This window comes from Dipodomys spectabilis, unplaced genomic scaffold (assembly GCF_019054845.1).
Source record: "Dipodomys spectabilis isolate Male_0828 unplaced genomic scaffold, ASM1905484v1 ptg000089l, whole genome shotgun sequence".
NCBI lineage: Eukaryota > Metazoa > Chordata > Mammalia > Rodentia > Heteromyidae > Dipodomys > Dipodomys spectabilis.
Genome location: NW_024870766.1, coordinates 3,771,941 through 4,060,298, shown reverse-complemented (window position 1 = coordinate 4,060,298; position 288,358 = coordinate 3,771,941). Strand labels below are relative to the sequence as shown.

At 37.3% G+C, this 288,358-nt stretch overlaps 3 protein-coding genes and 1 pseudogene across 16 annotated transcripts; 2 read left to right on the top strand and 2 right to left on the bottom strand.

Annotated features, from left to right (window-relative positions):
* Positions 1-63,828: 63,828 nt before the first annotated feature.
* Mterf1 (mitochondrial transcription termination factor 1) lies at positions 63,829-70,540 on the bottom strand. Of its 8 annotated transcripts, XM_042684776.1 has the most exons (5): positions 69,837-69,895; positions 69,194-69,262; positions 69,015-69,086; positions 68,002-68,051; positions 63,829-65,564 (listed from the first exon to the last, which is right to left on the bottom strand). In XM_042684776.1, the coding sequence occupies exon 5, from the start codon at positions 65,531-65,533 to the stop codon at positions 64,400-64,402; it is 1,134 nt and encodes a 377-aa protein (XP_042540710.1). In that variant the 5' UTR covers positions 65,534-65,564; positions 68,002-68,051; positions 69,015-69,086; positions 69,194-69,262; positions 69,837-69,895; the 3' UTR covers positions 63,829-64,399. The 8 variants fall into 8 exon arrangements, with proteins under 8 accessions (XP_042540710.1, XP_042540711.1, XP_042540714.1 ...); XM_042684777.1 differs by lacking the exons at positions 69,194-69,262; positions 69,837-69,895 and adding an exon at positions 70,445-70,508; XM_042684780.1 differs by lacking the exon at positions 69,015-69,086.
* Positions 70,541-72,131: 1,591 nt separating this feature from the next.
* Positions 72,132-73,806, top strand: LOC122111950 (annotated as a pseudogene).
* Positions 73,807-97,466: 23,660 nt separating this feature from the next.
* On the top strand, positions 97,467-285,325 carry Akap9 (A-kinase anchoring protein 9). 7 transcript variants are annotated; one of them, XM_042684582.1, is made up of 50 exons: positions 97,467-97,529; positions 97,675-97,727; positions 118,680-118,925; positions 120,487-120,531; positions 123,473-123,526; positions 123,881-124,048; positions 125,422-125,577; positions 127,569-127,766; positions 129,465-131,843; positions 135,750-135,963; positions 138,013-138,092; positions 141,888-142,026; positions 142,759-142,844; positions 144,205-144,319; positions 145,374-145,572; positions 147,150-147,246; positions 148,172-148,264; positions 151,383-151,739; positions 154,431-154,655; positions 155,685-155,825; positions 156,297-156,400; positions 159,230-159,435; positions 164,569-164,801; positions 171,043-171,205; positions 171,909-172,121; positions 174,917-175,149; positions 177,214-177,333; positions 181,338-181,511; positions 182,641-182,745; positions 185,395-185,547; positions 185,895-186,074; positions 186,981-188,030; positions 189,855-189,992; positions 190,466-190,951; positions 191,580-191,643; positions 191,768-191,889; positions 192,582-192,773; positions 197,409-197,597; positions 199,800-199,941; positions 203,881-204,100; positions 205,117-205,267; positions 207,530-208,201; positions 208,401-208,609; positions 208,852-208,957; positions 210,353-210,535; positions 211,555-211,755; positions 212,751-212,983; positions 216,004-216,089; positions 217,173-217,299; positions 285,057-285,325. In XM_042684582.1, the coding sequence occupies exons 2-50, from the start codon at positions 97,680-97,682 to the stop codon at positions 285,259-285,261; spliced, it is 11,700 nt and encodes a 3,899-aa protein (XP_042540516.1). In that variant the 5' UTR covers positions 97,467-97,529; positions 97,675-97,679; the 3' UTR covers positions 285,262-285,325. The 7 variants fall into 7 exon arrangements, with proteins under 7 accessions (XP_042540516.1, XP_042540518.1, XP_042540520.1 ...); XM_042684584.1 differs by lacking the exon at positions 285,057-285,325 and adding exons at positions 217,766-217,905; positions 219,506-220,057 and having other exon boundaries at positions 97,477-97,727; XM_042684586.1 differs by having other exon boundaries at positions 97,477-97,727; positions 185,952-186,074.
* Positions 223,218-252,793, bottom strand: LOC122111838 (lanosterol 14-alpha demethylase-like). Its single transcript, XM_042684590.1, has 10 exons — positions 252,476-252,793; positions 248,606-248,704; positions 244,268-244,444; positions 243,615-243,741; positions 241,663-241,837; positions 230,698-230,817; positions 230,269-230,464; positions 227,911-228,006; positions 225,719-225,887; positions 223,218-223,478 (listed from the first exon to the last, which is right to left on the bottom strand). The coding sequence occupies exons 1-10, from the start codon at positions 252,647-252,649 to the stop codon at positions 223,300-223,302; spliced, it is 1,512 nt and encodes a 503-aa protein (XP_042540524.1). The 5' UTR covers positions 252,650-252,793; the 3' UTR covers positions 223,218-223,299.
* Positions 285,326-288,358: the final 3,033 nt, after the last annotated feature.

Here is a 288,358-nt window from a genome sequence, read left to right as displayed (position 1 = left end):
CAGGGAAAGTGGCACAGCTTTACCATGAGAGTTCCAAAAACAAAACCACTTCATCTGAAGAAAGAGAAGTTTTATGTAGAAAGTATTTACAATGTTTTCTACAAGGCACAAAATGTTTCTATAGAGAGAAATGAAACAAAATTTACTCAGCTTTTCAAAACTAAGCCAGACAACTAGAGAAAGTAAACCAGCAAGCACATTTATGCAACTTGCTAGTCCTGGACATTTCTAATTAAGCAAAGAAAAGTGGTATATTATTTTTTAAGTAAAGTATTTTAAAGTGTATTGGAGAAATTAAATATGTTCAGTGAGTTTAACTTCTTCATGAAATAAGCTTCTTATCCTGGTAAGAAATGGGTCATAGCAATAAAAGTATGCTGTAAATTCAACTTGACAAATGAGGAAATGAATTCCTTAGGGTAAGGCCTATTAAAGGAATATTTTAATTTAATCATGCAGTGAATATTTCTGAGTAGCTTCTATATATGCAAGATGCTGCCTTACATATTTTAATGAGGTAAAACATAGTATTAGTTAATACAGTAATAATTTGTTCTATTACTAACTTCTCAGCCATAATATAGAAAGATCAAATATAAGAAAAATGCTAAACTCCTATATAGTAGTGCCAGCTTCTAATATTTGCTTATAAATTCCAAAATTCAATGTGTTACACACACAACTCAAGACATATGCAGAGCATTAGTCATTTCAGTGAGCAGAAAAAAGACCTGCTTCTTCAGCATAAAATGTGATACAATGCCACCTTATGGTAGAAAATTAAACCTTATGGCTTAGGATGATAAACAATCATTTGCAAATGTTCTTTCTTAGATTCATGGAAAAACAGATACTGAGTACAATTTAACCAGTGAAATTCACAAATCTAAACACACAAAATCAAGTTAATCCAGGGAAGAAAATTTAAAAAAGTGTTACAATACAAGGGTACATGGCTTGCCTCACAAGAAGAGTGTCTCTAAGATGAGATATATACAATGGCCATGTATTTGTCTGCACTTTCTAGAATTTTTGTAACCAATGTCATTAGGGGTTTTCTAATTCAAATATTGGTTCTTAATATAATCTGTTCCAAGTCCACTTAAACAACAGCAAAAATAAAATTAAAAGTACAATAAAATGAACATTTTTATAATTAACCATAGTTTACTAAGTAGTACATTGAATTATACAAAAACACCATTTGTGAAGATCAAAAATTACCAAATCCGAGAAATTCCATATAGTTCCTTCTATAATAACTTTAAGCATAAATGGCAATCTAACAAACCCACATAATGAATATAATTGTAGTGTTAGTCCAATGTTTAATGTCAAAGTCCTCCTCACTACACTTACTGGTTTTACCTTTTTCAAGCATTATTTATCAATGGCACTTCTCTATGACAATCTCATCCTTTCTTGTACACAATATACTACACTGATACATCATTTATATCTTTACAAGCACCACAAAAGTGTCTCACTGCAATTGCTCAGAGTTAACTTAAGCATCATCAACCAAATTTTTGTAGGCCAGTTACTATTTCTATTCTATTTCTATTTCCTATAGAACAAATCCAGGGACCCTGGGAAATGCATATTCAATAAATTGCTGCTTCCAGAATTCTTTATCTCCGATTGTTCTGATGGTTATTGAGAGGATGAAGCAATTTCACCCTAAAAGCTCCCAAAAACAGTCCTTCCTTATTTTTTATTTTTGTCATGGGGCTTGAATTCTGGGCCTGGGCATTGTCCCTGAGCTCTTCAACTCAAGGCTACCACTTGGGCCACAGTCCTACTTCCTATTTTCTGGTGGTTAATTGGAGATTAGAGTCTCACAGACTTTCCTGCCTGGGCTGACTTTGAACAGCGATCCTCAGATCTCAGCCTCCCGAGTAACTAGGATTACAGGCATGAGCCAGTGGTGCCCGGCAGTTTTCCCTTATTCTAAGACCCTCTTCTTTCCACTTTTGTTAGCAATGGGAACCATGGCTAAGTTTCCCATCTGACTTTATAATGGATATTTTCAGTGCTCATCTGTTGAATCCTTTTTTTCCCAGTTAGAGAATCGTTTTTTTTTTCTTTTACTTTTTATTATCTTTAAGTAATTGTACAAAGAGGTTTCTATTCAGCATGTCAGTTTATGAGTACAATGTGCTGAATTCTTATCATATATGAAGATTATTCCATATTAGCAATAAATCCTTGGAAAAGGTTATAGGGAAGTTATAGAAACACTCACTCATTTGTACTGTAGACCTAATTTAAGGACCACCCATGCATATGAAATCATAAATGCTAATATTAAGAGACAAATTCAGGAAAATTGTTAATAGTAGGAGACTCTCTGTAATGTATTTGCAACTTTTCTATTTATCTAAAACAAAAAGATGATTATAGAAGAAAATATATTATTCCAAAACAAAAAGGTTCATCCAAACAAACATGAAACAGTTCAGTGAATCAGAACCAAACTTCTGACAGTTTTACCAGTTTCAGGTCTTCTTTCCTTTTTTTGCACATTTATTTATATATTCCATACAGACAGGCTGCCTTATATCTGGTAAGAGATTGGAGCTGACAACTTACTACTGAGAAGAATGGCCAGCTTGATGGCTCCTGGTTTGTAGTTCCCTGTTCAAATGCCAGTATAGATAGAGACATGATGGCTCTGTGAGCTTAAACAGGTCACTTCCCTCTCTGTGTTTTCCTTTCATCTCATGCCTAAAGGGACTGACAATCCTTAACTCCACCTTTAAGAGAAAAAAGAAGGAAAGTTAAAGAATTAGTCTGAATGTGTTTTTAAGTGCCTATTTCATATATAACTCAAAATATTAATATCAACTGTTTTGGGAAGCCTTAGCTAGTAGGTTCCTTGGGGCAAATTCTTATCTTGGAATCACAATGGATGGTTTGGAGTTCCCTTCACAAATAAGGGTGCCTATCCTGAGTTAAAGTTTTAATGCTGAAATTTTAAATTAATTTATAGCAACGTTTGCAGCCACCCATGAGTACACTAATATTAAAAATGCACTCATGCTCCTGTCCTAAATACTTTTTTCACTTCTAACAAAGCATATGAATCTAAAATTCTTCCTCTAGAATAGTGTTGACTATGAAAGGACGTGTGCTCAGAATCACATAATCACATAGACATAGCTATTCAAGGACCCATTTGGCTGCCATTTCACTCCTGCCGCTCTCTCTGTTTAACCTTTTGGTTCCTTGAGAGAAGTAGCAGAAGCCACAGCATGAGGAATGGAGGTTCTTAGAAATCGCTGAGATCAAAGGGGTCCAGCCTGCATGAACAGCATTTTTCTCTTCCTGAGTAGTTTTTGCTACTGGTATCTGGTGGAGAGGGGGGGAGAGAGAGATTTTTTTTTCTTTTTTTATTTTATTAATTCCAAAATGACAACTTCAGAAGAGGAACTTAGAAGCTTCATGACTAGAAAAAAAATGCACAAATTCATGTTGCTAGTGATGTACATAGCCTTCTCTGTGAAGGAGAAAGACAGAGGCTAAGGATTCTAAAGGTATATAAAACACCACCCAGCCTGCATACAAAGCCTTCATGTAACAACTGTTAGCTTCCTGCCTGCCTTCTTTTGAGTGAAAATATGACTTTCTTAGGAAATATTGGACCTTCTCTTCCCTGAAAGCTAAGCCTATATCATGGAGCCTCTAGCTGCTGGATAGTCCCTCTGGACTCTTTGCAATTTCAAGAGACAAGTCATTCCAACCTTCTAGAAAACACCTACAGACAGATGCCAATCCCTGCTCAAGGGACCTAGGGGCAGAAAACATCTCTACTTAAGGAACAAGAAGAGAATTTTAGTCTGCTTTTTCATCTCCTTTCCCAGGCCTAGCTATTCAACTTCCTCACAAAAGGCATAGTGAGCCCTGCTTGCTGAGCTCATGCATGGAAATATCACATTGAACCCCACTAATACGAACAATTCACATATGCAAACAAAAATTATTTAAAATATAAAAATAGTTAGAACTATAAGTATATGGAAAGATCTGAATACAATCCAAAATTAAGGACATAAGTTCAAATACAGTAACATTTCAAATTACAATGTTCAGTCTTATGACTACCAACCATGTGCAGTTATTTGAATTTGCTAATTTGAATTTACATAAATTAGAAATTCAGTTCTCTGGTCACACTAACCACTAGTGAATTTTATGTTTGAGTAGCCCAAATGCAGCATATTTCCACCATTGCAGAATGTTATAGCAGACAGACTGATACAAATAGTGCAGGGAGGTACCTTTGGGCTCTCCACATCTTAGTATATCATCTTTAATTCTGTTTAGTCAACTTTTCTTGAGCATCAGCCTCATACAAGACAATGTACAGAGGAAGTGGAGCACGTAGAGATAAAAATGACTAAAACTGGGGCTTATATTTGAGATTTAGAAATAGACATGCAAATGACTGTCATGATAAAACAGAAATGTATGCCAATAGAAGAGCAAGCAAATTGCTGTGCTCACACATGTAGAGATATATGGAACCACTCACACTCATCTTTGGAAGTCTGGGGATTCCAAGATAATTAGCATTGACCTGATTGAGAAGCTGCACATTTCCGTGTTGTCAGCTCCACGGAAACAGCATTTGGACGTGTTCCATTAAAATTGCTTTGAAAGCTGTTCCAAAAATATTCACTTTGGTAAGACGACATAAGAAACCTAAGAGGCACCACATGCTAATTAATGGAAAGAGTTTAAGATTCAGTTGGAAGCTCTGTTTAAGAGCTAGCTGCATACTTACTATCTGTGTGACTGTGGATAAGCCACTTAACCTCTCTGAGTCTTATTATCCTGATTTTCAAAGAAAGAAAAATAATCCTTACCCATAGGCAAATACTGTACAAATAAAATATTGAAAGCACCTCTGAAACAGTAGAGTATTAGCCTATTACTATTATTGAAAGTGGCATGGTACCTTGGAGGATATATATCCATTGCAGAAAGGTAAATTTTGAACTGCACATAAAAGGCTCAAGTTCAGCAGAAAGAATGCAATTAAAATCTCAATTTGTCAATCTTATTTTAGAATTTAAATCTTTATTTAGATTTTAAAGCAAAAAATACATATGTCCAACAGCACCACTGATATAGTTTGGCAGTATGGAAGAGGCCATACCCCCAGGGGTGAACTTGCCTTGAATGACAACTAAAATTTCCCTAACAAGGATATGTCAACCAATGAGTGAGAAATGAATAGAAAGTTTGTTGCATAGGAACAAGATAATGGATCCACAGGACCATTGCTACACTGTGCAAATGGGAGGAAAGGAAGCTTTGGAACAAATGCTAGATATGTGTTCTGTTGAATTCATGAGGAATTTTAATAAGAATTTCACACTTTGTAACCACAGGCTTTTGAGTCTGTCCATGGAAATGCGAAATGCTTCTGTAAACGTAAGATGACACCACTTTTACTTTCCTGCAACTCCCAGCAATGGCATGGGATGATTTCTTTTTCAGCAGTGTGACTAGATTGGTTTTTATTTCCAGATGTTCAAGGAATGGTTTCAATTACCTGGTGCCATGCATTCATTTTTGAGCACCCCCTTGAACCTATTGGGTCTGGCAGTTCCAGCAAAAAGAGTGGAATCATGGAGGGGGCTGTCCAGCCACCTAAGCTATGGTTTCACCATGCTCACCATGGAGCTGGCACAGATTTGTGTGTAATAGAATAAAATGCATATGCTGGGATGCAAGGCACTGAGCAGCATAAATTTTAAACAAGTAGGTCTAAGGTTAAAATAATAAACTTTAAATGATGTATGCCACATGTGACATTTTAGTTCCAGACGTAACAAACCCAAACCAAAGTCTTTTGCTGGACAATTCCAAAACAATATTACTATCCTAGGTTTCTGATTTTGATTTTGCCTCAATTGCTCACAGATTACATTCTGGCAAAGTTAGAGACAACACAGTGCTGTTTTAAATGCATATGCCAGGAAGCCTGTATGATGATCTGCAGTAAATCATCCCTGAATTCTTCGTTAGTGTGGTCACTTAACCATTTCCACGGATGTGGCATGGACTTTTTCTTCTGCAGGAAAATGTTAAATAATCACTATGAGCAAATGATATAGTAAACCCTCCCCCTCCTAGAAGAAAACAATGGACATTTGTTCTAATATAATTAACCATTTACCCCAGATCTTAGCCATTTATAACTCAGCTGTCTAAAGCAGAAAATGCAACATTTTAACAGCAAAGTATACACTTGTAGTCACAGAAAAGTATAGAAATAAATTCCAAAAAGTCTAAACTTTGTGATATATTTCATAATTCAGTTATCCATTAGTCATCATTTCTTCACTCTTTTGAAGTTTAATTTTTTTAATCCTTAATTTCAGGAATATATGGGACTATTACATAGTTTTCTGTTTGGTCACCACATATACTTGAAAAATTAAGTATACCGATAACTCTACTTCATAATATTATAATATGGTCATTAGGAAACCCAAGATCATACAATGAACTAATACTAAAGGAAAAACTGGTATCTAGTTTCTACTTTAGTTGAACTAAAAGAGCATGAACAACCACTTTGGAAAGCAGTATGGAGGTTCCTCAAAAGACTCCACATAGAACTCCCCTATGACCCAGCAATCCCATTTTTGGGCATTTACCCAAATGTTCACAAACAAGACCACACTAAAGCTATCAGCACGACTATGTTTATTGCAGCCTTATTTACCATAGCTAAGATATGGAACCAACCCAGATGTCCCTCAGTAGATGAATGGATCAAGAAAATGTGGTATATATACACAATGGAATTCTATGCCTCCATCAGAAAGAATGACATTGCCCCATTTGTTAGGAAATGGAAAGACTTAGAAAAAATTATATTAAGTGAAGTAAGCCAGGCCCAAAGAAACAATAGATCCCATGGTTTCCCTTATTTGCAATAACTAGTATATGCCTGAGTCAAGCAGAAAAGGTCAGATAAGGTGATGTTAGGGAAATGAACCCTAAGATATGTATTCAAATGTTTTTTTTTCTTTCATGTGATTGTTTCTAACGCATTTATAAGATTATTTCTTTGTTGTTTTGTATGTCCCTCCCCCACAGTATAACCCCTGCTTTCACTGTATTTGATGTTGTTATAATTTGTGGATGGGAAGGGAAAAAACAAATCATTTAAATAGGGATACAGGTGGACCTGTTGCAACAATGAGAAGTACAAGACGTTATGTCAAAATGAACTTTACAACTTTGGTGTGGGGGGGGGGGAGGGTTGGGGGGGGAGGATGGGATGGGAAGGGGAAACAAAGGAGGAGGCTACAATGCTTGTTAAGAAATTTACTCATTATCTTGCCCATGTAATTGTAACCCCTCTGTACAGTATTTTCACAATAAAAAATAAATAAAAATTTAAAAAAAAGAAATGTACTCATTATCTTGCCCATGTAATTATAACCCTTCTGTACAGTATTTTCACAATAAAAAAGAGCATGGATAAATTTATAATAAATAAAATTATGTAACAATAATGAAATATTAAATAAGCAATGATAGGTCAACTGCTTTAGGACTAATTTATCTTAAGTCACTGTACTTAGTACCTAAATGCTTTTTTTCCTACCTCACCAGTAAAACTACTTAAAGGCAAAATATTATACTCCTTAGGCATAAGCAGAAAGATACAAAAATCAAATGTAATCTAGGAATATAATGGATGAAAACTAAAGGAAACAACACATTATGAAAGAAAATCAAAAAGAAAACAACTGTAGAATTCTAGAGCTGGAAGGCCCTGAGAGCTTGGCTATTCTAACCCAGCAGTTTATAAGTGAAGACTCAAAACCCAGATAATGAACAAATCGAAGTCAAAAGTGTTGGGACCAGCCAGTTTTCTTCCTTTTATTCAACCAGTGCTCATGCTTCCAGCCCTTTTCTTCAGCTATAGCTACAGCCATAAATACATAATTGTCCATAGGTAACACACAAAACCCTTCCATACCTCTGATTTCTCTTTGGTAATATTGGGATAATATCAACCTCCTCATTGACCTCATAAGATATAGCGCAATATCATTATACGGATAATTAGCATAATAAAGTCACACTCTCCAAAGAATATAAAATAAACATCAGAGTAGTTTGTTTTTTAAAGATTATTTGAAGTTATAAATGGGGAGGAAATTCTTAGAGTGCAAGGCCTTGAAAGCTAGAGCCAGTAAACTCACAATCATAAAACAAAGATGTTTCACCTTCTTTTAAATGCATTTCCAATGTTATCCAAGTCAAAATGATTATGGAGAAGAAAAAATTATGGCATCTGAATTAATGGGCACTGAAACATTTGAAACAAGCACTACAATAATGTGCAAATTTGAATTAGGGGATTTTTCTTTGTGTAATCCTCGTTATTCATGATACAGGTATTCTCATTTGCAAGCAAAATAAATATTCTTTACTGATGCCAGAAAACACTCTTTGTAGCAAAAACTTACTAATGAACATCTTCTCACCAGTGGGCCCCTACTTCCTACCAAGAGGAAAAGCCAACTAATTATTTTCTTGGACCTTTTTTTCAACTCATATATAATCATTATATATTAAGAAAAAAATGACTGAAAGTCAACTTGCCCCTTAAATATGCTTTATTACATTTCATTTCACCTGTTCCTATTATAGGGAAAAAGAAACCATTCTTGCTCTTCTTTATGAAATATATAAGTATGATATCACTTTTGCCTCAAATTATATTAAAAACATTGGCCTAGAAATAATCATTTCCTTATTTCATCATAATTATTGTGCTTATCGTGACTAAAGAAATTAGAATTCTACATGATTTTATACCTGGAAGGATACTTTGCACATGGGAAGAGCATGCTTTTTCCAACATACACAGGTCTAGCCTATGAACATGGAAATAGGCAGAGATTATTTCATTTGTAACCAATATAAACAACCAAAGAACTAAAATAAAGCTAATTAAGAATGAGTTCAAAAATGAGCCTACCACATAGACCAATATGCTATTGTTTCTATTCTCTCACATATTTTTGCTGTCTTCTTGCAAAAATTTTACAAGATGTACAGAGGGGTTACAGTTACATAAGTCAGGTAATGAGAAACAAACAAGGTAAATCCAGAAGTGCTTTGCAAATCCTTTAGAACAGTGTCACCCACTCTCTCATTCTCTCCCAGTTTTTTCCCCTCTCATCTCCCCTTCCCCCAAGTTGTGTGGTTCATTTCCAACATAATGTCTAGTGAATATCACTGCTGAATTAGTTCACCCTTTGTCCCACCATTTCTGTATTTCCCCTTCCCCTCCCCAAATCAGACAGACTTATATACAAGACAAAGGGTATAGAAATCCAGTACAGCAACAAAGGGATGTATCATCTCAAATCTTAAATTATCAAGCACAAAGCTACAAACACGGTTACAGAAACAATGTTTAAATGTACTCATTACCTTACTTTTAAACTGTAACCCCCTTGTTCATCACCTTTACAATAATTTTTTTTTTGTCAGTTGTGGGGCCTGAACTCTGGATGGGCCTGGGCGCTGTCCTTCAGCTCTTCAGCACAAGGCTAGCACTCTACCACTTTAGCCACAGTACCACTTCTGGCTTTTTTCTGTTTATGTGGTGCTGAGGGATCCAACCCAGGGCCTAATGCCTGCAAGACAAGGACTCTACCACTGAGCCACTTTCCCAGCCCCATGAATTTTAAAAATATGATAAAGTCATTTTTAAAAATGATAAAGTCATTTGTTCTGTTCACTAATGAGAGACTTTAAGACAAACCCACCATCCTACTCAAACTCTTAGTCACAGGAGAAACAAGATGAGCAGTGAGACTATACATCTCACTACAAAAATACTTTGTTGGGGCAGTGATGATTCTTCAAGGCAGAGGATCTATGCTAAAGTAGTAGAGTAAGAATAGTAAAGTACTTCTATTTCTGGCCACAACATAGAAACCTAAATAACAAAATAATTATTCCTCCTAAATAACTATAAAATTTGACAAACATATGAAATAGCTCTTTTCAGCTGTTGGATAAAGCCAATTCCCAAAAGAAGGGAAACAAACAAAGTAAATCCAGAAATGCTTTGCAAACCTTGCTGCCAGGTGCTAAGGTAACAGATCAGAATTCAGGGATACCAAGGCAGCTGAAATTGTGGGATGTGATGCATGGGACTGGAAGAGGCTATGTAATCTGCTTGTACAAATACATAATCCCAAACTGATAAAAGTAGTATAAGTAAATGAATAGTAATTCAAAACAATTGCACTAGTGATCTAAGTCCTTGGATGAATTCTATATAATATACTTATATAGCAAAAGAGGGAAGAAACACCTACCAGAGATCCCAAAGGACTTGAAATGTTCATTTAACTTGCCAAAGTAAAAGAGACCTCAGTAAATACCTTGAGCCTTCCACAAATCACAGAAGAGCCATACCTTAAGAGGAAAATTATACTAGCCCTGACAAGGCTAAAAAGGATCAGATTCATTGCTGTTTCACAAGGTATTAGCCATTCTGCTTATCATTAGGTAAAGGCCAGTGTATGTTTATGCTGCACTAGATCGGATTACAGGCAAAATCTTAAGTGACCAAAAAGTAAATGGGTTGGAAAATAAATGTGAACTTTGTGTTTTTTCTTATTTGGTGTTTTTCAAACCAAGTCAGAGGCATTGGTTTGTAGATTTTCTTGGACTGATCCATAGACCTCATTTAAAAACTTTGAAACCTCTCTCAATATTTCACCAGTCCCTCTAATACTCCAGATGGCATATCTAAACTCCTTTTCTCTGATATGTGAATGGAAAAGTATTAGTGAGTGCCACTGTGCTAAGCTTTTTACTGCATTGTCTCATCTGAACAATAAGGTGAGATTAATAGCACTCCTATTTACAGATGAGAAAATAGAGAAGTTTGATACAATGTGCTAAATGTCTTACAGGTTCTAAAGGGAAGAGGAAAGTTTCCAACCCTCAACTGTAAGATTCCAGGATTCTAGGAGCCAGGTACTTAATTATAACACTCACTCTACTCCCTATTCTGAGACTGAACATTTGTTCAGTGAGTCTACTCATATTTGTTCATAGAACCCATTCCCATACAAAAATGTCTGAGACAAGCAGAAACGGTCAGATAAGTTAATGTTAGGCAAAATGAACCCCAAGATAAGGACTCAAGTGGTTTTTCTTTCTCGCTATTGTTTCTAACATATATATGTGATGATTTCTTTGTTGCTTTGCATGTCCCTCCCCCACGGTATAACCCCTGGTTTTACTGTATTTGATGTTGGTATAATTTGTGGAGGGGAATGGAAAAAACAAATTGGGGATACAGGTGGACCCATTGCAACAATGAGATGTACAAGATGTACAAGATGTCAAAAAACGAACTTTACAACTTTGGCGGAGGAGGGGGGAGGGGGAGATGACAGGGTAGGGATGGTAAGGGGAAACAAAGGAGGAGGCAACAATGCTTGACAATGCTCATGTAATTGTAACCCCTCTGTATGGTATTTTCACAATAAAAAACTTATTAATAAAAAAATTCAAACAAAAAATCTATCAATCAGACAAATAAATAATTCTCAGATTTTCATATGATTCTTGCCCAATTCCTTTCCGTCTCAGGCAGGTGACAAAGAAAAATGAATACATTTTTGTTTTGATCTGGGTATGGGTAAAAGGTAGCATTTTTTAAATTAGAGGGCCTAAAAATTTTTGTAGCGGTATTTTTTTTTTTCTCAAAAATGAAGATTTCCAAAGAAGGTCAAGTTCTTTGATACATTATGCTCAAAATTCTCATCCATAATTTACTCTACACATATCTTTCTCTATTGGTTTGGCTAACTGTGTAAAGATGCTAGCAACATTCTTAAATGTTTAGACTTTCATTTTTTTTTTTTGTGCTTTGTTTCATTTTTTTTTTAAATTTAATTTAATTTTATTTGTGAACATACTGTACAGAGGAGTTACAGTTACATGGGCAGGATAATGCGTACATTTCTTACCAAGCATTGCAGCCTCCTCCTTTGTTTATCCTTCACATCCCTTCCCAGCCTCCCCCACTTTTGGGCATTTACCCTAATGTTTACAAACAAGACCACACTAAAGCTACCTGCACAACTATGTTTATTGCAGCATTATTTACCATAGCTAAGATATGGAACCAACCCAGATGCCCCTCAGTAGATGAATGGATCAAGAAAATGTGGTATATATACACAATGGAATTCTATGCCTCCATCAGAAAGAATGACATTGCCCCATTTGTTAGGAAATGGAAAAACTTGGAAAAAATTATATTAAGTGAAGTAAGCCAGGCCCAAAGAAACGTAGGTCCCAAGGTTTCCCTTATTTGTAATATCTAGTATATGTATGAGTCAAGCGGAAAAGGTCAGATAATGTGATGTCAGACTTTCATTTTTTTAAAAAACGTCTTCAGCCAGGCACTGGTGGCTTACACCTGTAATCCTAGCTACTCAGGAGGCTGAGACCTGAGAATCACGGTTCAAAGACAGCCTGGGCAAGAAGGTCCGTGAAACTCTTATCTCCAATAAACCACCAGAAAACCAGAAGTGGCGCTGTGGCTCAAGTGGTAGAATGCTAGCCTTGAGCTGAAGTGCTGAGGGACAGCGCTCAGGTCCAGAGTTCAGGTCCCACAACTGACCAAAAAAAAAGTCTTCCCCAAAGCTTACTTTACATAACAAAGCTTAACTTTACATAAGTCAATGAATCTTCCTAAACCTCAGTTTCTCTATAAAATTAACTTGAACTACATTGTTGGTATTCCCTGAACTACAGACTACAGAACGCCAATCCTAAAAGACATTCCCCTTAAAAACAAATTACAGGTCAAATTAGTAGAAGGAAAATTGCAAACAATAGCCTTCCTTTAGAGACCCACAGTTGACTAACAATAGATGATCTGAATGTATTTTTAGGCCTCAGGAAAGCTCTGATATAAAGAAATCTGATTAACATTGTTTAATCTTAAAATTTCTACATTTGCTCACATTGATCACCTATGTGTGCTAGACATATAAGGATACCCAAAATAAATATCCCTATTCTTGCAGAGCCTGGAGATTAGTTGGGAAGACAGACAAAAAAGTAACACCACATATTCCAAGTCAAGAAAAGTACACTAAAGAAAATAGATATTTTTAAATATAAAGTAATTTGGATTTATTTAGACAAGTAATGAGAAAAGACCAATGATATCTCAAGATATCGTAATATCTTAAATGTTACTAACATAATTTCTAGAGCTCTCTTATAATTAGAATCACTTTAGATGATATTTGAAGAATGAGAAGGGATCTCCCCGTGAAGATCAGGGGAAGGCATTCCAGGCAAACTATCAGCATCTGTGAAAACCACAGGGTACAAAACAAAATTGCTTAACAAGTTCAGAAAAGCCAAAGGCCAGTGAGGCAGAGTGACTCCAGGAGGCATGGGAGAAGCTGGCAGGAGCCAAATCACGCAGGGCTTCTGGACCATTGAAAAGAGCTTGGATTATAGTTACAGTAGGAAGTAGTAGTCTAAACTAACTAAGAAGTGATCTGGTAGAATTTGTTTTTGAAAAGGTCATTTTCGCTGTCCTTCTTCATTGGTCATTCAAAGTGAAAAACACTGTAAAGGAACAGAAGTACATCAAGGAAGATCAAGAAGCTGCTGTAATAAATGACCACAGCTTTAGTGGCCTAAACAATACCACTTTATAATCTGCAGTTCTGTAGGTCTGATGTTTGGCATTCATCTCACAAGGCTAATATCAAGGTATTAACAGAGATGTATTACTTTCTGAGTACTCTAGAGAAAATCAGTATCTTGCTCATTTAGGTTTTTAATACAATTTATATCCTTATGGTCACAGAATTGAGCTCTCAGTCTTTGTTTATTTTGTACCTTTGTAATAGAAAAGTCATAGATTGTGAAATTTGTAATGTACAGATATTTATTTCCTACCATTCTAGAGGATGGCAAATGTAAGATCAAGACTATTCTTGCTACTGCATTCCATGGCAGAAGGTAAAAGGATAAAAGAGTACCTCAGTAAGAGACAGAGTAGGGGGCCAAAATCAAACTTTCATCAGAAATCTCCTTTAATAGCTATTAAGTAGCTATCCATGACAATAACTTAATCCATTCATGAGGACAGAACCTTTATGAAGTAATCACGTCTTAAGGTCAGCACAGTTGCATTTGGAATTAAGGTTCCGACACATTTGGTGGACAAATTCATATCAGAGAGCTATTCTCAGCTTTTAGCAGCCTTTCACATTCCTTGGCTCATGGCCTTTTTCCTTTCTCTTCAAACTCAGCAACATATATGGACCCTTATGCTTCAAATTCCTCCTTCAATGTCTTCACTATGACTCAGCCAAAGAATGTCCTTTGCTTTTAGGAATACAAGTGATTAGATCAGTCAGCTAATATTCAACAGCACCATGGGAATGCTATGTGAAAAGGACAGTCTCTTCAATAAAAGATGTTAGGTTTCTACATGGAAAATAAGAATATCAGACCTTTAAAAAAACTCAAAGTAAATAAAAGACCTAAGTGTAAGATGTAAAACTATAAATCTACTAGAAGAAAACAGTGGAAAAGCTCTTTGGTATTAGCCTTAGCAATGATATTTTGGACAGTGTGAAAAGCTCCGGCTACAAAAGCAAAATAAAGCCAGACACCAGTGGCTCACACCTGTAATTCTAGCTACTCAGGAAGCTGAAATCTGAGGATCTCGGTTTAAAGCCAGCTGCGACAGGAAAAGTCTGTGAGATTCTTATCTCAAGTAAGCCCCCAGAAAAACCAGATGTGATGCTAAGTGATAGAGTGCTAGCCTTGAGCTAAAGAGCTGAGGGACAGTGATCAGGTCCACAGTTCAAGTCTCATGACTGACCAAAAGAAAAAAGAAATAAACAGGACTGCTCCAAACTAAAAACCTCCTACACAGTAAAGGACACAATCAAAAGTTAAAAGGCAACTTATAGACTAGAAAATTATATTTTCAAACCACTTATCTGGTAAGAAGTTAATATTTAAAAATTCACAAAGACTTCTTATTCTCAATAGCTGAAAAACAAATAACTGGATTTTAAATGGTCAAAGGACTTAAACAGTCAAAAGAAACTCAATGACATATAAAAATGTCTTCAACATCACTAACCATGAAGAAAATACAAATTAAAAGCATTATGAGATATTGCCTGACCGCTAACGAAATAAATATTATCAGAAAGATAGAGAACTGGGCACATTGGCTCATGCCTATAATCCCAGCAAGCTCTGAAAGGAAAATCTTGAGTACAGCCAACCTGAGCCACAGAATAAGACCCTGTCTCAAAATTTGAAAAGACAAGAGATACAAAAAAAAAAAAAAGAAAGAAAAGACAAGAGATGCAAGTGCTGCTAAGGGACTTGGCAGAGAAAAGGCACCCTAAGATACCAATGATAAGGATGTATGTTAGCACAGACACTATGTAAAACAATACAGAGGTTCCTATAAGAATTAAATAGAGTTACCATAAAACCCTCTTCATGACACATATTCAAAAGAGGAAATCCCTACCTCATAAAGACATCTTCATTCTGATGTCCATTACACTATTAGTAACAATAGATACAGAATATAGACATAACCCAAATGTCCAGTAATGGACAAAGAAGAATATAAAAGAAGAATATATGTCACATTCTGCACTTATGTACACATACAATAGAATATTACTCAACCTTAAAAAGAAGAAATTCCATTTACCACAGTGTGCATGGCCTTAGAGGATATTGTACTAAGTGAACTAACTCAAACACAGAAAGAAAAATATTGCATGATCTCATTTATGTGTGGAATCTTTAAAACATAGATACAAATGTACAGAGACATCAAATAAAGTACCATGAGTGGTACTAGAGTGAAATGGGAAGGTACAGGTCATTGGTAGAAAACTGCAAATATATAGGATGAACAGAGCTAGAGATCTGACATATAATGTGAAGATTGTAGTTAATAAAATTGAACTGCAATAAGGATTTTCCTAAGTATTCAACACACATCAAATATTCTCTGTGGTTTGTTTATATACATAACAAAAATAGCAGGAACAAGATGAACCTTAAATGTCTATTCACCTTATTCACAAAGATTTATAATAAGCTTTGTTATAGGTCTTGCAAGTAAGCCACACACTCATATAATGGCTAAGTGTTCCAAATTTTCATCAAATATTTTTATCTCACTTTTTCTCAATTGACCTCATATTTTTATCACAGAAAGATTTAACTGCCCACATCAGGCTTAAAGGCACAGCCACAGAAATGCTAGATGTTACAGAAATTTTAGCAGGCATCCTTACACTTCCTGTGACATGAGACTGATAACTTACTTGGCCATCTAATCCTTCCTCACTTAGCCAAGTGGGCAGAGTCATACTTTCCAATTTCATAGGTGAAATACACAACTCATTCCAAAGTCAAGCCAGGCACTGTTCAGGGGCAAGCATGTAAGGTAACTCAGGCTATAAGCCAATCCAAGAGGCAATGTAGCAAGAACCATGGGATAGAAGACTCTTGCTCTTTTTCACTGTTTTTTTTTTTCATTTTTTTTATTGTGAAAATACTGTACAGAGGGATTACAATTACATGGGCAACATAATGAGTACATTTCTTATCAAGCATTGTAGCCTCCTCCTTTATTTCCTCTTCCCATCCCATCCTCCCCTCCACCCCACCCTCCCCACCCAACCCTCCCCCCCACCAAAGTTGTAAAGCTCGTTTTTGACATAAGACTTGTACGTCTCATTGTTGCAATGGGTCCACCTGTATCCCTATTTAAATGATTTGTTTTTTTCCCTTCCCCTCCACAAATTGTAACAATATCAAATACAGTGAAAGCAGGGGTTATTCACTAGTTTTTAAGTTCCTGGATTAGCCCCAGGAACTGCTTACAGCCACCTTGTTATTCCAAAGACAGGGCTTGACTAAAAGAAGACTGAATACACAATTGATTGAGTCTCACATTCCAGGACACTTTGCCTTTGCACATCCCACACATCTGGTTGGTGGCAAACATTTTCAGTATCTTTGCCCAACCAACACTGGAAAGAGAGGCTAGCCAACACACCCACCTCCTCTTCATTCCTGTGGCCAAGCAGCTAGCAGGCTGGTCTCTACCTCTTAGATTTTCCATGTAATCATCAGACACCACTCAACTGTTCTCTTAACCACAGAAGTCACATGATCAAGTTCTCCATGCCATCTGTTAAATATTCTTTCTCTAACTTGAGAGGAATAAAGGAACACTGCTATAGTATGGACCTGAGAGGTGCTGATTCCCTAAGTGCCTAAAATGTTACCTAGCTGGAGGAAGGAGAGGTGTGCCTTTGAAGATTTTACAGGGTCCCTAGTCTCTTCCTCTTTCCCTGCTTCTTGTCTGCCATGTGCTCCTGCCTTCATGATGTTCTGCCCACACCCATGAAGCCAAGCAGCCATGGATTGAATCCCTGAAACAATGATCCAAAATAAATGCTCCCTCCTTCCCTTTGTTTTGTTTTAGGTATTTCCTCATAGCAATGATAAAACAAACATGTTCTTTCGCTCCTTAACAGACAAAGGAAGAATAGAGAGGACTTAGCAAAACTCTCTCCAAAGAAATCCTTACAAATTTCCACTCTCTGCTTTCTTTTGTCTGACCTGGGTGAGGGACTCTAGAATCATGTCAGCAGTTCTTATCTTAGTCTTCTGAAAATTCTGCATAGGAATTATCTCCATCTTTGGAATGCAGCATTATTTGTACTTTTGGATTTTGGAAGAAACTTCAATCTTAACATTGTGTTATTCGTATAAACATCAGCTATCACGTATCTTTGCAAGAGAAGGAAAAGATGCCTCAATGTTTTTACATTTTCTGTAATTAAAGATGAGAAATATGACCCTGGGATAATCATAAGTAAGAACTAATCCTTTATTTTTATTATATGAGAAACTTTGAAGGATTTAAAGGCATGATGATTAAGGTATATAAAAATTAAAGATAAAAGAATTATAGTCTCTTAAAAGTAAATACTTAAATATATCCTTCGCATGTAAGAATGACTCCACCCAGGAGAGGTGTCGGCTGTTCATCTAAACTCCTAACAAGTTTGACTTGGCTAGCAGAACAGATGAACCTAAATCTTGGCAGAAAGAGTTATTAAATATTTAATAGGTTACCAACAAAGGCCATGAGTCTTTTATTGGAGTTTTTTAATTATTATTATAGAAGAGCCTCTCTCAAAGTAGTTTGAGCTCAAGTCTTGCCCTAAAATATGACTATGTTGATACTTTCTCTAGTTGCTTCCAGACTATTACTGGTGCCTTTTGTCCTGATCTCCTTTCTTTTATACTATGAACCTTCTGATTCTCAACATCCAGTGCAACATGTTTCTAGGGGCTAGCAGTACTGGAAATGCATTTCTGCCTAATGTTTAGTACAGTTTGGAATAAAAAGTGGAAACTAGCTGGGTGTCAATGGCTCATGCCTGTAATCAGATCTCAGGAGGCTGAGATCTGAAGTTCACCGTTTGAAGCCAGCCTGGGCAGGAAAATCTGAGACTCTTATTTCTGATTAACCACAAAAAGCCAGTAGAGCTATGGCTCAAGTAGTAGAGTGCTATCTTTGAGCACAAAGGTTCAGGGACAGCACCCAAGCTCTGAATTCAAGCCCCAAGATCAAAATAATTATTAAAAAGTGGAGGCTGTTAGTCTAGCACTAAAAAATAGTACTATACCTACATTTATGGTTTTGAAAGACCTTGAGATGTTTCTCATTTATGACACCCACAGAACTTCCCTCTAAAACCTGAACTTGATCTTAATATCCTACAGAATTTTATAGTTTGTCTCTAAAGCTTTTGAGAGACTGCCAGTTTGAAGGGTTTTGTCTGCTTGCTATTCAGTTTAATATGTTAAGAGAGATGTCTAAAGAGGCTGCCTAAGGTTTTGTAGTACTGACAAAAATAATAATGTAAAAGCTGTACAACAGTGTAGGAGACAAAAGATAAAGTCAGAAGAAAATATCCCAACCCCCATAAAATAAACCTTACGTGCTTTGCCATGTGCATTTTCCCCTGTCCTTCACCTCTGTTGTCTATTATCTCTGCATATGGAGTTTCAAAGAATGTAAATTAATTCTGGTGTGTGTGTACCCATAACATACACATATATATGTACAGCTGCTGTCACATGAGATATATCACAGTTCCAAACCTCAATGAAAAAATAAAAATGTTTTTCAGAAAAAGACTAATATTTGCATTTAGATAGATACCTTTACCTCAGACTCCTAGCTTACTATTCCTTTCATCATACTAAGTCTTTGCAGCAAAGGTATGCCCAGTACCACAGACAATTCTTGCTATATTTTAGGAATTCTGGTTTATTTCACATGTAGTAAGTGGGGCAAGTTATGAGTTACAGTATAAAAGCCTTCATGTATAGTGAAATGCAATAATCATTATCTCCAACAGAACCACACCAGTCATATAGCAGTAGACATTTAAGAAGGCTGTGGTACTGACTCAGAAAATTAAATGTGCCAATCTGATACTGCTGCAAGATCGAATTCAAGGGCCAAGGCATCATTCCAGAAAATCAAGTTGAAAGAAAAGAGGCTTATTTTTATAATCCATCTTTCCTCAGTAAGGATGGTTTCTATTGCTGCAGGCTTGTCAGCTTATTACCCAGCTGGTCTGACTAATGATGACCCTGGGGAGAAAACAACATAGGTCTACATTTCTTCATCCTATTTTCAAAACACAGCCAAATTAGTTCTAGAAAGTGTCTAAGAAGAAGCTTCTTTTCCCAAAGAGGGTACTCTTCAACTCTCTGGTCAGCAATATCTTGATAAAAAGGGGCAGATAGTAATCCTTTGTCTACAATCTAGTTCCCCACAAGGGAGCAGTAATGGTACCATGGAATCCCCTCAGTCTAAGAAAAGGGAAAAACAAATCCATGATCTTATCAAACAGCTCAGATGGCTTTCTATTAATACTCAGAAATCCCAAGGTTCCTTTCTGAACCTCAGCAGCCTCATCTAAAAATAGCGCTTTTCTCTCTCCCTTCTCTACAGTTAATCTTCACTATAACTTGATTGGGTTGAAAGATGCCTACAAGATTAGTAAAACACACTTTAAACTTCTAGGACATTTCCAGAGATAACTGACAACAAAGTTGGGAAGATCCATCCTGAATGCAGGCTTCACAAACCAATAGGCTAAGGTGTCAGATGAAACAAAATTGAAAGAAGGAGAAAATCCCTTGGTGCAGGCCTACTCCCTGCTTTCTCTACTTCCCAATTGGCATGAAGCCATCGGCCTCCTCTGGTACATACTTCCACCACCATGAAGTGCTGCCTCACGGTGGGCCCAGAGCAATGAGGCCAAGTAACCAGGGGCCAAAACCTCCAAAATAAACCTTTCTGTCAAGAACAGACCTGAGGACCAATGGAACAGAACTGAAGACTGAGAAATGAACCCACAGACTACTCACCTAATCTTCAATAAGGGAGCTAAAAAAGTAGAATTGAAGAAAGACAAACTCTTCAGTAAATGGTGCTGGCAAAATTGGTTAAACACCTACAGAAAACTAAAGCTAGATCTTTATATATCACCCTGCACCAGAATCAAATCCAAATGGATCAAAGACCTTGAGGTAAAAGCAGACATACTGAAAATATTACAGGAAGGAACAGGAGAAACTCTAGGGCTCCTTGACACAGGCCAAAATTTTCTTAATAAAGACTCAGAAACACAACAAATCAAAGGGTGATTGTTTTGTTGCTTTGTATGTCCCTCCCCCACTGTATAACCCCTGTTTTCACTGTATTTGATGTTAGTATAATTTGGAGGGGAAGGGAAAAAAACAAATTATTTAAATAGGGATATAGGTGGGCCCATTGCAACAATGAGATGTACAAAATGCTGGGGGGGGGGGCATGTAGTCGTGGAGATGGGAGGGCAGGAATGGTAGGGGAAAAACAAAGGAGGAGGCAACAATACTTGGTAAGAAATGTACTTATTACCTTGTTCATGTAATTATAACCCCTTTGCACAGTATTTTCACAATAAAAACATTAAAAATTTAAAAATTAAAAAAAGGAAGGTTAAACAAATGTGATTGCATGAAACTGCAGAGCTTCTGCATGGCAAAGGACATAGCTAGTAAGATCAATAAAAAGCCCACAGACTGGGGGAGAAGATCTTCAATAGCCATACAACAGACAAGAGTCTCATATCTAAAATATACTTAGGACTCAAAAAATTAAATCCTCCAAAAACAAATCCTCAAAGGAACAAGTGCTCAATAAATAAGTGAGCTAAAGACTTAAGAGAGACTTCTCTGAAGAGGAAATAAGAATGGCCAATAGACACATGAATAAATGCTCAACTTCTCTGGCCATAAAAGAAATGCAAATCAAAACAACATTGAGATTCCACCTCAGTTATAATGGCTATAACCAAGAAATCTAATAACAACAGATGTTGGAGGGGATGTGGCCAAAGGGAATCCTACTGCATTGTTGGTAGGAGTGTAAACTTGTTCAACCACTTTGGAAAGTAGTATGGAGGTTCCTCAAAAGACTCCACATAGACCTGCCTTATGACCCAGCAAGTCCACTTCTGGGCATTTACCCAAATGATCACAAACAAGGCCATACTAAAGCTACCAGCACAAATATGTTTATCGCAGTATTATTCACCATAGTTAAGATATGGAACCAACCCAGATGGCCCTCAGTAGATGAATGGATCAAGAAACACACACACACACACACACACACACACAATGGAATTTTATGCCATCAGGAAGAATGACACCACTCCATTTGCTAGGAAATGGAAAGTCTTGGAAAAAATTATATTAAGTAAAGCAAGCCCGACCCAAAGACACATAGGTCCCATGGTTTCCCTTATTTGCAATAACTAGTAACATCTAGGATAATATTACCAGACAAGCAGAAAAGGTCAAAATCTATGTGCATATGACCATATAAGATGATGCTAAGAGAAATGAACCCCAAGATAGGGATACAAGAGGTTTTTTCTTTGTCGCTGTTGTTTTTAATGTACCATGTGTTGTTGTTTGTTTGTTTCTTCCCCATGATATAAGCCCTGTTGTCATTATGTTTGATTCTGGTGCCCTGAATCTTGTATATACATTTTTCTAATTTGGGGAGGTGAAGGGAAATAACAAAATGCTGAAACAAGGATACAGGTTGACCCGCTGTAACAATGAGATGTAAAAGACACTGTTAAAAATGAACTTTACAACTTGGGGGAGAGAGGGGAGGAAGGAGTTGGCGAGGAAGGAGTTGGGGAGGTGGGGAGGGAAGGGAAAAACAAAGGAGGAGGTAACAATACTTGATAAGAAATGTACTCATTGCCTTACTCATGTAACTGTAATCCTTCTGTACGGTATCTTTACAATAAAAATTTTTTTAAATAAACCTTTCTGTTTATTCAAGTCTTTGTCAAACTAACAAAATTCTACTAAAGCACTTTTGCCATGATTCTGTTCCCTGACCTAACAATTTCTCTCCTACCATATATACTTTCATGATTCCCCTATCCTCGAGTTTTCTTTTCCAATGTGAGCCACAGAAACAGAGTCAAGCACCCAGTAGGACACTTCTTTGATGTATTAAGCCAAATGTCATATAACTTCTCTGCCTTTGTAATTTAACTGCCTTCTCTGTTTTAGCTCTAGCCTGAACTGAAACTTAAACAGTGAGGCTATAAAATATTAAGCTCACCAAAAAAATGTGTCTCATTTCAAAAACACAACAGTGAGTTTTGTTGATCCTGATTTCAAAACCACTGCTCAATTTCTATTTTTTTTTCTTGCCAAGTTTAATTTTATGCTCTCCATAGTGCCTCTCCCACTGTCACTAAACTGTTACCAGATCCCTCTTTAAACACCTGAGATTAGCTAGTACGATGGCAAAGACCTATAATATAAACACTTGGGAAACTGAGACAGGAATGAGACAGGAACATCACAATTTCTAGGCCAGACTGACCTACATGGGGGTCCCTGTTTAAAAAAGTATTGTGCTTGGCACGTAAAAGGCAATCAGTTTATCTTTACTAAATAAAGTGAAAGTGAATGTTTCCAGGCATAGAATATAGTGTTTCTAAAGGATTAAGTAGGAAAGTTATAGAGAGTAACTGATATATTGATTTGAAAATGTGAGGGAAGCTTCAGTAGCCAAGTCTTTGAAGCCACAAGAGTTTTGAGCTATAAGCCTAAAAGTTACAGATATTTATTCAGAAGTCATCAAAAAATGATAATGCAAATTGGATATAGAAAAGTTTTCAGTGAAATTGAGTTTAGAGTAAAATGTTGGAAAATTCAAGAGGTGAAAACTAAACCAGTAAAAGGAGGGGCAATCACAGATGGCTACATGGATATCAGTGTTACAGAATTCATTGGAGGACATAATATAAACGACGAGTAACTGTTGAAGGTGTGACAAAAGAATGAGAAGAATGAGAACTGAAAAATTGTTCATTAGTTTTAGTTTCAGATTTGGCCATTAGTGACCTTCAAGAGAAATACTCCAGTGGAATATAAGCAGAGAAAATCTAATCTCAGGTCTTAAAAAAGGATTTGTACATATTTTAGTATTTCTGAAGTGTGCAAATACCTTACATTCCACAACATAGTTGCAATTATTTACAACTAGCTACATTATATAATGTATAATTTCATAAATATAACATTTTCATAATATTCTGTGACTGGTATATTAGTAAGTTTTTAGTTGCTTTGACAAAATATCTGACATAAACAATTTAAGGGAGGAATTCTTTTTCATAGTTACATATGTACATATGCCCATACTAAAGCAGAGTATGAAGAAAGTGGGAAAATAGTGGAGTAAAGATATTTACCTTATTGCAGCCAGGAAGCAAGAGAAACAAGGAGGTACTCAGAACAAGACACCGTCCCTGAACACATACCTCTCAGTGACTTACTTCCTGCAGCTAGGCTCCAATTCAGAAAGTCTCCACAATTTTCAAAACAGTACCACCAGCTGGTGACCAACCCTTCAATATATGAATCTATGTGAAATATTTCAGACGCAAACCAGAACACGTGCTCAGGCTGTTTCTCAAATTCTCTTTAACTGAAAACTTAACCCTTTGAGGTCTCAGTTGTGTTTATGAATCCCCCATCAGAAATAGTACTGTTTTTTCTTAGATATACATATAGAATAATATCATCTTCCAGAGACGTGCACCATCTCTTTTCCAATGTGTTTTGAGAGTCTCTGATGATCCTAAGTCAAAGATGACGTACAGTCACCGCTATCAAATTCTTATAATACCTCCTGATTCTCTTGCCTTGTCTAAATTTTGAAGCAACAATATATAGAAATAAAATTTATATGACTTTGATCGAATATTTTCATTTTTGATGCCTGTTTCCCATCTGTAAGACAGATAAGAATATCAAGATCACAGAACTTTCCAGTTATCTCCTATATAATCACTCCAAACTTACTGTCTAAAACATCATTCATTTATTTTGTTCACAAATCTACAATTTTGTCAGAGCTTAGTAGGACAAAAATTGGGGACAAGATTGTTTTAAAACATTTCTAGGGGCTGGGAAGGTGGCTCAGTGGTAGAGCGCTTGCCTTGCATGCATGAAGCCCTGGGTTCAATTCCCCAGCACCACATAAGCAAAAAGAAAAAAGCCGGAAGTGGCGCTGTGGCTCAAGTGGTAGAGCGCTAGCCTTGAGCTGAAGAGCTGAGGGACAGCGTCCAGGCCCAGAGTTCAGGCACCACGACCAGACCCCCCAAAAAAAAATTTTTCTAAAAATTCATCATAACTTGTTCCATAAAGAGGTGGGGTCTATGTTGTTTTTTCCTCAAATTGGATTGATCTTGGTCATTTCAATGAGAGCCCCAAGTTTGAGGTCCAAAGTTTCTTCTATGAAGAAGGCAAAAAATAATATGGAGAGGCCCCAGCAGAGGTCAAAGCTACAACCAGGATCACCTACATGACTCATTCATGCCTGAATGAGCCTTTATATGATTCTAACCCAAGGACTCCCAACCGATACCTCGTGGAATATTCTACTAGCCAACCTATACCGAAGATCAGCTTCAAACTAGGAGTTCTTCACAACCATTTCTGCAAGCAGTGTTTTTTTACTCTGAAGGCCACTTACCTCTTCTATGACTTAGTGGATCTCCTTTAAAATATTTCCTATAAGATTACATTGCCAGTGTTGGTTCTTCATACAAGCTGTCTTTCTCCCTAGAATCACAGAATTAGAGGTAACATGTAATAGGGTAACTTTTTAGGGCATTTATATCTACCTCCCAATCAAGACAGACTTCCCTCCAATGATTTTGTGATCAGGCAGCCTATGTTTGACTACAACCAATGGTATAATTCATCCCTCAATTAAGCAGCCTATTCCACTAATTGTTCTATGCTGGACCATGGTGAGGAGAAAGCATGAGCCTTATACTTGGACTCAAATTCAAACTCTATCACTGATGACGTTTATCAATTATCCTCTCAAAATGTCTGTCTCCTCTTCTGTCAGCCAAAGATAATTCTACCTCATTAATGCCACAAGTGGTAAAAATTTTAGCTGTCTTTTTTCTTTCCATTATATTCCTAGACTTAGAAAACAGTATCTAGAACATTACCAATCATTTAAAAATAGTTCTTAAATGTTATTTTAAAAAATGTCAATGATAATTAAAATATGATATAGAATGCTACCAGCATGATGCTTAGCTTATAGCAGGCACTCAATAAATTTAATTTCTTCTGTCTTACTTGGTGAATCAAAATTTACCTTCAAATTACTTCTATCATTTAAACACAGGTAGGCCACACACAAAAAGTATAATTCCATTTCTGCTTAAGAACCCATCAAATATGTAAGGATAACTGCAAAGTTCTATGAAGTTTTGTCTTTTCTAAACAAAAGTTATCATAGAAAGAAATGTAGATATGGATATAAATATACATGCATATATATATTTATGACAAAACAAAACTTTCCTTTAGACTGAATTTTAGATTCTACAGAACAACAAAATCTATATTTGTATGGGCTTGCTCTCAAAAACAAGTCTGTATTTAAGATACTCTTAATTTTTTTAAATAATTGCAGTCACTTATCCTTGATATTTAAATTTCTACAGAGATATATATATACCTAGAAGTACTTATAGATGGAAAAACAATAACAAAACAGCAGATGTTTCAAATCTTTACTCCAAGGATCCTGATACGATTTTGACTCAAGCAGTCCAAGTACTGCTTATATGTTATAAAATTCCAAATGTTGGCATTTCATTCTATATTGCTTTCAAGTTTTATGTCCTTAGAATCTAATCGTCTCTTTTTTTTTTTTTTTGGTCAGTAAAGATTTATTGGATAACCTTGGGTCTTGGTTAAATTGCAATGATTACTGAGTTTCCATTTATAAGCACTTACCCTGCACAGCCAGTGCGTGACAACATGGAATGTCACAATGCCATTTTCATTTGTTAATTAAATATTTCCAACTAAACATAGGAGATGTGCCCCTCTTATCTCAATCCTGTTTAGCTTTTTGTTTCTTAGATTTTTTTTTTGTTTTCGTTTGCTTTTGTTTTAGCTAAATTAAAATAATCTTGTAAAATTGGATTTTGTTATTGTGTAATTTTTTTTATTGTGAAAATACCGTATAGAGGGGTTACAATTACATGGGCAAGATAATGAGTACATTTCTTATCAAGCAGTGTTGCCTCCTCCTCCTTTGTTTCTGGTTCCAATCCCCTCCCATCTCCCCCCCCCCCCCCCCCCCCCCCCCCCCCCGCCAAAGTTATACAGTTTTCAACATAATGACTTGTACATATCATTGTTGCAATGGGTCTACTTGTATCCCTATTTAAATGATTTGTTTTTTCCCTTCCCCTCCACAAATTATACCAACATCAAATACAGTGAAACCAGGGGTTAGGTGTTATACCATTGGGGGGGGCGGTCATAAAAAGCAACAAAGAAATCATCTTACAAATATGTTAGAAACAATCACATGAAAGAAAAAGCATTTGAATACTTATCTTGGGGCTCATTTCACCTAACATCAACTTATCCGACCTTTTCTGCTTGTCTCAGACATATACTAGTTATTGCAAATAAGGGAAACCATGGGACCTATGTTTCTTTGGGCCTGGCTTACTTCACTTAATATATTTTTTATTTACCATAGCTAAGATATGGAACCAACCCAGATGCCCCTCAGTAGATGAATGGATCAAGAAAATGTGGTATATATACACAATGGAATTCTGTGCCTCCACCAGAAAGAATGGCATTGCCCCATTTGTTAGGAAATGGAAAGACTTGGTGTAATTTTTTTCTTAGGAAAATCTGCCTGAACTTCTAAATCAGTCAATGTGGATATTTTTTACACATGTTCTAAAAGCAGAAAGCCCATTAAAAGAAAACAGTATCTAACAAAATGGGGTGATTCAAAAGGATTCTATTATGATTAATATTTCTTGTTGGCATTTTTGTATTTCATTTCAGAAAGAGAATTTCCTCACCATGCCCTAAATGAAACCAGATTTTGTATTGCCATCTCAATTTCAAGGGCATTCTCTAACTAGCTCACTTGTCACATATACAGCAATCTTGCATCACACCTTCAGTCCATCCATTCTAAGCTTCTCACTAACACCCCTGCTGATCACTTTTTACCCCACCTAAATTCCAGAGTGTCAATCACTGAATGGCTTTCTTGTCTGACCCTCAAGCCCTTTGCCCCACCCTCTTACTCACTTTAACTCTGGCTAAATCCTACTCTGCCTGCTCGGAGTAGCTGATTGATCTCACTTTAAATTCATGACCACTAACCCCCACTCCCATGGGCCCTCTGTGCTACCAGCTAAACATAATATATTACCCAATCAAATCAGTGTGTTCCACTCTCCAAGCCAACTGTATCTTAATCTTTCTTTGATCTTCCAGTACCTTCTCTTATCCTCACTCTTAGCTGATGACCTTAGTTAGTAGTTCAATGAAAGATCCACTGTAATAATCCTAAAAGATAGGTTGAGTAGTGTTTCTCTGCCTAAAAGTCTGTAGTGACTCACATTCTCTCTTGTAGTAAGTGTTGTAGTCCTTACAATGACCTACTAGCCTGTCCCACTACATCTCTGATCTCATCTCCTGGGCTTTCTTCTCCTTACTACTCCTGCCTGACTAGCCTCATTGTGGTTCAGTGAAAATCACCAAACAACTGTGAACAATTATAGGCAAGGTACATGAGCATTGCTGAAGTGGTTGATTTTAAATATATGCAAAAACATTAATTAAATACCATAAGCTGCAAAAAAATACTCTTCTACTTACAGGCCTTGACACTTATTTCTTCTGTCTAGAATACTGTTCCTCTGAATGTATTTATCTTGATTATATTTACTTATGCTTTACAAATTCACCACCACAAGAACAGTATTTGATACATGCAGGTATTTAACAAATATATTTTGAAGGAACAAGTGAATGAATGAAGCCCTTCTATTAAAGTAGATGGGTCAAAAATAAATAAATAAATAAATAAATAAATAAAGTAGATGGGTCTAAGTCTTACATATTGTCAGTTGTTTTCTCTGTAATCATCTATAACAATTTTCTATCCTTTCAAGGGCTTATTCTTTCATAGAAAACATATATATATATATATATATATATATATATATACTTTTAGTGAAACTAGTTTTATTCAATTAATAAAGGTGACTCCTTTATACCTACATAAATTCTAATTTGTATTTTACTGTTGAAAAGTTGATTTTTTTAATCACAAAAATAGCCAAATAAGATGGCTCACACCTTTAACCCCAGCTACTCAGTAGGCAGAGATCATAAGGATCATGGTAAAAGGGTAATACAGGCAGAAAGTTAGGAAGACCTTATCTCAATAAGCTAAATGTGGTGGTTCAAGAACATAATACCAGCTACAAGAGAACATAAGTAGAAGGACTGAGGTCCAAGACTGACCTTGGACTAAAAGCAGTAGATACTATCTGAAAATTAACTAAAAGCAAAACAGGCTGGAGATGTGGTTCAAATAGTAGAACACTTGCCTCCCAAGCCCAGGGCCCTAAGTTGAGACCCCAATACAAAAATAAATAAATTAACAAATAAATAAATAAATAACAAAAATATCTTGCCCTGCCACAGTAGAACAGCTTTGACCAATGCTATGCCTGGAAAAATAATATTTGTCTTTCACAAGAACAGAGGCGCTTCTCTAGTCCATACTAGCAGTTAACTGTGACGGAATGGCTTGCAGCTCATGATTGATGTTCCTTCTTTTAGAAAATTAAGATTGGGTCCGGGCACCAGTGGCTCATACCTGTCATCCTAGCTACTCAGGAAGTTGAGATCTGAGGATCGCAGTTCAAAGCCAGCCTGGGCAGGAAAGTCCATGAGACTCATCTCCTACCTCCAATGAACCACCAGAAAACTGGAAGGGGTGCTGTGGCTCAACTGGTAGAGCGCTAGCCTTGAGCTGAAGAGTGCAGGGACAGCACCCAGGCCCAGTTCAAGCCCCACAACCAACAAAAAGAAATGAGAGAGAGAGAAAAAAAAAAGAAAATTATGATTGAGATGGTAATATGGTGTAAATGGTGCAGGACTAGCGACACAAGTAAAGCCAAACAAGTGTGAGGCCCTGAGCTCAAACCTCCGTGAACTGGCACAAAAAGAAAAAGCAAAAAATTCCTAAGGATCACAATAAAGTATATTAGAGCCATGAATTTTTCATAACTTTCATAAGTCTCATCTCTGTAGATCAATATTATTAACCTCATTATGAAATGCAAAAGTAACCACAAGTGCCCCTATGTTCCTATTTTACCATTGTAAATATAATCAGAATTAATTATATCATAAATCATCCAGATATTTTCTTACATCTATTTTTCAAGATGGCATCAAATTATGTAGATAAATATCATCAATATATTATAACTAGGGTGTTGAGTTAGAAATTTTAATTGAGTAGTGGTTGAGGGAATTTTTTGAAGTTAAAAAAAAGTAAAATCAATTTTTTCCCTAGCAGACTTTATTATGAACTTCACATATATTATTAGGATTATAAATCATTTTAAGTTCCTTATTCCTGCTCAGTACTCAGAACAACAACCCTGAAAAAAATTTTCACATATTCAAACCATTAAAATCAAATTTGCCTCTCAATGTTTGAAATGACTTAGAGTAAAAGTATCAGTTTGATATTAATTCAATAAAATTAATCATCAATGACCCTGAAGGAAAAAAATGGGAAGAAGGTGGGTCTGGAAAATGCCACAAAATTTAAAGCTGTTGTTGTAAGGGCAAGGTCTCAGGGAAATTGCTATTGATTCATCATAGCTAAATTCAAATACAAGCTTTTCTTTGTTATTCAACTTGCAGTGGTACTTGTTTCATCATCAAATTAACCAATAAATCACCAGTGGTATTTTTAAATTTGGATTTATTAGCCACATAAGCTGTTAAATCTATACAAAAGTTTTAAGAAAAATACCTGACAAGTACAGTGACAGAGCCATCTTGTTTTTTAGAAAACTGCTGCTTGCAGTTGATAAATATGAATGAGAAAAACAACTAATTTGGCTATTGACTCCAGAATAAGCAATTCGTGGGGCATGAGGCAGAGAGTACTGAATTAAAAGAGGCAGCTTTCTGCCTTCTTGTCATGCTTTGTAGCTGGAGCCAAGAGATTCCACTTTCCATTTTCCATTATTTTACTTTCTGAGCACATCTCATCTCTAAGACACCAAGTGGTCAGAATTGGGAGTTTCCTGTTTCTCTAAGGGTTCTAAATTCCTTAAGGCTGGAACCAATGCTGAGTCACTTTTCATAAATCTCACAAAAACCAGCTTCATTAAAGGTATGGATGTGCACATTCATTATTAAAGAATAAGTCCTTCAAAGGTCAGAAAATTTGGTCTTATAAGTCTTTTATTCCCTAGTACAGAATGTCTTAATCCTAGTTGACACTGAATAAATAAATGTTGAACTGAATGGCTAAATAACAAATGAATAAATATCAAATACTCCACCAGCTCTGAATAACAGATTCAGGGATGACATAGTACAACAACCTTTATGATAAAAAAAATCTTCCTCCGGAGATGGGAAAATCAGAACCACCGATGCTCCTAACTTGAAGAATGAGATGGTTCCTGGAACATCCTAGAGTTTATATTTTAAGCTAGAAAGACAGAAAGCAAATTCTCTAGTAGTCTATTGATTTTTATCAGCAACAGGATAGCACTTATATTAGTCATTGATCCAATGTGGGAAGGAACTGGGGTCCAAAAGTAATGTGTAAGCATGTAGCTTAAACTTTGAAACCATTCATTTATTATAAATAACATAAAATTAAAGGCTTTCCCTGAGTAAACTTATGATTGCTAATTAAGCTTATATCTACAGAACTAGAATTCAGTACTGCTTTATAATCATATATAATACCACACTACACAGTTGGTAATGTTCTATAATATAACATGCTAACCTTTTGATACAAATAATTTCAAAACTGCAGTTTTAGAAACCTGTAAAAATAATGTGGAACTCAGAGCTTCAACCTACATTTACAAAATCCAAATCTCTGCAAGAAGCCCACGGATGTGCATTTTAGTAAGTTCCTATGGAATTCCTGTAGTCTTTTCGATAGAATATAACACCACATAGGAGCACATTCCTATTGAAAAGCAATTCATATTTTTACTACGGATTCAGAGAATGCATTTCCCATCACTGAAGCACTACTTTGTTGAATTAAAGATTCCCCATCCTTATCTATGCTCCAAATTCCCAGTGAGGTTCCTCCCACCTAAGAGAGCCCACAACAAGGCTCAGGTAACAACAGAGAGTTGAGGAAGGACTCAATCTCCAGAGGAATTTAGAAAAAGATAAGAGGCATTGGGAGGCCAAGACCTCTTGGCCAGATGTAAGGGTTTATGCCCATGATCCCAACACTTAAAGAGTCTCATACAGGAAGATTGTGAGTTCAAGACCAACATGGGATGCATAGGAGGGGGAAGAGGAGAAAGTAAAGAGGAGAGGAGGAGAAAGAAGAGAAGGAGGGAGAGGAGGAAATAAGAGGTGAGGAGGAGAAGGAGGAGGAGGAAGAAGAGAAAGGGAAGAAAGAGGAGAAGAAAGAGAAAGTAAAGAGGGGTATGAGAAAGAAGAAGAGGAGGAAGAACAACAAGAAGAGGAGGAGGAGGAGGAGCAGGAGGAGAGGAGCAGGAGGAGGGAAGAGAGGAGCAGGAGGAGGGAGGAGAGGAGCAGGAGGAGAGAGGAGAGAGGAAGAGGAAGAAGAGGAGGAGGAAAAGGAAATAAGAATGCACCCATTTCCTTACTGGTCCCTTCTCTTTCAAGTCAGTACTACTCCAGTCCTCAGTATCTATTTCTCTGCTACCTCCCACTGACCTTGAATACAATTTCTTTTTCAACCTGCCTCACTACAAAACTGGTCCTCTCTCCTGTCCCTGAAGCTAGCATTTAATGCCCATTTGATTTCCTTATTATCAGCAGCCAAAAGAAATAAATAACAGCTGAAAAAGAACCTCTCCTCTGCAGTGTTTTTCTCAGTCTAGGTAGGATTGCCAGATAAAACACAACACTCAGTTAATTCCAACAAATAATATTTTAGTATAGTATAAAATGCCCCAAGTATTTCAGGGGTTATATTCATACTGTTATTTGTGTGCAATTCATCCTGTATATTTTATCTGTGAATAAAAGAGAAGGAAAAGGAGAGAGGAGGGTAGATTCAAATAGCAAGCGAATGCAGGAGAAAGTCTAGAAAATACCAGAGTGCAGCACACACAGAAAGAGTTTTCTTAACTATAGGTATAAAAATTCTGCCTTTTATGTAGGTATGGGTATTTAGTCACCCTGTAAAATATATCCCTGATTGCAGTGCAAGCAAAAAAAAAAAAAAAAAAAGATAGACTCTGTCTGAGAGGCAGTTGTTCTCAATGACTGACTATAAAGGACCTACATAAATAAGTTGGGAAATATCTACCGTATGTCATTTGAGTAATTCCTGCTTCCTGCTACTTGTCTTTGATCTTGAAGAATAATCTGTTGTGGTAGATCATTGCTCTGGTGGTCTTTCTTGATGAAGCATTGAACCCAGCTCCTAGATGGCTTGCACAAGTGGAATGTGAGGGAAGGGTGATGTGTGTCACCTCCAGTGAAGTGATTAGGAGAAGATGTAACCTCTCTACTCTCTCCCCTCCTTGTCTGAAGGTTGGATACAGGCTAAATTTTAAGGCCTTAGAAGACTGAGAAAGACTAGATGCCGTCATGGAGCAACATTGCCACCTGCTCCTCAAAACCTGCACTGGCTGAAATGTAAATGAGAAAATATCCTTTGTTGTATCGAGCCACATTTGGGATTGTTTATTCCAACAGAATAACTCAATCAGTATATTCTATATTTATAGAGAAGTCAAGTAATATGATTGTAAATATACTCAAGGCAGTATAAATTGCTACCCAAATGAACTTTATGAAAGTGTACTAGTTTTGAAAAAGCTGCATCAGGAATGGTTATCATTTCATTAGCATAATGACAGCATTTACAGCTACCCATGGTTATTTAATTGTCAATGTATATTAACAGTAGTACCCATTTGTTCCTGATTTTTTTCATATTTTAGTTTTTATATGAATCATAATGGGAAAATAAAGACTTTATATGGGTTGCCATTCTTGCACACACACACACACACACACAAACACACATACACAAACAGAATTATTAATGAATTCTAGAGTCATGAGGAATAGATTATATACATCTAATACTACCCTTCAAAATAATCGTGTATAAATACAATCATAAAAGCATTTAAACTCATCTATCTTTCTTGATTTTAGGGTTAACTCTCCAAATAGTTTATAAAAGTAACTCAAATGAATCTAGTTAATTTATGTCAATATTTATCTTAAATCCCTATCACCTCCAAGATAAGATCCAAACTCCACAGCACACTAGGCCCTTTGTGTCCTTGTTTGTCCCCTTCATCTCTGTCCCCAATTCCTCACCTTCTCACACTGGAGTTACCCAAGAACTAACTTTTAAAATACAAATTTTTTTGGCCCACTGTTAAGAATCTTGTTCAGTATATTTGTGATGAGACCCTGGCCCCTAAATTTTACTATCTCAGGTGTCTCTCAACCAGGTGAGTTACAGATCACCTTTTGATAAATACTGCTTATAACAAATGATAAAAACATTTTATACTTACTAGATATCTTACATGACAAAATTTTAATAAGGAAAAAACTATAAAAGGCATTCCTTTCCATTTTTAAACTTACATGGCAATTGCCATTTAAATCATCCATGAAGTTATAAAAAATAGGTAGTATATTTCTAAAATAGCTAAAGAATTTATTTCTAGAGTAACTACTAAAGCCACTTAAGAAAAGTGGCGATAATACAACGGACAAGGGTCTCATATCTAAAATATACTTGGAACTCAAAAAATTAAACCCCCCAACAACAAATCCTCAAAGAAACAACTGCCCAATAAATAAGTGGGCGAAAGACTTAAAGAGAAACTTCTCTGAAGAAGAAAGAAGGATGGCCATTAGACACATGAAGAAATGTTCAACATCCCTAGCCATAAAAGAAATGCAAATCAAAACAACATTGAGATATCATCTCACTCCAGTTAGAACGGCAAAAATCAAGAACTCTAACAACAACAGATGCTGGAGGGGATGTGGACAGAAAGGAACCTTACTTCATTGTTGGTGGGAATGTAAACTTGTTCAACCACTTTGGAAAGCAGTATGGAGGTTCCTCAAAAGACTTCACATAGAGCTCCCCTATGACCCAGCAATCCCACTTTTGGGCATTTACCCTAATGTTTACAAACAAGACCACACTAAAGCTACCAGCACAACTATGTTTATTGCAGCATTATTTACCATAGCTAAGATATGGAACCAACCCAGATGCCCCTCAGTAGATGAATGGATCAAGAAAATGTGGTATATATACACAATGGAATTCTATGCCTCCATCAGAAAGAATGACATTGCCCCATTTGTTAGGAAATGGAAAAACTTGGAAAAAATTATATTAAGTGAAGTAAGCCAGGCCCAAAGAAACGTAGGTCCCATGGTTTCCCTTATTTGTAATATCTAGTATATGTATGAGTCAAGCGGAAAAGGTCAGATAATGTGATGTCAGGAAAATGAACCCTTAGATGTGTATTTTAATGTTTTTTTTCTTTCATGCATGTGTTTCTAACACATTTATAAGATTATCTCTTTGTTGCTTTGTATGTCCCTCCCCCACAGTATAACCCCTGCTTTCACTATATTTGATGTCAGTATAACTTGTGGAGGAGATGGGGAAAAACCAGTTGTTTAAGGATACAGGTGGACCTGTTGCAACATTGAGAAGTACAAGTTGTCATGTCCAAAACGAGCTTTACAACGTTGGTGGGGGGGGGGGGGGGAAGGAGAAGGATTGGGATTAGGGGGGAGGGGGGAGGCTGGGAAGGTATGTGAAGGGTAAACAAAGGAGGAGGCTGCAATGCTTGGTAAGAAATGTACGCATTATCCTGCCCATGTAACTGTAACTCCTCTGTACAGTATGTTCACAAATAAAATTAAATTAAAAAAAAAAAAAAAAGAAAAGTGGCGATAGAAATCCCAACACTGACTGCTGTATTTTAAAAATATATTTTTAGGGGGCTGGGAAGGTAGCTCAGTGGTAGAGCACTTGTCTTGCATGCATGAGGCCCTGGGTTCAATTCCCCAGCACCACATAAGCAAAAAAGAAAAAAAGCTGGAAATGGCACTGAGGCTCAAGTGGTAGAGCACTAGCCTTGAGCTGAAGAGCTGAGGGGCAGCACCCAGGCCCAGAGTTCAGGCCCCATGACCAGACCCCCCCAAAAAATATATTTTTTAAATGGAACTGTGTATTAGAAAAAATACATATTAAGAACAAAAAATAAAAAAACAAAATATTGGATCAATTTCTGTATTATTTAACAAATTTTTAAAAAACAACAGTAATGTAAATAAATAATGTAACTGAATCATCCAAAGTAAACAATTAGATTAATTTCAATGGAAATAAAACAGACTTCTTGCCAGACTTCACAGCTGAGTAAAAAGACACTTTAGGTTCTCAAAATTAAATTCTGAGCAATTGAAGAAGGCATCTCCACCTATGTGAGCTGTCCATGCCTCATTATAACTTCTTGACCACAGGTCGAGTTCTAAGAACCAGATTGTTTTTAATAAAAATTGGAACCATAAACCTTAACTTTCATTACCTATTCTATTTCAATCCACTATGAGACTTTTTGCCAATCACTATCATTTCCTTTTTATACTCCCATCTATAAAATAGGAGAACGATTGTTAAAAAAAATTCTAGCAAATAAATTACTAGATATAACTGCAAAATGTAATTATCCTGAAAGTTTTCCCTGTTGCAGTATTGGTAGACTACTTCTTTCAAACATAAATATTGAAAAAGATCGTTCTTATCATTAACATTAATAAATATTTATTGAGATGCCTATCGGGTATTTGGCAATGCACTAATCAGCAGTCTTACATCAATATTGAAATAGATTCACATTGCAATGAAATAGATAACCTAAATTAGAATGTCAGAAACTGGAGACCTGCCAGGTTCTCCCCCAGGAAAAGAGAATCCAAATACACAAAGACTGACTAGCTACGTGAGAAGTAGACAAAAAAAAAATACCATGGCTGAGCTGAGCCACTTTCTCAGCTGCCAATCCTAAACACTTTCTGAGTTCTCTATATAGAGATTCAGAAGACCTAAACGTGTACCCCATCAAAGTCTAAGACATCCTTCTCTGAAGCTGATGAACCATAGAGGTCTTTACCAAAGTCCTGGTAGCCCAATTTTCAAAAACTTCACCACTGAGGAGTCTCTGTTTGGAATTCTAGTCTTGGCTTCTTTGATTAAGAATTCTTCTAACCAATTTGTAGAGATTTAGTTAAGACAAGAAATAACACGTTTCAGAGTAATTATGCCAAGAACTCTGTGTTAAAGGCTCAAAACGTCATTCTACCTTTGATTCACCCTGGAAATGACTTCACTTCTCTGGAACCCTTTACTCTCATCTAGAAAATGGAAAGATGAATGCTAACTGCTTTGATCACAGAAGCTTGTTACATAGGGGAAAAATACATTTGTAAAGGTCTTTGGAAAAATACAAAGAGCTATAGAAAGGTTAAATAAGAAGAATTTTGTCCAGACAAGGCTGGAACGTCTATTTCTCTTCATTTTCACCTTCAGTTGAACCACCTTTCTTTTCAGGCTACAAAGAAGGAATCTTGTATTTCCTCCCTAAGGAAGTTTTCTTAAATTAAATATTAAATGCCTTTTATATTCATGTTTAAAGTTCTCCTAGAATTGGCTTTTCCTCTCAGCATTATATAGTTAAGATAATGAGGAATTCAGATGAAAAACCTGCTGATGAAAACATACACAGGCTGGCCAGATGCCCAGAGAAGATGAGTTCAATCAATGAGCGACTGGAGAAATCTGTTTCTTTCTATGCTGATAGTCAAGTCCTTCATCTTTGTCACATACTCAAGAGTTTTTGCCCTTTCATAGAATGAGAATACTCTTCCAGAGAACTTGAGTTGGGATTTGGTTGAATTCCTTGCCATTTTGAAAGCTTTTGTTGTTGTCCAGGTGATGTACAGAGGGGTTACAGTTACATAAGTAGGGTAATAAATACAATTCTTGTTACCCCTCCCCTCATTTTTCTCCTTAAATATCTCTTAAATATAGCTAAAGATAATTATTTTCTAAGGCAATGTAAGTTTTATTTTTGAATACATAAAAATACAATTAAATTATTGTAGTTAAACTCTTGGGCCATGTTGCTACGACATGTACATCTCATAGTTGCAATGGATCCACCTGTATTCCTATTTAAACGATTTGTTTTTTCCTTTCCCCTCCACAAATTATACCAACATCAAATACAGTGAAACCAGGGGTTATACCATGGGGGAGGGACATACAAAGCAACAAAGAAATCATCTCATAAATGTGTTAGCAACAATCACCTGAAAGAAAAAAACATTTGAATACATATCTTAGGGTTCATTTCCCTAACATCATCTTATCTGACCTTTTCTGCTTGACTCAGACATATACTAGTTATTGCAAATAAGGGAAACCATGGGACCTAAGTTTCTTTGGGCCTAGCTTAGCTCAAGTGGTAGCGCACTAGCCTTGAGCTGAAGAGCTGAGGGACAGTGCTCAGGCCCAGAGTTCAAGCCCCACACCCAAAAAAAAAAACAAAAAAAAAACTCTTGTTTCCACTTCCTGGAGTTCATTTCAATAAATATTTTGACTTCTTATAGCTTACTAACATAGTAATTTGAGCAGAAGGAGTTTAGAATAAAACTGTTTACAATAGGAGTCTAACTGTAAAGATATAAAAGAGGTGCACAAAGCAGAAGACATTTGGAAAGAGGTTTTGTTCCCAAAATTAGAATAAAAACCTCATTGGAGAAGATATGGCTGTAGCCCAGTGGATAGTGGAGATACTTGCTGGGTTTCTTAGGCTACAACCACCAGACAGTAAGAGATAACAGAAAACAAATAAGCAGAAAAGTCAAGGCTGGTAAATAAACAGAGATAGTTGGGGCACTACTACTGGTGGGAGGCCTTGAGCATATGTGAGCCACAGCAAGACAGTTACAGAATTAAACCAGGGCTGAGGGGCAGGTGCACAGGAGTCTTGATCCCATTTCAAGCCTTAAGTCTGGAACATGCCAGTGCCCACATTTGGGGTGTCCAGCAAGGCAATCACAAGTCCAAGCAAGCCTTCAAGGTCTAGATGTATCTGAGTCAGGACACCAGTGGATGGTCTCACACCAACACTACTGACAGACCTTGAAGCCAGAGCAAGGAAAAGCAAAATATAGCAAGGAAGAATTGTCTTTTAGGAATGTCTTCCATCAATCTTCATAGATAAAATTTTACATTGTTTTCACTGTGACAGAAGAAGGCCAAAATAGTCCAATCCTAATGCCAGAGCCATATTAAAGGTTATATAGGAAATGAGAGGCAATTGATAACTAGTACAGATAGAATTCTTCCTTTTCCTTCATCTGAACAAGAGAAATGACACTGTATATTGCCACTGATTGGAAGCATGATTTACCAAGGGTCCTAGGTTCCAAGGCCTTTATTTGAGTTCATACAATCTTGATTTTCCATTGTCCTGTTGATCATCAATATTGTCCTATTGAATTATTATTGATAATAATAATATAAGATTCTGGCTCTTCAAAACTTTTTACACTTTCCTTTTTGAAAGTGAAGGCAAGTATAAAAAGGAAATAATTTAAAAGGAAAGAAAATGAGCAAAAAGAAAAGGAAATAAGGAAAAAGGAAAAAGAAAGGTGACATTTAGAAATCTACTTTCTGCCAGGGACCATGAAAGCTCACCATGTTAGTAAGATAACTTTGAAAGGTAATATGAGTTCAATTAAAATCAACTTCTCTATACTTCAATGACTGATCCTCTTACCTGCTTGACAAACATGTTTTGCTTCAAATAGAGGGATCAAACCCAGTTCCCATTGATCTTTTCAAGATTAGTCATACTCATCTAGGAAATGAAAAACCAAAGAGAAAGAGAATTAAGACTGATAGTCTTTGTTAAGCAAGCATTGCAAAATGCACCTTCTTGCTCATAGGTTTGTAAATAAGGGACTATCTTATGTAAGCTTCTCCACCCTGAATATATACAATGGCTTTTAGGAGCACTTTAATGTTTAGTTTTCTAAAAATTCCTAATAGGTAAAGAAAGTCCAAAAGGGGGGAAATAAAACAAATGTGGGTTATATAAATAAAACACTGTGGGTTCTTACATGTATTATGAAATGCACTGTCTCCTCCAACTGACTCTAAGTCCAGTATGAGTACATGCCAAGCAACTCAAAAACAGCATGCACAAAACTAAAATCATTACGTTGCCTCCCAATTTTTTTGCTCTTCTATCCTTTATCACATCCTATTATCCTATATCATCATTCACACAGTACTCAAACTAGCATCCTAGGAGCCATTCTTGATTCCTTCTTTCCCCTCAACTCTAACAAGAAATTCTACTTCTTCAATCCACTCGCCTTGATCTCATCCTTTCTCCTCTAGCTCATGACACTATCATGAGATGCCCTCTTCAGGAAAACCTTTTGGCTCCATCCAGAGACATTCTTATAAACCAGAAGCCAAACCACATAACTCCATGGTAAGAAGGGCTTAAAACTCTTCAGTCCCTTGTGGGATAAAGTCCAGACTTAACAGAAAGTCTTTTATGTTGCCTAGCCTCTTTCCACACTCATTTTTCCTTCCTTTTCTTTCACCAACGTGTCCAAACTCTCTTCTGATCTTTTACCTCTGAAGCTCTGTACATGTTGCTGACTCTCCAGAACCCCCTTTCCTTCCTGTTCATGCTAAGATTAAATAGTTCACTTCACGAAAATCTCCCTCAGATCTCTGGGCTTGTGAGGAAGGGACCCTGTACTGTGCTACAAAAATGCTTTATACTTCTCCTGATCTATGCATGTGTTACACCTCCTTTTTATTTATTTAAAAATCAGTTTACAAGCTGGGCGCTGGTGGCTCATGCCTGTAATCCTAGCTACTCAGGAGGCTGAGATCTGAGGATCGCGGTTCAAAGCCAGCCCAGGCTTTATCTCCAGGTTTATCTCCAATAAACCACTAGAAAACCGGAAGTGGTACTGTAGCTCAAGTGGTAGAGGACTCGCCTTGAGCTGAAGAGCTGAGGGACAGTGCCCAGGCCCAGAGTTCAAGCCCCATGACCGAACAAAATACATACAATACATACAGTAAAATTCTCCAATATATACAATTTAATATGTTTTGACAATGTAGCAATTGTATAAGAACCACCACAACAAGAAGTAGAATGTTTCTGCCAGTCTCAAAATTTCTATTAGTCTTCTGTCTAACCAATCCTCTCCCTATAACTCTGATTACAGACTAACCACTCTCTAACACTATACTTTTGTCTTTTCCAGAATATAATATAATGGAGTCATATATACATAGATGATCATTTCTTGGTAGATTTTTAACACAACACAATGCTTTTGAAACTCATTCATGTTATTACATGAGACAGTAACTCATTCCTTTTTTTTATTGTCTAGCATTCCATTTTATAGATATAGTTTATTTATGCATATATCTATTGTTTACCATCTGAGCACTTCCAGTTTATGACTATGTTCACAACATAGGGTTTAAAAAATCAAAGGACTCTATACAAATTGGGGGATTTAAAAAATGATTTTGATACAAGGTCTTCTTATATAGCCCATGCTTGTCTCAAACTTTTGATGCTGTCTCATCCTTTTGAGTGCTAGGATTACAGTTGTGCACCATCATGCCTAAGTTAGGGAAACATTTAAGCAGACATTTCACTAAGAAGGCATATAAGTAGAAAATAAGTAAATGAAAAGATGTTCCTTATCATTAGTTATTATAAATACAAACCAAAGCAACAATATGATGCTATTATGAGTGCTTGTATGGTTTAAATGAACTAAGCTTATTGTCACAAAGCTTATTGGTTAAAACTATCATATACTAGTGGGAATGCTAAATAAAACTGCCAGGTTTTTTTTTTTAATGGCATTATTTGGCAGGGGGGAAGGAGGTGCTAGAGTTTGAACTCAGTCTTTTTTTTTTTTTTTTTTTTCTGGTCATGGGGCATGAACTCTGGGCCTCAGCGCTGTCCAGAGCTCTTAAGCTCAAGGCTAGCACTCTACCACTTGAGCCACAGCACCACTTCCGGCTTTTTCTGCTTATGTGGTGCTGAGGAATAGAACCCAGGGCCTCATGCATGCAAGGCAAGCACTCTACCACCGAGCCACCTTCCGCCCCATGAAATCAGAGACTTTTGCTTGTCAACCAGTTTCTCTAAAACTTGAACCATATCCTCAGTTTTTGTTATTTTTTTTAAATAAAGTTTTGCTTTTTTCCCCAGGATAGCCTAGATCCTGGTCTTCCCATTTATGCTTCCTGAGGGACTGCCAAGTACATGCCACTGCACCCAGGATTTGGGGGGTTAAGTTGTAATTCTGTTCCACAGGCTAGCATTGAATTACTATCTTTCTGAGCTTCACCACCTGAACAGCCAGAATTTACAGGTATGTGCCACCATGCCCAGCTTTTGTTTTTTTGTTTTGCTTTATTTTTAAGATTAAGATTGTTTTCAACATCCCTAGCCATAAAAGAAATGCAAATCAAAACAACATTGAGATATCACCTCACTCCAGTTAGAATGGCAAAAATCAAGAACTCTAACAACAACAGATGCTGGAGGGGATGTGGACAGAAAGGAACCTTACTTCATTGTTGGTGGGAATGTAAACTTGTTCAACCAGTTTGGAAAACAGTATGGAGGTTCCTCAAAAGACTTCACATAGAGCTCCCCTATGACCCAGCAATCCCACTTTTGGGCATTTACCCTAATGTTTACAAACAAGACCACACTAAAGCTACCAGCACAACTATGTTTATTGTAGCATTATTTACCATAGCTAAGATATGGAACCAACCCAGATGCCCCTCAGTAGATGAAAAGGAAAAGGTCAGATAATGTGATGTAAGGAAAATGAACCCTTAGATGTGTATTTTAATGTTTTTTTCTTTCATGCATGTGTTTCTAACACATTTATAAGATTATCTCTTTGTTGCTTTGTATGTCCCTCCCCCACAGTATAACCCCTGCTTTCACTATATTTGATGTCAGTATAACTTGTGGAGGAGATGGGGAAAAACCAGTTGTTTAAGGATACAGGTGGACCTGTTGCAACAATGAGAAGTACAAGTTGTCATGTCCAAAACGAGCTTTACAACATTGGTGCGGGGGGGGGGGGGGGGGGGGGGGGGGGGGTAGGAGAAGGATTGGGATTAGGGGGGGAGGGGGGAGGCTGGGAAGGGATGTGAAGGGTAAACAAAGGAGGAGGCTGCAATGCTTGGTAAGAAATGTACGCATTATCCTGCCCATGTAACTGTAACTCCTCTGTACAGTATGTTCACAAATAAAATTAAATTAAATTAAAAAAAAAAAAAAGATTAAGATTGTTTTTAAGATTAAACGTACACTTACTGAATGAACCAACAATCTAGTTTAGGAAACCTTACCTATTTTATTAAATATATATTTTAGGGCTGGAGGCCCTGAAAATGGTAGAGCATCTGCCTAGCAAGCACAAGGCCCTGAGTTTAAACCCTTACTACCACAATATAGTGGGGGGGGGGGGGGGGGGGAGGTGTATGTGTATGTGTGTGTCTGTGTGTGTGTGTGTCTGTGTCTGTATCTGTGTAGTGTTTTCCCTGTGTTTTTCTGTGCCTGATATAATATTTAACCAGTTAACTATAATTAATAAAAAATGCAAATACAACTAAGTTTTCTATACTTGAAAAACAATCATAGCCAGGCACCTGTGGTTCACTCCTGTAATCCTACCTACTCAGGTGGCTGAGATCTGAGGATCATGGTTCAAAGCCAGCCTGGGCAGGAAAGTCTGTGAGACTCTTGTCTCCAATAAAATACTCGGAAAACCAGAAGTGGTGCTGTGGCTCAAGTGGTAGAGCGCTCACCTTGAGCTGAAGAGCTGAAGGACAGCGCCCAGGCCCAGAGTTCAAGCCCCACAACCGACAAAAAAAAAAAAAAGCAAGTTGTTCAAACAGAAGCACACCAGTCACAATCCAGATATTAGAGACTTTAATTGCAAAATACAACTAATAGGCAGATAACAAATAGGAAGCTGAAATTATACCAGGAAAAAGAGCAGAAGCTAGAAGTGATATTCTGAAAATGAAGAAAGAAAGAAATCAAATATTCTATTGGAATTACCAACCTGACCAACACTTGAATAATGAGAATCTACTTTTAAAATAAGTATTTTTTTTTGGTCGGTCATGGGGCTTGAACTCAGCTCTTCAGCTCAAGGCGAGCACTCTACCACTTGAGCTACAGTGTCACTTTCAAAAAGAAGTCTTTTGTCTGTTATTATAACAAGACATATCAGGCTGAGTACATCAAGAAATGAGTTTTTCTGACACAAGTCTGGTGAAAAGAATGTCAGATAGCATGACACTGGTCCCCTGCTAATAACACAATACAGTAGAGAAAAGTAAAAGGCAACTGACCACATGCTAAGCTACCAGAACATCCCTGCTTACTTATTTTTTAAGTATAGGGGATGGAACATGAACCCAGGGCTTCATGCTTGCTAAGCAATCATGCTTACCATTTGTGCTATGCCTCCAGCCTTTTCTTTCCTTTTTTTTTCTTTTGTCTTTAAAATAAGGTCTTGCTAACTTTGTCCAGGCTGGACTCAGACTCCCAGTCTTCTTATCTCTGCCCTCTAGGGAACTGTTATTACAGGCCTGTGTCACCATGCCTGTGTGGCTTTGCTTTATAATAATTCTACCAAGAACTCACTCTCTAAGATTAATATTAATCCATTCCAACACTAGTGTTCCCAATGACCTAATCACCTAAGTACTAGTCCCCACATCTTTCTAATCTAAATATTACATTTTTATTATGGAAAACCTATTGTTTTTACCTATTTCCTAAAGGTACCCCTTCTTTCTTTATCACTCTCCCTGTTCATCAGTATCTTTAATCATCCAAATTCCTCTAAATTCTCCAATCCTCATTTTTGACACAGTATTTTTTAAATTACTTTTTCTTTTCTTTTTAATATGCTATCACTTTACCTCAACTATTTGTCAACAATGGTACATAAATTACTTTGTAAGTGATGCTAATCCGTAAGATAAATTGCTTTCACTGAGGGCTGGAAAGGTGCTCAGTGGTAAAGTGCTTGCTTTGTATGCACAAGGCCCTGGGTTCGATTCCTCAGCACCACAATATACTGCTATAACTGTTTTGTTTTAGTGTTTCATGATTCAAGAAGAAAAAAGTAGAGAAGGAGGGTGGCTAAGAGACCCTGACAACTCCCTTGAGTTATTAGAAGGTTCATATGATAAAGAGAGATGGGTGAGATTCTCAGTAATGAAGACACTCAACTTACTAAAAATTTGTTCACATGCTATCTTTAATATAGAGACACTATATTCTATTGTTACTTTTATGTATAAATAAGATATTTCATTTACAAAGCTTTCTTAGATAATTTTTTCTTCTTTTTTGTCTTTTTTCCTTTCATTCAAGTTCCCACCTCTTAAAGATCTTACCACCGCAACCTGTTGCAACAATGAGAAGTACAAAATGTCATGTCAAAACCAGCTTTACAATGTCGGAGTGGGGGGGGGGAGGGGGGGTATGATTGGTGGGGGGGAGGGGGGAGGGTGGGAAGGGAGGTGAAGGGTAAACAAAGGAGGAGGCTGCAATGCTTGGTAAGAAATGTATGCATTATCCTGCCCATGTAATTGTAACCCCTCTGTACAGTATGTTCTCAAATAAAATAAAATAAAATTTAAAAAAAAAAAAAAAAAAAAAAAGATCTTACCACCTCAGTACTACCACTGAGGAAAAAAACAAATGAAATTTTGAATGACAAATCATATCTAAACTCTAGCACATCTATAAACTGTAATTTATTCAATGTAAACTATTTAAGCATTAACCATATGACAGACACCATTTTAGGCACAAAATATAGTTGTAAAGAAAGGAGAAAAAAATCCTAACTTCATACTTATACATTATATCTATAGGTGAGAATATAGAAATATCCTATTAGGTACCAGAAAATTGTCTAAACTATGAAGAAAATAGTAATTAATAAACAGCCGGGCGCCAGTGACTCAGGCCTGTAATCCTAGCTACTCAGGAAGCTGAGGTCTGAAGATCACAGTTCAAAGCCAGCCCGGGCAGGAAAGTCTGTGAGTCTCTTATCTCCAATAAACCACCAGCAGACCAGAAGTGGTGCTGTGGCTCAAGTGGTAGAGTGCTAGCCTTGAGCTGAAGAGCTCAGGGACAGCGCCCAGGCCCAGACTTCAAGTCCCTCAACTGACAAAAAATAAATAATAAATCATATCTTCAAATTTTAAAGAAAACCTTCCATCCTAATAAAAGCATACAGATTTTTTTTCTTTTGTTCAGTCCTGGGCTTGACCCTCAGGTCCTGGATGCTGTCCCTGACAGCATCTGTGTTCAAGGGTAGCATTCTACTACTTGAGCCAAAGCACTACTTTCAGCTTTTTCTGAGTAGTTTATTGGAGTTTATAGGAGTCTCATGGACTTTCTTGCATGGACTAGCTTTGAACCGCAATCCTCAGATCTCAGACTCCTGAGTAGCCAGGATTGCAGGCGTGAGCCACTGTATAAAGATTTCTTAAAGAAAAATATATTTCTGCATACAAAAGTAAAGCAGTCAGGCATGGTGGTAGATATCATAACCCCAACACTGGGGGAGGCAGGAAGACCGTGAGTCTGAGGCTAGCCTGCACCATGTATTGAGTTTGAGGCCAGCATGTGGCACCATAGCAAACCTTGTCTCAATGTAACAAAGTAATACACAAGGAAGGAGTCACTATTCGTACAGTGGTCAAAAATAGTATTTCTAACAGGTAAATGTGGGGAGAGCCGGAGGATGTGAACAAACAAGCCAGGTGAATATCAGGTTGATGAGCAATGCATTATAAACAGCAACTGCAAAAAAAGAAAAGAAAACAGCAACTGCAAACCTCATGTCACCATGGGGTAACTGGGGTACTGGAGGTTACTGAGGTGATTCCTCTTGAGTTTGATCTGGGAATAGTTTTTATTTAAAAAAGTTAAACAGATGTCTGAAAGTAAATGGAAATGTGAAGCTTGTAAAAGAGTTGGAAGTACCTGAACTTACCACGAGATTAGAGGAGAAAAACAAAATTGGGGTAATGGCCAGATGATAAAATATGAAAAGAATATAAACATCTAGCTCTCTTTATAAGGACAAAATATAATGACACCAAGGTGTCCTAGAAGATATGAAAGCAGAGAATTCCAAAGACATATTCAAGGAGAATAATAACTAAAAAAATCCTATCTGAATGAAAATCAGCAAGTATTTTAAGACTGACTCACAGTAAGAAGTACAGTGAAATAGAGCTTTATAATTTTGAAACATTTAACAAAGCTTACATAAATGTCATGCAGGTCCAATATCAACAAAACCAAATAGATGGGAAAGAAAATCACCAGAAAGTTAGCCAACCAGTATGGAGTCCTCAAGAAGAAAGGAGTTTATCAGAAAAATATAACCACTATTTTTCTGAGATTCCTGCTATTGCTTATAAAAACCACTCCTTGAGGTTTGAAAACATTTTGAATATGCTTCACTCTGCAGATTTGGAAACTGTACCCTAGAGAGGGTTCAGTTTAAAGGAAGAGAAGGCCCAAAAAAATCAGTTTGCATAAGAACCAAGTATAATCTTTCTTTTTGATGGCACTCAATAGGCGTCTTCTGAATTTACAATCAGGAGCTTCTAATTGATAAAGCTTTGATAGCACAAAAGGTCACCATGGATTACTCAGTCCTGTTGTGCAACATACTGAGCTCTTCACAAACATTAGCAATTAACTGCAATAAATAATAGCATGAATCACCCCTTTCAAACAGAGGAGAGAATCCTGAAGCCCCTGAACTACAGTAAACAGCAGTTGGAATTGGCCTTTTTAGTTGCCTTCTACATCACAATTAAAGTTATGTCTGAAGCTTATGTGATCCTTTTCCTCCATTGAACATACACATTTGCACTGAGGTCTGATTAAAGTACCCCCATTCAAGAAAATCCTATCTTTAAATAAAGTTTCTGTATCATAAACACCAGGAGTGTGAATCTGACATTTTTGTTAATCTCTTTAATGAAGTTATTCCTCCTTTTAACCAAGACCTTTTATTATCTTAATGATTTATTATTTTAATTTGGTCCAACTGGCAAGAAAGAATTAGTTGCCATTCTGTTGTAACAGGTCTCACTCCCATTCCAGTTCTGTTCGCAATAAATGTGCTACAGTCTTCCATTGGCAGTCAAGGAAGCTTCACACAAAAGCGGCATTTACTCACAGCTATAACGGAGCCAAGTAATACATGTGCTGTTTGACAGTTTGGAATATCTGTTTTCCAGCATTCATCTGGAGCTGTTATTGGAACCATTAAAATTATTTTTTTACAGTTTTTAAAGGCCCAAGACATATTAATTTATCCTGATGGATGGATAATGTGCTCATATAAAAAAACAAGTGTTACATAAAACATGACCAAAATGTCAACCATTCCCTTACCTTCCCTTTGACTCTACATTTTATTTTTTTCTCCACTAAAAATAGCAGCCAGTAAATATAAGACCCCATTTTGATTTGTTCTTTCATTTTCACACGCCTTATCACACTAAGCAATGTCATTTTTGATCTGAAATAAGAGTGAAACTCTTGCTTTCACACAAAAGTAAACACAGATGGTCTGATAATAGTAGAGAACTTTATACAAACTGCCTCATTTAAAGCAGGCCCATTTAGTGCCATGTTTGATTAAATATGGCCTGTCTTAAATCAGACAGGCTCTCCTTCAAGGAGGCAATCTTTATCTTTATTTAAATTCAGAGTGTGTGGCTTGTCTGTCACTACAAAAGACTTTGCCTTCTTTGTAGAGGGGCAAACATTAAAGCTAAAGAACAGGGTGGGCCTCTTCAACCCAACTAGGCCAATCCAACTTACAAACAGATTGCATTCAAAGGTTCTTCTGTCAGTCTATTGTGGGATTTTTAAAGCATTTTACTATAGAAACAATGTTATGCACAGTGGTTAGATTCTTAGGAAAAGCCATTAAAAACTAGTTAACCCACCACATAGTTATGCTAATAGCTTAATAGCTCTAAAATGCACCTGCACTAAATAATACCATAGAACAATGCACAATGTTTCTATGAGAAAAATTAGGACAATCTTTTATACTTGTAATACAACTACCCAGTAATAGCTTGTTCACTTCCTCTTGCAAATCTCCCTTTCGAGTGGGAATAAGAATTACACTTTCTTCCCCTAAATACAAAGCCACCAGTGTTGGCTACTATCTTTTGGGGCCAGAATGCTGCAGATAGATCTGGAATGTTACACCAAAGGCCTATATAGTGTTAAAAACCTGGTCACCAGTCTGTGGCACTAATAAGAAAGTAGTTGAATTATTGGTGGCATTCCCTCCTGTCTTTTCACTTTCTGATTGCCATGAGGTAAACAATCTCCTCTGTCACATACTCCTGCCATGATGTACTATGCTGCCACAGTTCCAAAGCAATAGGCTCAAGCAACCACAAACTGAAACTCTAAAATCATGAGCCAAAATAAACTTTTTCTCCTCTTGTTTTTTTCTCAGGTAGTCTATACAGCAATATAAAACTGACTAATATACAGTATCATAGAGACTTCATTCATTTAGAGACTTGGTCTGAGGGGTAAAAATGTATGAGATAGGTTATAGGTTAGAACAAACTTCTGTCAGCATTTGCTTCAAGCCACACTCCTTGATGTACCCTATGCACCATCTTTTCTTCAAAAAGGCCAAGGACTGTTCTTATTCCAATCCCTTTCAATTGCTGCCATTTATTGGTTCCACCAGGCACTCTTGGTCTATCCCATCACAGAACAGTAGTGTCGGCTTTCTTCTTTGTTTCTGTATGTCCTTTGAAGTTTCCTAAATGGTGTTACAGTTGCTAACAAAGAGAATCGGGGAATAAAAGTGTTCCCCTAAATTCACCTTTCATAGCTTCTCTTTTAAATTTGACAGAAACAAAAGGTACACCTGGATGTACAATAGGTTTTAGAGGACAAAAAGAGGTTTTACAACATTCAAGAGCAAGAGAGGTCACATTAAGGACATATGTTCTCAGAAAATATGGCTCTGTTCCACCAGCCAGAGATGTCAAGATATTCCAAAATGCACTTGGAAGACTATCTCCTACTCATTATACACAACCAAAAGTGGGAGCAGGGAGGTACCCTGAAAGCAGGATAAACTACCCTTTGAATGCTCAGGCTATCTTTTTTTTTTTTTTTTAATCGGTCATGCGGCTTGAACTCTGGGCCTGGGCGCTGGCCCTCAGCTCTTCAGCTCAAGGCAAGCGCTCTACCACTTGAGCTACAGTGCCACTTCCATCAGGCCATATTTACATATGAGAGAAGTTCATTGCCTAAGACCACCAGTCTGTCCAAAGATGAGCTACACCATCCATGACATTTATTTTACTTTAAGGTGATAGTTTTGATATCTTGGGTTAAATAAATTATACTATTAAAATTAATCATTTCATCTATTTCCTTTTATTTTTTGGTGCTGGTGCTGGGCTTGAACTCAGGGCCTAGACACTGTCCCTGAGCTTTTCTTTTGCTAGTTTACAAACTCTATGATAGGTGGAATCAGGTCTACTTGGCTACAATTATAGACATTGTTGGTCAAGGAAATTTTTTTATTTTTTCTTAATTTTTTTTATTTTTTTTTAAGTTTTGAGAGAAGTTCTCAAATGATATAATACTGGCTTACCACAAACTCATCATCCTCCTGCTCAGCCTCAAAAGTCCTGGGAATATAGGTATATACCATAACATCCAGTCTAAGGAAATTATTTTAGAGGTACCATATAGAATATTTAAGAATAAGTATTGGTTAGAGGTGAAATGATTAGAATCTAGGTCAAAAAAATTTTTGAAGAATCCAAAAACTGCCTAAACAATAGACCAGAATTAAAATCAATTCATGACCTAGATATATCACTTCTAGGTCTATTTCAAAGTAATGAAGTCAATATGTCAAAGAGACATGTGCATTATCAGATCCTTTGTAGTCTTCACATTGGCAAAATAGGGAGTCAGTATAAGTATACATCAATAAATGAATGGGAAAAATATGGGAAATACACACACACACACACACACACACACACAAGATTCTTCAGCCTTTAAAAGGAAACTTTGTGGAAGTGGTGCTGTGGCTTAAATGGTAGAACTCCAGCCTTGAGCTGAAGAGCTCAGGGACAGTGCCCAGGCCCAGAGTTCACGCCCCATGACTTACAAAAAATAGAGGAAACTTTGTCATTTGAATGAACTTGGTAGACATTGTGATAGATGAAGTAAGCCAGTAACAAAAAGACAAATGCTACATGATCTCATTTATATATGAAATTTCAAAAACACAAGTTCATAGTCACTGAGTTCCTGCCCTATTAGGGTAGTATGTGGATGAGGATGATGGTCAAAAATTACCCAAGTTCAAGTGTTCTCATATGTATATATGTATATATATATATATACACACACACACATATATATACATATGTATATATGTATGTATATATGTATATGTATGTATATACGTATATATATCTATATATATGTATATACACGTATATATATTCATATATGTACATATGGCAATAGATAATTCATATGATACTTCACTTGAGTTAGCCATTCAACAAATATATACAATTGAAAAATATATACAATTTTATTCATCAATTACAATTAAAAAAATAAACACTAGAAACTTCAATATTGGATCACCTTTGGAAAAATTAGGTTAAAATACAAAACCCAGAAGCATTCTAATATACTTTCTTTCTAAATAGGCCAATTGGACAATGACTGAATCTAATGGATCCAACCATTCTTTTTATAACAATATAAATTCTTTGTAGGATGTGGAGGTTAAGTCTCCAGTCATGCTTCTCTAGAGACTCTGACGACCTTTCCAGTAACTTCTATCATATTAAGTGAAAACGGAACAGTATTCCTGGACAAGCTGAGAGCACAACACCACACCAGTGACTTCTTGAACCCACACCAATCCTCCTGAAAGGTCCATTCTCTTGCTTACTATTCTCAAATAATACATTTTCCTAACCACTGTGGCCCAGGATTGTTAAGTCTCCAAAACAGGGGATCAGGTCATAAATACTGTGTAATGTGAAAGAATATTCATCATATTTTATAGAATTATTTTAGAAGCTGTTATGTAATAATCCATTGTTAAACATAATACCACAAAACTGATACTTAACAAATATAGGACCAACAAATTAGTTTCAGCTAGAAAGGAGATTACACATATTTTCTACATGCATCCTATTTAAAAAAAACAACAACAAAACAAAACAACAACAGAGTACCATGGCCAAGGTATAGAAACAGCCCAGATGCCCCTCAATGGATGAACAGGCCAAGAAAAGGTATATAGATACACAATGGAATCTTACTCATCTATTAGGACAAATGAATGGACCTGGTAAAATTACATTAAGTCAGGCCCAGAGAGACAAACGATATATTATTTCTTTCACATGAGGAAACTAGATCTAATTTGTAAATACAGAAGTAAACACATATGGGGTTGTAGATAAATGTACACAAATTATTGGCCAAAGTGTGGTATTTGTTGGGGAAAATTCAAATGGTATAATTCCTTAGAAAAACTAATTCACAGTCCAGCAAAATGAGTACTTGGCACTTGATAAAATGGCATTTGAAAGATGTTGGGGGAGATGAAGGGGAGAGGATAGACAAATGAGAGGAAGTCAGGGAGAATACAGTCATAATATTCAATGAATATCCAATCGAATTAGGAAAATTGAGGGAAAGGTTGGGTTGGGAGAGAAGTGGGAGAATAATTAAAGGCATGACTTGATCAAGATGCATTATACTTATACAATGAGTTGTTGAATAGTAACCCATGTGTACAATTACTTAAAGAAAATAAAAATATAGTTTAAAAAGAAAAAAGAGTAGTGTTAACAAGTGCTATTTTTCTAAGTGCTACTGGGATTTTAAGTACTTTTAGAGTATTTACTTTTTTGTATTTTCCAGTGTTGTGCAATCATATGACTACTTTGCAATGGGAAAAATGTTATTTTTATAAACCAACCAAAAACTATTCAAGCTATTTCTGAGTTCTTCTAGACTCCAAACAGCCTCATCTATGGCAGTAACTCAGGCTCTGGTGATTATACAAACACAGAGTTTCCATAATTTGTGATGATTTGACATACAATTTCTCAGCTTTACAATGATGTAAAAGTGACAGAGAGCAGAAATCAGACTTCAAAATCTGAATTTTGATCCTTTTCCAAGCTAACACTGTGCAGCAGGCCACTCTCTTATGGTGCTGAACAGCAGCAGCAGCAAGGCACAGCTCCCACTCGACCACATGATCAGTTCAAAGACCCAGGATTCTACAGTGTACTGTGTTGCTAAACTGCTTTTTGGCATTAGATGCATTTTCAATTTGTTAAAAGAATTTACTGCTATGTCACTCCATTCTGTGTCAAGGAGTATCTGTGCCAGTTTGGGAAAGGAAAAAAAGAGGAGATATACCTAGGTATTCTTAAAGATTTAAGTTAACCAAGCCATCACCAAAGTGTCTCCCTTGTTCACTCATTCAGGGCAGAAAGTACAGGGCAGAGACAAAATTTACCACTAAAAAGTATTAATTTTAGCTTCAGGGGTAAAAGAAGAGATCTTCCAGGTATGATGATAATTCTGTTCTAGATTATTTCAAGTCTTCAGATATGAGGGAGAGTCTGAAACAAAATTCTGCTTGATGAGCACATGATACAGACAATAAATATATGGTATCATTTGCCTGTAGTGGTTTCAGTCTCTTTAGTAGCTACAATATATATATGGCATATTTTATACACATGGTGCCTGGTCATATATATTTTATTTCCAATTTGATCATTTTTCTTCACATTTTGATTCTTAAACGTTCACCCAATCAAAGTTAAGTGGCTCAAGATCATTAAAGCAGTTACATCTGATGCCACGGGAGTCTCAAAGCACATGCATTTGTATTTGTAATGCCTTCTAAACAATGTAGAAATCAAGACTAACTTATTTCTCATAACAAAATCTGACTCACTTCAGATGTCACAGGTAAGTCAGGTCGAGGTAGACAAAGGATGCATGTTTTCACTTACATGGGGAAGCTAACTTTAGCTATAAGCATATGAGTAAATGGGTGGTATGCATAGATATACAAGTTTATTAACTGAAATATGATAGATTCAAGGAAGATATCAAATAGTATAATTTCTTAGAAAAGCAAAGTCAAACTTCAGCAAAGTAAAACACCAGGAAGCAGATACTCAAAAGGGGTAGGATAGGGTCAGGAGGAAAAGGGTGGATGAAGTAGAGAAGAGTTGAAGAATACAGTCAAGAATGCCATGTTTAACCAACAAAAGAAGAGTGAAGGAAGGAGTGGGTAGGAGAGGGATGAGTGAGAATGTTGAAAGGGGTGACAATGACCAAGATATATTGTATTTATAAACTGCTTTGTTAAATGGCAACATTATTAAATGTACAACTACTTGAAGATAATAATGAAAATAAATTTTAAAATGTCTTTATTTTTAAAATAGCCTCCTCATGTTCTAAAAGGATATAAAATTTATAAAATATTGGTCAACTGCCAAGATGTAAAGAACATATGGCCTTATCTTTTATTTTGTGTACATACACAACTACCACAAAGGTTTAAAGGTCAAAGTTAAGGAAGAACAGAGAATCTGTAGATAATTAAATAGGTACAAAAAAATTGCTATATTTTTAAGCACTTAGATGGTGTAACAAAATTGGTTTTGAAACTAGCTAAAAAAGCTAAAGCTGCCAGGCACTGGTGGTTCATGCCTGGAATCCTAGCTACTCAGGAGGCTGAGATCTGAGGATCACAGTTCAAAGCCAGCCTGCGCAGGAAAGTCCGTGGGTCTCTTATCTACAATTAAACACCAGAAAACCAGAAGTGGCATTGTGGCTCAAGTGGTAGAGCACTAGCCTTGAGTTAAAGAGCTCAGGGGCAGCGCCCAAGCCCAGAGGTCAACCCCCCCCCCCCCACCCCGCCCCGATCAACCAAAACAAAAAACAAAAAACGGGCTGGGAAGTTGACTCAGTGGTAGAGTGCATGCTTGCATGCATGAGGCCTTGGGTTCAATTCCTTAGCACCACGTGAGCAGTAAAAAGCTGGAAGTGGCACTGTGGCTCAATTGGTAGAGCGCTAGCCTTAAGCTGAAGAGCTGAGGGACAGCGCCCAGGCCCAAAGTTCAGGCCTCATGACCGACAAAAAAAAAAAAAAAAAAAACTAACAAACTAAAGCATCATTTCAGAGCTGCCTGATTAAAAAAAAATGCCATTTGCTAAAAATGACCACTAAAAGAAAACCACTTTTGCATTAATTTAAACAAACATTAAACAATTGGAAAATATAAAGAGATATAAGGGTATTTGGTTTATATCCTTTCAACTTGAGGCTGACAGATAAAACAATTCTCTGCAACTCTCTTGATAGCTAATGGATGTTTTATTTAGTTTGACTCATCAGCCAAACTTACAGCTAGCTGACTTCAGAAAGCTATAAAGCAAAACCACTGCCCACAGTTCCCCCTGCAGTTCACGAAGCTCTGTGCACAAGTAAACACTGGGTGATTAAGACCTCATTTTAATCCCATTATCAGTAACATATAATTTCTATAATTATTTAATTTCGTTATCAGTCACACTAAATTAAACTTTAATCCTGTAAATGGTTTATCATATTAAGCTAAATTGATAAGCTACAGCATCTGTATTGTGCTTCTATGGCATGCAATCCTACAGCTTCAGCCAGAAATAACAGATTCTAAAGAAGCTGAGCAAGTCTGTCTGAGAGATAGAATCTAGTATACAAAGTAGGATAAGATGGACTGAGTGCACTAATTTTATTACAGCTCCTTTAGTTAATATTTGGATAATTTAATTAATATTTGGGGACCAAGGGTCCCCAACAGCAAGAAAGAAAAAGAAAGGAATACCTCCACTTAGGGTTCCTGCATCCTGTTTTTCTCGAAAAAGATGCTGTGCGTGGCTGCCAACAGAGTAAATCCAGTCAACTCACTGAAGTGTGACATGCCAGTTCTCTTCATACCACAAAGCATGCATTCTCATGACAGCACAGATTTTCTTGTAACAGAAAGGTTAGAGTCTAATTTCACCTGGAAACAGTACGAACAAAGCAAGGTACAGCTGCTACCTTGATAAATTCTAGCTCACTGGTTTTAATCAAGTGCCAGGAAGCCTTGAAGAATGAAAACACTTGTAATAGCCCATGTCATGGACTAACTTGAGTGTAGATTAAGGGTTAGACTAAGGGTAAGCTCAAGTGGTTCAGAAATCATGGCTTCTACATGTTGGACCAGATGTGATAGTGCACACCTCTAATCCCAGCACTGGGGAGGAGGCAGGAGAATGACAAGGTCAAGGCCAGCCTGGTTTACATAGTGAATCCCAGCTAGTCCAGCCTAGGCTACATAGCCAGACCTTGACTCAAAAAACAAATAGCAGAAACACTAAAAAATAAATAAAACTAAAGTTCAGAGCTCATTCTGTATGGGCATATGAATCTATCAAAAGAAACTTTTTCCAAATTCATTTTCTGAAAGAGACAACTTAATTCTTGATACAGATATAGAAACATAAAGTCAAATCTTTATGAGAGTTAAAACTAGAAACATATACATACAAACAAGGAGAATCTACTATCATATAATAATCAAATTTTGAATTTATTTTGAATGGATTAACTGTTCAGCTTTTCTGAGATATGAGGTATATACTAAACCACATATATTTGATACATTTTGACAGGTATATGCACTTGCAAAATCATTACCACAATCAAGATGATGAATATATTTATCACTACTGGAAGTTTCCTTATTCTCCTTTATAGTCCTTCCTGCATATCTTTCCATGTCTCACCTCCCTCATCTTACAAACCAATGATTTGTTTTCTGTCACTACAGATAAGTGAGCATTTTCAAATATTTTATGTAAATGGAATTACACAGATTGTACTCTTGTCTAGATTCTTTCATTCAGCATGTTTCAACTCACTCAGGTTGTTACACATTTCAAAATGCACAAATTAGGAGAAAGCTGTTCATTGATATTTACCAAAAATACGTAGGAAAGTTTTTATATAAGCCTTTACAAAACCTTTACACTGTTGTCAAGGAACTATCATGAACAAAACAACAGGTTCAAATGATCTTACAGTCAAACTCCACCCAAACTTTAAAGAAATGGATAATTTTTCATTTTTAAGCTGTTCCAAAACACAGAAGAAAAGCAGCCACCTTCCAAATATATTTTGAAGCTAGCACAACCCTAACCCAAACCCTGATCCAAAACTCTAACAATGTAGCAACCTCTCGTCTACCCACCAAAACTTCCATAATTAAAGAAGGATGCACAGAACAATCTTCTTTATCTGCACATTAATGAAAAATCCTAATTAAAATATTAACAATTTAACTACAGCACAGGTTTCATTTCAGTAAAATAAGAGATAGTATGAATAAATACATGAATTGATATTCATTAAATAATTTTAAAAGATGGTTTTAAAAAGGATATCCTCAAAATTCATCAGTCATCAACTTGGGTTACCCTTAACCCAGTGTGTGAACTGAGAAACAAGCTAAGATTTTGTTTCTTCATACTGTAAATGCTTTCATAGAATTATGTGTTGTTAGAGAATAAGTTCCTTTGTAAAAAAAAAAAAAAAAAAAAAAAATTGCCAGTCCTGGGGCTTGAACTCAAGAACTGAGTATATCCCTGAGCCTCTCTGTGTACAAGGCTAGCACTCTATCACTTGAGCCACAGAGCCACTTCTGGCCTTTTCTGTTTATGTGGTACTGAGGAATCAAACCCAGGGCTATATACATGCTAGGCAAGCATTCTACCACTAAGTCACTTTCCCAGCCCCATTTGTAAAATTTTAAGAAAGAATTATTGTGTCGCATTGAGCATAAATTGAAGGTACCTTGTAGCTAGTGGTGGCAGCACTGGATATTCCAAATGAATGAATAGGAATACTACCATAACATCCTATTGAAATTGTTCATAATTAACACAAAGCAATTCATGTACTTAAGCTCCACAATCTTTACATGATGTTGCTATTAAGGAAAATAAATGCCAAATACTGACTTGATTGGCAGGGACAGATAGCAGGTGAGATTCTATCATTGTATCTTCTATCACCACACCACACTTCATGTTTCACTCAGAAATTTAAAAAAGGCTTAAACTTCCTGATAACAAAGTTTAAATCTTAGCCCCCAAAGAAGCTACATATACATTGACTCTTTTTTATTCTCCTCATCTTTGTAAATAAAAGGGGGTAGGAGGGGTGAAAACAAAAGATCAGGTGTCAGCCATCTTGAAAAGAACTAGAAAGTAGAGGCATGAGAAATGTAAATGTGAAAATAAGCAAGAAGATAAAGATGGTCTGGCTATGACACTTACCTGATTATGATACTCAAACACCTCAAAACTAACCCTATCCCTGCCCAGTCTTATTAATTGTTGAAACAATAGGTCATAAACTGACTGTGAACATCCCCAGTACAGGAAAATATTGGCTGGTTTAGAACACCACTCTCCTAAGTCCCCCAGCAGCCCATCAGAACTAAGACCTTGTCCCTCCAGAAATAATTCCTAGGGGACCATGATGACTATGAATTACAGCTTATCCCCATCCCAATCAATGGTGAGTTTCTGGTATGATCTCTTCCCAAAATCTAGTAACTCAGCGCTGCTGTTAAGTTTTTTCCTGGCCTTTGTAACAATGGACTGTTTTCACAAAGTTTGTGGCAAGAGCTCTGCCATCAATATATTCTTCCCCTAGATCTCTACTAGGTCCTACTTTTGGTGTATGAGATATGATAGCCTTATGGTCTGACAGTAGAATGTTGATATGTGTTGCATGGATAAACTTTGGAAACATCATACTAAGTTGAAATCTAGTATCATATGATTCCACTTATATGTAATGCACAGAAAAAAAAATTTATAGAAACTGAAAGATTAAGGATACAAGAGTATAAGGAGAATAATGAGAGATTGGCAGCTAAAAGATGAAGGGTTTCTCTCAGGGGGCATTGTGAGATTGTGGCAATGGTTACACATCCTATAACTAAAAAATACATTACATACGAATTTTATATCACTAAATCTTTTTTAAAAAAAATACTACTGTATCTTATTACAGCTAACATTGGATAAGCACTACTATCTGCAAGAAACCTTACAGATCCTATGTAATTTGATCTTTCCTAACATTTCAAGGCCAAATTATATATAAGAAAACATAGCTGCTGGATTTTTTTTTTGGGGGGGGGAACCTGTCATGGGGCCTGAACTCTGGGCCTGGGCGCTGTCTCTCAGCTCTTCAGCCCAAGGCTAGCGCTCTACCACTTGAGCCACAGCGCCACTTCTGGCTTTTTTCTTATGTGGTGCTGAGGAATTGAACCCAGGGCCTTGAGCATGCAAGGCAAGTGCTCTACCACTGAGCCACCTTCCCAGCCCAGCTGCTGGATTTTTTTATTATGTTGGTTGTGGGACTTGAACTCTGGGCCTGGGCACTATCCCTGTGCTCTTCAGCTCAAGACTAGTGCTCTATCATTTGAGCCATAGTGCCACTTCTGGTTTTTTGTTTTAGTATATATTTTTATTGTAAAGATACTGCACAGAGGGGTTACAGTTACATGAGTAAGGTAATGAGTACATTTCCTATCAAGCAGTTACCTCCTCCTTGTTTTTCCCCTATCATCCCTTTCCTCCCTACCTCCCCAACATCTCCCTTCTCCCCTCCCCCCATTTCTGGTTTATTGAAGATCAGAGTTTCATGGACCTTCCTGCCTAGGCTGGCTTTGAACCGCAATCCTTAAAGCTACTGAGTAGCTAGGATTACAGGCCTGAGCCACCCGCGCCCAGCAAATCCATTGGATTTTTTGAGACTGTGTACCGTTCACATTTATCTCTCTAAAGAACTGTTTCCAAAGACTATGTTTTCTCAAGTCGTTTAAGGATTCAGGTGGACCTGTTGCAACAATGAGAAGTACAAAATGTCATGTCAAAAACGAGCTTTACAATGTCGGTGTGGGGGGGGGGGGGGGGTAAAGGGGGGGAAGGATTGGGTGGGGGGAAGGGGGAGGCTGGGAAGGGAGGTGAAGGGTAAACAAAGGAGGAGGCTGCAATGCTTGGTAAGAAATGTATGCATTATCCTGCCCATGTAATTGTAACCCCTCTGTACAGTATGTTCTCAAATAAAATTAAATTAAATTAAAAAAAAAAAGAAAAAACAAAGACTATGTTTTCTAAACTATGTCATAGTTACCACCACATAGTTCACTGAATACTACTACTATTGAACGCTGTGAGTATCCATAGCTCATATTTGTAACTTTAGTAACTTTAGAAGGATCAAGATGCCACTAATGGACAAATAGATCAAAAAAATATCGTGTATATATGCAATGGAATTTTACTCATACATTAGGAAAAATAGTATTACATCATTTGCAAAGAGATGGAAAGACCTTGAAGAATTTCTGTTAAGTCAGGCCTAGAGACACAGTATATGTGTTTTCTCTCATCTGGGGAACCTAGAATTAACTTATAAATATATAAGTAAACATTTCAGGTGGTACCTAAGTGTACACAAATATATTAACCAAAATATGGAAGATTCACGGAGAACTCAAACAGTGTAATTCCTTAGAAAGGCTAATTCATAGTCAAACAAAATAAATACCAGGAAATGGGTACTCAAAAGGAGAGGAAATGGGTTTACGGGAGGGATGAGACAAAAAATAAATAAATAAAAAGGGGAAGGGGAGAGAATGCAGTCATAAAATTCAATGGATACCCTATAAAATTAAAAAAATTGAGGGAAAGGATAGGATTGGGAGGGATGAGGGAGTATGATAAGGAATAACATCAATCAAGATTCACTATATTATAAACTGTTGAATGCAATCCTTTGTACAACTACTTAAAGATGAATTAAAAATAAAAAATCAATTTTTAAAAGGATAAAAGTTCAAGACCAGCCTGGGGATAAGTTTAAGGTCTCTTTTGAACACATAGGTAAACTTGTGTGGATACACATTTTATCAAAAGGAACATGAGAGGCAGATATCTGGAGAATGACAGTTACAGAACAACCCAGGCAGGAAAGTCCTTAAGAATTCATCTCATGGGGCTGGGAAGGTAGCTCAGTGGTAGACCACTTGCCTTGCATGCTCGAGGCCCTGGGTTCGATTCCTCAGCACCACATAAGAAAAAAAAAAGCCGGAAGTGGCGCTCTGGCTCAAGTGGTAGAGCGCTCGCCTTGAGCTGAAGAGCTGAGGGACAGCGCCCAGGCCCAGAGTTCAGGCCCCACGACTGGACCCAAAAAAAAAAAAAAAAAAAGAATTCATCTCATTTCTTTTATGGCCAGAGATGTTGAGCATTTCTTCATGTGTCTATTGGACATCCTTATTTCCTCTTCAGAGAAGTCTCTCTTTAAGTCTTTAGCCCATTTATTAATGGGGCCATTGTTTCTTTGAGGATTTATTTTTTGGGGAATTTAATTTTTTGAGTTCTAAGTATATTTCAGACATCAGGTCTTTATTGTATGGCTAGTGACGATCTTCTCCCAATCTGTGGGCTTTCTATTGATCTTGCTATGTCCTTTGCCATGCAAAGCCCTGCAGTTTCATTCAATCCCATTTGTCCAACTTTTCTTTGATTTGTTGTGTTTCTGAGGCTTTATTAAGAAAATGTTGGCCTGTGCCAAGGAGCCCCCTAGTTTCTCCTATTCCTTCCTGTAATGTTTTTAGGGTGTCTACTTTTCCTCAAGGTCTTTGATCCATTTGGAATTGATTCTGGTGTAGGGTGATATATAAGGATGTAATTTTAGTTTTCTACAGGTGTTTAACCAATTTTGCCAGCATCATTTACTGAAGAGGCTTTCTTCCACCCTATTTTTTTTTTTTGGCTCCCCTATCGAAGATTAGGTGGCTATAGGTCTTTGGAGTCATTTCTGGTCTTCAGTTCTATTCCAATGGTCTCAAGTCTGTTCTTGTGCCAGTACCAAGCTGTTTTTATTGCTATGACTTTATGCATATCAAAACATTGAGATTGCACCTCACTCCAGCTATAGTGGGTATCTATTAACAACAGATGCTGGAGGGGATGAGGCCAAAAGGGAATGCTATTGCACTGTTGGTGGGAGTATAAACTTGTTCAACCATTCTGGAAAGCAGTATGGAGGTTCCTCAAAAGACTAAATATAGAACTTCACTATGGCTCAGCAATCCCACTTCTGGGTATTTACCCAAATAGCCACAAACAAGGCCATACTAAAGCTACCAGTACAACTGTTAATCACAGCATTATTCACCATAGTTAAGATATGGAACCAACCCACATGACCCTCAGTAGATGAGTGGATCAGGAAAATGAGGTATATACAATGGAATTCTATGCTTCCATCAGAATGACACCACTCCATCTGTAAGGAAATGGAAAGACTTGGAAAAAATCATATTAAGTGAGGTAAGCCAGACCCAAAGAAACATAGGTCCCATGGTTTCTCTTATTTTCAATAGTTCCTATACATCTAGGATAATCTTTAGCAGATAAACAGAATAGCTCAGTATCTATTACATATAGCTTATACATTATAGTTTATATGATCATATAAGATTATGCTAAGCAAAATGAACTCCAAGACATGGACACAAGAGGTTTTTCTTTGTTGTTGTTGTTTCCAATGTACTATGCGATTTCTTGTTTCTTTGTGCGTTCTTTCCCCTGTGGCTTATCCCCTGTAGTCACTGTAATTTATTTTGGTAGCCTGGTATTGTATATACATTTATTTGAATTAGGGAAAGGAAGAGGAACAACAGAATGGTGAGACAAAGGAAAGGAGGAAAACAATGCAACAGTGATATTCACAAAACAATATGTTGGAAATGATCTGTACAACTTGGGTGGGGGGACAGGAAAGTAAGAGAAAAATGAGGGAGTAACAAGTTTGATAAGAAATGTACTATTACCTTACTTATGTAAGTGTAAGCCCTCTGTACATCACCTTGACCAAGAAAAAAAAAAAAATTCATCTTCTCAAAGGAAGCTAAATGTGATGGTGTGTACCTGAGATCCCCAAAAATGGTGTGAAGCCAAAAACAGGCAGATCTCAATCCAGCCATGCATCTGGGAAGAAATTGAGACCCACCCCCCCCAACCCCCCACCCCCCCACCCCCCCACCACACACACACACCCCGCAAACTAAAATTAACTTGTGAAAAAGGCTAGTGGTGTGGCTCAGAATCCAAGTGCAAGGTCCTGAGTTCAAACTTCAGCATCACACAAATAAAGTATGACTGAACATATTAAATGGCATTGGAAATGTAGGCATTTGTTCCTATCAATGGTACAAAATTTTAAAGGCACCATTGATAGCAAACAGGGTTTAAAAATAAGCTGGGTACCAGTGGCTCACACCTGTAATCCTAGCTACTCAGGAGGCTAAGAGCTGAGGATCGTGGTTCAAACCCAGCCCAGGCAGACTTTTATCTCTAATTAACCCCAGAAAACCAGAAATGGCCCGGTGGCTCAGGTGGTAGAGCCCTTGCTTTGAGCTGAAGAGCTCAGGGACAGTGCCAAGGCCCAGAGTTCAAGCCCCATGACCATCAAAAAACTAAATAATAAAAAATAAATAAATACCTCTGGAAATAATAAAAAGTAATTAAGGTCATATAACTTGATCCATCTTTTTCAGTGTTTATCAAAGTTAGATTGTGAATATGCTCAAGGTTTAGATATAAGCGTATATTAAGTCAATGCTTTAGGAATTTATTTACATTAGATGAAATAACAATAAAATATAAAGGTTCAAAAATGATGGACACCATCTTTACACTATATTTATTAAGCAAAAATATTTTTACATTTTATTATTTCCCATCCATATTTTAGCCAGTCATGTAGAGAACTTCATTGACTTCATATTAGTAATTCCATAAAAGTAGGCAGATTTTTTTAAGGTATAATTTCGCTTTACAAGAGGAATATATACAGAAATAAGGGAACTCTATTTTGTGACTTTATTTGCAATGTAACTAATCATCTATTCAATTTCCATATTAATTTTTGTGACTATAGTAAGGTATCACAAACTAGTGATTTAAAGCAACACTGATTTATTCATACAGCTCTGAAGGTTAGAAGCTGGATAGTGGTCTCATTGAGCTATTCATAAGCCTACAAAACATGAGTTTTTAATGAACTTACAAAAAAACATATCATTATACATGTGTCTGTGGTTACCAATACTTAACTTTTAGAAAGGACAAATGCCAATTGTATCACTATAAGACTCTTTTTCAACTCTGCCAGCACTATTTTATCTACCCAGTTTTTTTAATTTAGCTTTGTATCTTTTTTGACTCCATGATAGGAGAAGAATGTTCGATGTATTCAGGTTATAGCCAGCATGTACCAATTCTTTGATTCGACTTTTCAAAGTACTTATACTTGAGTCTAGAACCTGAGCACTTTTGATTATTTGTGAAATACTAATTTTTTCTTCTATGAGACAGTCTATTTTATCATTAAACTTTTTATATGACAAGAAGATTGCATCTGGATAGCTTAAGACAAATTTCTGCACCTCCTCATTAGTACATCCAAGAGAAAACAGTTTTTCTTTTATATTTGTGTAGTTTCTTTTGACATAGTCATTGGAAAGGTCTAGGAGTAGAGCTCCTCGACCACATATCAGAAGCAAAAGTTCCTCTTTGTTCAGGTTGAAAGTTGACTGTAAAAATTCAATGTTAGTTTTCACCCTCTTGGTGCTCTGAATTAAGATGAAAGGATTTTTAGAAATTATCTTCTGAACAAAATCTATGGGTTCATTGTGACCCAAGGACAAAGAGACTTCCTGCAAAAATTCAATCATCTGTTTATTCAAATCAAGAGTATTGGAGAAAGTGCGAGGGGCATTGGTCAACAATCGACAAAGGCAATCACGGGTCAACCCAACTGAGAGGAGGTACTTTATATTATTCTCTAAATTTATGTTGTTATTAGACCGAAAAAAAGATTCAGGAGAACGTTCCAAAATATTTACAATTTCAAGGTCTGATGTCATAATTGTTCTCCACAGTTCCCATCGTTTTGAAAGACTTTCAAGTGTGCGTGTTATGGCTCGTGGATATCTTGATATGATGCTAGCAATCACTTCTTTCCTAGCTCCCTTTGACAGAAGGAATATCTTCAAAGTCTGCTCATTAGTTTCCATCCTATTAAAAACTCCAGGCTGTCTTTTCTTTGCCTTGTCAATATCAACTCCCAGAGTAAGTAGGTTATTCAGCAGATCCTTGTTTTCCAAAGACTTGCCATTTTTATTATCACATTTCACACCAAATGGCCTAAATGAAGCTGTCTTGAGGAAGATTTCTGCTGAAAATTGAATTATCCAACATCTTGAACCAAAAAGAATGTTACTGCTCACATTCCAGAGGTTTCTTGATGCCATGATGGTCAGGAAGTCAAAACCTTTTGGATGGCTGTGTAGAATTATGTATACATATATAGAGAGGGATAGAGAGATAGATATATAGGTATATACACACACATATATACGGCTATACATATATATGTGTGTATATATATCACACAAATGCATGTATCATATAACTAAATGATGATATTATGACCCTATAAGCATCATGGTCCCATCTCTAAGAAAATATTTATGCATCAGACTTTCCTGATGCAATAACAATTCAGCCACTACACTTTCACTCTCTACCTTACTGTTTCTATTGGCTGAGGACACAGAGATGCTTCTACTTTTAATATAAAGTAAATGACACCATCACTGCTTCAGAATTTTTTCCTTTTATTTTGCCCTTTTTATTTGACCCATATCACCCTGGTCTCCAAACTTTATGAGTATTCCTAAAAACTGACATCATCTCTAACCTTGTTCTCCAACTTCTCAGGTAGTTTACTTTGTCAGACCATATATACTCAATTTCTTTGCTTTTGGACTCCTGGTTCTCAAACTCCTAAATCTAGCCCTGAAAAACACACTTGGATTGTCTAATTTCGAATGTGAATATCTTGTTCTAGATACGTGGTACCCTTTAAATCCACATTAGCATTACAACCTCAACTCTTATATAGACTTCTGGCCAATGCCTTCTAATTCTAATCCCTCACTTAGTTTATGCTACTGTTCCTCTTGATTATAAGATAACAATTCTAAACCAATTTTTATCTTCAAAATGATCCAGTTGGGGGCTGGGGAGTAGAACTCAGTGGTACAGCTTATTATTAGTGTACATGAGGCCCAAGATTCAATCTCCAATAAAAAAAGAAAAAGGAGAGAGGAAGAGGGAAAGAGAGAAGGAGGGAGGGTGAGAAGGGAGGAGGGTAAAAAGGAAGGAGGGAGAAAAAGGAGGAGGGAGGGAAAAAGAAAAGTGAGGGAAGAAGGGATAGAGGGAGGAAAGGGAAGGAAGAAGAAAGGGATGGAAAAATAGATTTAGTTAGGACATTTAATCCTCATAATTCATGATGAAGTCTCAATATGTTGCCCAGGCTGACCTCAAACACCTGAGCTCCAGTGATCCTCCTGCCTCAGCATCTCAAGTAGCTGGAATTACAGCTTTTTGACATAACACCTGAGCTTTATGTAAATGTTAACATATTACTTTGGCCACCCTCCATTGTATCATCACCATTATTACACAAAACTAAGCTAGAGCCATATGAACATGTTATACAACACAACTTCCAGCTTCTACCAAACCTCAGTAACTCACTTTCCTGATCATTTAGAAATGGGACATAAAATATATGAATGTAAATTATTATAATCATAGGTCTTACTAGGATGAGTGTATTAATTTACAGGGAAATGCAAACAGGAAAAATTTTGTTCAAATTCGTGGTCTGAATCATACAATGCATGATTTGTGTGTGTGTGTGCACAGGTTGGTCCCAGGGCTTGAACTCAGGGCTTGGGCACTGTCCCTAAGCTTTTTTGCACAAGGCTAGTGCTCTATCACTGAGCTACAATTCTACTTCTTACTTTTCTGGTGGCTTAATGGAGATAAGAGTCTCACAGATGTTCCTGCTCAGGCTGGCTTTGAATCACATCAGATCTCAGCCTCCTTATTAGCTAGGATTACAGGCATGAACTACTAGTGCTTGGCTCAACATATAATTTTTAAACAATTATATTCTTTTTCAGAATTTATATCTGTAGAAAAAAATTAGTTTTTACTTCTATTTACTTATAATGGGTTCTTACTTAGAAGAGGTATGTTCTTTTGCCCCATCTCCTAAGTAAGCATGAAACAGAAAATAGAAATAAAGAGTTCCAATCCACTAACATTTTTGGTTTTAAGATACTGCTTCAGTATCAATTTCAAAGAAAGCCTCTTTGTACTTATCCTTTCAGTTACTCCAATTTTTAAAATGTTCCCAGGAATGCTAAGGAAATTCCTGTGGTTCACAGCCTACAGACTCCCAAATGATCAGGAAGATCCTAAAAGTATAAAGTCAAGTAACATACTAACTCAAATACATGGCACTCACAAAGTAAATATCAAAAAACATAAAAACACATTTTAGACAGATCTAAATTCTTCTGAGCTTACTAGTCTGTTTGCTACAGTGAATATCATTCTACAACTATATACTCTTCTAAAATTCTGCGAAATTCAAAAATAAGATCCTTTTCTGACTTAAGAATGAGCCGGGTGCTGGTGGCTCATGCCTCAGGAGGCTGAGATCTGAGGATCCCGGTTCAAAGCCAGCCCGGGCAGGAAACTCCATGAGACTCTTAGCCCCAATAAACCACTAGAAAGCCGGAAGTGGCACTGTGGCTCAAGTGGTAGAGCACTCGCCTTGAGCTGAAGAGCTGAGGGACAGCGCCCAGGCCCAGAGTTCAAGGCCCACGACCGACCAAAAAAAAAAAAAGAATGAAGGCTCTACCTTGCACAGCTCAAGCCAGCTCTTTTTCAGATGCTCAAGGGTGACATCTACTGGATAACAGGAGAGAAAGCACTGTATGAGATCAGCCTAGTACTTTATAAAATAGCATGACCCTATAGGATGTAAGGAGGGAAAAATAGTAAAAACTTTATACTTGTCTTAATCTTGGAATATTTCCACTTTTGCATATATTTTATAACATGTATACAAGATAATAACACTAACAGAAAAGTATAAATCACTAAAGAGACATATAAATGATGTGCATTTATAAATGTTTTAATTAATGTGCACAATCAAATCTGAAGATACTTAGATAATGCACTCTCTTGAGTACACTGAACAAGCTACAGAACATTCAACAGAGATTCTAATGCCAAACCAAAAATAAGTGAAAAGATACGCCAATATTCTTAACGAAAGTAATATAAAGCTATCAGGTCTCTCTTACATCTGTCACAGATACTGTCTTTATCATTTATGCACCATAAAAATATTTCTCATGGGGCTGGGAAGGTGGCTCAGTGGTAGAGTGCTTGTCTTGCATGCATGAGGCCCTGGGTTCAATTCCTCAGCACCACATAAGCAAAAAGCCAGAAGTGGCGCTGTGGCTCAAGTGGTAGAGCGCTAGCCTTGAGCTGAAGAGCTGAGGGACAATGCCCAGGCCCAGAGTTCAGGCCCCACGACTGGACCCCCCCAAAATATATATATACATATATATATTTCTCACATCAATTAACATGCCCAAAAACCTAATAGAGCATCTTCCCTGCCCCTCAAACAAACTCTCCTCTAATTAGTACCATTAGCACTGTTTTAAGAGTCATTTATGATCAAAATCCAAGTAAACTTGGCTTTTTTCATCTTCCTCAACCTAAGTCATCAAATCATGTAGGTTCAGCTTCTTCAGCATCTCTGAAATCCAATCTCTCCACTGTTATTCTCACATGATTAAGTCTTTTGCTTATACCTACTACCTAATTTGATTCTCTAACATGAGTACCCAAACTTACCAGCACACTGATACTTGATACTTGACAAAACAATGTAGTTAGGTCCCTCATTCTGAATGAAGATTTCTGTAGCTGTCTCCCATAAAGAAAAATCTTCAGATTGACATTCAAAGCCCTCACCACTTAGTTTTAACTACTTGTCCAGCTATTTCTTCTGTTTTGTATGTTAACATCATTACCTGGCATCATCATGTCTCAACTCTCTGGGACTAAGCCGAGTACAGTGGGGCACACCTGTAATTTCAGCACTGGGGAGGATCACAAATTTTGAGTCAGTCTGGGCTACAATGAAAGAAGACTCAAAAGCAAAACAAAAACAAATCTCTGATTACCCTTGCCCATTTCAGTACCCTTGCCTTTGTTTAAGCTGACCTTTCTTTCACAAAGGCCTATCTTCTTGGTGCCTATTGATAGTTCAAGGTCCCATACAAATACAATTTTCCCTCAAATTTTTAACGAATACTTATTTTGAAAATATTTACAGAATGTAAACAAATAGGTCTAAGAGTGCATTCATCAATGAAAAAAACTGTTTTCAGCTAATCTCCACTGAAAATAGTCCTGTAACATATAACAAAATGAATAGCTTCATGTAAAAGCCAGTTCAAAGTCCTCATCCTAAAATTTTCAAAAACATTACTCAGTAATGACTTCAATCTATCTTTCAAAAGTTACTTTCTTAAATTAACCTGAAGTATTGCCTTAAGGGCTAATGTTCAAATTTCACAAGCGCGGCAAAAATACCTGCTCTTATAACTCATACCTCCTCTATCTTCTGACACAGCAAGGTAAGCATAGAGAGCGATATATTTATCACCTTACTTGTCTTAAGAGGGCTTTGTAGCCCTCCAGAAAAAGTGAAAAACAGCTGCTTCCAGAAACTGCGGGGGGGGTGGGGGGGGGAGGCAGAAATAGTGTCAGGAGTTTGTAATAGAAATGAGATTACTTTCTGCTAACAGGGCGTGCTGGGCTTACATTAAGATGGCTAAATAGGACCTGGGGGAGGGGGAGGGGAGCAGGGGGAGGGGAGGGGGAGGGACAGGGGGAGGGGGAGGAGCAGAGAGGAGGGGCAGGGGAGGGGGCAGGGGAGGGGGGCAGAGGGCAGGGAAGGGGGGGAGGGGGAGGGGGAGGGGCAGGGGGGGACAGCGGAACCCCCAGAGCTGCAGGCTTTCTATCTTGTCTTCCTTAAACCCCCACAACTTAAGGGACAGGATTAGACCCTTGGAAACAAATTCGCGCGGCGAAGCCGCTCGGGGTCGGTTCTCACTGGGCTCGCTGGGGCCGGGCACCGAGCCCGCGCCGGAGGGACGGGCCGCCGCGTGGAGCCGGGCTCGCCACGAGCGCGGGCTGACCTCGAGCTCAGGACCCTCCCCGCCCCCGCCCCTTCCCTCCTCGGACTCACAAAACCACCACCACAAACAACAACGCACAGACAGACAGCGAGACTCCCACTCTGAGCAGTACACTGGCGAAGAAAAGTAAAACCGCAGGAGGCGCCAGCTTTTACTTCCGCCCCTAGTACACTAAGCGGGACCCAGAGGACGGAAGTGGAGGACACTAACTTCCGGTCGTGGCAGCGCGCGGCAGTGACGCCATCGGTTCTGCGCCCCCAGGCGGGCGCGGCTCCGTCCTCACGGGTACGTCTCGAGGAGGCCAGCAGAGGGCGCCAGGAGACCGCCGTAAGGGCTGGACCGGGCTGGCGCGAATGGTGGAAGGTCGGGAAGTTCCCAACTTCATTCTTGATGACTTTTTTGCTGTAGCAATGAACCAATTCGTTTTTCTCCTCATTCTTCCTCTTGAGATGACCCCCACCCCTATTTGACTTGTTGTTGACACTTGATGATGCCAACTTTCTGGCTTTGTTGCTTTGTTAAAACTAAACATTTATCTTGGGGAATTTAAATGTCTAATAATCAGGTAACCTAGTAAGTGAAACTACTCACTGCAGTTCCTCCAGGTCAAAAGGAAAAAAAAAAAAAACCTGAAAAATAATTGTTTAGGTTCAAGTGTATAAACTGACATGCACCAACTGGTTTACAACCATAATGTAAAACTTTAAAACCGGGCGGTGTTTTTTTGAAATCATTAAATTTTAAACTTGAAGATGACTTCTGAGTTCATGGAGACCTTCTCATTTTACACATAAGAATATGTAAACTGAATAGATGGCAGCAAAAGTATGCATGCCTTACACTTCCTGGAGCACTAAGCTGTCTGTGATTTCTAGCATATGCTTTGTTGCATGGGAAGATATCAAGGATTATTTCATATTTATTATGTATATCACCCAAGTTTGTTGTTAGCGATATAAGTAAAGGAAATTGGTACTGGGGCTTTAACTTGGAGTCTTGCACTTGCTTGACTTGCTTCCTTTGCTGACACTGTATCACTTGAGCCATGCTACTAGCCAGGCTTTTTGTTAGCTATTTTGGATATAGAGCCTTGCAGACTTTTCTGCTTGGGCTGGCTTCGAACTGCTATCCTCTGGGTCTTAGTCCCCTGAATGGCTGGGATTACTAAAGTCATGGGTCGCTGGTGACCGACTGATTGGGATTTTTTGTTGTTTTTGTTTTGTTTTTAATATAAAAGTTAACCCAGCTGAGACCGAAGGAACACAGTTGGAAACCATCTTGGGTGGGAAAATCTTGTGAGACTCTCATCTCCAATTAATCACCAAAACCCCAGAAGTGGAGCTGTGCCTAAAGTAGTAGAATGCTAGCCTTGAGAGAAACAACAACAAAAAAGCTCAACGAATGCACCTATTCCCTGAGTTCAAGCCCCAGTACTGCAGAGAGAGGAAGAGAGAGAGAGGAAGAGAGAAGGGAAGGAAGGAAGGAAGGAAGGAAGGAAGGAAGGAAGGAAGGAAGGAAGGAAGGAAGGAAGGAGGGAGGGAAGGAGGGGGGAGGGAGGGGAGGAAGGAAGGGAGGAGGGGGGAGAGAGGGGAGGAAGGAAGGGAGGAGGGAGGGAGGGAGGGAAGGAAGGAAGGAAGGAGGGAGGGAGGGAGGGAAGGGGAGGAAGGAAGGGAGGAGGGGGGGAGGGAGGGGAGGAAGGAAGGTTCTTCCAGGAAAATGGCGACTCCCGCCCGTGCCCTGGAATCACTCCAGCCAAGGATCCGGCTCCGGCCTTGGGGCCTGCAGAGGAAGCCGACTACCCGCCGCCACCTGGCTAGCCTCAGGTCCCGCAGAATGTCCTTGCTGCCCCGCGGCTTCCAGCCCCAGCGCCCGAGGACTTGGGGCCCGCGGAGTCTGATGGAGCTGCGGGAGATGTTGAGGCGCCAGGAGTGACTTTCGCACAACGAAAAATTCATTTGCAGATTGCCTGACAAAGGTAAAAAGATCTTTGGCATTGTCGCCAAACTGAAAGCTGCCATTGCAGAACGGGAAGAGGTTAGAGGAAAAAGTGAACTGTTTCATCCTATTCGTTTAGACTATAAGCTAAGGCAAAAGGCCATTTCAGGAGTTGATGTGGATGTAGATAAGCTGTTAGCCCAATGAGCTCCCTTCCCATAGCTTTACTCGCTCCTTCCCCCCTTCCTCAGCTTGGCATGCTCCCTTCCTAGGCAACGCTAGGCCCATGTAGTAAAGACAGTAAATAATCAGCCTCCAACCCCCCTTTGCCTTGGGATGGCACTCCTCTGGGGCAGCTGCCACCGAATAAGGCAGCAAGAGCTCCTGACAGTGACCTTCAGGCCTGGGCAGCTGCAGGGCCCCTTAGCTACTACTTGAGCAGCAGCCATAAATCCTAGTCCACCATGATGAAGCCCTTAGTCAACAAGTACACACCAGGGTCTCTGCCTCCTAGCCCCTTCTAGCCTCAGTAGGTTATATAGGTCACCTCATACAACAGCCAGCATTTCTTCTCAGTTCTCTCTTGTGAGAAGGTGTCTTGCCAGTCCCTTTCCCTGCAATAAACCTTTCTTTGTTCCCTGTACCTGGATGTCTGCGTGGTTTTCTGGCAAAAGTCTAGTAATCTAACATAAGCCCCAGAATTCTGACCTGATACTTGATACTTCATTACCAGTTCCCGGCTATTCCCCTGTGGATAGCATCAAGTCATCTAAAACAACCTCAGAAAAGCAGGAACTTGTGCAGCCTGCTCACAAAGGCAATGAGACACTCTGGAGGCTGAGTACACAGTGAGCAAGGGTCCAGCCTCCAGCAGCAGAGCCAAGGCACCTTCCTGGTCTGAATCTATCGAGCTTCTCCCCCAGCATTGTCCTTCAGATCGAGAAGAAATTGCCTGCAGCCTTGACAACATGTTTATTGACAAGTTAAAAAGAATCACACTTGCAGATCAAGTTGAACACCATTCTGAAGAAAACCTGAGTGCTGAGAACTCAACAGACCTTTGCAGTGGGACTCCTGAGAAGCCTCATTACATGGAAGTGCTAGAAATGTGAGCTCAAAACCCAGTGTCCTTGCCACATAAATTTAAAACCAACTTGTTGCCATCACAGAAGAATGACTGAACTGGTCATTGTCAGAGGGGAGTCCCCTGTTTCCTCAGATGAGGTGCATGCAGGGACAAGCAGCATCTGGGTGACATCACTGCAGAGAGACTTCTACCACTTCACCGTTTGCCTACACAGCTGCTCTCCATAGAAGTCTTTGGCTCTTCAGAAACAGCAGAAACAGAATAATGAGGAGATGTAGGTGAAGCTCGCAGCACAAAAATTAGTTAAAAGACTGAATATTGAAATGCAGAACTATAGTCTAGGAGGAGAGTCTTTGGGGAAAATACCGAGAAGTAAAGGATGAAGATGCTGAGCAGTCCTCTGATGATGGATTCTGAAGATAGGCACCAGAATAATCTAAGCCTCCAATTATTGAGGCTATTATCTTACATCAAACTTTCTAACAAGTATCAAGATCAGTGTCAGACCTTGAGGGAAAATTTCATAAAGTTACACAAAGGTAGCTACAATAGAAAGCCCATTGATCTTTCAGAAGATGATTTTTACTGGTTGAAACGTTTAATATCCATGTATTGTGTTTAACCACATTGTATTTGACAGGCCGCTGAAAGGCAGAGGCAACCGAGAAAAGCCACTTCCTTATACACCACCTGTCCCAATTATACACCACCTGTCTCAATCATTCTTCAGGGGCACTAGCCCAAAACTGTTCAAACTCTCAAAACAAGTTACATTACATGCTAAGAGTTCCTGCTGACCCCAACCATTTAAACCCTCCTACAACCAGACTCTGTACGACCTCTCTGATCCCAACCAGGGAGTTTGCCCGGGAGCGTACCCCAATAAACTTTTCTTTCTTCACCTTTACCTCCTCCTGCATGTTCTTTCCTCACCTAAAACCTTAAACTGTTGCAGTATGTGGTACATTTGTCTGATATTTTAGTATGTAGTAAAGCACATTGGTGCATTTTTTTCCCTTAAGTCAAATGAAAGCAGATAATTTTGGTTCTTCCTTATTTTTACCTCTATTAAATGGCATTTATTACATGTCTTTTGGTGAATATTTGGTTGTTCCAGACATCAAATACAAGGAAGAAGTGGTTCCCTCCTTTTTTGTAATGAAGGAAGCAGTGGAAGAATTGGAGGCATATTTTCTTGGAATTAGTAAGACATGGGTGTGAAATGCACCAGAAAGTGATATGGTGGAGGAAGTAAGGATGGAATATAATATTTGGCTTGGATTGTATAAAATGAATGATGAGTGGTTTTAAGATATAAATAACTGTGTTTTCTGTGGATAAGACTTCCCTGCTAACTAGCTATTTTAGCTAGTAACTGTAACTCTGTAACTCTATAACTCTGCTTCTACTGTTTTCTGAACAATGCAAGCCCTAACCCAGCTGAACCCTTTGTTCTATTCCCCTGCCTTCCACCAGCAAAACCTTGGCAGAAATTTAAACCTAAGGTGCGAATTTCACATAACAGTCATTGGCTAAAACCAACATCCAACCTCCCCCTTCACCACCCTAGCCAAAAATGCTTAAAAGCCAATGTGGGCTGGCACTTGGGCATTTCCTGGGATTCCCAACTCCAGGTACCGTTCTGGTGTGTCAGCACTTTTCACTCAATAGAATCTTTTACATTTTCACTGCAGACTGAGCGGTCTCACTGTTCGTCCACACTACAAAAGTACTCATAGAAAACAAGCTACAAATGTTTGTCTCCTGTCATCTTAGGAAGACTGTCCTCTTGCTCCTACTTATGAATAAGGAGTAATTTGAGGAGTTGCTGAAGGGTGGAGGGTCTCTCTAGAGGACCAGATTTGCCTGCAGTAACTGAGGGGACTGCACTGGGTAGGAGTAGTGGTTGGGGTCTACCTAACCTGAGTGCTTTCCCTACACAGATGATAGTTCAATGTATAGAGCTTCATGTTTGGATAGGAAGCCATTTGTTTTAAAGTTACAATTGAATGATCAGCACATCGCGTTTATTCCCCCAAAGAGACTTTTATAGGCTATGGAAACTTCTATCTCATATATGTACATGTCTTTTTTAATGATTATATGGTTGTCTCCAGAGAAATAAACATGTTATCAGAATTTTTGTCTAATATGTGGAATCTTTAAAAGTATTGAAAAGGAAAATAAAATAGTAATTAGAGCAAATTCAAAAAAAGAAGGAAAGGAAGAAAGAAGAAAGGAAGGAAGGAAGAAAGAAGAAAGAAAGAAAGAAAGAAAGAAAGGAGGGAAGGAGGAAAGGAAAGAGAAGGAAAAGAAAGGAAAGAAAAGGAAAGGAAAAGGAAGGGAAGGGACAAACTAAGCCAAAGAAAAGAAAAAACTCAAGATTTTCCTTCCCCAAACTGGACTTAAACATTTCAGAGCTAGGCTAAAATTAGTCCAGTGTAGTCTATACTACACAGTGGATTCCCTCTACTCATATAGTGGAAGATGGTTCTACAATGCCTAATGTGCCTGCCTAACTCACTCTCCCCTCAGAAGTTCACAGACTCAACTGACCACCCTAGTTGGAGTATCATCAGGGGGGAGGAAGAGGGGAGAGGAAGAAGAGGAGGTTGTTCATACCTGTAATGGTAACTATTCTGGAGGCTGAGATTAGAAGGAGCTCAGTTTGAGACCAGCCCAGTAAAAAAGTTCTTTAGATCCTTGCTCAACACAAAAAGCTTTTCATTGTAGAATGGTCTTAGCATCCCAACTATGAAGGAAGTGTAAACAGGAATATTGCAGACCAGGCTGGCCCATACCTAACCTATAAAACTTATTTTAATAATAATGAAAGCTAACCAGGCACTGGTGGCTTATGCCTGAAATCCTAGCTACTCCAGAGGCTGAGATCAGGAGGAGAACAGTTCAAGGCCAAGTTGAGCAGAAAACTCTGCAAGACTCCATATCCAAAGTAACCAGTATGGGGGCATGATTCAAGTAACAGAGTGCCAGCTGAGAAGGCAAGCCAACCAAGTATGATGATAGTGGTGGTAATGGTGATGATGATCATGATCATGATCATGATGATCATGATGATGATGGTGATCATGATAATCATCATGATGAAATTAAAAAGCACTAGTGATGTGGCTCAACAGTAGAGTATCTAGCAAGCTCAGAGCTTTGGATTCCAACCTCAGGACCACCATTTTGAAAAGAAACCCAAATCTCATTCAGCCACACAATATAAATACCATTGGGATTGTTTGATCGACTTAAATCTCAATTGCCATGAAATAATTCTTAATGGTTGCTAAGAAAATCTATCTAAGAAGAAAGAAAGGAAGCAAATATTTACAAGATGGAATAAAACATTCTTTGTCTAAAACCGTCTGCTTTCTTATTTCCAATGTGTTTTGAAATTACAGCTTGAAGATTTATTCCTTGATTTTTATAAAAATGGGGTTTTAAACTGCAAATATATTTGAAAGGGAAAATATTAGGCTAAAGTGGGTGGTTTTTTTTCTACAAAGGGCCAGGTGGTATATATTTCAAGCTCGAAGGCCTGTGCTGCATATCTATTTTTTTCCTTTTTTAAACAATTGTAATAGTCCTTCAAAAATGTAAAAATAGGCCATAATCTGTCAATATCTGCATTAAACTGATGCACTATTCACATGTAACCACAAACTTATCTTTCTACTATTGTATTAAAGGTATCCAAAGACTGAGAATTTTAAGAGACAGAATATAGAAGAGAAAAATACTACAAATATTTGAGAACATTCATATAACACTATTCTCATTAATTTACCTATATTAATTCATTTAGATTTTGTGGTACTACAATCTGAACGTAGGGCCTTGTGCTTGCTAGGCAAGCATTCTACCACTTCATCCATGCCCTTTCTCCTCTTTACTTATTTTTCAGACAGGGCCTCATAGTTTTGCCTGTGCCGGCCTTGGGCTGCACTCCTCAGAACTATGACTCCTACACAGCTGGGGTTGCTGGCATGTTCCACCATGCCCAACTTGTTCTCTGAAATAGCCTCACTGAACTATCCAGATCCCACTCTGACACTGGCCAAGCCACGCAAACATAAAGTGCCTATATCCCACAGAAGCCTGCACAGCTTCATCTTAATTTTTACCTGTGATACTTGACTTTTTCACCTGTGTGCACCTCAGGCCCTGAAGATCTCAGTCCCAGAAGCACAGTAGCTTCACAAGGGAGCTTTTTAAACACACTGAAAACCAGATACCCACCCCCAGGGATTCTGATTTAATTGTGACATGACACCCAAAGCACATTGGTCTCAGTCTCGCTTTCTTTCTCTCTTTTTTCTTAATACTCACCAAATGATTCTAATGGATAGCTGACTTTTAAAAATATTACACCTTCGAAAGAGTAGTTGCTTAATTTTAACCTTCTGTTTGGTTAAGTCTTAACTCTGGGTTCTGGGGCCAATTTTATTTATTCTCTCCCAAGAAGAATTCAAAGATTCTTAAGCTATCAGCTCTGCACTCAAGGCTTAATCCCACTGTGGCCTGCACTCCTGATTCCAGTAATTACAGGTTGTTGTTATGATTAAGCCTCTACTCCAAAGAAACCTGAGAAACAAAAGTGGAATTGGCTGTTGGTAGAGGGACAGCAAGTGTTTACCTTAATGGCCTTCCTCTTCTGTCTCCACTCCTTGTTCAAACCATTTTAACAACATTGTCCTGCATAAATAGTGTCACTTAGTGATGGGCATGAGTGCGGAATTAATCTAACTTAACAGCTCCTTTGTCATGTCTTGTATCTTTGTGTCACAAACCTGTCTCATGATGGTAATCATGCTTTAATTTAGCATAAGACACAGTATTGATGGTATATTTAAACCAACATAAAGGAAGACTACATTTTTGGGCCTTACTGGCTATGTCTTTAGCCCTGATATTTTCTGATTGATTTTGTATAGGGTCTCCCTTTCTAACCACCCACATACTTGGGGTGATCTGCCTATGTTAGGCTTCCCATGTAGTGACATGGGCCACTGCATCCAGATTCTCACTGAGAAAGATCTCTAGAATATTTCTTCCCTAGATAGCCTTGAACTGAGATCCTCTCAATCTTAGCCTTGCTCAAGTACCTGGGATTACACATATAAGCCAGTGGTGCCCAGCAAGGCTATATGTTTTTAAAAGTCGATTTTGACAGGGAAATAAAGAACAAATATAGAAATCTTAGTAAACGCTTTGAACTTCCTATTAAATATAAGTTCTCTTTATTTTCTCATGAAACTTATTCTTCAGAAACCAGCATACAATAAGAGAAGCATTATTGTAAACACATTTGGTGTTTTCTGTTTTGATTCTTTTTTGTATTGGTTGGGTTTTTTCCATTTTTTAATACTATTTCAGTTTCCTCTTCTCAGAACCTTTACACTGTCTATAACATTGGTTTAAATGGAAATTCTACCCTAATAAGTAGCAACTAACATTTTGGAATTCAACCCAACCATAGATTGAAGACTATATTAATGTACATAAAACCATACTGGGTAACACCTTAGTTAACTAAGAAATCCATTTTTTCAATGCCAGAAGTCTTTCAAAAGAAAAATACAAAGGATATTTTAATGGCATTTCTGTTCATAAGATTGATAACTTTCCAACTATTAATGAAATCCAGGGAGTTATTCTCTTCTTTGGCTCAGCAGAAACTGTTGTATATGATTTCCCCCAGTGCCAAGATGAGTTTCAAAACACAGCATACCTTGTACTTAGTTATTATGGTAATCTAAAGAAGCAAGCCTTATAATGGCTAGAAAATTTTTGAAAAACTGTTTTTAAATTTCAAATATTTGTCTAACTTAAAGATAACTAGATAACTACTGCCAGGAGCAGATGGCTCATAGCTATAATCCTAGCTACTCCGCAGGTTGAGATCTCACAGTTCAAAACCAGCCTCAGCAGCAAAGTCTATGAGATTTTAATCTTCAATTAACCAGGGAAAAGTCGGAGTGGAGCTGTGGCTCAAGTGGTAGAACAGTAGTCTTGAGTAAAAATGCTAAAGGACAATGCCCAGGCCGAGTTCAAGCCCAGTACCAGCACACACAAAAAAGGTAAATACTGGATGGCTGAGCATACTCAGGATGCAAAAGCAAGAGAATCATACTCCAAAGCATAAAATCCTACCTGAAAAATAAATTAAAATTAAAGGACTGTGGGCATGGGTCAAGTGGTAGAGACATCCTGACTTCAATTCCTAACTTTGATCTCAAAATAAAAAGAATATTCTGATATGTTCAGGTTTTTTGAACAATAAATAGAACCCTAAGCTTCTGTTCTCTATTTTGACATGGCAATAGTGATAGTCTGTGAATGTTAGCAGAAGACAATTTAGAAAAAAGGAGTCAAGTGTTTCAAAGCACATAATACATTTTTTTCTATTATGCAGGAAGAATGTGTTCTGTATAGCTTTTAAGAATGTCACAATCATGATTTGTGATCTGCGTGTATTTTTAGTACATATTTAAATTAACCATTGTGAATCAGGTATCCTAAGATCATTTAGTTAAGTGCCTGCATTATCTAAATCCCTACTTAAATTTCTTCTCTAGATATTTTACTCCTACAGTCTGAATTATTCATCTCACTGAACTTTCTAAACTGACAAAGCCAGTTGCTTTCTAACTATTGTCAAAGCAAGTGTCAGCTTAACAAATACTTTCTTTTATTAAAAGATAAGGGTAAAGAGCCATCATGCCTAAAAATAGATACTTGGAGCTTAAAATCTGTCAGACCATATGTTGTACAACTCCAAGATCCAGGAAACAAAGACATCCTTCTTCTGAGGGTATGTATTATTACAACATTCCGGGGGATTAAGTGCTAGCTCTTTTATATGAATGTACCATCATATAAACATCTTTAGAAGATAAGTTGACATGAACTCCTGGGGATGGCAAAGGGAAAACATCAGTGAACTGGTGCTAATCTGGTCCGTGTATATTCATACTTATTTTGTGAGAATGTATACAAAAAAAACTAATTTTCCTTTATATCTTAAATTTAAGATTTTGTTTAAGAAGTTACTTATCTTGACTTGAATTGCAATTCAATGAAATAGCCACAAAATATGGGATTTGAGACAGTTCAGATACAATTAATGCAAGATAGCTTTAATTCTTTTTTTCTGTCTTAAAGGTTTAATATTTCTGACAGATATATTACTTTAACATTTTAAATCTTAAAAACACTTTCAAAATGTTAAATAAGCTTTCAAACCTATTGCTGTTGATAGCTAAATAACTTTTACAAATACGGTGCACATTTTATAATATTATACATTTTATATGTTACAAATTCAACCATCTTCAGTGAGTCATTATAGTATTTTGCTATACTGTTGCTCTGAAATAGTGTATAAAGTACAGAGGAGCAGTTTAGAAGTTGAGTTTGTAACTCAAACAATTCCAGCCCTACATAGAGATTGTTTGTGACCATTGAATCCCCACTTCTCTTTAAATTGGAGAGCCCCAACCATATTGGTATATTTGCAAAGTAGCTCAGTTAAAATGTTAAAGTTGAGAGATATAAGTCTTCACTGATTATATGGCTATGGATTTCAGGCTAGTTATAATGATAGGAATGTCTAGTCTTTTGTCAAATAACAAAAGAACATTAATCCTCTTCAAGTGGTGGAGAAAGTAAGAGGAAATATAAAATACTATTTTATTTATTCTAGGTTATAAGACTATACTCATTTTTACTTTTTAAAACTGTTTTATGAAAAGGTGATGTTGATCAAGATGCATTGTATTCATAAACTGAGATATTGAATAGAAACCTCTTTGGACACAAGTTAAAGAAAAACAAATAAAAATTATGAACAAATTTACATGGTACAAAGATACAAACATATGTACAGAAATAATGGAAATGCTTTAACTGTCTTCAGTTACCCATACTCCCTATTTGGAGATAAATACAGTATCTACTGTCTTGGAGAGTCCACTCATGACAATCCAAGTATCTATAACATACTCACACATGTTTTTCCCTCCTTTCTTTCCATCTGCACCCTTCTCTCTCATTTCTTACTCTTGATTGTCCTAAATCAGTACATATATAAATCATCATTAAGGCTAGTGTCTGCATAGTGAACTATTGTATGAGTAGATCATCTAAACATTTCCTTCCTTCCTTCCTTCCTTCCTTCCCTTTCTGTCCTTTGCTCAAGGCTATCACTTGAACCACAACCCTGCTTTAAAATTTTGAGTGGTTAATTGGAGACAAGAGTTGCACAGACTTTCCTACCTGTGCTGGCTTCAAACCATGGCTAGATCTCATATTCCTAAGATTGTGAACATGAGCCATTAGCATTGGCTTAGATACTCTTTTAAAAATGAGCATTTAGATTTTTCCTGTCTACTACTGCTACAATTTTTTCATTTACATGTAGAAGATTATCTATAGAACAAATGCTGAAGAATTGAAATGGAATAGTGTGAACATTTTTAATTTTGGTAAATAGAATAAATTGCCCTCCACAGAGGTAAAACCAATTTTCAATTCCCACAGTAATGTATGAGAGGGGACAAATGTTGTTTTTTTTTATTCTGATCCACTTGATACTAATGTTCAAAAGAAATAAAAGTGTTCCCTTTATACTTTAAAAAATATCAGGCCAGGCCGGGTGCTGGTGGCTTCATGGCTGCCATCCTAGGTACTCAGGAGGCTGAGATCCTAAGTATTGCAGTTCAAAGACAGCCTGGGCAGGAAAGTCCGTGAAACTCTTATCTCAACCAGATAACCAGAAGTGGTGCTGTGGCTGAAGTGGTAGAGCACTAGCCTTGAGCTGAAGACTTGAGGGACAATGCTCAGGCCCAGAGTTCAAGCCCCATGACCGACAAAAAAAAAAAAAAAAAAAAGGCCAGGTGCCTGTGGCTCACACCTGTAATCCTAGCTATTCAGGAGGTTGAGCTCTGAAGATCGTGGTTTGAAGTCACCCTGTGCAGAAAAGTCTGTCAGACTTTGCAACAAACTACTCAGAAAAAGCCGGAAGCAGCATTGTGACTCACCTGGTAGAGTGCTAATCTTGGGCACAAAGATGCTCAAGGACAGTGTCCAGGGCCTGAGTTCAAACCCTAGGAACAGCAAAAAATAATGTCAGAAAATTTAACATTTCCAAAATAGAAAATATTAAGATAGCAAGTTGACAGAAAATAACAGACATTTAAGTTCATTAACATGCAAGAAGTCCATCATCAAATCACAAGAAAATGATTTTAAGTATATTTTTCTTCTTCAATTTAGAAATAAAATTTTTAGTTATTTTTGTTTTTTATTATATGTAAGTATCTGTACAAAGGGGTTTCAATTCAACTTGTCAGTTTACAAATACAATGCATCATAATCAATGTAACTCCTTTCATTATTCTTTTCAAAATCATGAAAACTGCTAAATTTTTCTGTTTCTATTGATAATGCTATTCTTTAAAGTAATAAATACTTACTGTCAATATCAGTAATAATAATAAATGTTATATTGGATCTATGAAATTTTGATATAGAAGAATAAGAATATAAAAATGGGAGTCTGACTCTTACCTGTTAGAACAGGCAGTTACGAGACTGAGACTCTAAATTAGCTCTCTAATTGATGTATAGAGTACCGGGTATACATCACAAATTATTTTCGGTGAAACACATTTGAAGATGTGCTTAATAGAGCTATAAAAATTATGAACAAGCAATCAAATACTATGTTAATTAATAAATTGGAAAAGACTTTATAGTTGGGTATGCGCACATACGCCTGCTATTCGAATGACTGCGAAGTAAAGGCAAGAGGGCCTCAGGTTCAAGACCAGGAGGGAAGATTAACAAGACCCTCTCTGAAAACAAAATGCAAAATAAAATGTCTGAGTGTATGGCTAAAGGGCTAGAGCACTTGCCTAGTAGACATGAGGTCCTAAGTTCAACCATAGTAGTGAAAATATATATATATAAATTTTTACAGCTGTATGTGTGCTGATCATCTGTCAGTTGTTGTGACAAAATGCTTCAGAGAAATCAACATTTGTTTTGTTTTGTTTTGTTTTGTTTTTCAAAAGGGTTATTTTGGCTTACAGTTTCAGAGGCCTCAGCCTATGGTTACTTGGCCTGGTAGATTTTTCAGCCCAAGACAAGGCAGCACATTATGGCAGGAGTGCGTGGTGGAGAAAGCCAATCTCATGGTGACCAGAAAGCAAACAGAGGAAGGATTCATAGTCCTCAATGACCTAATGGACCCTTCAAGAACACACTCCAATCCTACTTCCCATAATTAATCTTACCTCCTAAAGTTTCTACCACCTTCCATGAGCCGGCTGCTAGTGGCTCACGCTTGAAATCCTAGCCACCTGAGAGGCTCACATCTAGAAGACCCTCTTTCAAGGCAAGCCTGGCAGAAAATTCCTGGAATTCATTTCCAAAGTAACCAGCAAAAGGCCCAGCTGGAAAATTGAGCTACATAATTTGTGGGTAGAGATGGGAGGGAGAATTAATGGGACATACATTGTACTCATAACCTGATGTAGAAAATTGAAACCTCTTTTTACAACTACTTAACAATAAATTTTTAAAAAAATAAAGAAAGGCCCAGCTGGAACTGTACCTCAAATGATAGAGACCAGCTGAACAAGCATGGGGTCCTGAGTTAAAATTCTCTCTTCTGCTCCCCACAAAAAAAAAAAACCATATCAAACTGTAACAGTACAGAAGTCCCTAAGTACATTTTGTCAAAGGTAAGATTGTTAAGGAAAATGAAGGCTTTCAAAACAAATTGGAAGGCGTGGCACTAGTGGATCATGCCTGTAATCCTAGCTATCCAGGAGGCTCTGATTGTGGTTCAAAGCCAGAATAGGTAAAAAAGTTAGTAAGACTCTTACCTCTAATTAAACACCAAAAAGCCAGAAGTGGGGCTGTGGTTGAAGTGATAGAATGCTACTCTTGAGCAAAAACAAGTCAGGGACAGTACCCAGGTCCCAAGTTCAAGCCCCACGAGGTCCTAAGAAGTAAGACTTCTAAGAGTACCAAGTGATTATCCCATTAAAAGGAAAATTAAAGTATGCATTAGCAAATACTTAGACTATCACTTCTAAATATTTTTATATGAACAGATAAAATATTTTTGAGACACAGTCTTGCTATGTATCCCAGGATGCCCTCAAACTCATAATCCTTCTGCCTCCCTAGGCTTGGATTACAGGTGTACACTATTATACCTCAGATAAAATGCACTTTTATGAAAAAATTAATGAAGTTAGATCAGAGTAACCTGTTTTAGCATTCCTAACAACAATATTAATTAAAATTTAACAAAACATACCCAAAGAATTTTCAACTATCTTTTTCCTCATCCAAAATTTATTTTGTCACTCAAAATTCATGCTCAGCTGAAAGCCAATACCATTATATAATTTTCTTATCACATTACTGGAATTGACTAGCTAGCTCAGTGATCATGCCTATTACTAGCATCCCCTGGAATAAAAGTTGTTAAGCAACTGAGCACTCGTGTCTTGTGCCTATAATCCTTGCTGCTCAGGAGGCTGAGATCCAGATAGATTGAGGCCAGTTTGGGCAGACTTTGTCTCCAAAATAGCCAGCAAGAAGCTGCACTAGAGGTGTGCATAGCTCATGTGGTAGAGTGCTACTCAATCAAGAAAGCTGAGCAAGTGTGAGATCAGGTTTCAAATCCCAGTACCACTACTACCAAAAAAAATACTGGCTAACAAATAATTTTAAAGACAAAAGTGCACATAGTAAACTATCATATTGAAATTGTTTTAAAAATATCAAACAACAATGAATCAGAGGTTGTTTATTGTTATTATAAAGGCGATTAAAGAAGAGTTACAATTTTGTCAGTCAATGAGTATATTTCTTTTTCGACAATGCTACCGCTTCCTTAGCTCTCTCCCTGTTTTTCCCTGCTTTCCCTGCCCACAACTTGCATGGATAATTTTAAACAGTTTCTAGTGAGTACCACTGCAATAAACTAGTGTTTAATACTTTGGATAAACCACCATTTTAATGTATTCTTCCTATTTCATCCAAATGCTTTGCATGCTGTAATTATAGTCCAGTCAATGATATAAGAGGTAAAGGTGATTGGAAAAAAATTTTTTTTTTCAGAATTCTTTTTTTTTTTTGGGGGGGTCCAGTCGTGGGGCCTGAACTCTGGGCCTGGGTGCTGTCCCTCAGCTCTTCAGCTCAAGGCTAGCGCTCTACCACTTGAGCCACAACGCCACTTCCGCCTTTTTTCTTTTTGCTTATGTGGTGCTGAGGAATCGAACTCAGGGCCTCAGGCATGCAAGGCAAGCGCTCTACCACTGAGCCATCTTCCCAGCCCTTTTTCAGAATTCTTTAAGCCTAATCTAATGATGTGACTCTATGGCATGTTTTACTACAATGTGTGAGTCACAAAACATGACTATAATATAGGCTGCATATCACATGAAAATTAGGTAACATCTCTAAGAAGAATGGGCAAGAAATACACTAAAAATTATTGAGCACTTACATTTATCTGTTGTAACATTTTGTCCTGATTGACTCACAATAGTGTGACCTCAGTCATCGTTATTATCATTTCTAGCATCAACATCATATTTGCCACCAAAAGAATAGTTTTAAGTTTAAGTGGTCAATTCTCAATCTTACGTTTTTTCAATACTGATTCCATGTTTGTAGTTAAAGTATCCATCTTTAACTATTTTAGAATTTTACACACTAAGATTTTCTCTCTCAAGAAGTTAATGTTACATAGTATTCAAGAGTATAGAGTATTGGGGCTGGGAAGGTGGCTCAGTGGTAGAGTGCTTGCCTTGCATGCATGAGGCCCTGGGTTTGATTCCTCAGCAAAAGGTAAGTAAAAAAGCCGGAAGTGGTTCTATGGCTCAAATGGTAGAGTGCTAGCCTTGAGCTGAAGATCTGAGGGACAGCATTCAGGCTCCATGACCACCACCACCAACAAAAAAGAGTATAGAGCATTGACTTTTACAACTCTTCAGATAAATAAGTCTCTTTTTTCAAATGTTGGAGTCAGCCTTTGGATTTCTGGAATAATACATCTTGAATGTTCCCCAGAATCTGCTACCATGGTGATAGACTGTCAACATTCTGAACTGCTTTATTATCATTGCTGGTTCTGTTATTAGTTAAAGCAGAAAATGTTGTTCAAAACTAATATACCAAAAGGCAATATTTCCCAAGACATTGTCCCTTTCTATGTGCATAATCTCATCTCAATATAGATTTAAATATTCCATAGTCATTTCTTGTGTACAACTTTTTTCTTCTTCTTTCTCCTCATTTTCCTGCTCTTCCTCCTCCTCCTTCTTTTCTTCTTCTGTTTTCTCTTTGAAGACAAGATCTCACTATGAGTCTAGGCTGTCCTAGAACTCATTATGTAGCTAAGATTAGGTTCCAACTCACAATTCTTCTACCTCAGCCCCCTAAATCCTGATATTATAGGCATGTGTCACCATGCCAGCCACTCATGTGCGATATCTATTGATTTTCTTCATCAGTCTTTAAAAATGATTGAATTTATGAATGAATAGATTTTAACTCCCCTGGCAACCAACAGCTGAACAATCAATCAAAAATCATTCATGGGGGGGAACAGGGGGGGGGAGGATGGGAAGGGATGGGAAGGGGAAACAAAGGAGGAGGCTACAAGGTTTGATAAGAAATGTACTCATTATCTTGCCCATGTAATTGTAACCCCTCTGACAGTATTTTCACAATTAAAAAAAAAAAAAACATTCACAGGTTCAATCCTCAACACCAAAAAAAACCCCACACCAAAACCTTGATTCTCCAAGTAAATTATCCATGAAGATGATTAGATTCATGCCTATAATCTTAGCTATTCAGAAGGCTGAGTTCTGAGGATCATTTTCTTGAAGCTGATCAAGATAGAAAAGTCCAAAAGCTCAATTTCTCATTACCAGTAAAAAAAAAAAAAAGCTAGATTGAAGGTGTCACTCAAGTGGTACAGTGTCAGCCATGAGAGAAAAAGCACAAGGTCCTGAGTTCAAGACTCAAGTCCCAATACTAACAACCACCTGTGCGCGCGCGCGCGCGCGCACACACACACACACACACACACACACACACAATTAATGAATGATTTATAAATGCAGTTCACCTAAGTCTTCCAATAACCTGGAAATCAAAATTATTATCTTTTGTAAATGAGAAACTTATACATCAAAAGAGTTAAATAACGTATTTATAGGTTAGAGCTGGACTTGAAACTAGATCTCTCAACTTTAAAAACCATACCTATATTCACTTATTTGTGAGTGAAAGCAAATAAATACTCATATCGAGAGACTAAAGATAGAAGAAATTAATTTGAATCATAGCAAGGAATACTGAAGTTAGTTATAGAGAATGCTATTTTGTTCTGAGGACAGAGTATGAAAAAGAGCACTTGGGAAATGACAGGAGCATTAGCAGCACTCCTGTTCTTAAATTAAGTGGCAGGTTTACCAGTACTTGTCTTATCACCATATTTTATTCTTTATGAAGGTGCTACATTTCCTGTTCACATTAAACAATTTTGTGAAAAAATAAGATTTCAAAGAAATTAATTCTTTTTAAAAATTTTGTTGTTATTATAAAGGTGATGTACACAGCGGTTACAGTTCATAAGTCAGGTAATGAGTACATTTCTTTTTGGACAATGTCACCCCTTCCCTCGCTCTCTCCCAGTGTTTCCCTCCCATTCCTACCCACAAGTTGTGTAGTTCATTTTCAACAGTGTCCAGTGAGTACCATTGTTGCATTTGTTCACCCTTTGTCTTTCCATTTCTGTACCTTCTTAATTCTTAAGAGATATTCTGAAATCTATCCAAATAGCTTTAAAAAATAAAACCCAATATTGTTTTCCCTTGGGTTACCTTAAGAATGGAATACACGAAAGTTCTGGCCATACACTTAACTGTCATTATTATTATTATTATTTTTTATTTTTTGCTATTTCTGTGTCAGAACTAAAATGTCTCCACTGCGTATTAGAGAAAATCTGTCTCTACAATAAGATTAGAACAAAAGCCCAAGAGGATTAATTCTTCCAGGAAGGTCATTTCTATTCAGGTAAACAAACTTCAATTCAGATTTCAGCACCTGGGTAACTCCAGTTAAGCCAACAAGTGCTTTACCTTGAAAATTAGATTGGCAGGTTATGATAGTAGAATGGCAGACCATCATGACAACATGGTGCAAACCTGTCCAGTTTCTCAAAATAGTAGTTTCTCTTTCTCTTTGTATGTATTCTGCCAAACTAACCTCAATTATTTTTCAGTTATATTCACAAAATATCTGAAAGGCCAGCCTATACTGTGGTTTGGTATGAATTATTGGATTTTATTGTCTTCATGTCATTTCTGGAATACTATTTCTTGATTTTAAATGAACTTTAAAAAATTTTGCATTTGCATTTGCATTTCTTAGAAAAATGGTACAAAGCACAAATTATGCTTTTGAGGAGCTTGTATCTAGTGTGGATGAAAAATAATAAGAAATAAGTATAACATATAGTATAATAGAAATGAGCACCCTCAAGCACTAAAGGAGAATATAGTAACAGGGTAGAAATTTGGATAAGAAAGACCTACTTAGCTGAGAATTTTGAGTAAAGATCCAAAGAAGCAGGGTAGTAGAACATGATTATATTCAGGACATTAACCTTCTGACCACAGAGAACTCTAAGTGTAGACCTCAAAATGAAAGTACAACAAATGGATAGTCCAGGAAGTGTCCCAGATGAGTTACAAATATACACCAGTAAATCAGTGATATTTAATGCTACATGATTGGATAATATCACTCCAAAATTATAACTAGATAATAAAGACTATGATATTTTAATAGAAACACAAGAGATAGTGATACTCACAAGACAATATGTTGGAAATGAACTTTACAACCTGGGGAGGGAATTGGGGGGGGGAGGAAAATGGGAGAAAAACAAGGGTGAGGTTAACAATGTTCGACAAGAAATGTACTCATTACTTTATGTATATAACTGTAAACCCTCTGTACATTACCTTGACAATAAAATGAAAATTAAAAAAGAGAAGGATCAGCTAGAAAAAAGGAAAACTAAGTGTAGTATGTACTGGAAGTCAAGAGAAAAAAGTGTCACAAGGAAGAGCAAGTCACCATATTTACCCAGTGCTGCTGATAGATCCATGAAGATGAAGTCTAAGTATTAGCCATAGCTTTGCCATCTGGAGATCATCAGAGACTTTTAGGTAGAGAAACTTGTATAGCATGACAGAGATGAAAACCCAATTAGATAGAGTGGATCTGAGAGGGAATGAGTAGAGAGGAACAAATGGAGATGATTTGGCTGAGTGTTGCTAAAAAGGTGAAATTTGGACAGTGACAAACATGAATAGAGGACAGATTATGTTAACTGAGAAAAAGAGAATGTCATGTATGGCAAAGATGGCAATGGTACATCTACGTATGACAGCCAAAGAATGCCAAAGACAACCAGAAAATCATCAGGAGCTCTGAAGCAAATTCTCTCACACAGCTCTCAGAAAAGCCTATAACAATAACACTTGGATCTGACTTCTGTCCTCCACTCTAGTGAGACAATAAATTTCTGTTACACAACAACCCAATCTGTGGTTCTTTAATATAACAATGCTAGCAAAACAACACAGTGGGCCCTGGAAATGCGTAGGCTCAATTCTTCTCCCTTTCCCAGAAGAGTAGATAGTAATTGGATGGGAAAATCCAAGTAAAATAATCAGGCAAGAGAGAGATATAGTGAACAGAGAAGATTGAGCTCATTATAAGGAAACCAATTTGCAGCTTTTGAAATTCACTGTGATATATTAAACACTGGCTAACACAAGTCTAGTGAAAAATAATAGCGTTTGTTGCTATTCTGTCCTTCTGAGGAGTTTTCCCTGTACACATGATCTCTTCCCTGAACTTAAACATCCTCAATGAATATCTTAGATCTATCTTTTTCAACTATAGACCTCTTGTGTTCAAAATTTTACTCTCTTTCTCACATCCTCCACTTCTTTTTTTTTTTTTTAATCTGTCGGTCATGGGGCTTGAACTCTGGGCCGGGCACTGTCCCTGCGCTCTTCAGCTCAAAGCGAGCGCTCTACCGCTTGAGCCACAGCACCACTTCCGTTTTTCTAGTGGTTTATTGGAGATAAGAGTCTCACAGACTTTCCTTCCCGGGCTAGCTTTGAACCGTGATCCTCAGAACTCAGCCTCCTAAGTAGCTAGGATTACAGGCATGAGCCATCAGCACCCGGCTACATCCTCCACTTCTTTGGAAGACATCTATTTTCTTGGTGGGGCTATTCTGCCAGGGAGTGGTCTGGCTCAAAGTGAACATCTACTTGATGGAATATGATGGTTAGTTTTAAGTTTCAGAATTTTTCGTTGTTCCTCACCTATTAATAATTTTATCTAGAGCACTTATAGTCAAGTGCTACAGTGAGTCAGATTTTAGTTTGAATCCTGACTGTCATTTATTATTCATGTGACAATGGAAAAATTATGTCAACTCCTTTAGTCTCCATTCCTTTAGTTATAACATTTGGTTGCTAATAAGATACCTTTTACAAGATTGTGAGGATTGAATGAAATAATATAAATAAAACCCACAGACCACATCTTGTGCTATGCACACATAAAATTAATACTTGCTCTGATTATTTCTTCATGCCTTTCATTCAGTTTGATCCAGAGTAGAGTATAAAATCAGCCCTGCCAGAACAACCTGCCACCTACAACTCATCTATATTCCATATCTCTACAAAATGAAAATTTCAAGGAATCATAGCTTAGAGAAAGTTAATGTGCTGTCCCAGAACATTGAATCCTGGTGAGTGGAAGGCATCCTGACAGGTGATACTCTATCCTTGACAATTGTTGATCTTCACCACAATCACTTAGCATCCTGGGTTATAGAAAGTGTGGGACCTTTCCCAGCTATCTCCCCATGTTGTACCTTGATATTTAATTTATTGAATAAATGAGTAATGATGTTATAAAGTCTCTAGTCTCAGTGATTTTTGAGAGGCTTGGCTAGGCCATTTGATTAAGCCATTGCAAATGCAACACAAAGCTTTTAAAAGTAATTATATACTGGGGCTTGTCCTTTTCTTTATGTTTTATACAACTTTTTGAATCCTGTCTACCATAAGAAAAAATATAAACTAGGCTCTTTTGAAACTCAAATGGACTAGAGAGGAACCATGCCAGCGTAGGCTTCTAATCTCATCTAATAACTGTCAGATGTGTATGAAACTACTGGTAGACTGTGAGTCTAGCTCCAGTGCGTTTCCACAGGCTGGGCAGACCTGAAGACCTTCCCAGCTGAACCCACAGAATTGTAAGAAAGAACAAAAATCTTTTGTTTTAAGCCACTTATTATATGCCAAAGAGCTAATAAATATGTTTTCTAATAAGATTAGAATAATATGTCTTTTTCTAAATGATTTTTGAGTAGTTAAAAGTCTAGTTGTGCAATTTTGAACTTTATGCTAAAATGTAATGAAATCTTTCATTCTTGCTAATAAGAAAGCTGGTTATTTTATTTATATATGACTATTTGAAGTGACACAATCTCATTTCAAGATAAATGTAAGTTTACTTTGAAATAAATCAATGAAAACATTCATTTGGAAATTAGGAAGACATTTGCTTCACAATTTAAGATATATTGAATTACAAATAAAATTTGAAAAGAAGTATTATGTAAAGATAGAATAACACTGCTCAAGAAAGAGGAAGAGAAAAACAAGTAAAGGTCATTTCCCATCATTTTGCTATAATTTTAATTGGTTTAGGAACTATCAAAGAATGAGGAACAGTTTCACTACAAAAATCATTTATGTTTTAGTGAATATTAAAGCAATGTTATTTCATTAAATATTTATTGAATATATATTTATTGACTATTTACTGAACTATTTAATGGAATATTGAAATAGTAAATGTTAGTAAATATTGACATATTTATTTTCGCTGTTCTTCAAGAATTTCTGGTGTAACATGGAAGAAATAAACAAGTGATGTCAGGTAGCGGCAAATGTTATGGCAAAAACTTAAGCTGGTCAAGTAATGAGGGAGAGCATTTCACATGGTGCTCCTGGGGGGATAAGAATTTTCCCAGTTTAGAATCACAGGAAGCTGAGGAGGAGGTAGCAGAGATGTTAAAAGGTACCAGAGCCAAAAGGTGTCATCGGTTCTTTTGGCTATTTCCTGCTGGCTTGGGGGCATCGAGGAGTCACTGGACCTGGGGTCTTTAGGGCCCAGATCTGCGCTGGGCAAGGCAAGGCAGGGAAGGTGAAGTCTCTAGTTGCCTGTAGGAACAGGATGGCCTTGACTTGTTGCCAGGTGGTGTCCTGGGTGAGGGCTGTTATCCTGTTAAAAGAAACCGTTGAAAAGGTCAGGCAAAAGGCTGACAAGATGACAGGATGACAAGGCACAGGAGAACACATCCTGGCCGCAGGCCAGAAACGTTCCATTTGGAGCATAAGCCCATTACAGGGAAGGAGGAATAACTGGACTGGGGGCAAGAAGGGGGTATCTTCGGTTTTTATCAGGCTTATATTTACACCTGCTATAATAGTAATACCTTAAACTTCTCTTATACTTAATTAGGTTGTGGGCCAATTTGAAGAAATTGTAGTTTCATAAGTTGTTATTTCAAAATACTCAGCGTTTGAAGCTGTAACACATTTGTCCTAAATTGTATCTACCACATTCTTTAAGAATGTATTTATTCTTTTCAATTACTACTACTGATTTTGTTTGGAGATATAACTTAGTCACATGGAGTAAGGCTTAAAAATTACTGGGAGTCTAATTAACTAGGACCCTTATTTTCAAACTGAGGAGAAGTTATTATGTAATTTAACCTCTCAAGCTTTCAGTTTCTTAGTATATAAAATATGGACAGTATATCAGCATGCTGCCTCCTGTTTTCTTTATCAACACTTTACTTCTCTGAATTAATACAAAATTACAATAGTTAGTTTTAATATTTAAACTTTTCTTTTTCCTTTAATTTGATGCTAATTACAAAGGACTTGAGTTACATTTGCAAAATAAACTTAAGGGTATGTTCCCTAAATCTTAGTCTTGAAAAAACGATTACATTGTATGTTCTGGCATTGTGTAAAGTTTGATTATTCATGAGAAGTTGGTGAGGCAGAGAAGCTGAATTAGGAAAAATTGGAAAAAATAATGGAAGGCCTTGAATGACATTTGGGAGTTTAAAGTTTATTTTATTGCTAGCAGGAAGTAATTTCATAGTGGGAAGATTTACTGAACTCTGTAGTTTTGAAAGTTCATCTAGGGACTGGAATGCAATGAGAAGAAATTAAATAGACTTATCAGCTTGAATTCTTATGTGATGGCAATGGAAAAGAAAAATAGGAAGAGGTCAAGAGATAGTGGGAAAGAAAGCACAACAGGTCATGGTACCTGATAAAACATGATAGGTGAGTAAATAAAAAATGAGGAGCTGAGAAGACTGGAAGTAAGTCATTATCTGAAATACAGATGCTTGGAATATAAGCACTTTAGGGAAGACCATGGACATAGTTTGGGGTAGTTTGCATAGAAAGTGATAGAAATGTTCAATGTGAATGGTAGCTGTCAATGTCTTTTAAAGGGAAGCAAAAGCATGAAAATGGGAAAAAATGGTTTTGTTATGGTTTGTGTATGAAGTGGCCACAAAAGACTTGTGTCTTTAAGGCTTTGCCCCCAACAGGTAGATTCAATCATTGAGATGTGATTGGATTATGAGGGTTCTAACTTTATCCATGGATTAATGTGTTGATGTGTCCATAGCTCAATAGGCTATTAGGAGGTAGGGCCTACTTGGGGAAAGTGGGTCATAGGAAGTGTGCCCTTGCCCTAGAAATATATCTCTTGTCTGGCAACTTCTTATCTTTCTCCACTGCTTCCTGGCTGCCCTGCTATGAACTGCTCTTCTTCACTACCTGGTCCTTACCATAATATTTGGTCTCATTTCAGGTTCACTGCAATGAACCAATTTAGCATGGACTGAACCCTCTGTCACCATGAGCCAAAATAAATCCTCCTTTAGGTATTTTGTCACAATCATGAGAAACTAATATAGTAAATGAGGAATTATTGTATCTGCTTTATCAAAACAAACAAATAGATGCAAGTTTTCCCTAAATAATTTTGCTCCTGATATCAGTTTTGATTTGTTTTCATTCTTTAATTACTGGATTGTTTGTCTGAATTACCAGTGTATTTATAGATTCCTAAAAATCTTGAAGAAAGTAATAAGCCAGTGTGGTGGTGCTCACTTGTGATACTAGCACCTTGGAGCTGAAGTAAGAAGGCCATGAGTTCAAGGCTAGCCTCAGCTATACAGCAGGTATGAGGCCAGCCTGGTTTACACAGTAAGCTCTTGTCTCAAAAACAGAAAAAAAAGAAAGACAGAGAGAAATTGTTGGTAAAGAGCTATTGATGAAATAGTTAAGAGATTTTGACTCAGTATAGTATTTTTTTCAATTTAAAAATAAACATGAAACTTGGCGTGGTGGCTCAAGCCTGTATTCCTAACTACTTGGGAAGCTAAAAAGGGGGATCGTGGTTCAAGGCCAGCCTGTGCATAAAAGTTACACACAGTAATTTTGGAGGGGGGAAGAAAAGGCTTCTCAATATATGATTCAACCATAGAATTAGAACAACATGTTTTATTTACAGCTGAAGTCAGTTATTGTGTTGATCTTCAGAATCGCATAGAATTCAATCTCCATCAATTATTTGACCTCATCTCTTACTATTCTTGTTAGTTCTATTTAAGTTACCTTGCCTCCTGCACTTCAGTCTCGCTCTAGCTTAAGGACCTTTGAATTTATTATACCCTTATTCATTTCCGTGTCTCACTATTTTATGTTTTTCAAATCTTTGCTACAACCTTATCTTCTTTTAATAACTTGAAAGAATGAATCACATGAATGAACGTATTGTAAGGAAGAGTCAAGAGCACTAATTCTACAAGCTTGCCCTTCTAATAGAAGTCAGTGCACAACTTTCAACATTTATTAAGCACCTATTATATGTAACAAGGCACATATATGATTGGTTGCTGTTAGAAATGGGAAACATTGAAATACCCTTGTTGCTTTAGCAGGTGTTCTTGAACATTTTCAGCATAAACTGAGAAAGCAGTATTCACTAATGAATAGGAATAATCTGCCCGGTATCCTGGGTTTCCTCCTCATAGACAATCTGTCTTAACTAGTCCTAACTCTGTTTACCTTGATAAGTGAGTAAACCACTTCTTTTTTTGATCTCAATTCTTTTATTCCTGTGATAAGATGTCTAATCTCACTCAGTATCCAGTTCAAATTGGGATAACAGGACAATTTATACTTGGGTGTTTCCAGTTGGTACAATTTGCATGTAATAGTGAGCTTGAGAGAAGAAAAATTCTTAAATCTATGATTTCTGAATTGGGAGCTATTGGAATTAGATTTTGGCTTATAGTCAAGGTTTTAGTCTGTTCTATTTCTTTTTAAATTCTACTTTTTTTGGGGGGGGGGTCCGGTCATGGGGCCTGAACTATGGGCCTGGGCGCTGTCCCTCAGCTCTTCAGCTCAAGGCTAGTGCTCTACCACTTGAGCCACAGTGCCACTTCTGGCTTTTTTCTTTTTGCTTATGTGGTGTTGAGGAATCAAACCCAGGGCCTCATGCATGCAAGACACTCTACCACTGAGCAACCTTCCCAGCCCCTAAATCCAACTATTCTAAATCCTATTTTAGTTTTCACCTCCCAGTCCTTTAGTTCAACCTAGCTTAAAACCAAGGAGAAACAGTAAGACATTAAAATGTGTAGCTCAGCCCAGGAATGGGTTTGAGAGTGGATGATAAAGGATGGACTGAGAGAGCAGATGAGGATTAGAAAGATAAGATATAGCATTGTTCAATTTATAAATCTGGCTCAACTCTATCCAACAAATTTACTACTACAAATTTAGGACAGTGTGCTACATCACTACATTAATGTCAAGATAGGTATGATGTATGCCATCAAGGAGCTGGGAATCCTGAGCTGAGGGTCCTGATGTATGAGCTGAACCAAGACTCACACAATTAAAAAATCATCCAGGGACACAAAGGAAACACAAGGGTAAATAAAACTGTCATTAACTCAGATGTTTTAACATGCTAGGGTCAATCACACATATTAAAAAATCCTAGGTAAGATCAGAGAGGAAGAGTAACTGTTTTTAAACTCATTAAAGCTAGAAAGCTAATGTAGAACAGCTTTGTCTCCCTGATAAATTCTCAAGTTCAGGCTTCTTTCAGAACACCATAGCTCCAGGGGTGGCAGGAGCATGTGCACTGGAACAAAGAGTTCAGTAAAGCTATCTATCTGGTGGCAGCACGTAGGTAGGTCTTGAAGGTTGCAGCCGAGATGGGGGTTTAGGGAGGGGCTTTCAGGCTAGGGAAGTAAAGCCAGCCGCTCTTCCCGGGAGGAAAGCTAGGCTGAAAAGGACTCCTCCCTCCAAGCATCTTTTCCTTTAGTCTTTTCAGCGCTCACCATTTTCATTCTTAGGCGTCTGAGATTTCTGTAATTTGATTAAAAAAAAAATGCTTTAGGTGCCCTGAATCCCTGAGACGGTAGGTGAATGACAGGCAGGCCAGCAAGAGGAGGGGGGAAGAGAGAGAGAGAGAGAGAGAGAGGGAGGGAGAGAGGGAGAGAGGTAGAGGGAGAGAGAGAGAGAGAGAGAGAGAGAGAGAGAGAGAGAGAGAGAGAGAGAGAGTGTGTGTGTGTGTGTGTGTGTGTGTGTGTGTGTGTGTGTGTGTGTGTGTGTGTGTGTGTGTGTGTGTGTGTTGGCGGGGCAGGGGCGGATCCTGATCCTAGCTGGGGCGGGCCCGAGTCCCGGAGGAGGCGGGGCCAGGGCGGGGCTTAGTCCCCCGGGGGCGGGGCCTCCAGCGCACCTGCCAGGCGCGTCGAGGCCTGCCTGCGGCAGCGGCTGCGCGAAGTGACGTCCCCTCCCCCGCCCCGCCGTGTGTTTACGTGGAGACGAAGATGGCGGCGGTGACGGCGCGGCCCGTGCACACCGGGACGATTAGCCCGTGAGCGCGCACTGGTTCCACGGGAGGGGGAGGATCGCCGGCCGGGCCCTGCGCCCCGGGCCGCAAAGCCTGCCTCCTCCTCTAGCTGAACCGCTCTCTCCTTCCCACCCGACCCTCCCCGACTCTTTCCCCGCCCACTCCGCAGAAGCCATGGAGGACGAGGAGAGGCAGAAGAAGCTGGAGGCCGGCAAGGCGAAGGTAGGAGAGTCCCAGGCCAGCGGCCCGCGGCGGGAGGCGGTGGCCGGGACCGGTGGGAGGAGGCCCGGCGAGCGGGGTTCCGACGCCCCCCCCTCGGCCCCACGCGCGGCCCGGGCCGGGAGGGAGGTGGGGCCGCGGGGTCTGCCCCGCTTTTCCCGAGGGGAGCAGCCGGGCGCCCCTGCCTGGCCCGGGACACTGCCGAGACCGTGCGACTCCGCTCCCGTAAATGGCCGGAGAAAGCCCTTGTGGTGGCCGGGAGCCGCTCCTCAGGGGCCTGTCGGTCCTGTTTCCTGGGTGGCGGCGGCGGCGGCGGCTTTGTGCGGGGTTTCCAGGGCGGGATTTGGGCTGGTCTTCTCTCCGCGGGGGGGTGTGCGCCCGCGGCCGGCCCGGCCCCGCGGCTCGCCGGCTCTCCCGAGGGCGTGTGTGACGGGCCTGTGACAGCTGGCTCGCCAGCGGTCGGCGGCGGCCACAAGTGCCTGTGGAGAACTTGGCCTGTCAGGGCGTCCTCCGAAGCTGGTCTTTGTATGCCTGTCGGAGGGCTGTTTTTTGTCTGGTGGTTTCGTGGTGGGGTTTTTTTTTTGTTGTTGGTTTTTGTTTTGTCATGGCACACGATTTTGTAGCCTGTTCTGCTGGGTTGGAACTTGGGAGACAGAAAGGTTCCACGTAGCAGGCAATACTTGTAGAATCTGCTTTGGTGATTTATTTGTTGTATGTGTATCAGGTGAGCTCGGGGTGTGTGTGTGTATGTGTGTGTGTGTGTGCGCGCGTGTGTGTATCTGTGTGTGTAAAATGCTGTAAAGCAAACAATAAGGAATTAGACACTACCGTTCTTCAGTGGGTGTCATTAAAAAACGTGACCTAGACAGAAATATAAACTGAATAGCCTATTTCTTTTAAACATAATTACTTGTTTGAGCCTGTCCTCTGGTCAGCCCCGAAGGCCCCAACAATGAAATTACCTCTTATAGATCATGTTGTCTTTTTAAAAACTAACTGTTAGCAATCATCCTTGGACCACAGTTTTTAATTATATTAACTATTTTACCTCTCTGTCTTTCCCACTCTCCACACAGAAACAAAGGAAACCAGCCCAGTGGTTTCAGTAATAAATATGGGCCATACTGCAGATATGTAGTAGTAGATGTATCCAATGCAAGTTTGTTAAAAGAATATGTACATTAACTTCCTATTTCTAAAATAGAATTGGCTTTTCCATGTAGCCAGGTGGATTTTTTTTTTTTAAACAGCCATAAACAGGAAAGTGAATCAGGGCATTTTCTGAAGCCCTGTTGCTTAAATTTGTGCAAACCTGTGCATGCACAGAATTCCAAGCATAGTGTGTACCCCATCAAGTAAGTGCACTGAAGTTCTCATGAGATGCCTCATTTGTTATCTCAGAATACTTACTACTCACCCCTAAGTGTGTCCTTCCTAAATGTATATCCTATTACACAAGCTACTACATAGGGTTCAATTTAGACAGACACATTTCATGATTGAATTGCTTGCCATGAGTACCTGATTTGGAAAAAATAGAATTTTAGTTTCCTTATATGTGTATTACTTAGTCTTTCAGAATTGTCCCTAGTGGGCTGGGCTGAGGTGGCTTATGCCTATAATCCTAGTTACTTGGAAGGGTGACGTACAGGACTTGAAATAGGAATTCCATTAGTGTCATACTTCTCAAATCCAGGAGACTTACCTCCAATTAACCAACCAAAAGCTGAAACTGGAAGCTTGGCCCATGTGGAAGAGTGTCATCTATGAACCAAAAAAAGAAGCTGAGCAAGGCACTGGGTTCAAGTCTCAATACCAGCACACACACACACACACACACACACACACACACACAAATTCTATTTACTGGGATAAAGATACACACACATACTAGAGTTAGCTTTTATTATAGAGTATTACTTTCTTCTATAATTGAGATTTTTTTTCCAGTGAAAAATAAGTTTGTACAACTTGTAAGGCAAGGTATATTTGCTCCAGTATTAACTATACAATATAATAACACTCAATAGCTTTTAAAGACAACTTGAGAATAATCATAAGTTGTGTAAGTACTATGGAAAATTATAAAGTCATAAGTTTATGAAAATTGATAAGAATATGGGAAATAGAGTGAAAACAGTATAGTTAAAAATAATAGCCGGCCAGGGGCTGGTGGCTCACGCCTGTAATCCTAGCTACTCAGGAGGCTGAGATCTGAGGATCACTGTTCAAAGCCAGCCTGGGCAGGAAGTCCGTGAGACTCTCATCTCCAATAAACCACTAGAAAACCGGAAGTGGTGCTGTGGCTCAAGCGGTAGAGCACTCACCTTGAGCTGAAGAGAGCAGGGACAGCGCCCAAACCCAGAATTCAAGCCCCATCACACACACACAAAAAAGTATATATATATATATATATATATATATATATATGTATGTATATATTAGGAGCCCACTATGGTGGGACAGGCCCATAATCCCAGCACTCAGGAGGCTGCATCATTGGAATGGCGAGTCCAGCTTGGACTACATTCCAAGATCAAGCCTGTGTACAAAAAGAAAAAGTGGCCAATGTGCCTCTGATTATGTAAAATAATATTTATCAAAATGAACTCCAGGAAATGGAAACAAGAGAGCTTTTTTCATTTTGTATTCTTTTTGTTGTTTATCAGTCTTTGGGAAGCAAATGAGAGCACATAACTGGAGGGACCGAGGGTGAACAAATGCAGCAGTAGTACTGAGACACTATGTTGAAAATAAACTGTTCAACTTGTGGATGGGAATGCGAGGGAAAAGCTGGGAGAGAGCAGAGGAAACGGTGACATTGTCCAAAAAGAAATATAACATTTTCTGATTTATGGAACTGTACCCCTCTGTTTATCACCTTTATAATAACAATAAAAATAAAAGTAGTGATACATTATTTTCTTTGTATAAACATACATACATTTCAATTGGGACTGAAAAACTGTAATGTAAGTTTTATTCTGAGGCTGAGCGTGTAGCTCTGTGCTATAGGGTGCAAAGCCCTGGGTTCTGTCCTCAACACCAAAATATTTAAAAAAGTAGTTCAGCAAACCTGTATTGTGTTCCTATTTTATCAAGACCTGGAAATGGAGAGAAGCTGCCCTATGTTTCTTCTTTCTAGTTACTCAGTTATAGTGGGAAAGACAGGCATTGGACAATCAGTATAGGAAGAGTAAAGCGTAGTGGGATTTGGGGTTATTGTTTTCACTTATTGTTAAAATAGTTTTAATGCTTCCACCTTGTTTTCTAGAACACTGTGCAAAGAAGGCTTTAGTGTTAAGATCAATGCAGTCTAGCATCATGTCTTTCAGGTAATAGTTAGTAAATCTTTGCTTATTGAATGAATGAGCAGATTGACTTGAGTCCGTCACGGGTACTGGTTTTACTGGAATGGTTATAATTGAATAACAGTATAATTTTAAAATAGAATTCAGAATGTTAATTAGGAATTTCATATTGATATCAGAAGCAGTTTCCAAAATTATTTAGACTTGGTTCTCTAAATCTTATTTGCTCATTAAACTTTATTGTATTTGATAACAACAACTGTTTACTTCTGTTCTTGGTAATTGATAAACTGTTCCAATGAAAATTTTATTTTACCTAGACCTCATAAATGATCATTTTAAAAAATAGCTTGTGTATACAGTATAGCTTATGTTATTAAATACTTTATACCAACCAAAAATCTGTGATAATAGAACAAATAATAATATTTAGCTGTTGAAATCATTCTGCAAAAACTTTTTTTTTTTTTTGGTTGGTTGTGGGGCTTGAACTCTGGGCCTGGGCGCTGTCCCTGCGCTCTTCAGCTCAAGGAGAGTGCTCTACCGCTTGAGCCACAGCGCCACTTCTGGTTTTCTAGTGGTTTATTGGAGATAAGAGTCTCACGGACTTTTCTGCCCCGGCTGGCTTTGAACCACAATCCTTAGATCTCAGCCTCCTGAGTAGCTAGGATTACAGGCGTGAACCATCGGCACCTGGCTTGCAAAAACTTTTTGAGTTGGAAAATGTCAGGTTAAAAAAACACAAAGCTCAGCACTGGTGTCTCATGCCTGTAATCCTAACTACTCAGGAGGCTGAAATCTGAGAATCAAAGTCAGACCAGGCAGGAAAGCCTATGACACTCTTATCTTAATTTACCACCCAAAAGCTGGATATGAAACTGTGGCTCAAGTGTTAGCCTTGCACAGAAAAGCTCAGGGACTGTGCCTATATTGTGAGCTCAAGCCCCAAGATGTGAAAAATAAATAAAAATGAAATGAAAAGGTTCTGCACACATTTTAACATGTGAAGACACCTAAAAAATGTATGTTTCTGGTACATTTATAAATGGTAGTTATCTTTGGGAAGTAGGTTATAGATCTTTTATGATCAGGCCAATTATTCAGATGTTATATTTCAAAATAATAGAATTATTAAGAATCTGTGTTTTATTTTTATTGTTTATTTTTTAATGTTTTGGTTGGGGTCAGTTTGGGGCTTGAACTCTGGGCTTCTCTGTATTTTTTTTTTTAATGACAATAATAGAAAAGAACAGGAGGAACAAAATAACCAGATATCCTATTTCATTGATGTCCTGAAGCTATAATTCTTCCTCCATGATTGCTTGCTTGATACACTTGAGAGTAAATTATTAGACATTTACAGATCTCCTTTTAGTTTTGTCATTCTTATTCTTTCCTTGCTGTCAGTTCTTATGTAACCCCGTTCCTTTTCACTTTGCCTTTTCCTCTCTCTGTCAATTTATCTATTTTTTGTTGTTTCTTTTTGGTGGCACTGGGATTTGAACTTATTCTTTCGAGGCAGACAATCCACTTGAGCCACACCTCCAGCCCACTGTTTGGTTTAGTTATTTTTCAAATAAGGTCTTGAGCTTTTTGCCAGGTGCTGGCTTTAGGCTGCGATCATTCTGATCTCTAGCTCCTGAGTGGCTGGTATTACAACTGTTTTCCACTAGACTCTGCTTGTTTGTTGAAATGGGGGAGTCTTGCTATCTTTTTGCCCTGGCTGAAGTGCATCACTAAAACCAACCTTACTTGCAGTTTTAGATTTTCTGACCAAATAACTCAGAAACTGAGGTTAAAAGAGAGATTTGTAAAAATCAAAGGCCTTTGGAGCACAATGGAATGAGTTTTATGTCTTTAGTTTTTCTGTTGTTTGGTGGTGCTGTAGTTTCCTATTAGGCCTCAGCTATGTCCTTAATATGATGTTGTACATACCTGTCTGATACCTGGAGCAGCAAGACATTTATATATTGTTAAGTATCATTTCAGAGCTAGAGTAATCCCATTTATAACATGCTATCAGGGATGGTTCTAGATAGGCTGTCTTTCTATTAAACCAACTCCACTTCATTTTTTTTCCAAGTTATTCATGGTTATATAAACATTAGTATTAGTGGGCAAAACTAGAGGACAGTTGTATATTAGTATAAAGTTTTTCCCATAAATGACATTATATAAACTATATATCTCCTTCTAACATAGCAAAATCCAAAATTTTACACCAGCTAGTCAGGATTTTATATAATTGACATTATTTATTGAATAACTAAATTGCCTTCTACATCGTTAACGTAATTATCTGATTTGTTTTTCCATTGTTTGCGGTTTGAACAGTTGTGCCAGTTGTATGTGAAAAGGACAGTGTTTTTGTGTAAGCTACTAGGCAAGACTTTTCAATTCCTGCTTCCACCATAGTAGCCAAAGTTATAGTGTGAAATTGTACTTTGCAGTTTTCAGATACACTACCCACAGCTATGTTACTGTTCTCCCTCCTTGCTTTCTTTTAAGCCTTCTAGGTTTTGTACTTATGTGTGACTGATCTAAAAATAGCTTTCAAAGTAGATGCGGCAGTTTGATGCTTCTCTGCATTTGTATATTCTGGTGCAATGTCTTAAAACCAGTTTATGACCTTGAGACTTTGCTGAAAATAAAACCAAACAAGACGTGTTTAGAGAGATAAGATAGAGGAAAGAATGAACAGAACAGACTTCTTGAAATGTATTTAGAGAAAGGTCCCTGAGGCAAATTCAAAAAATGCAGCTATATGAGCTGAAAAGTCATGGTTTTGTTTGAAAACTTCTGTTTTACTCTTATCATAGTTCAATCTCTCAGATATATTCTATCTTCCTTTGCTGCTGCTTTTCTATGTGTGATCATTCAACAAGGAGGTTCTTCTGTCAAGAAAACAAAAAGCTGAAAAAATGTAGTCAGTAAAAATGGGATAAATCTAAGAAATTGGACTGTTACAGGACTGGGGCAAAAATTGGATCCAAACAAAACTGTAACTTACTTTTGTAAAAAGAGTTGTAGTGCAAGCTCATCTTTAACTGCTACTGATTATTAAAATGTAAGCAAATGCTTTCTTGTATTGCAGCTAGAGAAAGTTCTTATGATAAATTGCTAAATATTATTGGTAAAGGACATTATATTTATTTCTCAATGATATTCCTCTAAAATTGGACATTCTGTTTAGTGTTTCTTTAAAAACTTTAATTTGGAAATGCTACTGAAAATTTAGAAGTTTATTGAATATTGTTTTAAATGTGTCCGTGTGTCCGTGTGTGTGTGTAGGTGTGTGTGTGTGAGAGAGAGTGAGAGAGAATTTGAGTGTATGAAAGAGAATGAGTTTAGTCTAGCAGAAAAGGCACTAGGATTCTTGGACATTTATTTTTCTCATTTGGTCAGTGAACATTTTTGAACGCCTACAACTGCAACTATGGATTTTTACTTAGCAAGCATTTATTTAAGTCATTACAAGTTCTTATTGTCTGGGAATAATACTATCACAGTATGTGGAATATAATCTGTGTTTTGAAGGATAAGTGGGATAATGGTAGAAAGCTTTTTTTTTTGGTAAGTTTGTTCATACTGGTGCTCTAACTCAGGGCCTCAAACTTTTTTTTATATATATTTTTATTGTAAAAATACTGTACAGAAGGGTTACAGTTACGAGTAAAGTAATGAGTACATTTCCTATAGAGCATTGTTACCTCCTCCTTTGTTTTTCCCCTACCATCCCTTCCCTCCTCACCTCCCCAGCTTCTCCCTCCCCCACCCCACGCTGAAGTTGTAAAGTTCGTTTTCAATGTAGTGTCTTGTACATCTCATTGTTACAATGGGTCATCCTGTATCCTTATTTCAGCATTTTGTTTTTTCCCTTTACCTCTCCAAATTAGAAAAACGTATATACAAGATGCAGGGCACCGGAATCAAATGCAGTGAAAACAGGGGTTATACCATGGGGGAAGAACAAATAAAAGAGACAAAAAAAAAATCACATAGTACATGATAAGTACATTAAAACCAAGCAAGAAAGATAAATCCTCTTGTGTCCCTATCTTGGGGTTTATTCGCTTAGCATCATTTTATATGGTCACATGTACATAGCTTTTGACCTTTTCTGCTTGTCCTAGACATATACTACTTACGGCAAATAAGGGAAACCATGGGACCTATATTTCTTTGGGCCTGGCTTACTTTGCTTAATATAATTTTTTTCTAGTCTTTCCATTTCCTGACAAACGGGTTGGTGTCAATCTTTCTGATAGAGGCATAGAATTCCATTGTGTGTGTGTGTGTGTGTGTGTGTGTGTGTGTGTGTGTGTGACATTTTTTTGATCCATTCATCTACGAGGGGCATCTGGGTTGTTTCCATATCTTAGCTATGGTAAATAATGCTGAGATAAACATAGCTGTGCTGGTAATGTTAGTATAGCATTGTTTGTGATTGTTTGGGTAAATGTCAGGGCCTCATACTCTTAAAAGGCTTTCTTGTTCACAACTGGTGCTCTACCACTTGAGCCATGGCTCTAAATCCAACTTTTTGCTGGTTAATTTGGAGATGGAATCTCCCAACTGTAATCCTTCAAGTCTTACCCTCCTTAGTAGCAACACCAGCAGCTGGTTTTTAGAGAACTTTTTCAGTTCTTTCCATGCTAGATAGAAATAAAATAGCATGGGTTTTAAATTGAAGTGAGACGTAACAAAGATGAAGCATTTTAAAGCAAACATTTGAGTGGCATATTTAGTATACATCTTCTACTTCTATATAGTTCCAAACATATTTATTATCCCATAATAAAACCCTGTGTTGCAGACACTTTCTCTTTTTTCCTCCTCCCTTCATCTACTAGCAACTATCAATTTACTTTGTTTCTATGGATTTTCATATTCTAGATAATTCACATAAATGGAGTAACTCAATACATGACTTTGTGGGTGTGGCTGCTTTCCGTTAATATAATGTGTTTGAGGCTCACCAGAGTTGTAGCATGTATCAATACTTCATGCCTTCTTTTGATTAAATAATATTCCCATGTGCCTATATACCAAAAAATTGTTTATATTTTTATTCATCAATAGGCATTTAAGTGGTTTCTACCTTGTAACTATCATGAATAATGCTGTCATGAACATTTGTGTACAAATATTTGAGGACCTGTTTTCATTATTGGCATATATACCTGGATCATATGCTAACTTTTAACTTTTTGAGGAATCACCAAATTGTTTTTAACTGTGGCTGTACCATTTTGCTTCACATTGGCAATGCATAAGGATTCCAGTTTCTTCCTATCTCACCAACATTTGTGTTTTCCTTTTTTTCTCATAGGCACCCTGGTAGGTAATCTTATTGTGGCTTTAGTTTGCATTTCCCTGATGATTAATGATACTGAGCATCTTTTCATGTGCTTGTTGATCATTTCCATTTCATGTGCATTCTTAGCCTTTAGGGAAATATCTTTCTGAGTCTTTTGCCCATTTTTAATTGTGCTGTTACCAGCTTGTTTTATATATTACTTACATACATATTAAATGTAATATTGTATATTACATATATATCATCAACATTTATATGTATATAGAAACTTGCTTGTGTGCAAGAACAAAGCAGGCAGAAACATGAATTTCTAGTTTGATTATTTTTCTGGGCTTATTAAAATGTAAACTGTTACTTCCTTTGAATATAGGTAATTTGATTAGAGCATCATGCTAAAATTTGATTTCTATGTTGGCTAGTGAGTCATTGAGTTCCCTACAAGGGCATTTAGTTGGTCCAAGGAACAGCTTTTGGATTTTTGGTTTGATCATTACCAATCCATATGTACTGTGGGGCATACTTAGTCTTAAGTAATGAAAAGGTCTTGTATTTTTATATGTGAACACAATAGTCTATATGTTTGTTTCACCAATGTAAGATAGTTTTGTTGTAATACTCCTCTGTTACTTCTTTTGGTGCTTGTTACAAAAGACAGTTTTGGGTACTTAACTGCCTATCAAGGAACATAAAGCTTTGATTGAGTTGCACATGGGCTGAACATTATTAACAAATGCTGACTGTTCAAAAATTTAGCATTGCTCTAGTAGTAGTGCCAGATTATTTATTTAAATCTGTAGATTTTCTGTGCTGAATTCATTCATCCTTTTTGTTGAGCAATGTTTTTTAGTTGCTTTTGGGTTTAGTTGCTTTTGTGGGTTAAGATTCACAGATGTTTATGTCATTTAAAGTTCTCTAAGTCTAGGGACTTCACGTTTATGCTATTATTTTTAACTTCTTTTCAAGAGATGATTTCTTAAAGCTTGAAAGTTATTTTGCCTTTTTGGGACTACAGTAAGCTTTGTTGTACAAACTTTTAGAGATTTGAGTTTATAATAAATTGTATTAATCAATTGTCTAACTTACAGTTCTTTGAAAAACTAACAGTAAGAAGTGGGAATGAAGCCAGGGGTTGGTGGCTCACGGCTGTAGTCCTGACTACCCAAGAGGCTGAGACCTGAGGATCACAATTCAAAGCTACCTCCCCCTACCCTTGATCAGAAGAAAAAAAGAAAAAAGCTGGAAGTGGAGCTGTGGTTCAGTTGGTAGAGAACTAGTGTTGAGGAAAATAAGCTCAGGGACAGTGCGCAGGCCCCAAATTCAAACCCCAAGACCACCACCACCAAAAACAATAAAAATAAAATAAAAGAAGTAAGGAGGAGAGTGTTAGAGGGTGAACAGTAGCAAAATACACTGCATCTGTGAATGCACATGGCAGAACAAAGCTAACTGGAAGCAATTGAACTACGAGGTTAGTGGGGTTGGGGAAAGTAGGAGTAAGCAAGGGGCCAGTCTGATTAAATTACTGTCTGAACCTGTATGAAATACCACAGTGAAGCCCTTTTGAATAATTAACATGCACTTTAGCAAAAATGAATATGAGAAAAGTGAAACGTGCTCTGTCTGAGGTGTGGGTAGGAGCAGGGAGAAAGGGGAGAAATGAATGTGAATATGATCAAAATATTTGATGTGTGCCCATGTATTAAAATGGAACAGTGAAGCTTGTTGAGGCTAAATTGGGAAGAGGGAAGGTCAGATGAGGGAAAGTGATGGAACAGGTGATTCTGGTTATGTGGACATGCTAAAATAAAACAGCCTTATACAACTAATTGATGTCAATTAAAAAAATCACAGCATACAACCTTGAATCTCTTTCAGTTTTTGCTACTGAATACACCATAAAATTCTTTCTTTCATTGTGGGCTCTGTGATTAGGTTGTATTTATTCCTTGGGGTCTCGCTTTTATTTAAGTTGGCATTGCTTTATTGTTTCTACAGAAGAGACAAGGTCAGGGACCAATTATAACTAAAATATTACTTTTCTACATGTATCATGAACAATTGTGAAAGTGTGAGAGGTAAGGGTAGGAGATTGCAATAGGTATGGAGAAGTAATTTCAGTTAGTTCCCATACCATTTATGTTCTGTTGAGGGTGTATGGATATGGTTACATTTCATATACATTTGACTTGTTTCTTAAGAGTCGAATAAATTATTTGATGTTCTAAAGAACAAGTCTAAGAAAATGTAGCAAAACCTCATTAGGCAAATCAAAACAACATTGAGATAACACCTCACCCCAGTTAGAATGGCTATAATCAAGGACTCTAATAACAGCAGATGCTGGATGGGATGTGGACAGAAGGGAACTTGTTCAACCATTTTGGAAAGCAGGATGGAGGTTCCACAAAAGACTCCACGTAGAGCTCCCCTATGACCCAGCAATCCCACTTTTGGGCATTTACCCAAATATTTACAAACAAGACCACACTAAAGCTACCAGCATGACTATGTTTATTGCAGCATTATTTACCATAGCTAAGATATGGAACCAACCCAGATGCCCCTCAGTAGATGAGTGGATTGAGAAAATGTGGTATATATACACAATGGAATTCTATGCCTCCATCAGAAAGAATGACATTGCCCCATTTGTTAGGAAATGGAAAGACTTGGAAAAAATTATATTAAGTGAAGTAAGCCAGGCCCAAAGAAACATAGGTCCCATGGTTTCCCTTATTTGCAATAACTAGTATATGTCTGAGTCAAGCCGAAAAGGTCAGATAAGTTGATGTTAGGGAAATGAACCCTAAGATAGGCATTCAAATGTTTGGTTTTTTTTCATGCCATTGTTTCTAACACATTTATAAGATTATTTCTTTGTTGCTTTGTATGTTACCCCCCCCCCCCACACACACACACAGTATAACCCCTGCTTTCACTGTATTTGATATTTGATGTTGGTATAATTTGTGGAGGGGAAGGGAAAAAACAAATCGTTTAAATAGGGATACAGGTAGACCCGTTGCAACAATGAGATGTACAAGTCATTATGTCAGAAACGAACTTTACAACTTTGGTGGCGGGGGTGGCGGGGGGGGGGGGGGGGGGGGGGAGGAGGTTTGGGTGGGGGAGGGAGCTGGAAAGGGATGGGAAGGGGAAACAAAGGAGGAGGCTACAATGCTTGATAGGAAATGTACTCATTATCTTGCCCATGTGATTGTAACCCCTCTGTACAGTATTTTCACAATTAAAAAGGAAAACTTCATTAGCAAATGCCTACAGGGGAGACTTTTAGGAAGTAATGGGCCTTAGCTAAAAATTATATACATCCTGTATAGGATCACTTTTATTAAAACATATTAATTGCATTATGATATTTCCACATTGTATACCTACTCCTCTATTACTCTTATCACTCCCAATCCTCCCTTTCCAGTAACAATTTTTAAGACAAAGATTGAGAAAAAGGAATAATATTTGTTGGTTGAGAAGTGTGTAAAATATGTACATATATTCATGAAATGAAAGGTGAAATAAAGTAAGATTTAAATAGGTTTCAGGGTTTTAATCAAATGGCAGAAGAGTCAGTATCTTTCCCTTTGGATCTAGATTTAATTTTTTTAATACTGTAAGTTTTTTCTTTCTATCTTATGTGTCATCATATTTTCTGGGTACAGTTTATACTTAGAATAAAAAAATTCTTTGAATCATTCTGTGATTATTTTCCTGTCTTGTGCACAATTATCCCAAATCTCATTGCTTTTTTAATTCAAATTTTGCCTCACATTTAGCCTTTTGCTTTCTTTTCTCACACTATAACCAAATAAAATAAGTCCCACCTCACTTTCTTTCTGGTTTTCTTGCCTCGATTCATCTTTTCCAGTTGGTTCTGTACATTGTCACTGGATTAAATTTACCTTTCTTTTTATTACTCAATTCTTTCAGTCTTTCAGAACAAATCCCAGATTTGTTAACCACAGTCAATGGGAATTTGGACAAGAAATCACATCCCTGCCTCTGATATTTTCGTATCCTAATAGAGTAGGAAGTCAATCACAAAATAAGTTAAATATTCACAATGAAGTTGCAGGATATGAAAGACAGGGATTCTGTTGAACACAAGTGTTATCTAGATAGTAGACAGAATCATAAACAGTTACAAATAGAAGCCTGAAAAACAGGAGGGATATCTGACTCTATTTGACAGAAGAGGCTTTCTTGATGGGTATACAGGGAAGCCTTAAAGTAGGGGGAAGAACTAGCCCTTCTCTTGAATGTGTTTAGTCATTCTAGAGAGAATAAGACAGCGTAAGTGAAGTACAGAAGTGTCACAGTTTAACTTCCTGGGTGGAAGGTATACCAGAGCGGTAGTATTGGAGTATGAAGTTAGAAGTAGAGTGTAGTAAGGGATGAGGGTAATGGAGTGGGCCAGGGCTCCATCTTGAATATCCTTGAATCTCATTTAAAGGAAGTTGATTTTTATCCTATACATTGTGGCATCTATTGATTAGTTCATAAATAATGAGCAGGTTTTACATTTTTTAGTAGCTTATATTAGTTATACAAGGGAGATGTTATTGTTACGTCTCCACACATTTACACTGTATTCTAATTAGTCTCTTTAATCTCACTCTTCCATCACACTCCCTCCCTACTTCCCCCCAAAAAAATCCTCAACTTACAGGTATGTGCCATTATGCGTAGCTTATTAACTTTTTGCCTCAGCTGACCTTCAGTCCTCCTGATCTTTACCTTCTAAATAGTTGCAATTATAAATGTCAGTCACTACACCTTCTAGTTCTGTTCTGATTACCCAGGGTTTTTTTTGTGGGGGCTTGAACTCTGGGCTGGATGCTGTGCCTGAGCTGCTCAAGGCTAGTGCTCGACCACAGTGCCACTTTCAGCTTTTTCTGAGTAGTTTATTGGAGATAGAGTCTCACAAACTTTCTTGCTTTGAACTGTGATCCTCAGATCTCAGCCTCCTGAGTAGCTAGGATTACAGGCATGAGCCACCAGCACCTGGTGAGCAATTATTTTTGACAGGTATAATACTACACTGCATTTTTCTGCACTAATGTGGCCATGGGTCTAATATATCATCTTAGTTTTTTTTTTTTTTAGAGTAAGTATTCTGAAGTTTTGAGGAATAACACCTAATATTCTTTAGTGGGGCCCCTTTGCTGTAAAATTTCATTTGTTTTTGTTTAAACTCATCCAATATTTATTGAGGACCTATCTATAACCAATATCTAGGCTTAGTGTAGATACATTTTGATTTTGTCTTCCAGGACTTTACTTTGTAGCAATCTATATGAAACAACAAGGCTTCATACTGTTAATAACATGGGACTAAAATAATCTTTTGGCAATCTTATTTACTTAGAAGTAATTGATTGTAAATGTTAATTGAATCATTGCACTGTTGAGTCTATACAAGCTGTTTTCCATTTGGGATAATTTAGTAATGGATATTATTTATTGATGTGTTTTTTCAAGCAAGAGTTTTTAGTGTTTCATAATATATCTCCTTGTACAGTTGAAGAAACTGAGCTCTGCTGAATTTAAGTGGTTTGTCCAATGTCTTGTAGCCAGTTAGTCTTTGTACACTTAGCAGTCAAGTACACTTAATATTTGTAATCCACATTCTTTTTGAAATTCAACAAATATTTGTGTTTACTATATGACAAGCAGTGAACAACAATAAAGCATGAAACGATTCCTTAGCTACAGAATCTCCTCTCTTCTACTGATCATTTTTTATGTAGTATGTGTGTTCATCCTGGGCTTAAACTCAAGGCCTTCGTGATGTTCCTAAGCTTTTTTGCTCACTTTCCCACTTGAGCATAGCTTCACCTCCAGCTTTTTTGGTGATTACTTGAAGATAAAAGGGTCTCATGGACTTTCTTGCTCAGACTGGTTTTGAACTGCAATTCTCAGATAGCCTACTTAGTAGTTAGGATTACAGGCATGAGCCAGCAAGACTTGATTGTTTTAAGCTCATATTTAAAAGAAAAAAATACTGCATTGAAAGATATTATATAGCCTGTAAATAAATTTGGTGACTCAATAATATGGTCTTAAGACCTTTTATTTCTGTAAGTATGTTTGGCACTTTTTTTTTGTTGTTTTGTTTTGTTTTTGTACTGTTTGCTTTTCAACAGGTTTTAAAATTTTTTTTTTATTTGTTTCATTGTTTTTGCTTGAGAGGATCATGCTGTGTTGCTCAGGTTAACATCAAACTCTTATGCCAGCCTTCTAATTAGCTAGGGCTATAGTGCTGAACCTTTTCATATTAGAACATGTGCTTCAGAACACCTTAAAATGTGGCTTTTGGAGCTAGGTGCCAGCGTCGGTGGCTCACGCCTGTAATCCTAGCTACTCTGGAGGCTGATATCTGAGGATCACGGTTCAAAGCCAGCCTGGGCAGGAAAATCTGTGAGACTCTTATCTCCAATAAATCACTAGAAAACCAGAAGTGGTGCTGTGGCTCAAGCAGAAGAGTGCTCACCTTGAGCTGAAGAGTGCAGGGACAGCGCTCAAGCCCAGAGTTCAAGCCCCCCGCCAAAATGTGGCTTTTGTCTTTCTTGCTTTCACTTGCTCTGTATCAGCTATCTATGCAAATGGTCATTATGTCAAGACACTAAAGTTTTGTTGTAATAGTTCATATAATATTCTTGTTTATGGTTCGTTAAAGAATATTAAAAAGTTTTAAAGGCAGTATTGAGAAGTCACATAATTAGAATTAATAATTAATGAATTAGGGTTTATTAAAATATTTACAGCAAAAATAAGGAAATCACTATATAGTTACTTAGCTAGTCAATACCACAGAGTCTAGATTCACAATTAAAATATTTTGCATCATTCTCTTTGGGATTTGAATTCAGGGCTTTATAATTGCTTGGCTTGCTTGGTTTCCCACCACTTAAGCCATGCCTCCAGCCGGCTTTTTGATAATCTAGATATGGAATCTCACAGACTTTTCTGCACAGGCTGACTTTGAACTGAAATCATCTGGATCTCAGCCTCCTGAGTTTCTAGATTTGTAGGTTTGAGCCACTGGCACCTACCTAGTATCTTTGGTTTTATTTTTCCTCTACTTTCGTTGGGTAAAAAAAGAACCTTGTTTGGTGATTTTGTTTGTTCATATCTTTAAGGTTAGCATATTGGATTGTGAGGTTTACAATGACCTTGAAGGAAATGAGCTACAAATACACAGAAAGCAAGTTGACACAATGGAATGATATATATGAAGTCATATTCTGTCTTGCCACTTAATAATTGTGATCATCTTTATGTCTCAACCAGCTCCTATGTTCTTAATAGGTTGTTTTCTGCCAGCTACCAATTTAAGATTTTCTATTCAATTTAAGATTTTCTAATGTAGACTTTCTTAATACCTATGCATTTTGTTCAAAGCCCCTTTTATCACTTGAAATTATATATTTCAGTGTTTGTGTTTATATAATTTGTTTTTCCTATTTCATTGGAATTCATAACAGTAGAGAACTCTTGTCTGCTTTATTCACCGCTTCATACCCTGCCTTAACACACTACTGGTTACACAATAGACAAACAATAAATATTTGTTAAATAAATAAGCTTAACATATAACATATGCCCATCTTATATCTTTCACAAATATAAAACTGTACAACTACGTCTCATCTGGAAAGCCTTTGAGAAAATCAAGAGTGGTTCTCATACCCTATACTTAGATATATCTAGGAGTATCAAGCTTAAGAAATTGTGCTCAGACTGTTATGTCCCTTGTGTCTCACAAATTAATGAAATTGGCCTAGACTGAAAAGTTCTCCTGTTGGAATCATATATTTTGACTTATGGCTAATAGAGTTGCTGGCTCATATAGTAAGTACTCAGAATATGCAAAAAAAAACCTAAACCCAAAACACTGCCCCCCCCCCAACCTAAATGAGTTAGCAGTCGTCTTTTTTTGAAATGACATTAGGAATAAATTGTTAATTTGTGTTTAGACATTCATTTTCTGGTTAGAGTAAGACATTTGTTTGGGATGTGAACCAGCTTTGAAAGATAAATGTATACAGACATAATCTTTCCAGTAAATCTTGCTACTATTTCTGTGACTACATATGTTAACATTTTTATAATTTGCTTCCAAATGGCAAACACAGATGGTCGTAGTCTGAATTTTCAGCATGTTTTAGAATAAATGTTTTCTCAGTAGTTTAAAATGCATCATTTCAGTATCAGATGGTTACCTAATTGAGTAGTTTAAAAATTTTTTTTTTTGCTAATTTCCCAACTTTTCAGATTTAAAATAAATAGCTATTAGAAATTGAATAAATGATAAGATCTGTGTTTTCTCTCATTTTATCAAACAGGACTCTTGGCAGAAACCTACTCTAGCTATTATTTTTTCTGAGAATTTGTTTCTTGGAGCAGATTATAGAGGGAAAGATTAATTTTATGTCTTCATGTGCTTAATAACTAGAAATTATTTATTTTAATCTTGAACATACAACTTTTTAAGGGTTGAATTGTATATGCCTTGTATGTTGTCTTGGTTTATCATGTTAAGTGAAGCAGTACTTAAAAACTATTGTTTGGGGCTAATTTTGCTGTAAAAGATAAATATATTCAGTGTATTTATTCTTGAGTACTGTTTTAGTACTGAAAGTTCTAGAATACTTGGAATACTAGTATTCAGAATTTAAATTTTACTATTTTGTTATATACATGTATGTCTAAATAGATGTTGAATATAAACTATATGTAATTTAACAATCAGAATTTTGAATACTTCCATCCTTATCCTGACTTATTCTGTTTTCTAAATTCTAAAGAGATAATGTGCAGCTTCAAGAAGTTACTAAAATATAGAATAAATATTGAGAATGTCATTATTAATATTTTTGGCATTTCATCCTTTCTGAAGTTTCCTTCCTTATTAAATGATGTACTTAGACTTTTAATTCTGTTTACAGATTATGTATTCAGATGTATTTCAGTTTATTTTTAAGAATGAATCTGTTGTCCTTCAAAGTAGTTTAAGCACATTCTAGCAGCTGAATAATGTACAAATAGACACAACTGGTCTTGCACCTGTTCCTCAAGCAGACATAAATTGAAATAACTAAGTATTTACTTAAATAAGTAGGACCTTTTAAAATACGATATATTTTATAACTAGTGATTAGCTGTTTCTTTTCCTTTTTTCCTTTTGAGACAGTTTTATGTGTAGCCCATGCTGGCCTCAAACTCTGAATCCTCTTTACCAGGATTATAGGAGATTACAGTGATATCTGGTGTCATTATCCCTTTTTAATTTATGAGTTAAATGATACCTTCATATAGTAAGTAGAACAGATATATAGTAAGTAGAACAGATATATCTTTTTCTACTATAGCAGGTAAAAATAACTATGAAAATACTACATTTTATTTATAGGTAATATATTTTCCACATATTTTGGTAGTTAATAACATCAGCATCATGAACAAGGTTGTTTAAATATAATAAGAAACTGGCCATTTAAAATTTTTCACAGTTAATAGTTATAGCAATTGTAGTAGTATATTCTTTTTAAAAATTTTATTTAGTTTTTGTTTATGTGGTACCAAGGAATCAAACCCAGAGCCTCATGCATGGTAGGCAAGCACTCTACCACTAAGCCACATTCCTAGCCCTATTCTTTCTTTTTAATGCACAAGGAAGTCTAGGCCTCTCATTTTTCTCAGGATGATTTAAGTGCATAAATTAAATTTGGAAATTGTTTATAGTTTCTTATAAAAATTAGAACATTTTTTATTGCATAAAATGAAATTTAATCAGGAAAAAGAAAATTACCTATAATCTCAAATGTAGAGATATACCAAAGCTATAGATATACTCTTTCAGAATTTACCTATGCCTATGTATAAGGTGTTATTAAAATTCAGGCTAGGTATAATTGTTGAAAGCTATGAGTATAAGGCTTGTCTTTATTAAAATGTTTAAGCTAGGTGCCAGTAATCCTAGCTATTCTGAAAGCTGAGTAAGATCTGAGGATCATGGTTCAAAGCCAACCTGGGCAGGAAAGTCCCTGAGACTCTTACCTCTAATAAGCCACGCCCCTCCCCCCCAAAAAAGCCAGAAGTAGTGAATCAAGTAGTAGAGAGTACTAGCTTTAAACAAAAAAGCTCAAGGACAACACTGAAGACCTGAGTTCAAGCCCCAAGACTGTAAAAAAACAAAAACAAAACTAGGTGTTTAATTTTTTTCTTCTACGAAAATTATAGCACATAAATGGCTGGAGGAAGGGTTACAAATGTAATCATTATATTCAATCATTATATATACTGTGTAAAAATTGAGCTATAATTGAGAATGAAGAAAGGGGTAATTTTGATTAACATGCATTGTACTTATAACCTAACTTCTGGAATTGAAGCCTCTATGTACAAGTACTTAACAGTAAAAATTTAAAAGTAATTATACAGCAATACCATTTCATACCTACCCTGTCATGACTGTCTTTATTAGCAATAATAGTTTGCACTAATTATTATTAGTTACTAGGGTAATTGAATTCAAGGTGCTCTACCCCTAGCCAATTTTGCTTTAGCTATTTTTCACTTTAGCTATTTTTCAGATAGATGGTAGCATTCCTGCTTGGGATTGTTCTTAGACCACAGCCCTCCTACTTGTGGACTCCCTCATATCTGGGATTACAGCACATACCACCATAGCCAGCTTGTTTGTTGAGATTGAAGCAGGTAGAGTGAGGAGAGTATAATAACTTGGGTCTAAGTTGGCCTTAAACTATGATCCTTCCAGTCTCTGCCTCTCCAGTGGCTGGAATAATAGATGGGAGCCACTGCTCATAGTCATACTTCTCATTTATATTAAAAAGCACTAAGTATCATTGTAGGAATGCTTTACCTCTCCCAGTTTTCTTCGGATTTTGATAGGTGTGGTTTATGTACTTTTGTCCTATAATCCTTCTAGTACATGTCCATATATCTTAAAGTCTCCAGCAACCTCTAACATTTTAATAATATATTTATTATTGTTTTTATTTTTATTTCTTTTGAAAAGGAAATGAGATACAGACTGACTTTTAACTTACACAGGATTAGAAGTGTCCATTTAAGATAAATTGAAATAAGAAAATACACTAGTTAGCTGGGCACTGGTGGCTCACGCCTGTAATCCTAGCTACTCAGGAGGCTGAGATCTGAGGATTGCTGTTCAAAGCCAGCGTGGGCAGGAAAAGTCCATGAGACTCTTGTCTCCATGAGACTCTTTTATCTTAACCACCAGAAAACCAGAAGTGGAGCTGGTTGCTCAAAATGGTAGAACACTAGCCTTGAGCAAAAGAGCTCAGGGACAGCACTCAGGCCTAGAGTTCAAGCTCCACAACTTAAAAAAAAAAAAGAAAAAAAGAAAAAGAAAAGAAAATATACTAGTTAGAACATACTAAGTAGTACAGTGATATATAGGTGGTATTAAGGTGTAACAGAAATCCTAGTTATGATTTACTGATTATTAAGGGCCTAAGCATCCTAAAGTCTGAAATTTAAATTATTCTTTATTTTTTCCCTCTTATATCTTAGTTACAGTGACCATTTAGAGTGTTTTAGCATAGAGTAATTGCTTTTAGTATAAAGTAGAATCCGCAGAAACAGACTTGGAGCTACTTTGTGTGTGTGTGTATATATATATGTTTTCACTTAATCTTAGATCTAGAGATTTTACTGTTCCCAAATAAACACATTTCAATATATATTTTCTCTTAGTCTACCTAACCCTTGAGCTAATTTCAGACATGACATTTTCAGTTTTCACCCCTAATTTAGATGGGCCTAGTTTTGTGTGTGTGTGTGTGTGTGTGTGTGTGTGTGTGTGTGTATGTTTTCACTTAATCTTAGATCTAGAGATTTTACTGTTCCCAAATAAACACATTTCAATATATATTTTCTCTTAGTCTACCTAACCCTTGAGCTAATTTCAGACATGACATTTTCAGTTTTCACCCCTAATTTAGATGGGCCTAGTTTTGTGTGTGTGTGTGTGTGTGTGTGTGTGTGTGTGTGTGTGTGTGTGTGTGTGTGTGTGTGTGTGTGTGTGTGTGTGTGTGTGTGTGTGTGTGTGTGTGTTTGGTTTGTTTGTTTTTGCAGTATAGTTAGACATCATGTTAAAGACTGTAGTGGTTGTCCTTTACTTTTCTCTTCATTTTCTTTTAGTGATAGGTTGAACTTTGAAAAATCATTTATTCATAGCTTTGATCCCAAAGCTGCTTTATTCTTAATAACAATAAAGATCAATTGAGGATAATAGCACTTTCTTTTTTTTTTCTGCAGCTTGCCCAGTTTCGACAAAGAAAAGCTCAATCTGATGGGCAGAATCTTCCTAAGAAGCAGAAAAAAAAGAGAAAAGTCTCAAGTTGTAAGCATGATGTGCATGGTTTGAGTATTGATCAACAGAGTGATCAGATATATATAAATAGTTCTCAGGAGGTAGAATCAACTATGACTCCTGATTCCACCATAATGAGAACTTTGCACAGTGGAGGAATTGTCAAGCATGACCAGCTCTACTCTGCTGAGGTAAGTATCCATTCTGATTCTGAAACCTTAGAGTTCTAAATGGAAAGTAGTTGCAATTCAGTTGTAGTTTTTGTATTCTTTTGCAAATTTAAGTAGTATGACAGCTAAATAGACCTAAAATATGCAATAACTCTTGAGAGTAAGTTTGTGAGAGAAATTGTATTTGGATTAGGATGATGAGTGGATCAAGGCTAGGTAAAGAAAAAAGATAGATTGCTCAGAAGGAAAAGGCAGATGTTGATAATTATTTGGATTATTCTATGACATATTTATTTGAAAACAGCAAGACTAGCATATGAAGGGACTTAAACTGTGTTGAAAAGGTCAGGATAAGCTGGACAACAGTGATTTATACTTGTAATCTTGGCTATTCAGGAGGCTGAGACTTCTAGTGTCACAGTTTGAAATTGCCCTGGGCTGGAAAGTCTGCAAGACTCATCTCCCACTAACTAGAAAAATTTGGAAGTGTGGCTCAAGAGTGCCAGCTGTTAGCAAGACAGCCCAGCAAAAGTATAGGACCTTAGTTCAAATCCTGAATCTGACACACAAGAGAGAGGGGGAAGGAGGTATCAGGATAGAATGGAAGGCAGTTTCTCTTACAGAAGAATAAGAATACAGTGTAAAAAGAAAGATGAAAAGGCATGATGTTGCATATGTTTAATCCTAGCACTGGGTAGCTGAAACAAGAGGGCCTGAAGTTCAAGGTACATGCTATTGAGCAATTTTTTATCCTTCAAATACAGGGAATTCCTGTCATCTGCCCTGTATGCTGATTTAGTGGATATTGAGCCATTTCTCTTAGGAGAAATCAGAATTAGATTCCTAGGAGCCATGGGATATTTTATCAACTATTTGATACATTAATTTCATTTTATATGCATTTGTATATCTAAGTCTCTCCTTATTCATTATTACCATTAAACTGTAGTTAAAGAATCAATAATATATGTTAATGAATCAGCCATGTATATTAAGAAATAGAAACATAAATAAACATATCACAAAAAAATATAAGCAAAGCTCATCCTAATACACATTTTCTTCCTAAAGTACATCACAACCTTTCTACTCCTAGGAGCACTATGACAGCATTATACTTTGTGGTCATTTTACACACTGAATGCCCAAGTTAGCCTATTGTATATTTGGGAGGATAGAAATACAAGGATTAGAGTAATGGTATTCTCCTTGGTGCTCTTGGCTTATAGATCATATGTACTGTGTATGAAAACACACATGGAATATGGTCTCATACATGTGGAACATTCCTCTTGAGAATACTATGTTTAGAAAAATGCTTTGATACATTTTATATGCTTTAGTTAGCCATGTAATTTATTAATTAAGCACAAGTTGTACAAATCTGAATGTTCTTTGTTAGACTTTTAGTAGTATTTTATGTGATGTTTAGAATTTTATGTGAGTTTTCTAATATAGCTTAGTAAAGTTATGTGAGTTTTCTAGTATAGCTTAGTTAGTTTTCTAATAAGAGCTTAGTAAAGTATGATACTTAGCAGTTTTTAAAAGTCATGATTATAATAGGTTTTTACTTTTGTTTTAGCCAGAAAGTGAAATTTCAACCACAGCAGATGATTATAGTTCAGAGGTAAGACTTCATAACATCTTACGTTTTAAACAAAATTGATGTTTTATATTATTGAAAATATTAGTTGGTACTTTATGCCTTGTAAATTTACATGATTCTATTGTATTTTATGAATATAACAATGTAAATAGAAAACATGAAGATGTATTTTACAATGACATCTTTTTTACAGATTGTTTGCTTGGTCTTTAATTAGAGAACCAGTTTTTGTTTCTGGAAAAGTAATGATACTGGATTTTTTAGTACACATAACCATAACAAAGTATCCTCATTTAGCATAGTAGAAATTTTGTCAGATATTTTCTTTGGAGTATATGCTTTACTTTTTTTCTTTTAATTTGGAGTGAAACATAAATGCTTGAATTATAGTTAACAATACAAGTTTGTCTATTGAAATTAATGTTGTAACAATTATTTTAGGTTATAAACTATAATTAGCTTTTTGGGAATATTTCTATATGTGTTGGTAATATAATATATCATTTTGTTATCTTATTTTAGATGTGATTGTCATTTCTTAACAATCATATTGGAGTTAGAGGATATGGGAAACTATTCCATTTCTGTCTCAACAACTTAATGTATTCCTGAGTCTCAATTTATTGTAGGTTTCCAAAATAAGTATCTGACTTATATTAGTTACATAAAGTTGTGCCTAGGGGAAGTATCTTGATTTAAAATTTTTCAGAATCTGCTTTTGTGACTTCAAATTTAATGTTTATGTATAGTATTAGAAATTCTTGTTACAATGAGACATTCTTTGCCTAAATTTTTAATTAAACTAATGGGGGTTATGAAATTTAAAAAATATTGAAATTTTTTATTCATGACATCTAATATGATATGTTTCAAAATAATGTATAAATGGAATTTAATATAAGTATTAAAGATAAAATTTAGAATAGTATTTATCAAACTTGTTAACAGTGGTTCAGCAAGAAATATATTTTGGGGCTGGGAAGGTGGCTCAGTGGTAGAGCGCTTGCCTTGCATGCCTGAGGCCCTGGGTTCGATTCCCCAGCACCACATAAGGAAAAAGAAAAAAGCCGGAAGTGGAGCTATGGCTCAAGTGGTAGAGCGCTAGCCTTGAGCTGAAGAGCTGAGGGATAGCGCCCAGGCCCAGAGTTCAGGCCCCACGACCGGACCCAAAAAAAAAAAAAAAAAAAAAAAAAAAAAAAGAAATATATTTTGCATATGTATGTAATTTCATATAATATAGTTACATCTATGTGGTTATATATATGAATAATCCATGAATAAAGACATACATACACACATATGTTTTTCAAGCAAGCCTTACTTTTACAGTAGAGCTTACACTGTGATACTTTTTCTTTTTAATGTTAGTCACAAAAGGTAGATTAACTGCCTTACAGTTTGGGGAAAACAGTGATTTAGAAGATTACATTGAAAAAGAAATTGTGACTAGTTGTAATCACAAAGTATAATGATGATAAAAATCAGTGCTTGAGAGTCTTCTGCTGATGATCCTTTACTGTATGTATAATTCCAGTGATCCCAATTGGCTGGGGTATTGAAGTAATTCTCTACTGTAAAGAATATCAGATATAGGCTGGACACAATAGCTTATATTTAACATATCAGCTACTTGGAGGTGTCCAAGCAAAGCAAATTGAAATTTAGAATTATTTAACTTGGAAGGTATGAGTTTCTATTAATAATCATAATAGAGTATTGCCTTTTAAGAATTTTCACTAACCTCTTTAATGTGTTGTAAAAGTTTTTTTTTTCCCTTAGCTTTTTTTTTTCTCTCTCTTAGAAATTATCCTTAGGATTAAAGCAAAAGAATCAAACTTGGATTAAGAAGACATGATTAGGATTTTCAGTTTTGAAAGTATGGCCTATATGAATAAATTCTAATTCTAGGATTTTACACATTTTACACATTTCAGTAGTAACAACTTAATTATCTTAGATTCTGTTACTATAGAATTGTGACCAAGATAAGGAAAGAAATAGAGTTGAGTTTTATATTGGTAATGGGAAAGAGGGAATTAAGTAGACTGATTGAGCTGAGATTAATTTCCCACTAGGTACATTGGAAAAATATTCTATGATTCTTTCTGTTACTGCAAATCATTATAAAGAGACAGATGATGATGTATTTTTGAAAAAAAAATTAAAACAAAAAACTCCATACTTTTCAGGTTTGGCATGATTATCCAAGATGAAAGTACTAAGACTAGTCTCAAAGGAAAGTTCTTTTTTTTTGGGGGGGCAGGGGAGGGGGGGGGCGGTGTTCACGTCGTGTGGGGCCTGAACTCTGGGCCTGGGCACTGTCCCTCAGCTCTTCAGCTCAAGGCTAGTGCTCTACCACTGGAGCCACAGCGCCACTTCTGGCTTTTTTCTTTTTGCTTATGTGGTGCTGAGGAATCGAACCCAGGGCCTCATGCATGCAAGGCAAGTGCTCTACCACTGAGCCATCTTCCCAGCCCCCCCAAAGGAAAGTTCTTAGAAGAATGTTTTTCTTTTCATTCTCTCCAATTCCTTGGCTTGCTTGCCAGCCTTCAAGGAATTTATACCAGTAAATTACCTTACTGGAAAATATGGAAAAATAATTGCTCAGATGATTTTAAGAAAGCAGTTTTGTAGAAAAGGATCTAGTAACTTGAGGGTTATAATTACCTTCTAAAAACCAATAGAATCTGCACTTAGAATTTTAAGTCATTTACATGAAAAACTACAGTATAGTGGCTTGCATTTGTAGACATTCAGGTGTGTGAGGAATGATTAGCATTTGAAATGGTCATATGTTTTTGGATATGTCAATAAATTTAAACAATGTACCTGTTTGTTTTTTGTGTTTTTTTAAACCAATGAGACATTTTTTTGCTAGCCATAAGAGATAGATACAGTTAGAATGTTGTTGCTAGGTATATTAAATTCAGTTTAAGATCATCACAGACTTGTTTTTATACAGGTAAATGGTTGCAGTTTTGTGATGAAAACAGGAAACCCCACAAATTTATTAAGGGTACAGTATTCAAAACTACTTATGATACTAATGTTTTATACTACTTAAGTTCATCTGGCTTACTAACAGCTTTTTCCTGCATGTTCTTCTTTGGGTGTAGAATTTCTAAATGCATTTAATATTTAGCAAAACAAAATTATCTCCTTTTTGTTATATAACAGTTGTAACAGAATTTGCAGTTATCATCTTTATGCTCTTAAGATCTATATCAGAACAAAGTAGATTTCCATTTTAGTAAACTTCCAGAAGGTGAGTGTGTGTAAAGTAGACCTTGATAATGAATTCAGTACTTGAATCCCTCTCCCTGTGGAATGTTGCTAGTACTGAATTATTAAAAGTCTTGGGTTGATTTAGGAAGAAGAATTTGGTGTTGATTCTTACTCTGAACAAGGAGCACAGTACGGTCATACTCAAGTAGAGATGATGGAAAATGAATTGGCTGGGAAACGGCATGAGATTGAAGAGTTAAACAGAGAACTGGAAGAAATGAGGACCACCTATGGGACTGAAGGACTGCAACAGGTATGTTCACCTTTTGTGGCTATTATTTCACAACTCACAGAAACAGGAAATTTGAGAAATAGTGTAATAGAGTATTTCTCTCTCTTTATCTCTTTCCTTCATTTTCCTTCTCTTCTTCCTTCCTTCTCTCTTTCTTTCTCTCCTTCCTTCCTTCCTTCTCTTTCTCTCTCTCTTTTTCTTTTTCTTTCTCTTTCTCACTTTCCTTTCCTCCCTACCTCCCCCTCCCTTCTTTTCTTTAATTTTCTTTTCTTTCCTTTTGTTTTGTACTGGGGCTTCAGCTCAGGGCTTGGCTCTTTTTGCTCAAGGCTAGTGTTCTACCAGTTGAGCTATGTCCAGCTTTCTGGCTTTTTTGGTTAATTGGAGATAAGAGTTTCACATACTTTTCCTGTCTGGGCTGGCTTTGACCTACAATCCTCAGATCTGAGTCTCCTGAGTAGCTAAGATTACAGGCATGTGAACCACTGACGCCCAGCATGTACTCTTTAAAACTAGTGCTTTGTTGTTTTTATTGTTGTTTGCCAGCCCTGGAGCTTGTACTCAGGCCCCATGCTCATGCTTACCTTTTTCAGTCAAGGCTGGCACTCCACCATCTGAGCCATGCCCCCAAATAGTCTCTTGGATTTGTTTGCCCTGTCTTGTTTTAAGCCTTAATCCTTGGATTTCGGCCTCTTGAATAGTTAAGATTATAGGCATGGGCCACCAGTGCCCAACTAAAGAAAGGGTTTTAAAATGTTAACATTACTTCATAATTTCTGTCCTTGTACATAACATGATCTACTCCATTTAAAACTAGAATTCTATTACCAGGGCTTTTTAAAAAAAACTTTATATACTAGCTAGAAATAAATCAGTAAGCAGATGTTTTTCTATTCAGCCTGAGAGAAAGTAACAAGCCACAAAAAGCCATTATGATTATAAGGATGTCAGTGAGTCCTTGTAAATAATTGCTGTAGTTAGAGTGACATCTCTTGTCCAAGCCAGTTAGTTATGAAACCAAGATAAGGAACACTGATGAAAATGATGACAGAGAGCATACTTCAGTTTTAGCCACTTCAGAGACAAGTTGGGATGAAATCTATGAGTGTTATCTAATAGCAGATTGAGGAGTCACAGAATGTAAAAAGGTTTGTTCTTCTAGAATTAATTGTATGAAAAAAAATTAAATGTATCTTTTTCCTTAATGCAGGTAACTTTTTTAAAAGTTGATTTAGAAATAAATCAGTTCTAGCAAACTAATAACATTCAAATATGGAAGGTTGTTTAAAAGTTATAAAAATTCACCAGTGTCTTTTGAGTATCTTATTTTTGAAGACCAAAATTTTACTTAAAAAAATTAAGTCTAGCACTTGTGTTTTTCACTTGTTTTCTTTAAGTTGCAAGAGTTTGAAGCTGCCATTAAGCAAAGAGATGGTATCATAACCCAGCTCACCACTAATTTACAGCAAGCAAGAAGAGAAAAGGATGAGACAATGAGAGAATTTTTAGAGTTGACAGAACAAAGTCAAAAATTACAGATTCAGTTCCAGCATGTAAGTACTATTAAAACAAGAATTTTAGTAATGGTTTATTTTTTCCCCCATTTTCCAGACAGACTTAAATTGGTTAGAAAGCCATTTACTTGTTTTTATTATATTAGTTCATTCTTTAGTACGATACTTACTGAGAGGTTTGCTGTTATTATTTTCTTTGTTCTTCCCTGTCTTTGTTTTGAAATGACACAGTATCTTACCAGGCTGATTTAGAAAATTTTCGTAGACATAAACCTTTTATTACATCCTCCCTGTGCCAACCCAGGTATGGTTTTGTTTTAGTTAGGTCTAGTTTAGTTGGTAGCTCAACTGAATGAATTGTTTATTTTTTTTTGAGAGTTTTAACAAGGGTTTATTGTAATATAACAGGCAAAAGTAGTGAAAAATAGAAAAGAGATGAGAGTTAAAGTCTCCTCGATTTACTTTCAATTAGAGCTACAGGTTTTGTTTTGTTTTTTTTTCCCTTTTGTCTATACTGGGGCTTGAGCTCCAAAGACAGGGAAGAACAAAGAAAATAATAACAGCAGACCTCTCAGTAAGTATCGTTAGTTCCTACTTGAGTATGAACTAATATAATAAAAACAAGTAAACCATCCTTGTTGGTTCTCTACACTTGAGCCATACTTCCACTTCTGGCTTTTTGCTTGTGAATTGGAGACTAGAGTCTCTTGGATCTGTCTGCCTAAGCTGGCTTTGAATGGCTTTGAATTATCAGATCTCAGCCTCCTGAGTAGCTAGGATTGTAGGGCTGTCACCAGTGCCTGGCTAGTAACCTTTTTTTTTTTTGGTCGTCATGAAGCTTGAACTCTGGGCCTGGGTGCTGTCCCTGAGCTCTAGCTCAAGGCAAGTGCTCTACCATCTGAGCTACAGCGTCCCTTCTGGTTTTTCTGGTGATTTATTGGAGATAAGAGTTACGGACTTTCCTGCCTGGGCTGTCTTTGAACTGCAATCCTCAGATCTCAGCCTCCTGCATAGCTAGGATTACAGGCATGAACCACAAGTGCCCAGCAACTAGTAATCTTTTTTTTCTTTTGATTTTTAATTTTTAATTTCTAGGAATTATTAATAGTTTAAGGGAATTCATTGTAAAATTTTCATAAAAAGTAATTTTACTTACCCGTGTATTATACCTTAATCATTTCTATGGATTTTATTTCTTGCTTTTTGAGATTGCAGCATATAAATAAATAAAAAGACAACTAAGTAACTGTGCCAAAACTTTCCCAGGCTTTGGTTTGACTTGTTATCTGACGTAACTGTGATAATGAATATACCGTGGTATATGTCTAGATACAGCATTAACTACATTTTCAGAATTGTATTTTGAACAAATTCACTTTCACTATATGTTCTTAACCTTGCTTTTTCCAACACCCTCCTCTCCAAACAGTGTTTGGTTGTTTTCATTATGGTATCTTCATATATAAACTTCCCCATCCTATCCCAGTACTCTTACCCTCTCCACTAAGTTTCTCTCCCCCCTCTACTCCTCCGTTTACACTCATGTTTTATTGTTGTTATTACTGTCATTTTTGACATAGATTCTAAATATGAGTGAAAGCATGAGATATTTGTCTTTTTGAGCTCAGTTTATTTGTTAGAGCCACAGTAATCTAATTTCATTAATTTGAAATAGCCTCAGCCAAAGGGAAGAATATAATCTTACAGAATTTATGAACAAAAATAAAGCTAGGCCTTTGAATGTAATTGGAACTAGAATCTAGAAACTTACTAAGAATCCACAAGGTACTGTCATCAGGCCCCACTTGTCTTTGCGTGTGTGTTTGTTTTTTTCCTTACTGGACATACTTTCTCTGACTTGTCAAGTAAAAATCTTTTATAGTGCAGTCAGTCATGGCAACATGTTTGTTGAAATCTCAGGCCTATAAAATAGAGTTGCCAGATAACCATTGTGGATTGAGTGCTACACTAAAAGATGTCTAGTCTGTAGTTGCTCCAGAATTAATTTCAGATTTCTCTCTGTTTTCAAGTTACAGGCTAGTGAAACTCTGAGGAACAGCACCCATAGTAACACTGCTGCAGATTTACTACAAGCCAAACAGCAGATCCTTACTCATCAACAACAGCTGGAAGAACAAGACCATCTATTAGAAGATTATCAAAAGAAGAAGGAAGACTTTAAAATGCAGATTAATTTCTTGCAAGAGAAAATTAAAGTATATGAAATGGTATACTAATTTTAAAAAAGACTACCAATTTGTAGTATCTTTGAAATTTTAAAGCTTTTTATGCATATAACATAAACTTTATAATTAAGAAACAGTATTTGATCAAAGATAGTTCTACTTAGACCTATGTTAGCAGAATCAGATGTTAGGTAACAGTAGGCTGAGATAACATGATGTATCCATTTCAAAGCAATAATGTTCTTACTGATAGATTCAAATTCTTAAATGCTATTTTCTGTTATTCCCATAACTGCTTTCTACATTAGGTATGATTTTTCTAAAGGACCAGAATTCTCAGACTAATGGTACATTGATCTTCTGTGGGCTGTACTTGGTCACTGCAAGGTTTCTGTCTAAGACTTCTCCTTTTTAAAGTCTTTTGTCTTTTGACATTCTTTCTTTACATGTGTTAATAATACATTCATTCAAGGTATCTTTAAGTACTTTTATCAAAGACTCTTCTCTTGCTTATACTTTGATCATTTCTATGGATTTTATTTCTTGCCTTTTGAGATTGCAGTGTTTTATGTAAAAAGAAACTAACTGAGCCAAAACTTACCCAGGCTTCAGTTTGACTTGTTACCTGATATAACTGTGATAATGAATATGCCTTAGTGTATGTCTAGACTTAGCATTAAGTACATTTACAAAATTGAATTCTAAATAGAAACTGGGACAAGTGTCTGCTGTGTTTTAAAAATTTCTGTGTAAACAACAAGTCTAGGGTTGAGTTGATCTTCCATAAGCACTTTAGGTGACTTAGATATTACTTGTGATATGGACAGTTAAGAATTGCATAATAAACTTATGATTCATCTATGTACCCATGGGTGCAGTTAAGGTAGACCCATAGTAATCTTTTTTTGTTACTGTTGTTTTTATAGTGCTTGTTAGTAGAATACCTTTAAGTTACTAGAGTCCATGCGAATACCTGGATTCATTTTTTACTTCAGAAAGAATACAAAGAGTATCTAATAATATAATTAGCTATTAAAATACTAAATATTTGCCTAATACAATGACTCATGCCTGTAGTCCTAGCTACTCAAAAGGAATAGATCAGCAGGATCACAGCTTGAGGCTAGCCTGAGGAAAAAAAGTTACCAAAACCCCATCTCAAAAATAAAAACAAACACTGGGTATAGTGACACTTCTCTTTTATCCCAATGGAGGCATAAAATAGGAAGACCACAGTCCAAGCTGGCAAGAAAAGCAAGACTACCTGAAAAATAACTAAAAATCAAAAAGGGCTGGAGTGGTAGATTGCCTTCTCTGAGTTCAAACCCTGTTACTACTGAGGAGAGGAGGTGGCATTTGATTAGTTAGAAAAATGAAATAATACTGGTTTATTTAGGGAAATTTTTGACTAGATTTTGTTTTATATAGCAGTACTGGATTGAATTCAGGGTCTCATGCACATTGGGCAAGTCAGACTGTTTATAGATTTAAATTTTTAATCATAACAATTTAAGAGATTTTTTTTTCTTTTCAGGTAGGCTAAAATTGTTGTATTATTTGCTTGCAAGTAGTGTCTAGGTACACAAGTCCTAGGTGTCATTGGTATGGGAGAAACTGGGGCAAGGCTAACAATTACTTTTTTAGAATTATGTAAAAAGGAGATTTCTATCTGTTTTAATAATGAAGGTAAGCAATATTCATGGCCAAAGTGCTTATATTTTCCTGTTTTTGTTTCTAAAGGAACAAGATAAAAAAATAGAAAACACAAATAAAAAAGAAATACAGGAAAAAGATGCAATCATTGAAGCATTAAATACAAAAATAGTAGAAGAAGAAGGAAAAAATATTGAACTCAAAGATAAAGTTACAGCTACTGATAAGTTACTGGGAGAATTACAGGAACAAGTTGTACAGAAGAACCAAGAGATAAAAAATATGAAGCTAGAGCTGACTAATTCTAAGCAAAAAGAAAGACAATGCTCTGAGGAAATAAAACAGTTAATGGGGACAGTTGAAGAACTTCAGAAAAGAAATCATAAAGATAGCCAGTTTGAAATTGATACAGTACAAAGAATGAAACAAGAAACACAGAGAAAGTTAGAACAGCTCCGAGCAGAGTTGGATGAGATGTATGGGCAGCAGATAGTACAGATGAAACAAGAATTAATAAAACAACATATATCACAGTTAGAGGAACTTAAAATACAGCATAAGGGAGAAATGGAGAATGCTTTAAAAGCACATTCAAATATTACAGTTAATGAAGATCAAGTAAATTTAATGAATGTGGCAATAAATGAACTAAATATAAAGCTACATGATACTAACTTTCAAAAGGAAAAACTCAAGGAAGAACTAGGGGTAGTTTCAGGAGAAAAGTCTACTCTACAGAGACAGCTTGAAGATCTTCTTGAAGAATTGAGCTTTTTAAGAGACCAAATTCAGAGAGCTAGGCAGACAATAGCTGAACAGGAAAGCAAGTTGAATGAAGCATATAAATCTCTTAGTACAGTGGAAGATTTGAAGGCTGAAATTGTTTCTGCATCAGAATCCAGAAAGGAACTTGAGGTAAAACATGAAGCAGAAGTTACAAATTACAAGATAAAACTTGAAATGTTAGAAAAAGAAAAGAATGCTGTGTTAGACAGAATGGCTGAATCACAAGAAGCTGAATTAGAGAGACTGAGAACACAGCTCCTATTTAGTCATGAAGAAGAACTTTCCAAATTAAGGGAAGATTTAGAAATTGAACATCGAATAAGTATTGAAAAACTTAAAGATAATTTAGGTATTCACTATAAGCAGCAGATAGATGGCTTACAGAATGAAATGAGACAAAAGATAGAAACTATGCAGTCTGAAAAAGACAATTTGATAACTAAACAGAATCAATTAATTTTGGAAATTTCAAAACTAAAAGATTCACAGAAGTCCCTTGTGAATTCAAAATCAGAAGAAATGGTCCTTCAAATCAACGAACTTCAAAAAGAAATAGAAATACTCAGGCAAGAAGAAAAGGAAAAGGGTACTCTTGAACAAGAAGTTCAAGAATTACAACTTAAAACTGAATTCTTGGAGAAACAAATGAAGAAAAAAGAGGATGATCTTCAAGAAAAATTCACACAACTTGAAGCAGAGAATAGCATTCTTAAAGATGAAAAGAAGGCCCTTGAGGACATGTTAAAAACTTATACTCCTGTTAACCAAGAAGAAAAATTAGTTTTCATAGATTCCAGTATGTCTAAATCCAAAGACTATAGCTGGCAGAAAGAAATACAGATACTTTCAGAGGAAAATAAGGACCTCAAACAACAATGTATTCATCTAAATGAAGAAATAGAAAAGCAAAGAAATACATTTTCTTTTGCTGAAAAAAACTTTGAAGTTAACTATCAAGAGTTACAGGAAGAATATGCTTGCCTTCTTAAGTTAAAAGATGATTTGGAAGACAGTAAAAGTAAGCTAGAGTTGGAGTATAAAAGTAAGCTTAAAGCACTTAATGAAGAGCTTCATTTACAAAGAATAAATCCAACTGTGATGAAAATGAAAAGCTCCATGAGCTTTAGTGATGACAAAACTTTTATTTCTGAGCCATTGGAAATTGGTGAGGTTGTTGAGAAAGATACAACAGAGCTTATGGAAAAACTTGAAGTGACCAAGCGAGAAAAATTACAGCTGTCAGAAAAACTGTCTGATATTTCTGAACAACTGAAACAGAAACATGTTGAAGTTAAATTTCTAAGTGAAGAAGTTAAGTCTTTAAAGCAAGAGAAGGATCAAGTTTTATTGAGATGTAGAGAGCTAGAAAGCATAATTAACCACAACAGGGTAGAAAATATAAACATGTGTGATGTTCAGTTAAGTGTTTTAAAAGATGGAGATGTGACAATGACAAGTGGGGATTCTGGAAGATTGATTTCTAAACTAAGCAAAGGTTTTGGTGCAGAATCAAAAATAATTGAAGATAAAACGCCTTCTGAAAATACTGCTGTTAGAAAAGGAGGCAAGCAAGAACCATTATTTTCCCCATTATTAATAAATGAATTGTTGCCTGGATCAACTGAACCATTGGAAAACGATAAACTTCAGCAGGAACTTCATTTACTTCAATCAGAACAGGTATGTTTATTTATATTTAATAAAGCACATTAAAATATATTTCTAATTAAATTAGTTAGAAACAAATTCATCTCCCATAAGAGAATAAAAATGAACCCTTTCATTTGAACCCATCTTTTATCGTGTAACTATGTTTCTTAAACATTGTTGCCTGACTTTTAGTTAATGTTATATATTTTATTAGGAAAATAAAACATACTAATTGTTTTAGTTTCCTGAGGACTAATGTTGAAATAAGTTTATTGAGAATCTCAGCTTTTTAAAGTTAGTAACTTTATAGAGTAGTTACTTTATACTATTTTTTTCAAGATTCCAAAAATGTAAAGAACTCTTAAGATTTTTACTGTTCTCTACATAGTTGTTCATTAGTTATGAAATTATATTTCTCTGGGGAAATGAAACATTAATAGAGTTCTCTGAGTCTTATTATATCTGAAGAGGAAAAACACTATTAACTCTAAATATCGTGAAAGGAAATAAAGACTGCATATATTGAGCAATAAAAACATTCCAGATAATTTATATTTGCCAGATATTGACATTAGAAATAACAAGAAAATTCTAGTGTCTGCAATATAATTTATAAACACATAAAGACACACAGGCTTTATATGTTTATAAATACATGAAACAAATACTTTTTGGATGTCTTACCAATATGAGTGTAGTGGTGAATGAGCGAGAGGGGAGTTTCTATTCTCAAGAGCACAACTTCTAGTGCAGGAAGTAGATAATAAATAAATGAGAAACAAGTAGAGTGGTTAGAAATGGTGATCAGTTCCCTAAAGAAATAAAGCAGAGGGGCTGGGAAGGTGGCTCAGTGGTAGAGCGCTTGCCTTGCATGCATGAGGCCCTGGGTTCGATTCCTCAGCACCACATAAGCAAAAAGAAAAAAGCCGGAAGTGGCGCTGTGGCTCAAGTGGTAGAGCGCTAGCCTTGAGCTGAAGAGCTCAGGGACAGCGCCAGGCCCAGAGTTCAGGCCCCATGACCGGACCCAAAAAAAAGAAAGAAAGCAGAAACTAGGCATTAGTAGCTCATACCTGTAATGTTACCAGCTTCTTAGGAGGCTGAGATCTGAGAATCCTGATTTGAAGCCACCAGTTCACCATCCACAATAGAAGAAAGTGGAGCTGTGGCTCAATTGGCAAGACATTAGCCTTAAACATAAAAGCTCAGGGACAGCCTCCAGGCTCTGAATTCAAGTTCTAGTACCAGCACCAAAAAAGAAAGAGAGAGAGAAGGAGGGTGAGAGGAGGGAGGGTAAAAGGAAAAAAGGAAAGAAAGAAAAAGGAAATAAAGTGGGGAGGGAAAAGAAAAAAGAAGGGAAAGAAAGCAGGATGTTATGGGCTGGGAAGGTGGCTCAGCGGTAGAGTGCTTGCCTTGCATGCATGAGGCCCTGAGTTCGATTCCTCAGCACCACATAAACAAAAAGAAAAAAGCCAGAGGTGGCGCTGTGGCTCAAGTGGTAGAGCACTAACCCTGAGCTGAAGAGCTGAGGGACAGTGCCCAGGCCCAGAGTTCAGGCCCCACGACTGGACCCCCCCCCCCCCAAAAAAAGCAGGATGTTATAATAGAGACTGATGGGTGGTATAGTTTTGAATACAACATTATTTGATATGTCCTTTGAACTGAGATCTGAATCTGAATGACAGGAGGAGCCTATCATGTAAGACTTCGAACCATCCATTGTGAAGCCATGGGTGAGTTTGTAGAAGAGAATGAAGGTCTTTGTAGTTGGCTTAGAGAGGGGCAAAGGAGGAAAAAGAAGAGTTTGAAAACAGAGCAGACCAAACATTAAGAGGACCTAGATTTTAAGTGGGAAACGACTGGAAAATTTTTATTTCTAATAACATATTTACAGTTATGACCTGATCACATGTGGCAAATTCTCATTCATCATTACCAAGAGAACTTATGGGTAGAGAGGGGAATAAGAAGTGTATATGTGCAAAGAGAAGTTCACAGAGGAAATGCATCAGTGACTTACGCATCAGCAACAGAGAGCAGCCTAAATATGCTCAGACTAATGCAAAACCACAAAAATACTCTTGCTATTGGTACTAAGCTTAGCGATTAAAACATGTTGTATTAAAACCAAAATAAATGTAGCCATAAGGACGTTCTTGGTATTTTTTAACTGAAAATAAATTTGAAATGGTGGGTGCAATAATCCTAGCTATCAGAGGCTGAGATCTGAGAATTGAATTCAAAGTCAGCCTATGCAGGAAAGTCCATGAGACTTTTATCTCCAGTGAACTACCAAAAGGTTGCAAGTGGAGCTGTGGTTTTTGGTGGTAAAGTGCTAGCCTTGAACAAAAAAGCTCAGGGATAGCACCCAGACCCTGAGTTCAAGCTCTAGACTAGCACAAAAAAAAATTAATAAACATGGATAACTTTGGAATACAATTCCAAATTATTTTAGTACTCTTGGGAAATTTGGACAGAAAGAAATCAGAAATCTTCTCAGTGTTCAGATGCATGGAAGATAAGAACATCATGACTAATATAAGTGCTAGTTATTTATACTAAGTAAAAGTCATGGATTGAAATGTATTTGTTTAAAATTCAAAGTAATTAGAATTAGTTAGTGTTGGAAGTCAGTAATTTCAGGAGAAACTGCTACAATGGTCTGCCTACTATACTCCTACTGCTAGAATAATGTCTGACACATAGTAAGCAGTTAACACATTTTTGGGGGGGGGAGGGGTCCGGTCGTGGGCCTGAACTCTGGGCCTGGACACTGTCCCTCAGCTCTTCAGCTCAAGGCTAGCTCTCTACCACTTGAGCCACAGCGCCACTTCCGGCTTTTTTTTTCTGCTTATGTGGTGCCGAGGAATCGAACCCAGGGCCTCATGCATGCAAGGCAAGTGCTCTACCACTGAGCAACCTTCCCAGCCCTAACACATTTTTATGAATGAATAAAAAGGACAAAAAAGGAATCAACAGTGGAACAACATAGGTCTTCATGTTAGGAAGATTAAAATAGCTTTTTTTTTTTTTTTCGGGGGGGGGTGGGAGGGGGTCCGGTCATGGGGCTTGAACTCTGGGCCTGGGCACTGTCCCTTAGCTCTTCAGCTCAAGGCTAGCGCTCTACCACTTGAGCCACAGCGCCACTGCTGGCTTTTTTCTTTTTTTGCTTATGTGGTGCTGAGGAATCGAACCCAGGGCCTCATGCATGCAAGGCAAGCGCTCTACCACTGAGCCGCCTTCCCAGCCCCTAAAATAGCTTTTTATAATTTGCTGTTCAGTATTAAGTCTTAATTGACAAAAGGACAAGATACATAATATCAATAGAAAGATAGTTAATTGTCATAATTCATTGGTATATAAATAAGGAACTAAGAAGATCTACACAAAATGAACCACAAAGCCATAAAGTAAAATAAGTATGAAAAAGGAGACCCAGAAATGTTATGTAAAAGAAATTTCCTGAATTTGTATCAGATTTATAATAATGGTTGCTGGTAGAGAAGAAGTAATGAGAAAGTAGCAGATTGAATTTCCTATCTATAGTGTTTAAATTTTACCTGTAGTGTTTTCTTTCTAAATGAAAAGAGTTGTGTTAGGAGTTGTGAATAGATTAGTATTTGTTACAGTATTCTTTGCATTTATTGGTGTTTAACATGTTTTAAAACAAAAATCAAGTATAAGTCATACTGGTTATAGCAAGTATCAAGTTTTATTATAAAATTTAAATTACGAAAACGTGCTACTTTTCTTGAAAATAGCAAATGGATCAGTGCAACTGAACAACAAGTGAGAAAATAGAATTCAGTTCATTTTATGAATTTTTAAACTGTAAATTAATGCATTTTCTCTTTATAGTTCACAATATGCAAAAAAGAGTTACATTATTTTATTTGTAAGGATGTTCTAACATTTATATATGTATATATTCACTTAAAGAATGATTTAAGGCTACAAATGGAAGCTCAACGCATATGCCTCTCTCTGGTTTATTCAACTCATGTGGATCAGGTTCGTGAATATTTGGAAAATGAAAAAGATAAAGCTCTTCACAGTCTTAAAGAGGAGCTTATTTCTGCTCAAGAGGAAAGGATCAAGGAAATTCAGAAAATACACCAGTTAGAGCTGCAGAATGTAAAAGCACAAGAAACAGGTAAATAGTTTTTGACTTTTAAATACCATAGAGCTGATATCACTAGAACCCATCATACTATAATTGTATGCTTGTTTCAGAACCAGTAGGAGAAGGTGGCCTGTATTATTTGGTTCTGAGTTGATTTGCTCATATAATCATTATACATTCATTGAAGTGCTTGGAAAAGGTAATATCCTTGAATCATTTTCCCATCATAATCCATTCAGAAAGCATATATAAAATCAACTGATACATTCTGAAATAGATGAATGGGTAGGAAGAATGGGAGGGGAAAGGAAGGGAAAAACTAGTGCTTCCCGAGTAGATGAGTAGAGGTGGTAGGCAGATGTGATTGGGTTGGAAACCTTTGAAGAATTAAGAATTGAGCTGTGAGAGTGCATCCATCTTGGAAAACTGAGAGAAAGTATCAGGGATATTGCTGGAGACATTGACAGAGCTTGGTAAGAAAAAAACTTGACCCTACAGAAAGTATATTTAAGCATTATGCTTTTGAAAAGACCCACTGTAGGATTTTAAATAAAGTAATAAGATTTCTTTTAGATGACAGTAGTGGGGTGGATTGGATACCATGTACATAATTATTGGTGGGAAGACTCACTTTCAACCTTGGCAGTGATAAACTATTAATTACACTAAATATTATGGAGAGTAGAAAAGAAAGTTCAAGTGTTAAAATGGTAGTTGGTAGTTAGTATTAGTGAAAGTGAGAATAAATAAGAACCATTCCTAAGTTTCTTGCTTGGGTTACTGGATTAAATGTGATTCCAGTCACAAAGAAGAGCATATTTATAGACAAATTAGTTTGGGGCATATTAAATATACTTACTGACTTTGAAAATTAATATTCACTAGTCATTGAAAATGGAAGTCTGAAAATAGAACTCAGAAATTAGAGGCTCAAGATAAAGATGTAGAATTAACAAGGAAATGAAAAGTAAGAAGCCCTAATGCTAAGGTTAATAATGAGACATCCTGGGAGACATAAGATGGCACTGTATGAAGCAGTAGCATTCAGGGGATCATAAATGGAAGGAGAGACCCATTTATGGACTCATTAAAGATAACTTTTGTCTTTAGTAATTATATAGTTGCTCAGTTAACTAGGATTCCTCTATTTAAGGTATGAGGTGGTTCATAAGTTTTTAATAGAATTGCTCTTTTTAATACAGAATTTAAAATAAGAACATTTTCCTTTAGGAATTCTTTTGGTTTGAATTTGCATGGAATAATATTTTTAAATGTATGTTTGCTTAATTGGTCTCCTGTTTAGAGAGTCTGTTGAATATTTTCAAGAGTAGAATGAAACAAAAAGTCTTGGCATACATAGCATGTAAAAAAATATTTTTTATTTATCTTATTGGTGGTACAGAGGTTGGAACTCAGGACTGTGTGCTAGCTCAGCCACTTGACCCATGCCTCTTGCCCCATTTTCTTTACATAGTTTCATAGGTTCCTACATTTTTACTCAGATCAATTCTCCTGTTCACCCTTCTCCATGTAGCTGGGATGACATACACCTACCACTGCATTCAGGACTTTCATTGGTTGAGATGTCATGTCTTGAGCTTTTTGCTCATGTTGCCTCAAATCCTGATCTCTACTTCCCAAGTAGCTAGGATTACTGGCATAAGAAATCAAATCTGACCCTTTTTCCTTTATTATCATTATTATTTTTCAGTACTAGGGACCAAACATTCAGCTAATTTTTTTCTATTCTGAGCTATACCCTCTGCCTTAAAAGAAAAATAGTGATTTTGAAACTTTTGTCTCAGCTTCATAGAGAGGTATATAAGAAATAATGATATATGATGCATAATATAATATTTCTTATATTAAGTGGTCATTGCCTTATATAACTTTGTAAAATAGAAGCTAAAATTATACAAATTTTATCTGAGATAGTTAACATTGAACAATGGAAACTAACTTGGAAAAAATGAAGAATTTAACACCAGTTTTTTTCAGGGAAGCTTCTAATTCATAGATAGGCTAAATGTAATAGCACTCAAGCATATATAAGTTAACTATCAATATCTGTTCTATTAGGTGATGGAGCAAAGCCTTTGCAGAAGCTCATTGGAAGACTTCAAAAGGCAGTGTCTGAAGAATGTTCCTCTACTTCAAAGGTAAGATATTAATCATACAGTTTTTATCTTCAGAGCAAGGTGCGCAAGGAGTCTCTTTTCATTCAGACTCTGAATGAAAAAGTTGAGAATTGAAAGAGATTTTATTTGGAAGACCAAAAGTGAGGAAGAGCACTTAGAACCATGAAAGAGGAGTAGGAGAGCTGTAAAGTGTTAGGAAACAGAAAGGGATGCTCACACCTGTGATCCTAATTACTCAGGAGTCTGAGATCTGAGCATCACAGTTTGAGCCCAGTCCTGGGAGGAAAGTCTGTGAGACTCCAATTAACCACCCAAAAGCCAGAAATAGAGCTGTAGTTCAAGAGCACTAGCCTCAGAGCCAAGAAGCTCAGGGTCAGCATGCCGGCATGAGGACCCAAAAAGAAAACTAACCCAAAAAGAAAAACTAAGAAACATTTTGCAGGTTCATCCCTATCTACCCTGGTAGAGAAGGAAAGCCAAAGTCGCCTTCACCATGTAAGCAACTGACTTCTGTAACAAACTGCCAGACATATATGTGGGACAAAATCTATACCTCCTGCAAGAAATAGTAGAAAAAAAATTAAAAAATTCATATGAAATCACATGAACCCCTAATAGTCAAGACAGTCATAAGACAAAAAGTAATGCAGGAGATACTACAATACTAGACTTTATATTATAGTATAGTCAGCTGGTGGTTCATGCCTTTAATCCTAGCTTCTCACGAGGCTGAGATCTGAGGATTATGGTTCAAAGCCAGCCCAGGTAGTAAAGTCTGTGAGATTCTTATCTGCAGTTAAACAAAACAACAAAAAAAAGTGGGAGGAGGGAGGGAAGATAGAAAGGGAAGGAAGGAAGGAAGGAAGGGAGGGAGGGTGGGAGGGAGGGAGGGAGGGAGGGGAAAGAAAAAGATTGGCTAGAAGTGGAGGTGTCACTCAAGTAGTAGAACACTAGCCTTGAGCAAAAAAGACTCAGGCCCTGAGTTCAAGCTCTAGGACTGGCACACACACACAAAAAAGAAATTATACTACAGTCATAGTAAAAATAGCATAGCACAAAAACCAACCTGAAGATCAATGGAACAGAATCAAGACCCAGAAATAAAACAACTCTCAGCTTACAACACTCTAATTTTTGACAAAGAAGCCCAAAACATTTGTTGGAGTAAAGATAGCCTTTTGAACAAATGGAACTAGGAAAACTGGACATCCACAAGTAGAAGACTGAAACTATATCCCTATTTTTCATGCTGTATTAACATCATTGAAAATAAATCCAGGGTCTTGATGGAAGGCCTAAAACTGAAACTACCATAAGAAGGAATAGGGAAATCTCTGGAATATAAACAAATGGAGTGAAGATGGCCAGGTGAAACTTGTTGAAAGCCTTTGAATAATTGGGGGTAGTGGGCATGGGCAAAACAGAAATGGGTAAGTCAGTCTGATGAAAGTACTATATATATGCATGTGTAAAATACCACTGTGAAAGACCTTTAAACCATTAAACACTTAAAGAAAATTAATGAAAGGAATATAAACCATCCTGTTGCATGTATGGGTACTAATGAGATAGGGGAGGACAAAAAAAGGGTGAAGAAGGGTAGATATGGTCAAAATACTTTACGTTTATGTGTGAAAAGGGAACTGTGACGCTTACTGAGATTGATTTGGAAAGGGGAGGATGGGAGAGAGTGACAAAACAGATGGGTCTAATCAAGATACATTGTATTTAGCTGTAGACACGTCAAAATGAAACCTTCTGTACAATTAATTGTTGTTAATTTTAAAATGTGGGGGAAAAACAGTATTTCACACACACACAGTAGCTTAGGACAAGTGGAACTAAATTTTAAATTGCTACTTACTTGATGGAAAGAATTATCCATCCTAGATTTTTCAAATACCATATTTCTAGAACTTCACTTAGAACACACTCCAAAGTTGTTTTTTGTTGTTGTTTGTTTTTTAGCTCAAAATGCACATTTAAGATTTGTCTGGTAATCAGTATGAAGCCAAAGAACTAAAGGACTGGGATTATAGCTCAGTAGTAGAACTCTTGCCTAACAATATGACATCTTGGACTTAATCCCTAGCACCATATAAAAGAAGAAAAAAATTCACATAAATTACCAGAGCAGAACAGACAATAATCATCAGTGGAGCTATACAAGGACTAATCATTCTGAGTCTCAATTCAACTCGACAAAATTTTATGTTAGGGACTGTGGTGAAATTTTAGTACACTCAGTAACTGAATACATAAGAGATAGTAAGAAACAATTGTATAGTCTGTAAGCCACACTACTTAGGAGTCTGAGATCTAAGGATTACAGTATTAACCCAGCCCAGGCAAGAATGTCTCTAGGTCTCTTATCTCCAATTAACCCACCCCCCACCCCTCTAAAAAAAAAAGCTCAAGTGATGGAGTACTAGCAATGATCAAAAATGCCCAGGGACAGCACCCAGGCTCTGAATTCAAGCCCTATGTTCAGCACAAAAAAAGTAGCTATATATTGTAATTTGATTTTAAGTCTAGAATTAGTTGATGTTTGTTTCCAGTTATTGAAGGGTAACAATGAAACTTTTTTGGATATTTATAACATCATTCACAAGTCATGCAAAACTATCAATATAGTCAGATGGGCAGCAGGCAGCTGATGAGAAGCCTATGTGTCTGTTCTGTCATGTACTAAAAGCTTTTCAAGGGCTTAGAGGACATTCTTCACCTCTGCAAACTGATCATAGAATGGTCATTTCTCTGGAGAACAAGCACAATATCAAATGTTTTTAATTTTTGTGTGTGTTTAAACTGTCCAAAACTACTCTCCTATGTTATTCTATTTGAGTGTTATCTCTTGCTCGATACAACTTTAAATTTCATTTGTGATTTTTGTCTTGTGCTGCATTGTTTTGTCAAGGGTAGTTTACATAGTAATACAACATGTTAAGGGTACAGAAATAAATTGGAATAGGATCTAAGCTAGGAAGTGATGGGTATTAAAAAGTGTAAGTTACACTTCATTGGGCTGGGTATGTTGGTGCATGCCTTTAATTCCATCTGTCAGCAAAGATTGAGCGCGCCATAGTTCAAGTCCATATCAGCGAAAACCTCATCTCACCCAACAAGTTAGGCATGGTGTTATGCCTCTGTAACTTGAGAAGCATAGATACAGAGGATTTTGACACTATAGGAAAAATAACAAAGGTGCAAAAAAAATGACTGAAAGCTTGACACAGTGATAGAACACTTGTTTAACAAGTGTGTGGCCCTAAATTTAAACTGCACTACTGCAAAAAAAGAGAAATCAAATAAAAAATAGAGGCCAAATTAAAAATACAGTTTGTTTTGTTGTTGTGGGGCTTGAACTCTGGGCTTGGGTGCTTTCCCTGCGCTCTTCAGCTCAAGGCGAGCGCTCTGCCGCTTGAGCCACAGCGCCACTTCTGGTTTTCTAGTGGTTTATTGGAGATAAGAGTCTCACAGACTTTCCTGTCTGGGCTGGCTTTGAACTACAATCCTCAGACCTCAGCCTCCTCCTGAGTAGCTAGGTTTACAGGTGTGAGCCACCAGCGCCCGAAAAATACAATTTGTACAATGAAGATTATCAGTTTTTTTCCTGATTTAAGAATTTTGTGTTAGAGAAAGAATATTTAGACTTAATTTTGTCTCTTCTGCAGCTTGATTTGGTGTATGGAGAAAGAGTTATGAGTTTTCCCTGCCATTTGACTATCTTTTGCTTGTAGTGGAGGGAATGCTTAATGATATTTAGAGGTAGAAATAAAAATTTTAATATCTTGAAATATTCAATTTTATTACCAGACTTTGAGCCATGTCCTTGGTGAATATTATACTCCCGCTTTAAAATGTGAAGTGGATGTAACACAGAGAGAGAATTCTGGTGTTGATGTTTCTCTAAATCAAGGTCCAGTATTACAAGATTATAGATACGAACTTCAAGGTAATAAAATCTTACCTTTAATTTTTAAGTTAATTAAGCACAAGCTTTGAGCTTTCATCATGATCTAATCACTCTGTGAAGTTGAAGTTAACTCTCAGTATCTTGCCTTATTCCTAGATATGAAGTACTACATTTACTGTATACATTTAATTATGCTGCAGTAATTGTGCAATGGAAATAATCGCACCTGTCTATAGAAGGCTCCTCATCTCCCTTGCTGTTTCTCAACTCTCACCTTTTTCTTTGTTTTTTTCTTTTTCTTTTTTTTTATTAAAAAAGTCATGGACCTAGTTGTTACTGCATATATTTATGCAAATGGTTTATCATTTTAAAAATCGATAACAAGATTGAGAGATAAGTTACGTGAAGGAATGCCTTTCTTACTATAAATCCAGTATTAGTACACTTTAACAAACTGTTAAACTCGAGATTTTGGTGCTTCTTCACAGATAAAATATTCTATTAGATTCCAATAGATATTTCATTTCCATGAGTAGTGGATGAATTGTATACAGTTTGGAAATTGTATACAGTTCTTTTTTAAAAAAAGAAATTTACATTGTAATATAAAATTTCACAAACGTTTCATGTTGTGAAATTTTAATTTTTGACTACTAAATAAATTAGGTATATTTCAGGACATTTCCAAAGTTATAAATAAATGAATGATACTTACTGAAAGGTATAATCTTTTGTTATGAAGTGTAATTGTTGTCATTATTTACTACATAGACTTTCAAGAAAACATGTACATCCTTCTCAACAAAGTAACAGAAGAATACAACAAACTCCTGGTACTCCAAACTCAATTAAGCAAGGTTTGTAAAATATAAAATGCACTCATGTAATGTTTGCATTAATGGTGTTGCCTGCTGGTTTTTTAACTGCTTTATCAGTCTAGAAGTTCTAAAAGAAGTGAATATGAACAAAGGAGATTAAAAAAAATTTAGGTCCGTAGTAAAGCATTTATAGCAGTGAGCTGAAGGGATTTCTGTACATATATGTAATACATAACTCTGGAGAAGATTTTTTTAAGCAATGATAAATTATATATGTCAAGTGTTAAATTATGTGACAAAATTGCATCATTTAATTACGTGTAGACCTTTTTGTTCACAGTGGTTGGGACCAAACCAAGGTCCTTAGACATGATAAGCAAACACTACCACTGAACTACATCTCTAATTCCCTGCACTTAGAAAGCAATGGATCTATCTTAATGATTTTTGAAAAATATGATTATTAGTTCATTTGTTTCACAGAGAGCTAATTACTATTTAACAAGTTAATTATTTAACATAGCTATTACATTGGGTTGTGACTATATCAATTTTATTTTCAAGCAATTAAGAATAGTTTATTAAAAAAAAAAAGTATGAAAGCCGGACGCTGGTGGCTCACGCCTGTAATCCTAGCTACTCAGGAGGCTGAGATCTGAGGATCACAGTTCAAAGCCAGCCTGGGCAGGAAAATCTGTGAGACTCTTATCTCCAATAAACCACTAGAAAACCGGAAGTGGCGCTGTAGCTCCATGGTAGAGTGCTCGCCTTGAGCTGAAGAGGTGAGGGACAGCGCCCAGGCCCAGAGTTCAAGCCCCCACAACCAAAAAAAACAAAAAATTTAAAAAAAATTTTAAAAAGTATGAAAATAGAGTATGCATGGCCCAATACTTTTAACTATATTAGGAAAATAAAGCACATATTGGTGAAGATGTGTTGTAATTATAATGAAAAAAATTAAGAAAGTTTTTTTTTTTGGCAGGACTGGGGTTTAAACACTGCACTTGCTAGGCAGGTTTTGGTTTTGTTTTGTTTTGTTTTTAATCAGATATTTATATACTAAATATTGTGTATGAGTTAAAACTTGAAGATGAAATTGTATAATAGATATTGTTATGATCTTTCTATCAGATTGTCTTGGAGCACTTGTTTTTGTGACAATGAACTTATGAAAGAATATTACTAGTATAATTTGAGTGCTGTAAAAAGGATTGGATATAAATCACTCATTTGTCAAAAAGAACAGGAATGCTTATAATAGAAAATGTTTGTATCAGAGTATCATACTTTGGAGTGGTTTTACAAAAATATTAAATGCAAATCTGCTTTAATTGCTTTAGTATTGATTTTTAAGTATTGGATTGTATATTCATGCTACTGCTCTTATTGTTTTTTATAGATTCAAGGTCAACAAATAGATGGTATGGAACTTGGACTTACAGAAGAAAACCTTACAGAACAAGAAACAGAGATTTCATCAACCCATTTACAGATGACCAATTCACAAAACATTGGTAAAGTTTAATGATATAGCACTTTGTTATTTTTATATCAAGTATTTGGTAATTTGCCTTTTTACTTTAAAATTTGAGATAGTTTGATGATCTTCAGCACTTCATTAAAACCTGTTAGGTCTTTTTTTTTCTTTTTTCTTTTTTTTGGTCAGTTGTGGGGCTTGAACTCTAGGCCCTGGGCTCTACCCTCAGTTCTTCAGCTCAAGGCGAGCACTTTACCACTTGAGCCACAGCACCACTTCCAGTTTTCTGAGTGGCTTATTGGAGATAAGAGTCTCACGGAGTTTCCTGTCCAGGCTGGCTTTGAACCATGATCCTCAGATCTCAGGCTCCTGAGTAGCTAGGATTACAGGTGTGAGCCACCAACGGCCAGATCCTAGTCTTAATTTTCTCATCTACGAAATGATAACTGTAAAATAGTCTTTTGTCCCTTTTCACTTTTCATATTCTTTCTTTATTTTTATTTTTATTTTTTGGTGTGACACTGGAACTAAAACTCAGTACTTGATGCTTTTGCTCCTACCTAGCACTCTACCAACTGAGTCATGCTTCTAACCCATTTTTTTCTGAATTATTTTAAATTAAAAGTTATATATTGGTTGAATTTATCCAAGGTAACACTTATAATCCTTGCTACTTAGGAGATTGAGATCTAAATATGGTGGCTTGAAGCCAGCCCAAGCAGACATACCCTAAAGGCTCTTATCTCCCAGTTAACCAACAAAAAGCTAGAATTGGTATTAGAAGTATGGCTCATGTGGTAGAACACTAGCCAAGAGCAAAAATGTCAAGCAAGCCATTAGGTCTTAATTCAAACCCCACTACCAGCTTGGACAAATAAGGAAACAAAAATTACAATAATGATGACAGACTAATGGTCTTGAATGCATCTATTTTCTTATTTTCTTCCATCAGAGTAAATCAAATTAAAGCCCGAGTTGTTATTACTAAAAACATTTTCAAACATATTATCACTGCATACAAATAAGTGATACTTTTACTTCACTAAGAAATTTTTATTAAAATAGCATTTTACTCTGTTCCTGTAACATAGGTGTCGATCACAAATACAAATTATATTCTCTGCAAGATGTCAAAAAAATCCAACAACTTGAAGAACAAATTCAAGAATTAGAAAAACTCATATCCTCTTTGCAGCAACAGTTGAAAGAAACTGAAGAAAGCTATGGAGCAAAGATCTATTGTTTGCAAGAGAAGCTTCAAGCTGTTAGTGAATCTGCAGTTCAGACAAGGTATCTCATCTTACAGCCTGCTTTATTTTATATTTTATTTATTTATTTTTTTGGTCGGTTGTGGGGCTTGAACTCTGGGCACGGGCGCTGTCCCTCAGCTCTTCAGCTGGGCTGGCTTTGAACCGTGATCTTCAGATCTCGGCCTCCTGAGTAGCTAGGATTACAGGCGTGAGCCACCAGTGCCCAGCTAGCCTGCTTTATTTTAGAGTAATTGTGGGTTACTAAAAACTAGAATCACCTGGATCTGGTTATTTTTAGACTAAAATGTAACTTATTCAAGGAGATAGGATGTAGCATTTTTAAGACATTTAGACCAGAAGATAATTCTGTACCTTAAAAATGTCTGAAGTAAATGAAGACATAGGAATATGTTTTAGTTGAATTACTGTATCTCCTCCCTACAGTCTATTCCCCACATAGACCAACACCAGTGGCCGAGCTTTGTCTTTAGAAAATATAGATCATAGGGCTGGGAATATGGCTTAGTGGTAGAGTGCTTGCTGGCTAGCATGCATGAAGCCCTGGTTCAATTCCTCAGTACCACATACACAGAAAAAGCCAGAAGTGGTGCTGTGGCTCAAGTAGTAGAGTGCTAGCCCTGAGCATAGAGAGGCTCAGGGACTGAGCCCGGACCCTGAGTTCAAACCCCAGGACCAGCAAGGAAAAGATAGAAAGAAAGAAAGAAAGAAAGAAAGGAAGGAAGGAAGGAAGGAAGGAAGGAAGGAAGGAAGAAAGGAAGGAAGGAGAGAGAAAGAAAGAGGGAGAGAGGGGGGGGAAGGAAGGAAGGAAAATATAGATCATGTTAATCCAAGGTTCTTATGTTCTTTCAGTGTCTTACTAGGTTTTATATAATAAGCCACCTTGACCACTCTAATCTCATGAATTTGGCTGTAACAATCATAAGCCATACAACCTATCTGGGGTCCTCAAATAGATTTATCTGTATTCTTCTGCTTTAGGGAATTGTCATTTGCTATTTCTTCTGTATCTAAAATGGTCATTCTTCAGGTGTTTATGTGCCTAACCTTTTATCTCTTTTGGATCTTTAAAACAATCCTACTTTTGAACAAAAGAAGAGTTTCTTTTTTACTGATTATACCTTAATGACCTTGTAAGAAAGTACCTCATATGAAACATTGAAAGTGATCTTATAGATTTAGCGATCTGTTAAAATATTCTGTCATGCAATTGTGGGCTTTTTTGTGTATTTATTTATTTTTTTATTCATTTATCTATATATTTAGTTTGATGCTAGTACCAGGGCTTGAACTCAGGGTCTCATGATCTTCTTGTTCTTGCTCATGGCTTTGCACTCACTACTTGAGCCATGACTTCTTCCTGGGCTGGCTCCAAACCACAAACCTCCAGATCTCAGACTCCTGAGTAGCTAGAGCCACTGGTACCCAGCCAGTTGTGTTATTCTTACATGGAAAAGATCATCAAAAATAAGTTGTTACAATATTGAACTCTTGACCTGTCATTTTTGTCTCCCCTACCCCAGTATATATTGTATGTATGGTATAAATTGTGGATGAACAGTTAACAGCTTTCTTTTACTCCCTTTTATTTATATTTAGCTTCTCTGTTGATTCAGTGATAATGAAAGAATCTGAGGTACAAAAAGCAGTGTACCCTGGAAACTGTCTTACAGAGAATATTGGTGGTACAGTAAAGGTATCATTTTTTTATCTTACTTTTTGAGCTGTTCTGAACACTTTCTTACTACCATTTTTATGACTGGTTTTGTAATTATGCAATAAATAGTTGGTAAGAAGTAATAATACAGGTATTAGGATAATACCAGTATAAAGACTCAATAAAGACAAATGCTTCTGTTCTGAAAAATAAATACTCAAATATATAAAAACAATGTATTTTCTTTTCTTTTTTTAATTTAATTTTATTGTCAAGGTGATGTACTGAGAGGTTACAGTTATATATGTAAGATAATGAGTATATTTCTTGTGGAACATTGTTACCTCCTTCCTTGTTTTGCTCCCTTTTTCCCTCCCTGTAATCCTCCCCAAGTTGTAAAGTTCATTTCCAACATATTGTCTTGTAAGTATCGCTATTGCATGATGAGACAAAGGTCAAAGGGCAAACCAAAGAAACAATGTATTTTCATAACATAGGAAAAGCACTGAGAAATTTAAATTTGAGGAAATTTTCCCTTTATATATGGTTTGAATTTTGTCTTGGTTTTTATGACATTTATTTATGGGTTCAAATACAGATATTGTCTAACTTTTTACTTAAAGTAACATACAGAAATATACAAAATATTATTCTATTTAAACTGTTAAGCCATCCTATAATTACATTAGTAAAATTATAAACATGTAACTGTTTCTTTACATCTACAGAAGTAAGTATAATTAGTAAGTTCACAGAAGTAAGCATAACTAGTAAGATTATTCACTAATTACTCACTTTTTAGCTAAAAGGAAGAACTAAAATTTTTGTTGAAGATGCTCTGAAGTTTTATAAGAAACAATATTTGAGACCATTATGAGAGAAGACACCTTAAAAATAAGTAGCATTTTAAAGTCAGTAGTGTACAATTTGTGTAAATAAATGTCATTTTTTGTTTTGCATTTAGTCTTCTGGTGAATTTGGAGTAAAACAAGAAACAAATATGGTTAAGTTGCTGGAAAAACAGTATCAAGAACAATTAGAAGAAGAAGTAGCTAAGGTATGCTTGTAGTTTATCTTTAAGATTATTTTAATTTATATTCCATTTGAACCTTCCAAAAGTATGTGGTTTTTTTGTATACTATATTCTTTGGTATAAGTTGTTTCATATATAGTTCAACTTGAAGTTGTCATGTAGTATCAACTATAATTGCTTTGTTTTCTATTTTGTTGTTTTGTTAAGATAGGATCTTGCTTATGTAGCTCAGGTTGGTATCGGACTTTGCCATCCTCCTGCCTCAGCCTCCCAAATGCTAAGATACAAACATGTGTCACCATAATGAAGAAAAAGATACACACTTTGATCACCCCCAGAAGTTTCCTAATGCCCCTCTGAAAAACCCCCTCTATTTATATATTGCTGGATTTTGGTTACTAATACTTTGTCAAGATATGTATGTCTTTGTTTATGAGGACTTCTACCTGTAATTGTAAATTTCAAGTTCCTTCTGACATTACTTCTCTTTAGCCTGAAAAGTTTCCTTTACCCTTAACTTATCCTTTTTTTACTCATGACAAGATATGTAAAGGATTTTGCAATGCACAAGGTTAAAATTCTAAGAGGTACATTAATCTATTTAAAATAATTATATGCTGTATTCATTAACTAGACTGTGTGACATATATGTAAAAAAGTACTTTTGCATGTGTTCCCCAATTTTATATGTGTTGACTTGTAAGTTGCTAAACTCTGCCCAGAGATGCTCTTGCCAGAACATTATGACATTTCCAAATGGACATTTTCCAGAAACCTGTAAAAGGAAATTTCAGAGGCTTCTTTTTTTTTTCTTTTTGAGTTTGAAAAATAGAAATTAGACCATTATATTAACAATTCAGACAACTGAAATAGAAAACAATATGTAGAAAAAGGATTAAGAAATGCAAATACTCAATATAGTAAAAAAAAAAGTCAGTATAGATAAAAATGAGCACAAAATATTATCAACATCTACAACTTACCATATAATGCCACATAATTAATTATAAAGCATCCAATTTTTACGTTTATAGAAGAGTTTGAATGTCAAATTGTATGGTCTCATTACAGTCCTCTGAAGAAGGTAAAGATAAAAACAACAACATACAATTAATCCAGTTAACTTCAGACCACAGTTCCATTTCACCTTATGCCTACAGGTCAATTTTCTTTTTTTGTTTCACTCCACTCCTCTCCTTTTCATCCTACCCACCCCTTCCCTTCTCTCCTCCTCTCCCTTCTCTTCCCTTTCTCTCTCATCCTTTCCCTCTTCTTCTTCCCATCTCTTCCTTCACTCCTCCCTTTCCTTTTTCTCTTCTCTCCTCCCGTCCCTTTCCATCTCTTCTTTTTGTCAATTTTGCAGGCTAACATTCCCCATATAGTTCAGTATTATTTTTAATTATTTCAGTTGTTGTACAAAGGGGTTGCCAACAAAGCAGTTTATTAAAAGAATATATCTTGATCAGTGTCACCCTACTATCAATATTTAGATTTGTTTTTTACTTATGTATGGGATATCTTTGCATTTATTTTATTTAATATTCAATCTTTTTTTGCTTGGTAGACTTTCCTTTTAGGATCATTTCCCCCCTTTTTGAGTTTTAAAAGACTTTATTGAAAAACAAACTTTATTTCTTTTATGTCTTTATGACTAGCTCCTTGCATCAGGGTTTATAGTTGTTTGTATGTCAGAACTTTCAAGATAGCATTTCATTGTTTTCTGATTTCTTTTGTTTTTTACTGAGAAGATCTTTATGAACTTATTCCCATAAAGGCATTATTTTTGGAAGCCTTTTGATCTTTCTGTTCTTGGTGTTTTCTTTATTTGTCCATATAGCTCATAATTCTTGAAATATTTCCTTTCCCTCAGTCTCCATTATATCCTATATATGGATATATATGGAACTATATGGAACTCTGCTTAGATACTAATTGAACATTCTTACTCTATCCTTCATATCTCTTTGATTGTCTTTCTTTTTCTTTGTTAATATGGAGAAACCTGGAGGCCAGTCAGATTTAATGCAAAAGACTTAAAACCTTGCCCACTAGTTAGAAAAGATCAGAAAATACATTTTTGCTAAGTTGTGTTGATTAGTTAACTAGTTCTTTCTTTTATATCTTTTAACTATAAGGGTATATATTCCAACATATCTGAACATTATTTTCATTATTTTTCTGTCTGAGCTAACATAGCCATCTAAGAGATCCAAAATGATAGATAGATAAGACATAGGCAAGATGTAGTTTACATGAACAGAAGCAGTGTGTAATATATAGTGCTTTGAAATGCTTGATCTCTATAGTTAGACATACTTTTCATTAAAATAAATTCCGTATGTAACATTTGACGTGATTCCTAATCTTTTGCACTTTATTTTTCTTATCATTTGGCTTGGTGTGACGATCATTCTTCTTTTTTTTTGGGGGGGGGGTCTGGTCGTGGGGCCTGAACTCTGGGCCTGGGTGCTGTCCCTCAGCTCAAGGCTAGCGCTCTACCACTTGAGCCACAGGGCCACTTCTGGCTTTTTTCTTTTTGCTTATGTGGTGCTGAGGAATCGAACCCAGGGCCTCAGGCATGCAAGGCAAGCGCTCTACCACTGAGCCACCTTCCCAGCCCCACGATTATTCTTTGTAACTCAATGGTAGCATTATATTTCTAGACAGATTAATTCAGATTTGATGATCATACTATGATGCTACGTTTTAGATGAGATGAAGTAAAATGGCAGAGTCTTTTTTTTTTATTGTGAAAACACTGTACAGAGGGGTTACAATTACATGGGCAAGATAATGAGTACATTTCTTATCAAGCATTGTAGCCTCCTCCTTTGTTTACCCTTCCCATCCGTTCCCAGCCTCCCTCTGCCCCCCCCCCCCCCAAATGGCAGAATCTTAACCCCAGATTCCATCAACTTATGTAATGTTTCCTTATTTTTCTAATCTTTTAAACACAGGCTATAAAATACTTTGATGTTACATTTGCTATAAAATAGAGAATCTATGTATCACATTACATGATTTCTTTTTGTTTAAAACTATGAGACAACACATTCTTCTTAATATTATTTTTAAATTTCAGGTGCCTTTAATAAGTCTAATCCAGTTTTTTCTTTTTTTTCAATTTGTTTACTTTCTTTAGGTCATTGTGTCAATGAGTGTGGCCTTTGCTAAACAGACTGAATTGTCTAGAATATCTGGAGGGAAAGAAAATGTTGCATCATCAAAACAAGCATATGCTCTGGATCAACAGGAAGAATATTATTTTAATGAAATGGAATTTTCAGAAGGCCAAGTTGCTCTTCAAACTTGTGAAGCAAAAGACAAAAAATTTAAAGAAGAATTTAAACCACTTAGTAAAGAGTTAGGAGAAGATGGAAAAGAAGTTCTTTTGTCAAATAATAATGATCTTGATGATATACTAGAATCAAAGGACCACGGACTGACTATTTCACAAGAAGTATTCTCCAAAGATAAAGCCTTTGTAGGCAGAGATTCTGTAAGTATGCTTCCTTGTATATAAAATATTTTATAAAATTAAGACTCCCTTCAATATGAAGTTATTTTATTTATTTATTTATTTTGGTTGGTCGTGGGGCTTGAACTCTGGGCTTGAGTGCTGCCCCTGTATTCTTCAGCTCAAGATGAGCACTCTACCGCTTGAGCCACAACACCACTTCAGATCTCAGCCTCCTGAGTAGCTGGGATTACAGGCGTGAGCCACTGGCACCCGGCAATATGAAGATATTAGTAGTAATACTTCCTTAAAAGAGGAGAAAAGAATCGAGTTCACTTTGTTTTTAATTTTTGTTAATTTTTATGTAAGTTTTATTATGGCATTCCCATATATTCATATAGCATACTTTGATCATATTTGCCCTTTAATTGCTCTCATGCCTCTCCCCCTCCTACTTTTTCCTTTCCCTCTAACTCTGTATAGTTCCGTGTATTTTCATTATCTTGTCTTTTGTTTGTTTCTTTTCCTAATATTCACAAATTAGAGACAACATGGGAAGTTGGTTTTATGAAACTGGCTTATTTCAATTAGTATGATCTTCAGTGCAATCAGTTTTCCAGCAAATGACATAATTTCGTTCTTCTTTATGCTGAGTACAACTCCAATATATACATAAGCTAAACTTTCTTTATCCATTCATCCATTAATTGCTACCAAGGATGACTTTACTGATTATCTATCTCTAATAGTTGTGTGAGAAGTATGGGCATAAAGAAGTAAGTTAATGTTGATTCCGGAATGGGTATGGCTGGATCATATAGAAGTTATGTGTTTGTGAGAGCCATCTATACTGTTTTCACAAGTAATGAACTAATTTGGGTTCCCACCTTCAGTAAGTAAGAGTTCCATTTTCTTACTTCTTCATTAGTATTTGTTACTTTTTTCTTGTTGAAAACAGTGCTGATTTGTGTGAGGTAGAGTTCAATGATATGATATGCATTTCCCTAATGGCTGATACTTACTGTCACATATTTATTGGCCATTATATACTTCTTCATTGGAGAATTGTCTGTTCAGTTGATTTTTTCCGTTTATTGACTGGCTTATTTGCTGTTTTGGTGTTTACTCTTTTGAGTTCTACATATATTCCAAGTATTAATCTCCAATCAGGTGAATATTTGTCAGTGATTTTCTCCCATTCCATAGGTTATCTCTTCACTGTGTTTAGGCTTTTGTTGTGCTGAGCTCCTATCTTGACTTAGGATTTACTTTTTTCTTTTTCTTTTTCTTTTTTTTTTTTTGTCAGTCGTGGGGTTTGAGTGCTGTCCCTGCACTCTTAAGCTCAAGGCGAGTGCTCTACCACATGAGTCACAGCGCCACTTCTGGTTTTCTAGTGGTTTATCAGAGATGAGTCTCACGGACTTTCCTATCCAGGCTGGCTTTGAACCGCGATCCTCAGATCTCAGCTTCCTGAGTAGCTAGGATTACAGGCATGAGCCACCTGTGCCTGGGGCCAATTTACATTATTATGTTTCATTCATTGTCACGTATATGGTTAAAGTGATATAAGTAATAAGTCAAAACAAGTCTGATCTATAGTACTCTGGTTTGTCTTCAACACGTTGTACTTCAGATCTAATTGTCTACATTAACTTTATTTCACTTATTTAAAATTAATTATACTATATTTTGCCAAAATCTGTGGCTAAAAGATTTGCTCAGTTAACTGTAAGAGCATATAAGGAAGTAGCTTTCTGTTTAAGAAGATAATTTAAAGAATTTTACTTTGCATGTTCTTTTTTTCTTTTCCCTTTCCTACTTTTCCTAAAAATTATCTGAATCCAACTTTTTTATTTTAGGGTATATTATATCTTGTTCAGACGATATTCAAATATAACTGCTTTTCATGAAATGCAAAATTTATGAAGTTATAAAAACCTCATTAATAGTACTTCTTCATGAATTGAAGTAGTAATAGAACCCTCTTAAGCAGTTAATTCTTCTATGAATATAAAAATCTGATACATATATAAAGGTTTTATTTCTAAATGAAGTTTATTGATAATTTTTTATCAAACAGTTCTCTGTATTATAATAATGAACCACTGAATAATAGGAATTAAATAAGTAAAACTTTTACAGTTTTAACCTGTGTCTATGTTATTTCCCTATTATACAATCAAAAATAGTGGATGAAGATCTTATTTTTAAATTTTTATTTTATTGTAAGGGTGATGTACAGAGGGGTTACAGTTACATATGTAAGTTATAGCTTATTAAGGGTAGAGGAATCATTAGTGTTTTTATTTTTCTCCCTTAGAATTCAATTTTAGACAAACTGACAAGTAGCTAGTTTCCTTTTAGAAAGTAACATACAATAGTAATACACTTACTTAATTTTATTTTGGAATGATAAATAAGAAAGACACCTTTTTTAAAGTTAACTATGCTTTTACTTATTAATAAAATTAGTTAGTTTTTTTTTCTTTGTCAGTCCTGGGGCTTGAACTCTGGGCCTGGGTTCTGTCTCTCAGCTCTTCAGCTCAAAGCTAGTGATCTACCACTTTGAGCTACAGCACCTTTTATTAATAAAATTAAATACCATGTGTGTTGCAGGTTTGGTAGAATTGCTTTCGTATTTATTTAAAATATCAGTGTTAACAAACTTTCACAAATGTGTTTTTTTTTGTTTTTCATTGTTTATTTTTTACTATTTATTATTTACTATTAAAGATGCATAATGAGATGTTGGCATCAGGCATAGATGCTTCTAGACAGCTGATGTTAAATGAAGAACAGTTGGAAGACATGAGGCAGGAACTTGTACGACAGTATGAAGAGCATCAACAAGCAACTGAACTGTTGAGGCAAGCACACATGCGACAGATGGAGAGACAGCGAGAAGACCAGGAACAACTGCAAGAAGAGATTAAGAGACTTAATAGACAATTAGCTCAGGTATGGGACTTAGATTCCCTTTCCATCTAATTAAAGTAACAGTGTTCTTAATGTAGAAAATATTTTTGTCTTAATTACTTCCCCACGATCTGATATTTTACATCAGGAACACATTCCACCAAGCCCACAGATTTTGTTAGACATTTCTAACTCAATCTTATAGTACAGTAACTTCTTGTTTTATTTAACTGAATTTAGAAAATAGAAAAGTGGCTGTAAAGTTCGTTTAAAAGATAATAATTCCATTTACCACAGAAGTACAAAAGCACTTCTACACTTTTGGAAATACTTTGTACGGAGGTACCTGCATATGTGATTGCTGTCATTAAGCCTTCCCATATTCATTGTCTGAGTCCATTAGTTAGCATCTCCCAGGTTTACCTTTCCCTTATCTTTACTTTTAAATCACAAATTTAAATCTGAAGTAGCATGTTTCTGGGACTTTCTCCTGGGAAACATCTCTTACTGATTTGAGAAATACAAATTTATATAATATTCTTATCACTTTCTTGACTAAATTTAAATATTCTTGGTATTTGGGTATTCTTGGTATTCTTGTATGCTGTATATAATACACTTGCAAAATCATTGCAGAAAAGCAAGAAAGACAAAGTTACTATGAAAAAATTTTTACTGGACTTGATTTTGAATGCTGTAAGGAGAAATAGAGCTCTTAACATGTACTTTTAAATGTAAAATAATATAAAAATTGGAATTGAAACATAAAACATTATTGGGGAAACCAAGTTTGCTTTTCTTCATTGCATTTTGTGAATTCAGTTTTCTGGATTTTCAATGCAAAATTGACATCAAAGTATTAATCAAGCTGTACAAATTAACAACTTTTTCCTCAAATTTCAAATTTTGCATTGAACTTTATATATGCCTTTTAACCCCTTTTAAGGAAATATGAATCATAGGTAGAAACAAGGCCTGTTGGTCCAAAGGGGTTAAAAGAAATCTGCTTAATGTTCTGTTCTTTTCTTCTATCACAAACAATATTCTCTCATGACCTTTTTTCTTATTTAGAGATCCTCAATAGATAATGAAAACCTGATTTCAGAGAGAGAGAGGGTGCTTTTAGAGGAGCTGGAAGCACTAAAGCAGCTGTCTTTAGCTGGAAGAGAGAAGCTGTGTTGTGAGCTGCGCAACAGCAGTACGCAAACACAGGTAGTATGGACCTTGGCCCGCTAGGAGCAGTGGATCAACAATGCAGTAGGATTTGTTTGTGTTTGTTGTTGGTGTGAAATGTGTTTTTTTAGCTATTGAGTTTAACAGATTTGTCATTGCTTACATGTAAGGTAGGTAGAATTCAAATGCCATGCATTCAAATGCCATGCATTCTACGGTAATTTGAATCTGTCATTGCTATGGCAGCAGGTGTTGTTCCACTAAGGAACAACTTAACAAACTTTATTGTTGCAATAGATAGCATGCAGTAGTTTGAACTCATTAAAATTGCTTTCAGTGTACTAGACTGCTTTATCTTTTTTATAATGCTAATCTTGATAAAATATGGTTAAATATTATTTCAAGCGGTGTCTACTTTGTACACTTCAGACCAGAATATGACATGCTCCTTCTAAGATGACAGGTTTTCTTTCTGTCTTGTCCTCTCTGCCGTTACACAAACTTAATCAGGATCGAAATGAAAACCAAGGGGAAGTTGAAGAAGAGACAGTTAAAGAAAAAGAATTGGACAAAAAACCTGAAGATGTACCTCTTGATATTCTTTCCAATGAAAGGTATTTAAAATGTACTTTTTCATTGCAAAATAAAGATTGTTGTTTCTATATAATGAACTTTATTTGTCCTTATTTTTATTTTACATTTGTATTTAGTCTTATAATACTATGTATGAGTATATCCATAGATGTGCAGTATATAAATGACTATCAAGACTTAAATCATTAAATGGATAAATGTTTTAGAAATCTCATAATTTGTATTGGATATTGTGCACATACTTGGCTGTAAATATTTAGGGTTTTTTTATATTAGACTTTGATTACTTTTCTTCTTCTTAATGTTATATTTTGAATCCTAAAAACACTTCTTTTTGTGAGCTTTATTTTTTGTTTCTTCATTCATTTTTTGAATAAGCATTTAGTGTTAGCTATTCTTTTTTTTTTTTTTGGTCGGTCGTGGGGCTTGAACTCTGGGCCTGGGCGCTGTCCCTCAGCTCTTCAGCTCAAGGCGAGCGCTCTACCCCATGAGCTACAGTGCCACTTCCGGTTTTCTGGTGGTGTTATTGGAGATAGGAGTCTCATGGTCTCTCCTGCCTGGGCTGGCTTTGAACCGCGATCCTCAGATCCCAGCCTCTTGAGTAGCTAGGATTACAGGCCCGGCATAGTGTTAGCTATTCTCTTATTGGTTTATGTTAAGCAAAAGTACGATAAATACAAGTATTTCACATTCAAGTTCTTTCATATGTTTACTGTATTACAGAAGTGAACTTTTAATCCATATCCCAGTTTTAAAGAAAAGTAAATTGGTCAGCCAATGTTAACAAAACTTTTCCTCACTTTGATTTATGTAGTAATTAATATGAAAATATGTAAAACAATACCATATGAGAATTGTCATCCCATATTAATATTAAGGCCTTTTAAGCAGCACCCATGTTTTAAATTTTATTTTGTTCAAATGAAGATAACTTCTATAAGATTAAGTTAAAACTAATATCGACTAACATAATTTCCTCCTTTTCTAACTTCTGTGACCGTCAACCCTTTGTGTCCTCCTAACCTCCTTCCTCAGCTTTCATGGAGGAATTTGGCCCCTAAGATTTTGGCTTCCCCATTGGATCATCAGTATGGAACACAGTCAGTATGGAACTCAAACAAGAAAGACAGTGTATGAAATTTGGAGTTACCATGGAAATATAAAATAAACAACGTTTATTTTATATTATTTTATATTATCACTAATTTACATATTTTACAAAATATGCAGTGTATAATTTTTAGGAATCTTATACTGAGTGCTGATAAACTGAATATTCATCTTTATTTCTTTTTACCGTTATTTTTATCTATTTCTCTTTTAAGTAGAGGTATTTTTCACAATGTCTTACTCTTGAGACTTGAAACTTGAACAAAAACAGTAAATGTTAGGGAAATAAAACCATTTATTTCTTACTAATTTGTTTAGGCTTTTATTTTTAATATTCTTGATCATCTAAGCAAAGAACCTGATCTGGATACAAAAATAGAACTGTGGCTTTCACTTGACAAATACTAAAGGAAGTCATCTCCATTTATTACCTTGCCTAAAAATAGGTGTATCATGTGCCTGTGAAATGATATCTTTAGCCTGATTGTTGGTAATCTCCTACAATGTGAAGTTGAGAGCTAAAACTTTGTTAAGCTAGGGGACCTTCCCATAAAAGTCTTTCATTTTGTCTCCATGCATTAATAATTCTATTTGCCATTGTAGTACCTCTGGTGAATTAAGCTGTTGAGTTATTCAAAATATTAATCAAGTAATGTTTTGGATTACCATTTATGGAAGTACATTTGTTAGCATGGTAAAATGTTCATTGTAGAAAGAAAACTTACAAAATCATCTTGTCCAGGATGACCCCTCTTTGTATTTAAAATGTTTATACGGGGAAATGTCTATAAATTAAAATTATAATGCTGATTATTTCTGAGGTCCGAGAGTTAGGAGGATGATTAACAATATTTTCTACTTTAAAATGATGTATTCTTTTTTTAAAAAAGGAATGCTATTGATTGAATTTAGTTGAATTTTTTTTCTATTGGCTGAAATGTGTGATGTGTATAACTAGATACATTTTTGTCTCAAGAGCAAATGTTATAAAAAAATGAAACAGCCTATGATATTCCCTCTCACTGAAATTTCATGATAGACCGTTGTAAAAAAAACTGTTCTCTGCCTATTTGTGCAATTTAACCTCCTATTTGTAGTCACTAAGTACTAGAAACTACCACATTTTTTTCTAGTGGAATTAAATATTTTTAAATCTGTTCTTCAAAACATAAAAACATGGAAGGTAAATATATATAGACATATATTTAGAGAGACAGATAACCATGAACAATATTAGAAATTAGTAATCTACATATGCTTGGGTATTGCCACACTTTTCTGAACTTGAATTGTATGTATCCTTAATTTTTTTCTAATTAAAAGTTGAGTTACTTGATTTATTTGGTGTCAATAAGATGTAGATATTACAAAGATTTCAGTTAATTTGCCCAAATTTTTAGAAAAGAAATCAAATCTTCTGTAATATAGTCTTACTGTAAATCAGAATAAGAAGCACTTCCTTGTAGGTATTGTTACACTTTATTTAATGGGATCATATGGGAAGGGATGGTAGAGGAAAAAGAAAGGAGGAGGTAACAGTGCTTGATAGGAAATGTACTCATTACCTTATTCATGTAACTGTAACCCCTCTGTACAGTATCTTTACAATAAAAAATATATACTAAAAAAATAAAGTAAATAGGATCATATGTTTTTATTTACATTTTATAGTACATGTTTGTGTGATAATGTATTTCCTTTAAAAAGGTCAACATTTTAATAAGTGATTCTTTGTACAGGTATGCACTCCAGAAAGCTAATAACAGACTTCTAAAGATCCTCTTAGAAGTTGTAAAGACAACAGCAGCTGTTGAAGAAACAATTGGCCGCCATGTCCTGGGGATTCTAGATAGATCTAGTAAAGGCCAGTCAACTACTAACCTTATCTGGAGGTCAGAAGCTGAGGCATCTGTAAAGCCTTGTGTCCAAGAGGAACACCCAAGAGGTACTAGTGTTATATGTTATTGAAATAATCATCCTCAACAAATCTGTTTTTTTAGTTTGTTTTTATTAGCATACATTAATTGTATAAATGGGATGTATTATATTTCCATACATGTATATAATGTACTTTGATCAAATTTGCCTCTCCTATTATTCTTTCTTATTCTTTTACTTTCTTTTTTTTTTTCCTTTCTTTTTATTTTATTTTATTTTTTGGTGCCAGTCCTGGGACTTGAGCTCAGAGTCTAGGCTCTGTCCCTGAGCTCATTTTGCTCAAGGCTATTGCTCTACCACTTCAGCTTTTGTTGTTATTGTTATTAGTAGGTAATTGGAGACCAGAATCTCATGGACTTACCTGCTCAGTCTGACTTCAAACCAACAATCCTCAGGTCTCAGTCTCCAGAGTATCTAGGATTATAGACATGAGCCACCAGCACCCGGCCCTCTACCTTTTATTTTATTTTGATTTTGATTTTTGCTGAAAGTGAGACTCTAACCACTTCAGCCATAGCTTTTGGTGATTCATTGGAGGTAAGAGTCTCATCGCTTTCCCACCCAGGCTGTCTTTAGATCATCAGATCTCAGCCTCCTGAGTAGCTAGAATTATAGTCAGGTGTGCCTGGATTTCTACCTTCTTTTTAAAACAATTTTTAGCTGATGTCATTTTTTGTATTTTGATACATGTATATGAAGTTCTTCCATCATATACAACCCTCTTCACACTCGCCTCCTACCCTTCATACTGGTTTGTACCCAAAAGAGCCCCCATTCCCCATTTTACACTCAAGATAATCATTTATTTTTATGTCTAAATTCCATATATACAAGACTATATGATATTTCTATTTTTTGTCTAGTTTCTATAATAATTTAACATGGTAATTTCTGGTTTTAAACCATTTTTCTAGCAAACACCATAATTTCACTTTTTGTGGCTGAATAATAATCCCATTTTGTATATATATCATATTTTCTTTATTTATTGATTGGTGGACTCTTAGGTTGATTCCACAGAGTGGTTGTTGTTGACTAGTGTGTTGACTTCATCCCTCCTCTGTGTGTGTGTGTGTGTGTGTGTGTGTGTGTGTGTGTGTGCGTCTGTGTGTGTGTGTGTGTGTGACTTCATCCCTCCTCTGTGTGTGTGTGTGTGTGTGTGTGTGTGTGTGTGTGTGACATTGTGGTTTAAACTTAGGGCCCTTTTCTTTCTAGGCAGGTGCTCTACCACTTGATCCTTAACCCTAAACAACATTTATTGAATTTATAGAAACATTTGTTATACAATTTCTATGTAGTTTCTGCTTTATAACAGTTCATAGTCTAGTGAAGGAAGCATTAAGATTTCTACTCAAGGGAAGGTAAATCTATAGTACTTAATAATTTACTTTAAATCATTCACTGAAGCTAATCACTTAAATCTTTTAAAATGCTGATTATTGTTAACTAATTCTGAAAGAATAATATTATGACCTAAGAGAAATTAGCCCCAGAAAAGAAGTATAGTGTTGAGAATATTATGACAGATAATTTTGCTGGTATTAGTATCATTGATTATATGCCGTTTCCATTTAACTCAATTTTTATGTCTTTTAAACAGTATTTCTTCACAGTAAAGTTAGTATGATCACCAATATTATTGGGGGACACTTAATCTGATCTATTTTACATCTTGAAAGATATTTTGAAGTACTAGACTTCATTGTTTAAAACATTCAGTTTTGGGCAGGGAAGGTGGCTCAGTGGTAGAGTGTTTGCCTCCCATACATGAGGCCCTGGGTTCTTTTCTCAGCACCACATAAACAGAAAAAGCCAGAAGTGGCGCTGTGGCTCAAGTGGTGGAGCACTTGCCTTGAGCTGAAGAGCTGAGGGATAGCTCCCTGGCCCAGAGTTCAGGCTGCATGACCAGCAAGAAAGAAAGAGAGGGAGGGAGGGAGGGAAGGAAAGGAAAGTTATAATCTAAACATACCCTTGGAAAGATTTATTTTATGCCTCTATAACATAACAGGAAATGCTAGGTTTTATTTATTTATTTTTTTATTTTATTTTATTTTTGAGTCTGGTTATGGGGCCTGAACCCTGGGCCTGGGAGCTGTCCCTCAGTTCTTCAGCTCAAGGCTAGCGCTGTACCACTTGAGCCACAGCACCACCTCCAGCTTTTTTCTTTTTGCTTATGGGGTGCTGAGGAATTGAACCCAGGGCCTCATGCATGCAAGGCAAGCGCTGTACCACTGAGCCACCTTCCCAGCCCTGAAATGCTAGGTTTTAATCTGATTAATAACTCATTTGCTTTTGAGCTTTTACATATGACTGTTCTAAGCAAAACTTGTGATCTGTTTCAGCCTTCAGGTTTGAACTTGTTTAGAACTTAAACATGTATGGACTTGTTAACACTTGAAAAAATAATTGGTTTGCTTATGTTTGTTTCTGAAGAACAAATGAGCTCATGAATTGAAAGGAAATTTTGAGCCACTATGAAATCACCTCAACTTGAGCAAATAATAGACCAGTTCACAAAAATTAAGTTTCTCAGTTGTATTGAAAGAAAATTACCTACATTGTAATAGTTTAGGGATAGAATGTTCTCCTCTCTTATAGGAGGGTAGGGACTAAAGTTTGTTTGCTTCATCCTTTTGGAACAGTGTGATATTGTGGAAAATACTGACTTAACAATAACAAGGCCTTGCTTGGTTTTGGCTGTCTGTTTCTTTGGACAAATCTCTTCCATTTCCCAGATCTTCATTACAGTTTTTCTGTCTGTTATTCTTATATGTCAGACTACATGCTGATGATTTCCAATTAGTGCCATAGACATCATCATAGAACCATTGAGTTAGGAAAAGATCTTACATTACCCACTCTAACCTAAAGAACTTATTGCTATCTATTAGAGAATGAATGATATAATCCATAAAACATGTGATTAAAAGACTACAACTGCTGTTTTTTGCTTTGTTATCAATATAAGTCTAAGTGGTTCATCAATATGAAAAGATTCTGTTCACTAAACCGGAGTTCAAGATATTTCTACTAGCATGTTGTGATATTATTCTGCTTATTTATATTAATTACTCTTGAATTTTTTTTACCAAGACTAGTATGAGCTTGATTTGATTCAGAATATTTCCAAGAGTTTATATCTTCAAAATATTTCTTGTTTTGATTTTTGTTGTTTCATTTTATAGTGCAGGCAGTTGTATCTAGGGTCTTCTATATGTGGACATTGCACTGTTTAAGCTAGTTGGAATTTTTATCTTTTCCAAGTACTTTAGTGCACATTATTCATTAACTGTTCCAAAAAACTAATATTTAGCAACCTTTTGTAATCTGCTTTATTGTCCTCTCCATGTTGTGCTTGGGATTTGCTCTCAGGATACATTAGTATCTTTAGTCTTTTCCTTATCATTGATTGCTGCTCTATACCACAAAAAAAGCTGCAATATCTATGCTATTAAAAAAAGGGGGGATTGTTTTTAGCTTTACCCTCCTCCAAGATAAAATTCAATACATTTAGTGAAAAAATAGACTAGCTCAAAACTGTTCTCTCAGAGGATAACACTGACTTCCCAGTTATTGAACCTACAACATCTTTTCAGTCCTTGCCTTAATAATGTCATTGGTTCTTTTTGTCTCCTTTATATTTCTGGTATTTTTATGCAGATTCTTTTGTTGTGGTATCTACAAGTTCCAACTTTGTTTTCTTTTTTTCCTCTAAATGTTACTTCTAAAACAAATGTCATTTCCAGTCTTTCCAATCTTACCTTTCTACAGATAACTTCTAGGTCTCCAGACCCAAATTTACAACAGTTTACACACATCCTATAAACACTTCAGATTAATAATTTTTTCATGCCTACTGTGAATGCTTTCTCCTGACTTTTTTTCTTTTTCCTTTTTGTCGGTCATGGGCTTGAACTCTGGGCCTGGGCGCTGTCACTCAGCTTTTCAGCTCAGTGCAAGCGCTCTCCCACTTGAGCCACAGTGACACTTACGTTTTTTTTATGGTTAATTGGAGATATAAGAGTCTCACGGACTTTCCTGCCTGAGCTGACTTTGAACTGTGATCCTCAGATCTTAGCCTCCTGAGTAGCTAGGATTACAGGTGTGAACCACTGGCGCCCAGCTTCTCCTGATTTTTTTTTTTTAAGCATTTCTTTTCTTTTCTTTTTTCTTTTTTTTTGTCATTTGTGGGCCTGAACTCTGGGCCTGGGCACTGTCCCTCACCTCTTCAGCTCAAAGCTAGTGCTCTACCACTTAAGCCACAGCGCCACTTCCAGCTTTTTCTATTTATGTGGTGCTGAGGAATCGAACCCAGGCCCTCATGCATGCAAGGCAAGCACTCTACCGCTGATCCACCTTCCCTGCCCTAAGCATTTCTTTTAATGGCTTCAGTGTTGTAAGAATCATTTAAGCTGGAAACCTAGACTCATCTTTTACTTTTCTTCTCACCTTGTCCTATACATTCAGTCTTTTCCAACATGTGTCTTTTCCCAGTTGCCACCAATCCTGCCATCTTATTTCATGTTCACCTCACTTCTCATCTGGGTAATTGAAGTGGTCTTTTAACAAGTTCTCTCTCCTCCATTGTTGTTAATGACCCGAATAAGTCATGCAACCTAGTGTTTTTTCACGTGATTATATGTTTATTTCTTGTGAAAGGAAATAAAATATACTTTCTTTGAAGATAAGAACCAGATCTTGTTAACTACATATTCTTGTTACTTAGCAAACTGTACCTCCTTGACTTTTGGTAAATATCTACTAAAAGTTACCTTGAAAGTTTTTGTCAGGCTGAGAATATAGCTCAATGATTAGAGTGTATACTTAGCAAATTGAAGACCTCAGTTTGATTCCCAGCACCAAAAAAGGAAGAAATTTTATCAAAGAAAAATTCCATATAACACAAATACTAGACTTATTGCATATCTACACAGGATATACAAAAAGGATAATAATCTAATGTTTCTTTTATATACTTGGCAATTTGATAATATTACATTATGCATTTTCATGTTATTTGTTTCATTGCAATGCTGTTATTAAAAGACCTTGTAATTTCAATGATTTCAGGCTTCTGACTTATAATTAATGACATAACGCAAAACACCTAACATATGCCTTTAACATACTATTATTCTAGTTACAGATGAATCCATGCCTTCTTATTCTGAAAATGACATGCCAAGAAATGACAGCAGCATGTGGTCAAAAATAACTGAGGAAGGAACAGAGTTGTCACAACGGCTTGTGAGGAGTGGTTTTACTGGAACTGAAATAGACCCTGAAAATGAAGAACTTATGCTAAATATTAGCTCTCGACTGCAAGCAGCTGTTGAAAAACTCCTAGAAGCCATTAGTGAAACCAGTAGTCAGGTAACCTCTTAATCTTCCTAATATCTCCTGAGCTTGAAGCAGACTTTTTTCAAGTTGGGAAATAACTAAATGTTTCTCTCTGCTGTCCCACAGAAATTTGGTCAGGTTTTCCTTTAGTAATTGGTTGTTTTTGTGACAACCAACACTGGTGTCAGAAATCTTCTTTTTAAATTTATTTCTCTTTTAATATTCATATTGTTACTTTTCATATTATTCATATTATTTTCTTTTTTTTTTTTTTTTTTGTCGGTCGTGGGGCTTGAACTCTGGGCCTGGGCGCTGTCCCTCAGCTCTTCAGCTCAAGGCGAGCGCTCTACCACTTGAGCTACAGCGCCACTTCCGGTTTTCTGGTGGTTTTATTGGAGATAGGAGTCTCACGGTCTCTCCTGCCCGGGCTGGCTTTGAACCGCGATCCTCAGATCTCAGCCTCCTGAGTAGCTAGGATTACAGGCGTGAGCCACCAGCGCCCGGCTCATATTATTTTCATATTAGTCATATGATTACTTTTTCATTATTTTCATATTATTCATATTATTACTTTTTATCAAAAAATTTTCAAAGCTGAGCACTGGTGGATTGTGCTTGTAATCCTAGATATTCAGAGCCTGAGATCTGAGGATCTCACTTGGAAGCCAGCCTGAGAAGAGTTAGATACCTCGAATCAGTTAGCTTCAGCAATAATAAAGGCAGGTTCATCTTCATAGCCTAGTAGGGGACATAAGAAACCACGACAGCATTTTTCTGAATTTTAAGAGGTAGCTTCCCTCTCCAGCCACAAGCTAACTCCCTGAATACCGGGCCTTCTGGAAAAAAAAAAAAAAAAGAAATTAAAAAAAAATCTCACTTTTTGTTTTTTGGGTTTTTTCTGCCAGTACTGGAGCTTGAACTCAGGACCTGGGTGCTTCCCCTGAGCTTATTTGCTTGAGCTGGTGCTCTACCACTTGAACCATATCTCCTCTTCCAGCTTTTTGCTTGTTAATTGGAGATAAGAATCTCACAGACTTTCCTGCCAGAGCTGGCTTCAAACCTTGGATCTCAGGCTTCTGATTAGCTGGATCAAAGGCATGAATCACCATCACCAGGCTAAAATCTCACTTTGTTTCTGCCTAATTATTTGTGTCCCACAAAGAGGTTGAATACTAGCTGGAATGAATACTAGCTCCTCAAAAAAAAGAACAACTTTATGTAGTGAGAGTGTCTACTAAGAGATTTTTCTTGTTACCTGCATGCTTTAGTATGGGTTTTTCTACTTATATAAGGTCTTAGTGGTTTTGTGATGTTTAGTTACTAGACAGAAAAACATGTGCCATAGTAAAAGCCATTTTCTTTTTTAAAGCAACTCTCATTATTGAGAAACTTTTAATATTAAAAACTCTCTTTAAAAATTCACTATTTTCTTCACTATTATTCACAGGTTTATTCACTATTATACAAGTTTCTGGATCACCAGTAGCTAGTAGCCATTATATAGAGCTTGAACTTTTACATTTCAATTGGAATTCACAAGCTACCAACTATTATATACTGAACAGCTTTAAAAAGGATTATTTTTCCTTAGCACACACTCTGTAAACAAGTCTGAAAATAGGTGACAACTGGACTATCTATATTTAGTCTCAGTAGCTGCTCAAATGTATTGTTTCTAAGTAAATGTCAAAAAAGTGTTCTAATTCATAGAATTCATCATGATTATTTGATATACTTCAGTAACTGATTAGTGCTCCAATAACTAATATTTATTTTTAAATTTCTAGTGAGATGGAAAAACACTAGCTTATCTTAGAAACATCATAAACTTATCTAAATAAGTCTTTTTCAATGACCGGACATGGAACTTGGATCCTGTTAGGCAGGCTTTTTTTTTTTTTTGTAGGCGTTTTAATTCACATTCCACCTGTCATTATACCTATATAGGTAAAGACATTAAACCACACCCTCTGTGCTGACCTTTCTCTCCAGGGACACTGAGTAGATAGAATCTTTTAGCTCAGGGAAGAAACTATTTGAATACCTCTGTTAGGAAGAGCTTCTGAATAGAGTGAAGCGGCAACCAGGAAAATAATGTTGCAACTACATTTTTCAAGACTGCTACTATGGAGATTTAAAACTTGACCTTCCCTGCCAGGAAACTTGGAAGGCTTATTTGTTACGAGATGCACTGGAAACTGCGAGCAGTTTTTTTGCCCAGCTAATTTGATAATTATATTTTTATTTGTCAAGGACTTATTCTAGTTAGAACCAGTTTGGGTTTTTTTGTGTGCTTTTATTTTTGTTTTTATTGTTTTTGTTTTGTTTTTTGAGGTGAGGTTACCTGATGAACTTTTTTTAGGTTTGTAAATTTTTATCTGGATTTTTCAGTCTTTTTATTGTTGATTTGTATGAATTTTATGTTTATTTGATAATGCTAAAATGAAATTTTTACAATGGTATGGAAAATCTTGATAAACTGAAAAGAACTTTTTAACATGGTGGAAAATTGAAAAAGTAAATGAAGAAGTGTGGCAGCTTCATCTTCTAGAATGGATTCTTACAGGACCTATTTAGCAACTGTTAATCTCAATGCCTCTTGCTTGGAAGAACAAGATGAAGACATTTATGAGGTTGAATCTCGAGTACCTTTACCATATCCTTTTCCTCTTTGTGAACATTTGGATGAAAATAATTCAGTAATTATTAATACTTCTATTTTTCATTTTATTCACAAAAGAAATGGGCACATACTAAAGGTTATTTCTAAAATTTCATTGCCCACCCCTCCTTATTCAGTAAGTATTTTAAAAAGTAATTTGGTTTAAGAACTAAATATGATGAGAAATGAAAAATTATCCTTATTAAGATTAAGTACAATCATGTTTTGTTATTAGTTGGTATGTTACTGCTCATTGATTCTAGATACATTTTTGAAGGACTAAATTTTTTAATTCCAGAAAGCAGAATGAGATATTGCACTTCTTCAATTCCAAGAAAGCTATTTTAAAAGATCTTACTTGTCCTTGAGATTCTTGGATTTGTATGTGTATAATGCTGATCCTAAATAAAATGGAATGAATATATCTGATAGAATAGCATTGTAATACATAAACAGCAAAGTAAATTGTCAGCCATTTGGAAAATATTGATAATTATGCAGCATATTAGCTGTGCTTCTAGACAAAATAAATTCAGATTCTAAATTTTCTCCGCACACTAAGAAGCTTAACTTTTCTGTTTCTAATATGCCTACTAATCTTGTAGAGAAATGCCCTTTTCTGCTTTTAATGGGACATGTCTTTTATAAACATTGCTATGGGTGTGTTTAGCATAATACATATTCAGTATTTCAGGCTCATTTGATACTTAAATCTGCTGTAAATGATTCACTAAAAGCTTACAGCCCTTTTTATTACTTTCTAGCTAATATTTAACAAGTCAGATGGATTTTTAGAATAGTTATAACTCTGGAATACCTACTGCTTTACCCATACTTTACATCTATAATAAAGTTGTCTTAAAACATCAAATACTGAATTTGAAACATATATACTTGCAACTATTTCAGTTACTAGGGCTAAATTGTATACTGCTTGGGAGAGATTTTTTTTCGGGGTCCGGTTGTGGGGCCTGAACTCTGGGCCTGGGCGCTGTCCCTCAGCTCTTCAGCTCAAGGCTAGCACTCTTACCACTTAAGGCACAGCGCCACTTCCGGCTTTTTTCTTTTTGCTTATGGGGTGCTGAGGAATCGAACCCAGAGCCTCATGCATGCAAGGCAAGTGCTCTACCACTGAGCCACCTTCCCAGCCCCGAAAGGTTGTATATCTTTTTTTTTTTTTTTTGCGCTGGTACTGGTGCTTGAACTCAGGGACTTGAGCTCTTGGTTGGATTTTGAACTCAAGGGCACTCTAGCACTTGAGCCACACCTCTGCTTCCTTGGGAGAGATTTTTAAGTATGAAGTATTGAGGTAAGACTTAGCTCAATAAACTGTAAGCCCCGTCTGTCATCATAAAATTTGTTTGCTGAATTTACTTTACTTGATTGCATCAACATTTTTGTTTCATTTTTGTAAAACTAATGTTATTGCTTGTGTTTTTATTCTATTTAAATGAATGAGAAGCTAGTTGAGATCTTGTAAAATAGAACACAAAAGCCAAGACTTACTTTACTTTTCTAAAGCAAGCATTTATTTTGTTACAAATAATTTATAGTAAATTAAAAAAGGAAAATTTAATTGTTTTAGTTATGGCTTTGAACTCTTAGAGATTTCATGTGTTAATAAGTAATGATTATATTAATATAATAGACTAATGATAACATAATATATAATAATATAATAGGGAAAAGTACATATGAATATTTAAAAGTAATTGATATATTTTAAAATACTGATTATGACTAAACAGATTTATAAGTTACATATAAATTAGTTCATGCTTTCTGGTCATGTTTATTTTATTTATAAGTTCATGTGTGTTGATTACCTACAACTAAAGAAAAAGGAGTATTTGCCAGTGAACAGTAAAAAAATATTTAAACTGAGTTTGGTGATTCAAGCCTGTAATCCTGGCTACTGAGACTTTGGTCTCAACCAATGGTTTAGTATGGTGGTATGCTCCTAAATCCCAAACTACTAGGGAAACACAATGGTTAAGTGCAGTGATATGCACCTATCATCCCAGGTACATAGGGAAACAACAAAGAGGAGGATCTTAGGAGGATCAGAGTCTGGACTGCCCATAAGTCAAGACCTTATCTTGGAAATAACCAACCCACAAAGGGAATGGCATAGTTACTTAAATGGTAGAGTGCCTGCCTAGCAAGTGTGAGGCCTAATTTCAAATCCCAGTACAGTCGTTTGTAATTTCAACTTCTTTTGTGTGTGCAGTCTTGGGGCTTGAGCTCAGGGCCTAAGTACTATCCCTCTGCTTTTCTACTCAAGGCTAGCACCATATCACTTGAACCTCAGCTCCACTTTGGGCTTTTTTGGGAGTTCATTATAGATAAGAGACACAAATTTTCCTGCCTATGCTGGCTTCAAATTGCAATCCTCAGATTCTAGCCTCTTGAGTAGCCAGGATTATAGGCATGAGCTAACAGTGCCCAGCTTGTAATTTACATATTATGCTTAATTTCCCATCAGTCTTATATGTTTACTCATTTTAAAGTATGTTATAAATGGTATTTGAAACATCCTATTAAAATAATGATTGCATACTAGATATTTTTAGAAATTGATTTCACATGACCATAGAAAACTTCAGTAACACTACAATCCATGTTCTTTGGAAAATAACACTTTAAATATGAATATTGGAAGCCTTTTAAGAATACAATATTATACGGCCTCTTAAAGAATACAGTATTAAATATATCATTACTTGACTTATGATAATGAGTAACTCCTCTGTACAACCTAAACATTTAATAACAATTTTTTTTAAAAATTAGAATGAAATGTTAAGTATATCATAATTTTATAATGCATTACTAACTCATAGGTTAGAAACTACTACATAATAAGCTTAAAATATACTAATGTATATTTCAGATGCATAAAAACTTCAATTTTTCCCAACAAAGTTTTTTTGGTAGAACAGAAAGCAAATAGTAATATTAACAAACCATGTAACCACAGTGGAGACAGTGCTTTTTTGTCATTTCATATACCTGAACTCAATCCCTAGTGATCCATTTACCTCCTGAGTGAAAGCTGTAGCCTCAAATATATCTACTGATATTTTTGAAAATGTTTAGGAATGTCGCCAGTGTATGCCAATGGTGGTACTTTAATTAGGCTGTATTTTCAATATCTTTGTGTTGTAAGATTTTTGAAAATCAGTTATTTATACTGGTTTGTTGTTTGATACCACTAGATTAATCTGTATCATTAGTCTACCATATAGCATATACTATAAGAGTATAGTCAGTATATGTTAGGTAAAAAAGAAATAAAGTTTGTCATAGACCAAATATATAAAATTCTTTAGCAAATACAATAAAAGTCTTGCTTTAGTTTTTTTGTTTTCATTTATATGATAGAATATTTATCCATTGATTTAAGGTGGTTTATTTCTAAAAGAAGCACATTCCCCTCCCCCTTTGGAGATGGTACTGGAAATTGAAGTCAGGGCTCCAGGCTTGCTAGGCAGCTACTCTACCACTTGAGTTCAGGCCCCATGACCACCAACAACAACAACAAAAAAACCCACAATACTAGTTTTCCTAACAATTTATTTTCCTTTATATGTTCTTTCCCTCTTTGTATAGCTTGAACATGCAAAAGTTACACAAACAGAGTTGATGCGTGAGTCATTTAGACAGAAACAGGAAGCAACAGAATCCCTTAAGTGCCAAGAAGAACTGCGAGAACGCCTTCATGAGGAGTCCAGGGCTAGAGAACAGCTGGCTGTGGAGCTCAGTAGGGCTGAGGGTAAGCACCTTACCATTGGCAATTGGGAGGAAAGAAATTCCAATATTAAAATACAGATTTTGATATATAGCCAGCTTTGGGAAACTCCTAGTCTACTGTGATTTATAGTCACCATTGAAAAGTAACTGTCATTTGTCTTTAGAGTTCTTTATGCAATATTTAAATTTATAACTAAGAAAATGTACTTAACTATAAACATAATTTGTAGAATCGGAAAATATTAAAAATTTTAGAAAATACAGAAATGGGTGGTGGTGAGTTCTTACTGTAATTCCACCAGCGTAAGACAATTCTTAGAATTTAAAGAAGAGCAGACTAGGTCTAAAAGATACTGTTGTATTTTAAGGTCTTTATTAGGTGTGTAAGCTTCTGAAGCCTCTGATACTGTTGTAGGTGTTAAACTTATAGTAGTTACTTAAAGTATCAACCTCCTCTAGTATATTTGAAATGTGATTCAGTTCACAAACACCTCATTTATATGAAGCTTTCCACAAGCTTATCTACTTCAGTCTATTAAATAAAATGAGTCACATAAACAAAATGTGATACTTTAATGTAGCAAAGTACTGGAAAGTTTAGAAATTCTTCATATTTGTATATTTATCTCATACAGAGATAAACAAGCAAAAGAGTGTTGAACATACCGCAATAAAGTTTAAGAGTTGGTACTGTCAGCAAATTCCCTGTTGATTCTGTTTTACAGGTGTCATTGATGGCTATGCAGATGAAAAAACTCTTTTTGAAAGGCAAATTCAGGAAAAAGCTGATATTATAGATCGCCTTGAGCAGGAATTGCTATGTGCAAGTAATAGATTGCAAGAATTGGAAATAGATCAACAGCACATTCAAGAAGAAAGAGAGTTACTGTCTAGACAGAAGGAGGCTATGAAAGCAGATGCAGGCCCAGTTGAACAGCGTATGTGTTTTCAGACTTCATATGTATTTTCAGACTTTGTATGATAGTTTTCTTTTTATTCATGTTTATCAAACATTCAAGGTGACCTTTTTATCGCTTTCAGTGCCATTATTATATTTTATATAAGAACTTAAAAAATTACAAGATACTGTATTTTGTAGCCAAATGTCTTTATTCCTGTGGAATTGGTTTTTTCAATTCATTTTTATTGTAAAGATGATGTACAGAGGGTTTAAAGTTACATAGTTCAGGTAATGAGTATATTTGTCTTTTAACAGTATCACCTCTTCTCTTGTTTTCTCCCAATTTTTTCCCTCCCAACCTTCCTCCCCACAAAGTTGTATAGTTCTTTTTCAACATAGGTCTAGTGAATATCACTGTTAGTGGAATTGGATATTTTTGTCCTTTTACCTTTGACAGATACAGATAACAACAACAACAAAAGAAAATTTAGTTCTTTATTTTCAGACCTGTCCTCAAGTAATTATTACTGGATTTTTGTAAATTGTGTTAGCTTTCTTGTTTTAACAGAAGAAAAGCATCAAAAATTAGATGGTTTGATTAAGTAACTCAAAAAAACTGGTCTTATACCAGAAATGAGCAGGTATGGATTGGGCTTATAAGCAGAACATGTTGACAAGGTCTGTTGCTAGCATCTAGTTTAATTGTAACGGGAGTTCAAGCTGGGAACTGGTGGGTCATGCATGTAGTGTTAGCTACTAAGATCTAAGGACCACAGTTCAAAGACAGACCAGACAGAAAAGTCCATGAGACTCTTCTTTTCTAACCAGCAAATACCCAGAAGTAGAGGTGTGACTCATCTTGAACGGAAAAAAAAAAAAAACTGAATGAGAGTATGAGCTTCTGAGTTCATGCTTCATTACCTGTACATACAAACAAATGAGTTCAATATTTAAATATTTAAATTTACAGTAATCTTTAGTTTTCCTTAAATGAAAAATGAAGTAACATCTTAAAGCTTGTTTAATGGCAAATATCAGTCTTTGAAACAACGGAACATTAAATTCCATTTTCATGATCTCTTTAATATTGAGCAAATACTTGAAATTATAGATGTATATTTTCTCTAGTTTCATTTCTCAATTTAGAATGCAGCATACATTTTTATCATATAGTAAAGCTTTTTTTCTGATGCTCAAATTAGTTTAAAACATTTAGGGCTAGAATTTTTAATGTGGGAAAGAGTATGTCACACAGAAAATTTATAGGAACTATTGGACCTTCTCAAAGTATTAGCAATAATAACGGATATCTTAAACTTTTTTTCAAAGTATGTGTGCACATGCATTAACTTATTTTAGAAAATAGAAGGCATAATTCTATTTCTGTTGTGTTTTGTTTTGTTTTGTTTCTGTTCTCATAGGATCGATAAATGCTGCAGTTGATGCAGCACCTGGAACAGGTGTGTGTGTGTGTGTATACAATTGCATGGACTTCTTTTTGGTAGTAGACTTAACTCAAATTTTGGTGGCCCTTGATTTTTCAGCTAACTAACATGTTGCTAATTTTTCAGTCATGTTGCTTACAGTTTTCTCTTTAACAACACAACTTAGTGATGTAAGAGTGCACACTTTTATTTGAAATTAACAAATGAGAATCATAGTAACCATCATCTTATTATACCTGTTTTTTTTTTCAGAGAGCTTAAAAATATTTAGATTTTTTTCCCAAGAAAATGTTTTTTAGAAAAAGACCCAAAAAACATTTTGTCTTGCCAATAGATTAATCTCTTCCAGTCTGTTGTTTCAAAATGCTCCTTCTAAATCAGGAGGTTTATAAGATGATGGTAGGAAAAGGATCAATAACATTTAATAAAAGTTACTTTCTGATTGATTTACTGTTATATTAATATTTAATACCAGGATTGCTTTAAAGGAAAGACATTTTCTATAGATTCCCAGTCCTGAGTATAATGTTGGCATATCAGTATAAAAACTATATGTCCTTTCCATTTTCTCCAGTAGTGAATAGTTTTACTTTGGCTGTGTACTCTTTATCATTGTATTAATAATAGTCAACACTTCCTTAGTATTTACCATACACCAGTCACTGATCTTGACAAGCTTTACCTTATTGAATGCCAAATCTAAGAGATAGTTAATAATGGTATCCCTATTTCACATATGAGGAAACTGAAGATCTTCATGTTGAATGTAAACTGAAGATCTTCATATTGAATGTCACACAGGAACAAATGGCAGAATTAGGGTTTGAACTCATAGTCTACTCATGTGACCATGCAAAAGCAACTCAGGAGTATGAATCTAATCAGGAGGAAAACTAACAGGAAATTCTGGTTGTAGTCTTGGTTGGATTTTTTTTGAATTTTTTTTTGTAACTCTTACTTGCCTTGGTTAATGACTACAGAATTTGACCTTTGTGTGTATTATATATGCATATAAAGTAAACTTTTGGGGTTTGGAATGAATGAATTTGCCTGTGATAAAGAAAATGGTGAGTTTTTTCTGTTTGAGTTGAGTTTTCTTCTTTTCCTAATAGTGGAAATAGATTACTTTGTTATTTACTATGTTGTATTCACAAGAAGTTATTTTGTGTGGTAAGGTTAATTTCCTTTTGTTATTGTATAATGTTATTACTGTTAACTTGAGTATATAGGAATAAAAGACAATAGTTTTATAAGAGAATATAACACTTTCTGTATATACTTAAAATTCTAAATCATATTTCATTTAGGCAAAATTTAAACAGTTATGGATGATTTCATCACAACATTAATTATAACTTAACTAAATATATATTCCCATTTTAAACAGAATTACTACAGGAGACAGAAAAACTAATGAAGGAGAAGCTAGAAGTACAATGTCAAGCTGAAAAAGTATGTGATGACCTTCAAAAACAAGTGAAAGCTTTAGAAATAGATGTTGAGGAACAAGTCAGTAGGTTTATAGAACTGGAGCAAGAAAAAAATGCTGAACTAATGGATTTAAGACAACAAAGTCAAGCACTGGAGAAGCAGTTAGAAAAAATGAGGAAATTTTTAGATGTAAGTATTCACAATTTCAGTATTGATTTTTCAATACAGTGCTACTGGATTCTACTTTAGGCTGTATATGAGACATTCTGAAGACTCTTAAATTACTATTTTCACTTATATATTCTACCAATTTATCAAAAATACTATTATTAAAATTTGACCAATTTTGAGGGGGAATTGGGGTTTGAACTTGGCCTTCTCACTTTCATTCTGCTTTCTTGCTCATCGTTAACTCCCTATCCTTTGAGCCATACCTCCAACCAGCATTTGCTGGTTGATAGGGGACTGAATCTCTCAGTTCTCTGCCCAGGCACTCCTTCAGATCTCAACCTTCTGACTATCTAGGATTATATGCATGAGCTATCAAAAATTTTAACAATTTTTAGTTTGTGGTAATTAGAATTAAAAGTAGTACAAGATATGGGCATCATGGTTACATCTGTAATCCTAGTCATTGGGAGGCTGAAGCAGGGGGATCATGAATTCCAGGCCAGCTTGGGTTAGATAGGTCCCTGTCTGTAAATAAATGCATACAAACATACATATGTACAAATGTAATAAAGTGTCAGTACAATTAGAGCTAGGACTGGAGTTATAGTGTAGTGGTAGAGCCCATGCTTATTATTATTAGCCCCTGAATTTAATCTGTAGACCAGAAAAGAAGGAAAGAAGGTAGGGAGAGGACCCAGAAAAGAAGGAAAGAAGGTAATCTCGGAGAGGACCCAGAAAAGAAGGAAAGAAGGTAGGAAGAGGACCTAAAATGTTAAAAAGTAAACATTTAACTTGTGTATAAGTTTAACCAGTTAGCTTATCTAACTTGGGAATTAACCTTATACTAGTCTTTCATTTAACAAAGAGCAAACTCAGGGAAGATTTCCCACAGTTCGTTGGCTACCACTGCTTCCCTTCAAAAGGACTAGAGCTCTTATCATGTTGCCTTTGCTCTGTCCCCCCAAAAAATGATTTTTCTTCATTAGGATTTTATAAGCTGATGTTTTCTTCATGTAGTGACCTATCAGACTTGCACATTTTACAATTTTAGGTATAAAACAGATAGCATTAAAGAAATTGATTTACCAATTTGTGTAGTGATTTTTTAATGACTAACAGTGGAATGCTTCTTTTGTATAAAAAAGTAAGTTCATTTTAAGGAGAATTACTTTATTTCAGTCTTCATTTAATTTTACCTGAGCACTGGAGCTTATGCCTATAATCCTAGCTACTCAGAAGGCTGAGATGTGAAGATTGTAGTTGAAAATGAGCCTGGGCAGACAAATCCAGCCCAAAATTGGAAGTGGAGGGTAAAGCTCAAGTGGTAGAACAGAAAGGTCAAGCAAGAGTGAGAGTTTCTGAGTTCAGTAACAATGCCAGCTAGAAAGAAAAAAAAGAAAAAAAACTGTACTTTAGAGACTTGAAGTATGGCTCAAGTAGAAAAGTGCTTACCTCGCTATCACCCTGAGCACAAACCCCAGTACCCCCAAAAAAAGAAAAAGTATTTTAAAATGTTTACTATTTTACTGAAGAGACAAGACTGGATGTGTAGTAACTGATGCCTTTAATCCTAGCTAAGATTGGGAGAAATGTGGTTCAAATGCCAGCCTGTGCAAAAAGTTTTTGAGACCTTCCTCTCAACTAATTACTAGGCATGATACATCTGTCATCCTGGGTCAACCAGGGGGTAGAGGACTGAGAAGGAGTGCTCATAAGGCTCCATTTCAGTGGAAGAACCTGGACATACTGATGTGTACCTGTCATCCTAGCTTTGGCAGGGAGCATAAAATAGAATGACCACAGTCCAGACATAGGCTGAGACAAAAATCAAAAGCCCATTTTACAAACAACTAGTGCAAAAAATGGACTCAGTACTTCCACCCCGTAAAATTAGAGCCAAAGCAGTCTCTGATCATACCAAAAATTAAGTTAAATTTTCATACCTCTGTGGTTTAGAGTATTGGGTATTCCATGGTGATGTCCTTCATATTCAAAGTAACTTAAAACTAAAGAGTGATATAGGAAAACATAAGCTTAATAATTACTGTTTCTTCTGTTATTACTATTATTATTAATCTTCAGGAGCAAGCCATTGATAGAGAACATGAAAGAGATGTATTTCAACAGGAAATACAGAAGCTAGAACAGCAACTTAAGGTTATACCTCGATTCCAACCTGTCAGTGAACATCAAACTAGAGAGGTAAGAACTGTTACTGATATTGCCTGATTTTGTATATTAGCTTATCTTGAGTATAAAATGATTTTACCATGAAACTTAATTGAGTTCTTTCTACTATGTATAAATCTTATAAATCAGAAAATTAAGTATTACTTAAATGTGAGATATTCACCCTAGAAATTTTAGTGAGCTGATACAGCTCAGTGGGGTCTTGATTTCAGTCCCTAGTAACACACACACACACACACACACACACACACACACACACACACACACACACACACACACACACACACACACACACACACACACACACACACACACACACACACACACACACACACACACACACACACACAGAATTGTGTTGAAATTCTGAATCAGTCCCATCTGAATCTAGTATTACCCAATTAAGCAAAACTTCTCTGTTCATTTCTCCACTAAAAAGAGTTTCCTGTTTCCTTTTATATCCACTCCAGTGAAATTTACAGCTCTTCTATCTCCATTCAGACTATTCTGTGAAAGTATCCAGAGTCCAATAATTACCTCTCTGTCTTCACCTTACTCAACCAATCATAGTCTTCTGTAAATACTTCCTTTTCTTTGCTGTAACATACCTTCTCCACTGATTTTTCTTCTCTAATATTTTTCTTCTCTGTATAACCAAAGTTAATGTTGGGACACCCTACAACTTAGTTTGAGTCCCCCTTTTTTAATATTTTTTATATTCTCTTCCCATGCATCCATGTATAAATCCACATTTGTACCTTTATTGCTGACAGCTCTATATTTGAATAGTCAGCTGCCAACTCTGTCCTGAAATGTCTCAATTAATTTGCCCAAAAGACAACTCTTGATTACTGACTAGCATATACAAAAAAGGTAATGTTAAAATATGTCCCTTCTTCATGCAAATAAATTTTGTGCCCTCTATACCTTTCTCATTACTTAATCTTAGAATTCTTCAATCTCACTCCTTTTGTCAACCTTGCTTCCAATTAATGGGTCATATTTGTGCTGCATCTTCTATTCTTTCCACCTTGACTCATTTTCTACATTCTAGTTGTCATCATTGCTTGCCTAGATGGTCGTGATAGACTCCTGTTCAGTCTCTTCTCCTGTTTTACACTTACTGCCTGTTTCCCATGTAGAAATGTCAGAATTCTATTTTTAATGAATGAATTCTCCATGAATGAGGAAAGATTGAATGTGTAAATTTCTAAAGATGGTTTGTCATAAGACTGGATGTGGTAGCTCAGGCCTGTACTCCTGACTACCCAGGAGGCAGAAATCAGGAGGATTATAGTTTAAGGCAAGCCTAAGCAAAAAGTAAGAGAGATTCCCATCTCACCAACCATCCATGTGGTGATGTTCATGAATAATCCCAGCTACACAGAAGGAATAGGTAAGAGGATCGCTGTCCAAGACCGTCCCTAAGCAAAAATACAAGACCCTATCCAGAAAATTCACAAAGCAGAAAAGGGATTCAGGTATTATGTAAGTACGTAAGTGGTAGAGGTCTTGCCTAGCAAATGCAAGGTCCTGAATTCAAACCCCAGTAACCAACAAAAACAAAAAACACCAAGTTTGTCATGGTGATATAGAAATTGTACTTGATGCAAGGCAAACCTACTTTGGATCATGGCTCTCTTGTTTCCTATCATGGCTCTCATGTTTTTCCTATGTAGCAATGTTTCCTATGTGAATGAGTAAATTGAATTAACATAGTTTCTGAATAAAATTTTCATTTATAAAAATTAGTTTTTCTGGGGCTGAGAAGGTGGCTCGCATGCATGAGGTCCTGGGTTCAATTCCTCAGCACCACATAAACAGGAAAAGTCAGAAGTGGCACTGTGGCTCAAGTGGGAAAGTGCTAGCCTTGAGCTGAAGAGCTGAGGGACAACGCCCAGGCCCAAAGTTCAAGCCCCATGACTGACAAAAAAAAATTTTTTTTAATAAAAAAATTGGTTTTTCTATGCATTTTATTGGACTTCATCTAAAATGAATTTCTAAGAACTTAAAAATACCTATAAAGTCACTGTAATAAAATGTTACTTCTAGAGAAGCAGAAAAATTATCGATCTTACAGAGTTTGTATTCATTGCCCTTATTCCTCACAAAAGCATCTTCACCATTTTTGAAAAAATAGTGTTTTATTGAAACTCAGAAGATTGTATAAACTCTAGAACTTAGAAAAACTTAGGCAACTAGAAAGGGTATTTATGCTCAATTTTCCTTTGGAACATTATACTCCATTTTTTCTCTTTCCTTTGCCTGATCTGATTCAGATTCTGATTTTCTCAAGGTCAGAAGAATGTATTAATTGTATGTTGTACCATTTTAGTCTACTTGGTTTTGCCTTTTCTTTTGACTTTACTCCAAATCTTAGCCAACATCTCAGTAGCTTTATTACAGTCATCTTTGAACCTATAATCATAGTTAAGCTTATAGTTTTTAAATGTTTTGAGAAATAATTACCATTTTGGGTAATTTTCTCAGTAGTTCACTAGCAGAGCACTATTCCTTTCTTTCTTACAATCATGTATATTTTTAGTAACTTTCTTTACTTGATCAGAACTAATTTCATAGGGTGTCATTTTAGTCTGTTTTCTTCTGTCACAGCCATTCATCTGAAAGGGCCTGTGTATCAGTCTTTTATTTCAGGTAGAAGAGAAACAAAGGCTAGAGACACTTGAGAAACTTATCTTCAGCACCAGTCCTCTTAGTTCTGGTAGGGTAAAATGTGTGAACTGAATAACTTTTCAAATAACTGTTGTTTTTCCAAATAACTATTACAAGATATGCATGAAAAAGGTTTACGGTCATCTTATCTCACATAAGAATAAATCAGTACCCCTCTATACAGTATCTTTATAATAAAATATATATTTATTAAAAAAATAATAAATCAGTAAATAATATTTGTCATCTTTACAAGGTCTTGGTGTGGTTGTGCCATTAGATAATCATTCAGAGTACATTTCACCCCTTTACTATCTAGAGGCAGTCTTAATCTTAGGACAAAGAACAAGTTTTACAAATAGTACTGCATCAAACTCAAGCTTCTGCACAGCAAGGCATAAAGTCACTTTGCAGAAGACAACCTACAGAATGAGAGAAAATCTTTGCCAGCTATTTATCTGAAAAGGGTCAGAGGCATGGTTCAATCATGAACTATCAAGTCCTAGTCTTGGACCAAAAAAAAAGAAAGAAAAGAAAAGAAGGAGCTTAACAAAATACTAATGAACCAATAATTAATCGATAAATTGGTAAACTGAACAGACACCTGCCTTTTGGAAAGAAGTAAAATTGCAAGTAAATACATAAAGAAATGCTGAACATCCCTGGCCATAAAGGAAATGCAAATCAAAACAACATCTTACTGTAACAGAATGGCCATCCATCATGAAGAACACAAACAACAAATGTTGGCAAGGATGTGGGGAAAAGGGAACCCTAATATATTGATAGTGAGAATGCAAACTAGTACAACCACTATGGAAACAAATAAAGAGATCCCTCAAAAAATTAAGAATACCTTACAACTCAGCAATGTCATCTTGAGTGTTTATCCAAAGGAATATAAAAACAGATAGAATATGGACACTTGTACACCACTGTTTATTGCCATATTAACAATAGGCAAGATATGGAAACGGCCCTAGTGACGTGGATTAATGAATGTATTAAGAAAATGTATATATGTATAATGGAATATTAATCATAAAGAAGAATAAAATGTCATTTGCAGGGAAATGGATGGATCTGGAACCATCATATGAAGCAAGGTTACTTGTTTACTCTCATATGTATGTAAAACCTAAAATATAGACATATATAAGTATGGAAATGCAGATATCACTGTTGTGTTTATCACATTAATATGTATATACATATATATATATATATATATATATATACCTTCTGAGCTACACTCTCAGCTGTAAAGAAAACATTATTTAAAGATAAAATATGGTTTTCAGTTATGTATCCTAATTTTTTAATGTGGCTTATTATATTTTCAGGTTGAGCAATTAACAAATCATCTAAAAGAGAAAACAGACAAGTGCAGTGAGCTTTTGTTGTCAAAAGAACAGCTTCAGAGAGATGTGCAAGAGCGGAATGAAGAAATTGAGAAATTGGAATGCAGAGTAAGAGAACTGGAGCAAGCATTACTTAGCACAGATACTTTTCAAAAGGTGAGACAATGTTTTTTGAGTTGACGTGATAAAGTGTCTTAATAAAGATCATTCTTGGATATACAAACATTAGGTCTAATAAATTTTAAAAGTGTTAATGAACTTGTTACTTAAAGATAGTAATAATGTATATCTTTATGTCTGTTGACTTTTTCACCATTTTTGTTTATTTACTTTTAAATGGTATTTGTATACCTTAGACTTTATGAAGGAAGATTAATTGTACTAGAAGAGTTAATTATCTTTTTAGCCATCAAGAATAGCTAACTGAAAAATGAACACCAGTTTAGGATGATGCTTTATCCCAGTGTAAGAAGTAGTGAAATATGTCCCATCATCCTGCAGAAAGTAAAGATGAGTAAATGAAGAAGCCCAGAATGAGGAGCTTGAGAGTGGGACAAATGGGAGCTAAGTCTTCAGTTTATCTTTTTTTTTTTTTTTTTTTTTGGTTCCGGTTGTGGGGCCTGAACTCTGGGCCTGGGCGCTGTCCCTCAGCTCTTCAGCTCAAGGCTAGCGCTCTACCACTTGAGCCACAGTGCCACTTCCGGCTTTTTTCTTTTTGCTTATGTGGTGCTGAGGAATCGAACCCAGGGCCTCAGGCATGGAAGGCAAGCTCTCTACCACTGAGCCACCTTCCCAGCCCAGTCTTCAGTTTATCTATGTAATGAATTTTACCTGTTAGAAATTCATGATTGTAACCAGGCGCCAGAGGCTCATGCCTGTAATCCTGGCTACTCAGGAGGCTGAGATCTGAGGATCCAGGTTCAAAGCCAGCCTGGTGAAGAAAAGTCCATGAGACTCTTATCTCCAATAAACCGCTTAGAAAACTAGAAGTGGCGCTGTCACTCATGGTAGAGCACTAGCCTTGAGCTGAAGAGCTGAGAGACAACACCCAGGCCCAGAGTTCAAGCCCCATGACCAAAAAAAAAAAAAATTCATGATTGAATTTATGCAGGATGATGCATTCAGCATGGAATATATGCAGCTTTTTTACTGCTCATTGATGTTAGTTTTCTCCTTACCGAAGAGATCGAATTGGCACTTCTTTTTAAAATGCTGTGCACACACACAAATTGAGTAATTAAAATGTAATAGCTAAAATTTTGAGAAAATTCTTATATGTTTAAAGGTAGAAGATGGCAAACAGTTTGGAGCTATAGAAGCTAAAGCAGAATTGTCTCTAGAAATACAGTTGCAAGCTGAACGAGATGCTATAGACAGAAAGGAAAAAGAGGTAAGGCATTTATTTTTTAATGTTAAATGTAGTTTGAAATACTTTCAATCTATTTCCTGAAGGGATCATTTGGACAGAATGTCATTTATGGCCTAAGGCCAAAGTTGGGCTTAAAAGCATGAGTCAAGTGGTAGAGTGCTAGTTGTGAGAAGGCAAGCTGAGCAAGCATGAGACTACTAAATTCAAGCCCAAGCCCTGGCAAAAAAACAAGACAAAAAAATTGTCCTCTCTGAAAACTAAGCAAACATTAAAAGAATTTCTTTCAGGTTTTGCTGATCCTAGAGCTCTTGTAATGTTATGCTGCCAAAACATTAGGATATATTTTGTTTGTTGGCAAGATGTATTAAGGATTGTAATTCAGTATTCATTGAGTTATATGTAGAGTTGTAACCTTTACAACGGTAAAGAGGTACTCTACACATAGTAACCAACAGACTTCAAGGAATCTACTCATAATGAGATATTTGTGTGTTATAAAAAAAAGTTTAAAAGAACCCACAAAATCACACAAATTTATGTAATCCTAATAGTTGAGATATCAGTTAATAGATAAACATGAATAAAACAAATTTAAACCTTTATAATGATTTTGTGGCTTGGGAAATTGTTCAATAGTGAGATAGCCTGAGTTATTATTTGCATTTACAGAAGTATTACATAATGAAACCCCTTTGTATAATTAGTATGTCTAATTATAAGTATGTCATTTTAAAAAACAACAACCTAAGCATGAAACTAGAGTAGTTGAATAAGAAGAAAGAAAATCACCTGCGATTCTTGTAAAAAACAAATCTTGAGTGTAGCATGAGATTCTGCTCAAACAACATGCTCTCACATGATGCTAGATCTCACATTGAGTAGCACAAAGCTAGGAATTTGTAAAGTGATATATCAAAAAAGAATGTGTATGTCACGTGAGGTAAGGTAGAGATTTTGAACAAATTACTATTTACTTGTAATGCACCTGTATCTTCAAAAGTATTTGTAACGATAGGAAAGAGGTATAAATACTATTATGCAAAACAACTTTCAAGAAGGTATAATCATTAGTTTTTATCAAATAGTCTGTTAATTACATATACATAACCACTAAATATATTTAAATGCCTACCGAGTTTAATGCCCAGTGTTACAAAAAAAATTAAATATAAGTCTCCAGAAGTTAAATAGAAGGTTACAAAGGTTAACTCTGAAGGTTCAAAAGATAGCTTCACCACATACTAGCCAAGTGACCTCAGGACAGGTTAGTCATCTTTATGAATCCCTTCCTCATTTCTAAAATGAAGATAATCATAGACCTCATGAGGTTCTTACACAAGATTTTTTTAATACAAGTAAACATTTTATATAGTGAGTAGCAGTAAATTATCTATATGAGATGGCTGTTATTATTGATACTATTTTTGTTTAAGAAATATTAGTCCTGTTTTTAAGGCCTTGCCTTGCCAGGCCTAAGATATGAGTCTACTTAAATAAATTGTCAGTGTGTAAGCGGCTTGTGTTCAAGCAACTTCTCAGGCACTGATTTGTAGGGTACACTGAGCCACTGTTTCTGAATACTGCTTCTGTGTCTTAGGTTGCTTTTGGTACAGCAGATTTGATCATCAGGAAATACACATTTAGAAATGCTTTCATACCTAAATGACTGTTAGGTCCTCAATCAAACACAGTCTTTTAAAATATAATAATAATTAGCTCTTAATATTTGTCCTTTGTTTCAGTTTCGCTATTACCATCACATATGGTGGCTTTAGACAGGTAAAATAGTGGCATATGCCTATCATCCCAGCTAGCAGAAGGGTTAAGATGGAGAGAAGGGAGGTTTCCATGCCAGCCCCAACAGAAAAGTTGGGGAGTCCGTGTCAGTAGAAGACACTGGTCATGGTACACATACCCCAGCTAAAGTAGGAAATGTAAAATATTGAGGTCCAAGTGTGACAAAAAGGCTGGAAGCATGGCTTGGCAGTACAGCACCTCCTAGCATGCACAAAGTCCTGAGTTCAAACCCTAGTACCGGGAACTGGGGGAGACAATAGAAGAATAGTGCTTTACTATTATTACTGATAATCTGACTTCAGAAATTAAATTTCTTTGGTTCTGCCAGGGAACTAATTATCTCTAAAATTATATTTCCTTACTTAGAGGTTTCTGTAATTTAGACCTAGCATCCCTTGGTGTTGTCAGCCTCTGCTTTCTGCCATTCAAACCATAAGGAAGATAGGCCTCCTAGTTGTTTAATTCAGTAGTTGAAATGGTTTTAGTGATAAAATAACTGAACTCTATGAAGTCTTTGAGTTTTTTGAAATATAACAACTAGATTTAACATAAAATACAGACCTCTCTTTCCTTTTATGCCCTCTTAGGCTTCATCAGAATATACTTTACATAGGAAAGAGTACCTTGTATTCTTTCTGCTTAAGGATTCCTGACTGCTTTAGACAGGATAGTTTAAGAAGGTGTAGGTTGAACATGTCTAGGAATCAAACATGTGTACCTGGCTTAGGAAACCACTTTCTTTTATTCCAGTGATTTACTTGTTTTACACATGCATACTTTGTAAAAAAAAAAAAAAAAAATACAGTACTCTTCTGTCTTAACCAAAATCCACTGTATAAAGTTCTTTTCCTTTTGACAATTGCTATATTGAAGATCACAAACTTGGAAGAACAGTTAGAACAGTTCAGAGAAGAGCTAGAAAATAAGAATGAAGAAGTGCAACAACTTCATATGCAATTAGAAATACAGAAAAAGGAATCTACCACTCGCCTACAAGAACTTGAACAAGAAAACAAATTATTTAAGGTAATGGCTTTAGAAAAACTTTTGAAATAAATAGTTTGGTTTTCATACTTTATAATGTTAGTATTTGCTGTGTCCAGCTACTGAATAATACTTAACAGAGGAGGAGTAGTAGGCAAATGGATTTGCAGGGAACCTACTTTCTGCTCAGCCTAAACATTTAGAATTAATCATAAATGAAAATACGTTAATTCTTTATCAAAATATTATAAGAATTACTGAAATTCATTATCTATGACTTTTCTTCATTTTTACATATGGGTATTGTTATATTTCATAAACTTAATTGAAAGAATATTCTGAAAATGAAATGAAGTATGTTCAACTATGACAGTTATTTTTGTCCCTAGACTGAAATGGAGAAACTGGGATTTGCCATAAATGAATCTGATACTATTTCTACCCAGGATCAACATGTACTATTTGGGAAATTTGCTCAAATAATACAAGAAAAAGAGGTAGAAATTGACCAATTGAATGATCAGATTACAAAACTTCAACAACAACTTAAATTTAAAACAGATAACAAGGTATATTCATTTAAAATTGGTTTTTATCCAGCTATTATAATATAGAATTTTAAGACAAAGTGCTAACAATTTTCATGTCCTTGCTGAACTTAAAAAACAAATCTTAATTCTCTTTTACTTTTTAACTTTAACTTATGACCTATTGGCTTATTAACAAGCTATGGGTACTTTTGTTCCCTCCTAATTTTTTTTATTTTTTTATTGTCAAGGTGATGTACAGAGAGGTTACAGTTACATACATAAGGTAGTGACCCTTCTAATATTAAAAAGCATCTTTTAAAGATTATAAGAAGCCAGGTGCTGGTGGCTCATGCCTATAATCCTAGATCTCAGAAAGCTGAGATCTGAGGATTGCAGTACAAAGCCAGCCCAGACAGCAAAGTCCATGAGACTCTTATCTCCAATAAACTACTAGAAAAACAGGAAGTGGTGCTGTGGCTCAAGCGGTAGAGTGCTTGCCTTGAGCTGAAGAACTGAGGGACAACGCCCAGGCCCAGAGTTCAAACCCCACAACTGACAAAAACAAAAAGATTTCAAGAAAACTCTTGTCTCATTTCATCATATCATTCTAACTATAAAATAAATTGGATATGGTAATTACCTATGAGTGCCATTTGTTGTAGATATTTCACTACTTTCTCCTTTTCAAAAGAATATAATGTTATTGACTATTTTCTTCATAGGAAATAAACTACTAAAAGTATAAACCACTCAGATCTTCCAGAATAACATTCTAAATAAGGTCCTTGTTTTACATGATAGAGGAGATGGTGCTGTATATTGAAATATGTCTCAGTAGTGCATTGAGTTTATATATGATCATCTCTTTTAAAATCTTGATCTTAATAGAGCTTCCAAAATATTGAACACATATTTATTATGTTTCCTTTTTTCATTAACTAATAGGTCATTGAAGAAAAAAATGAAGTAATAAGGGATCTAGAAACACAAATAGAATGTTTGGTAAGTGATCAAGAATGTGTGAAGAAAAACAAAGAAGAAGAAATAGAGCAACTTAATGAAGTGATTGGAACACTTCAACAGGAATTGACAAATATTTCACAGAAGCCATCTGTGGATACTAATTCTTTTCCAGAAGAATCTGATAGTTTAAAACATCAGTTGGATAAGCTTATAGCTGAAAAAATGGCTTTAGAACAGCAAGTAGAAATCACTAATGAAGAAATGGCCTTCACAAAAAATGTTCTTAAGGAAACCAATTTTAAAATGAACCAGCTAACACAAGAATTGTGCAATTTAAAGAGAGAACATGAGAAAAATAAGGAGAAGATCCAAAGTGAACCTGAGAAAAGTGTTAACATTGCTATGGATGATCTTAGTAATGACAAACCTGAACTGGAAAGAGTCCTTACTGAGAATGCTCTTAAACCCCTAGAAAGCACCAAGGTTTCCAGGAGAAATTTAGAAACAAAGGTGCTACAACTTGAGAGCTCTGTTAGTACAAAGGACTTAGAACTTACCCAATGTTATAAACAAATAAAAGACATGCAAGAGCATGACCAATCTGAAACCAAAGCACTTCAAACAAAGATTATAAACCTACAGAAAATACTTGAGGAAAAAGTAGCTGCTGCTCTTGTTAGTCAAATCCAACTTGAGGCAATTCAGGAATATGTGAAATCCTATCAAGATAAAGAAACAGTTTCATCAGAGTCTGAGAGGATAAATATGCAGAATTTAAGTCAACTAACAGAAAACAAGATGGAATATGATGTGTCTGCATTAACCTTGAGAATATCAGAGTTAGAAAGCCAGGTATTTGAAATGCACACTAGCTTGATCTCAGAAAAAGAACAAGTAGAAATTGCAGAGAAAAATGCTTTGGATAAAGAAAAGAAACTGCTAGAACTACAGAAGATATTGGAAGACAGTAAGAAAAGGCAGGAAGGGAAAGAAGAGAAAGGAAACCCTCAAAAAGGTTTTGAAGTTCTCAAGGTTAGTTTTATATGACATTTGTCATTAACTAAAACTAAATTTAATAGAATTTATCTAAAGTGTGTTTTACGAATTGTGCTGCTTTCAGACCCAGAAGAAGTTTAGAACATTTACAACAGTCGGCAGTATTTCCCCACCCTTTGATTGGTCATGGGGCCTGAACTCTGGACCTGGGAGCTGTCCCTCAGCTCTTAAGCTCAAGGCTAGCGCTCTACCACTTGAGCCACAGTGCCACTTCTGGCTTTTTTCTTTTTCTGCTTATATGGTGCTGAGGAAGCAAACCCAGGGCCTCATGCATGCAAGGCAAGCACTCTACCACTGAGCTACCTTCCCAGCCCTAGTTGGCAGTATTTATACTCAATTATAATACTTTACTTAATGTGTTGTAAGTACTTTACTGTCTACAATACTTTTTCTGTACTTATTCTTAATAATGTATGGAAATAGTTTAATTGGTTATAGAAAGACTTTTGTTGGGTATGATCTGATCAGCTGGTTGTCTGTGATTGGCTGAAATTTGTTGTTTATTATACTCCTAAACTCAATTTTGTTTGTTTACAAAGCTGTTAGGTTAAATTAGGTTCCAGTTCCATACACAGCAAACAGTCTAAATTTAACATTCTAAAATCTTTATGTACAGCAGTCTAAATTTAACATTCTAAAATCATTGTTATCACTGAAATAATAGATCAGAGTAGTCAATCAATCAGAGTAGTCAATTAATTACAGTAGTCAGAAGTGAAGCTGTGGTCCAGCTGGTAAAGCACCAGCCTTGAGCAAAAAAGCTAAGAGACAGTGCCTATGCCCTGAGTTCAACCTTAGGTACTGGCACACACACACAAAAAAAAGATTAGCAATGTCCTCTAGAACTTAAGTAAAGTTTTTTCCTCCAAAACTTCTTTCTAGTACATGTATCATGTCATCATTTCTTCTAATTCTCCCAAATTAATGTGTGACAGGTAAGTATATTCTAAAAATATTATACTTGATCATAGATTTTGCCCTTATGAAAATATTGTTTGACCTCTGTATGTCTACTTAAATAAATATCTAAAATTGTAGTTGCCTCTTAGTGTATAACAGATATGACAAAAACTTTTTTCATTAGTTTGTCACTTTAAATTTACAATTAGGACTAGTAAAAGTATAACCTTATCTGAATACCAGGAAATTAATTGGTGTATCAGGATTTTATAATTTATATTGCAAATAATAATTCCACACTTACTATATTGTCCCCTAGCTCATTATAAGTAATTAATGTGAAATATTAATATGACTTCCTATAAGAAGTATCACAGTTATATCTGCTATACTTTAAGGAAAGGGAAGGGAATATAGAAACTCTTTAGAATGATAACAAAAATATCTTAATTGTATATATTTTACATATTTACATGATTTACCTTTATTCACAGAAAACCTTTTTCTTACTCTCTTAAGAATCTAAAGTGGGGCTTGGAAGGTGGATCAGTGGTAGAGCGCTTGCCTTGCATGCTCAAGGCCCTGGGTTTGATTCCTCAGCACCACATAAGCAAAAAGAAAAAAGCCAAAAATGGTGCTGTGGCTCAAGTGGTAGAGCACTAGCCTTGAGCTGAAGAGCTGAGGGACAGCACCCAGGCCCAGAGTTCAGGCCCCACAACCAGACCCAAAAAAAAAAAAAAATAGAATCTAAAGTGATTCCAAAACATTTCCTTATTTGTTGAGAGAGGACCTCTTCTATCTGTAGCCTGTCATTCCTGAAAAAGCTTTATTAGAAAGCATAAGAACCTTAAAGTTGACTATAGTTTTTAACTGTTTCTCTTATTTTCTATTGTAATTCAGACAACTACTGAGCTAATTCATACCAGTGGAGAAAGTAGATTTTTTGGTGACCTTGAGGCTCATAGAGCCCAGTCAGTGGCTATCCAAGACCTTGTCCATTATAAAGAAAAGGCAGAAAAACTTCAAGAAGAGCTTTTGGTAAGATAAGTAACACAGCTGTAATTCTTTTTTATTTTTGTTGTTGTTTTTTTTACAGCTGTAATTCTTTTTCAGTGTATTCTGTAAAATTAAACCCAAATCCATAACTTGAGTGCTAGAAAATAGTCTTGTAGACCTCATGATAAATTCTTTTGTTACAAGTTTATCGCCCTCTCTGTGGTTGGTTTTCCTAGGAATCTTTGTCTCTTCATCTCAGCCTAATCAGACATACAGAAGAAAGATAATTATTGAGGAGAAACATAAGTCTAATGAGAACCAAAACAAAAATAAAAATATTTCACTTTCTATAGCAATCCATGACTACTATACTGATACATAACTGTGAAGGCTTCTAAGAATTTTTTATTCTGAGGCAAATGAACAATAAATATGAATTGTACTTTCTCACTTTCCTACCCAAACTTCTACATTGTGTGAAAATTTTAACTGAATTCTATTCCTTATGTTTTTAGGTAAAAGAAATTAATATCGCATCTCTTCAGAAAGATTTAAGCCAAGTAAGGGATGAACTCACACAGGCAGAAGAGAAATTATCCCGCTTAGAAAAAGAAGATGAGTCCAAGGTACAAGAAAATAGAAAGATCTGCATATTAGAGCCACTTCCCACTATAATGGGTAAATGTTCTGCATCCCAGACAGAGGGAAATCTCAAGGTCAGCAGCAGCAATCAGACACCACAAATTCTTGTTAGAAATGCAGGAATTCAAATTGATTTACAAAACGAATGTTCATCAGAAGAAGTTACAGAAATAATCCATCAGTTTACTGAGAAAATTGAGCAGATGCAAGAACTACATGCTGCTGAAATTTTGGATATGGAATCCAGACATATTTCAGAAACAGAAACTTTGAAGAGGGAGCATTATGTTGCTGTTCAGTTACTGACAGAGGAATGTGGCACCTTGAAAGCTGTGATACAGTGTCTGAGATCCAAAGAGGTATTTGGTTTTAATAAAATAGTTTTTTCCAACACTCCATGATATTTCCTTTGATATTTCCATAACATTTCTCTGTTTTCAAGAAAAAAATTTAAACATAAAAGAAATGTCTTTCATGATACATTGTAATTTTAAATCTTCCCCTTGTATAGAATTAGAAAATAAAGTTTCTAGCTGGGCACCGGTGGCTCGCGCCTGTAATCCTAGCTACTCAGGAGGCTGAGATCTAAGGATCCCAGTTCGAAGCCAGCCCAGGCAGGAAAGTCTGTGAGACTCTTATCTCCAATAAACCACTAGAAAACCAGAAGTGGTGCTGTGAGCGCTCGCCTTGAACTGAAGAGTGCAGGGACAGCACCAAAGCCCATAGTTCAAGCCCCACAACCGACCAAAAAAAAAAAAAAGAAAAAGTTTCTATGGTCTTAGAACCTTTGGATTCTTTAATTCATAATTGTCTCTCCTCAGAGTGATATCCATGAGGAAAAAGTTATATAGACATAAACTATAGATAGTTTTATTAATAATACAAATTGAAATATTAGATTGATTTAACTCTCAGAATACAGCAGAGCAATTCATAGGGTCTTACTAAGGAAGAAAATATTTAATTTTTGTTGTTTTCTCTAAATAGGTATCTTCAGTTCCTGAATTAATGTATTCTAAAGCTTACCAAACTAGAGAAATATGTTCCAGTGGTAAGATATGTAAATTTCTGTAATATTTATAGTGTTTACAGTGTTTATAATGTTTACAGTGTTATAGTTGATGGGTGATTGAGGGGTGCTATTAACTACATTTAGTTGTTTTTCTCATTTTTAGATTCTGGATCAGACTGGGGTCAGGGAATTTATCTTGCACAGAGTCAAGGGTTTGATGCAACATCAGAAGGTCAAGGAGAAGAAGGTGAAAGTTCAACAGATTCATTTCCAAAGAAAATAAAGGTACTAAAAGATAAAGATCCCTTAGGAAATTTAGCCAGTACCGTATTTATTTGAAGTTACATGGTAGAATTCTCCCTTAAGAGAGAATTGAATAGCCACACAGGGTTTTTGGGTCCTGTGCATTTTATTCTCTTATTTCACAAATAATAAAGTGAAATATGATCAGTGATGATTTGTATGAGGATCCTTTTTTTCTCTACCACTTGAGCCACATGCCACTTTTAGCTCATTCTGAGTCATTTATTAAAGATAAAAGTCACGAACTGGCTTCTTCAAACCACAATCCTCAAATCTCAGCCTCTTGACTAGGATTATAGGCATGAGCTACCAGCAATGAGATTCAAGATCTTTTTTAAATAACTTTATTCTCAATTTTGCTTGCCAAAATTACTAAATTCATCTTAAGGAATAGAAGTTACTTTATTTGGGTCTAATCATTAAATCTAGGAAGAGTATGTTAACTAAATAAAAAGAAGAAATTTGATGATGAGAGTTATGAAAAGTCATGGAGGGGCTGTTGGGATTGTCTTATTACTCCATAAAAAACAAGTGTTCAGTAAAATTGGAATGGAATTTCCTGTGGTTTTTATTAATCAGTCTAGCTTGATAAAGCTACTTTGCTTAAAATATATTTACCTTGTATGTCTAACTTTGAAGAAGTCAAAATTTTGCTTCTGGATTTTGATTTTTAGGGATTACTAAGAGCTGTCCACAATGAGGGCATGCAGGTGCTTTCTCTAACGGAGTCACCTTATGGTGATGGAGAGGACCATTCTGTTCAGCAAGTGCCAGAATCTTGGCTAGAAGAGAGAACAACTTACCTCAACACCATCTCATCTCTTAAGGATTTAATTACCAAAATGCAAGTGCAAAGAGAAGCTGAGGTATTCAAACAGGATTATGCTTCTAAATAGGTTTTTTAAATTTTTCTTGTAAAAGTGATATACAGAGAGGTCACAGTTACGTAACCCCAAGGTGTATATTTCATTTCCAACATAGGATCTAGTGACTATCACTGCTGAATTGGTTCATCCTTTGTCCTACCATTTCTGTGCTTCCCTTTCCCCTCCTCAAATCAGATAAACTTATGTAGAAGATAAAGGGTACAAAAATTAAAAAAAAAAAAAAAAACAGGACAAAAGGGAATAAACCAAAATTTTTTTTAAGAAAGAAATATCAAACTGCAATCAGTACAGTAAAAAATCTCTTGTTTCTCAGAATTCATTTTGATAAGCATCATTTTATATGACCATCTGCACATAGCTATTGAGCTCTGTGATCCTCTCCTAATAATATCCTCCTTTGATCTCACTGTGAATGTTTAGAGTGCTGTTTAATTAATCATGTCCAAGTGTAATTATTTGTCTTTTACTATCCTTTGGGTTTACTTGTAGATTTATAGACACATTCTAATTATTACAAATAAGTGAAAATATGTAGCCTAAGTTTCTTTGGGTCTCTCTTTCTTTAGTATAATAGGGCAGTGTCATTCTTTCTGATGGAAGCATAGAATTCCATTGTGTATATATGCCACATTTTCTTGATCTACTCGTCCACTGACAGGCATCTGGGTTGATTCCATATCTTAGCTATGGTAAAGAGTGCTGCAGTGAGCATGGTTGTGCTGGTAGCTTTACTGGGGCCTGGTTTGTGGTCATTTGGATAAATGCCCAGGAGTAGAATTGCTAGGGCATCGAGAAGCTCTATGTTTAGTCTTTTGGGTAACCTACATACTGCATTCCAGAGTAGTTGAACAAGTTTTCATTCCCACCAACAGTATACTAGCATTCCCTGTTGGCCACATCCCACCAGAATCTGTTATTGTTAGTTTTTTTTGATAATCGTTATTCTAACTGGGGTGAGGTAGACTCTTAAAGTTGTTTTGATTTGTATTTCTTTTATAGCCAGAGATGTTGAGCACCTCTCCATCTGTCTATTGGCCGTTCTTATTTCTTCTGAGAAGTCTCTTAAGTTTTTAGCCCAATTTTAAATGGGGTTGTTGTTTCTTGAAGATTTGCTTTTGAAGTTTTAATTTTTTTAGCTCTTTGTATATTTTAGATTGAAACCCTTGGCTGATGCTTAGCTAGTAATTATCTCCTATTCTGTGGGCTTTGTATTTTTCTTGCTAGCTATGTCCTTTGTAAAAACTCTTCAGTTTGATACAATCCCATTTATCTAGTCTTTCTTTGATTTGTTGTGATTCTGGATCTTTACTTAGGAAGTTTTTATCTCTTCCAAGGAGCCCTAGTGTTTCCCCTATCACTTCCTGTAATATTTTCAGGGTATCTTGTCTTACATTGAGGTCTTTGATCCATTTGGAATTGATTCTGCTGCAGAGTGATATATAAAGATCTAACCAGTTTTCTGCACGTTGTGTAGCCAATTCTACCAGCACATTTGTTGAAGAGGCTCTTTTTTCTATCCTGTATTTGGCTCCCCTATCAAAGATTATGTATGTGGCTATAGGTCTGTGGGTTCACTTCTGGGTCTTCTATTTCATTGATTCTCAAGCTTGTTCTTTTGCCAGTACCAAGTTGTTTTTATTACTACGGCTTTGTAATAGAGTTTGAAGCTTGGTGTTGATATTTTTTTCAGCACTGTTTTTCCTGCTAAGGATTGTTTTCAATATTTGGAGTCTTCCACTACTCCATATTGAGTTTTGGATTGCTTCTTCATAGATTACTGAAGAATGTTATTGGGATTTTGATGGATTTTTGCATTGAATTTATACATAGCTTTGGGCAGTATTGTCATTTTCCTGATGTTAATCCTCCCAATCCAGGAGCATGGGAGATTTTCCTATTTCCCTAAATCTACTTTAATTTTCTTCACATCTTTGTTAATTTAATTTGTAAGTTGCTGTTTTTTTCTTTCTTTTCTTTTTTTGAGGCTATTACAAATGGAGTTGCTTTCTTAATTTCAGTCTTGTTCTTCTCATTGTTGGCATAGAGAAAAGCTACTGCTTTTTGTGAGTTAATTGTATACCCTGCTATTTTGCCAAAGTTTCAAATCAGCTCAAGTAACTTGGAAGAGTCTAAGGGGTTCCTTAAATACAGGATCATGTCAGTTTTACTTCTTCTTTCCCTATTTGGATCCCCTTTATGTTTGTCTTTTGCCTTATTGCTCTAGCTAGGAATTCCAGTACTCTATTGAAATGAAGAGAGCAGACATCCTTATCTTGTTCCTGATTTTAGAGGAAATGGTTTTAACTTTTCACCATTAAGTATAATGATGGCTGTAGGTTTGTCAGGTACAGCCTTTATTATATTGAAGAAAGCTCCATGGATTGCTATCTTCTTTAGAGCTTTCATCATAAAAGGGTGTTGGATCTTGTCAAATGCTGCTTCTGCATCTATTGAGATGATCTGGTTCTTGTCCTTGCTCCCATTGATCTGTTAAATTACATTAATTGACTTGCATATATATTTTTTGGGGGGGGGTTGGTCATGGGGCTTGAACTCTGGGCCTGGGCGCTGTCCCTCAGCTCTTCAGCTCAAGGCGAGAGCTCTACCACTTGAGCCACAGCGCCACTTCCGACTTGCATATATTGAACCAGATTTGCATCCCTGGAATAAATACCATTTTAATTTTTTTGGTTAGTGGTTGAATTTGATTGGCCAGAATTTTATTGAGAAGTTTTACATCGATGTTCATCAAAGAGATGGCTCTGTAGTTCTCTTTCTTTGATGGGTCCCTGTCTGGTTTGGGGATGAGTGTTATACTGTTTCATAGAATGAATTGGAAGTGATCTTTTGCTTTCAATTTGATAGAATAGTTTGAGGAGTGTTGGGGTGAGTTCTCCTTTGAAGGCCTTATAGAATTTAGCTGTGAATCTGGTCCTGGGCTTTTCCTGTATGGCGGGTCTTTTATTGCCATTTCTATTTCATTATTTGCTGTGGGTTTATTTAGTTGGTTTATATCTTCTTGGTTCAGTTTGGGTATATCAGCATTTGTTAGGAATTCTTGGTATTTCTTCAGGTTCTTCAATTTGTTAGCAGAAAGGTTTGCAAAATATTCCTTATAATGTTCTGGTTCTTTCTTGTTTCTGTCGTGATGTTCCCATTTTCTCCCAAATTTTATTTGGGGGGTGTTCTCTTCTTTTTTGGTCAGATTTGCTAAGGGTCTGTTAATCTTTTCAAAGAATCAATTATTTGTTTTGTTGATTCTTCTTTTGATTTTTTGGTTTCTAATTCATTTATTCCTGATTTAATTTTGATTCTTTGTTTCTATCTACTTGTTTGGAGTTCAACTTGTTCCTCTTTCTCAAGGAGTTTAAGGTGCATCATTAAATTGGCCGCTGATGGCTCATGCCTGTAATCCTAGCTACTCAGAGATTGAGGCCTGAGAATCATGGTTCAAAGCCATCACACGCAGGAAAGTCCATGGAGCTCTTATCTCCAATTAACCAACCGAAAACCAGAAGAGTTGCTATGGCTCAAAGTGGTAGAGAGTGCTAATCTTGAGCAGAAAAACTCAGGGGCAGCTATTTTTTATGGTTGTTTTTGTTCAATTCCATAAACATTTCAATTTCTGTTCTGATCTCTTCAGTGACCACACTTGTTATTCAATAATGTGTTGTTCAGTCTTCATGAGTTACAGAATTTTCTATGATGGGTTTTAGTGTTGACCTTTAATTTTATTCTTTTGGTCTATATATAGGGAATAGTTTCAATATTTCTAAATTTGTACAGACTTTTTTTTTTTTTTGGTCGGTTGTGGGGCTTTAACTGTGTGCCTGGGCACTGTCCCTCAGATCTTCAGCTCAAGGCTTGCGCTCTACCACTTGATCCACAGTGCAGCTTCTCGTTTTTTTGGTGGTTAATTGGAGATAAGAGTCTCATGGACTTTCCTGCCTCGGCTGGCTTTGAGCCATGATCCTCAGATCTCAGCATCCTTAGTAGCTAGGATTATAGGCATGAGCCACCAGCATCCAGCTTGTACAACTTTCTTTGTGGCCTCAAGTATGATCTATTTTGGAAAGTGTTTCATGTGCTGCTGAGAAGAATGTATATTCTCATGCTGCTGGGTGAAATATTCTGTAGATGTCTGTTAAGTCTAGTTGATGGATGTAATTATTTCTGAAGTTTCTCTGTTGAGTTTTTTTGCTGGGATGATCTATCCAGAGGCGACAGTGATGTGTTTAAGTCACCAACAATCAGTGTGTTTGGATTTATGTGTGTTTTTACATTAAGTAGTATTTGATAAAGTTGAGTGCTCCAGCATTTGATATGTAGATACTTAAAATTGTTATATCCTCCTGTAGGAAAGATCCTTTTATTAGTATGTAATGTCCTTCTTTGTCTCTTCTCGCTAATCCTAATTTGAGGTCTTAGTTTTATTTTAATAATAATAATTCACTTTGTATGTGTTCCGTTAGTGTTACTATTTATGTTTTCAAACTAGAAATACATATATTCTCAGGCTTTAAAATTTTATTTTAGTCAGTAGATTAATATTTTTACAATGTTTTTTAACTATGCTTATTTGAAAACTAACTTTTACATTTTGTATTCTGCTAGGTTTATGATAGTTCTCAGTCTCCAGAGAGCCTCTCAGATTGGCGGGGTGAACTTCTACTTGCCCTTCAACATATTTTCTTAAAGGAACGCAGTTGTTTACTAGCCACATTTCAAACTGAACTGACTGCTTTAGGTACTAGAGATGTAGGTGGATTATTAAACTGTTTGGAACGCAGACTACAAGAACAGGTATCAAAACAAAACTTTATTTTAAAAAATATTTTTAAAAAGTAAGAAAATGAATTACTGAATCATTCAAGTATTAAGCATAATTTGAACAAGGACTACTAATGATACTTACAAGAAAAAAAATTATCTTACATATCTTATGGTAGACAGTAAGAAAGAAAATGAATGAGCTGTTCATCAAACTTGGGAAATTTATTTTAAAAAAGAACAGACTAAAACCAAAGAAGAAGAGATAAGATAATCATTTCTCATTGTTCCCATTAATTATGTTTTGTGAAATTGCCAGCAGCCATTGCTCCTAGTGGAAATACTCAAGTTTCTGTAACCCTCTATTACATTTTTATGTTAGAACACAATCTTGCTTTCTGTGCAGTTGTATTAGACTTTGTGTGTCTATAACAAAATATCTAACACAAACAACTTTAGACAATAAAATTTGTTTCAGCTTGTAATTTCAGAGGTCTCAAGTCTGTAATCTTTAGCTTTGTTGATGGTGAGTGGTGAGCTACAAAATTGGAATCTATGAATAATGAATGTGGAAGTTCTTTGAAAATGATAACAATTTCTGGAGAACTGTTTTAAGAAAAATGACACATTACAATGTTAAAACATTAGCTTAAGATAGAATATTGTGAATAATTTCCTTTGCATTTTGAAGCATGGATGAAATAAACAGATTCAGTAACAAACAGAAAACCTAAAACGACCTGTGTCTGGTGATAGAGTCTACACCATAGTTAAGTTTACTCACAATTCTTAGTGCATGGGTCTAAATTTTAAATACATTCTCTGTTAAAATAATAAGGTTCTGTGGACAACTTGGGGTTCCAGGGCTGCAGCAAGGAAGGTACTAAATAGATGAATCTGGAGTATCTTGTTAAGGCCAAATTTGAAAATACAAGCATCAAACACAATGATATTGACAGATTGTAAAACTGAGTAGAACAGTGAGTTCATATTGATAGGAATGGATATGTAAAAAGTATGACAGTGGAATGACCTTTATTAATGTAGAAGGGTTGATAGAATTAGCAAATCACCCTTCATTAAACCTGATCTATTCAAGCAATAATTAGCAATGGATGCTAAAAATTAGTAGGAGAAAGTTGTTAAAATAACATTTGTATAGTTTTGTAGTTCATTTTGTACACTGAATATAATGACTGTAGGGGGAATATGAGAGAGAAAGATAGAAGAGATGACACTGACCAAGAAACATTCTTGAGTACCTAGAAGTACTCATAACCTAACAAGGAATTCTAATCTCTTTGTACAACTATTTAATAGTAAAAGAATGTTTGGACAATACCAAAGTAAACATCTAGAAGGACTTCTGTAATTACAAAGAGAAAAGCAATAACTTCATAGTGGAGAGACATTGCAAACAACCACAAGACCCAAACAATCAGTTAATATTACTAGCAATGAAAACATGCATGCATGTTTTCACATTTATTCTTATCTGAAGATGCACATCACTTTTGTAATACTTCCGTTAAATGTATTACCAGAATCCACTCTTGAGAACAAGTCACACCACTATACAACTATAAGAGTAATGAAGATGAGGGCTGGGAAGGTGGCTCAGTTGTAGAGCGCTTGCCTTGCATGCATGAGGCCCTGGGTTCCATTCCTCAGCACCACATAAGCAAAAAGAAAAAAGCCAGAAGTGGCATTGTGGCTCAAGTGGTAGAGCGCTAGCCTTGAGCTGAAGAGCTGAGGGACAGCGCCCAGGCCCAGAATTCAGGCCCCACGACCGGACCCAAAAAAAAAAAAAAACAAGAAGAATGAAGATGAAAAAAATAATAATAATACAAAAACCTTACTCAGATTTTACTAAATGCTAAAGCAAAAAGAAAGTGATATTAAGTTTTTGTGACTTATTAATTGAAGAATACTGATTAGGCATTTTGCTGTATGTCCTTTGATTTTAGGAGGTATTTTGTTAATTTTTTTGGTAGTTATTATTGCAGTTAATAGAATTTTCTTGCTTTTACGAAGTACACAGCAGTATACAGAGATGAAGGAGCATCTGTCTAAACCATATCTGCACACATTGTGGGACAAAAAAAAATTACTGACATGTCTTCCAAAGGCCATTCCATTCACTCTTCAGAGTTTATGGTTGCTAATTTTATTCTTGTTGTCTCTTTACAACTCTCTTCATTAGTTTTTTTCATTTTCCATTTTCCTTTGTTACAGGGCATTGAATATCAAGCAGCTATTGATTATCTACAAAAAGCAGATAGAAGGAGTTTGTTATCTGAAATTCAAGCACTGCGTGCTCAAATTAATGGTAGGATGATCCTGAAAAGAGACCAAGAGAGTGATAAACCAAGCCAAGGTATGTTAAATGGTATTTTCAGCTTAATGCCATTATTAGTCAGTTAAAACATTTCTTCGCATTTTCTTCTCATTTTCTTTATGCTGAGTAGATAATTTATCATTATTACTGTAGGGTTGGCAGCTATATTGAACTTAAAATGTGTAGGCTTACATTCAGGTTAAGACTGTTCTTCATGTTTGTTTTAATTTTTTTCTTATTTATTGTAAAGGTGATGCAGGGAGTTATAGTTACATAAGTAAGATAATGACTACATTTCTTTTTGGACACTGTTACCCCCTCCCTCATTTTCTCCCATTTTCCCCTCCCTGCTCCACCTCCCCCCAAATTGTAAAGTTCATTTCCAACTTAGTGTCTAGTGAGTATAATTGTTGCATTAGTTCATTTTCTGCTCAGCTGTTCTTTGATTCCCTTTTCCTTCTGTGGGCCAGATAAACTTAAATACATGACAAAAGGTACAGCAAACAAAACAGAACAATAAAACAAAAACAAAAGAGAAAGAAAAAAGAACTGCAAACAGTAAACAGTACATTATAGAAACCTTTTGTTTCCAGTTATGTGTTTGTCTTAAAGCTGTATGATAAGAAGACAGTCTTTCCTACTCTTTTTGTGAACAACTATCCAAAAAAAAGAAAATCCACAATTTTTAAATAGTTTGTTTACAAAATTGGGAGCAACCATACATATTTCAAAAAGTACAAAATTCAAATACACATTATGACAAGCTTATTAAATGAATATTAAGTTATCTGAGTGCTGGTGACTTACACCTGTATTCCTATCATCTCAGTTTTGTTTTATATAATGGTAGAAACACATTTTTTCCAATTTTGACGTCACATTCTAGGCTTGCACATTCATTTTAAAGCTGAATCAAGTTTAAATTACTTTTGGAAAAGCAGATATGAGATAAGCTTACCCCTTTAAGCACAGGTTTAATTAAAAATTGCTTTGAAGATAACTATTAATATCTTATCTAACTTAAATAGAAGTTCATTGAAAACATGATTTCAAAATTAGGAACTACTATACATACAGAAAAGTATAAAATTTAAATACACATTATAACAAGTTTATTAAATGAGTATTATGTTAGCTGGGCACTGGTGATTCACACCTGTAATCCTATACTCTCAGGAGGCTGAGATCTGAGGATCAGAGTTCAAAGCCAGTCCAAGCAGGAAAGTCTATGAGACTCTTATCTCTGATTAACCACTCAAAAACTGGAAGTGGAACTGTACTAGCTGTGAGCAGAACAGCTCACGGACAGTGCCCATGCCCTGAGTTCAAGCCCCACAACTAACAACAACAAAAATTACATATATGTATAGTGTCAGCATCAATGTGTAGAAGAACATTCCCCAAATCCTAAAAGGCCCCTCATATGCTACTCGGTAGTAACTTATAAGTAACCATTATTTCAGCTAGGTGCCAGTGACTCTTCAAGATATTGAGACCTGGAGGTTGCAGTTCAAAGCCAGCCAATGCACAAAAGTCTGTGAGACTCCAATCTCCATTTAACCAGCAAAATGATGGACTAGAGGCATAGCTTATATGGCAGAGTGCCAGCCATGAACATGAAAACTGAGCCAGAATGAGGCTTGTATATACACACACATGCAACCAATGTATATATTTGTATGCCAATATAAATATACCATTTTATATATTTCTAAATCTACATGTTTGAAGTTTGCCTAATTTTGAACTTTATCAATCTGTACAAATTTTATGTCTTACTATAACAATCTTCCAAGTTACTTCATTTATCAGTAGTTCACTTTGTTATTCTATTGATTTCCTTTGTGTTGATAGTGCATGATTTATATATAAATTTATATGTAGTTAAACAGTTGGACTGTTGATATAGTTGTCAGCTATTGCAATGCTGATATTAAAATTGTTTGCTATGTTTCTATTACACATATACATGTAAGAGTGGAATTTCTGTGTCCAAGGATTCATAGGTTTAAATTTATTAGATTTTGCAAACAGTTATAACAAGCAGTCACATCAATACACTCATTAGCAGTGTGTGAATTCTATTTGCCCATGTCTTTGCCAACAGTATCATTAGAACCTTTGTTTCCAAACTGTTGGTTGTTCTGTGGCTATTAAATATTGTAGGATTTTTTTTTTGGAGGGGGGGGGTGTGTGGGGAGGGCCTTGTGCTTGTTTGTTTATGGTATTGGGCATTGAACTCAGGACTTTTGCAAGTACTCTACCACTTGGATCACACTTCTGATTTTCAGATATCTTTTAATTACTGAAATAAGTCCTTTTTCATTATTACGAGTTAGTTGGATTTTTACTTTTGTGATATGATATACTAACAAGTCTTTTCCCTACTTTTCAGTATAGGCATCTATTTTTTTTTTTTTTTTTTTTTTGGTCGTGGGGCTTGAACTCTGGGCCTGAGCGCTGTCCCTTAGCTCACTCAAGGCTAGCACTCTACCACTTGAGCTATAGGCATCTATTTAAATTGAGCTATAAGTGAAAATCATTAGAGATTAAATGTTCATGGTATCTAGTGAGGACAGTTGCCTACATGTAGCTGTAATAGTTTTGTTTTATACAATGGTAGAAACACATTTTTTCCAATTTTGAAGTCACATTCTAGACTCACATATTCATTTTAAAGCTGAATCAAGTTTAAATTGCTTTTGAAAAAGCAGATATGAAATAAACATACCCCTTTAGATACAGGTTTATTTAAAAATTGTTTTGAAGATAACTATGAATATTTTATCTAACTTAAATAGAAGTTCATTGACTTGTATCATATAGATTAATATTTATATATGTGTAAATCTTTAGCTTTACTCCTATGAAACAGGTTTAAAATCTTAAATTAGCATTGAACATGATTATCATTAGTTCTAATCTCCTTGTAATTCACTGTAATGTGAATTGATGATTTTGATAGAATTTCTAGGTTAAGAAATTGTTTCCTTATTAGAGTACTGTTGTATGTTGGTGATAGAATAGAAAGCCAAAAAAGAGAGCAGAAATCCCACATAGAATTATATAAAGCCTAAAATAATGACTAATGTCCAGGTGACCATGTCCACAGAGCTTTTCAGTGTTGTGCCAATGTATGTAAGCATATATTGTTCATAAACAAACTCAGTGCATATTTGGAACCTTTTATCACAACATTTGAAGATTTAAATTCTTGGATTTATTTTCATAATGATAAACATGTAGCAAGAGTTTGACTGGTTTTGAAAAACTAGGATCCAAACTGGGGGTTAGACTCTACCTTGTGAGATAAAGTTCCTAGGGACCATCTGCAAAGAGAACTGAACAAAAGAAGCCAGAACTGCTTATCGTTGTAGTCACAGCTCTATGGGATACTTCAAGTACTATGTATGGCACTTTTTTTTTTTTTTTTTTTTTGGGTCCGGTCATGGGGCCTGAACTCTGAGCCTGGGCACTGTCCCTCAGCTCTTCAGCTCAAGGCCAGCACTCTACCACTTGAGCCACAGCGCCACTTCCGGCTTTTTTCTTTTTGCTTATGTGGTGCTGAGGAATCGAACCCAGGGCCGCAGGCATGCAAGGCAAGCACTCTACCACTGAGCCACCTTCCCAGCCCTGTGTATGGCACTTTTAAGTGTGAATGTTTAGCATTCTAAATGAGCAAATAAGTACAGAAATCTCTCCTTAGAACATATTATGTACATTTAAAATTTTGCATTTTAAATTTTGCACCATGAATATATTCTGTCAAACTTTTAAACTTACACATTTATAGTTCTCAAATAGCACAAGCACAATGAGCAAAACAAGCATAGTTTATTTGTGTAAATCACCAACTTGAGTGACAATACTCTTCACAGTTGCTTTGCACTAGTATCCTGTTACACATCAATTATTAATAATATAAGGCAAACATTAATTTCTAGATTGTATTTTAACTATTAAACATATTCCCTTCAGAGTTCCTGGAATATAACATGCAGCAGAAGCAGTCTCAAATGCTGGAGATGCAAGTGGAGCTCAGTACTGCGAAGGACAGAGCAACTGAACTGCAGGAACAGCTAAGTTCAGAAAAAGTGGTGGTTGCAGAACTAAAAAGTGAACTTGCACAAACAAAATTGGAGCTAGAAACAACACTCAAGGCACAGCATAAACACCTAAAGGAATTAGAAGCATTCAGGTGCGCCAAATTTTGTAATTACAAAATAAACATGGATTAGGAATTGGAATAGCTTTGTCATAAATATTGTGCAAATAATACAGAAATAAAACAACATTCATGATGTTTAAGTAGCATTAAACCTTGCTGTTTACAAGAAAAACTGATGTAGACAGGGAAACCTCAGATTTTTCTGAATTATAAACTCAATTATTTTGTCATATTGCTTACCATGATTTCAGTTCTACTAAAGAATTGTAGATGTTGTTTTGGCCTGTATTTTACCACCAACTAATTTGAAGTAACCTTCATGATTTCTTTAGAAATAATTCATGGTTTAATTAGCTAAAATAGACTTAAGTGTTTGAAGAGATAATGCTGTAAAAAAAGAGATGTTTTTTGTTAAAAATACTGAGATATTGTTCTTGCCAATGACACATTTCAAGTGCGGTTGTTTTTATTTTGAACATTTATTTCATATGCACAAATTCATGAGACGATTTCCTTAGTAAAAATAGTAAAAAGACAAGGGAAAATATTACTTAGTAGCAATAAATGGTTTAATTGTTTACAATAGCATTATAAGAATTACTGAAAATAATTAATTTGAAATGAACTGCAATCAAGAATCCATCTTTACAAAGTTTATAACATTCTTCATGATATAATATAACATGCTTTAGCTTAATAGCCTAAAACATGCTTCAGCCGTCCACCAGAGGCTCATGCCTATAATCCTGGCTACTCAGGAAGCTTAGATTTGAAGATCACAGTTCAAAGCCAGCCCGGGCATGAAAGTCCGTGACACTCTTATCTCCAATAAACCACTAGAAAACCAGAAAGTGGTGCTGTGGCTCAAGTGGTAGAGTGCTCACCCTATGCTAAAGAGCACAGGGACAGCGTCCAAGCCCAGAATTCAAGCCCATGACTGACCAAACAAGCAAACATGCTTCAGCTTTTCATTGGTAGCTAATTTCTCTCTATAAATATGTACTTAGATCAAAACTTAGATCAAAATCATTTTTCTCTTGATTTAGGCTGGAAGTTAAAGATAAAACAGATGAAGTACACTTGCTTAATGATACTGTGGCAATTGAGCAAAAGAAATCAAGAGAGCTCCAGTGGGCTTTAGAAAAAGAGAAAGCCAAGTTGGGGCATAGTGAAGAGCGTGATAAAGAAGAGCTTGAGGTATTATCATCTTTGGCTTTATGTGTCTCTGGTGTATCTGATCTTCAGAATTTCCCCTGTGTAAATGATAAGCAGGGGGTGCGGGGGGGGGGGGGGGGGAGGGGCGGTTACGTTGCATAAGTAAGACAATAAGTGCATTTATTTTTAATTGTTACCCCTTCCCTCATTATCTCCCACTTACCCCTTCCTATTCCCCCACCCAAGCTGTATTAAGTTTTCACTGTGCATTGACTAGTACTGTAATGTTTATCTAACCTGTTCTGACTTAATGTAAATGACCATAATTTTTTTTTATTTTGCTACATCCAAGAGTGGATGTAGATTCGACCCTGAAATATATTTTGGAGATGTGAGTTAATACACACACCATTTAATAAATAAGACTGTCATGGCATTCTTTAGTGCAGAAGTAGTATGGGTTCCTGTTTTCTCCTAGTGAAGGTGAACAGGAATCTTTTTCTGGTACCTTGTCCAGTATTTTCTAACTGTGGTAATAAATAAAGTGTTGCTAGCATTTTTGTCCCACCTGCCATCCATCCCTCCCTCTCTTTCCTTCCTTCTTTCCTTCCTTTCTTCCTTCTCCTTTTTTCCCTCTTTCCTGTTTATTTAATTTCCACTGTGGTATCCCTGTTTATTTAATTTTCACTGTGGTAAACTCCACATGAGTACATGTTACTGCTATACTACTAGTCTTTTTATTATTAAAATTCTCATATACTTTTAAGTACTCTGTCCCTAACTCTGCCTTCCTCATAAGACCTATTATTTTTAGTTGGTAATACTGCCAAACACAGGTTTTTCAGGAACTCCTATCACTTTATATTAGGAACACATGTATTTTCAACTTTTTGTGATTGTGTGTGTGTGTGTGTTTATGTGTGTGTGTGTGTGTGTGTGTTTATGTGTGTGTTGGTAATGAGGATTAAACTCAGCACCTGGGAATTGTCCCTTAGCTTTTTCTCTCTAGTTTTGGTACTCTACCACTTTAGCCACAGCTCTACCTCTGACATTTGATGGTTAGTTGGAGATAAAATTCTCCTTTCCTGCATGGGCTGGCTTCAAACCATGGTACTCAGATCTCTAGACTACTCAATAGCTAGGATTACAGGCATGAACCACTAGCACACAGGTTTTCTGTGTTATTTTTAATAGTTTCGTGAATGAAACAAAATTTTTTTCTTTGAACAAAAAGGAAGTCACCCTGCAGGATATTGTAGTTGTTTGGTATCTCCATCATATTACTGATGGATAATGTTATTTTCTCATACTTACATGTAAGTACCTAACAGTAAAGATTTGATATGATATTACATTAAAAACTCAATAGGGAACCCTTATTTCACATCCATGTGGCAGGAAAGTGTCTACACTAACTTAGATCCCTTTGTGCTCATAAGTATTTGATTTATAAGAACTAGGTATTTTGAGGATGTAAAGAAATACATAGTAACTCCCAATTTTGATAAAAATGGAAAAGTTTTAATGAAAAAATGAGTTAATATAGGACTCAAATTTAGTTTTTTTCAAATATGGATAGAGGCTCACATACTTGAATGGTCCAATTGTATTTTCTACACTTAAAATCATACTTTAATTGGGAGATAGAATTAAATGAGAACTAAAATATTGTGTTGCCTGAGAAATGTATAGTATTCATCAGTAAAGTAGATCATATCACTTCAGCCTAAAAAAGAGAGTGATTATTAATACTGTGAGAATATAAGAATACTTACTTTTAAAAACTGTTACTAGCAGAAAAGTCCCCTGCTTCATATTTAGCCAGAGAAGGTTAACATTTTAAGAGAAAGATGTTATTTATCTTACCTATTTTTGTTAATATTCATTGATGAAAAATCAGTTAACTATCTAAAGAATTACAGTGTAGCTGGGCACCGATGGATTACACCTATAATCTTAGGTACTCAGGAAGCTGAAATCTAAAGTTCACGGTTCAAAGCCAGCCTTAGCAGGAAAGGCTATGAAACTCTTTATCTCCAATAAACTGCCAGAAAACCAGAAGTGGTGCTGTGGCTCAAGTGGTAGAGCACTAGCCTTGAGCTGAAGAGCTGAATGACAGCGCTCAGGCCCACAGTTCAAGCCCCATGACTGACAAAAATAAAAATAGAATTACAGTCTAACCCCTGAAAATGTAAGTTAACTGAATCACACACTTCCAATTTGGTATTAATAAAGGTATGGTTGTGTACTTATAAAGTATTTTTAAGAATATTAACACAATTTCAATTTTATTTTCTCTTAAAGGATCTGAAATTTTCACTTGAGGATCAGAAAAAGAGAAATATTCAGTTAAATATTCTTTTAGAACAACAGAAACAACTCCTTAGTGAATCACAGCAGAAAATAGAATCACAGAGAATGCTATATGATGCCCAATTATCAGAAGAGCAAGGTCGAAACTTAGAGCTTCAAGTACTTCTAGAGTCTGAGAAAGTTCGAGTTCGGGAAATGAGTAGTGCCCTAGACAGGGAACGGGAGTTACATGCACAGCTGCAAAGCAATGGGGATGGTGGGCAGCCTCGACCATCTTTGCCCACAGAGGACTTACTTAAAGAATTACAGAAACAGCTAGAAGAAAAACAAAATCACATCGTAGAATTATTAAATGAGACTGAAAAATATAAACTAGATTCCTTGCAAACAAGACAGCAAATGGAAAAGGATAGACAGGTTCATAGGAAGACATTGCAGACAGAACAAGATGCCAACACTGAGGGACAGAAAAAAATGCATGAGCTACAATCCAAAGTGGAAGATCTCCAGCGCCAGCTGGAAGAGAAAAGACAGCAAGTTTATAAGTTAGACCTTGAAGGAAAACGACTTCAAGGAATCATGCAGGAATTCCAAAAGCAAGAACTAGAGCGAGAAGAAAAACGAGAAAGTAATAGACGCATTCTTTATCAGAATCTTAATGAGGTAAATTGGCTTTTTCTTTTTAAATATTTTAAAGTTTTTTTTAACTTTAAAACTTTGATCATAAAATTTTGATACTGCATTAAATTATTTAAATATTTCAACTGAAGTTTATAGGACTTTGGAAAATAATTATTCTTTAATAGAGAATATTAAATAATACTCATTTTTTTATTATTGCTGTCTTTTTCTAAATTGCCAGCCAACCACTTGGAGCATAATTAATGATCGAACTAGAAATTGGGTTCTTCAACAGAAAATAGAAGGAGAGACAAAAGAATCAAGCTATCCAAAATTGATTGAAATGAATGGAGGAGAAAGTGGCTATAATCATGAATTAGAAATGATCAGACAGAATCTTCAGCACGTGGATTTGAAACTGCAGCATCTAGCCCAGAAAGCCTCAAATAGGTTAAACATTTTATTTGGTCTTTGAAAATGGCGTTCTTAGACATGCTAGCCAAGAATGGGGAATTTGTATTAAGAGATGATATAAAATTCCTGTATCTGAAAACAAGTAAAACCTTTGACACAGAGAAAGAGAACACTTGGCTTCAGGTTCCAGTGATAAGTGAAATGAGGCGTTGTAGTTTTTAATGTGTGCAATAAATGGTCCTGAAAAGATCTCTGATGTTTTTGTCTTTTTCTTGAAGACTACAGTTTGAAGCAGCAGATGATGAAGCTTTCATTTGGGTTCAAGAAAATATTGATGGAATTCTTTTACAACTACAGAAATTAATTGTCCAGTCAAGTGAAGAGGTAAGACTTTTTTTTAATGTTATTTATTAACAATAGAGAGCAAATTATAAATTAAGAATTGTTTTAGGGCTGGGAATGTGGCTTAGTGGCAGGATGCTTATTTAGCATGCATGAATCCCTGGGTTTGATTCCTCAGTGCTACATAAACAGAAAAAACTCAAGGTGACACTGTGGCTCAAGTGGTAGAGTGCTAGCCTTGAACAAAAGAAGCTCAGAGACAGTGCCCAAACCCTGAGTTCAAGCCTCAGGACTGACTGGCAAAAAAGAAAAAAATTGTTTAAAACTATTGTATATGACTTTTCAAGTATCTGTGTGTATGTATGTCGGTGTGTTGATATGTATGTGTGTATGTGTGTGTGTGTGTATTCCTATTTCCCCAATAAGAGGAAAAGTTTGAGGGGAAATTAACTTTCATTAGTGTTACTGAAAAACTACATTGTCCCCCTCAGAGGAGAGCATCCTACCTTCTATCTTCACACTTCATGGAACTACTCTTCAAGTTCACTGAGTCTTCACTGTTGACTCATCTGATGAATCTTTTCACTCCCTATCTTTCTTGACTATGTAGCATTTGAATTTTTTTTTCTCTTTTTGCCTGTCCTGGGGCCTTTATCACAGGGTTTAGTATGGTCCTTGAACTTTTTTAAAAAAGGCTAGTCTACAGTGATCCTGTTATTTATGTTTCCCACATAGTTGTGCTGACAAGCTATTTACTAGCACACCCAGCTTTACTGGTTGAGATGTGGCTTACAAAGTTTTTGCCAGAGCTGGACCCAAACCATTACCTTCCCTATCTTAGCATCCCAAGTAGCTAGGTATACAAGCATGAGCCAGTAGGCTATTGCCTAATAAAATCCTGTGGTTGTAACTTGTGGTACAGGCTTATATTTTCAGTTTGCTACTAGACATCTTTTGTAGGAAAGTGACTCCTTAAGAACCTAGCAGGCATATTCTAAACTGAGCACCATCTTCCTTTTATCTTTCCTGACGCAGACCCTGTGTGCCCTTGCCTCCCTGTCCTCTGTACTTAGGCATTGCTCCAGGCCTCCAGTGTTTCTTATATGTTCCCTAAGTCACTTTACTTCACACATACTACAAGAGGAATCTTTAGAAACACATATATTTATTTGAGTCATGCTCCTACCTGAAGACTTTCAGGCCCTCCATTATCTTCATTTAAGGCTGTTACATTTTATGAAAATGATGTGACATTTACTGTCTCACCAGCAACTTATAGCAGCATATTCTTGCATAAGCCTCTGTGCCTCCTAAGCACATGTAAATGTGCTCTCTTAGACTTTCTGTGTCCTTTCCTAGCTTCTTTCCTACCTGGAAAATTTCTCCCTATGACTTAACCACGCATAGTTATGTGACCTTATGCCACTATTTTTCCAGCCTAGATTCATGGCCCCCAATACTTCTTGTGGCTCACTGACTGAAAGACTACTGAGACAAAATGCTGAGCTGACAGGACATATCAGCCACCTGACAGAAGAAAAGAATGATTTGAGGAACATGATTATGAAGCTGGAGGAGCAGATCAGGTGTTACCGACAGACAGGAGCTGGGATAGATTATGTACGTTATTTTCACTGGTAGTAAAAAGCTAGTTTTTGCTATCTAGTTTCACTTTTGAAACAATATAAAAATACCAAGTGTCTGACTCTCAGGAAGCTCTATAAATTGTTATAGAAATGACAGAAATAATAATTGCTATTCTTGGGGACCTTCTCTCTTCTCGACTCTGGGTTATATACATACAGAATCTAATCCCCAGTAAGCCTTTCATGCAAGAAACCAAGATCTGTCTCCAGAACAAATGACAGATACATGTAAAGAAACACTCCAATGTGATTCATTGAAAAATGGCTTAAATTATACATTTCACTCTGAGGATTTAAATTTTCCCACTTAAAAAAAACTATAAAATAGTTAGATTCTATTTAAGTGGGAAAGCCCAGTGAGACAACTATGTAATTAAATAAGTTGTAACATGTTTACTAGCTTCCATAGAAATTCTGCTTCTCTGTGTACATTCAGGGTTATTTCTTCTTCATTTCAGGCTCCATATCCTTTTGACTAGATTTGACAAGAGACTTGGTCTGTCAAGTCTCTCATCTTTTTATTCAGTGCTCAACTATATCTGCTAAACTTTCTTTGTCCTTTCTGCAAGGACACAAAGGACATTGAGTGGAAAAGCTAGTCTCTTCAGCAAAGGACTACATACTTAGAGTTTGGGAATATTCTTTCATGTCAGTAGTGATTGGCTCTGAGCTCTCTCTGACTGAGGTTAGAAAGCCAAGAGTAGGTATCCAACATAAGGATACCTTGAGGAGGAGGCTACAATGCTTGATAAGAAATATACTCATTATCTTGCCCATGTAATTGTAACCCCTCTGTACAGTATTTTCACAATAAAAAAAGGATACCTTGAATATGTTTAATTCACATTCTTATATAAATTTTGTTCTTAAAAACCATACATGGCCTAACTGATAAAGTACCTGTCTAGCAAGTGCAGAGGCCTCAGTTCAAACCCCTCAATCAGCCCCACCCCCAAAAAACAAAATTATATAAGTAAGCTGTGGTCTCTCCAGTCTTCCAGGTTTGCATTTGGTGGTAGTGCCAACATTGAAGCCATTGTTGCTTCTGAAAAAGAAGTATGGAACAGAGAAAAATCAGTTCTCCAGAAATCCTTGAAAAGGGCAGAAGCAGAAGTGTGCAAACTGAAAGCTGAACTACGAAATGATACGCTGTTGCAGAATCTGAGCCCTGACTCTGAACATGTTGCGCTAAAGGTAGGAAACCTGTCCATCCCTTTTTGTCTTGTTTCATCTCTCTGTCACTTTAATTGAACAATCTAAAGATACATGCAGGTTCAGGCTGTCTCTATATAGTCTGTGTCATGATTGCAAGGCCTCTCTAGCTATACATAGGAGGTTTGTGTAGAGATGGGCTGGGACTAGATTATGCTCCATTGATTGTCACAGTGCCATCATCCAGAGTTCTCTTGGTCCTGCTTCCCATAGTTCCTCCCCAAAAAAACAGGTGGTATCATTTAACTTTTATCTTTCAACAAAAACACTACTGCCATCCATGTAAGAGCATTGTGCTACTAAAAGACAGGAGTCTTTCTGCCTAGCCTACCCAAATTTTTACCATAATCGGTTCAGCTAAAGTATGACACAAAGAGGTAAAATATTTGGAATTAAATATTCCCTATGCAATATGGAGTAAACAAACATGACTTACAGGAACAAAAATACTAATAAAAAAGCTAAATAGATAAATGAGCATAACAATAAAAGTATCTCTAATAAATATAACTAAAGAAAACTTGTATGCTAATAGGGTAACAAACAACATTTGCATTAAATAAAAATATAGACTAAAATCTGAAATAAATAAAAAGCATAACTATAAGATTGATATTCATACTCATTGACCAAAAGAAGAAAAATACACAGACTAATCCTGTATATTAATTTTCAGCTTTGCTAATAATGTGGACCACCTAGAATTCTACAATATGGGGAAAGAGAAGGAGTGTGTGTGTGTGTGTGTGTGTGTGTGTGTGTGTGTGTGTGTGTGTGTGTGTGTGTGTGTGTGTTTGCTGGTATTTGAACTAAAGACCCTATGTCTTGCTTTGTTTTTTTTACTCAAAGCTGCTGCTCTACTATGTGAGCCATACAGCCACTTATGCAACTGTTTTTAAAGAAGTCTTAAGTAACTTCCCCTCAAGAACAATTTGAATGACTTCTATGTCTTAATGTTCCCCCTCTATTAAATGTAGAGAATTTATGGAAAGTACTTGAGAGCAGAAAGTTTCCGCAAAGCTCTCATTTATCAGAAGAAGTACTTGCTGCTGTTACTGGGTGGGTTCCAGGAATGTGAGGAGGCCACCCTGGCACTGCTTGCCCGCATGGGAGGACAGCCAACCTTCACCGACCTAGAGGTGATCACCAACCGCCCAAAGGGCTTCACCAGGTTTCGTTCTGCTGCCAGAGTGTCCATTGCAATTTCCAGGTAAGTCCTCACAAGAAAACTCATTTTATTAACAGATTCTCTCAATGTAACTTTACATGATTGGAAGATATTAACCATCACTGAAATGTGTGCTTATTTCTCTCTGAGGGTCTCATTCTTTTAGCGTAGTTTCCATTTATTTTTTTTATTTATTTATTTATTTATGTCAGTCCTGGGGTTTGAACACAGGATAGGACTTACATTTAACAGACAAGCGCTCTATACTTGATACCCCAGTCCTTTATGGTTAACTCTTCTCAGAGGTCCTATCTGGTGGTCTGGGTAGCTGGGATTTGAGATATGAACCACCATGCTTGAGTTGTGGATTGTGATAGGGTCTCACTTTTGTTTAAGATAGCCTGAAACCAGGATCTTCCCAACCTCCACCTCCCAAGCAACTGAGATTATAAACATGAGCAACCACCTGCTGTGGTACCAAGGATTCTTTACACTGTACTGTGTAAATCCTCTGAAATGGGACATTCCAAATAACATGCAGCTGGTGACTCAGCTTATATATCCAGCCTGCATTGTCTTTTTTTTGTTATTAAATCCAAAGAAGTCCATGAACTAACTCAAATATATAGTTGAGATCATTAAAGGGAAAGTTTCTGCAAAATTACTCTTTAGGCTACTGTACACTCCATTTTCTTCACTACTGAAATAAGTCACACATAGTACCCACCATAGAAAGCCCTGACCTCACTCTGCATTCAGGTATTAAGCTATAGGGCTTGAGGCTCTGCTGGTGCTGTCACTGCTTCCCTAGTAATCCCAGGCTAGAAACTTGCTCTGGGTTCTCTGTGGTTGAAATGGAGGCCTAGCCCAATGTAGTCTTGGCCTGTCCAGTCTATATACCACACGCCTAGGCTTCCCTCAGGACCCCCTCCCTTGTGGGCCAAAGGAATTTTGCTTTGCAAAAAATGCTATGATCAGATCAGGTTATATCTGATGCTTCATCAGGGACTTTTGCTCTGCTTTTCTTCACTTAGTTTCTTTGAAGTATACGGTACAATTTCTGAACTGGCAGCTGTCTGAAATTACTAGTCCAGATTCTGAGTTCACAGATGAGGAGACTTAGATGGATGAGGTTACAAAGCCAGTAGACCAAGTCCCAAAAGCAATCCTGGGCCAAAAAAAAAAGTAGTTCTGGCAGTATAACAATACAAGACTTAAGGGCTGGGGAGGTGGCTCAGTGGTAGAGCGCTTGCCTTGCATGCATAAGGCCTTGGGTTCGATTCCTCAGCACTACATAAGCAAAACAGAAAAAAAGCCGGAAGTGGCGCTGTGGCTCAAGTGGTAGAGCGCTAACCTTGAGCTGAAGAGCTGAGGGACAGCGCCCAGGCCCAGAGTTCAGGCCCCACGACCGGACCCCCCCAAAAAAATCCAAAAAAAAACAATACAAGACTTAAAACTTTACTACAGAGCTGTAGTAATAAAAATAGGCCTGAGAACCAATGGAACAGAAGACCCAGAAACAAACCCACAGACCTACAGCCACCTAATATTTGACATGCATGATTTCTCTCATTTATGGAAATTAGATCTAATTTATAAATATATGAGTAATTATGTATTAAATCATATGCAAGTGTTCACAAACATATTGACCAAAGTATGGTATTTGCAGAGGTGAATTCAAGTGATGTGAATCCTTAGAGGAACTAACAAGTACTTTCAACAGCAACTGGTACTTGAAAGGTGTGGAGGAGGCCCATGGAAGGTGGGGAGGCAAATGAGGAGAGGAAGTGGGGGAAATGCAGTCACAGTATTCAATGTCTAGCCATGAAGACACTAGGAACATGGAGGGTAGTGAGGTGGGGAGGGATGGGGAAGATGATGAAAGGAGTGATATCAATCCACATGCATTGTTCTTATAAGCTAACATACTGAATGGTCACCCTTTTGTATAACTGCTTTACTTTTTAAATTTTAAGCTAGTAGGGCTAGGTACTGGTGGCTCCTGTAATCCTAGCTACTCAGGAGGCTCAGATCAGAGAACTGAGGTTTGAAACCAGCCATGGGAAAGTCCATGAGACCCTTATCTCCAGTTAACCACCAAAAAATGGAAATGGAGCTGTGGCTCCATTTTATTCAAGCTAGACTTGAATAAAAAAAAAAACTCAGGGACAGTGCCCAGGTCCTGAGTTCAAGACCCAGGAAGCTAGTAGGACCAGCCAATTCTCCAGGTATCACTCACGCCAGTTCTCTAAACCACAGCTCAGGTTTTATCTTAGTGTTAGGTTGTTTACTTTCCTGCCTCTTTCATTCCACATTGTAGTTTCACATTCTCCAGTTGGGTAGGGTAATCAAAGTAAGTGCTGACACATACTCTGATTGACAAAATAGACCTCATACCTGCCTAAAAAACCTTCAGGCGACTCACTTTTTAGAGGAGATAGAAGTAGACTCAAACTTTGAAGACACAAATGCGAGGACACAAGAATTAGTAATTTTGAACAGAGAAATTGAGGCTCCATGAGGTTAAAATGCGCTACTGGAAGACTTCCATTCTATTTTTTTGGCACCCTTATCAAAAATTAGGTGACTGTAAGTGTGCGGGTTCATTTCTGAGTCTTCAGTTCTATTGCATTGGTTCTCAGGTCTGTTCTTCTGCCAGTACAAAGCTATTTGATTACTATGCCTAAAGGACTTTTCTTTTCCACTCACGTGTCTTTCTTTCTCCACTTTTTTCTCCCTTTATTGTCTTCTTTTTTCCCACATTTTCTTTGTTTATCTACTTTTCCCTGTCTCCTTTTTGCCCTAGATGTCTTTAGGCCCCTTTCATCCCTGAAGCTAGAAATTTAGGAGGACAACACTAGATTTGTATTGCCTCTTGGGAAGTGGGTGAGGGGAGCTTTTAGCCTTGTTCTTTTCTTCCAGTTGATTGTTCTGTAAACCACAGGGGCATTTATGTAGTTTAGGTGAAGCAATTGTGATGATGTTGTACTTTGTTCATACTCCATACAATTTATCTTCTATACATGTGCTGCGAAATGTTATGTTGGCATCTTTTTTAGGATGAAATTTTTGGTTCAGCGGTGGCATCGAGTCACGGGTTCGGGTTCCATCAATATTAACAGAGATGGTTTTGGACTGAATCCAGGTGAAATCCAATAGTGTATTTTCTTAGAACTCTCTGAAATCTCTGCATGTATAATAACTTCCAAATATAAATTCTTAAGCCATTGTTATCCAAAACAAGCCAAAGTAACAAGGCTGAAGGCTCATCATTTCAAGAATATCAATAGCCTATTTAAAGGAGCACTTAGTTTGAATTATGCTTTATTCATGTAGTCTCCCAGCACTGTGGTGGACACACAGTAACTCTTATTTCCACTGGTAAGATGAAAAGCTGAGCCAGAGAAAATACATGTCTTTTGCTCCAGATTAGCTATCAGGGAAGTAGTGGAGCCAGACCTAGAGGCTGCCTGCCTCTCGAGCCTCATTCTCCTTACAGTACATTTAAGTATGGTTCAAGAGAGAGTAGTTGTTATTCTAGTGAAAGACTTAAGGGTTGAGGCTTCATAATTTAACAATGTACAGTTTCTGAGTTTACTAATAGGCTACATAATAATGATAAGTTACACTTCCTTCTCTGTGCCCCTAATAGAAAGCATTGTATTTTGAACATTACGGGGGTGAGGCTGAGGTCAAAAGCTGAAGAACACAGAGTTCTCTCTCAGGCACTGTGGACCCACAATATGGCTCTGAGTCCCCTGCAGCTCCCAGGAACTGAGCTGTAGGGAACATTTGCTACCTAAATATAGTCTGAAAGACACTGAAACACCAAGATTTTTGCCACAGGTTTTCTTGTATATTAAAGGTTAACAAATCTTGATTGTAAGGCTTTTTTCCCCCTATAAAGGTCAGAATATAGTGGTAAAAGGACACAATTACATCATATTAATTAATTTTATCCACACCATATTTTGCCTCAAACCCCTCACCTCAGTCTTATAAAGAGGTTTTTTTAAAAAGAAAATTTTCCTATTGCCTTCAAAAGTGAATTCCAAATACCAGAGAGTCATGTTCAGAGAAAAACCCAGTTTGAAAATCTGAAAGGCAGATTATTGTCTACACTATTCCTTTCTTTGAGCAAAATTAATTGAAACTGTTGTAGACCTTTTTACGCATGTTTAATGGTTTCTTTTTATTTTTTACAATGGTATATTTTGTATTACTTTAGGTAATGAAAAGACTGACTCGTTTTATCATTCTGGTGGGCTGGAGCTCTATGGAGAACCAAGACACACAACATACCGGTCAAGATCAGATCTGGACTATCCTAGGTCTCCTTTGCCATTTCAAAATAGGTAAAAATCTCATCAAACCTGCCTGGTGTGTAAATACATTAACATTTGAGTCATACACACCATTAGAGCTTTGACTTCTGTGTATTGCAATAGCTAGACATATTTTACATAACCTAAGATTCAGTGTCATCATTTTTGAGTTTATAAATGGTTTTTAAGGGTTTATGAACAAGTGACCAAGTGTTAGTTAATATATGTTGTGGTTAGGGATTTGGAAAAATATTGACTACTGGCCATTAGGAAGCCATTACAACCCACACAGAGGAAGCATTTCTACTGAGGACCTCTGGCAGCCTTTGCACGAGGCATTCTTATGGTGGCTCAGTGGATATATTGAAGTCTCATTTCTTTGTCCTCTCAAACTTAGAAGCATAGGGAGGGGAGTTTGGAAAGAGAGGGATGGAACTAGGTTGGTAATTTAGTTCCATCAGATCATTTGGATTCATTACATTCTTTTAATCCTTAGGTATCCAGGCACTCCAGCTGATCTAAATCCTGGTTCCCTAGCATGTTCTCAGCTTCAGAATTACGATCCCGACAGAGCCCTGACAGATTATATCACTCGACTAGAAGCGCTGCAAAGAAGACTTGGAACTGTACAGTCAGGTACTATTTTTAACCACTTCAGAGAGCTATACCCAGAGCTTATTTGGTTTTTGAAACTCCTTACTTTCATAGTTTAGGATAATCCAGTCCAATTCAATACACAGTTTACCAAATTAAGTCAAAATTCTGTAAGTAGCCGAGAAACTGACATTAAAAAATTTAAGACATGGTTTATCATCTCTATTGCTGCTTTCTCCAAAGAATGATTCTGTATTATCTTCATTTAGCAAACAGGTTAAATAACATATACCTGGTGCCAGGCATGCTGAAGCTTTGCTCTAGCATGGAAGAAACCTATAAAGGCAGACAAATAAGGGTGTTGAAAAGTAGTTGCCTTAAGCATGTACCTTGTCCCCTCTACCTTACCCTTTTTATGTCATCCAAAAAAAATCCCACTTAAAAACTTTCTAAGAATAATCTTTTATTTCTCCTATGAAAAATACACCTGAAATGTAGAGTCCCTGATCATAGTGAGCAAAGGTCTTTTCCTTATTTCTTTACAATTCCCTCCTGATCCATACTCACCTCAGTTGACATGATTGTGCTTTTCAACTTTTATAATTTGTCTATTAAGGACAGTTTTTTCTACTAAACTCACAAACTGTGGACTAAAAGAAGTTACATTAGTAGCCTTCTAAGAAATTTCTTTCTTTCTTATTTGTTTTTTTGATACCAGCCCTGGGGATTGAAGTTGGTACATGGGCATTTGTCCCTGAGCTTTTTTTTTTTTTTTTTTTCCCTCAAGGCTAACCCTCCACCACTTCACCCACAATTCCACTTTGGCCTTTTGGTAGTTTGTTGGGGATGGAGTCTCATAGACTTTCCTGCCTTGGCTGGCTTTAAACATCAATTTTCAGCCCTCAGCCTCCCGAGTAGCTAAGATTACAGGCATAAGCCACTGGCACTAACCTAAAAAGAGTCCTTTTTTAACCCAATTTGTGGTTTAATTTAAAAGAAAAAAAGAACAATAACTTTGTGTGGTATCTGAATTTCACTTTTTTTGTGTGTACTTGGCTTTTTATTTAAGCAGCTGTGTTGCTTAAGGCAGATTATTCAACACCCAAGATTTCTCAGGACATATGAAACAGAATGCCCACTCTCACCAGCACTTCCTCTATTATCATTTACTGTACTTACCTACTATGGAGCTGGTCATGATAACTTTGAAATAGATGTTCAAAAACATTTACCATGGGCGCCAGTAGCTCACACCTGTAATCCTAGCTACTGAGGAGGCCCAGAGATCTGAGGATCATGGTTCAAAGCCAGCCCGGGCAGGAATGTACATGAGACTCTTATCTCCAGTTAATCATCAGAAAACTGGAAGTCACCATATGGCTCCAGTGCTAGAGTGCTAGCCTTGAGCTGAAGAGTTCAGGGACAGCACCCAGCCGTTCAAGCCCCATGACTACAAGATATTTTAATGAAAAAAGGCTATTTTATTTTCCAGAACTGAGAACTAAACTCAGAGCCTTTCCCTTGGCAGACAAGATCCCAGGCTATTTTTCCATGGAGCATAATAGTAATAGCGGGCCCTATGTGCTAACATAGGTATCATTCTAATTTGCAGTCATTTAAATGTCCTGTTTTTCTCTTGCAGGTTCCACTACACAGTTTCACACTGGCATGAGAAGATAATCGTTTGAAACTTTAATGCTTGACATGTTTTAAACAAATTCCCTTTTGTAAATCAATGGCTCTTTTGTGCTTTTGTATTGTGAATATTCAATGGGACCAATACAAACACAGCTTCTGATTGTAGACAAATCCCTTGCCCAGCCCAGGAAAACAAACTGGAGTTTGTACATACAAGCATTGTGTATGTAGTCATGCACAATAATCATTGTTACATGTATATGTGTGGAATGCTAATTTAAATGATTAAATTATAAACCTGTGTATTTATCAAATGGGTGAACAGATCAAACTTTTGCAAATTACGATACTGCTGAATGTGTAGCTTGCGGTGTCCTGCACTTTTCTTACAAGGCTACTGAAGTTACATGTTTCTGCCTAATAGATTTGCTACTGGTGATGAAGACAGAACTTATCACTTGTAGAGACTTATTTTTGTATAACGGTAGAAGTTTTGAATTTTATGGGGTATTTTGTCAAGTACTGAAATAAAAATGACTTCACCATTTTCACCACACTGTATTTGATCTGTCTTCCTTTTCAGCAAAGCGGTAACAGGTGCATATCATCCTGTTACTTATCCCACCTGGGCAGGACTTAGGGATTCAGAACTTTGTTGAAATCTGTATTAGGGTTTTTCTATCCCGTAGTAAAGAAGAAAGCTTTTCATATGCCTTTGTCTCAACTTCCCAGCTGTAGATATGTGTTGGTATTTCCATAATCAAATCTAAATTTGCTGTTATTACTTCTATCTAAGATGTTTCCTCACAAATCTGTGATCTTTTGCTGAAAGAATCTGCAATTTTTATTAATCACACTGTAGCAAGTTCACCACAAGATTCTTGTTCTCCAAACCAAATCCAGATTGGGAAGCTCTCACAGAGATAATAGAGTGTTTGGGAGTGGGGAGCAGTAAAGGCTTAAACCAGACAAGGCAGATGCTGTACTCTTTGAGCCATGCCTCTAGCTCTTTGGGTCCTGCTTATTTTTCAGATAAGGCCCTCACTTTTTCCTAGATCACCAACCTTACACTTATACTTCCTATGTAGCTGAGATGACTATGTGTACCACCACACTCAGCTGTTGGTTGAAATGAGGTGTCATAAACTTTTGCCCAGACTACCCTCTCAAACTGAGACTTTCCCTATCTCTGTCTCTTAAGTAACCAGGATTAGAGGCCCAGACCAGCACTTCTTTTTGTCTAGTCTTTCCTAAAACCATTAGTAATAGCCAGGCACCGGTGGCTCACGTCCGTAATCCTAGCTACTCAGAAGGCTAACATCTGAGGATCACAGTTCAAAACCAGAATGGGCAGGAAAGTCCGTGAGACTCTTTATCTCCAATAAACCACTAGAAAACCGGAAGTGGCACTGTGGCTCAAGAGGTAGGGAGCTCGCCTTGAGCTGAAGAGCTCAGGGACAGCGCCCAGGCCCAAGCCCAGAATTCAAGCCCCATGACCGACCAAAAAAAAGAAAACTTCAATAATATTTATTGATTACATTTAGAGGCTTTTTCTTCTTACTGGATGTTCTGTGGTTTGTATCAGCACAATAGACCTGACTGCAAGTTGTACATTCTTGGAACTTGCAAATACTTAAATTTCTTGTAGCAGTAGCTAGTCTCCAGTAAGAGGAATTTTAGAAATAGCAAGGGTGTTCTAAAACAGCTTAAGGAGCAGTTATAGACAGAACCTTTTTAATAGCAAACATGGTTGCCATTCAAGGCTGTCCTGCTATAGAGCCAGAAGGAAGAAAAAAAGCAGGTGGGCAAGTGATCTACAAATGAGTGCCTCTGCAATCACTACTATTCATGTGTATCAATAATTAGTGTACAAAGTCTGAATCTTTTGAAGTCTAGCACTTGCCTAGCATGCCCAAGGTCTAAGCCCTTAGCACTTTAAAAACAAAATCCATTGAAAGTGAATGCACTAAACAAGACTGATCGTTTTTCAGAGTCTGGATGTTTTTTGTGCCACAAATCTCTCTAGATCTCTAGTGAGAATAAAGATCCCACCTCAAAATAATGCCAAAGAAACTACAGTCAACTCTTTTTTAAATTTAATATAATTGAAACATTAAATACAATCTAGCAGTAGGCAATATAACTACATAAACTTCAACATGAGAGTAAAATATACTTCAAGAAATCTGTATCATCTATAATTTGTTATGAAAATAGTTGTGATTTATACTGACAGATTCACAAGGCACTACACTAAGAAGGAAATACTAAGTTACAGTTAGACGTTAGTGTAAATAAAGATGTAATTTTTCCCATCTATGTTCCTATTTCATGAACACTATTCAATGAAGTAAATATTACAGATTCATGAATAAAAGTTATTTTTCTCAAAGATAATTTGCAAGTGAAATGTATCAAGCAACAGAGATAATGGCCTTCACAATTAGTTTTAACATGAATCTTCTAGCCTCAAACAGAATTACAACATACATGAGAGGAAAATAAATTTTTGAGGCAGAGTCTTGCTGTGTAGCCCATGCAGGCCTCAAATTCATGGTCCTTCTGCCTCAACATCCCAAATGGTGCACTAAGATGTGGGCCACCAGACCCAGCAAGATAAAATAGTTTATCTAGTAGTAACAGATGACAGATGGCTGATATTGTTAGGCTCCAGTTACGTTGTGAGTTAGGTCAATTCCTGAATACTGAATATGACCAGTGGACCATCTCCCAAAGACCCTGCTTCCTATTACCTTATCTTCAAGTTGATCTTCGATCTTACTTTAACTGTTCAACAAAACTTGTAATAAAACCCTAGTTGTGTTGTGGAGACAGTGAAGGAAACAATATTGAGTTAAATAATAAAAACAAAATTCCCTAAGGATTTGATTTTGGAATTTGACACAAATGCGGTCTTGTGAAACCAGATGCATATTTATTACACATAAGCACTATTTAGTATTAGTGTATTGTTTTTAGGAAATATGTTTATGTAGGCATGGCCCTAGATCTCTCAATGTCATATAGCAAGGCTTCAAGTAAAATTCTCAAAGGACATATTTTTCTATGGCAAAGCTCCATCACTGCTGAATATTATCGTATCAAAAAATAGACTACACCTATACCTAAGGCTTTAACTCAGTATTCCCACCCACCCCATCTTTATATACAAAAAATATTCCAGATAAATGAATTACTTAGGCCTTTTGAAGTATTTCACTAGACTTTTTTTTTTTTTTTTTGGTCAGCCGTGGGGCTTGAACTCTGGGCCTGGGCGCTGTCCCTCAGCTCTTCAGCTCACGGCGAGTGCTCTACCACTTGAGCTACAGCGCCACTTCCGGTTTTCTGGTGGTTTATTGGAGATAGGAGTCTCATGGTCTCTCCTGCCCGGGCTGGCTTTGAACCAAGATCCTCAGATCTCAGCCTCCTGAGTAGCTAGGATTACAGGCGTGAGCCACCAGCCCCCGGCTTCACTATACTTTTATACTAAGAGCTATTTGTACTTTTAAAACTGGTACCTGGAAACTACCATTTAAAATCTGTCACCTAAATCCCCTAAAAAATTTTTTATTAATGAATGTAACGTCCTTAAAGTACATAGTATCAAAACTGTTAGAACATTGTTTCAATACCATTGACTTAAAAGTATGATTCAGTTAAGAAATCTTCAAATCCTACTGGCCTTTAGAATTGCACACTCAAAAGTATTACACAGAGTTGTTTCATGAACTTTATTCTCTTCAAATGCCTCTGCATCTTTACAGTGATGTGTTACGTGTTAGTTCCCTGCAGCCTTTTTCATTTTGATCTTCGTTTGTAACGGATTACTGGGTTTTCAGGGGTGTGAATCATGGTTGTATAATTCACAGTGGGGAAATACCCATCAATGAGATCAAATTCATATAAACGGAGCATAGTAGACCAAATTGTCTTAATTTGAACATAAGCAAAATTTTCCCCAATACAACGATGACGCCCTGTTGGATAAAAGAAGTTTCATTAGTCAGTTTTAAGTACTTTAACATAGAGTGAAATTTAAAATCAATAACACATGTACAAATAGTAAAAGTAAATTATTTTCTATCACATAAAATAAGGATGTAAATAGTTAATTGAACATCAGTGGAAATTTTCAGTGTTTTAAGCAAATGTCATTTGACTATGATTACTTTTCCAATGATGTTTTTTAGAAATTTAACAAGAAGGTTTTCATCATAAGATAGTGATCTAGACTTAGAATGTACTAGAATATTCTCACTTCCTGTCCCATAAGAACTCTACTATTAAAGTCAATATGAACATACTAAAAAAAAAAGTCAACTGTCATTACAAATGATTGTGGAAGGTGAAAGGACTTAATAAACCCAAAATAACAAACTGAGATCAAAATTTAGAAGGTCATTCACACATACAAGTTGAGAAGATAATGCTCAAATGCAGAGAAAAACTCAAGAGCCTAGGATTTCCAAAACAATTCTAAAAACAAACCATACTAGACAACTTAAGTTGAATTGAAGTTTGACTTCCTGACTATAGGTTCAGTAACCAAGACAGTATGGTACTGGACAAGGAGCAACAAACAGACCTGTGAGACAGGGCAGAAAGCTCAAAAATACTTAGGTGTTTATTTGGTTATCAACACAAGTGCTGAACAATCCAGTGAAGAGTCTTCATAGGGGTAGGGTAGGGGAATCAATTCCTACTTAATACCTTTTTAAAATAATCATTGGAGCTGGGCACTGGTGGCCATGCCTATAATCCTAGCTATGCAGGTGGTTTAAAATCTGAAGATGGTGGTTCTAAGCCAGCCAGGGCAGGAATCTCCAATTAATCACCATAAAACTAGAAGTGGCCCTGTATCCCTACCTTGGACAGAACCTGTTTTACATTCTTCTCATACATTTTGTTAGTATGTAATATTGAAAGAGGTTTCACCATGGTATATCACAATGTATATACTGTATTTTAATCATATCAGTCCTCTTGCTTACTCTTGAAATGATGAGAGAAAAGGTTATTTTTAGGTTAATTTTAGCAGCCAACTAGAAATATTCTAACTGAATTAACAAACGAGTTGATAAGATCTGAAGATTAAGGAAACATCATGAAAATGAATGCACTATATGAACCAATATAGAAAGATAAACAGCATTAAGAAGTTTAGAAAGGAGTCCTCTCTTGTGTTACAGAATCTGGGCCACAGAATTAATATATTGTTATTAACATAATAACAATAATCTTAAGATCCTTTGCTATGTTATATATCACATTATTAAATTTATTTTCATAACCACAGATCTAAAATTCTAAAAGTTCTTTATATTCTCATTTATATAACAAAAAGTCATCTGACATTATAAAAGCCACAGAATAGAGTACCGATAGAGAAATTATTGGTCTCTGATTATTTTGGGATCCTTCTAGAAATGCTTGACTAAAACTCCACTTATTTCTGTGTGCAAACCTACACAGAGCTTTCTCAGATTTAAAAACCATATAAGAATATTCAGAAAGACAAAAATACTGACTAACACTTCAGAAAGGCTTCAATTATAAAAGCAGCCTTTGCTCTTTTCTGAATGCTAATAAAGTTATATTTAACCTGACATAGCTCCCTAAATGGTGTGCTAACTCCAATGTTTCTTTAATTTTTAATTGTCATTATAAGGGTGATGAAAGATGGGTTAGTTGCATAAGTCAGAATTGATTTAACAGAATTCACAGGGGTCCCTAAATAATATAAGGGACAATACAAGTACACTATAAAAATTAGAACTAAGTTAAAAGGTATTAAAGTATTAAAAATATAAAAAGAGATTAAAAAGGATTACAAGGATTTATAGAACAATTCCCCAAGAATAAATGAGTTACATTTTGGGTTTCTTTGTTATTTGTTTTTTGTTTTTTTTGTCGGGAGGCTTGAACTCTGGGCCTGGACGCTGTCCCTCAGCTCTTCAGCTCAAGGCAAGCGCTCTACCACTTGAGCCACAGTGCCACTTTCCATTTCCTGGTGGTTTATTCGAAATAAGAGTTTCACATACTTTCCTGCCTGGGCTGGCTTTGAACCGCGATCCTCAGATCTCAGCCTCCTGAGTAGCTAGGATTACAGGCATGAGCCACCGGCACCTGGCATGAGTTACTTTTTTTAATTTACGATGGAATGCTCCTATGAACAAACAGGAACAAACAGTCCAAACCCAAATTGTAATCATCTTACCAGCTCCAAAGGGCACATAGGCAAACTTCTCTCCTGACGCCGGGTTATCTTGTAAATAGCGATCAGGATTAAAGTCCAGACGCTTTATCCACGAGTCTTTCAGTCTCTGATTGACAGTGGGAGAAACACACACCTGATGTCCCGGGGGAATGGTATACCCTGCCACGGTCTACAAAAGAAAGCAACACATTTTATTAGAGAATACTGAAATATGCTACTAAAAAAACACACATTATGTTAGAAAGCATTCATACACTTAACCTTTATACAGATATAGAAGGTGGCTATATAAATAGGTCAGCTACCACACTAAAGCTACCAGCACAACTATGTTTATTGCAGCATTATTTACCATAGCTAAGATATGGAACCAACCCAGATGCCCCTCAGTAGATGAATGGATCAAGAAAATGTGGTATATATACACAATGGAATTCTATGCCTCCATCAGAAAGAATGACATGGCCCCATTTGTTAGGAAATGGAAAGACTTGGAAAAAATTATATTAAGTGAAGTAAGCCAGGCCCAAAGAAACATAGGTTCCATGGTTTCCCTTATTTGCAATATCTAGTATATGTCTGAGTCAAGCAGAAACGGTCAGATAAGGTGATGTTAGGGAAATGAACCCTGAGATATGTATTCAAATGTTTTTTTTTCTTTCATGCAATTGTTTCTAACATATTTATAAGATTATTTCTTTGTTGCTTTGTATGTCCCTACCCCACAGTATAACCCCTGCTTTCACTGTATTTGATGTCGGTATAATTTGTGGAGAGGAAGGGGAAAAACAAATCGTTTAAATAGAGATACAGGTGGACCCATTGCAACAATGACATGTACAAGTCGTTATGTGGAAAACGAACTTTACAACTTTGGTGGAGGGGGGAGAGGATTGGTTGGAGGGGGGAAAGGATGGGAAGGAATGGGAAGGGGAAACAAAGGAGGAGGCTACAATGCTTGATAAGAAATGTACTCATTATCTTGCCCATGTAATTGTAACCCCTCAGTACAGTATTTTTACAATAAATAAAAAAATAAAAAATAAATAGGTCAGCTAAATTTTATTTTAACTCAAAATGATTTGCAAGTGAGCCACCAAGGAATTAGAAGTATACATATAATGCATATGAGGTAAAGTAGAATTTCAAGGAACCTTCCATTATCTGATGTGTATGATTCATACTGTTACAATTATTTATAACAACAGCTTGCTTTTTTGAAAATAAACCAGTGCTAGTGATCAAAGCCAGCACCTCATATATACTAACTGAACAAGCACATTGCCATGCAGTTCCTTCTCCAACGCAAAACATTATTTTAAATTTAATTTTATTGTCAAGGTGATGTACAGAGGGGTTACAGTTACATACATAAAGTAATGAGTATATTTCTTATCAAACATTGTTACTCCCTCCCTCATTTTTCTCACACTTTCCCTCCCCCTCCAGCCTCTCCCCAACAAAACATTATTAGTTAAAGCAAGTAAAATGTATTTCTAAAAAATCCCTATTGTTAACTGAGAATGAATAGCAGAATTAGCATTCAAGATTAGTACATATGCTACCTGCAATTATGTAAAAATATGTCTTTAAAATTATCTTTTGAAAAAGTTCAGAAAATTTTTTAAAAATTAAATAAAATGTTAAAATTATAACTTACTTAACAAAAATTAAAAACTATTCCAAAGTGAAGATAATTTAACTGTTTTAATTTTATTTTATTGTAAAGATGCTGTACGGTGTGGGGGTTACAGTTCTGGAGTAACATAATGAGTACATTACTTCTCCAACAGTGTTACCCCTCCTTTGTATTTCTCCTACTATCCTTCTCTCCCACACTTCCTCCACACCTCCCCCCATCACAGACGTTGTAAAGTTCATTTCCAATATAATGTCTGTGAGTATCACAGTGGGTCATTCTGTGTCCTTGACAATTTAACTTTCATAATTTAAAAAAGTGTCTTTGGCCATAGTGGTGGTAGATACCTATAATCCCAATACTTAGAAGTATCGGTTGGACAATTCCAAGTCCAGCATAGGCCAATCTGAGCTCCATAGAAGACCCTGAATAAAAGAAGCTAAATAAAGGAACCTAATAAAAATTAATTTTAAAATGTTTTGATGCTATTATATTTCCTTTCTTTGATTAAAAAGCAAGGACATAGAAGGGGAAATCTAGCCAAGACACTCACCTGAGCAGTTTTGGCTATTCTCATTATAGTCATTACAGGAGGTCTAAGTCTGAATGTTTCTTTTATGCAGCGATCAAGCAAATGTAAGTCCTTGAGCTAAAAAGAGAAAGAACTTCCTGAGCTGTTTTTTTTAAAAAAAACATTTAACAGATGAACAGTATAAAAATTATTTTAACTTCTTAGTACATGATTGGCTGGTAGAGGGGAAGGGGGAACCGGTTTAATATGGCTGAACTCATCATGTTACATTTCTATCCATAGAAAGAAAGAAAGAGAGAGAGAGAGAGAGAGAGAGGAAGGAAGGGAGGGAGGGAGGGAGAGAAAGAAAGGCAGGCAAGATGTGACAAGAAGAGTGGCAGCCACGAATAAGAACATTTGCAAAAATCGCCAATGTCAACTTCTTCAGAACTCAGATAAATTAACCAAATATTTTGCAACATCTAAATAGTTAGCTAGGATGAAAGAAAAAAAGAATCTTAGAAGAGTAAATCTTGTAGTAATGTAACTACAACTTGCAGATCCATTGTAGTCTTGGAAACAGCAAGATTTCAACTACAGCAACCAAACAACTCTAAAGGAGCCAAAACTTGTCAAACCCAACCAACAGAAATTATATTAATATTACAGGCAGATGAGGTTGTGATATTACTTAGAGCCAACAAGACATAAAACAAAATGTTTAACAGGAAAAGTAGGGAGTCAGATGGCTATAAGAGACTTTAAACACATCTACACAGGGGCTGGGAAGGTGGCTCAGTGGTAGAGCACTTGCCTTGCATGCCTGAGGCCCTGGGTTCGATTCCCAGCACCAAATAAGCAAAAAGAAAAAAGCCGGAAGTGGTGCTGTGGCTCAAGTGGCTCAAGTAGAGCGCTAGCCTTGAGTTGAAGAGTTGAGGGACAGCGCCCAGGCCCAGAAGAGTTCAGGCCCCATGACCGGACCCCCCCCCCCCCCCCGCAAAAAAAACACATCTAAACAGTAATTTTGAAGTGTGTTTGCATATACAAAGTAACAACATGCCCAAGTAATATCTGACAAGGCTCTGATGGCTCACCTATTACTAACTCTACACAAACAGAAATGAAGGCTGAATTTTAATTGCTATTATTGATATATAAATGGTATTAATAACATGTCGACATAAAAAGCCCCTCAGAAAAGTTGAAAGACTTAATTATTCAAGACATAGTAAAAAAAAATCTCTAAATATCATTAGGCGACTACTAACATTTAAAAAAAGAGTTAAACAACTTTATAAGACAAATATGTACTTTAGATACTTAATCCAGAAAAGTCAGTTCTAAAAAAAACTAAACAAAAAAAACCCACCTTCCAACAAGAAACTTTGATGTCCAGAATTGTCTCATTCTGGTTTAATTTTAGATTTTTCATGGCAATACTGCAATTTCAACTCAAGACCTCCAGCTTGCAAAGCAGATACTCTACCACTAAGTCCACCCCAGATCAATTTTACATTCTATATATGTAACCTTTATGAATTTCAGTGGAAAATCCTCAAAAGAATATATTAGCAAAAAAGATGCAGGAACCTATAAAATGGCCATATAGCCCAGGAATGTAGCAATTATTTTCCATTTAAAAATTAATGTAAACACACCATGTTAAAGGACTTAAAACAGACACACACCCAGAAAAGAAAAAAAAACTCCGGGAAGAGTATATAGCCAGATTTGCTTCAAAGACAAAATAGCAGGTTGCATAGTCCTCTTTTTTCTGCCCAGCAAGCTAGATGCAATGTTTTGGATTTTTAATCTCCATTACTATCATTATTACTCTGGATGTTCCCTGAACAATTTGACCAACATCTGAACCAGAAACTTTATTTTTATTTTTTTGGGGTCCAGTTGTGGGCCTGAACTCTGGGCCTGGGCGCTGTCCCACAGCTCTTCAGCTCAAGGTTAGCGCTCTACCACTTGAGCCACAATGCCACTTCCGGCTTTTTTTTTTCTGGTTATGTGGTGCTGAGGAATTGAACCCAGGGCCTCTTGCATGCAAGGCAAGCGCTCTACCACTGAGCCACCTTCCCAGCCCCTGGACCAGAAACTTTAATTCAGAGACTTTTACCTTTCCTAAGACACACAACATACACAATACTTTCCTGAACCTACTGAAGCCAGACTTGAAAGCCAAAGTACCACCATAGAACTCCCAAGGCATCTGTGTAAAACAGAGTAAGTTGAATAGAAAAAAGCAATCACACTGGAATAGATAAAGTTATTGAGTTTTCTAAAAATATAGAAGCTTATTAACTTAAGCTAAAATATACAGACAAATCTCAAAGTGTCTATTTAAAAGGGACAATATAAAAGGTAGCAATGAAACAGAAAACTCCAACAAACCTGGTCATAAGTTAAGGGAGGCAGAGTCTCTCCGCAGACAGTTTTCTGTTCTAAGTAACACTTTTCTTGAAGTGTTTTGTCTCTGGCCAAAAAGAAGCCCATCCAAGCACTAGTAGTTGAGGATGTATGCTGCCCAGCCAAGAGCAGCACAATAAGCATGCCTGCTACTTCGTCATCTGTCAAAGGCCGCCCATCTCTAGGGAAGGAAGCACACAGCCGCTCAACATTCCATGCCTCCACGCTTAGACAAAGATCATATTTACATACCAATTTCATTATTCTTGATCACAGGGTTCAATACTAATTTAGGTTCCATCAATTAAAAGCACCATAGCTTCTACTCTTACCTTTTAACTAAAAATACTATTTAATTATGCTTTAATGACACTTTCCTGCTTCAATTTGATATGCAATCTGATCTGCTCTTACTTGTATGTAGAATCTAGTAAAGTTTGAAGAATGTCATCAATTTTTTCTGCTGACTGCCTGCGTTTTTGGATTACTTTGTAGAACATATTCTTGATCTTCCGATGAGCTGTGTCCCTGCGCCTGTAATTCAAAAATAAAATTATTTTTAAAAAATAGTAATATTTTCGAATAGGGGGAGAGAGAAGATGGCAAAGGAGAAGCTGGGGACTAAGCAAGCTCTCTCGTAGAAGCCAGTTTTAGTATTCCAGTGAAAAGTTCAAGACTGGAGAGTCACACTAAGTGTGCCATCATAGTACAGAGAGTTTGGCCAGAGAGGAAAAATTCAGGCAGCTTGGTTAAGGAGACAGATTTGAGCACTCACCAGTGTCCATGGCAGCTGCCATATCAACAGAGAAGAGCCGGGGGGAAAAAGGCACCAGAGATGGTGTGAGAGTGGATTCTACTCACCACCAGCAAGAACTGAGAAGGAGTGGAAATCATCCTGCTGACCACAGACAGTCACAGACTGTGGACCACCCAGAAACAAAGGGAAAGACATGAGTACCCCACAAGACATCCTCATGCTTTCTCACAGAGCAGCAGTGGGAAGGTAGCCCCTCCCCCACCACCAGAGAAGAACTCCATCTTTGATACTGACAAAGACCAGGTTAGAGCAGCTAGCTTGTAACTCAGGCCTTCGAAGAAGACAATAGGGCCTTTCAACAGGTCAAAAGAACCTGACCTGCTGGGCTCAGCTCCACCCCTGCCCCCAAAGTTGCCCTTCTCAGCAGAGCAAGTTCTGCCCAGGGCAGAGTAACTTTCTTCACTGGGTAAACAGCCGTGGGCTGCCCCATCCCTCTGCAGCACAGGCAGCAGCCCCAGGTGCAGAAGGGTAAAGGAAAAACAATTGGAAACTCAGTACACATAAATCCTGACATTCATTGGCTTTAGGCTGGGCTGTGTGAGTGTCACAGGAGCTAGCCCCTCAGGGAAAAGCTACTGATTGCTGACAGGCCTCAACCCTACCCACAACTGTAGCCCCATCACAGGAACTCCAAGCTAGAGGAAACAGCCATCTCCCTCTTTTGTGATACTCAAAGCAATTCACCTCCTCTGAACTAGCCTGGGAGGTGGGTCATAAAGTCCCTGGGAAGGCAGAGCTTCTTTCTGCCTGCTCAAACTGATTTAAGAAACCAGGCAAGCCAGAGGAAAAACCAAACACCACAAGAAAGCCAGAGATTCAACCAAGAGTCTGGTTACAGATACAGGGGAGACACAGATCCTCTCCCCCCACCTCCCAAAAAATCGAAGAACTCTTTTTCTACCTAATTTTCTTTTAAAAAAATTTAAAAATTGTTTTCTATTTTTTTCACCATTTTTATTTAAAGCTTATTTTTTAATCCTCTTTATATTCTTTTCACTTTTGGTCCTTTTTGGGTTTTTTTGTGTTGCTTAATTGCTGTTCAATTATTAGACTTTATCCTTCATTGTGTGCATACCTAATTCAGATATTAAGTATTTAATTAACAAACTCTGAGCCTTAAATCCTTTAATTGTAGTATTATTTCATTATACTTATATAATTTTTAAGTGTTTCATTTTTAAATTTTTTATTATTCCTTTTTCCTTTTTCTTTATCTCTCTCCTTTTCTTTTATCCTTTTCCTCTCTCTGAATTTAGGTCTATTATATTCCCTCTCTCCTTTTCCCTCACCACATTCTTCTAATCTTATTTTCTCACAATTCTGCCAAATTAATTTAATTAATTCTCCCTATTAATTTCTGGCCTGCTGACTCCTCCTTTGATTTTCTTAGTCCACTGATTCCTAGTTGTTTTTTATTGAACTGGATTGTATCAGTTGAACTAGACTATATCTGTACCCATTTTGACTGTGTCAAACAATCTGTGCAACTACAGGGCTCTAGTTGATGCTTGCCTTAAAATAGTGTTCTGGCATGGAACTGGTTTTGTTTTCATACCCAAATGGGCAGAACAAGCCAGAAAAACACAAGAAAAATTGCAAGTCCAAGTATCTCAACTCCCACTCATGATAATCAGGCAACAGAACAGTTAATGAATAATCTAGAGGAGAGTTCCCAAAATGGCCTGCAAACTCTACTAGTAAACATGTTGAATGAAAGGACTAAAAGCCTGCAAAGGGCTCTATGCGAACCTGATAAGGAAAAGGGTGAGGGTGATGAGGCTAACCAAAAAAGTAATACAGGAATTTTGTGAGTATGAGGAGGCTAATAAAAGATTAATAGAGAAATTGCATGAACAGGATGAGAATAAACAAAGATTAATAGAGGCATTTATAGAATCCACAAACAGAAAGCTGGAAGAATCCAGGGAGGCCACAACGGGAATGCTGAATGAAGCCCAACAGAAGGAAAGGGAATCCAATGAAACTATAACTAAACAACTAAGGGATTTGAGAATAAACACTGAAAACCAAATTAAGGAAGTAGAGAAGTCCATACAAAATCTAAAACAAAGTTCCAACAAAGAATCTGACCAATTAAAAGGAAAGGAAATAAAAAACAAAGTAGAAAGTCTTGACAGTAGAACATGCAGAAGATTGAACATCTGGGATTGAAGATAGGCTAAACATTATAGAGAAAGAATAGACAAGTATTCAAGACAAATTCAAGAACTATGATAGATCTATTCAACTTTTAGAAGGCACCATCAGAAGGCCTAATTTAAGGTTAATGGATGTAGAGGAGACCCTAGAGACAGAAGTTAAAGGTTTAGGAAATGTATTTAACAGGATCCTAGCAGAGAACTTCCCAAACATGCAAAAAGATAGGCCCATTCAGATACAAGACACTTTTAGAACCCCAAACAGACAAGACCAGAACAGGACATCCCACTGTCACATTGTAATCAGCACAAGATCAATTCAGACCAAGGAAAGGATCCTTAAACCTGTCAGGGAGAAAAGATCAATCACCTATAAAGGGAAACCAATCAGACTAACTATAAATTTCTCAGCAGAGTCCATGAAAGCAAGAAGAGCCTGGAATGATGTATGCCACATCCTAAAGACAAACAACTATCAAACAAGAATAGTGTACCCAGCTAAACTCTCCATAGCAGAAGGACAAATAAAAACCTTCCAGAGCAAAGAAAAATTGAAGCAATATATCTCCACAAAACCAGCCATACAAAAGATACTTAAAAATGTCCTACACATAGAAAACCAACAAGAGCTCAGTAAAGGCCAAGAAACAGCCCCCAAACAGAGAATCCAAGAATCATAGAAAGAACCCAGTTGGCACAACCCTCCAAAAATGTGGATAACATGGCAGGAACTACCAAAAACCTCTCAGTCCTAACTCTCAATATTAATGGACTTAACTCTCCAATTAAGTGACAGATTGTCTAGTCGGAACAAAAAGCAAGATCCTTCTATCTGCTGCCTTCAAGAGGTACATCTTGCCCACAAAAACAAACATATTCTGAAAGTGAAAAGCTAGAATAAAATCTACCAAGCAAAAGGCCTCCCAAAACTGGCAGGAGTTGCAATATTAATATCAGATAAACTTCAAATTAAAATTAGCAAGAAGAGATAAAGAAGGTCAGTACATACTAATTAAGGGATCTCTCTGTTAGGAGAATATTAAAATTCTAAATATTCACCAAATAATGGAGCACCCAAATTTATCCAAGAAACACTACTTTCCCTAAAGTCACACATAGATCCAAAGACATTAATTGTTGGGGACTTTAACACACCACTATCCCTGCTGGATAGATCAACCTGGCAAAAACTCAAGAGAGAAACCTTGGAGCTAAACAACTGCATAGACCAACTAGACTTAACAGACATCTACAGAATATTTTACCCAGCAGCATCAGAATACACATTCTTTCTCAATAGCACATGTATCATTCTCCAAAACAAACCACATTTTAGCTCACAAAGCAAATGTGTTCAAATTCAGAAACACTGAAATTATGCCCTGCATTCTGTCAGACCAAAAGGGAATAAAATTAGAACTCAACACCAAAAGCCACCAAAGAAAATCCTGTAACACATAGAGGCTGAAAAACACATTGTTGAATCACCAGTGGGTCATGGAAGAGATTAGAAAGGAAATTCAAATGCTCATGATACTTAACAAAACTGAACACACGAATTACAAGCTCTTCTGGGACACAGCAAAGGCAGTACTCAGAGGTAAGTTTATAACTCTGAGTTCCTACTTCCACAAATTGGAGAGATCTGAAACCAACAATTTAATGAGGCACCTGAAGCTCCTTGAAAAGAGCAACTAGCTAAATACAATCCAATAGATGGACACAAATAATTAAAATTAAATCAGAATTAAATAGAGTCCAAAAAACCATAGAAAGAATCAACAAAACAGTTAGTTCTTCAAAAAATAACAAAATTGACAGACCCCTACCAAATCTTATCAGAAAAAGAAGGTAACACACCCAAATAAACAAAATCAGAGTTGAGAATGGAAACATCACTAGATTCAGAACATTATAAGGGAATACGTCCCAAACCTTTATGTTACTAAGTTTGATAATCTGGAAGAAATGGATGAATTTCTAGCAAATATTGGCACGTTCAAATTAAACCAAGATGATTTAAACCAACTTAACAGATCCATACCAAGCATCAATATAGAAACTGCAATAAGAGACCTTCCACCCAAGAAGAGCTCAGGACCAGATGCATTTACAGCTGAATTCTACAGGGCTTTCAAAGCAGAACTCACATCAATATTCCTCCAACTTTTCAATGAAATTGAAAGTGAAAGTTCACTACCAAACTCTGTCTATGAAGCCATCATAACCCTCATCCAAAAACCAGGCAGGGACTCATCAAAGAAAGGCAACTAGAGAACCATTTCTTTGACGAACATCGATGCAAAATTCTCAACAAAATTTTGGCCAATCGACTTCAACAATTCATACAAAAAATCATACGCTATGATCAAACAGGATTTATTTCAGGGATGCAAAGCTGGTTCAATATATGCAAATCAATTAATATAATTCATCGCATCAAGAGCAAGGGTGAGAACCACATGATTATCTCAATAGATGCAGTAAAAGCATTTGACAATATCCAACACCCTTTTAAGATGAAAGCTCTGGAAAAACTAGGAATCCATGGAACATTCCTCAATATAAAAAAAGCTGTGTGTGACAAACCTACAGCCAGCATTATACTTAATGGCAAAAAGCTAAATCCATTTCCTCTAAATTTAGGAACAAAACATGGATTTCTGCTCTCTCCACTCCTCTTGAATTTAGTATTAGAATGCCTAACTAGAGCAATAAGACAAGATGCAAACATAAAGGGGATCCAAAAGGGGAAAGAAGAAGTAAAACTCACCTTCTTTGCAGATGTCATGATCTTGTATTTAAAGAACCCCATGGGCTCCAGTCCCAAGTTACTCGAGCTACTTCAAAACTTTGGCAAAGTAACAGGGTATAAAATTAACCCTCAAAAACCAATGGCTTTTCTGTATGCCAATAACCAGAAGATTGCAACTGAAATCAGGGAAGCAATTCCTTTTGTAATAGCCCCACAAAAAAAATTACATAGGAATTAACTAAAGAAGTAATACTTCCTAGGATTAATTTCATTTTGACTACTTTAATCTTAATGCTTCTAAAATAATTGATAAAACTCAGAACCAAAGTGGAAAAAGAAGTCATAAAATATACTGTTAAGAATTACTACAGTCACTGAGGGCAATATGCAGTGTTACATCTATCCATCTCTCTATCAAGAGTGTTAATGTGTTGCCTATCTTCTACCTTAGGTCTGAAACAAGTGTGTAATTCCTTTAGAAGCATTTTCCAGTTCAAGAGAAACCTGCACATGATTTTCATCATGAAATACTAATTTTAATCAAGTCAGTTCTTGGGGCAGAATAGTTCTAGAATGGTTCTTCTAGAGGATCTGATTAGACTTTTCAGTTTCTAAAACAACATAGTTTTTATAGTAGATTTACTACTACAGTAGTAGTAGATTTGTAAAATAAGCTTTACTATCAGAAGGTTATCTTTAACATGCTCACTATGCAGCAAGTAATTTGAGACAGATAGTCATCCTAAACTCACTGGTAGCTCTTGAGCACTGGAGCTGGAATTTAAATCCAGGCAATCTGACTCCTAGGCTCCCTCTTAAGTCAAGCTTTCTAATAGGAACTCCTGCCCTGTTTCCCTTGCATGAGTGCTATTGAGATTAATAGAGAATATGCACAGGAAGGAAGCACTCAGGGTTAACCCTGGAAACAGAACAGAGCCAGAAAAACTCATGGCTTATTTAAGAAAGTAAATGGAGGCTAGATGTACAGCTGTGGAAGAGCATCCTTAGTATACACAAGGCATTGGGTTCCATATTTCGCCCCAAAAACCACTAAGAATAAGTAAAATTTTTGTCCAAGTAAATGGAACAAGACTAGGCTATCATATCAAGCTAAGAAGTGCAACTTAACCCAAAAGACTGGGAGTTGGAAACAGGGTGGGGGTGCACATTTATGGAAAACTGACAATGGACCAAACTCTCTGCTGGGTGTTCTCACATAAGATAGAGATTTTTCTTTAAAAAAAATTTGACGCAATCCCACTTGTCTAACCTTTCTTCAATTTGTTGTGTTTCTAGGTCTCTATTAAGAAAATTTTGGCCTGTGCCAAGGAGACCTAGGGTTTCTCCTATTCCATCCCTTAGTATTTTCAGGGTGTCTGCTTTGACTCCAGGTCTTTGATCCATTTGGAGTTGATTCTGGTGCAGGGTGATATATAAGGATCTAGCTTTTATTTTCTACAAGTGATTAACCAAGTTTGCCAGCACCATTTACTGAAGAGGCTTTCTTCCATTCTATTTTTTTAGCTCCCTTATCGAAGATTAGATGGCTATAGGTCTGTAGGTTCATTTCTGGGTTTTCGATTCTATTCCATTGGTCCCGAGGTCTGTTCTTGTGTCAGTACCAAGCTGTTTTGATTACTATGGCTTTGTAGTAGAGTTTGAAATTTGGTATTGATATTCCTCCAGCGCTGTTCTTTCTGTTAAGGATTGTTTTTGCTACTGAGACAAGCAGAAAAGGTCAGATAAGTTGACGTTTGGTGAAATGAACCCCATGATAAGTATTCAAATGTTTTTTCTTTCTTGCAATTGTTTCTAATATATTTATAAGATAATTTCTTTGTTGCTTTGTATGTCCCTCCCCCACAGTATAACCCCTGCTTTCATTGTATTTGATGTTGGCATAATTTGGAGAGGGGAAGGGCAAAAACAAACCGTTTAAAGAGGGATACAGGTGGACCCATTGCAACAATGAGATGTACAAGTCGTTATGTTGAAAACGAACTTTACAATTTTTTTTGGAGGGGGAAGGGAGAATGGGAAGGGATGGGAAAGGGAAACAAAGGAGGAGGCTACAATGCTTGATAAGAAATGTACTCATTATCCTGCCCATGTAATTGTAACCCCTCTGTACAATATTTTCACAACAATTTTTTTTAAGGAGATGCAGGAAGCAAGGTGGAAATGAAACAGTAGGGAAACACCAAGCTTTCTCCAGCCAAATAGAGAGTTTGAGTTCCACCTCTCAGTTCCCCCAAGAGATCAACAACAGCAAAAAGACAAACCACAGAAATACACGAACGAAAACAAAAGAAGAAAAAAACTTCAGAACCTGCACAAAGATGAAAAACATGAAGACCCTTCCCCCGCCCCTCACAGGAGCCCGGCTCCAAGCCAGCCCCCATTTCCGCCCTCCCCCACCCCCACCCCCGGCTGCCTAGGACCTCAGAGCCATCGTGGTCCATAGAACTCCAGCCGAGAAAACCTCCATGGCTCTGGACCTGACCGAGTAAGCAGACAGAGACTGTGAAACCTAGGCCCAGAGCCCCACACTGCTCAGCCCACAATCATCGCAGTGGAGCCCAGTGGCAACCAGTGATCTACAGTACACAGATACAGTGATCTGCCACACCACCACTGGACGGCCCTTAACCAGTTCCAGGATAAGTAAGTACCCATGGGGGACACCCCCACCCTGCCACGGGAGACCAGCGCTGGTGGTAACGCCCAGAGCTAGACCTAGACCCCTCTGTCCCCCACCTGGGCTTCTGGTCCCACTGAGGCAGGGAATTGTGAAATCGCCCCCAGCAACGTGGGGAATACACCCAGCCTGCCAGGTCACAGCCGGTCCTAGGAACCGCAGAAGGAGCCCGCCTGTGTGTGCGGGGTGGGTGCTCTAACAAGTTAAACTGAGGGTTCCTGGCTGAAATCGGGAGCCGTGAGCAGACTCCAGCAGCCAGGGGCAGAAGGAACCCCACATGTGTGTTCTGGATGGCTGCTGTTGACCCAGGAACCAACGCAGGATTTGACTCTGATAATCACTGAGTCCTCAGGCAAAAATCCCAGAGAAAAATTACAAGACTCATCAGCAGGGAAGACATCAAATCATCCCCAAAGGCCAGCAGCCACCCAGCCAAGCACGCCAGTGAAAGCGAAAAAGAAATGGAAGGCAAAGGCTACCTCCAAGAGATGATAGAGGATTAAAGACCTTCACATCAAACCTGAAACTCTGAAACTGCTTCAGGACAGAGTAGGAGAGACACTTGAACTTATAGGCACAGGCAGGAACTTCCTGAACAGAGCCCCAGGGTCATAACAAATTGGAGAGAGACTCAACAAATGGGACTGTCTTAAAATAAAAAATTTCTGCACATCTAAAAACATAGACAACCAACCAATTAGGAAAAATTATTTACCAGCAACATATCAGACAAAAGTCTAATATCCATTATATACAGGAAACTCACGACACTTGTAATCCCTCCCAAATGTAGCAAACCAATCATTAAATGGGCAAGGGAGCTAAAGAGAGACTTCTAGAAGAAGAGATAAAAATGGCAAAGACACACATGAGGAAATGTACATCATCCCTGGCCATAAAGCAAATTCAAATAAAAACAATCCTGAGATACCACCTTACCCCAGTCAGAATGGCCCAAATCCTAAGTCAGCCAACAACAAATGTTGGCAGGGATGTGGAGAAAGAGGAACCCTATTACACTGCTGGTGGGAATGTACACTTAATACAACCACTTTGGAAAGCAGTCTGGAGGTTCCTCAGAAAGCTAAATTTAGACGTCCCCTATGACCAGTCATACCACTCCTAGGCATCTACCCTGAGCAACAGGAGTCACCATCTGAGGGCACATGCACCTCCATGTTCATTGCAGTTCACAACTGCCAAGATATGGAGACCCAGATGCCCCACTACAAAAGAATGGACCCAAAAATTGTGGTACCTATGTACAATGGAATATTATGCAGCCATTAGATAGGAAAAAGTGATGGCATTTTCAGGGAAATGGATGGAACTAGAACAAATCATTTTGTGTGAGGTAAGCCAAGATCAGAGAGACAAACAGCACATGGTCTCCCTGATATGTGGATGTTAAATCCAAAATGCAAGGAGCTATGACAAAGTAAGCAAGACACAAGAAACAAAGGACACCTGCTTAATTTGTCATATAATTTCTAAATGACTCCATGTTCTTGACCTCATATATGGTATATAGATGTGCACATCTGAGGAAAGCTAGAAGGACGGCACAGAATCAGAGGGAAGTGGGGGAAAATACAACACAAGGGCGCATCAGCTGCACTGGACATTGATGAAAATGAACTAAGCAACTCAAGGGCAGAGATGGGAGGAATGGAATGAGAGGGAAAGAGGGAACAGTTTACACTAAGCAAAAGGAAAGAAATGTCCATATCACCTGATGTGGAAGAAATGGTTGTATTGTCTAAGCTTATAGAATTCACAAACTGTATAGACCATAATAATGACAATTTGCCTAGTGAAGGTTAAAATGTATATGTGACTTTAAGTATCACTCTCCCACAATAGTGTGAAATCTGTGAAATTTATGTAATCACTTAATCTCAATAAATAATTATTTCTTTTTCAAAAACCTGCAAACTTGCCAGGTACTAGTATCTCAAAACTCTAATCCTAGCTACTCAGGAAGCTGAGATCTGAGACTCCAGGTTCAAATACAGCCTGGGCAGAAAAGACTGTGAGACTCATATCTCCAATTAATAACCAGAAAACTAGAAGAGGTGCTGTAGCTCAAGATGGTAGAGCACTAGTTTTGAGCTGAAGAGCTCAGGGACAGTGCCCAGGTCCAGAGTTCAAGCCCCATGACCAACAGAAAAAAAAAAAAAAGAAGAAGAAGAAAGAAAAAGTAGCAACTAACTCCACCCCAGTTCTTTTTTTTGTTTTTTGGTTTTTTGGGGATTTTTATGGGTCCGGTCGTGGGGCCTGAACTCTGGGCCTGAGCACTGTCCCTCAGCTCTTCAGCTTAAGGCTAGCGCTCTACCACTTGAGCCTCAGCGCCATTCCCGGCTTTTTTTTCTGCTTATGTGGTGCTGAGGAATCGAACTCAGGGCCTCATGCATGCAAGGCAAGTGCTCTACCACTGAGCCACCTTCCCAGCCCCAGCACCCCAGTTCTTACCTAAAAAAGATTCAGTAAAGTTAGAGGAAGGCTATTAACAGAACTCAGAGCTGCACAGCAAATAAGGGTACTATTGCTTTGCATCACAGTGATAAGGTCACTGTCCCTGAGGAAATCACAGTATAGTTGACAAGCTGACCAACAGAAAACTAAGTGAAGGGACAAATATTCCCAAGAAAGAAGTTTCACAATGTGCATATACAAAACCATTGAAGACTTTCACACAGTGCTTTAAAGAGTGCTGCATCACAGAAGTCTAGTTCAGACTTTCCTGAGTACAGGAATATGTGACAAGTAAATGTTAAAACCTTAAGACAGACAACAAATTCCCTTTTTCAATCAGCTGAAACAGCTTCAATGAGCTCATTAAAGAAACCTGTCTTAATTTCTTATAAAACAATAGGGACTCTCCTAACACACCAATATCACAGAGTTACACAAGTTAAATAACCAAGTGCAACATTTTCTTTATCCATACCTGAAACTCGGCAGAGGCAGCCATCCTGGCAGGAGCCAGGCTGCATTGCTAAAACCTCCATACAGATCAGCATACAGCCGGACCACCTTCTCATTGAGTTGACTTCTGATTTCCTTTCCATGCAAACAATGGCTAGCAGTTAAAATTATAAGCTCAGAAAGAGCTTCAAATACATCTAAGGGAAAAAGAATCATTATCATTACTACTACCCAAAGTCTTTGGAAACATTTTTGTAAAGACATAAAGGATTTGTGAAAAAAAATGACAATTAAAAAAAAAAAAGACAAGCACAGCCAGGCTTGGTGGTTCATGCTTGTAATCCTAGCTACTCAGAGGATAGAGGGAGAAGGTTTGTGAGTTTGAGAGGCCAGGAAGGCTCCAGCTAAAAAGGCAAGGGAGAACAAAAAGCGGAGAGGAGGGAGCTATAGGTACAGTTCAAATAGCAGTGTGGTGATCCGAGGCCCAGAATTCAGCCCCAATGCCACAATATAAGAACATAAAGCCAATAAGCAAAATTATCAGATGTACAATGCACTTTTTTCAGCCAAAATAAATGTCACAAAGGCATCTCTAAATTCACTCATGAGCTCTTCTACACCGTGAAAATAAGGATAACTATGGCTATGTGATTTTCAATTCACAGTAAAAACCATCAATAAGGTTGTTTAAAGCCTCTGAGGACATGCCAGGTATGGTGATGCATACTTGTAATCCCAGCTACTTGGTAACTAAGGAGGGGGAGGGGGGAATCAAGGTTTTAGGCTAACCCTGGTTTAAAAAAGAGAAAACATGGCAAGACCTCCACCTTAACCAATAAGCTGGGCACAATGGTAGTCATATGTAATTTCAACTATGCAGGAGTCATAGACAGGAAGATGGTGGTCAACATGGGGAAAAAATGTAAGACCTATCCAAAAAAATAACTGAAAGGAAAAGGAGCTAGAACATGGCTGAAGGGGTAAAGTACCTGCCTAGCAAGTACAAGGTTCTAAATTTAAATCCCAGTAAATGAAATAAATAGAATGAGGACACTAACTGGGTGCTTTCCCAATACAAGGCCACAGACTGACTTTTTTTTTTTTACCTAGGTCAAATCAAGAAGATAAGGAAAAATATTGAAGTGTTAGCCATAGAGGACAGGCAACTCTAATTGCCAATTGCTATATCCCAGCATTAGAGACAGATGTGTCAGGCAAAAGCCACTTTGTTAACTTAAAAGCCATGAAAATTATCCAGTTAATTCCTTGTCCTTTAATTCCACATTCATCAGTGACCTTCTATGTAACTATGTAACTACGTAAGTTCAGCAAATGTTCTGGCCATCTTGATGCTAAAAGTATCTATCAAACATGCATTTATTAAATTGGAATTCTAACCAAAGGGGTAGCACATGCTTATAGTTCCAGCATCAGAAGGATGAATTAGAGGGAATACAAGTTCAAGTCCAGCTTAGGATATAAAATGAGACTGTGTATGTATATTTGTACATGTATGTGTATATATGTACATACGATGTGTGTTTAAATGAAGAGAGAGAGAGAGAGAGAGGTAATAGAATAAAGAAATGTTCTAATGTTCACATCAGCTTCTTTCATAGTTAGAAAATATACCTATCACCTTTAGGTGCATTAATGATAAGAACAAGGTTCTAGACTCTTTACAGAAGCTGAAACCTAAGCCCTGAATGTAGTGAACTGATGTTTTCTACTATAAATAAGGCTATTGCTTCAAAGGCAATAGTTACAGTCTAATGTAAAGACTGTATTTCTGTTTACAACTCCATGGTAGTCAAACATGTCCTTCTCATTAAATCCACAGTAGCTTGATACATTCTGCTTTGTTTTGTACACACACACACACACACACACACACACACACACACACACACACACACACATTCTAGATCCCTGTTCACAGAAAAGAACAGGACAAGTATAAAACATTTTGCTTACCTTTTTCTCCACTTTCTCCCCAACTTTGGAAATACTCCTTTGTTTCTTTTTCAATTATTGAAACACACTGCTTAAAGTAGTCTAAGTTAAGACCACGTACTAACATTTTCTTCTGTTCTTGGAAAATCTTCAAAAAAAAAAAAAAGACAGAAAATTTCAAGGGTATACATTAAAGTAACTTTTTGTTTTATCATAAAATCCCGTGGGTTGTTCTAACTATACAGTACTTAGAGAAAACCACATTCTAAAAAGTAGAAAATAAAAATAAGAGCACTTTTTAGATATGAGACACTTCAAGCATCTTTGTATTTATATGAAGTAGCCTACAGCTATCAAGGTCCTAGGCAAGTGATAAACTAGCCCCAACTCCTGCTTCGCTTTGGTTCCTTTTTTGCACTCCTAACTCCAGGGACCATTTTGCTATGGAGGTTACTTTCCAGTCTCCTAACCCAGTACAAATGCCGATGCAATGTCCCAAGCGTCCACCATACTTTGACATTATTTTTATCTTCCTTCAGTTTTCACTTATTTAATGCCTTCTAGTTTTTCAGATCATTTGATCCAAGAGATAAATTATTTATACATTATAAATGTATAATAACACACATCTAGCTATATTTAGTTTAGTACAGAGCCATAAAAGTACCACCTACCGCATTAGGCACATCATATACAATTCCCTTTCCAAACACAGGTGTTGTGAGTCGACTGTAGACATCTTCTGCATTCAGGTCTTCATTTTTACTATTAAAAAGCAGTGCAGCAGCATCACTCCCCAGAAGGTAAGTAAATGTCTTGCCCACCATGGTAAAACTAAATACAGGTCCATACTAAAGAAATAATCCATAGTGAGGTTAGCACACACACAAAAAGGCAACACAAAGGTACTTCATGTTCTTAAATTACAAAATAATATTTCATTGAGAAACATTTATGGCATTTGAATCTTTAAAAAATTCCCTTCATCTTTCAATACCCTCAACCTTTGTTTAAATTTGTAATTATGTGCATCCAGTTGTAAAGACTGTATAAATACATTTAATTCTTCCTTTTCTCATTTGCCCTGTTCTATCACTTAAACATCATATTTTCTACCATTAGATAGGACAATATTAATTTAGTTAATTTCTCAGTTAAAATTGGACATGTTGATAATGTGTCACAGAGATGTTGGGGTTTTTTTCTTTACTATAAAATTCTGTAATGAACACTTCTGAGAACTCTGAGAATATACTTCTTTTTTCCTTGTGTAAAATAAATGTACTGGGGGAAGAGGAAGCATGGCTCAGGTAATAGAGCACTCATGCCCAGCAAGAATGAAGCCTGAGGTTAAACCCTATTACCACCATAAATAACAGAATGAATGTAGAGGAGCAACCAAATGTTCTGGCCTTTTTTCTAGTATTTGGTATAGGAGGGTACCAGAACACTATTTAATTATCAATGTTTTGCTTGCTACCTCATCAACACTGATTTCATTTTTGCTATTACTGTCAATTTTGTTAGGTATCAAATGCTTCAGCTTGCATGTTTATAGTTATTATTAAAGACTAGGTTGTGGGATATAACCGTGAATAAAAAAAGGATTGTCCCTGATTCATGAAGCTTTTGTCTATTAGAAAAGATAAGACAAATAATCACATTAACAAAAGTAGAATTCCAAATGCAAACACGTATTACACAAAGAAAAGAAACCCAGACCAGAGAAGGTAAAAAGACACCAGGACTGAGAATGAATGGCAAGTGTAGTAGTAGTTGAGTGTGCACAAAGGCCTAAAGGTGAAAGGGGGAAAAATAAGAGGAGATGGGAGCCAAGAGTCAGGCAGAGCATAGACATATAGAGCCTGATAAGCCATATTAAGGTTTTTCTTTGCAAGCCAAGGAAAACTGGATATATTTTCAATTATATGGTGAGGACACATTTATGAATGTGGGTGAATATACATATTAATCTATGCAAAATATGTGATAGGAACAAAAGCAATGGCACCATATGAATCAGAACCTACTGCAAAATTTAATAAACACGTGACATGAGGTAATAGTGGCACAGGGAGATATAAGCAGAGAGAAAATTGTTATTTTGGAGATGGAATCTGCAGAACTGGCAATGGATAAGAGTTAGAAGTATCAAGAAGGAATGTTTTCTTTTTTCTTTCTTGGTGTCAGTCCTGGGCTTACAATTCAAGGCCTGAGTGCTGACCCTGAGCTTTTGTGCTCAAGGTTAGTACTACCACTGGAACTAGACCTCTGCTTCTGACCTTTTGGTGATTAATTGGAGATAAAAAAAAGTCTCACAGGCGGGCTGGGAAGGTGGCTCAGTGGTAGAGCACTTGCCTTGCATGCATGAGACCTTCGGTTTGATTCCTCAGCACCATATAAGCAAAAAGAAAAAAGCCGGAAATGGTGCTGTGGCTCAAGTGGGAGAGCACTAGCCTTGAGCTGAAGAGCTGAAGGACAGTGCCCAGGCCCAGAGTTCAGGCCCCACAACTGGACCCAAAAAATAAATAAATAAATACAAAAAGTCTCACAGGCTTTCCTGGGGAGGGGCGAGAGGGAAGGAGGTTTCCAGCAGTGATCCTCAGATTTAGCCTAAGTAGCAAGAATTACAGGTGTGAGTCACTAGTGTCCAGCTTCAAAAAGCAAGTTTATGCTTCTAGTATGCCTCAAAACTTGGAAAACAACAAGGAGGAGACTAGGATAAGATGATCATAACTGGAGAGAGGAAGAAAAAACAGTGGTTAATTAGAAATATTAGCTTTCAGAAGCCTTTCAAACAACTAAGAGAATCATATGGAAATTGGATATCCAGGTTTATAGCTCAGAAAAAGATCTGAGCCACAGACATGAATTTGGGTGACACTTACATATTAGCCAGTAACTGAAGCTGTAAGAAAAAAGATTACTAAGAAAATACAGGCATAGGACAAAAAGTTAGAGCACCCCAATATTAAATGGCAAATATCTGCCAATAATTGAGTTACAAAAGAGACCAAGACCTTTGGGTTAGTGACACGGAGCTTACTGATGAAGGGAGTAAAACAGAGACCAAAGAGAACTGAAGAATATGTAATAAAAAAAAAAAAGAATATGTAATAGGAGTCATCGAAACAGACAGTGAACACAGACAAGCCCGTAAATGGGTGTGACAGGAGACTTAAGTAGTTAAGAGAAGTCTTCTACTTCTTAAATGAAAAACACTGAACATTTTTCACAGAAAAGGAGAAGAGATTCAATGAGGAGATGTACACATTGACAGAAAAAAATAATAACATAAGGTTTTGGAAACAAAAGAAAGGGATCAAGAGTTCAGTCTTCAATAGGAGACAAAGGATTACACAATAAAATTAGGGTAGAACATAATGAGCTAGAGCACAAGATTCTGATACCAAATTGCCTGCGTTCAAACCCCAGCTCTTCCACATGTTGGTCCATCATCCAACATTCAGAAAAATTAACCTTTCTGTGCTTCAGCGTCCCTGATCTATAAAATGGCAATAGCCAAAAGTCTAAAGTTCGTGGAACTGCTGTCAAGATAATATAAATTACTCATAGAGGGAAAAGTATCTTGGTCATAGAAAATATCATTTGTTTTCAGTAAGAAAATGACCCCCCAGTAAGAAATGACCTGTTTTGTTATCTATATAATACATACACCTGAAGGAGGTTTTGTGAGGCTTCAGTGGAAGAATTTTTACAAAGCACTAAACTGTGAACAAAGTAGATGTTTAATAATTATTACCATGATTATAAAAAATAAGATTATATAAACACAAATGGGTTGATATGTTTGAAATCAAGAGTATGAGTATTTGTTATTGTTTTTTAGCTCATCCTGGGGCTTGAACTCAGGGTTCTGAGTGCTATCCCTCAGCTCTTTTGCTCAAGGCTAGTACTCTACCACTTGAACCATAGTTCTATAGTTCTACTTCTGACTTTTTGATGGTTAATTGGAGATAAATGTTTTGTGGAATTGCCTATTCAAGCTGGCTTCAAATTTCAACCTAAGATCTCCACTGCCTGAATAGCTAAGATTATAGACATGAGCCACTAGCTCCAAGCTAAGTGGCTTTTTAACTCCCTTTTCACTAGGAGTCAAAATCATCTGCTTGGATGGAGAAGTAGAAAGGCTCAGAAGTTCAGACATATAAAGGCTTGAATTAGTCATTAGGGTGCATGTTAAGTTAAAAGCAAGAACATTAAATAATTGAGCAATATGAAATTTCATTTAATATGAGTACTCATGACATTAGGAAGGAAGCAATCTGGCACAAGGAATAAGAAAATGAGTAACTCTCCCCACAGATAGTGTTTAGCCAGGTGAGCACAGTGAAAAGATCCAAAAACTAGACAGGTTGACAATGCTGTAACTGAAATGAGGGGCCATGGACCCAAAGTAGCAAAAGCCGGAAAACCAGAAAGAAGTCTGCTGGATCAAAACTTAAGTAAATGAGAACAGGGACTAATAATATTAAAGAATGCTTATTTTCCAAGAAATTGCACAAGAAATCTAAGAATAAGGTGACTTGCTGTTGTGAGGTAAAATAGCAAAGTCCAAGGCACAAGTATAGAGTTAACAGCTGAACTGACAGGAAAACTCATTAGAGAGGATCAAAGATTCCAGTGCCCATGATATCATGTAACCCAATCCAAGGCACAAGTGAAATCACAGAAAATGAATGGAACAGGTCAAGACAATCTGAGATACATGATTAACAAGAGTATTAGTTTTATCAATCTTAAGTATAATCAGTGAAAAATAAAATTTAGAACTATCCCAGAACACTGGGAGAAACTAAAGGGGTCTACAAGGCCTTTGTCCTTCTCAAACCAGAAAAGCTTCAATTTTTATGTTTTTTTTTTCCTCCTGTCAATAAGCATAACATCACCATTTTACAAGAAAAGTTTGCAAAGTACTTATCTAAACTAGCTCTTTTTTTTTTTTTTTTTTTTGCTTGTGGTTTTGGGGGGAGTCTATTTTTAAGACTTACCTTCTCATATGCGTTTTCTAGGAATTCAGTTGGACTTTTCCCAAATGCTATGGCGTGCCCAAGGAATGGAATTGGGGAGAAAATGTATGGTGGAGTTTTCTGTAAAAGAAAAAGAAATATTTCAGCCTCCACTTCATTTTAAGAGAAAAACTCCTATTAACCACCAGAAAACAGGAAGTAGTGCTGTTGCTCAAACTGGTAGAGCCCTGACCTTGAGCAAAAGAGCTCAGGAACAGTGCCCAGGCCCTGAGTTCAAGTCCTATGACCAGAAAAGAAATGTAATTCATACACAATAATTATATTATTCTATTATTCAACCACAAAGAAGAATGAAATCTTGTCATCAGGAAAAAAATGGAGCAGACTATCACAAGCCAGACTCACAAAAATTAATACAGCATGATTCTCTCCTATGAGTAATTAAAAATAAAAAATAAAAATAAAATAAAAAGAATGGCATGAATATAAAAGCATAAGTATTTGGGAAGGGGTAACCAGTAGGCAATAGAAGGTGGAAGAAAACCCATAGGGTCAAGGGGGTTAAATATAATCAAAGTACATTATATGTATGTGTGAAAAGAGTGTTTAAACATAATAAAAATTGTACAAAAAAGGGGGACAGGAAAAGTAATAGAGGAGGTAAATATGATCAAAATACATAGAATAAACTGCATTGCACAATTAAAAATATAAAATAAAATATACCCACATAGGACTGTAAAAGTACAGATTTTTTCACTAGGAATTGCTTTAGCATTATCCGTCATATGCATATTTATTATATTTCTTTATACATATTATTTACATACACACACACACACACACACACACATATGTAAGTAGGTAGGTAGGTAGGTAGGTAGGTAAGTCCTGGGGCTTGAATTCTGGGTCTGAGCACTGTCCCTGAGCTCTTCAGCTCAAGGCAAATGCTCTACCATAGCACCACTTCAGGTTTTCTGGTGGTTAATTAGAGATGAGTATCATGGATGTTCTTGCCCAAGCTGACTGTGAACTGTGATCCTCAGATCTCAGCCTCCTGAGTAGCTAAGATTACAGGCATGAGCCACTAGCACCTAGCAATGTACGTATATTTTATATATTTATTCTTTAACCATCGTCTCTATATTCTGTAGTATTGTTTTATCTCCTCTAAAAGATGTGTAAGTAAATTTTTTAATATTTTGAAATAATGTTAGACTTTTCACCTTAATTTCAAATATTATACCACTACAATCTGAAATAAGAGAAAGATTTTTTTTTTAAAGCTGAACAAAAACTTCAGATCTGCAAGGAAAGTATTATTTAAGCAACAGTTACAATCAACATGAAATGAACTAGATCTGCCAGGCCACCTCCCTCAGAGTCTGCATGAGAGATCGGGTTAGACAAAGAGCTTCAAGGAAGCATGCCTGCAGGAAGGGGGTGTTGGTTCAAGGCTTCGCATACACTTGGCTGCACCTTTATAGCCTCTACCTTTATTCTTACTATATTCTTCTTGGCTGTACATTCGTTGCCTTTACTCTCGTTTTGGCTATTTTTCTATTGATCCGTGAATAGAGTATGTTGTATCTTTTCAGTCCAATAGAGACGGCTTCTCTAAATAATAAAGACGAAGACCAAAGATTAAATATGGGCAATGCCTCAATCAATCTATCATCTGATGTGACGCTGCTTCCAGAAACTCCTACAACTTCACAAGCAGTTTTGTGGCTCACACATAGTAAATATAGAAACTTAAAATTTCCAGATATGTTACAACAGGCAGAATTAATGAATTAAACTAAGCTAGAAGGAGTTATCGCAGAAGCTCAGAGAGTTCTAGAAAAAGGGACTCCTGATAATAAAAGGGAAAGAAAGATTCCCCCAACAGTTATGATTAAGTTTAGTCCAGCTTACTTATAGGGAATAGATGGTGGTTTCTCACTAAATATAAAGTTAGTGACATCACATTTCCTGAACCAACCGATGAACCATTACCTTATACAGGAGCTTATAAAGATGAAAATAGATGAATTAATGCAAAAGGAAAAAGGGTATTATGGAACTCATTAGATTTTATGAAAACATTAGGTAGATCTAGACCATTATGGTATTTATCATCAAAACAACAATAAGATAGTTTAAAATAACAATTAGAAATTCATGTGAACAAATATTGGAATTAAAATCATAGGAAACAGAGAATGCCTGACTCAACCTAGAAGTGGTTTTTAGGATGGTTTCAAAGGGACTTGAAAAATATATGGAAAAAAATAAAAAGAGTACAATATAAGTACAGCCCTGTCTTAGGTTTGTTAATTATTAAACATAAAAAGGCTGAATAGATGAGGCATTGCATTAAACAATATTTTAGACTTGTCTCGCACCACTTAGCTTAAACAGTTGGTGGGATAGTCATCAATTTTCATGTAATCCATCAATGCTTTGCTTTTCTTAGAAATTGATTACGTGCTTAAATAAACAAAGAATCTATGTCACAGTAGTTATGTCGAAAAACGAACTTTACAACTTTGGTGGGGGAGGGAAGGGGGGGAGGATAGAAAGGAACGGGAAGGGGAAACAAAGCAGGAGGCTACAATGCTTGATAAGAAATGTACTCATTATCTTGCCCATGTAATTGTAACCCCTCTGTACAGTATTTTCACAATAAAAATATATTTTATAAAAAGAACCTATGTCACAATCACACACTGTATAAAAATGTTAATTCTCCTCAATAAAGATACACTCAGATGCAACTCTTTTGAGTCTGTGTCTGTTTGTCACTTGGCGGACTCCTTGCCCACCTATCCCGAGATCCCTGCCCAGTGCTCCGGCCGAGCTGGTCCATCGCATAGATCCACTGTTGTTTTTTTTTAAAACAAGGAGATCAACTTCAAGAGGAACCTTCTTGGCACTCATCATAAAATCACCACAGATTATAAGACTAAGACTAATGAAAAACTAAACATGTAATGATAGAAAAGGATGATGTTAGGAAAACGGAAGAGAGAAAAAAAGGAAAAAGCCAGACTCCATTCTCAACAGTCTAAGACTGTTTTTGAGGCCCAAATAGCATAGAACCCAGCTTTCCCATGACCTTGGAGAGGGGGGGGGGGGAGGAGAGGGGAAGGGGCGGGGAGGAGGGGGGAGGTTGAGTCAGGGTTTTATAGGGTCTGAGCAAGGAGAGGGGTTACTTGAGTTTAGTATAAGGGAGTCACTGCAAAGACAGAGCATACGGTAGGTATTCACTTATCTTAGGTTTAATGTTTAAACCGCTCTGTACCTGTCCTGCCTAAAGGATATGACCTTCACAGGGTCCAGTCGGGTCTTCCAACTGGCCTCACAGCCTGACCTCAGCGCCTTACAGGCTAGGTCCACAGTGGAGTGTTGACAGCCAGGCTCGGGTCTGAGGGCCCCGCCTGGGGGTCACGCACACCCTGGCATACCAGGGGCTTCGCCTGACATCGGTGTGCACCTGGGATAACAGGATGGGGGTCCGTCTTTCAGATGGCATTTCTCAGATCTTTGGTGGTCTCAAATGGGCCCAACACTCCTCAGCTAGGAGGAAAACAGCTTCAAACACCGAAGGGATCTCTGTCTTTCCAATGATTATAAACAGTAAACACAAAATCTCACGTGTGGGCCGGGGACCGTGCTGGTCGATGCGAGGCCGGCAAAGGCCACGGCGGTGGCCGACGGTCGGCTCCGCCAGCAGCAGTGCTGCAGTCGCCCCGGCCCCCACCCCGACCCCAAGCCCGGCTGCGGGCGCCGGCATCTGGCACCTGGCACTGGCATCACCGGCTGGCTGCCCGGCTGCCGGCCCGTGCCCGCCCTTCGGCCCCCGGGGCCGCCGTCCTCCGCGCCCGGACCCCGGAGGGTGCAACTTACCGCCCCGGGAGGCAGCGGGACCATGTGGCCCACAGCGAGGCGGAACAGGTAGACCAGGCTGAGCGTGAAGGCGCAGGCGACCAGCAGCGTGGACAGCAGGTTGCCGCCCGTCACCTGCTCCATCGCCTGCTCCAGCACCGACCCTCCAGCCTGCAGTAACCCCAGTAGCACCATCGCGGCGGCGGCTGCTGCTGCGGCGGCCGCGGCTCCGCTTCACTCCGCCCGGGACACTGGAGGCCGAGGTCGCGGCCGCTCCTCCCAATAGATGGAGCCAGAGAAGCCGGCAGATGGGTGAAGGGAGGCGGCCCCGGCCTCCAGGTCTCCAGCCAAGGCCGGTGCCACCCCGCCTTCCACACCCACCACCCGCCTGCGCGCCACGGAACGGGGCGGAGCCTGCCGCTGGCCACGCCTCTAAATAGCACTCCTTGACCCTAGTCCACCACAAAAAGGATCTGAGGAAACCCGAATGCAGCTGTGCCCCAAGAGTACCAGGACGGGAGAGATTTGGCTTGGCAGGTAACAATCCCCCTAGGAACCTCATGCTAGTCGCATCTGTGTGTCTGGAGTGCGGGGTTAAGATAAATGTAATTCACCTTGTCAACAGAGCCAAGGTCAAAAACCACATGATCATCTCAATAGGTGCAGAAAAAGCCTTGGACAAAATACAATGTCACTCATGTTAAAAGCTCTGGAGAAACTAGGAATAGAAGGAATTTTCTTCAAAACAATAAAAGCCGGGGCTGGGAAGGTAGCTCAGTGGTACAGTGCTTGCCTTGCATGCATGAGGCCCTGGGTTCGATTCCTCAGCACCATGTAAGCAGACAAAGCCGGAAATGGCACTGTGGCTCAATTGATAGAGCTCTAGCCTTGAGCTGAAGAGCTGAAGGACAGCATGCAGGTTCAGAGTTCAGGTCCCACAACTGGCAAAATAATAATAATAATAAGCAAATAAATAATTTTTAAAAAACAATAAAAGCCACACACAACAGACCAACAGCCAGTACCATACTTCCCCTAAAATCAAGAACAAGGCAAGGATGCCAACTCTACTCCTCTTCAATATAATTCTGGAATCCTTACCAGAGCAATAAGGCAAGAAAAGGACTTAAAGGGATCCACATAGGGAAAGAAGAAATGAGTCTGATGGCTTCAAATAAAAGCATCTCTGACAACATCGCTGCCAAATTTAACCCTCCTTATAGATTATTAACAGGAGGTCCTGACCAGATTGATTTATTGATTTAAACCTAGGTTTTATGCTAAGTTTGGGAATACAAGGAACAAAACAAAACTGCAAGGCCCTTTGGAAATGAATAGGTATAATTGCCTGCTAGATACTTCTACGAAAAAATCAACTCATCTCAGTAAATCCAAAACCTAAACTCATATCCTCCTATCTATCTGCCCTCCTATGATGCCCACATAGAGATGGCAACACTGTCCATTCTGTTTTCCTTCTTTTCCATTCCTCACATATACTCAACTTCCTTCTTAAAAGTTTCTACATTCCTATTGCCAATGCCTTAGGTAAGGCCTTGATCATTTTTTTGGACTACATTGCTGCAACAGGACCCTACTGTTGTATGTCAAGAAAACAGAGAAGCCACATTTTGAAAGGTCAAATTGAGAGTCTTTATTAGAAAGCCAGCATCTTCAGGAGGACTGCTGTCACAAAGACACAAAGACCTGATGCAGAAATAGAGCTACCACATAGCTTTTCAAAAACCACATGCGTGGGGTGGAGACCAAGCCTTAACAAAAGTGTTATACATAAAAAAGCAAGCTAGATGAGGATATTTATTCTAATAAAAGTATTATACATGTGGGCTGGGAAGGTGGCTCAGTGGTAGAGCGCTTGCCTTGCATGCCTGAGGCCCTGGGTTCGATTCCTTAGCACCACATAAGCAAAAAGAAAAAAAAGCTGGAAATGGTGCTGTGGCTCAAGTGGGAGAGCACTAGCCTTGAGCTGAAGAGCTGAAGGACAGCACCCAGGCCCAGAGTTCAGGCCCCACGACTGGACCAAAAAAAAAAAAAAAGAAAAAGAAAAAAATGTGTTATACATATGCAGAGCAAACTATGCAGGGGAACAATAAGGGGCAATCAGAACTCCATTTTTCTAGAAGGAGCTAGAACTCCTCATAACATGTTTATAATCCAAAGATGTCGTCTATCACCTCCAGAGTTCTCAGAAAGTCCCCATTTTCTATTAACTTTTATTAAGATGGCAAGATAGAGTTACTTAGATACAATATCCATATTTCATTACTACAACAGAAGCCTCTTACTTCCAGGGTTTTTTTTTTCTTTTTTGGGGGGGGGTCCAGTCGTGGGGCCTGAACTCTGGGCCTGGGTGCTGTCCCTCAGCTCTTCAGCTCAAGGCTAGCGCTCTACCACTTGAGCCACAGTGCCACTTCTGGCTTTTTTTTTTTTTTTTTTTTTTTGCTTATGTAGTGCTGAGGAACTGAACCCAGGGCCTCAGGCATGCAAGGCAGGCGCTCTACCACTGAGCCACCTTCCCAGCCCTACTTCCAGGTTTATCTTTGTCCTTTACACTATTGTTACTTCTTGAGTCATTAAAGTAACTTTGGGCCATAATCCCAAAAGACACAATCCTCAACACCATGATCACAAATGTTAAAATCCTGATCAAAAAAGCTGGGCACTGGTAGCTCATATCTATAACCCTAGTATGGGATCACATAAGATCAGAGGTTGTGCAAAGAGATATAGTTGGCTGGGCCTTAAATAGGGTTTAAGTAAGGAGGCAGAAGTTAATGAAAAAAGTCCTTAAGTCAAAGGAGGTGGGGCTTTTTGGACCCACAATGGAATATTTACAGCCAGGCTTAGGTGGATTGCCCTGCCAGAGTCAGGGAGTCTACAAATATCTGTACCTGACATCTGTATAAACCTGAGAAAATAGGGTGGGGGTCAACCCTTCCTATTCCATCTTTAGATACATAAAAAGATTGGGCTGAGAGGGAAGAGCCAAATCCTTCATACAGGGTCTTTGGCTACATAAAAGAAGTGGGCTGGAAGAAGAGACTCCTCTCTGGAAATTCTTTGTCCTGCCCTGGGGTTTTATTGTCCAAACTCTCCTGTTTGGGACTTCCAGTGTACACAGTCCTGTATGGAGAGTTCTATGGAGGGGGTATCCTCCTGATGCCAGCAGTCCTTCAGATAAGGTTCCCAAGAACCAGCCCCTGAGTGAGGGTAGTCAGTGGGCCATGGGAGCAACACGGAATTATGAGAACAAAGCAGATGCCCATCATTTGAAATGCTGAAGGGGTATAAAAAGTTGAAGGACATCATGGTCTTTTCTGGCTACTTCCTGCTGACATGAGGGCATCAAGGAGTCACTGGAGCAGGGGTCTTCAGGGTGCAGGTCTGTGTTGGGCAAGGCAGGGTGGCATAAATGAAGCCTCCAGTTGCCTGCAGTAATAGGATGGCCTTGACTTGCTCTAAGGTAGTGTCCTGTATGAGGGTTGTTATCCTGTTAAAGAGAAACTTTTGAATATGGATGAGAAAACAGGATCCAAGAAAGTGGAATTTCCATATAACTGGACTGGGGTCTATGGTTTCTGATGACTGGGTAGGGGAGAGTTTGATGATAAAAAATAAGCTGTCAGAAGGTAGGGCTGGATTGGAGTGGTTAAAGGCTGGTGAGAGGTCTTGATCATTTCCTATAACTGGATGCCTGGGCTTATAGAGTCTGGACTATAGAGTACAGATGGGAGACCCAGTAAGGTGCCAAGGCAAACTGTCCTGAGTCCAAGACTCATTATAAATAGAAATAGTAGGTAACAAAGGCAAGAATTAAGTTCCTGGAAGTGGTGCTGTGGCTCAAGCAGTAGAGTGCTCGCTTTGAGCTGAAGAGCTTAGGGACAGCGCCCAGGCCAAGTTCAAGCCCGACGACTGACAAAAAAAAAGAAAGAAAGAAAGAATGTAAGTTTCTGTGTCCAATTAGAAGGTAGACAGGTATGGACATTAGATAGGTATGCTTATTAACTATTTTCTTTTGATCTCTCTGCTGTGGTTAATTTTGAAAGGGTGAATGCAAAGTAACTCTATTTAGGATGTGACACCATCCATTCTTGCTCCAGGACTAAATTTGTTCCAGGGGTCTAGGTGCTCATTGCTGGGATGGCTTGTCCAGGTTGGCATCTCTTTTGTCAGTCATGGGTTTGAACTCAAGGCTGGGCTCTGTCTCTGAGCACTTCTTCTCAAGGCTAGCACTTTACCACTTTGAGTCACAGCACCACTTCCAGGATTTTGCTGGTTAATTAGAGATGAGAATCTCACAGGGATTTTTCTGCCCAGGCTGGCTTTGAACCATGATCCTCCTTACTCCCAACTGAAGCAAGAAGAAGATCAAATATAAATGTTGTTATTTTTAATTGCATATAACATTTTAGGATAGTAATTGAAGTTAAGACATTGTGAGTGTCAGTATAAGCCTTTGTGATTACAATGAAGAATGCAAAGGAGTTGGTGTCCTTTGAGCTCTATATCCAAGGCAGCTTACATATTAAACAGGGAAAAATGTAATTCGAGTTAAAAGGTGTTCATTTGAAGGAGCTTGACAAACAAACACTTAAGTGAACTTTGGTTTATACAATTACTTATATAGATGGACATAATAAATAAGATGTTGGCTTTACATCAGTGTATTAATCTTGACCTTATTTAAATCATAGCCAACTTAATTACATACCAACTTTATGAAGGATGTAGGCTTGCTAGTTTTTTTTCCAGCTTTGTTTCCAAGGAGCCTTGTATACTTGGGGGGGGGGCAGAAATATTAATAACTTAGGAAAAAAATCTTAGATCAGTTTTTAAATTACAGATAATTACATGCCAATTTTACCAATGTATAAGCTTTATCTTATAAAACTCAATATTCACATCATCCTCTACTGACTCACACCATATTCTACTTATTCAAACCTTCTGGGGTTAATTCCTCCCATTTTGGAGAGACATTGAAGACAACGCTTACTTTGCAAAATATTTTCTTACCCAAAGGAAACTGTCAGGCCACTGGTGGAAGTAGGCAGCCGGGGAAAATGTCAGGCGCCCGGGGTGGGGGTGGGGGGCGGGGTACAGACCTGCTGCCAAGAAAGACCACATCCTTCTGAGTCAACCGTTCTTTGAGTGCACTGGCCTAAAACCTAAAACCACTGCTCAAACTTGCAAAACAAGCTACATGCCACAAGTCCCCACTCACTAACAGTTCAGCTTTTACCCCGCCTGTTAAAGCTCTGCTGCAACTAAACTCAGTGCAAGCTCTCTGATCCCAACCAGGGAGTTCACCCAGGAGCATACCCCAATAAACTTTCCTGTCAATCTTTTTATTTCTCTCTGAGTGGTCCTTTTCTTGCCTAAAACCTTACAGAAACCATTTTGCCTCCTCAATTCCTTTCTCAATGCATTCTCTACTAGCTTTCCTCTTTCTTTACATTCCTAATTTCTTTACTGTTGTTTCCTTAATTTGTGTTTTGGATTAACTCTTTCTCTGGCCTGTGGAGCCAAGTTATCTCAAAACTGAACTGTTGCTCCACCCCAATCAGGCTGCCAGAGCAGAGCAGTTAGCTAGATTTTATCCCAATTGAAACTGTCACATTCTAAGCATAATTGATTAGCAAGGTTAGAAAGGAGTCTACAGTTTTGTCCATCACAGCTGGCTAGGAGCCAGACTGGGTCGCATTCCTTTTACTGCTTTCATTGATAAAGATTTCTCCTTCTAACAAGCAGTTACAACTGCAGTCAAAAAGCAAATTATTTCAGTAAATATTAAGTTTGAAGCATGTTAGTTGGTAGAAAAGACTTTTTCTTACTCCATAATGACAGATTTTATGCATTAAGATGAGATTATTTTGGACATGTCATCACACATAAACATGCACAGAAATTTTAAGGCACACTTAGGTTTTAAAAAATGAAAATCGTCCATAAGATTTTTGGAATTCCAATAGTAAAAGACATCTTTGCCCACTGTATGATAGATTCATGTTGTCAATGCTGGAAAAACAGGCAACCCTGAACAAAATACAAGGTAAAACTCAAAATGTAAAACTTTTGCTAACAAACAGAATTTAATCTCCATGCTTAAATATTGATAACACTGATAACAAGAATAGAAAACCTTTACAATGACTTTAATTATGAGGCACATTAGCATATGAATTGACCTTTGTACACCTAGAGGAGTGAAGAAGGAGTAAGCCTAGTAGAGGTCTTGCTACAATGATGTCCCATTTGCTCATTGCTAGGATAGTTTGTCCCAGCTGACTGAGGCATGGCCTATAGTGGAGGGACAGGTGATTGACAGATCAAGTAGAGTCATGCCTATTGAAGCAACAAGGAGGTCAATAAAAAAATAGCTTTTAAGCAGGGCCTACCTAGACGTTATTAAGAACAGTTTCTTAACTTATTAAGAAATTAAGTTGGAAGTGGCGCTGTAGCTCAAGTGGTAGAGCGCTCACCTTGAGCTGAAGAGCTGAGGGACAGCGCCCAGGCCCAGAGTTCAAGCCCCACGACCGATAAAAAAAAAAAAAAAAGAAATTAAATTTACTGGGCTCTGGTGGCTCACGCCAGTAATCCTAGCTACTCAGTAGGCTGAGATCTGAGGACCATGGTTCAAAGCCAGGCCAGACAGGAAAGTAGTCCATAAAACTCTTATCTCCAATTAACCACCAGAAAACCGGAAGTGGCACTGTAGCTCAAGTGGTACAGCTCTCACCTTGAGCTGAAGAGCTGAGGGCATCCAGGCCCAGAGTACAAGCCCCACAAAGAAGAAGAGGAAGAAGAGGAAGAAGAGGAAGAAGAAGAAGAAGAAGAAGAAGAAGAAGAAGAAGAAGAAGAAGAAGAAGAAGAAGAAGAAGAAGAAGAAGAAGAAGAAGAAGAAGAAGAAGAAGAAGAAGAAGAAGAAGAAGAAGAAGAAGAAGGAAGAAGAAGAAGAAGAAGAAGAAGAAGAAGAAGAAGAAGAAGAAGAAGAAGAAGAAGAAGAAGAAGTTAAGTTTAACCAATAAACACTTGTAAGAGTTACTTATCCCTCTGTGGGTCTGACTATAAATTCTGTAGAGGATGAAACTTTGTAAAGTCAAAACTCAATAGACATGATGAGAGTTTTGAAAGAGTAACTGATCAAACTGAATGTAGCACTTTAGGATACTAATTAAGATTAAAACCATTGTCATCTCTGTATCAAAAATGGTTTCGAGTGGATTTGAGTTAAAAGGAGTTCATTTAAGGACCTTGACATAAACACTTACATGAATTTTGGTTTTAACTCTTATACACATTTGTTAGAACCCAAATCTGATAAGGAGTTTTAAACTGCCCAATTTTTTTTCTTGGCCTGCAGAGCCAGTTTAAGCCAGTTTAAGCTTTGGTTACCTTGGAACTGCATGATGAGTCTCAGTGCAATTTACTGTTATTCTACCCAGAACCAGGCTTCTTGGACAGAGAAGTCTGTTTGGTTTTTATCCCAATCCATACTGTCCTTCCTCCTTGTCAAGGAGATAGACTCACATTCTAAGTATAATTGATTACCAAGGTTAGAAAGGGGGTGAATTATTCCTTTTATGTCCATTGATAAAGATTTCTCCCTCTAACAATCACTATCAAAAAAATCTGTAAGACAGAACACTTTAAAAAAGACAGAAGCAATTTAGTTTGATTTTTTTAAAAAAGACTTTCTCACACCATAATCACAGTTTTTATGTATTACAATGAGATTTTTTTTTTATCATGTTCACACACATACACACTTGTGCACAAAGGTTTTAAGGCACACTTTGGAATTCCAGTGGCAAAAGATATTTTTGCTCATTGTATGATAGAACCACATGGTCAATGCTAGAAAAACATGCAATACCAAACAAAACTCAAACCTTTGCCAAACAATTTAACAAAATCTCCACACTTAAACAAGCATTGATTAACAAGAACAGAAAATCCTTAAGATAATTTGGTAGTGTAACACATTAACATATGAATTGACCTTTGAACACTTGGACTAGTGAAGAAAAGTAAGCTTGGTGGAAGAGTGGGGATGGGAGTTCCTGTGAAACCCATTTGTGGCCTAGATGGCAAATTTCTGGACAACTCACGATGGTAAAGAAACTTGGCAGAATAAGCCAGCAAGCAGACAAATAGAGAAGAAGAAAGGAAGGGTGCACCCTAACAGAGTGTGGGTGCTCTGGAGGAGAGACAATGAGTGAGATAGAGAGTTTTAGCTAAGAGAATACAGGCCCCAGAGAAGAATACAGTGACAGGAGCAAGGAAAGAAAAAGGCTTGAGCTTTAGGGACCTTGGGCCCAGGATGGCTAGCCTTTGAGAGGGAACCTCCAGGACCCAGCCTGTGCTTCACACTCAAGCGGATAAGCCAAAGGGCTGTCGCCTGGAATGGAGGCCATCCAATCTCAAACGATCAAATGGGCGATCAAATGGGCGAACATGGAGGTGGGAGGGGGGGGAAGGAATTGCTACAAGACAAGGAAAATTACCTTTCCAGAGAAGATGGCTGGAAGACACAGAGGCGAAGGTTGACAGAAGGAGTTTGTTTAGAGAGATGGAGAGAAAGACAAGCAAGGAGAGCAAAGCTTGGACATAGGGAATTTCAGCCCACTTGTCTGTGTGGGTCTAGAAACTGTTTAGATCAGGAAGGACTACAAAGTCTAGGGTGCCATCTTCTGGCCAGTTGGAGTCATTATCCAATCTATATTGTGGCCTGGCCATGTTGCAAGAGAAAATTAATTTAGGAGGCCTAATATGGTCTTTAAGGCCCAGAGCAACAAAGTTGCTCAAAGACAGCCCAGTGGCTTGCCTTTGTACTGTTTGGAATGTGCAGTCCCCATGGCTCTTAGGAGAAGCAGGGAAAGGCCCAGAGAGTTGAGGAAGCACAAAAGACCTCCCAGTGGCATGCCTTTGTCCCATGAGGAGTGTGCAGCTCCTAGGACTCATGGGGGAGGAGGAGTAAGGCGCAGAGTCAAGGGAGTGCAAAACACAGCCTAGAGGCGTGCCTTTGTCCATTACTGACTGTGCAGTTCCCATGACTCTTGCGAGATGAAAGGGTAAATAAAAAAGAAACAGGAGGGGGAAACTCCCAATAGGTTGGAGGGATGTTCCCAGAAGATGGGCATTCCTAATTGGGCGAGAGGTGCCTGATGGAGGGTTGCTGTCCTGATTCCTAGGCAGGACCGACCAATAAGCTTAGGAACACCTCTGGCGTGGTGCCACTTCTAAACAGCAGTGGAGAGAGAGGCAGAGGAGTCCGGTGTAGGGAGGGGGGACTCACCCCTGAATAGATAAGAAAGGAAGAAAGAAAGAAAGAAAGAAAGAAAGAAAGAAAGAAAGAAAGAAAGAAAGAAAGAAAGAAAGAAAGAAAGAAAGAAAGAAAGAAAGAAAGAAAGAAAGAAAGAAAGAAAGAAAAGAAAGAAAGAAGAAAGGAAGGAAGGAAGGAAGGAAGGAAGGAAGGAAGGAAGGAAGGAAGGAAGGAAGGAAGGAAGGAAAAGAAAGAGAGAGAGAGAGAAAGAAAGAAAGAAAGAAAGAAAGAAAGAAAGAAAGAAAGAAAGAAAGAAAGAAAGAAAGAAAGAAAGAAAGAAAGAAAGAGAAAGAAAGGTGGTGATTGCAGGGGCCAGCAGAGGCAGAGGGGCCAAAGAGGCCATGAGGCTCAGACAGAGGCTTGGGTCCTCGGCGAGGCAGTCAGGAGAATGAACCCTCGGAGAGAGAAGAGGATGGGCTCCAGTGACTCCTGACACTGGCCCCTCCCAGGTATCGGCAGCAGATGTAAGGTTCACCAGAAATGAGTACTCCACAGAGAGAAAGAAAGCAGTTTATTAGGATACAAGCTTCAGGCTCACCCAAGCAGGCGTGTCAGAGACCATTCCAGCGATATATCACTGGCCCAAGTCCCACTTTTAGTGCCAATCTGTACCAGGCATGGTTCCCCTTTTGGAAGCATGCACCAGGTCACATAGGATAAAGCACAAGTGATGTCCTGTGCAGGCACAGGCAGAAATACCTTGCTTAGGTTTACTTTTCCAGCCAGGTCAGACCCTACATTAGGACTATAGGAGTGACCTGTCCCACTGCTTCAGGCATCCCTGGCTTTGGGAAGGCAAATGGACCATTCACAGTAATTAGGAGAGGGCATCCCCAAAGTCATAATTAAAGGTATCAGGGGGGTACCAAAGCATGAGAGACTCAAGTATCTGAGCATCCTACAGACAGGGAGTGGAGGACTTCTCAGAGCCCCCAGGTCCATGTTGGAGTGTTTCCGCCAAGGATCATGGCTGTACCTTGTGCCGAAGACTTTTAGATGGTGGATGGAATTGGTCAGAGGGCAAAGAGTCTCCTAGCTAATCAGGAGGCTGATGTCTGAGAATCGTGGTTCGAAGCCAGCCCAGGCAGAAAAGTCCCCAGGAGACTCTTATCTCCAATAAACTACTCAAAAATGCCAGAAGGAGCACTGTGACTCAAGTGATAGAGTGCTAGCCTCGAACACACAGAGGTTCAGGGACAGCGCCCAGGCCATGAGTTCAAATGCCAGGACCAGCAAAGAAAACAAAACAAAACAACACAAAAAACTTTTAAAAGTTGAAGGATGTACATGAAATATCTAATCAGTATTCTTCAATTAATAAATCACAAAAGACAATATCACTTTCCTTTTTGCTATAGGGCATTTAGCAAAATCTGAATAAGCTTTTTATATTGTTAATTTTAGTGGTAATTATATTTCAAGTTATACAATTTTCTTGCTTTTAGGAAGTACACAGCAATATATAGAGATGAAGGAGCATCTATCTAAACCATATCTTCACACATTGTGGGCAAAAAATATAAAACTACTGACATGTCTTCCATAGTGCATTCCATTCACTCTTCAGACTTTGTGGTTGCTATTTTTTATTCTTTTCATCACTTTACAACTCTCTTTATTACTTTTTTTCATTTTCCATTTTCTTTTGTTACAGGGCATTGAATATCAAGCAACTATGGAATGTCTACAGAAAGCAAATAGAAGGAGTTTGTTGTCTGAAATTCAAGCACTGCATGCTCAAATTATTAGGATGATGCTGGAAAGAGAATGAGAGCAATAAACCAAGCCAAATTATGCTCAATGACAGGCTCATGTGATTTTACAAATAGATGAAAATATTTCAGCTTGATGCCTTTATTAGTCAGTTGAAACATTTCTTCTCAGTCATCTTTAATTCTCATTATCTTTGTACTTAGTAGATAATTTATATTTATTACTGCAGGGTTATAGGTATATTTAATTTAGAATATGTAGGCTTACACGCAATTTAAGACCATTAATTTCTTTGGGTTTATTTTATTCTTATTTATTATAAAGGTGATAAAAGGGGGTTACAGTTACATAAGTAAGGTGCTGAGTACATTTCTTTTTGTTACCCCCCCATTTTCTCCTGTTTTCCCTTCTCCACTCCTTTCTCCCCCCACCCCCACCCCCACCAGGATGTAAAGTTCATTTCCATCTTAATGTAGAATGAGTGTCATTATCGCAGCATTAGTTCATCCGTAGCCCAGCTGTTTCTGTGATTCCCATTTCCTTCCACTACTTATATACAAGGCAAAGGGTACAGCAAACAAAATAAAACAAAAAAGAGAAAGAAAGAAAAAAGAAATGACTCCAAGCAGTGCATTATAGAAGCCTCTTGTTTCCAATTATGAGTTTGTCTTAAAAGCTCTATAAGAAACAGTCTTTCCTACTCTTTGGTGAACAACTATCCAAAGAAAAGAAAATCCACAGTTTTCAAATAGTTTGTTTACAATATTGGGAACTACTGTACATATAGAAAAGTGTAAAATTCAAATACATATTATAGCAAGTTTATTAAATGAATATTATGTTATCTGGTCACTGGTGACTCATGCCTGTAATCCTATAATCTCAGGAGGCTGAGAACTGAAGGTATTCTAAGCTAGCCCTGGCAGGAAAGTCTGTGAGATTCTTCTCTCCAATTAGCCACTCTAAAACTGGAAGTATAACTGTGCTAGCCTTGAGCAGAAGAGCTGAGGGACAGTGCCCATGCCCTGAGTACAAACCCCATGACTGACCAAAAGAAAAAACAAAAAGAAAGAAAAAAAGAATATTGTGGCAACATTATCCATGTGGAGAACATTCTCCAAATCCTTAAAGGCCCCTCATATGCTACCCAGTAATAACTTAGAACCAACCATTATTTCAGCCAGGTGCCAGTGGTTCACACTATAATCCCTGTAATCCTAGCCTCTTCAAGAGGATGAGACTGAAGGTTTCGGTACAAAGCCAGCCAACACACATAAGTCTATGAGACTCCCATCTCCATTTATCCAGCAAAATGATGAACTAGAGGCACAGTTTATGTGTCAGAGTGTCAGCCATGAGCAAGAACAGTGAGCCAGAATATGAGGATTATACACACACACACACACACACACACACACACACACACACACACACACACACATATACACACAATTTGAATGACTTCTATGTTTTAATGTTCCCCCTCCATTAAATATAGAGAATTTATGGAAAGTACTTGAGAGCAGAAAGTTTCTGCAAAGCTCTCATTTATCAGAAGAAGTACTTGCTGCTGTTACTGGGTGGGTTCCAGGAATGTGAGGAGGCCACCCTGGCACTGCTTGCCCGCATGGGAGGACAGCCAGCCTTCACCAACCTAGAGGTGATCACCAACCGCCCAAAGGGCTTTACCAGGTTTCGTTCTGCTGCCAGAGTGTCCATTGCAATTTCCAGGTAAGTCTTCACAAGAAAACTCATTTTATTAACAGATTCTCTAATGTAACTTTGCATAATTAGGAGATATTTACCATCACTGAAATGTGTGCTTATTTCTCTCTGGGGTCTCATTCTTTTAGCATCATTTCCATTTATTTATTTATTTATTTATTTTAATTTATTTATTTATGTCAGTTCTGGGGTTTGAACACAGGATAGGCCTTACAATTGCCAGACAAGCGCTCTATACTTGATACCCCAGTCCTTTATGCTTTACCCTTCACAGAGGATCTTGGTTTGGTTTGGTAGACTGTAATGCTCCTATCTGGTCTCCTGGATAGCTGGGATTTGAGATATGAACCACCATGCTTGAGTTGTGGATTGTGATAGGGTCTCACTTTGTTTAAGATAGCCTGAAACCAGGATCTTCCCAACCTCCACCTCCCAAGCAACTGAGATTATAAACATGAGCAACCACCTGCTGTGGTACCAGGGATTCTTTACACTGTACTGTGTAAATCCTCTGAAATGGGACATTCCAAATAACATGCAGCTGGTGACTCAGCTTATATATCCAGCCTGCATTGTCTTTTTTTTTTTGTTATTAAATCCAAAGAAGCCCATGAACTAACTCAAATATATAGTTGAGATCATTAAAGGGAAAGTTTCTGCAAAATTACTCGTTAGGCTACTGTACACTCCATTTTCTTCACTACTGAAATAAGTCACACATAGCACCCAACATAGAAAGCCCTGACCTCACTCTGCATTCAGGTATTAAGCTATAGGGCTTGAGGCTCTGCTGGTGCTGTCACTGCTTCCCTAGTAATCCCAGGCTAGAAACTTGCTCTGGGTTCTCTGTGGTTGAAATGGAGGCCTAGCCCAATGTAGTCTTGGCCTGGCCAGTCTATATACCACACGTCTAGGCTTCTCTCAGGACCCCCTCCCTTGTGGGCCAAAGGAATTTTGCTTTGCAAAAAATGCTATGATCAGATCAGGTTATATCTGATGCTTCATTAAGGACTTTTGCACTGCTTTTCTTCACTTAGTTTCTTTGAAGTATACACTACAATTTCTGAACTGGCAGCTGTCTGAAATTACTAGTCCAGATTCTAAGTTCACAGATGAGGAAACTGAGATGGATGATGTTACAAAGCCAGTAGACCAAGTCCCAAAAGCAATCCTGGGCCAAAAAAAAAAAAAGTAGTTCTGGCAGTATAACAATACTGTCGCGACCACCTCGACCAGCAAGGAAGACGCGACTCGGGATTCTTCTCAATGCGGTTTATTCAGGAACCTTGTCTACAAACTTCTCTCCCGCTGGCTTCTTCCCGCTTCTCTTCCCCCCCCCCCCCCCCCCACGCTCTGGTTATAAGCCTCCTGGATGGCCAATCCCGAAGCACCATGTGGCATATACCGATAGGGCTGCAAACACGGAAGCAAACTAGGAGCCAAGTCATAGCCATATAAGGGGTTGTTTCTACAGAGAGCACTCGTCACCGGGAAGACGGAAGGCGGGAGCCAGCGCCATCTTTGGTCGCAGCCGCGCCATGAACCAAGGAGCTACAATGTTGCTTTTTTGGCCACGCCTTACGGCCGCGCCGTCTTTGGGCGCGGCTCCCGCAGCTCTCCACAGCTCCCCCTTTTTTGTTTTATTAAGCAACAGGTAAGAGTAGAGGTTGGGCCTCTGTCTAAAACATTAATGAGAGGACCTTGCACTGGTCTTCGCCTGAGGGGCGCCTTCCCCAGTGATGACCAGGCACGTCCAATGCCTTTTTTGCAGAGGTGGGATCTTGGGGATCTTGGGCATCAACCCACTTGCAACCCAACATGCTCTTCTTGGGCTCACGCCAGGGAGTGATTCCCAAGTGCAGTGCATTTGCCTCGCACCCTGTGCTATTCCTTTAACGTGGCAAGCCACGCGTAGGGGGACTGTCCGGCCTCAATGGCAGTGAAAGCCTGGACCACCATAGCCATACTCCTGCGCTGCGAGCTCCTAATCCGGCATATGCACCACAGGCACAGCAAGATCACCAATGCCAGGATACCAATAAGGGAGCCCATTCCCGCCCACTCCTTCAAATGATCCACAGCTGTCAAAATCCAGGAGGAGACATCTTGTAACAGGGCATCATCCATCCGGGTAGAGTTTAACGCGACAATGGCCGATCGTAGCTGCAACATCAATTGGTCGAACTCCCCCGTCCAGTTGCCTAAAAGATAACTTGACAGTTGTTTAGACAAATTTGCTGCTTGGGTATAGTTATAATACTGAATAGCAGTAATACAAAGCCCTTCATATTTTTGAACACATCCCAGCTGAGCCAACTGCCACAGGATATCAACCTGCTCCTGCACAAGGTCAACCCTTTGATTTAACAGCATCAGTCCACCTTTTAATTGTGCATTGGCCGCTTGTTGTAAATCCAGAGCTCTGGCTGTAGTAGCCTACAAGTTATTTAAAGTCTGAGCGGTCTGCACAGTATGTGACATGGCGACAGCGGCAGCCGTTGCACCCGCAGCAAAATCTCTCTTATGCCTAAACAAGGTTACAGCTTGAGAAGCATCTACTGGCACAGGCACCCAACGCAGAATGCGTGCAACTATAGCTAACGGATACTGAGAACTCCAGCAGGTAGCATAATAGCAGGTTTCATTAGTACAAGCACACACATCATCTGAGCATACAGAGGTGTTGTTAATTACCAAAAACACAAAAGGGGAGACCACACACACGGGGGTAGGCTGATAGCTAATTCCCGTATAATTTTTACTAAAATGACAATTGGCACCCACAGTATGGGCAGTACTAATCAAATTACAAGTCATGTTTGCTATAAAAAAGTGACCCCCTTGCAGCATAACTATAGGTTCGGCCTGCAAGCAACTTCCATTAAGACCACATAACAGCCAATTATTAAAGGGATTAATTCCAGCCCTAAATTGTACACTAGCATTGGACAAGACACTAGGGGAGAATGAAAAACGCTCAGACTCATCAGCCCAAATAGTGCGTGGTGATTGGCAACCTGTCCAAGGCCAAGCCTCCCCCATACGTTCAGGCAAGCAAGAGGGGGCCCATTTAGGTTGTTTTACAGGCCACGGGTCCCTGCTTAACTTTAAACTTTCATAATATCTGCCTAAAACAGTACCAACAAATCCAGTAGCATTTGCCCAAGCCTCAGTTGATCTTGGATTCCCATACCAATGTCTAAAATAAGCAGCCGGGGAACGAGTCAAGGCCATGCAACTACCATTAAGGGTCACATCACTTAAGCAAAAGCATAGCGTGCCCATCAAGCTAATATTTCTAGCTTCACCTATTCCTGCTATTTGTTTGTCCTCTGGGTAAAAGGGAAGGTTAAGAGTCTTATTTGTGGTGAAAAATCTAGGGAAAAGAGAGGCGTCATGTCTCACGGGCATGGGCCTCGGGAATGCAGACAGTATCCCCCACCTCGGTACCGCCTGTTCCTGTTGGATCATCAGGAGCTGTATGATCAGCAACGCAATCTTTTGTTTCTTCCGTGTTCCGTTCATCTTGGACTCGCCGCACAAGTCGTTCAGGCACCCACACTGGATCCGAGCGATTCTGAGGAAAAACATAAACAGATCCTCGTGCCCATACCAGCACGGGGTCAGGCCCATTCCAGAGGCCCGTGAGCTCATCTTTCCACAAAGCCGATCCTAAGGCCGAAGGAGTGGAACAGTTATGCCTATCTGCCGCTGAGCGACCAGCGTTATCCAAATTCAAAAAATTTAGGGTGAAAAGTGTCATGGCTATTCTTTGTCTTGCTGTAGCCATTAGGGGTCCAGCCCCCCCTTTTTGTTTTTGTAACATTTCCTTGATAGTGCGATAAGCTCTTTCCACAATTCCTTGTCCTTGAGGGTTATAGGGCAGTCCATGCACCAGGGTAACACCCATTTGAGTGCAAAAGGAAACAAAGCGCTGCCCAGTATAGGCTGGACCATTATCAGTTTTTAGCTGTTTAGGCATTCCCCAGGCCGCCCACACTTCTAAGCAGTGAGATATTACATCAGTAGCCTTTTCCCCTGATAGGGGGGTGGCAAGTATTACACCCGAAAAGGTGTCAACAGAAACATGTAGATATTTTAAGCGGCCAAATTCAGGTACATGAGTTACATCCATTTGCCATACTTGTAAGGGTCTTAAACCACATGGATTAACTCCAAACGTAGGGGGCTTATGGTAAATAATACATCGGGGACACTCCTTTATCACTTGACATGCATCCGCTCTAGAAAGGGAAAAGCGGCTTTGTAAAGTCCTGGCGTTTACATGAAATTTGGCATGAAAATCTTTTGCTAAGTCAACAGAAGAAGCATGGAGCGCCCACTCAGCACGAGTGTGTGCATCAGCCAGGGCATTACCCTTTGTCAGTGGTCCTGGAAGGCCGTATGTGCTCAAATTTGCATTGGAAAAAAGGGTTCCTTGCGTTGCCATATAAGGGATTGTAGCAAGGTAAAGGGAGCTAGAACAGAACTGGTAGCCTTTATTGTACCAACCGCTTCCAATATTTTTAAAGCATTTATTACATAGGCTGAATCTGATATTAAATTAAAGGGACAGGAGAAAGCTTTAAATACTTCAATTACAATCATCAACTCAACAATCTGTGGGTTACCGGGGACAAATTGATGCTGTACGGGGTCTTGGTTACCTGCAACATATACCCCGCATCCCATTTTGGAACCATCCGTAAAAATATTTATAGCCCCTCTAATAGGCTTTCGGGCAGTTACCTTTGGAAAAATCACTGGATGTTCCTTTACAAATCTCAGTAGGGGGTCTTTGGGAAAATGATTATCAATATCTCCTGGAAACATGCATCTCAAAATGGACCAATTATCAATAGTGGCACATAAAGTCTGAACTTGGTAGGCATTGTAGGGAACAATGATGGAGTGCGGATAAACTCCAAAAAAGTGTAAACTCTGTTGAACTCCTTGCAGAGCTAAGCCCGCTACCGCCTCAGGGTAACACTCCAGCGCCTTTCCGGGGGAAACATGAGAGTGTAACCACATCAACGGCCCCTTTTGCCAAAGTACCCCAGTTGGTTGGATCTCAGTGGGAAGAATGCATGAATCAAAGTGTTGGCCATCTTGTAGTCTGTTTAAACAGGCGGCGCTTAAAGCCTCCTCCACCCTTTTGAGAGCAAATCGGGCGCTCTCAGTCAGGTCTCTTGGGGAGTTTAAATCTATATCTCCTTTTAGCATATCAAGTAAGGGTTTTAATTCATAATTTGGCAATTTTAAATACCCCCTTATCCAATTAATATCCCCCAACAATTTTTGAAAATCATTTAAAGTCTTTAAGTTATCTTTTCTCAGGGTCAATTTTTGGGGCATGATCGACCTGGGATGTATCTTAGCTCCCAGATACTCCACCACTCTACCTGTTTGTATTTTTTCTGGCGCCGGATAAAGACCCTGTTCCCTTAAGGCAAAAACCAATTCTGCATAGGCCTTTTGTAACCCAGCCTCTTCCTTATGAGCTATCAAAATGTCATCCATATAATGGACCACCCTGAGTTTTGGATGCCTTTTCTTAACAGGAGCTATAGCCCTGCCGACAAACAGCTGACACGTAGTGGGGCTGTTGGCCATACCCTGAGGCAGCACGACCCACTCATATCTTTGGTCAGGTTCCTCATGGTTACAAGAGGGCACAGTAAAGGCAAAGCGTTCACAATCAGCGGAATGCAAGGGGATAGAAAAGAAACAATCTTTTATGTCTATTACCATAATAGGCAAATGGGCAGGAAGTGCGGAAAGCAAAGGTAACCCTCTTTGTACAGGGCCCATAATTTGCATCTGTGCATTTATGGCACGCAAATCATGAAGTAATCGCCATTTACCCGACTTCTTTTTTATCACAAATATTGGAGTATTCCATGGTGAAACTGAGGGTCTCACATGGCCCAGGGCTCCTTGTTCTTCTACCAGTTTATGAGCGGCTAAAAGCTTTTCAGAGGATAGAGGCCACTGAGCTACCCATACCGGTTCCTCCGTTTTCCAGGTAATGGGAACTTGATTCTCAGCGGCCCCTATGAAAAACCCAGCCCATGTCTATCAAGTTTTTGGTGGACATCAATAGGCTCTTTACGGCCTTGTCCTAAGAGCATGTCTCTGTCCCAAGCCTGGTGTCCGTTTGATTAATGGCTGCCTGTCATTACAAAATTCCAGCATAAATGCCCTCCAATCCAAGTATTGGCCTGGACTCAAACATGCCCGTGCTAGGCTCGCCCAATCAGAGGGGGTCACGCAGTATCTTTTTATAGCTTCCACTTGAGCTACGGTAAAAGAGGCTGTAATCCCATACGTCCGAACAGACTCAGCCAGGGACTTAACTACTTTAAATTCTAGAGGCTCATGAAATCTCTGTTGATTACCGTCTTGAAAAACTGGGAAGGAGAGTTCTGCTCGAGCAGTTCGCCAAGTATCCAGGCAAAACGTGTGTCCATTGGCTCCATGTTGATATGGAGGAGGAGCTAAAGGGGTCTGACCGGAAGTTCTTTCTACGTCCTCATTAAGCACACGTTGACTTAGCTTATGTTCTCCCCTTTTTATTCGGCTCCTTTTCATCTGTTGAATAAGTGCTCTCACTTCTTCCTCCTCTAACTCGCTGGAACTTGCTCTTTCCGATTTTAGCTCGGACAGATCTGGGTATAGTCGCCCCCTTCTGCCCTGTTCACTGTCTCCTTTTTCACTGATCGCCTTCTCTGACCTCTCCTCCTGTAACTGCTCCAGTGCTGACTGTCCATTTTCTATAACCTCACAGCAGCTCTGATCCTCCAGGCAGCCACTAATCAATCTCCAAATGGGGCGGACTCCTGCCTTTAATGTGCCTTGTTCATAGGCAAAGTCCAAATCCCTCCCTAATTTGTCCCATGAGGCTACCGTAAGGCTCCCGGAGACTACGAACCAAGGAGCTACAATGTTGCGTTCATCAAGGAACCTCTGCAAGGCACCCCTCCCTAACTTTAGTCCTTTCGAGTGTAGTAGCTCTTCCAGGGCCAGAAAAATTGGATGAGACGTCGCGGCGCCCATCTTAGTTATTTTTTGTTACTTTCACTTTAGACCTGTATTTCTTCCCGGGTTTCCGCTCTCTCCTTTATTTACCGAGACGAGCCCCGTGTTATGCCCGCTTTAATCGCGGATTCCCCCTTTTCCTGGGAACTTACCGGTGCACCACCCTGACCGCAGAGAGTTCTGAATCCCCGTACGGGCCACCAGCTGTCGCGACCACCTCGACCAGCAAGGAAGACGCGACCCGGGATTCTTCTCAATGCGGTTTATTCAGGAACCTTGTCTACAAGCTTCTCTCCCGCTGGCTTCTTCCCGCTTCTCTTCACCACCACCCCCACCCCCCCCCCACCCCCCCCTCCGATTATAAGCCTCCTGGATGGCCAATCCCGAAGCGCCACGTGGCATATACCGATAGGGCTGCAAACACGGAAGCAAACTAGGAGCCAAGTCATAGCCATATAAGGGGTTGTTTTTACACAGAGCACTCGTCACCGGGAAGAAGGAAGGCGGGAGCCAGTGCCATCTTTGGTCACAGCCGCGCCATGAACCAAGGAGCTACAATGTTGCTTTTTCGGCCGCGCCTTATGGCCGCGCCGTCTTTGGGCGCAGCTCCCGCAGCTCTCCACACAATACCAGACTTAAAACTTTACTACAGAGCTGTAGTAATGAAAATAGCTTGGTACTGGCACAAAAATAGGCCAGAGAACCAATGGAACAGAAGACCCAGAAACAAACCCACAGACATACAGCCACCTAATATTTGACATGCATGATTTCTCTCATTTGTGGAAATTAGATCTAATTTATAAATATATGAGTAATTATGTATTGAATCATATGCAAGTGTTCACAAACATATTGACCAAAGTATGGTATTTGCAGAGGTGAATTCAAGTGATGTGATTCCTTAGAGAAACTAACAAGTACTTTCAACAGCAACTGGTACTTGAAAGGTGTGGGGGAGGCCCATGGAAGGTGGGGAGGCAAATGAGGAGAGGAAGTGGGGAAAATGCAGTCACAGTATTCAATGTCTAGCCATGAAGACACTAGGAACATGGAGGGTAGTGAGGTGGGGAGGGATGGGGAAGATGATGAAAGGAGTGATATCAATCCACATGCATTGTTCTTATAAGCTAACATACTGGGGCTGGGAAGGTGGCTCAGTGGTAGAGCGCTTGCCTTGCATGCTCAAGGCCCTGAGTTCGATTCCTCAGCACCACATAAGCAAAAAGAAAAAAGCCGGAAGTGGCGCTGTGGCTCAAGTGGTAGAGCGCTAGCCTTGAGCTGAAGAGCTGAGGGACAGTGCCCAGGCCCAGAGTTCAGGCCCCATGACCGGACCAAAAAAAAAAAAAGCTAACATACTGAATGGTCACCCTCTTGTATAACTACTTTATTTTTTTATTTAAGCTAGTAGGGGTAGACACTGGTGGCTACCTATAATCCTAGCTACTCAGGAGGCTCAGATCAGAGAACTGAGGTTTGAAGCCATCGGAGGGAAAGTCCATGAGACCCTTATCTCCAATTAACCACCAAAAACTGGAAATGGAGCTGTAGCTTAAGGGTATAGTGCTAGCCTTGAATTAAAAACTCAGGGACAGTGCCCAAGTCCTGAGTTCAAGAACAAAGTATCACTCATGTCAGTTCTCTAAAGTGAAGCTCAGGTTTTATCTTAGTGTTAGATTTTTACTTTGCTGCCTCTTTCATTCCACATTGTAGTTTCACATTCTCATACCCTTCATTTTGCCTGGTAGGGGAAACAAAGTGCTGAGACATATACTGAATGAAGACCTCATACCTGCCTAAAAAGCCTATAGGCCCCTCACTTTTCAGTGGAGAAGAGTAGACACAGAACTTTGAAGACACAGATGATAGGTCACAAGAATTAGTAATTTTGAACAGAGAAATTGAGGCTCTATGAGTTTAAAAAGTGCTACTGAAAGACTTCACTTTAGGTCCCTTTCTTATTCTCTTTTAAGTTCATCGTATTTGACCCTCCTAAAACTGAGCCTTGATACCAATTAGAATTAAGAAGTCAAAATTGGCATTCAATAATGCTCTGAGAGTCAGGGTGGTTCAGGCAGCAACTTAATGCAGCTGATTCAAGACATGTATCCCATTCCCACTGAAACCAGCATTGTTTTCTTGCTCTTGATAACATGATCTAATCTGTCCTCTAGCTTTTACAGCTCTCTCTTGCCAACCTAAAGACGTTTCTCTTCCACTCATACGTCTTTCCTTCTCTACTTTTTTCTCCCTTTTTTTCCCCCCACATTTTCTTTGTTTATCTACTTTTCCCTGTCTCCCTTTGCTCTAGATGTCTTTAGGCCCCTTTCATCCCTGAAGCTAGAAATTTAGGAGGACAACACTAGATTTGTATTGCCTCTTGGGAAGTGGGTGAGGGGAGCTTTTAGCCTTGTTCTTTTCTTCCAGTTGATTGTTCTGTAAACCACAGGGGCATTTATGTAGTTTAGGTGAAGCAATTGTGATGATGTTGTACATTGTTCATACTCCATACAATTTATCTTCTATACATGTGCTGCGAAATGTTATGTTGGCATCTTTTTTAGGATGAAATTTTTGGTTCAGCGGTGGCATCGAGTCACGGGTTCAGGTTCCATCAATATTAACAGAGATGGTTTTGGACTGAATCCAGGTGAAATCCAATAGTGTATTTTCTTAGAACTCTCTGAAATCTCTGCATGTATAATAACTTCCAAATATAAATTCTTAAGCCATTGTTATCCAAAACAAGCCAAAGTAACAAGGCTGGAGACTCCTCATTTCAAGAATATCAATAGCTGCTCTCTGCTCTTTTCTAGCTCTTTCTCTTCTCTTTCCCAGTTTTCTCTTTCCCAGCTCTCCCAGCTCTCTTTCCCAGGCCTTTCCCCACCACGTGGAAGACCAAGATGGCCTGGTGCCAGCCAAAACGATTAATAAACCTACCCCTTACCTGAATACCACATGTGTGGTGCTGTTCTTACTCGGCCACCTCTTTTTAAAAACCTAACATTACGGTGCCGTGACTTGGATAAAGGGCTTAAAGTAAAGATAGCTGCTGAGATTCCTCTGTTTTTTTTCCCTTTTTTCTTTTTTTTGTTTGTTCTTCCCTTTTTGCTCTGAGGAATACCCACAGTTCTGATGGCCTCTTGAGAAACCATCTGTCTGCTGCGGACACAAAGCATCGATACCACTGCTGCCTTCACATCCACGTCCACACCACTTCTCTACTCTGGTGAGTAAAATTACTCTCTATGGCTCTCTGTTGCTCAGTCTCTGTCCAGACGTGGCTCCACGACAGAGAGCTCCTATGGTCATTAGCTGAAAGGCCGGTCACTTCTGAAGCCGAGGACGCTTGGTTTTGGGGCTTGGCCATTTCTCTCTAGAGGGCTCTGGGGGAAGTCGGGACACCGCTTCTGCCTGGTCAGCTCTCCACTCACCAGACTGACTCTCCTACTCATTTAATGGGGTGCTGCGAATCACGCCTGAGCCGTGAAACCCCTTTGAAATGCCTCCTGCGCTCCCTGGAAAGCCAGAACGCCTCATTTTTATGCCATTCTCAGATGTAGACAGTTTTTGCCGCTGCAATGGTAAATGGTCAGAAGTCTGTTTACTTTCAGGCTCTCTTTGCTCTCTCTCTGCCATTCATTCCAACTTTCCCTGTTTCTCCCGTTCCCTTTTCTACATTTTGGCTTGTGCCCTGAAGAGTGCGATGCAGGCTGGGTCCCGGGGACCCCCCTCTAGGTTCCCTCTCAAAGAGTGGCCAATGTAGGCTTGATCTATTTGTTCAAGCTTTCTTTGCATTTTTTCAGAAATTCGCCATCTTGAGTTCGCCATCTTGGCCACATGGTGGGTTAAGGGTTTGGCCCCATCTGGCCCTTAACCTTCCACCAAGCTTACTACTCCATCTAGCAATTCTAAGGTGCCTTGCTAACAAGTTGCTCTTTTCACAGGCCCTGGTAACTGAGGCCCAACCATCTGATGTGCTTTGTTAGCAAAGATGTCTACACATTGTCAAAAAGTTTAGGTTTTGAGTTTTGCCTTTTTTGTTTTGTGTTGTGTATTCTACTACTGACTATGTGGTTCTAAAATTCTGGGCCTATCTGTGCTAAAATTCTCATCATATCTAACAAGTTTTGTCATTTCAGAATATTTGTTGGCAATCCTTGATAAGGACCAGGTAAGCTCTACTTATTCTATTTGATCTCCTTGTTGCTTTAATTGGAAATAATAAAGGGTTTTTGTGGCAAAGATTTCAATTCAAAACCAGCCCGGGCTGAAAAATCCCTAAGACTCCATCTCCCAGCTAACCTGCAAAGAGCCAGGCTGGAAGCATGGCTCAAAACTCTTATCTCTAACCAGCCAAACTCTGCAAGTGGTACTATAACTCAAAGTGGTTCAGTACTGGCCTTGAGCAGAAGTGCTCAGGAACAGTGCCCAGTCCTTGAGTTCAATCCTTGAATACCAACTGAGACAAGCCATCCCAGCAACGAGCACCTAGACTCAGCCAGTCTGGGGAACAAGGGAACATGGAGAGGAGTAAGAGGAGATGATGTCACATCAACCACTTTGTGCCTGCCCTTTCAAAATTAACCAGAGCCGGGAGGTCAGTAGAAGTAAGAAGCCTGCCCATCCAATGTCTATACCTGCCTACCTATAACTGAACAGGAATTTATATTCTTGGCTTTGTCACCTGACTTCTCTACCTAGTCGCCAGATGTCAGAGGTAGCTAGGGACATTTCTAACAACATTTTCAGCCCCAAGTCCTACCTCTTGCCATTTATTTGCTGTCTACTATTTTTTTCCAGTCCCTCAATGCCTCATGAGACTTCTCCAGACTTCATCTAAGGACTCAAGCAACCAAGGGACAGCTGCTGCTCACTGCCTTCTCTGGGAGGGGACCACATTCCAGCCTTTTAACCCTATTGTCAACGCCCCTAGCAGGAAGTAGCCAGAGAGAATCCTTGCCCTATTTCATGATTATTAAAAGGCTGGAATGTAAGGTCCTCTCCTGGATGGCTAACAGACTCCACCCTCCTCGCAGCAACGTCTCCACCCAGTACCTGCGTTATCTAGGCAACTGGGACACCTGGAAGAGGTCACATCTGAATTTGATGTGGCCACACCTTTCTCCACCCATATCCTAGATAAGACCTAGTCTTATCTAGGCCAGACACGCTTTCTCTGCTCTTTCTAGCTCTTTTCTCTTCTCTTTCCCAGCTCTCTCTTTCCCAGCTCTCCCAGCTCTCTTTCCCAGGCCTTTCCCCACCACGTGGAGGACCAAGATGGCCTGGAGCCAGCCGAAACAATGAATAAACCTACCCCTTACCTGAATACCACATGTGTGGTGCTGTTCTTACTCAGCCACCTCTTTTTAAAAACCTAACATTTTCTAGCTCTTTTCTCTCTCTTTCCCAGCTCTCTCTCCCAACCTTGCCTGGTCCCAGCAGGTCTACTGAATAAACCTACCCCTTACCTGAAAAAAAAAAAAAAAGAATATCAATAGCCTATTTAAAGGAGCACTTAGTTTGAATTATGCTTTATTCATGTAGTCTCCCAGCACTGTGGTGGACACAGAGTAACTCTTATTTCCACTGGTAAGATGAAAAGCTGAGCCAGAGAAAATACATGTCTTTTGCTCCAGATTAGCTATCAGGGAAGTAGTGGAGCCAGACCTAGAGGCTGCCTGCCTCTCAAGCCTCATTCTCCTTACAGTACATTTAAGTATGGTTCAAGAGAGAGTAGTTGTTAGTCTAGTGAAAGACTTAAGGGTTGAGGCTTCATAATTTAACAATGTACAGTTTCTGAGTTTACTAATAGGCTACATAATAATGATAAGTTACAATTCCTTCTCTGTGCCCCTAATAGAAAGTCCTGTGTTTTGAACATTGCGGGGGTGAGGCTGAGGTCAAAAGCTGAAGAACACAGAGTTCTCTCTCAGGCACTGTGGACCCACAATATGGCTCTGAGTCGCCTGCAGCTCCCAGGAACTGAGCTGTAGGGAACATTTGCTACCTGAATATAGTCTGAAAGACACTGAAACAGCCAAGATTTTTTGCCGCAGGTTTTCTTGTATATTAAAGGTTAACAAATCTTGCATGGATGGTGTCCCACCCCCCCCCACCCCCCCCCCCCCTCCGCCAAGGGTCAGGACGGAGAGATGAAAGGAAAGTTACATTCATCAATGTGATCCACACTAGCTCGTATCGATCCACTCATGTCAGTGTCATGAGGGAAAAAGCAAATATGCCTACTACAGAGTTCCACAGGCCGGAGCGTGGCGTTCGGAGAGAAATCAATTGTGAGCGGCCAGGATGGCGACAGACCCGCGGGGAAACATCGCAGCCAGTTCCGTCCTGGAAGAGACCCACAGCAACAAAGGGGCGGCTACTCAGCGGCCCGGGGCGGGAACAGCCCAGCCCAGCCCCACCCCAGACCGGTAGCACTCGGCCTCCCCACGTCAGCCTGCGGGAACAGCCCAGCCAGCCCGGGGCAGGGCCACAGCGCGGTGGCAGCCAGCAGCCCCAAGCTCCCAGTTTAACGGGCCCAGCCTGGGGCGACCCCAGCCTCCAAGCGGGGCACAGCGCCTCCCTGCCCCGGCCTGCATAAGCCGCCCAGCCAGCCTGGGGTGGTGGCGGGGGCAGCGGCCTATGACCCTAGGCCCCTGACGCCTCGCCCCCAGCCCAGCTCAGGTGGCGGTCACTGCGGTGGGCGCAGCGAACGACCCCAGACATGCCGTGCCCGGTGGCGCCTCTCTGCACAGGCCCGCGCAAGCAACCCAGCCCGGAACACAGCGGCGCTGCGGCGGCGGCGGCAGCCGAAGCAAAGGACTGGCAGCGCCACCCTGGGCCTCCCTGCCCTGGCCCGGGGAAGCGGTCCAAAGACGGTGAAACACAGACCCAGCCCTCACCACCATCCAGCATAGCCCAGAATCATCTCAAGGAAAGGGGAGCACGGTGTTGAACAGCCACCTACAGTGCACAAAACCAGCCATCTGCCACAGCACCTCTGGACTGCTCCCGACCAGTCCCAGGATAAGCAGGAACCCTAGCCGTCTTCACTGCCTGCCCCTGACTGGTCAGGATCTGAGTGCACACCCCAGCAGAGGGCCGAGTGTGTCTGCCCACCTCAAACTAACAGGAGTAAGCCCTACGTGAGTCAGACCAGCAGCTGGGAAGCAGCCCCTCCCACAACAGAACCTTGGACCAGCTAAAATACTCCCCACCAGCCCAGCGCCAAGAAACTTCCCCAGTCTTACAAGAGAAAATCTTACCTACATAACAGAGGCCTACAGAACACTTAACAAGCAAGATCCCAGGAGGAACACTGCAAGGTACATTATAGTAAAAATGCTAGGTTTAGCAATAAAAAACAATCTTGCACACAGCAAAAACATAGAAGAGGCTATACTACAATGGGAAAAAAATTAGAATCACTGCAGATCTCTTCATACAGACTCTGAATTTAAGGAAAGCCAGGGAAATACCATCTGAGCCCTGAGAACCAACAATTGCCAGCCCAGACTGGTATATCCAGCAAAGCTAGTATTCACATTCAAGGGAGAAACTAAAATTTTTAACAGTAAAGAAAAATTAAATGAATTCATAAACAATGAGCCAGCATTACAAAGAATATTAAGAGTGGGAATACAATCCAAACAAAGCATTCAAGAACAGGGATCCAGACCAGATAGATATCATTAGGAGACCAACATAGTAAACACAGGAGGGAAGGAAAAAAGAAAAACTTAGGAAAGTATAAAATGACAGGAAATATACCTCTCTATAGTAACCATAAATATTAATGGACTCAATTCACCAATCAAAAGAAAAAGAACAGCAGATTGGATCAGAAAACAAGATCCGTCAATTTTCTGTCTTCAAGAAACCCACCTCACAGACAAAGATAAAAGCAAACTCCAAGTGAAGGGATGGAGAAAGATCTACCATGCAAATGCCCCCAGCAAGAAGGCAGGAATTGCCATTATGATATTGGATAAAAAATAAACTTTACACTAAAATCACTATGAAAAGACAAAGGAGGTCACTATATAATAATACAGGGAACAATCCAAGAAAAGGACATCACCATTGTCAATCTATATGCCCAAACATCGGTGCACCCAAATATGTTAGGCAACTACTCTCAGATTTACAGGAAAAGATGGATCCAAATGCAATAATACTAGGAGACTTTAATACTCCACCCTCACCAAAGGACAGGACCACCAACCAAAGAATTGGCAAAGAAGTCTCTGAATTAAATAATGTCATATCTCAAACAGACTTAAGCAACATATACCGAGTTTTCCACCCAACAACAACCCAGTACACATTCTTCTCAGCAGCTCATGGAACTTTTTCTAAAAGAGATCATATCTTAATTCATATAAAGAATTTAAGCAAATACAAGAAGATCAACATAATCCCCTGTATTTTATCTGACCATAGTGGAATCCAACTAGTTCTCAATAACAAGGCATACAGTTGAAAAAACTCAAACACATGGAAATTAAACAGCACACTGCTGAGCATCACATGGGTCACAGAAGAAATTAAAAACTTCCTACAATTCAATGAAAATGAAGACACATCACAAAGAACCCTGTGGGACACAGTGAAAGTATTCTTGAGGGGCAAGTTTATTGCCCTCAGTGCGCACATCAAGAAAACAGAGACAGACCAAATAAACAATCTCATGATGTGACTAAAACTGCTAGCGACACAAGAAAAAGTTGAACCTAAAGCCGCTAGATGGAGTGAGATACCAAAATAAGAGCTGAAATTAACAAAATAGAGAAAACTATAAATAAAAGTAATAAAACAAAAGCCTGTTTTTTTAAAAAATCAATAAAATTGATGGACCACTGGCAAGATTAACTAAAAAAAGAGGAGACCCAAATCAATAAGATCAATGATACCACATGAAAAATTAAAACAAACATCCAAGATAGACAAACAATTATAAAGAAATATTTCCAGACTCTATATTCACAAAGGAAGGAAAACCTAGCAGAAATGGATGAATTCCTAGAGGAATACAAATTGCCCAAACTGAACCAAGAAGAAATAAAACAATTAAATATGCCAATAACCTATAATGAGGTAAGAGTAAGCATTCAGTAACCTTCCAACAAGGAAAAGCCCAGGACCAGATGGGTTCATTACACAATTCTATAAGACCTTTAAAGAGGAACTAATACCCATACTCCTCAAGCTCTTCAGAGAAATAGAAGCAGAGGGAGTAATCCCAAACTCATTCTATGAAGCAATGTAACACTCATCCCCAAACCAGGCAAAGACACAACAAAAAAAGAAAACTACAGTCCAATCTCTTTGATGAACACGGATGCAAAGCTCCTCAATAAAGTTCTAGCCAACAGAATCCAGAAACATATAAAAAAAATTATACATTATAATCAAGTAGGCTTCATCACAGAGATGCAGGGATGGTTTAACATATATAAGTCAATAAATGTAATCCATCACATCAACAGATCCAAGGTCAAGAAGCACATGATTATCTCCACTGACACAGAAAAGGCTTTTGATAAAATACAACACTCATTCATGTTAAAAGCTCTGAAAAAAAATTGGAATAGAAGGAACAGTCCTTAAAACTACAAAAGCCTTATGTGACAGGCCAACAGCCAATATCACACTTAATGGGGAAAAACTACAACCAATTCCCCTAAAAACAGGAACAAGGCAAGGATGCCCTCTCCCTACACTCCTATTCAATATAGTTCTGGAATCTTTAGCCAGAGCAATAAGGCAGGAAAAAGACATTAAAGGGATCCACATAGGGGAGGAAGAAGTTAAACTCTTTCTTTTTGCAGATGACATGATTTTATACCTTAAGGATCCCAATGGCTCCATCCCCAAACTCTTAGAGCTTATAAACCACTTCGGCAAAGTAGTAGGATACAAAATTAACCCACAAAAATCAGTCGTCTTTCTGTACACCAACAATGTGCAAGCAGAAAGGGAAATCAAGGGAAAAACCTCATTCACAATAACCTCAAAAAAAAAATAATCTAGGAATTAACCTAACCAAAGATGTAAAGGATCTATTTCATGAAAAGTATAAAAAGCCTAAAAAAAAGGAATCATAGAGGAAACAGGAAGTGGAAAGATCTCCCATGTTCCTGGATAGGCAGAATTAACCTAGTGAAATGGCTATACTGCCAAAATTGATATACACATTCAATGCAATTCCCATTAAAATCCCAATGACATACTTTACTGAAATAGACAAAACAGTCCAAAAGTTCATACTCAGCAACAAAAGACCTAGAATAGCCAAAGCAATTCTAGGCAAAAGAAACAATTCAGGAAAGATCACGATACCAAATTTTAAGCTCTACTACAGAGCCATAATCACAAAGACAGCTTGGTACTAGTACAAAAAGAGACCTGAAGACCAATGGAACAGACTAAAAGACCCAGAAATAAAGCCGCATATGTACAGTCAGTTGATATTTGACAAAGGAGCCAAAGACATACAGTGGAAGAATCATAACCTCTTCAACTATTGGTGCTGGAAAATCTGGGTGGCCACATGCAGAAAAATGAAAGTGGACCCTAGCCTATCACTATGTACTAACATCAACTGAAAATGGATTAAAGACCTTAACATCAAATCTGAATCTCTGAAACTACTGAAGGACAGAGTAGGAGAGACACTTATAGGCACAGGTGGGAACTTCCTGAACAGAGTCCCAGGGTCACAACAAATTGGAGAGAGACTGGACAAATGGGACTACCTTAAAATAAAAAGTTTCTGCACAGACAAAGAAATAGCAGCCAAACCAGAAAGACAGCCAACTAATTGGGAAAAAAATATTTACCAGCAAAATATCAGATAAGGGTCTAATATCCATTATATACAGGGAACTCAAGAAACTAATCCCTTACATATCTCACAAACCAACCATGAAATAGGCAAGGGAACTAAAGAGAGACTTCTCAGAAGAAGAGATAAAAATGGCAAAGAAACATATGAGGAAATGCAAATAAAAACAACCCTGAGATACCACCTTACCCCAGTCAGAATGGCCCACATCCTAAAGTCAGCCAACAACAAATGCTGGAGGGGATACGTAGAAAGAGAAACGCTACTACATTGCTGGTGGGAATGTACACTAATACAACCACTTTGGAAAACAGTCTGGAGATATCTCAGAAAGCTAAATATAGACCTCCCCTATGACTCAGCCATACCACTCCTAGGCATCTACCCTGAACAACAGGAACCAGTATACAAAGACACATATAGCTCCATGTTTATTGCAGCACTGTTCACAATAGCTAAGATTTGGAAACAACTCAGATGTCCCACTACTGATGACTGCATCCAAAAATTGTGGTACCTATATACAATGGAATATTATAGCCATTAGAAAGAACAAAAAATGACATTTGCAGAGAAATGGATGGAACTAGAGCAGATTATTTTGAGCAAAGCCAGCCAAGAACAAAGAGACAAATGGCAAATGGTCTCCCTGATATGTGCATGCTAAAGCCAAAACACAAGATATGGCAAATAGGACTCAAGAAACAAAGGACAGCAACCCATTTTGTCATTGCTAAATGACTCCATGTTCTAGATCACATATATGGTAGATATATGCACGCAACAGAGGGAAGCCAGGAGGAGGAACAGAATAAGTGGGAACAGCCTACACTAAGCAAAAGGAAAGAAATGTTAACTTCACCTGATGTGGAAAAACTAACTTGTCAAAGCTCATAGAATTCACAAACTGTATGAACCATGAAAATGACAATTTGCCTTGTGAAATTTAAAATGTTTGTGACTCTAAGTATCACTATTCCACAATACTGTGAATATGTGAAATTGATGTAATCACCAAATCTCAATTAAAGAAAAAAGTAAGAGAAGGATGGGTTAAGAGAGATGGGTGACAATGTTGTCGGACACTTTGTTCTCATATACTGTTTTGTAGAATGGGAACTTCTTTGAGCAACTAGAGAGAATAAAAAATATAAGTAAATAAAAAACAAATTGTGTTGTTCCTTTCTTTGAGAAAAATTGAAACTTGACAATAGTAGGGTATAGTATGGTGTAATATACTCAACTTTTGCACCTTTATTATTAAAGTGTTGTAGACTTTTTACACACGTTTAGTGGGTTTTTTTATTTTTTACAATGGTATATTTTGTATTACTTTGGGTAATGAAAAGATTGACTCGTTTTATCATTCTGGTGAGCTGGAGCTCTATGGAGAACCAAAACACACAACATACCGGTCAAGATCAGATATGGACTATCCTAGGTCTCCTTTGCCATTTCAAAATATGTAAAAATCTCATCAAACCTGCCTGGTGTGTAAATACATTAACATTTGAGTCATACACACCATTAGAGCTTTGACTTCTGTGTATTGCAATAGCTAGACATATTTTACATAACCTAAGATTCAGTGCCATCATTTTTGAGTTTATAAATGGTTTTTAAGGATTTATAAACAAGTGACCAAGTGTTAGTTAATATATGTTGTGGTTAGGGATTTGGAAAAATATTGACTACTGGCCATTAGGAAGCCATTACAATCCACACAGAGGAAGCATTTCTACTGAGGACCTCTGGCAGCCTTTGCATGAGGCATTCTTATGGTAGCTCAGTGGATATATTGAAGTCTCATTTCTTTGTCCTCTCAAACTTAGAAGCATAGGGAGGGGAGTTTGGAAAGAGAGGGATGGAACTTGGTTGGTAATTTAGTTCCATCGGATCATTTGGATTCATTACATATTTTTAATCCTTAGGTATCCAGGTACTCCAGCTGATTTAAATCCTGGTTCCCTAGCATGTTCTCAGCTTCAGAATTACGATCCCGACAGAGCCCTGACAGATTATATCACTCGACTAGAAGTGCTGCAAAGACGACTTGGAACTGTACAGTCAGGTACTATTTTTAACCACTTCAGCAGTAGTACCAGAGAGCTACACCACAGCTCATTTGGTTTTTGAAACTCCTTACTTTCATAGTTTAGGATAATCCAGTCCTCTAATTCAATACACAGCTACCAAATTAAGTCAAAACTCTGTAAGTAGTAGAGAAACTGACATTAAAAAAATTAAGACCTGGTTTATCATCTCTATTGCTTTCTCCAAAGAATGATTCTGTATTATCTTCATTTAGCAAACAGGTTAAATAACATATACCTGGTGAACACCAATGTGCAAGGTATGCTGAAGCTTTGCCCTAGTGGACAGTATGTTCCTAAATAGCATGGAAAAACCTATAAAGGCATACAAATAAGGGTGTGGAAAAGCAGTTGCCTTAAACATGCAGTGTAGACCTCATCCCCCTACCTTACTCTTTTTATGTCATTCCTAACACAATCCCACTTAAAAAACTTTTTTTTCTTTTTTTTAAATTTAATTTTATTTTATTTGTGAACATACTGTACAGAAGGGTTACAATTACATGGGCAGGATAATGCATACATTTCTTACCAAGCATTGCAGCCTCCTCCTTTGTTTACCCTTCACATCCCTTCCCAGCCTCCCCCCTCCCCCCCCCCAATCCCAGCCACTTAAAAAACTTTCTAAGAATGATCTTTGATTTCTCTTGTGAAAAATATACCTGAAATGTAGAGATGGAGTCCCTATCATAGAGATCAAAGGTCTTTTTCTTATTTCTTTAGTTCACTCCTGATCCAGACTTCCTTCAGTTGATGTGAGTGTGCTTTGTCTACTTTTCTTATTTCTCTATTAAGGACTGCTTATTTATTTATTTGTTTGTTTGTTTTGCTACTAATCCCACAAACTATGGAGTAAAACAGGTCTTGTGAATAGCCTTTAAATTATTTACTTTTTTGATGCCAGTTCTGGGACCTGAACTCAGATCATGGCCATTTGTCCCTGAGCTTTTTTTTTTTTTGGCTCAAGGCTAGGCCTCTACCACTTGAGCCACAAACTCCACTTCGACCTTTTGGTAGTTTGTTGGAGATGAGTTTCAGAGTTCCTGCCTTGGCTGGTTTTCAATATGAATCTTCAGTCCTCAGCCTCCTGAGTAGCTAAGATTACAGGCATGACCCAGTGGTGTTGGCTTAAGAAGTCATTTTTAACCCAGTTTGGGATTAAAAGTGTGGTAGCTGAGGTTCGCTTTTTGTTGTTTACTTGGCTTTTCATTTGAGCAGCTACATTGCTTAAGACAGATTTTAAATATCCAAGATTTCTCAAGACATATGAAACTGAATACTGGTTCTTGCCAGCACTTCCCTTACCTATCTATGGAGCTGGTCAAGACAACTTTGAAATATATCATCAGAAAACACTCAAAAATTAATGCAAGTATGAGACACTGCAATGAAAAAGGCTATTTTTTATTTTCTAGAGCTAACTAAACTGAAAGCCTTTCACTTGCCAGGGAAGGGCTCTTCCATGGAGCTAAATCCCCAACCCCAGGCTATTTTTTTATGGAGCGTAATAGTAATAACCTGTCCTGTGTGCGACATAGGTACCAGTCTAATTTGCAGTCATTTAAATGTCCTGCTTTTCTCTTGCAGGTTTCAAATGTAATCATTTGAAACTCTAATGCTTGACATGTTTTAAACAAATTCCCTTTTGTAAATCAATGGTATTTTTGTGCTTTTGTATTGTGAATATTCAATGTGACCAATACAAACACAGCTTCTGATTTTAGACAAATTCCTTGCCCAGCCCAGGAAAACAAACTGGAGTTTGTACATACAAGCATTGTGTATGTATGTAGTCATGCACAATAATCATTAAGTTACATGCATATGCGTGGAATGCTAATTTAAATGATTAAATTATAAACCTGTGTATTTATCAAATGGATGAACAGATCAAACTTTTGCAAATTACGATACTGCTGAACGTGTAGCTTGCAGTGTCCTGCACTTTTCTTACAAGGCTACTGAAGTTACATGTTTCTGCCTAATAGATTTGCTACTGGTGATGAAGACAGAACTTATCACTTGTAGAGACTTATTTTTGTATAACGGTAGAAGTTTTGAATTTTATGGGGTATTTTGTCAAGTACTGAAATAAAAATGACTTCACCATTTTCACCACACTGTATTTGATCTGTCTTCCTTTTCAGCAAAGCGGTAACAGGTGCATATCATCCTGTTACTTATCCCACCTGGGCAGGACTTAGGGATTCAGAACTTTGTTGAAATCTGTGTTAGGGCTTTTCTATCCCGTAGTAAAGAAGAAAGCTTTTCATGTGCCTTTGTCTCAACTTCCCAGCTGTAGATATGTGCTGTTATTTCCATAATTAATCTATATTTGCTTTTATTACTTATATCCAAAGATGTATTCTCACAAATCTGTGATCCACTAAGACACAGGGATCTTTTAGCTGAAAGAATCTGAAGGTTTTATTAATCACAATGCAGCAAGTTCAAAACAGGACTCCTGTTCTCCAACCAAATTGAGATTGGGAAGCTCTCACAGAGATAAAACAGTTTTGGGAAAGGGGAACAGTTATTTATTTTTCCAGTCATGGGGCTTGAACTCAGGGCCTACACACTGTTCCTGAGTTTCTTTTGCTCAAGGCCAGCACACTATCACTTGAACCACGGCGCCACTTCTGGCTTTGTCTATTTATGTGGTACTGAGCAACTGAACCCAGGGCTTCATGCATGCAAAGCAAGCACTCTAGCACTAAGCCACATTCCCAGCTCAGGGAATGAAGTCCAGGCTTCATGGTTGCAAGGCAGATGCTGTACTCTTTGAGCCACGACTCTAGCTCTTTTGATCCTGCTTATTTTTCAGATAAGGCCCTCACTTTTTCCTAGATCACCTTACACCTATACTTCCTATGTAGCTGGGATGACTGATGTGTACCACCACACTCAGACATTGGTTGAAATGAGGTATCACAAACTGTTGCCCAGACTGCCCTCAAACTGTGACTTTCCCAATCTCTGCCTCTCAAGTAACCATCCAGACAAGCACTACTTTTTGTCTAGTCATTCCTAAAAACATCAATAACATTTACTCCTGACATTTAGAGGCTTTTTTCTCTTACTGAATGTTCTGTGGTTTGTAGCAACACAGTAGGCCTGGTGACAAGTTGTACATTCTTGAA

Excerpts from the sequence above, each read along its gene's own strand:
- LOC122111838 (XM_042684590.1), bottom strand. The coding sequence starts at position 252,649 with ATGGTGCTACTGGGGTTACTGCAGGCTGGAGGGTCGGTGCTGGAGCAG. Across the intron at positions 230,465-230,697 it reads TTACTAGATTCTACATACAA|AGATGGGCGGCCTTTGACAG; the intron begins GTAAGAGCAGAT and ends TTCCTTCCCTAG. Across the intron at positions 225,888-227,910 it reads GAATAGCCAAAACTGCTCAG|ACCGTGGCAGGGTATACCAT; the intron begins GTGAGTGTCTTG and ends TTTCTTTTGTAG.
- Akap9 (XM_042684582.1), top strand. The coding sequence starts at position 97,680 with ATGGAGGACGAGGAGAGGCAGAAGAAGCTGGAGGCCGGCAAGGCGAAG. Across the intron at positions 118,926-120,486 it reads ACCAGCTCTACTCTGCTGAG|CCAGAAAGTGAAATTTCAAC; the intron begins GTAAGTATCCAT and ends CTTTTGTTTTAG. Across the intron at positions 124,049-125,421 it reads GGACTGAAGGACTGCAACAG|TTGCAAGAGTTTGAAGCTGC; the intron begins GTATGTTCACCT and ends GTTTTCTTTAAG.
- Mterf1 (XM_042684783.1), bottom strand. The coding sequence starts at position 65,533 with ATGGCATCAAGAAACCTCTGGAATGTGAGCAGTAACATTCTTTTTGGT.